The sequence below is a fragment of the Myotis daubentonii genome, chromosome 2 (assembly GCF_963259705.1).
Source record: "Myotis daubentonii chromosome 2, mMyoDau2.1, whole genome shotgun sequence".
Taxonomy (NCBI): domain Eukaryota; kingdom Metazoa; phylum Chordata; class Mammalia; order Chiroptera; family Vespertilionidae; genus Myotis; species Myotis daubentonii.
Window position 1 is genome coordinate 140024495 of NC_081841.1, and position 288358 is coordinate 140312852.

The 288358-nt window shown below is 40.7% G+C and overlaps 1 non-coding gene and 1 pseudogene across 1 annotated transcript; one reads left to right on the forward strand and one right to left on the reverse strand.

Annotated features, from left to right (window-relative positions):
• The first annotated feature begins 73086 nt into the window (after positions 1–73086).
• On the forward strand, positions 73087–73974 carry LOC132226349 (cleavage and polyadenylation specificity factor subunit 1-like; annotated as a pseudogene).
• A 73893-nt stretch (positions 73975–147867) lies between these two features.
• On the reverse strand, positions 147868–147970 carry LOC132228954 (U6 spliceosomal RNA). The gene has a single exon (XR_009451548.1). It is a non-coding gene; the product is annotated as a U6 spliceosomal RNA (small nuclear RNA).
• Between the last annotated feature and the right edge of the window lie 140388 nt (positions 147971–288358).

Consider the following 288358-nt stretch of genomic DNA (forward strand, 5'->3'; position numbering starts at 1 on the left):
TGCTTTTTATGATTTCAATCTTCTTGAATTTGGGGATACTTTGCTTGTGACCCAATATGTGGTCTATTTTTGAAGATGTACCATGAGCACCTGAGAAGAACGTATATTCCCTGGCTTTGGGGTGAAGTGTTCTGAAGATGTCTATTAAGTCCATCTGATCTAGTGAGTCATTTAGGATTGCTGTATCTTTGCTGATTGTTTGTCTATAGGACTTATCCAGTGCTGTCAATGGTGTATTAAAGTCCCCTACTATGATTGTATTGTTGTCGATCTCTCCTTTGATATCTTCCAGGAGTTTTTTTTATGAATTTGGGTGCTCCTACATTGGGTGCATATATGTTTACCAGGGTTATATCTTCTTGTTGTATTGATCCCTTTAGTATTATGAAGTGGCCTTCCTTATCTCTTGTTAAGGCCTTCACTTTGAGGTCTATTTTGTCCGATATAAGTATTGCTACCCCAGCTTTCTTTTCCTTTCCATTTGCCTGAAATTGTATTTTTCCATCCTTTCACTTTCAGTCTGTGTGAGTCCCTTCTAATGAGGTGGGTTTCTTGTAGACAGCAGATGTATGGGTCATGTTTTTTTATCCATTCAGCCACTCGATGTCTTTTGGTTGGAGCATTTAGTCCGTTTACGTTTAAAGTTATTATTGAAAGGTACTTGTTTGTAGCCATTTCTTTTTTTGTGTGGCTGTTTTCTTTCTGAGCTTTTTATTTCTTCTTTTTATACCAGTCCCTTTAGCATTCCTTGCATTGCTGGCTTGGTGGTGACAAACTCCCTTAGCCTTTTTTTGTCTGTGAAGCTTCTTATTTCCCCTTCAAGTTTGAATGATAGCCTTGCTGGATAGAGTATTCTTGGATTCAGTCCTTTGCTTTGCATCACTTTGTAAATTTCAGTCCATTCTTTTCTGGCCTGATGTGTTTCTGTTGAGAAATCATTTGACAGTCTAATGGGAGATCCCTTGTATGTAACTTTCCGTCTCTCTCTTGCAGCCTGTAAGATTCTCTCTTTGTCCTGAACATTTGCCATGGTGATTATGATGTGTCTTGGTGTGGGTCTTTTCGGGTTCACCTTGTTTGGGACTCTCTGGGCTTGTGTGGAGAAACATGGTAATTAGCGTATGACCGCTACCCTTCCCATTGGCTAATCAGGGCAATATGCAAATTAACTGCCAACCAAGATGGCGGCTGGCAGCCAGGCAGCTTGAAACTAACATGAGGCTTGCTTGCTTCAGTGACGGAGGACTCCAATGTTCCCCGCCTGCCGCTGCAGGCCTCTGAGCTGCAACTCTAAGCAACTATGTAACAAATATAGAAGCTAAACAAAATCCCAGAAACCTGCTTTAGTCTGCCGGGCTTCAGCCAGCAGGATCGCAACATTGTAAGCAAAGGCCAGAAATCTACTTTCAGCAGCGGAGGCCTAAGAGCTGGAGCCAAGCCTCAAAGCTAAAGCTGGCCCAGAATAAAAAGAAAAAAAAGAACAAAAGGAGTGGTTGGGAGCTTCAGTCACCCCCAGCCTGAAAACAGCCCTCAGCCCCTCACCCAGACTGGCCAGGCACCGCAGTAGGGACCCCCACCCTGAAGGGTGTGTGACCAGCTGCAAACAGCCATCATCCCCTCACCCAGGCTGGCCAGGCACCCCAGTGGGGACCCCCACCCTGAAGGATGTGTGACCAGATGCAAACAGCCATCATCCTCTCACCCAGGCTGGCCAGGCACCCCAGTGGGGACACCCACCCTGATCCAGGACACCCTTAAGGGCAAACCAGCCGGCACCCACCCGTGCACTAGGCCTCTATCCTATATAGTAAAAGGGTAATATGCCTCCCAGCACCGGGATCAGCGGAGCCGAGAGGCCTCCCGGCACCGGGATCAGCAGAGCCGAGAGGCCTCCAGGCACCGGGATCAGCATGACAGGGGGCAGCGCCCAAACCCCCTGATCACCCTGCAGCTCTGTGTGTGACAGGGAGCGGGGCCACAACCTCCCTATCCACCCTGCTCTGTTCGTGATAGGGGAAGGCACCCCAACCCCCTGATCAGCCCTGCTCTTTGCCTGATAGGGGGGGAGCTCCCCAACCCCCTGATCAGCCCTTCTATTTGTGTGACAGGGTGCGGCGCCCCAACCCCCCCGCCCTCCCACGGGCCCTGCTCTGTGTGTGATGGGGGGCAGCGCCCCAACCCCCTGATTAGCCCTGCTCTGTGCGTGACAGGGTACAGAGCCCCAACCCCCCTGATGGGCCCTGCTCTGTGAGTGACAGGGGGCAGTGCCCCAACCCCCTGATTGGCCCTGCTCTGTGCGTGACAGGGGGTGGCGCCACAACCTCCCCATCAACCCTGCCTTGAGTGTGACAGGGGACGGTGCCCCAACCCCCCAATCGGCCCTACCCTGAGCATGACTGAGGGTGGCATCACAACCTCCCGATAGCCCTGCTCTGTGCATGACAGGGGGCGGCGCCCCAACTCCCCAATCAGCCCTGCTCTGAGCCCGACCAGGGGTTACACCTAGGGATTGGGCCTGCCCTCTGCCGCCTGGGAGCAGGCCTAAGCCAGCAGGTCGTTATCTCCCGAGGGGTCCCAGACTGCAAGAGGGCACAGGCCGGGCTGAGGGACCCCCCTCCCCTCCGAGTGCACAAATTTTTGTGCACCGGGCCTCTATTATATATATAAAAGCCTAAGCGACCAGCTGACTGGCTGACCAGCCAACCAGCCAGTAGCTATGATGTGCAATGACCACCAGGGGACAGATGCTCAATGCAGGAGCTGACAAGTGATAGCAACTTTGCAGAGTGCCCTCTCGAATTCCGGGACCCCTCGGGGGATGTCAGACTGCCAGTTTCGGCCCAATCCTAACAGGCCAGGCCGAGGGACTCCACTTACTTCACAGTTGCCCTTTGAGCACCAGCGCTACCCCAGGTGCGGCCACCTGAGGAGGGACTATGGGAGGTTGGCTCCAGTGTGGTCTGGCCCATCTGGCCCAGTCCCACCCTTCTGGCTACTTTCTAATTAATTTACTTTCAATGTGCATGGGCCTCTAGTGTTAAATAAAAGTGATGAGTGAGGGCATCCTTGCCTTGTTCTAGATCTTAGGGGAAAGGCTTTCAGCTTTTCACTGCTGAATATGGTGTTAACTGAGGGCTTGTCATATATGACCTTTTTTATGTTGAAATATGTTCCCTCTATACCCACTTTATTGAGAATTTTTATCACAATTGGATGTTGAATTTTGTCAAATGTTGTTTTTAGCATCTTTTGAGATGATAATATGATTTTTATATTTCATTTTGTTAACATGGTGAAGCATCCATGCATCTCTGAAATAAATCCCAATTGATCATGGTGCATGATCCTTTTAATATATGTTGAATTAAGTTGTTAATATTTTGTTGAGGACTTTTGCACTTATGTTCATCAGGGATATTGTCTTGTGATTTCCTTTTCTTGTGGCAATCTTACCTGGTTTTGGTATCAGGATAAAGATGACCTCATAAAATGCGTTTGGAAACTAAATAAGTCTGACTTCTGGCTTTGAACCTAGTGGGAGAATAGCTACATAAACAGCAGCTTAGGATAAATTGGAAAGTTCAATGTATGCACCAAGTGCAAGGGGACAGAATAAGGAGAGTGATTGATTCTGTCTGGTGGGTTTTGGGGAGGGTTGATAATATAAAGGTGGAGTGAAGGGTTAATGGAGAAACTGTCAAATGAGGAAATCCTTGAGCATGTGTGAGAGAAAAAGGGAAAGTTACTCTAGTAAAAAGACCTTGAGGCATATGAACACAGGACTTCAGGCACCTGGGACACTGGTTATTCACAAGAGGCTGAGGAGGAGTTGGGGAGATGAGCCTGCCATGGGGATGTCCTAGGCCTTACCCACTGCTGAGTATAATGGGGTTACATTAACATTTAACATCTTGATTCTGATGACTTTTTACAGCTATCTAATCTTTTCGGGTACCCCATGCCTCAAGTCTCTCCCAGGTATTTCTGGGAACCCATCTTCACCAGGCATTTGCCTCACCTGGACTGAAGATCTTCTGCTCTGGTGTCTTTATGCTTGAGCTTGTCACTGCCAACTGTGCTCTCCACCCAAACATTCTCTGTTTGCCAGACACCTCGGCGGGTGGCCACCTCAGTTCTCAATATGCCAGTATGCCGAATCCGTCTTCTGATCTGCAACTGGGTAATGAGATCAATCAGGCTCTCATCTTTATTCCATTTTACGTGTGTGTGCGTGTCTGTGTGTGTCTGTGTGTCAGAGAGAGAAGAAAGAGAGGAGAGAGGAGACGAGAGAGAGAGAGAGAGAGAGAGAGAGAGAGAGAGAGAGAGAGAGAGAGAGAGGGTTTTCTGTGCATGAGGCTGCATTTCTTGCAGACTCCCCTGAATACTCTTCAGCTTATATCCTAAACTCTTCCCTCATTAAGGCTCATAGTCATCCCCAAAGCACAAAGAGGAAGCATTTGCCATACCATTCTTTCCTCTATTTTATCGTTTCCATTATTATACAGGCACCATTATTAATGCACCATTTTCTTCCATTTTATTTTGTCAGTTAAAAAAATCCCTGAAGACATATAAACTAATACAAATATATTCTTGATCAGAGGGTATCTGCTCTGCCCCTTTGCATCTGATTCTCAACTTGGTCCAGCCAGTAGGTTTTAAAGTCTTTCATTGTCTGAGTGAGGAGTTTTTGGCGTTTGAGAGATATTCAAGATATGATTATTGAATTGAATTGAACCTCTTGTAGGGAAGGAGGCTAAAGGTGGGTTTGTTGTTTGGTTGGTGGGTGAATAGTATGATCATGTCTGAGCCTTAGAGGAAACCATGGATTTTAGAAGAAGAGTTGTGGCAGGAATACCAAGTAGGAAGCTGTAACAGCCATCAGGGTGAAGGGTGATAGGTGCCTAAATCAGATAAAAGGACTCTAGGGATGAAGTGATGGGGACAGAACTGAAAAATAAAGGGGGCAAAAGAAGATGAGACAGTTGAAATGCAGTTAAATGTGGGAGAACATGGAACAGATGATTTCTCCTAAGTTTGTCTTGGGAGAATTGAGTAGATGGTGATGAGATGAGCATCAGTGATCCATTTTTCAAGGAGGTTAAGTGATGTGCCCAAGATCAGTGAACATTCTGATGGCAGCATTCCATGTCCTTATTGTGCTAAAAACTCCAAACCAGAATAGTTTCTAATTCATTACTCCCATGGCCTTTTTCTATTACATAAAAACTTCTACACACAGAACATACTCAAATAATTTTGTAAAATGTCATTAAAATTAAGAAGATCCTTAAAAGGACATATGAGAAGCCACATTCAACAAGTACAGAAATAAATTAGAGATGAGAAAATATTAAAATACCTGACCTGTGTGGGTATCTGCATAATATTTAAAATGATCTCATCCATTTAGTTCTAGTTTTGGGTGCTCTAATCTGAAATATGAAAAATGTTCTCATGGAGAGGCAGGCATGCTGGAGGAGGATATCTTAATATACAGTGAAATATAAATTAAAAAGCTCTCTATAGTTATTAGTAATAGTACTGAAATACATTAGCAGGTGCATGGGTTCAACTTTGGATAAATGTTCTTTGAAATCGGATTCATCACAAAAATTAATCTGAGAGGCGTCAAATCTGTGCTGGGTTAAAGAGGTGACAAATGGGAAGATTCCATTGAAGTTCCAAATTGTAAAGGCATCAGAATTAATAAGCCTCTGTCATGGTAACCTGAGCACACAGGAGTTTAAGAAATTCACATCTTGAGAAAGGGTGGAAAAGAAACCTGAAATATTGCTGTTGAAAGGAGCAGTCTGGTCATTAGTTGGATTGATTTGATTTTATAAATAACTTCAAGTCAGCCACAGATAACCATGAAGATATGTTTCTGTGACTTTCAGGTTAGCGGAATTTATGAGTTTATGTATTTCAACAGCCTGGTCAAATCATCCCCTTAGAGTGGAGTAAGTACAGCATTTCCCCCATGTATTTAATTCAGAGTTTCTTGGAGGTGATGCAGCTCAGGAGTACCAGTCTTGATTCATCAGTGCCTTCTGTTATGGATTCTTCATTCATATGGACTCACATCATGAAAATGAGCATAAAGAGAAGTGGAGGTGCGGGAAACTCTGAATCTCTCTTTCTCCAAATACCTAAAATAACATATTTTTTTCTTAGTTAGAAATCATATGTCTTGGCCAATTTGCAGACAGATTTTCATGTTTCAAGTAATGAGTTCAGGGTTACCTGTTAATGGGATGTGTGTGCATCTCTGCATCATACTGTCAGGTGTTAGGCAGACCGTCCCTGGCACATGGCTTGATTTTGCATGTGGGTAAGCAGTGGGAAGAGATATGGCTGATGAGTCCTTTGAGCTGAGCTTGCTACCCTTTCTGTGAAGAACAGAGCTGAGGCTGATATTTGAGCCTGCTACCAACTTTGCCTCACGGCTTCATGGGATGAGTGACTGCTGCAATAGATGGCTGCTTGAGGGTTAGCAGCCCTGAAATTGACATTTTACTGCTGAACCTGAACCTCAGAAAAGTGGAAAAGCTGTAGGAAGACCTAGAAACTTAAGTCTTCAACTTAGCATCCAGCCCATGTCCTGTGAGTGCCCGAGTCTGTCAGGGATAGTTTTGGCTGCAGTGCCAGAGGATGCTCTAGAGTCACTTGGTGTGTAGATTCTTAGTTTCATCCCCCGCTCAAAGATCATTCCTCTAAATATGGTAAAAAGGAAGAAAGAGAGAAAGAAATCTGGTCACCATAAGTCTTAATTTCATGCTCAACTTCCTTTCTTACTCTTCCAAAACTTTCTATTATTTGTGCTTTTGAGATTCTAATAGATATCTGATCTATATATTTGCAAAATAGAATTCTTGATTCTCCCTCCATTGAACCCATTAGTTGTCCCCATCTCAATAATGGAACTACCATCTTCTTTGTTACTGAAGCCAAAAATCTAGATGTTATCTTTAGTTTTAATAACTTCAATCCTCCTGCCCCTTTGGACCAGGAATCTTTAGAATTACTTATCTTTGTTTATTCTCACCTTATTCTCATCTGCCACCATGCAACTTGCCACCCTGGTCCAGGATTGCTCCATCAGTGCCCTGGGTCTGAAACATCCTCCTCCTGGAAGTTGGGTGTTGAGCTGTCACTGAGCTTCAGATCATTTTTCATTATTAGGACAAACCTTTCCCCAGTTCTGGGTCTGCAATTCATTTCCTTGCATTGATCTAGCATACATGTCACCTGGCACCTGGTACACCTGTCTACCAGTACATCTGCCCCTATCCTTGGGGAAGGGAATGGGGTCTTTGCCTGTAGCATGAGAGGGGTGTGTGTGCAGTCGTTTGCCCTGTGTTAGCCATCAGGAGGGGACCTCTGGCTGAGGGAGACCAGCACGTGCTATAGATGCTGGTTTTGCTGCATCTCTTCTCCTGTCTATGAGGAAAGGGTTGTTCCAACTAGTGCCTTGTATGTTGGATCCTTCATGTGCTTGCTCAGATTTTGACTATAGGCTGTAAATATTTCACTGTACAATGTAGGTTTACCAGTTTTCATCTGATCCCGTTGCTGCCATTATTAGATCCTGAATTGAAAGAGCCCTCCCAGATGGGGCAGCGGGGTAAGTTTAAAAAGATAAGGGCTTTGGAGTAAGAAAATCCACAGTCTGAGTTCTAACATCAGCACTTATATAACCAAAATACAGTTTGTCACTAAATCTATGGAAAATTCTATTTCCTTTTCTATAAAAATCAAGATGTTGTTACCCACCTTGAAAGTTGTTATGATAACTGAGTGAGATCTATCTGGTCAACAGTTTTTGAAAAGCCTCGCACAGAGCAGATTATCAATAAATGTGTAGTGTTTTCCTCCATTCTTGTTTTTATTCATTAACTAAAAAAATTCCAAAATGACAGCTGCACAAAAGTTGTGTGGCCCAAAGTAGCTCAGTAGAGAATTTAAAGGCTACATTTGCTGTAACTTAAAGAGTTGTTCCTGGAAACATACCCCTCTTCTTGGGCAGAAGTTACAGAATGCCGATATTTTTTGTGTCCCTTTGTCAATCCCTGTCCCCAGCCCCCCTAGCATCTTTCTCCCTTGGCCCTGTGATACCACTCTAGTTACAATTGCATCATTTCAGGCTCACCTTATTTGGGTTACCAAGTGTATAGTTTTGTAGAGCACAGTGTATATTAGTGTGAACTCACACTGTCACACAACATCCTACAACATAACTTGCATGCACAGAAAGTCTTCGTAAACTGCAATGTATTATGCAAATGATGGGTTTTTTTTTTACTGGCTTCACTCCTAGTTACTAAGCCTTCACAGGATTCCTCAGGGCCTTCATGAAGGGGTCAGAGCTTCCCACCTGTCCTCACCCTCTGCAGCTCTACTTTTATTTCTTTTATGTTCTGCTGCTAAAATGTTTGAAAATTACTGACCTTCTCAAACCTTGCTTATGTGTTAATCCCCTTTACAACATCTCTCACAGTTGGTGTTTCAGCCTTTGCTCAAATATATCCAGCGATGCGATGTGGAGCTTATTACTTTACAAGGTCCCTGCTCGGTTTTAGAACAGTTTGTTTTGTTATTCTTTTTTTTTATATTTTATTGATTTTTCACAGAGAGGAAGGGAGAGAGATAGAGAGTTAGAAACATCAATGAGAGAGAAACATCGATCGGCTGCCTCCTGCACATCTCCCACTGGGGATGTGCCTGCAACCCAGGTACAAGCCCTTGACCGGAATCGAACCTGGGACCTTTCAGTCCGCAGGCCGACGCTCTATCCACTGAGCCAAACCGGTTTTGGCTGTTTTGTTATTCTTATTTCATAATTCTTTTGGTCAAAAGAGAAGATATTCTAGCTGATTCCACCGTTGGATTCTGGTTAATTGAGGCTTTACTCTGTAAATATGTTTTGTGCACAGATAATCATTCTAGGCATTTTGGTGATTCATGCCCTTATTTTATTCCCTTTCTGAGTAGAGATGAGAGTAGGCATATTGTCCTACCACTTTCATTTAGACATCTTAATAATGAGATCTAAAATAACCATGATCTGACACTGGCTTACCACAAGCAGCTCAACAGACAGTATTGGGTTAATGAGTTGTGGAACTGAGATAGAGACAGATGCATAAGTGAAGAACCTACTTTGGGCTAAGCCTGTTATATATATTTTTTCATAATTCTCACTAAAATCAATCTTAGGTACAATTATCTTGAAGCCCTGATTCATTAAGAAAATAGTATAAAATTTCACAGCTGGTAAGTAGTGCAGTTGAGACTTTAATCCGGGTCTGTCTGATTCTGAAATGAGTTATTTCCTCTGCTCTAGTAGATAAGTCCCAGGCCTTGAATGCTGGCCACTACCACCATTTATTATAATATTGTTATAATAATATACATAGAACTACAGACAATAATCTCTCCTTAATAATTTCCTATTCTGGCCTCAGTTTGCTTATCTGCAAAATGGGGATGATAACCATAGTTCCCTCACAAGGTTGTTATGAAGAATAAAGAAGCAATTATAAATTACACACTTAATGTCTGACTGGCACATAGCTGGCGTGGGATATGTGCTAACATTGGACTGTATTACTATTTCATGCCATGTTCTTCCCTGAGTAAATTAGGGAGCACAAGAGCATTCACACATGCCTGGCGGAATGAAGAACTAAAGAAAAAGTGTGTATGTTAAGATGCCTTGAATTTCTTTCACGCCTAGGAGCTTTGCTGATAAACTGGATTATGAAGCCAGAGCCCAAGCATGGGCAAAGGCACAGGGGAAGGAGGCAGAGGAGGTGGTCTACGGGAAAAGCTAGCTGCTTCCAGGCCAGGGTGGACCCTGGAGGATGCGCATGCCCTGCAGGCCAGCGCTTGGACATGTGGATGTAAGAGAGGAAGGCAGCCCACTTGACAGGCACACCAGGCCAGTTCAAAGGCATCTCCATGTGCTGGTTGTATCAACTTTCTGTGCCTGACCCTCTAATTCCGGAAACAAATCCATTAAACCAAATAGGATTAAGCTGCAAAGCCTGGCTCCAGATCTGCTGTCAGGCGGCCGTCTCCCGCTGGTGTTAATGGACTGTCATGCAGCATCCTAACCCCTGGCTGTCCCACAGCCCAGGCAAGTGCGAGGCGGAACAGAGGAGCCACACACTTCTCCAATGTATCACAATTACGGAGACAACTGTGCTAAGTAACTTTCCACGGATCTGGTCTGAAACTTGCAGTGTCCAATTGCCCTCAATATGTTGCATTTGGAACCTGTGGTGAAGTGTTATACTTGTGATTATACTGAACTGTGGCAGAATAAATACAGTCACCTCAAGATATTTTATTTTTCCTTGGAAGTGTGGAGCATGTAAAGGAGTTTGGGCTTGTACAGCTCCATTTGTACCTCAGCTGAGCCCACTGAAGGAGCAGGAAGAGAGGCTGTGAAGACAGCCCAGGTGCCGCGTGGCTGCAGCACCCACCCCCTCCGCTGCTGAGAGGCAGGCACCTGCCTTGCGGAGCGGTACTTTGCATTTACAAAGCAGTGACCCGCCGAGGATCCTGCACACGGATCATCCCATGAGCACAGCCTGCGGTGCTGGGCGAGGTGACTGGCTGGAACACCACTCATCTCCAGGTCATTCTCAGTAGGACACCAGCATCCCCCACTGGTCTCTGGTGAGCCCGGCTGTGGAGCCCAGGTCCTGGAAAGAAGAACTAATTATTTACCCAGAATACAGTCCAGAATCTCACCCAGATATGTAAAACGCCTCACGCTATTATCAAGAACACCACTTCCTAAGTCCCAGCTTTGCACTTCAGACATAGGTGAAAATGAGATCGGAGGAGGGTGGCGCGGGTTCCTGGCTGAGATTCATTCCTCTTCCAGGGGAGTGCATAGCAGCACCGCTCCTCCAGGTGACAGAGAAGTAGTATTAATGATGGCCCACTCTCTCCCAGAGACCCACACTCCACTTAATTGGGCACAGCTATTAAAGCCCCATAGAGGAGGCTGGGATGGAGGTGGGCAGAGCACGGATGGGCAGGCGGGGATTATTTAACAGGAGCACAGGAGCAGGCTGCATTCCCGGGGGTTCCTCTTAGGAAAGCACAGTTCCCTGCTCTTGATGCAGGTGCCAGGAGTGGGTTTCTTCGTCTCAGGGGCTGTTCCGTCCTTTGGAAGGCATCCTAGCTGGTTTATCACAGCGGGCAGTGGCAACGGCACACATTGGTGGGTATATATTGGAGCTGCTTTTACTTGGGGGCAGGGAGCCAAGGATTGCTGACATACACAAACTTACTCCCACCTGCTCTGGGACAGGCATTAGACTCTCAATAGCTAAAAAACCACCAGCGCCTTCCATCCGCTTCCTCTTCAGCTGAATTTCAGACATTCCCTCCATCCGGGGGCCTGTCCTCTTTCCATTCCCTGAAGATGCTGTGCTCTGGAAACACTCCCCGAAGTTTCACGGCTCCTGTCTTTGCTTGCGTGGTGGTCCTGTCTGTGCGCAGGCAGAGCCCCTCCTCCCTCCCGCCCCCCCTCCCTGACCACCCACAGCGCCCAGCACCCGGTCATCTCTGAGCTCCTCCCCCGCCCCACAGGCGCAGGCAGTGTGGACACGTTTCCATGGCTCCAGAGCTCACCTGGACGGTGCTGCCTTGCACATTGTGCTCAAACCATTCACCTGTCTATCTGCTCCATTACCTTGTGAACGCTTCTAGGGAAGGACCCATATCTTATTTATTTTTCCATCCTCCAGACCTATTGAAAGTTTTATGAAAGGAGAAACGAACAGAGTTGCTTGTCCACTGGGTGTGGGTCCTGGCTGTAGTCTCATGCTGTGTAGCTTTAGTTACAATGTACTATGTCTCTGTTTCAGCTTTTCATCTGCTAAAAAGAAACAGGTGTGAGAATAGCACAGACCTACCTTAGGGGACCTTGTCTGAATCAGCTAACTAGAGACACGCAAATGCCCACTTTAATAACTGCCAGACCTTAAGATGGGGCGGAACTTATGATCAGAAACCAGCCCGGCTGCTTCGGCCCACCTGGGCGTAGGTAATCAAATACACAGCCTCCCTGACAGCTGCTGATCACAGACACCATTAAAAAAGAAGTCACCATAATGCAGGTGACAAAGGGAGAGGAAAACCTTCTGAGTGGTAAGTCAGCACGGACACGGACAAAGCCACAGAGGACGTGCCTGGAAGGCTTGGCCACCTGCCAGGCACCGCAGGCTGTGGGCGGGGCTTTGGGGAAAGAGAAGGCTGATGGATATAATCATTTACATTTTATTTAAAATAATTGGTGAGGTTTACGTATATTTCTTGCAAACATGCAGCTGTCAGGCATGAGTGAAAAAGAAACATTTTTCCCAAATTGTGAGAAATTCTAATGCCGTGGCGAAAACTCAGGAGTCAGATGATTAGAGGCGGAGAGCTGTCATCTCGGCATCATATTAAAATAACACGCCTCAAGCAAGTGCACAGTATTTCTTCCTTTAAATCTGTCATTTCTCGGGAGGCCGTTGCTCCGGTTGGCTGCACTGGTGGCTTTGAAGCCGCAGCAGTTTAACAGCAACTGGGACACTCATAGTTCTCTGCGGGCAGGAGGGTGGGCGGGGTGATATGTGGGGTGGGGGCTCATTAACCACGTGTGGCTGCAGCGAGCCACCTGCAGGTCTCTTTCTTTGTGACTCAGTGGGACTGTGGCGTCCAGACTCAGAGCAGAACTAGCATATCCGTTATTCTCAGCACTGCTCCTCTGACGGCCATGTCGGGCTGCAGCAGAATGAAGTGCACTTGTTATGAAATCTGTTGCTTAATAGGACAATCAGTGTCTCATTTCAGCCTCTAGTCACGATTCTTTTAATGATGTCCACACTGTGTTGCTTTTACATGCAAACCATGGCTGGGCAGAAGCTTAAAGTGGAGGAAGAGAAAAGGGTGCTGCTAGATTAGGGAGACATCCATCTCTGCTCTGCCAAACGGAGCAGATGTATCCTGGTGTGTATCTCTTTCCTATTGCTTTTTTGCTCAAGAGGCCATTTAGCCTCCTTGTGCAGTCAAATGTTTCCTGTGGATCCCAGGGTAGCCCCTCCTGTTTCCCTACTTCTTCGACTCCTGCATATAATATAGCAATGGGCTCATTGACTCCTGGAAGTGCTCATGGCGGTAACACTTCGGCTTGAAGCCCATGTTTGGCTTTGGAAAGCACATTCACCTCTAAGGTCCATGTGTCCCTGAAAAAGAGAGGCAGAATGGACAAGAAAGCAATGGTATTTTATACTCGCTCAGCCATTCATGGTTTGCAAGACCTGTCTACAGGAGCTGTGGCTCAGTTTGGCTTTGATTCTTGGGCTGGGTATGCCCATAACACAGTGAGAAGAGGAAGCTGAGACAGCCTGGGCAGTTAACCAAGAGCATGGGCTTTGGGCGCAAGTCTGTTCGATTGCTTATTTCTGTGTGACCAGCTGCCTAACCTGTCAGAGCTTCAATGTCTTCGGTAAAGTAAGGACAGTAATCATGCCCTTAGAGCAGGGGTGGGGAACCTTTTATTCTGCCAAGGGCCATTTGGAAATTTATAACATCATTCGCTTAATATGATTCATTTAATATGAATTTATGTTGCTATGAAAAAAGCTCCTAGATTTATTGAATTTTGAGTCCCACCTGCAGTTGCCTTGGCAGGGACAGACTAAATGATTTTGCTGGCCGTAAGGCTCGAGGGCCAGACATTCCCCACCCCTGCCTTAGAGGATATTGCAAGGATCAAATGCAATGATATATAGGGAAAGCATTTCATATAGAGGGTCTTTGACAATTGGGAGCTATGACTATTAGTGGTGGCATTACAGAAATAAAGGTTACAGAGCTTGGGTGAGGGCACCGGGGTTAGGGCTAGAATTTCACATTGCTGGTTACGGGAGAACCAGGTCTCCCTACCCCTGCTGTCTTTCTGAATGTCTAAGGCGCACTCACATTTTCCACTGTTCAGCAATTCCAGAGGCAGCCTGTGAGGATATAAAAAGCAAGTGAAGAGCCTGAGGAAACACAGGTGCAGTGTGGGGTCCCTTTGCCAAAAGTGCAGCGTTTCTTCAAAGCCTTTAAATGTCACCTCTCCTTGCTCAGCCTGGCTGGCAACGCCCCCATCATTGCCTCTTCAGCCCAGGGGTGACGTCACCTGAGCCGTCTGAGTCTGAAAGAGGGACTCACCTTGACCTTTTTTCCCAGAAGAAGACACAACACCAATGAAGCCATCAAAGCAGCATAGTCCCTCCCCCTCAGCACGGCTCAAAGCTCTCACTCTGACCCCCATTGATCAACCATGACACATAAAATCGACAGAGTTCTGCTTTTCTATTTCATGAAGAAAAATCCACATTGACCAGCATCGTCAGCCAGGCTCACAGAAACATAGAGTGAAAATGGGAGCACCCACGACTCCGCTCTCAGATCCTCTTAAGCCTTTTCTTTGTCCTGGTCCCAGATGACAGCTGTGGGGCAGGGCGGAATCCTGCCGCTAAGTACTAAGTGGAAGTGTTCGTTGTCATCCCCGCACAGAGGGTGCTTCCAGCAACTCGGTGACTGACAGCCTGAATAAGCAGTTATTTCTCCGGGCTCAGGCACAAGAGGCACATGCAACCCACTGCCTGACCTTCTGCAGCTGAGCTTGGCGTTCTGGGGCCAGCTCGCTGCCACCGTCGCCCGTTAAGGTTAAAATATTGCTGAGGTGATTGATGATGAAGCTCTGATCTGTTACTCTCCTGCTGAAATAATTTTTGACCGAGCTCCCAGTCCTGCAGGATCAGGTCCAAATGCCTTATTGTGGCATCCGTGGCTTGTCATGATCCGACCCCAATCCACCTTCCCAGTTGTCTCTCTCGTGACTGGGCTTCAGGAGCCCCATGATGCAGACAAGCTGAACTGCTCCCCCAGTCTGCCCCTTGCTTTCTCACCTCTGCCTGCCACTTCCTGCGTCTTTCCCTGGGATGCTCATTTTCCTGACTGTCCATGTCTGTCTTAGATTGGGCAGCGGAAACAAAAAAAGTAAAGACTGGATGGCTTTAACAATAAACACTTACTTCTTGCAGTTCTGGAGTCTGGGGAGTCCGAGGTCGAGGTGCCACTGGATTCAGTTCCGCACTGAGAGTCCTCTTCCTGCCTTGCGACGGCTGTCTTCCGGCTGCCTGCTCCAAGGTGGAGAGAGCTCAGGGCTCTTCCTCTTTCTCTAAGGGCGCTAATTCCTTTAAGACAGCCTCACCCTCCTCACCTAATCTACTGAACCCAGTTACTATCAGAGGCCTCCAGATACCATTATGTTGGTGTTTAGGCTTCAACAGCTGAATGTTGGGGGTGGGGGTGGGGGGCAGGCATTCAGTCCACAACAATGTCTAAAACCCATCAATGCTTCAAGCATCAAAGAGCTCCTTGTTTTCTCAACTATAAATAATTTTTCTTCTTCTCAATTTTCATAGCTCTTTTGCATACTCCTCTTAGGATATTGATGCTGTTTGCCGTGTATTGTGTTCTTGTATGTGTTTTACTGTCTCTACAAGACTCTGAGTTCCTTTAGGGCAGGGGCCACATGTTTTTATTCTAAGATTCATTATCACTCAGCCCAGGGTCACTGACATGCACAGAGTGCACTTAGGAAGAGCTTGTTATTCATAAACGGATGCTCCCCTCTGCAGGAGAACCTTGAGTCAGCTGATGCAGGACTTACATGCAGGACAAATGCGTTGGTAAAGCCAGGTTCATTCTGATTGCCTCATGCCCAGCCAGCTGTTAAATATTTAAATATCACCCCTGAATTGATTGACTCATCATGTTTTTTTAGACTTTCCCATAAGGGGATGAATTATATATCATTTTTCCCGTATCGGTGAGGAATCTTGTTGCATACATACATGGACATACATTCACACTTATATGAAAGTAATTTGGCTAAACTCTCTAAAACAATCTGCTACCACCTTGGTGCATTTTTTATGGTTAGTATAAAAACATCCATAAACAACATTAAGATATTAATAATTCTAACTCTTTATATTGACTCCTAAACATACATTGAGACCTATCATTGTACTTTGGGCCCAAAAGATTATAACAGGGCATCGTCCTTACAGGAGAGCTTGATTACTGTATATAGTTTTCCTAGGAACTGGCCTTTTGGAGCATGTGAAGGATGACTAATGATTATCACCACCACCACCACCACAAATGAGAGCAAACATGACTCTCCATCTTTTATTCAAGTGGATTTCAATTATTAATTTTATTTACAGCACCCATTGCATATTCTTCTGGGCATACAGGAAGCCCAGAGAACTCAGGTGCCTTGGAGATTTTCTAGTTTTTAATGCAATAACGTATTACCTGTGTGTTTCTATTCTCTAAAGTGAAATAATTAATCAAAATACACATTCTTCTGGAGACCCATAAATGTAACTTTGTTCAAGGAATATGAACTCAAATTCTCTGGGAGGCTGTTATTCGGGCCACACTAGGGCTGCTCTTCATGTGCATAATTGCAGGTGGAGGGAGATGTTCACCTGCATATTTAAATTATATAAGTTTCCATTTAGTTAAAGAAACATCACCGAAGTTCATGAGTGAACCTGTAGGTTATCCTGACTACTGATTCACTTGCACCAAAAAGCAACTGGAGCGTAAGAGCAATAGGGATGACCTTTCGCTACAGGGTTGCCAGTTATATTACTAGTCATCATTGCTCAAACACCGCGCACCAGGCAGGGGCAGAATGCAGAAAGATTCCTCACCATCAAGCCACTGCGGCCTGAAGCATGAAGGAGGGAACAAGGAGAGATGTCTCCAAAGCCTTGGTATGGAAAACTCCTCCTCCTCCTTCTTGCCCCAAAGCAGGCCTTTTTATTTTAATTTTCATACTAACATGGTAACCCTGTCCTGGCCTGTGTTCTGAAGAGGTTCTTTCATGCTCAGGGTCCAGGGAGCTTTAACATAGTTAGATGTGCTCTAACAGCAGGTTGCCATAAAAGACTCCATAATAGGATTAAAATAAGAGAGAAATGCCCTTGCACTGGAATGGCGGTGACTAAGACCTTTCAAGTGCTCAGTGGGGAGGTGCAGCATAATCTCGGAGACTGGCCTACTGTGCGGGCCTATCAACAAGCAGGGCTTTGTGTCTAGATCGTGGATTTTTGGAGCTCAGCATTGGAGGGTGTCGTCGGAAGCTGAGCAGCAAGGCCCAGGGAGGAAGGGCCTCATCCCTACAGAGGTGATCTTGTTGATTAGTGCTCGCTCATGTGCTGGCTGGCTGTCTGCCCCACCTATACTGTCAGCCAGGAGGGAGGGAAAGCTCTCTACCTTAGTCACTTCTCAGTTCCCAGTGTCCAGAGCTACACCTGGCACAGAATAGATGCTCAGTGAACATGAGTTATCTGAAAGGAAGGGCTTCATAGGCTGTGCAGTCAGGTTGTTAAACCTTGGGCAAGTTTCCTAATAGTATTAATCATCAGTTTTCTTATTCCCCAAATAGAGATGACAAGAAAATGATTTCTAGCACTGTTGACAAGACAATGATTTCTAAAACTGTTCCAGCATGGGCCCGGTTTTCCTATCTGGCATGCTGGGCTCCACAGACAGCTGTTTGGAGTGGACATGCAAGTTAGAAGTGCAGCTTTAAGATCTGGGATAGTGGAAATGTTTTTGGTGGTCTCTGCTTCTCCCAGGCTCACTCTGAAGATTCAGTGTGTATGGCCTACAGGGAGATAGCAGGCAGTGAGAGTATCAGTGGGAAGGACACTTAGAATATGCCCTGAGTGGGCCCTGGAATGAGCCAGTTGAACCAAATCCCTGAAACTCACAGCATCCATGTCATCCTGGGAGATGACAGGGAGGGAGAGCAATGGAACAGTTACTTCTGGAATCTGGAGGTGCATTCAGGGTGGTCAGGTGCTTGGTGTCATCGATATCTTTCATATCTAGAAATCCATGTCCTATGAGCCTCATTCTGTCATCTTATACTTAGATCCCCTGGCTCCAGCAATTATCTCCATACATTCCTACCCCTGAGAGCTTTCCTGCCATCCATATACAGTCTATGTGTTGGTAGTTCTCCATTTTCCCACCCCATCAGATCCCATTTGTTCCTTTCCTTGCCCTTCTCTGCACCCTGGGACACTGGCCTCCACACAGTATCTCCCTACCCCCTGTGGTTTCTGACTTGATTCGGTCAATGGGAGGGGTGGACAGGATAGCAGAGGGTGGGAGTAAAGGTAGATGACAGGCTTTTTCTTCTCCACTGACTCTCGCTTTGGCACCATGGTCTGTGATGGCTTTATCTCTCCACAACTACAGCTCCTGCCTGAAGCCCAGGATTCAAGATTCCAGCAATCTTCCAGCTCTGGCAACACTGTTTCCTCCCACTGCTCATTAGACCTGGGATGGTGATGGCGCCCTCCTGTCCTCAGTCTCTTGGTGCCATGCCAATCTTCATGGGTCCCTTAATTGTGCCCACACCTCTATAAACAGTCCCTTTATTCAGTCTCTTCATTTGAAGTCTCTGAATGGAATTCTGTTGCCTGCTAGGACATTGAGTGATGGATCCACCATGGTGACAATACTTATAGAAATTTTCTCTCCTTTCCTTCACAGCAAAATTCCTGAAAGTGTCTTCTACATACTTAGAATGTCCTTCTTTAAAAAAAAAAAATTATTGATTTCAGAGACAGGAAGGGAGAGGGAGAGAGAGATAGAAACATCAATGATGAGAAAGAATCATTAATTGGCTGCCTCCTGCACTTCCCACACTGGGGATCAAACTTGCAACCTGGGCATGTGCCCTGACCGGGGATCAAACCATGACCTCCTGGTTCCTCAGTCAACACTCAACCACTGAGCCACACCTGCCGAACAGGATGTCCTTCTTGATTCTACCAGAACCTTGCTCTCCACTGAGAAATCTCACACACCTCCAGCACACTCAGCTATCCCCCACGGACTGATCATCTTCAAGTTCATTCACTTGTTCAGCAGATATTTATTGAGGACTTAATATGTGCTAAGCACTGTGGTGACTTCTGTTGTCCTATTGAACAACACAGTCAAAGATTCATGCCCTTATGGAGCTCATGTTTTTTGGGATCACATCTGTGCTACAGCCCCTTGCCTGACCAGTGGAGTTGTTTTTCCAGTTTCTCCCTGGAGGTCCCACAATCCTCACAACCTCAACACATCAGAACTCGAATTTATTATGAACGGAACCAAAAACTCTCTCCTTCTCCAGATGGCTTCATTCCCCCACCACAGTTTTACCCAACTTAATCATCTTGTCTTTTCCCTTCATCTTCTGTCAATTCTGCTTCAGACTTTCTTCCGCATGTCTCTCTTACTCTGCATTTCTAATTCTCTGTCCACAGGTAGCTCACCATCTCTCACCCAAACCAGTGCAAAGGCCTCTCATCTGGCCAGTCTGTCTCTGGCCTCTTTCCTCTTCACTCTGTTCCTTTCTCATCATTATTGCCAAATTTAATTTCTACTAAAATACTTCTTTGCTTGAAGAGTTCTGCCAGCTCCCATTGCCACATTTCTTGGCAAGACTGACATGGGTCACTGAACTACTGCAGCCCTAACAGCCACATGTGAGCACCCTTCTGCTCAGCTCCCTGGACCTGCATGACCACCCTGGCCTCCTCACCTTTACTCGGGCCTTTTTCCTGGTTTGCTGTCACCTCCCTTACCCCTTTTCTTACCTCCTACTGATGTCACCTCTCCTAATTAAAGATTAATTATTTTATCTTTTTTACTCCCATAGTCTTTATTCTTTCCACTTACCAGGCTGCTCCACAGTTAGTTATGTAAGTGCTAAGTCTTCTAGCCTCAGAGCCCTGTGACCCCAGGAAATTTTTGGCATCCTTGTTTAGGGCAAAGTTTGATGTAGAAGAATTATTAGGGCACATGCATTAGACATGGATACCCACCACTATCATACCACCTTCCAGCAAAATGACTTCCTTAAGTCCTCCTCTTGCCACCAGCCCAGCCCACTGTGGGCAGCTGCTGTCATGGTATCTTCTCCACAGAATCTACTCATGCCTCTAGCTTGTGTCCCTAATAGCTAATTTATCTGATAGGTGATATGGGATCAAGTAGCACCTATGATTTAGCAAACTGAACTAACTTCTGAGTTCTGTTTTACTGTCTTTATCCTATGTATGATTTATGTATTTATTTATTTAACTTATTATATGCAGGTTTGTAAGGACACTGTTTATGGCCCCCCAGACTGGAAAGCTAGAGCCCTCATTGGGAGGACATCAGCAGGTAGGAGTTAAACACCTACCCCTCATCTCTGTGCAATCAAAAGGTTACTGAAGCCCCAGGGCCTCGTGTCTAGCTGCAGGGCCCCTTGCCATGCCCCCTCTACTGACAGTTTTCTCCCCCTTCAGGTCTGACCAGAGATGCCTTCGGGGCAGGTCGCCTGCAGCAGGGAGACAGAAAGGACAAGAGGAATGAACAGGGTATTAGTTCCTCTGTGATCAATATCTGCCTGGAGATGGCCTTGCTAATAGTATCCTGGCCAGAGCATTACTGAAATCCTTTGCTCTGGTTCCCAAACAGCTTGGGAATTGGGCCAGACCAGGCCTCTGCTGCTTATTGCCAAATTTTAAAGTGCTGTGAGGTTGGAGGCTGGCTTTAGATGCAGCATTTCTTTAACTTATTTTCTATATTCAATCCCAGTCTTTTTCTACTGCCCCCCAAATAAACAAAAAATAAACAATAAACAATGGTAGATGAGAGCCTTGTCACCAGGGAAAGCCTCCTCTGTGGCCGCCATTATGAGGCTGACTAACGGCCCGAGGTTACCCGTATGAAAGGGTGAGCCGGTAAGCGCTCACCTCCAGCATCAAATGGTCCCAGGGAAGGACCATGCTTTCAGGCCACGTCCTGTGCAACGATGAGGTGAAGGAGATGCCTCAAATGGGTGGAAAGGAAGAATTGAAGGATGGTGTGATGTGTTTCCATTCTCCTCAGTCAGTAAAGCTTTAAACTGATTGTGATTTTTCTGAAACTAAATTTGGTACCACATTGCGATTATACAGTACACCCTTCACTGTGCTTCAGCAGAAAATGGATTTACAGCAGCTGAGATAGTCTGTCAGATTTCTGACAACCCCCTGAATGGAGCTCACAGCTGCAGTGACTGTTTCTGATATTGGGGGTGGGGGGTGGGGGGGCATTTTTCTGACCCCTGCATCTTAACATAGGAGAACTCTGGGGAGATTTCAAAGCATCTGTGAGGAGAAGGCAATGAAATTGCATCCTTAAAAGATCACAAATAGGAGCCCACCAGATCCCACACTCTGCTGTCACTGTGGCTGATTCCTAGGGATGAGCCGGGTAACGAACAAGCTGTCAGCCGAGGTCTCTTGTGCTCGTCAGAATGGGTTCTCCGCAGGCATGCAAGAAATTCCAGGAAGAGTTTGAAGTGCACAGCCTAGAATTGTTAAAAATGCAAAAGTATCCATCTCATTTTCATTGCAATCTTAGGGCTGAGTATCAGGCAACTAATATGTTTTCATCTTCCTCACAAAAAGGAGATAAAGAAAGACCAAGAAATAGTTCAATTTTACCATCTTCTTTTAGGTTGCTGTGGAAGACGAATGAAATCACTGTGCTAATGTGGATACTGTTCAATGTGTACTGCCATTTGAAGTAAAAAAAATATATATATTTTTCACATGAAGCTCTATTAATTTGAGCATTCATATTCTTTTAATTTTGCAAATTAAGTTAATAAATGATGGATTTTAGGTTAAATATCAATACTCTATAGGTTTTTTATTTTTAGTAATTATAATTTGAGAAAATTACTGTAAATGAATATTTGCTTTCCCCTGCAAAACCATGGTCTTTTATGTTTCTGCTGAATGAGTAGTCTAGGAAATGCCCACTAGATGGCAGTGTCACTGCATAGCTGAGAATATCCTTGCAGAGGATAAGGAAAATATGGATCCTTTATGTCATAGCCAGCTTGCAAAATCCAGAAGGTGGCACATTTTAGCTATTTATGAAAAGACAAATGCAGAGAACAATGCTGCCTTTTAGAAAAATTATTTTTATTTATCTTTTCAGAAGGAGATTATAAGCTTAATAAAATGATCTGTATGTAATATTTAAAATATTTGAAAATGTTTCACATTTTGAGAGTATGTACTACAAGCTGAAGGACTAGCCAAACTAACAGTGACACAAAATCAAGGTGAAATTGACCAATAAATTGAGAACTCCATTACAGGAACAATTTCCCGAGTTTGAGTCATAGTGTTTGAGTGATAACCCAAACCTGTCTAAACTTTGTGAACATTCAAGGAGAAGATAGAAGGAGATAATGAGGGACACAGGAGGAGGCAGAGGAGTGCAGTGTGGGCAATGATGTTTATATTTTTCACCAACTTTTCCAGGCTCCCGGAGGAATTTGGGCAGACCTGCACTTTAGAGTTCAGTTCTTTTCAAGGTTACTGATTACCTGAAGGGATCCTGGTTTTAAAAATGAAAAATGACAGCTTGAATACAATAGTCCAATTTAGAGGGATCATGCACCCTCGGCGGCTTTGCTGACTATCAGGGGCATCTGCAGTGAATACAGAACCACGTCCATTTTGTGGGAGAAGCTGCTGCCGTTTCACTCCATCGCCTGAAACCTTGGGCTGGTGTGTGCCAGCTGATTCTAAGGGAATACCTGTTCCTTGTTGATTTTGGCCTCAAGCAGTGTGGATGGGCTTGCCTTCTCACCTCCTGCAGGAAGTACACGTTCATGAGGAGGTGCTGGGGGGCGGTGGGATGTCAGCTCAGCAGGACGGTGGCTGGGAAGTCATTCTTCTGAGTGACAGCTCTACATGGCTCTTGGCATTTCAATATGTCAGGGAACTGGTGTTCCGATGGCATCATTTATCTCATTTAAATATTCCAGAGAGAGTAGCCTCCATACTCGTTAGACTCATTTTTACCTTATGCTCTAAAAGGGCCTGGCAGTTCTCTCAAATGGGGGTGGGAGCAGAAAGGAAGAGAGAGAGGAGAGAAATGGTGAGGAAATGCAGCCAGTGAGTGATATATACAGTGAACACAGAATTCAACGTCCAGGACAAGGACACATGTGTCTTGGACTCCAGATATATAGCTCAGAACTGATGGAGAAATGGGCAGGAAGAGAGATAACCTTTATCTCCGTTCCAAGCCTTTAGAAATACCTGGGGCTAAATAACCCTGAGAGGAGAGCAGGAGATGAACACCACTCTCAGTCACCCAGGAGATTTCAGAGCGCAGGCCTCTGGCTGAGCACTCCCGCCAGCCCTCCCGCCCTGAGTCACACCCTGAGTTCAGAACCAATTGGTATATGGAAGCCTCAGTAAAATGCTGGGGTCTAGGCTAGGAGTCTGGATTTCAGTTTTATTCAGGAAGACTTGCTGGACTTCTACTTGGATTTACCATCTGAAATCTTTGCAAGAGGCAAAACAGGGTGTGTGTGGGGGGGTGGGGGTGGGGGGGGAGGGGGAGTTCACATTTGCCACAGCCTGATGTGTTCCTGGGAGAACATGTTAGAACGTTTATTTCTTTTTGTAACATTTCAAGTGTCCACTCATATATGTGTGCATGCCATATTTAAAAATAACAGGAGTGGTTTAAAAATCTAGTCATCACTGTGGCAGGCTTTTAATAGTTTGGAATAATAATTGTTAGAGTGATGAGAATAACTTTGGTGCTCAAAAGAAAGTGGCTCATTCTATAACATATCCTGTGTTCAGTTATTGCATGTTTATCTTTTTCAGTATTTGGACCTGCTACCCCACAGAAAGGCTCTATGATTGAAGAAGTGAGAAAGGACTGAGTGGCTTTGGTAGCCACTAACTTGTGAAGCGTGAAGTCCATTATCTTCATTGGTCCTTATCCTCTAAGTCCCATCATAGCCAAACCAATCCACTGGAATTGATGTTCTGTGAGTTTCCTTGAATTGACTGAAAAATATTCCAATCCTCCAATCAGCTGGGTTAGTTAGCCTATGACATGCACTACGAAAGTGCTTCTTTAGGGACTCATATTGGTGTGGCTCAAGTAAATCTATGAGAGCATGTTGACAAGAACTAAGGGCGGATTAGTTTATAATTAACCTCAAGGAAGGAGGGAGGAGGCGGAGATGCCGTTAGTGTAGTCCACCATATGTTTCTGGCTCTTTTCTCTTTCAGCCTCTGAGAGGGTGCTCTTCCCTCCCACTTGAAGTTAGTTAGGTGTGGCCACGTGGTTTTCTTTGGCCAAAGAAACATAAATGTCACTTTTAGACTGAAGACTTAAGAACGCAGTTTAAGTGGCTAAATTCTGTTTCCCTTACCTAACTTACTCTGAAGAATTTTTGGAGATGGAGCTTTTGGCAGCCTGAGTCTCTGAAGTGATCATGATGAGAAAGCCCCCTGCCCAACCCATGCTGTGTATGTAACTCCAAGCTGGGCATTTAGAAAGGGGTGAACTTTTGTGTGCTAAGCTACTGTTACCGCTGCGAAACCCAAACTCTTGTGACTGATTCATGGGAAGCGCCTTCTGATTTGATTTCTGTAGGCTCAGAAGGCAATGATGTGCTCCTACTTTATAAGGTTCTACATCTCATGGTCTTTATTTCTTCAGACTTACTTCTTTGTCTTTAAATGATGAAATTATCTTCGTTTTTCTGACAGGGAGAACTTTATTGGCACCTCACATATGTGATCTGCCCTCCTGGCACACTGTTATCTTTCAGCTTCTCCTGCAGTCTCCTAACTATTAGTCAGGTGCCGGCTGAGATGTCACTTTTACAGGGACACCTTCCTTGACTTTTCTGATGCCCCTTCTTTATAGTCCCAAGCACCTTTTGCCGTCTTTATCAGAATATTTAAACATTGTATTGTAACTACCTCTCCTAGTATGTCTATGTGACATTTTCTTTTTCTTTTTTTTTTTTACCATTTGATCCTAGTACACAATTAATAACAAATGCCATATTTAAAAAATAACATGAATGATAGAGCACAAAGTAATTAAGGTAAAGGAATCTAGATTTCCCCCTCATATGTTCTGCCTATTTTTTCCTGTGTTTCTTTTGTCTAGATTGGCCCAAATGAGAACATATTGGTAGAGGAGGTCAGCAGCCAAGATATGATCATTGATTCAGAGGCGGGTGGCGGGGGAGGGGCAGTTCTGTGGGGCAATAGGTCCAAATACTGAAAAAGAGTCATTCGACTTCCCACCTTCAGCTCTCTGCTCTGGAGCCACTAGATACTGCTCAGAAGCCGTAGTGCCTCCCTCTGTTGTGTCTGGCCCATCAACCCTCTAGGCGACTGCTTCTCCACCATCCCTGATAATCTGTTTCTCTGTCCACCAGGGCCTTCACTCTGTTGATTGTGCTGTTGTTGTTGTTTGTTGTAGAGAAGGCAAGGGAAGACGGGGCAGTAAAAGTGACCTTAGGTAAAAATAGCTCATCTCTATCCCTGAAACAGTGCTGAAAGTTCAGGCTTTAGGCAAAACCTTAAGGGTGGGAGGTATTTGGAGATCTTACTGTTCATTCTCTGGACCTACCAAGGCAGCTGTCCCTCTGAAATACCTCATTGGTCTTGTTCCTTATTCTTTTTTATTTTTATTTTTACTTTAAATCTTTATTGTTGAGAGTATTACAAATGTCCCCCCTCCCCACATTGCCCCATTGCCTCCCTCCACCCGGTTCCTGCCCCACCCCAGGCCTCAGGCCTCACCACCCTATTGTTTATATACACAGGTAATGCATATATACATATAAATTTTTTGGTTAATCTCTCTCTTCCCCCACCCCCCATCCCCCTTCGCTCTAAGATTCATCAGTCTGTTCCATGTTTCCATGCCTCTGGTTCTATTTCATTCATCAATTTATTTTGTTCATTAGATTCCTTGTTCATTTATTTTGATTTTTAGATTCAATTGTTGATAGGTATGTATTCATTGCCATTTTATTGTTCATAATTTTTTTCATCTTTTTATTCTTCTTCTTCCTCTTGGTTTTGTTCCTTATTCTTGATCTACTCACCCATGAGTTAGCAGTCAAGGATTAAAATCTTACCCTGCCTTGTTAATAATACTGATGCCATCACCATCAGAAACAAAAGAGTTAACACTATGGGTTACTCCTGAATGTTTCCATGAACTTAGTTAAGGGCTTTATAAGCACAATTTGATTTAACGCTTTCTACAGTGTTAACATGGAGTTGATATTATTGTGACAAATTAAGGCTCAGCATGATGAAGCAGCTTGGCAATGTCTCATAGCTAATAAGTAGCAGAGATGAGTCTTGAGCCAAGGTTTTTGATTCCTCACCCCAGACTTTTCCCCCCTATGTTCCAAGTCCAGGAGATTAAAACCCCTTCAAGTCATCATTTAACTTGAGAATCAAATTATATTAAGGAAAGTGATTTTTGTTGGGGGCTCTTGTTTGGCCTCCTCCACATCACATTGAATGCAGGGTCCTCCCTTGGACTTGCTCTGAAAGGCAGTCTCAGGCATTGCCTAAATCTGGAAGACTATCCCTGACTTCAGACTGTTCCTTTTGGCACCTCCTCTGGGAGAAGACATTTTCCTGGAGGTATGGTATTGGCTGGCACAGAGGCAGCAAAGGGACTTTTAAAAAGAAGCATTATGGTTTTTTGGCATTATCATTCTGGGGTGCTGAGGTATAATGAAGCAAGAAAAGCATCGAGCCAAGGTCATTATGAATATAATTCAGAATTTAAGTTGCTATTTGTGGAAAAATATTCCTTTGGCCTGGTTGAACCAGGTTAGATCTCTATTGCAATTATATTTACGGGCATTTTCTTGGCCCTGTACTTCCCTTTGCCTGTTCAAGCGCACTAAGCGTTTGAGTTAGTAGGCAGTAGGGCAGTACATAAAAACAGAATATTGTTATTGCACTCATTAAGAGAGACCCTGATTCTTTTAAGTCTGCTCTAACAAGAGTATTTGGAAAAACAAGAGAAATTTCTGAATAGCTGATTAATTTATATTGAGCAATTAATGAAATGATATAGTCAACGGTACTCTTAGTATCACTCATTAGGTTGGCTGCGTGGGAGGCAGCCTTCTACTTGGGAACGAAGCTATTAGAATCAAGTGCCATCACGCATCTGCAAGGCAGCCCAAGTGAGTCTTGTAAGCAATCAGGTTTCTGTCTTTGAGGCTTACAGGGGTGGACAAAATCTACTTTTTGGTGATGTGTGGTGCTGGTTTTTATTCTAGCAGAGGGTGAAATTGCTAGAGAAATAATGTCATTTCAACAGTTCGTGTTTTCTTTAGAGTCAAAAGCTGTGCTGCTGCCGGTGCTGCATCTCTGTGTGTCCTGGCTGAGGCCGGGTGCAGGCCCTCCAGCCCCTCCACCTTGTCACCTGGGCCCAGGGTTCTGTGGCTTGAGGAGACCACAGAGGGGCCTCTGCTCCCGAGTGCTCCTAGCTGGGCTTCTCGCTGGTTCAGGTAGAGGCAATCAGTCCAACAGAACCACTGAAAAATTGGTCACTACTTGGAATTTTCCCAAATATGTCCCCAAACACATGGATTAGGGCCCCTTATTCAATGTTTAATCAGAATGACTGGCTGAAACTGGCCCGGCTACTGGAGGGTCACTTTGAATGGCTCTAATCAATAATGGGCTATTTGATTTCTGACAGGCTGCCTGAAGAGAGGGCAAGCAGTTATATCCCGTCAGGATCATAGCGGCAGTGAGGGGAATGGCAACTTAAGTTGGTGGGGGCTCCAAAGTCTATCTAGATGGAAACTGTAAAAAAATTGAGGAAGTTCTGAAGCCAAGTGTTTGGGGTAATTTGGGCAACAACTCAAGTCTTGAGGTGTCATTAGCTCTGAGAGAGAACATTTCATTAGGTCTGGGAATGAGGGATTAGCCAGGAGCCATGTAGTAACTGTCCAAGGATAGAGTCGGATGTCACACAATAATTGGTGGGTCTGAGTCGGTCCATTCACAGAGGCAAGACCCGGAGATGCAGTGGTTGGATGTGGATGAGCCAAGTGGGAGGCAGCAGGGGCCAGAAGGTCTTTTCACATGCCGCAAAGCCCCAGCTTCCCTGTGTACTAGAAAAAGGCTCCAGCTTGTGGGGAGGAGTGCTGGTGGATCAAGGGGACCATTGGGCCCCTATCGTGCCAGGGTTCAGAGCAGATCACCAGACCAAGGCCTGAAGGTTAGTGTGACCTGTACTGACAGAGAGAATGAAGAGGAAGGTCTTTGTTATGATGGGATCAACATGGGAGCGGCTGATAGGATTAAGATGGAGTTACCTAGAAACCCAGGGCTCATTGTGGACACTCCACATCCTGAGAATGCTGAATTTGAAAGAAATTTGTTGGGAGGGTAGTATGGGGAACCGGCAATATATCAGTGGCCGTGAAGACTCCTCAGATATCATGTCTGGAGCTCATGCTTTGATTTGAATCCCTCTGCAAATCTGTTCCCTCCGGGCCAGTATAGTTGTAACTGGGCCAGGATGCTGGCCTTTCTGGAAACTCCCGCTGCTGTGAATTGGAGATAAAGATGGACAGAGAGAGAGAGATCTGCTTCCCAGTTACCAGGAACATGTCCCTAAACCCCACCCCTTCCACTGGCCAGCACCTTGCCATCCATCAAGGCACCCAGTAAACAGCTGCCAAATGAAGATGCCCAGAACAGTATCTGAATCCTTTGCATCGCCAATGTCTTTAGATGATGTGTCACAGCTGAAGTATTCAGGTTTTTAAAATATAAAGAATTCATACAGGGGTTACTGGCCATATGTTCCAATTCCAGATGTAAACTTTCTAACTCGGAATAAAGCCTGTGTTTAGGTCTCTGTATAGTGTAGCATCAGGAGCTGGACAGAACCGATTTGAATTTTAGCTTGGCCACTCCTCAGCTAATGACATTGGACAAATGATTTCTTTGAGAAAGCTCAGATTTCTCATCTGTACAACGGGAATGATAAGATTGTTCTTGCAGATTGCTGGAGATAATGTAACAGAAAGTCTGACTGAGTTACTGCTGAGTAACTGGGAGGGCTGCAAGTACTTGCACACCTCAGAAAGCCAGGTCTTAGAGCTCTGCACTGAACTTGCGATGAACTGAGAATGTTAGAAACAATGATCAAATGATTCTATTCACTTTGGCCTTTTCCTGTTCAAAATACACACGGAAACTTTCTTTTTTGTTTGTTTTGTTTTAATCTTTATTGTTGAAAATATTACATATAGCCCCCCTTTCCCCCATTGACCTCTTGTAGCCTGCCCCTGCCCCTGCCCCCTAGCCCAGGCCTTCACTCCCTATTGTCTATGGCTATGGGTTATGCATATATGCATACAAGTGGTTGATCTCTTCCCACCCACCCTCCCCTGCCCACAAGGAAACTTTCCATAGGGCCTGGCATTTATTTTTGAATATATTAGTGGCTGTATGCACTGTGGTTTCTGCCACCCATCCTGTTTCCTCCCCTCCAGTTGGGATCATGGGTGTGAGGAGACCGGTAAATGATGGTGGCAGTGTTTTCATCTGAATGGTACAGTGATAGAATGACTGGGTGAGAATCACTGGTCTGCATCGCACATGCTTGGAACACCCAGAGATGCTACATCCCCATTTACTTTCTTTTTAAGGGAAAAATTCATAAACTGCCTTTTGCTCAATTTTATGCCAATATAAAAGCCACAAGGAGTCATTTCAAAGAGAAGGTGGAACTTCTACTTAGTCCAACAGTAAAATAACAAACAAATAAAACTCCAAAAACAACCTGCCAAATATCCTCTTTTTCTTTTTCTTTTTTTTCCCTTTTCTTTATGGATTAAGGTATTACATGTGTCCTTATGCCCCCATCGCGCCCCCCCCAAAAAAAAACAAAACAAAAACACTCCCACTCATGCCCTCACTCCCCTGGTGTCTGTGTCCATTGGGTAGGCTTACTAGTACATGCATGCATACAAGTCCTTTGGTTGATCTCTCCCCCTTATGCCCACCCTCCCCTACCTTCCCTCTGAGGTTTGATGGTCTGATCAAATATCCTCTTTTATCTAGCTCAGAAATCCTTGCAGAGATTAATTTTCTAAGAACGGGCCGTCCTTATAGCAGCAGAGTGATCATTGCAAGCGAGAGCCCTGCTCCCTGGATAGCAGCTGTTCTGGTCACTACACCTCCTACTCCAAGGAGGCTTTTGTTTTGCGGGTGAGAGAGGAAAATGAAGATGAGAAGGTGAGTTCACACTGGAGAGACAGATATGTCTTGAGGTCTCAGGACACCTGGGGGGGCCATCCAGGCGACAGGAGAGATGAGCGACTGCCTACATCATTGTCCTGGGTTCTGCGCCGCAGAACTGGTCAAGCAGCAGGAACAAGAAGAAATGGAACTTGACAGGAACTTAGTCAAAGGCTCTCTTCTAAGTCACAACACACACAGGTATGGAGAGTGAAGGAGAAGGTCAGTGGAGAGTGAGGAGGGGTCTGATATCTGTTTACCTGGAGAAAGGCGCTGTGCACATTTTGTCCAGCCCACCACCAATGAAGCACCTCTTACTGATGAGCAAGTCTTTCCTTAAAAAGGGCTTGAGGTTCAGTATAATTCCATAGGAAACTGAGGATTTCTTCATTGAATTGGCATTAATTACTTTTCAAATGTAAATTTTCAGCTGCAAAGCCTTTCTTTTTTAAAGCCCAAGTACATCAGGGTAAATCAAAGACTAATTGGTGACCAAATTATAGGTTTTAAAGCACTTTTTGGGGGGCCATAAGTGGGTAAAAATAATTAGCAAATGTGAATACATACTTTTTCTTTCATTAATTAAGAATCGTATGGTGATAACCCATTTTTAGCAAATAACGTCAATTTTGAACTGAGAGCTGCAATTCCATGATGTGGGACTTTATACTTAGCAAGTGCTTGTTCAGCTGTTGGAGTTTCCTTGCTCTCAGACTGAGGCTGGTCTGACTCTCAGGATGGCTGTCATTACAAGACATGGTAGAAACGGACAATCATGGGGCTCTGTGGATGGGATTAAATAAGACTACAAATATATGAAAGCTTCCATTTCAGAAGTAAGCGTGGAGGATCGCAGAGAGCTAGGGGCTTTTCCTAGAGACCCATCTAAGACCGGGCAGAACCCGGTAGGAGAACCTCTTAGATCCTGTTTTGTTGGCTTGGTGGTAATGTCAGACTATTTCCTACCAGCCATAGCTATTTATATTCAGAGGCACAGATTCCACAGCTGCATAGTGAGTGACTCGGAAATCAAAGTTTCTTCTCTGCTCTTAGGGAAAATTTACAAAGTTGTTGTTGAAAGTAATAGTGGAGGAAAGGCAGACTTGTCTAGGGGTAAAGGAGAGAGTCTATTCCGCTCTTCATAGCTTCCTCTTTTCTCTTTGAAATATTACTTTTTCACCTCTCCTTCCGGATACCCACATCCCTTTTATCATCCTTATTGTGACCATGGAGAAAATATGTTTTCCTCTTGTCTGTCTCTACAAAGACACTATGGGTCTTCAGGTTGGGGCTATTCTGCCAGTCAAGCTACTAACTCTGGCTGGAAAGGAGAAGAGACGGCAGGGGTTGGGGTGGGGACCAGAAAGCACTGGCCGTTGTGGGGGACGGTGACAGGAAGAACACTGTGACATGATACAAAAATCATTCATCAAGTGTGAAGACAGAATCCAAGCCAGGCTCTGCCACCAACGAGCTGGAGCGTCGCAGGCAGTTCAGTTCATGTTTCTGGACTCAGTCTTCTCATCTGTGAAGAGGGTGCTGTTCAAGATGACTGCTCAGGTCCCTCGATTCTCTGATTGTTGCAAGGATTATTTTCCCTACGTCTGGGAAACAATAGGGGCCCGGGGTTGGAAAATGATCTAACAGCATTGTGACATAAGCGAAAATGTGTCTAAGAGTTTTCCCGAGAAAGGCCTAGTGTCTTCCACAGACAAACAACCCCCAAATGCAAATGGGGTGATGGTGCTAAAAATGAAGAATAATATCACAGCTTTGTATTCTTACTTTTCATGATAAAACAGCAGTTTTAAAAATCATAAATATGTGCTAGCTTGACAAATGGCACATTTAAAACCCGATTTAGCAAAGGGTTTTTACCTTTGTAATTTTAAAACTGTCACTTGAACTAAAAATATAGGCAAGCAAGTTGGTCTTTCATATTTAGTGTTTGCTTTTTTTCCCTTCTTATTTGAAATTCATTCTGTTTGCCTTTGATTAAAGAAGTAACAGGAATGGAATGGTGAATGGGCAGCCATTGGCTAATTCATTACGAATATGGTGGATATGCCCCTTCCCACCAGTTCAGAGTTGAAAATTTTCAACACCTGCCATGATTTGCTTTAGCATTTTAGCCATACATCTTACCCTTAACTGTGAACACAGACACACATAAGAATATTTGACTTAAAGAGGGCAAAGATAACTGGAGGATTGCTCTCTCCCCTGACCTTAATCCCAACATTTTACTTGTTTGTTAAAATAAGTACATGATAGCCCCAGACTAATTGATAATTATAGCAGGTCAAAAAAAAAATCGGGAACAGACATGACAACCCTGAGTGTTGCAGAGTGTGGAATATTAAAAGCTGCTACTCAGGATGAATGCAATGTTTACATGTGCTCTGTCTCCCTGGGCAAGAACTAACAGGTGACCTTCGGCAAGTCGCTGCATTTCTTTGCACTTTAGTGACCTGATCTTAAAATGAAGGAGCTGCAATAGGATGCAAGCAAATGCTCCGGATATTCTAAAGTCACTAATTGTGCCTTTTTTGTTTCCTTTACAGGGTTTTGTTCACAAAGGGCACTTAAGTATTTACGGATTCAACAGAGTTAACGACTTGTTCAATGGGGCAGTGGAGTGAGCGCGGACGGACGACAGAACTTGGCACCAGTTTCTGGGCCTGGGCCTGGGCCTCACTGCCGTGGGGGCCTCGGGCGAAGCGGAAGACAGCTTTCCTGGTTGTAAAGTGGGGAGTCACATCCTCACTCCTAAGGATCCTTTAAGGCTCAAGTGGGATAACAAAGCTGAAAGCTCACAAAAGACCGTGTGAGTGGGAAGTATTCGTATAAAAAGGCCTTTTCTAAAGAATACTGACTGGAACATCTTCATGCGCACATGTGCTTCATTAATGAATTGTTTATTCAGTTATTAGCTGTCATTTGCTTCTGATTCCAGGCTATTGCTCTATCAGATGAACATAATAGAGGTGTTCACAACAATAACGGGCCTGAATAATAGGTCCCCCAAATCACTGCCTTCAAGTTCTATTGATCAGCACAGGTATTGTAGAATCTCAGGGCCATTGATACCTCGCCCTGAGGTGAGCGTGCTTCTTTGTAACTTCCTTAGTGGGGTCAATTGCAGCTCCGCTGGAACATCTGCAGTGACAGAGGGGGTAATTGAGGTGAGGGGAAGGAGTCTCACAATATTGAACAATCTGCTTGTGCTTTATGCCCCTTAGCTCATTTAACTTTTATCACCATCTCTACAGGTTGATTTTTACCATGCCCATTTTAAAGATGAGGAATTGAGTTTAAAGAGGTTAACTAAATGAGGAAACTAAATAGTAGAGTTGGGATAAAGTTAAAGATTCTACTCTATCCACATGCCATATATAGCATTTTTCTGAGAAAAAATTTCCATGGATAGATCGACAGCTCTGCTAAAAAGCAACAATAACAATAATAAAACCCTTATAGCTTATAGCTCATCTGGCTACTTAGAGGATGGTCCATGGACCAACATCATGGACCTCATCAGTAGCTTGGTTGATATGTAAAAATTTGGCTCTAACCCAGGCCTACTGAATAAAAATCTGCATTTCAGCAAGATCCCAGGTAAACACATGCACATGAAAGTCTGAAGATAATGATCCAGAGCACACAGAACTGGTCATATTCCTCCTTTCCATGGTGGCTCTCTAAAAACCGCTCCTGGCTGCATTAGAACTTTTGTCCCAAACAAAAATATATGCCCAGGACACCTTTAACTCTGCACCTTTCAAACACTTCTCAGAATCTTTAACACCTCTGTGAAGTTTCCTTGTTTAACTGGAGAGAGGTGATCCCTTTTCTGACCCCCAAGTACATGTTTTATAAACTTTCCTGCCCTCTGCACCATGAAAAATGCTTGGATATTTGTGATTCTGTGAATTGTAGCTCTTTCCTATATAAGTACCTATCAATCAGTCCATCAAAAGACAGGTAAAGGAATTTGGAGTTCATGGGCTATGTTTTTAAGCAGGAGAGTGACATACAGAACAGGGTGAAATAGGCTGAAATTGGGATATTTATCTTGTGGTGTTCTGCAGTGTGGTTAAAGAGGGTAAGAAATGAAGGCTCTGAAAGTCATTACAAATGATAAGAAACAAAGCTCGTTGAAAGCTTTATTGGCTGTCATTTGATGCATTGACTCATAGGCTTCATGTGATGTAAATTTATTTCCTTGATAAATGAACCAAATTTGGTCAAAATTAGTCAACTCATTTGAGATTTATTATGAAATAAACACATAGACATATCCAATTTATAGAAAAATTAATTTGAAACATAGTCCTCACTTTATCCCGGCCATTATTATGGTCTCTGGCATATATTTATAACTGAACATTTGTGCCATTATTAATATACTGATCACCAATGACAATCTTTTCTTATAAGTGAAAAGTCTAAATCTCTTAATTTGCTTTTCTTAGAGACAGCCATAATTGATCAAGTGAAGCTCTTTCTCCCCTTCTGATGTTTACCAGGGGATAAAAACCACTCTTTTTCCCAGGGAATTACCAAGCCCCTTCAACCAGAGAATTCTACCCATCCACCAACAGCAATGGCAGGGGAAAGTAGGCTGAGGAGAAAAGGATTGCCCTCTATCCTGGGACCTTTCTTCTGTTTTTTGTCCTGTAATCTTGCTTCTTGTTGCTTCCTATATCTTTTGCCCACTTCTCTCAGTGGGTAGGGGTATTATTCTATAATTTCTACCTCCACTTCATTTCTCCAACCTATTTCCCTTCCACTGGTGATGATGTCCAACAAAAGAAGTCTCATACCTCACAGGAATAAAAAAATAAAAATAAAAAGAATCATGGAAAGACATTTCAGAACCACTCAGATTGGGTAATTGATTTAAATATTTCCAAATTAATACAGACTAACATTGTGTATGACCACGTTTCTGGAAACGTAAGTGCTGAAGTGTAGGTGGCAAAAACAATTTTGATCAAAATAACATCTGAAGAGAACTATGGCAACCCACCTAGGACTTTTGCTGGAATCTCTGACATGGGTACTACTTAGTACTGAATAACTCTGTTAATTTATTTTTTAAATCATGATTTTTTTTCTCCTAAAGGTGGGTTGTAATTGTTAGTCTAATATTTTGGCCACCAGGGGAAGCTCTCCCATGTAATTCTGGAGGGAAATCTTAAGTAAACACCTGGGATAGGTTAAGAGAATCTTCCCTATTTTTACCTCTCCTACATGGAGACCCTTTCACTTTCCCCCCAGGAAGGGAATAAAGTCAATGGTTAGTAGAAAAATGATTCCAGGATAATATTTGATAATATTATCAACATAGATAATATTCAATATAGAATTCTGATAATAAGGGACTTGAATTAAAAAGAAATAAGGAATTTTAATAATGTCTCTGTGTAACTTGAAATGAAAACTTTTGATTAATTTATCATGAACTAAATGAATTAATGGCTTTGGGGAAATCAGGCCCAAAGAGGGCTATGCTTCTGCCACTTTGGTATTTCCTATATCTTGCTTATGGTGTGGACAAGACACAAGGAAAACATCGCTTGCATTTTGTGCTTTTTAATGTGGCTTTTAGTCCGTCCGTCAACTCCTAAATGGTTGACATTTACCAATCTGGTAGGAGCAGGAAGCTTTGCTGGAGCAGAGGCAGTGTTCAGAGCCACCAGGTTTGAGAGAGAAGTTTCTGATCAGTAGAACTTTGGCTTCTGATTTGCACTTTGGCTGCATTTGGGAGGTCTGAGGTGATGAGAAAAGGCATTTGGCAGGTTCATTCATATTTATGGTAGGGTAGTATGTATACCATTCTTGTTGAAAAATAACCATTGTTTTACATATAATTAATTCCCTGTTATTTATTCAGAAATTATAAATTTTTGCTTTGGAAACCTCCCAAATAGGGGGAAAATTTACCTACATAATTCAGAAATGTGGGATATTGGTCTGATACCTTATATCAGAATCAATCATGTAGCAGTAAGGAGGGAATTAAAAGAGGAGCGTTATAGAGGCAATCCTTCACATGACTGCAGGTAGAGATAGACAGGATTCTACCAAAGCCTTAATAGCCATGAGGGGCTGGAGAGAGGAAGCCTAGAAGGAGGGACCCTCAAGGTTCACAAATGACCAGTAACTGGTCATCAGCACAGAAATAGGTACAGAAAGGGAATAGATGCAGAAAGATACTGGATAACAACTCCTGCTCACATACTCATCCACCTTGAGTGCCCATGGGGGGTCCGCCCTGGGTAAGGTTAGGGAAATGATGCTGGTCTGTTACATGAGCCCTGGGGTCCAATAGTCCTGGAAACTAAGCTGTGCTCTAGCACTTTCAAGCACTGCTGCCTTGAGTAGGCTAAGACCTCTTCTTTACCAGAGGTCAGAGCCCATTTTTTTTTTTTAACCTATAAAATTAAGATCAATTGTTTTGAGAACTTAGTGATATTATGTCTTTATGTTGCCAAGCACATGAAAATGGGGCAAGAAAGACATACACATACACACCACTGACTATATGTAGGACTGAAAGAGATAAGTGTGTTAATAAGAGAGATATGAAAGAATATAGAATAAAAAGTATGATTAATTCTGCTGGGAAGTGGGCTTGGCAGGCTTTGGGGGCAGGCAATATTAACACAGGTCCTGAAGGATTTGAAACTGTTGTTTCTGATTCTGCTGATGAGAAATACCCAGGAATATGCAGTCAGAGTCATCTATTTGAAAAAGACTGGAAGAATGTGGAGGAACCAAGATTATTAAAGACACACACACACACACACACACACACACACACACACACCCCAGATGTGTAGAGACTCAAGATGAAAAGGGAGGGAAGTATGTCAGGCTAACTCTCAAGGGTAGGGCAAAGTCTAATTACCCAAATTGAAACCTGGCCTTTGCAGCAGACCTAAGACTTCTCTTGAACCCATAAAGACCTGTGGTAGTAGCAGAGGCATGCCTCAAATAATTAGCTTTATATTTCAGCTCTTGTTTGGGAATTCTTGGTTTGCAATAGCCTTTTCCCAGGAAGCATGAGAGGTATTTTGAGAGTGGTTAGAAAATTGTCTGGACAATAGCAGGGCAGGAAAATGTAAAATCAATAAATAATCAGGCTGAATTTTAATTGAATGTATTACTAAGACCATGCTGACATGTAAATTTAAAAAACTACTCACTAGAGAAAATCAGTGCTTTCCCTTTTGTGGGTACCATGGTTTTAGAAGGGCAAAGACAGGCTTTTGCATTCCTTCCTTAAGCAGATCTCTGTGTTCCTGTTTGAATATGAGGCCCATGTTAAACAAACCACTTTTCTACCTTTTTCTTAACTGCATAAGGAAATAAGTATTTACTTTGGAAAAAATTAGTTAACCTTAAATTCATGTAGAAACAAAGAACAGGGAGAGAAGGGGGGCTATTTTGATGTTACACAATTCCATTGTGGTGGAGATGTAATTACTTCCCAGAAGGGAGTTTGGGCTCAGTAAGCTAGTCACAGCCACTCTATTTTGTGAAATACCAATTCCAACGGGGTAATAACATATGTATCCTAGATAAGCATCTGTTTTCACTTTCTTTGTATTTTCTGTAATTTTTTTGTACTCCTGTGTAGCATTTGGCCAAGTTATTTCTGGAATTTTGAGTGAATTTCAGGAGTGCAGAGGAGCTAAGGAGAGCAGCTTTGAACCAAACTGGGCCTCAGGAAGCAGCTCTCCTCCCTGTGGCCCCATCCCAGGGACCAGCATGGGAGCAGTGGAAGGAATCAAAGTGAGAAAGCCCTGGGGCTTTCCTTGACGGTTTCTCTTCCAGGCATCTCATTTCGTATTTGGTTTTGTAGCATTGTGTTATATAAGGACAGCTCTTGTCACCTTAACCTCTACACAGACACTGTTGCTCAGTTGAAGAAAAAAGCTGCATCTGAACAAATTTGTTGCTACATGGATTTAATTAGGCACCTACCAGGTGCCCAAATCTGTGCTTGATGCTGCCAGGGTTATGGAAGATTTATGAGGCACAGCCTTTGACTTCAGACGGTGCCAGCATGCTATAGAATGCAGGTAAATAAACTACAGTGTCTATGAGTCTCCTGCAGAGATTGTCAAACAGGAACCCTGCCTGGAGATTCTGATTCTCTAGATCTAGGAAGAGGTGCTTGAATGTACAGTTTAAGAAGTAAACCAGATGAATCTGAGCCAGGAAGTCCATGACTCAGGCTTTGAAAGACACAAAAAGTAGTTTGCTTAACATCTTCATTAGTTAGAATTCTGTTCTGAAAACCAATCCTGCTATTTATCAGCCAAGTGACTTAGAGAAAGATATTGACATTTATCAACCTTTATTTTCTCATCTGTAAAATTACAACAGTGATGCCTATCTTATGGCATTGTCATAATTAAATGAGACAAAACTCAGTACAGTGCCTGGAACATTCTAGAGGTACAATAAACACATTTTCATATACTCCTCCTCCGCAATTTAGTTGGGAAAATAACACAGGCTACTTTAGCTTTCAAGTTATTTCTTATTTACAAAAATGATAATGATTTTTATAATCTATGGCACACACATGACTCCATGTATTGTCTAATTGCACTGTTATTTGTCTGTTTTTTTAAAAAATATATATTTTTATTGATTTCAGAGAGATGGAGAGAGAGATAGAAACATCAATGACGAGAGAGAATCATTGATTGGCTGCCTCCTGCATGCCCCACACTGGGGACTGAGTTCACAACCTGGGCATGTGCCCTGACAAGGAATTGAACGTGGGACCCTTCAGTCCTCAGGCCGACACTCTATCCACTGAGCCAAACCAGCTAGGGTTGTTTGTTTGTTTTTTAACTGAAGTCTCAGGTGATGTGTAATTGGCTCACCAAGTCCAGTAACTCTGAGATGTCACTTCAGGCCACCAGAAATGATAATTGCATGAAGTCTAAAGACAGGATCTGGATTTGGGGTTAAAGAGTCTTACACCAAAGATAGAAGAGAAATGGTGCCTTCAAATTTCTGGAGAAGATCCCTGGAAAGATCAAGAATGAACCCTGGGTAAAAGTGAATGTAGGGGACAACTAAGGACCTGAACTTCACTTCAAGGCATAATTAGGTCTAAGGACCTGAAGTATGGTAGCAATTATCTCAGGTAGAAACTGTAGTTTAACTCTAACCCTGCTGTTTGGCTTAACAATAGAAAAGTTATGTTGATTTTCTGAATTATATAAATCATCCCATTCGATTGAATGCCTTGATTGTAATGTGAATATCCCATTGATTGTGATCTTACTGGTTTTAGAAAGCACATTCCTCTGTACCTGGGAACTAGGACAGCACAATTATCCCAAGACCCGAGGGTTCCAGATAATGTGTCCCTGTCAACTCAGTGGTTCGAAGACCCAAAACTATAATTAGTCGGCTCAATCTCGCTTCTGTAACTGCTTTGTGCAAACCAGGGTCCTCATTCCAAACCCTGGGATGTAATCAATACCTTTGTGATCTTTACCTATATAAATCCGATGTTGGGGCTGGGGAGGGGACTGCGAGATTTGGGAGAGCAAAATGCCCCTTCATAGTCCCGGATTTGCAATAAATATGACTCCTTAATTCGACTTCTTGAGGCGTCCTTGTGTGATTCGCGGGATACATTACAACAGACCTATTAAAAAACTATAATAATAATACAGTTTAGAGGACCATTTCCTTGGGGCATTTCAGCCCAGTCCCTGTTCTAGATGTATATCTACTCTGCAGTTTTGCTGGTGCTAGACAGAAGGTTTTGCTGGTAACAGCTTGTTACCTAAAACAAGCTGTCCTACCCCCCGGGGGGGGGGGTTATAACTTGGGTCATTAGGAGATACAGATAGAGCTGACTGTGACAAGGCCCTGGAAGAGGGAACTTTGAGCTTTGCAGAACAATTGACAATTGAGCGCCATGCTAATAACTCTAGATCGTCTTAGGACAGGTAGAAATTCAGGCATAGTGAGGGGCTGGTGATGCCATTGTGCCAGAGATGTAGGATGTGAGTTCTTGACCCTGAGAAGGTTTGAGGGGACTGTGGGTAATTCTCTTAGACCGAGAAAAATGCCTCAAGCCAGGAGATCCAGCCAAGCCAAATGACTTTTGGGTTATCACACTAGTCCTTGATTCAAACTCTTTACTCCCTCCAAACCCCATCATAGGGGATGGGGAGCGAGGACTCTGTTTATCTCCATTAGTCGTGGGCTCTCAGTCCAGAGCATTAGCCCGAATCAATAAATATTTCACAGAGAATCACAGAATGTTAGAAAGGGAAGGGTCCTTGGGAATCATCTAGTTCTATCTCCTTATTTTCCTGATAAGAAAGCAGACTCAGAGAAATTACATGACCTTCTCAAGGTCACACTGCTGCTCAGTAACAGAGCTGCGCCCGGAATTCAGGCCACCCACGCCACTCGTATTAAGTAGGCTGTGCTTTCTCCTAATGATTTGTATTTGCCTGAATTCCATTTATCTCCCTGGGAGTCTGGATTGATGTGTCTGCTCTGGCTGGGCACACCATTGCTCAGCACTTAAAATACAGCAGTCTCCCTTTGCTTTTGCTCTTCACATGTTAACCACGAAGTATGAGATGGAGCTGCCACTCAGGACTCACGCTGATGACAATTTCATTAACTCTGTGTTGCTGGGCTTTGGCAATCCACTCATCTCATAATTGTGCGAAGCTCATTCTGGTGAAAAGTGCATGAGGATTTCTGAGCAGTTCATAACGAGGAAGTCATTGTTAGAGATTCAACAAAATCAGTATTACATATTCATGAATACTTAAAAATACCAGCATCTGAGATGTCAGAACAGAAATGGATGCAGTGGTCCTGGCCTCCTGCGTTTACACTCTTATCATTTTGGGAGAAGTGTGCACAGTAGCTTGGTGAGAGAGGTCTCTGAAACTGCCTGGGTTTAAAAGATAAACATCTTTTCACTTGGCAAAGTGCCATTGTGAGATATGGGATGCAGGCAGTATTTCTGACCACATAACTATGGGAATGTAGCACCTGGAATAATTTTATTTTGGTCTTCTTTAGCCCTGTACTGCCCTCCAATTCCTGTTTCTGCCTTTACCTTGAGTGTGGGGTATAAAGCGAACTGAAACTCCATGAAAATGTTTTTATTCTGCCATCAAGTTAGGGGAATATGTTTTGTCACCATAGCCAGCAGATAGGGGGATGAATTCAGAATTTTTCTATTTAGATAGAAACTGAGGGCAATGCAAATCTTTGTGCCAACAATGCTGTTATGTGCCACTTAAGCCTTTGCCATTAGTGCTAATCAGCTATTTTTCTCTTGATTTAGTTTTCTGAGACTCACAGGAGGGAGGTCCAGATACCATCTCTTTTTGAATAGACCAAACAGCTCTGATCTGTATGGTGTAATTTTGTCCTGACCCTCTAAGATGTTCATCCCTGTTGTAGTGGTAATTGATCTGCCAATAGTCAGTCAGATCTCCCACGTGGGAAAATATGTGAAATAAAGTCTCTCACTTAAAGGTAAACACTTTACTTCTTTCTAATTTTCTTTTGGGTTTATTTCCTTCAATTTTAAGGAAAACAAAACAATACTTGCTTTGATATGCTTTTTCTAACTCGGTCCAAGTGCATTTGTACTTGTCAGTGTTATGTGGAATGGCAAGCTCTCGGACTCTCTCATTGTGGGTTCTTGCCCTACGAAGTTTGAAGAATAAAATTTGTGAATTAAAAGCCTTTTCTAGTAAAAGTATGGAAATTTACAAACTTCCCCTGGAGAGGGGTCTCCACATGGGAAAAACCTGCTTTCTCTCTCTAAAATGGGAAGAAAAAAAAAAAACTGTCCTCTCATCTGAGTATCTTTGTCTACTGATTTATATATGTTGGTAGCTCTTTGTCCATCTCACTTTCTAATTAGACCCTTCCTTAATTTATGTCCCCTATGATCTTCTAATTGGCTACTTTCCTGCAGGGTATCAGTTTCACAGTTCAAAGCTCACCTGGTGCCCCCCTCTTCTTCTTCCCCTAATCTTGTAACATTCCTCTGTGACAGTGAGATAAGCAGTCTGGAGGCTTGGAGCTGTCTCCACTCATCCCGTACGCATTCCTTTCCCATAGACCCCCTTTCCCTAAAACTGCCTTTCCTGTCTCTAAAATTCCTTTTATCAGAATCTAAGTAACATAAACCAGCAGGGTTTACTTCTTGTTGACATTACATAGATTAACTGGCTATCTGATCTCTGTCATCCTCACTCCTAGTCACCTTCCAGAATGTGGCCAGCCCTTGTGGCAGAGGGAAAGGGGATGTGGTGAAATTACGCCTAGCTCATAGAGCTTCCATTCAGAAGGGATACACAACCCTTCTGCTAATATGTTATTAGCCAAAAAAGCCCCATGACCACATGTAATTTTAAAGAGTAAGAAGGTACAATCCTACCATATGCCCAGGAGAAGAACAGGCAACATACATTGAGCAACAATAATGATTACCAAAGCTTTCATAAATTATCTAATTTTATTTCTGAATATTTATAGTAGCTCTGTTCTGGTCATAGCCAAAAAGGAATTGTAGATTTATACTAGTTCCTCCAACACAATAGTTTCTGAACTGTTAGACTTCACAGACAAATCTTTCAATTAGGGGATGGGCGGGGGGAGGGGGGGAGTCTGCTTTACAGAGGGTTGCCTATCTTCTATTTCGTTAACCATCTGTCATCACCATCGTTTTATAAAAGAAAATTCAGGAATTGTAAAATTGTGAGAACTCATAAAATGTAGGAAGCATATGATCTCAAACTAAAGTTTAGCTCCTCAGATACATCTAGCTTTATGATAACACTTAATATTGCCCTTATTTTTTCTGTACCTTCTTGATAACTTTAATGATCTAGTATTTGAGAGCTTCTGCACTGAGAGATCCCAACACCAAACTGAATCATGGATCACCTATCTAAGCATATACAGAAGGAGCTGAAATATTAAATGGACCAATGAGGGATAAGAGTGGAGGTAAAGTTTTACTAGTTATGCAAGTAGAAAGTAGATTGTTGGGCTGAGGCATGAAAATGAATTACTATTTCATAAAACTGGTTTGGATGAGACATGACTGAATGGTCCAAGCTAGGTTCTAGAAGGAAAGGAGGAATGAATAAAAGGTTTGGAGCCTAGGTTAAAAGCCTTGACCTGAGCATTTTTCAAAGGTATGTTTGAAGAAGACAACTGAAGTTGGAAATATGCATGGTATATGCCTCAAATTAGAAGTTCTGTGAAGGCAAACATTTGGACTTTGGCCCCTTGGGGCTTATGTATCTGTATAGGTTAACTTTAGACTGTGGCATATGCGTGGGAGAGGATGCTGGGATCATAGTGGCCTTCTTGGATTCTGCACATTGCACTTAGGAGACTGATTGTCTACTCTGTTGTAAGAAGCTGTAGAAAGAGCTCTAGGGGAGGGATGCTTTACTTTGAGATAAAGCAGAATTTGGCTACTAATTCATTGTAAAAGTAAAGGCAAGACGAGAGCTGAAAATTCATCTTTGGTTTCTGTGTTCAAATCAGAGCTGCTGACACTTTTGCACATCAGGAGCATAATGATAATGGAGCCAAGAGAATCTCCTTAGGAGACAGGAAAAAGGAAATCTACTAGAGTGTATATATAGTATTATCCAATTTTGTAGTCCTCTCCTTTCTCCCAAGAAATACCCTAAGCATTAAGGAACTATTGTGAGAACTCCCTTTCCAGTTGAAGACCTCCATATTTTGCAGAGAACACCATTATGATCATTGGAAGTGATGGGTTAAGCATTAGAGTATGCTCATCAAAATTCAGCTCAATTGTGGAGTAGTAATTCCAGGAAATGTGTGTTGAGTTAGGCAAACTATCCTTTTGAGAAAATAACCAATATCATCTCAGACATGTTAAGTTTTTATATGAATGGTTTCATACTAATATGCAAATCTATAACTATTGACATTAGAACATGCGGAGAAAATATGTATAAAACCATCTTTACTTTAGAAAACACAACAACAACAATGATTTATTTAGTGGGATTTTATTAACCCCTCCATTAAACTACCAAGATGGCCCAGAATCTCTGGGGTTCTGAATTCTTGCTCGAGAAACTTGTACACCCAGGTGAAGTGGAAGTTTGCAAATACTACAGGATTGAGGAGGTAGAAGCCCTGGGTTTTGGTCTGGCTTCACGCTGGGCCTTTGGGGTCGTCACTTCACTTCTCTAAATCTCCACTTCCTCAGACATGAAATCAAAGTTAGATTGGTTGACCTCTAAAATTTGTTCTGGCTTTCTGATTGTATTAGTTTGTAATTTTCAAAATGGAAATATAAAATGGTTCCTGGCAAAACTGTTTGAATTTCCAGATTGTTCACATAAGCTACCGTGGGTGGGCTTTGTGCCAATCCAAAATCCTTTCAGGATGGCCGGTGCCATTTCTTTTCCATTTGACTACACAGGATTTTTTGGTGTAAATAAAAAATTGTTTTTTTTAAATTAAACCTTCTCCTGCTGTCTGATTTATTCATTTGTATTACAACCCACAGCTTGAGATATGACATTTCCTTTCATTCTGGTGAAATTGTGATGTCACAAAATTTGAATTGATGCATCTAACTGAATCAAGCAGAAGGTGCATGATAATTACAAATGAGAATGATCTTATCTACACACACATGTGTCTAGGTAATCAGCAATGATGGGAAAGACATATAGGCAAGGCACTAGGTAAAAGTTTGCCCGGCTGTTGTTCTAGGCAAATGCAGTTTTAGATGTAGCATCTTTTTTTCAAGATTGTAGGAAATGCTTGAATACTCAGGAAAGAGCAATTCAGCATTACTTGTGCACAATGGGCCACTGCCAAGAGAATTATAATCACTTGGCCTTTGGTTCTTGATTTCCAAATTCATTAACCTCAGAGGTGCTAATGTTCCTTAGATTTGGAATTTCTTCTAGTGTGAAGAAAGGTGGTTATATTTACTTTACAAAATAATACATATAGACAGCTTACCCCCAGAATCTTTGGGATTCTTACCAGAGAACTATATTCTGGTTCATGGATGGTGTGTCTGTGCCTCAGAAAGATTGGCATTGAGAAATGCGCACTATTTGGCATCAGTCAAAAATTTTTAATAGTATTGCAGCTTTATGTGAAAGAGCCAAAAGTGACACAGGTGTTTTTTTGTCTTTGTTTTTACTATGAAGTCTTGATGATTATTCTGAACATCCAAAGTCATCCTTTATAATAAAAGGCAAATATGCAAATTGACAGAACAGTGGAACAACCGGTTGCTATGACATGGACTGACCACCAGGGGGCAGATGCTCAATACAGGAGCTTCCCCCTGGTGGTCAGTGTACTCCCACAGAGGGAGCTGTCAGTCGGACATCCCCCAAGGACTCCTGGACTGGGAGACAGCACAGGCTGGGCTGAGGGAAACGCCCCCTCCCTGAGTGCATTAATTTCATGCACTGAGCCTCTAGTTAAAACATAAGCAATTTGACATGTTCATGAATAGCTCTTCAGTTTTCCCTATAAAAAGAGGGTTGCCCCTTTTGCTGTTGGTTTTATATGGCAATTTTTAGAGAGTTTTATAGCAGGGCAATAATTCAAAGTTAAGATAGTAACATTATATAGAATTTCGTTGCTTATATAATATATTCATTACCCTGCCATGAAATTGTGGGAAGGAGAGAGGCAGAGAAGGTTTTATTATTAGAATGTCAAATTAGTCTCATCCGTATCTCAGACTTAAGAAAATATACATCTACTATTGTTCCCCAGAATTCAGTTATTCCTCTTGACTTCACTATTTCTGAAGCTAGTAAAACTTTCTTCCCAACTCTTGAGGCATTAAACATTGAGTTGATATTTAACATCTCCTCTTTTTTTCTTTACTCTTCGCCTTTGATCATTTGATAATTCCTAGCACTTTTATCTTTTTAAATGATCTGTTCTCTCTATACCTTTACACATAAACCATGGCCCTGGCCTATGAAGTCATCTTTCTGCCTCCAGAATTTTTCTCATTTAATTTATTTTGCGCATCGTAGACAGATTAATTTTATTAAAGGGCACTTTATGTCATTCTTCTGCTTTAAAATCTTCAATGGTTTCCAATTTTCTACAGAATAAAGTTTCAAACTCTTTGGTCTGGCATTGGAAGGTATTTCAAGTTTTTATTAGAGACTTAATTTCTCAGTAGTTACCATATCAATCCTAAATTCCACCCAGTCTGGTCACTAAAAAGTAGACATATCCCAAGGGCTTACATTTTTTTGTTTTGTTCCTTCTATTTGCAAAAGAAAAGGAGAAATGTTGAAAAATGTAATGAGGTATCTCAGATGGGATCCTAAAACAGGAGAGGACTTTAGATTAAGAAAACAAAACAAAGCAAATCTGAAATAACAATAATGAAAGGACTCTTCAGCGTGTATTGTTTTGGGGGTAGGTTCTGAGGCTCCCTGCAATTTTCTGGATGTCTTGTTTGATCAAATAGTCTCAACATCCCCCTCAGCTTGCTTGACTAACTTTAGATAGATATTTTCTGCACTCTATGCCCCTGACCTCCCTTTTCTTAAGGCATATACTTTTAACATATATATATATATATGGTAAGCATATAACTTTCTTACTTAGATGACATATTCATCACTGTAATATGGTTGGGAGGTGTGTATCTTCCTTTGAAATTGTTTATGTCAACTGGTTGGCAAAGAAAGACCCAAGGGCCGCCCAGCGGGTATGGTTCAGTATTTGAGAGTCAACCTATGAACCAGGAGGTCACCGTTGGATTCCTGTCAGGGTACATGCCAGGGTTGTGGGCTTGGTCCCCAGTAGGGACCGTGCAGGAAGCAGCCAATCAATGATTCTCTCTCATCATTGATGTTTCTATCTCTCTCTCCCTCTCCCTTCCTCTCTGAAATCAATAAAAAAATACTTTTAAAAAAGACCCATGGGCCAAATTGGCCCCTGCTTTTTTGTAAATAAAGTTTTACTGGGCATCAGCCATGTTTATTCCTTTTTGTACTGTCTATGGCTATTTGCATGTCTATGGCTGTGGCAAAGTTGAGTAGTTGCAACAGTGATGATATAGCCCTCAAAGCTTAAAACAATTATTATATGACCCTTTATAGAAAAGTGTGCCAACCACTGGTTTGTATCACCAGTTATTCAAACTGCATTAAGACAATGTTTGTTTTGTTTTCCCAGCAAAGGGGAAGAAAGTACCTTTACTTACTTATCAACCAATACATTTAAATAAATATGCAACAGCACAGCATGGTTATTAATAGTATGGGTTATGGAACCAGAGATTCAGTTTGGCTTTGAAATGTGACTTTGCCATTTAATACCTGGATGACAATAAACTTGTTAGTAACTTTTCTGTGCCTCAATTTCCTCACCTGTAAAACAGAGATAAACCAATGGGTCCTTAAGGGGATTAAATTAGTCAGCAAATCTAAACACTGAAAACATTAGCACATAGTTAGCATCGTATATGTATTAGCCATTATTATTATTAATAGCAGTATATCATTACTACAGACAGAATCTCTCTTTTATGAAGGGGGATAAAGAACCAAGTTGGTAATTATTGCCTAAGCAACCCTGTGACCAGGGACAATGAATGCTCAGAATATTCTGCTACCAGTTATCTCATCTATTTTGTTTTTAGCACTGTCCTACCCCTTGCTGACATGTTACTAATGTGTGTCCCATTTCAACAGGGTCTGTCTTAATTTGTTGATAACCAATACTGGATGCCCCAGTTATGGAAAAACTTTCAGTATTCAAAGGAATAAATTAGTAATGGTGGAATTTCATGCATAATGGTAGAAGTGAGGAAGATAGAAACGATTCCATTGTTTTCCTCCTAAATTACCGTTTTTTCCTAAAGTTTGCATTTCCCTTAAAGTTCATTTGGTAGCATTCCCAACCACCACCTTTATTCTTTTTGTTCTGCCTACTACTCTCATCAACTTGTAGTAAAAGAGCCTTGTATTCAAGGTGAACTTCTGTTCCTCAGATATAAAATAGGGATAAAGCTGCTCTGCCTATCTCATTCAAGTGTTTGTTTTCAACATCAAATATAACTAAAATCCAGTTTTCCTGGACCTCCTTCATTGGCCCCTAGCTTCCTTTCATCAACTTTCTCTCACCAGCTTTCCATCTAATTTCCAGTCTCTGAAATCTCATTCCCTCTCTCCACAGCGTGCAGGTTCTATGTGGCTACCTCTGTTAGTGTCTTCCCCTCTTCTCCTTGCTTGATTCTTATCACAGTGCCTCTAGGGCACAATTGGAACATACAATTGCATTTCAGCCTCAGGGCTTTTGCACTTGCTGTTTCTTCTGCCTGGAAGTCTCTTCCCCCAAATGTGTTCTTCTTTAGGGCGTTTTCTTAGCTGTCATGAAAGGGCTTTCATGACCATCCTATTTAAGTTGTCACTGTTTACCATTTTGTAATCTGGTATCCTGCTTTGTTTTTCATCACAGTGCTTGTCATTACTGTGATGAAAAGTTTATTGCTGTCTGCCTTCCCTCTAGAATGTAAGCACCTCTAGGATAAGATTTTTGTCTATTTTATTCACTGCTGTGTTCCCGGCACTGAGAACTATAATTGGCACACGACAGGCATTCAATATAAAGTTGTCAAATAAATGAAAGGACATGAGGGTTTGCATATTAACTTGCTTTAAAAATTCACAAAGTTGGGAGGCAATTTAAGAGATGAGGCTCAATAACTTTTGCTTTTCTATTTCTTGCCCCTGCCACTGTTAAAATATCCCTTTTATCTCTCCCGATCGACCTCATTCTTGCTGGACCTCCTTCATTGGCCCCTGGCTTCCTTTCATCAACTTTCTCTCACCAGCTTTCCATCTAATTTCCAATCTCCTCTGAAATCTCATTCCTTCTCTCTTGCTTCTTAATCTCTGACCCCACTGGGTACTCTATAACGCTATCACATCGATACATCAGACAGCAGAGCTGTTCTGGAAGTATGAGACAGTGACACAATTAAGTAATGGATAAAATATCTTAAAAGTCATAGCATCTTGTGAGCTATTATTACTATAGAAACTATCAAATGAGCTCAAACTGCTTGAATTTTTTAGTGGACTTGTAGAGGGGATTCTCTGGTGAACACCAGAAAATACGGTACATAATTTGAAATGGGGCACTTGCTCCCTTTAGATAGTTCTTCCAAATCTGACAAATATGTCAGGACAAGGTTGGGAGGGAAAGCCTTGTGGGAAGAGATCCATAGTCTCTATTTTTCCTTGATTCCTGGTTCTCTTCCCCCTCTCTCATCTGCCTTTGGTTGTTACAGAATTTAGAGCAAAGATAGGGTCCATCACCCAGACTTTGGCCACAGTGACCACACTGATCTCCTAACTTGAATTCTTTTGGTTTTAAATTAGAACAGTCTCACACCTGACAGAATGGCTATTATCAACACATAATAAGTGAGGATGTGGAGAAAAGGGAACCCTAGTACACTGCTGGTAGGAATGCAGACTGGTGTATCCACTATAGACAACAGTGTGGAGTTTCCTTAAAAAATTAAAAATTAAACTGCCATTTGAGCCAGTGATTCCACTTCCAGGAATATATCCTAAGAACCCTGAAATGCCAATCAGAAAGAATTGGAATAGCAGTGCTATTTACAATAGCTAACATCTGAAAACAGCCCAAGTGCCTATCAGTAGATTAATGGATAAAAAAGCAGTGGTACATTTACATAATGGAATACTATTCAGCTATAAAAAGAAGGATCTCTTACCATTTGAGACAGCATGGAGGGACCTGGAGAGTATTATGCTAAGCCAAATAAGCCAGTCAGAAAAAGACACATGTTACATGATCCCACTTATTTGTGGAATCTAATGAATAAAATAAAAGGATGAGAAATATAGACCCAGAGACATTGAAGCATGCTACAGAGTGATGAATTTCAGAGGGAATTTGGGAGGAAGTGCGAAGGAAGAGATTAACCAAAAAATGTATATACATATATGCATAACCCATGAACAGACAATAGTGTGGGGAAAGCCTGGAGAGGGGGCAGGAGCAAAGTGGAGTGGGGGGGTCAACGAGGGAAATAAAGGGGACATCTATAATACTTTCAACAATGAAGATAATAATGCCGAAACCGGTTTGGCTCAGTGGATAGAGCGTCGGCCTGCAGACTGAAGGGTCCCAGGTTCGATTCCGGTCAAGGGCATGTACCTGGGTTGCGGGCACATCCCCAGTGGGAGATGTGCAGGAGGCAGCTGATCGATGTTTCTCTCTCATCGATGTTTCTAACTCTCTATCTCTCTCCCTTTCTCTCTGTAAAAAAATCAATAAAATATATTTAAAAAAAAAAAAAAAAAACAATGAAGATAATAATAATAAAAAAGACAACTAAAGGATACCTTAATGGAAACGCTGGAAAACAAAGAATTTTGCAATGACAATAAATGAACAAAATAAAAGAAACAAATGAATTAGGACAGCTCTGGAGGGTGTGTGGATAAACCAATTGAGGTCTTTAGGGGGATCTTGCAAGAAAAACATATTAAGGTTGCTATCTATCATCTCAGGGCTATGGTTTTCTAAGCATTTGGAAAACAAGTGCCACAATCTAACCTCTTGGGTGGAGTATCTAAGGGAGAAGGAGCGTACATTAAGTAGAGAGAGAATCAGGATCATGAGATTGATCTGTGGACTAGGAGTGGCTGATTTTGAAAATAACAAGGTATGTCTCCAATCCTGGCTCTTGAGAAACATATGGCAGGCTCATAAGGAGAGAGGCAGTAATCAGAAGTGAGTTAGTGAGGAGTGACTAGAAGAACCAAGGATACAGTTCCCTATGGTCCTAGGGCTTTGCATTAGAAGATAGCTCTATTCGGGGGGCATGGAGTGATGTGATAGGCAGGAAGGCTATTTTACATTTGAATGCAGTACACGGTGTGAGAGTACTTAGGATAAGGCCAATACTGGAAACATCTGGAAATGTTACTGCTGGGACCTGGCAGTCATGCAGTTATGCTGAGAGGGGTAGAAAAGATCTTCAGGAACTATCTGGGAAAGGTTTACAGGAGTGGATCCCCCTTACCACGCCTTAACATTGACTCTGTGATAGGAGTAGATTTATTGCTTCATTTTTATTCCTGGGGTCCATTTATATTTCCAGGTTTGTGTTGGGGAAATAAGCATTGGGCAGAGAGGTGGGTTTACAGACAAGCTCAGATTTCTAGGCATACATGTCCCATTTCCATACCTTTAGTCTCTCCTGTACTTTGTCCATCTGCCCTTTTGCTCAGACAAAGAGCCATCTGTGGGCACTTTTTAAAGACTTGTTACTATGTTTCAAACATTGTGCTATCTGCTTTCCTAATCTACTTGATCATTTCCAAATTCCAGGAACTAGAAATCATTATGGTCCCCAATTCTAATTGTTCAAGTTTACACAGACAGTAAGAGGCAGATCTAGGATATGTTCTGGTCTTTTTGATTACAAAATCCAAGCATTTAAGCTATATCCAGTGCACATTTTTAGGGTGGCTATAGATAAGAGCATTTAGTACAGAGTTAGGTCCACTGCAGGTACCCAAATATTAAGAGGAATATTTTATTATGCACATAATACTGGCCTCCACATCTAGAGCCTTAAAAGTAGGTTTTCAGCAGCCTTCTAGAGAACAGCTACAAATATGGAAGCTAAGAAAATGTTTTGGGTCAAGCGGATATTGATGTGGCCTGAATTTATTTCCTAGAGTTAAATGTAAGTCTAGACACTAGAGCTATTGTCAAAGTGTCAGTGTGAGAAATAAAGTTGAATTCTGTCAGGTAAAAAAAAAATCCCAAAGTAAGCTAGCCTTAAGCCATTCAGGATTTCCTTGGGTACTGACCAAATGTCACATTCCTTCCATACCCACCCATAAGTCCTTCAGGATCCCTGGCTTCTCTCGTCTTCCTGCATTTATCCCTGCAAGTCATCTTATTATCTCTTTGACCACAAGCCTAAGGCCGGAGAGGGAAGGCAAGCACTCTCTCTGCTACTCAAGTCCTTTGGGAAGAAGACGTCTTGCTATCAGCTGTCTCCTCTTCGATATAAAAGGTCAAAGTTTATGTAAGACTTGCTTGATGTTCAGAAGCTGAATCCACTTAGCCCTTCTTCCTGAGTGAGATAAGTTGTAAAGGTTGTAAGGCAGGTCATTTTTCCTCAACCTCTCAGAGCTGCTCAAAAGTCAATTAGAAGTCAATAACCCTATATAATAAGAGGCTAATATGCAAATTGTCCCCACAGGCAGGAGTTCAACGGACTGGGAGTTATATGTGTGCTGACCACCAGGGGATGGCACGGAACATGGCAGGGAAAGGAAGGCCCCAGCCAGCAGCCAGCAGCTGCCAGGGACCCTACCCGTGCACATATTTCATGCACTGGGCCTCTAGTATTGTACTATGTGTGGTGCCAAGTGGAAATATTGGGGGAAACAATGTAAAGCATATGATTGTCTGACCACTATGCTGTACAACTGAAACTAATACAAAAAATACTGAATGTAATCTGTAATTAAAAAATAAAAAGTAAACTATAAAAAAGAGGTAGCATATGAAAATAAAACTACTTCTGCAAATAATATTATGATAATAAGAACTGAATTAAATGAGAAAAAACATTATAGATTTGAGTTCAGGACTTAATTTTGAAATATTTTTGTTCTTTCCAAATGAGAGTTAAAAATACAATAGGCATTTTGAAGCTGTCACAAGGTCCCTTAATACCTTTAGACATTATAAGAGATTTTTATTTTTATTTCTATATCCAAAAGATACTTCTGGAATCTTATGGTATTGAGACAAAAGTCAGTGATCTCTAGCACAGTGCTGCCCTGCTTCTCTGATTATTCATCTGTAAGAAAGGTGGTGGGAAGATATGTGAATGTAGAATGAGCTAGATCCCTTTCTCCAACTTGAGCTATGTAAATGTTATGAGTCAGAGTTGCATAGGCACCTGCTTTGTGGATGGATCACAAGGGCTTGCATGACTGACCACATCACATTTATTTTCTTCTTTGCATATCTTCTGAAAAACTACTTTTCTCGGTGTGTCAATAAAGATATTTGAAAGGAAAATATGTATAAATAATGGAAATGAATAAATACACATGTTGTTCACACAGAAAAAAAAGTCAATTAGAGTCATCAAAGGCAAGTACTTCTTAAACGGCACAGCTTCCTTGCGTTCCTGGGGTCTGTGGGGGCAGGGTGGGGGGAGGAGTGTGGGCAGCCAGGTAGGAGTGGATGCTGTGACAGTTTCTGTTCTTCTTTAGTCACCTGTTCTACCTGGAGGATCAGTTTGAATTTGCAAGAAGGGATTATTATATTCTCTTCCCTCAGGCAGGGCTAATCATTCCCAGCCCCTCCAATTTTAGATTCCCTGGCTGTGCCCAGAACAATTATAAGTAAAGAAAACACCCAGTGCTCCTGCACTAATAAATTAGACAGTGCTCACCCAATTAATAAGGTAACAGGGTCCTGCCGAATTATAATCATAAGGTATCAACCATGTACACAATCTACTCTTGAAGAATAGCAACTGGAACTCAGGGAGTGCAATAAGGGGCATATCACAGGACCAAAGTCAGGTTTGCTGAGTCCTGACAGGGTGATGAAGTGCATGGGCTATTGTTTGATTGTTTGCAGCAGTGGCCTGGGAATTAATGACTTTGAGCATTCCAAGGATCATGGTGTTTTGGACAATCTCAGGCAAATCATTTAGAGATGTTAAGTCAGGGAGAATCAATCTCATCGTTTTTGATACCGTCCTATTAAAAATGCTGATACTTTTCCTTTTGGTGTTTCTGGGAAAGACACATGACATACCATGATACATGAAGCAGGATAGTAATTCTGGGGAAATGGATCTATTTCCATACTGTTTTCCCTAACAAGTCCTGGTGGTTTGGAAGGCAGCATGAGGCAACCCAGTGTGAATCTTGTTTTGTTGTGAGGCCCTCCCACGGATGCATCGTGATCACAGCAAGGTTAGAGCTTTCTGTTTCCTTAAAACACCCAGTGGCTGTCCTTCAGTCTAGGAAAAAAGGCTGTGAAGATTGCTATTTGATTTTAACATTTCTGTGTGGAGACTCAGTAATGATGTTAATAAACCACAAAATGTGTGCCGGAGGCTGCTTGCCCTGGAAGGCACCTGTCCAAATTTCATGCATTCAGAAGCCTGGTTCCATTTTAGATCTCTGCAAATGAAGGGAAAGTGAGGTGTCACTATTGGTAAGAATATGGATGTTAAATGATTACCTGAAGGGGGAGAGGCAATAAATATGTTGTGTTTCTCATTCCTTGTAGGTTACTTCCTTCTCTACATGTTTTCTTTAACTTCCCTGGCTGGCACACAGTTGCTCTCCAACCCTCAGTCTCTTTTCTGTGGTTCCCTGTGTATAACACTCAGTAGTTTATGTGGGATCTTCAGGAACTCTCAAGGCATGCTGTCATCACAAAGAAACCCCCAGGACACACTCTATTCACAATCAGACACATTTTATGATCTAGAATGTCAGGTCATGCCCATACTAGGGATATCACATGAGGAAGTTGTATCTGCTGGAACTGAGCTGGGACTCCCAGCATCTTTGACCAGCGTTATACTTCTACCAGAGTGCCAAGGACGCACAGTTCATGGCTACTCTGAGAAAATCACAGTCTCCTGGTGAGTTAGGCTGGATCCCTCAGAGCCACAAGGATTCCCTTCACTTGGCATTGGTAGGTCTAAGGTGTAGGTAGAAAACAGTGTACTTCTAGAGTAAACCTTAAAATGTAAGCATGGCCAGGTCCTAGGGAAAGCAATTTAAGGCAGAGAAGGGGACAGGGAAAGGTCACCCCATTGCCTAGACTACAGTTTGCCTAAGGATTGAGTTTTATCCCCTATAAATACATCTGTTGAAGTCATCAATGGGGGAGAAGTATGGAACAGATTCCTCCTCACAGGCCTCAGAAGGAGCTAACCCTTATCTCAGACTTCTAGATTCCAGGACTGTGAGACATTAAATTTCTATTGTTTAAGCCACCCAACTTGTGGTACCTTGTTTCCACAGCCCTAGCAGAGTAACACAGGTGCTCATGCCAAACCTTCTGTGAAACGGAGGCAGTGAAGACCCTACTCCAGAGTTGTTTTGAGGGATACAGTCAAATACTTAGTACAGTTCATGACACACATTCAAAGCTGAATACATTTTGGCTATTGTCATTACCTAATTATTATACTATCATTATATCTGTCTGAAGATTCTCCCTATTCCCCCTTCTGTAATTCTCAACACAGTTGGAATATTAAGTTCTGATGTTGGTTGAAAGCTAACTCCCTCAACTGTGCAGAATGATTCATTGGTTTAGAAGCCCGAGTTTTAATTTCAGAGCTGAGTTAAGAAGATCCACGCCTGCCATTGTGCTGTGTAGAAAGGCAGGGATGCAGTGCAATGTAACACACTTCCACTGGGAGAGGGCACGACAGTCGCCTCCCCTAACTTAATCTTTAAAGCTACTTATGGAAGGCTTTTGTTGAAACAGACAGGGTTTCTGCAATTAAATTACCATAGGTTAAAAATGTTTCATTATGGCGTGATTCTATTATTGAAGTAGGCAGCAAATCAGCAGTGTAGTAGTCTCCCTGGCTGCAAGCCTGCATTACTGAGACTAGCGTTCTTTTTAATAGGTGAAATAATATTAACCTTCAGATCGCTCGCAAATAACATGTTCTCAAGAATATGGAATGGTACGTTGTGCTCCACAACTCGTTAAAGATGAAAGGTAACCACTGAGAAGACTGATCTCATGAAAAAATATGGCAAGCTACCGGCTGCTAGAAACTGCACTCTATTGAGAGAGGGAGAGAAGCAGACTCAGGGTTGCTCAAAGCTGGTGGGATTAGGGGGGTTTTGATGTTTTCCTAACTTTGGAATGATAGCTGGTCCAGATATGTCATCTCTATCATCCCCCATCAGCCAGTATCCCTATCTCTTCTAAGGCATTTATCTTCCGAAAGGCTGCTTGCATTCCAGTGAAACTTAGTGGACCCAGACAAATGGAATGCCTGCTCAGGGGCTTGTCGCAGTTCTCTGTGTGTAGCCCTTTTATGGTTGGCAGGAGCTGTTTTTATGGACTCTGGGTTGCCGATTTGAGGCAGACTCAGAGATACTTAAATAAATGTTGACCCAAATTTAAAGTATGATTTTCTGAAATCAGTGGCCTTGCTTGGCCAAATTGATCTTTCTTTAAAATGTGTTTCTATTTTGAGGTTTTGTCTACTTCAACTCACTGAGAAAAAGCTTTGCAATTTTCAAATCTGGTTTTATTTTGCACTTGCTATTTAAAAAAGTAGCTGTTTGGAATAATAACTAAAATAAAATTATATTAGACAAATGGTTGTTTCCAACCAATGTGCCGCAGGACATAATCAATAGCTCCACTGTTGGAAAATCAAATATGTTGTCATTACTATTACTACTGTTTTTCTCTTTCCACTAACATTTTAGATTGTACCTGTACAGCATTTATTGTTCAAGGTCAGCAATTTTATTTCCCTTGTGTTTTAGTAATTCAGCCCTCATCTAGTATAAGCTGTTAATTGTCTCCTGCGTACATTATATAATTTCATTAGAATTTGTGTTTGTTTGCATATGCATATGCTATTTCTTTTCAGTAATAGTAGGTCAGTGTATTTTAATGTATTAATCTGTTTCCGTTTGCATATGTATATTTTTCTGTGCTCACTAATAGGCTGTCACTATGTTTGTAATGTATATATTTTATGGTGATGTTTGCTATTAGTTAAAATGTACACATTTTATTTTCCAAGCATAGTTTATTTTTATGCATTTAATATATTAAAATAATTCATGGAAAAAACAACTAAAAGCATTAGCAAATATCCAACTGAACTACCTATGGCAATACTGATCTCTATTATGAAAATTCTCTTCACAATGACTCATAGTCATTTCTGCCATAAACTTAACATTTTATTTAATCACTAGAGGCCCAGTGAATGAAAGTTGTGCATGGGGGGAGGGGGGGTGTCCCTCAGCCCAGCCTGCACCCTCTCCAATCTGGGACCCCTCGAAGCTGTCCGACTGCCCTTTTAGGCCTGATCCAGGTGGGATCGGGCCTAAATGGGCAGTCAGATATCCCTCTCACAATACAGGACTGCTGGCTCCCAACTGCATGCCTTGCCTGCCTGCCTGATTGCCTCTAACTGCTTCTGCCTGCCAGCCTGATTGTCCCTAACTGCCCTCCCCTGCAGGCCTGCTCACCCCCAACTGCCCTCCCCTGCAGTCCTGGTCCTCCCCAACTGCCCTCTCCTGCAGGCCTGGTTCCCCCCAACTGCCCTCTCCTGCTCGCCTGGTTGCCCCCAAATGCCTTCCCCTGCAGGCCTGGTACCCCCCAACTGCCCTCCCCTGCAGGCCTGGTTGCCTCCAACTGCCCTCCCCTGCAGGCTTAGTTCCCCCAACTTCCTACCTCTGCTGTCCTAGTCACCCCTAACTGTCCTCCCCTGAAGGCCTGATCGTCTCCAACTGCTCTCCCCTGCTGGCTATCTTGTGTCCACATGGGGCGGCCATCTTGTGTGTTGGAGTGATGGTAAATTTGCATATTACCTCTTTATTATATAGGATGGCAATATTGCCACATATCCTTCTGCCCATACTTGGCACAGTCTGTATCAGTGATTTATTTGAAAATAGTCATAAGCTCAGATTTTTTTGATTCAGTGATGAGAGTTTTTCAATTTAAATTAAACATATGTATTCTATTTCAGGTACATAAAGTCTGGCTAGAAATTACTCCACCACCCCTTCCCAGGCTCCAGACCTTCTATGTTAATGCCCCCCCAGGTAACCATCTCCAACCACTTCCCCACAACTCTGAGCAGAGCTACTAAGAGTTGTGGTGTGTTGGAGCCCAGCTCTCTGAGGCAGATTAACAAACCACTGGGGAGGACTGAGGCTGACATGCTGACTGTTTTGCTTTGTGTTTTTTTTTTGTTTGTTTGTTTCTATTAATAATTCTTTTTGCTATTTTGAGTTATTCAAGTAGTTATTTGTATAATTCTGAATACTGTGCTTTTATACCACAATTTACTGATTTCAGGAAGTATCTATTGCCACTGTCTTGTGAAAGATGAGGAATATAGCATATTTACACCAACTTGTGTCTTTCTCTCCTTTTACTTCTATCAGTTTGTTACTAATTATTTTCAGATCCTCTACTGGTTACCTTTATGATTTCAAGTGTAAACCTCTACTCTTTGATATATCAAATGTAAGCAATGTCTCTTGACTCCTTATTACATAAGATGAAAAGTATGTTTTTCTTTTACCAAATTCTGTCAGCCAGACAATTATTTTTACATTATATAGTGACTAGAGGCCTGGTGCATGAAGCTCATGCAGGGGTGGGGGGGTCCCTCAGCCCGACCTGCATCCTCTCCAATCCGAGAACCCTCAGGGGATGTCCTACTGGTGGCCTAGGCCTGCTCCTTGTGGTTCTCTGCTCCCTGCGGGGCCTGTCTGCTCCACACCATGGTGATGGGCAAGCAGGCCCTGCTGGCTGCTGCTTGCGGTCTGCACTTGCCTGCCCCCGGGTTGCTAGTTGTTGCCTGCAGGCCAAGCTTGCCTGCTGGGCTCACGTTGCCAGGGCGATGCTGCCATTGTTGACACAGAGTGACAGTTAATTTGCATATTACTCTTTTATTAGATAGGATAACATTTCAACTTTGTGAGGCTGTAATTAGGTGTAGATTTTTGTTTTGTTTTCCTTTCAGACAGTGTGTTCTTTCAAACTAGACTTTCTTTTTCTTGGCACTGGGAAATTTTATTTTTATTTTTTAAAAATTATTATCTGTCATTTTTTCTGGTTTCTCCTTCTGGAACTTTAATTAGATTAATATATTGGATATCTTGGAGTAATGTTTTCATCTTTGTAAGTTTGGTCTGTGTTTTGGGAGATTGACTCACCTTTATCGTTTATGTCTTCTATTAAATTTTTCATACTGTGATCAAAATTTTCATTTTGAATTCACTAGGATTTCTATTATTCATAGAATCCTCTTCTAATGGCTGAATTATCTTTTGAAATCTCTCTGAGTTTACTAATTATGTATAAAAGTTATCTTTTATTCCTAATTTATCTCTATTTCATTTGGGATTACTTTTACAGCTTGTTTACCTTTATTCTTTCCTCCACTGTCTTGAGTTCCTGGACTGTTCACATTGATGTCTTCAATACTAGGTTGCTGGCAAGGCTTCTTCTGGCATTGTGTGGCTTGCTTTCCCAAGAGCACTGTTCTTACAAAGGAGTGGTTGCAAACTAGTGTCTGTGAGCCAGGCATGTTAGCCTCAGTCCTCCCCACATAGCTAATTCAGGTTCTTCAGAGAGCTGGTTTCCTGCTTCCCTCTGGGAGGCAACACCAGTACTGTTAGCATCTCTGCACAGAGTTACCAACTGGTGGTTACCCTGATCGATGTTCTACTCCTCATATTTTGAGTTCAGGCCTCTCCAAGATTCTGTGATGAAGAGTGGCTTCTACTTCAACTGCAGCCCTTTCCTCTTTCCAGGTTAAACTTCAATATGATTCTGTTTATTTCTATCTTTCCAAACTTCAGCAGTGTCCCCTAATGAAAATCGACCTCTTATTCACAATGCTCTTTTGAATCAATTTTCCTTTGTGTAACATTTTTTTCTATTTCCTTATGCTTCTTTCTGAGAATGTGGGATAAAGGTGTATGCTCAATCTACCTTGATAAGTCCCCTGTGAGGTAGATACTATTTATGACTTTCTCAGCAAACAGCTCTTGGGAACACTGGCTTTTCTACAGCATCTTCCTGTTTCTTTCAGAGGGAAGCATCAAAGCCCAGATCTATTCTAGGAAAATATTTCAAATGACAATTGTACTCTTTTGTTATGGAAAATGTGAACACATACAAAAGTAGAGAGAATAGTAAGATGAACTGCCACTTGGTCATTATTACCCATCTTCAACAAATATCTCATGAGCAATCTTGTTTCCTCTTCACCTCTATCCATTATAGTCCCCACATGAAATTACTTTCAAGGAAATCTTAGGCATCGCACCAGAACAAAAGCTAGCAATATGGGGATAGATTTTCAAGCTAGACTTCAGACTTCAGAGGCTACTTTTGTCTGCCCCCCGTGTCCTGCCTGCTATCAGGTGAGTGACCTCATATGGTCACTGATGTCTGGGCTGCTCCCCTTGACCTACATAGACATGAGCAATAGCTTGGGTAGCTGAGAATGTTTTTTTCCTAATTCTAATTTATTTTTTTAATGAAATGGTGAGTTATTCAATTCATAGTTAGAAATACTGAAAGCAGTGAAGTAGAGCATATTAACTTTAAAATGATATGTAGAGCTGCTTCTCATACTCTGGCAGGAGAACTGTTGTTTTCTGGGCTTCTGGCACCACATGGGCTTTTTGTCTACTCATTGGCAGCACCATGGCAGTACCTAGTACAAAATGGGAACTCAGCTATTGATCTTGATGGACTATTAGACATTTCCAAATAGATATCATTTCAGAATTGCAAATATGTTTTAACCCCAAAGCCATCTTCTTGGAGGGAATAGAAAGAGCCAGGAGTATTCGAGCCAGTGCTAGTTGAAGTCTCCTAAGGCAAATTGCATTAGAGATTCACCTAAAAGCCAAGTGTGGCCATGATAGAAAATATTTCTGAAGGTACTTAGCATCATCTTTTGTCTATGCCCTAGAAAAATAATTCTACCTAAAAATAAAAAGAATTCTCAATGACATGTAATGTCAGATGTGTCTCAGTATTATCACATTTTTTAAAAGTTTCAGTGATCATGTCTATATGAATAATTCCCATACATGTCTCCTTTTCAGCTCAGATTTGTTACTCAAATTACAGGCTTTTTATCTACTTATTGGAAACACCATGGCAGTACCTAGTATTCAATAGGGACTCAAATATTGGATTTGATGGACTATTAGACATTTACAAATAGATATTATATCAGAATTTAAAATTTTTTTTAAACCTCAAAGACATTTCTAGTTCCACAAGTTGCTAGCAGCACAACTATAATTGTTGGTTGAGGAGGTGCTCGTTTACCACATACAATTACCTACCAAGGCCTGTGTTTCCTTCCTCAGCATTTTTTCCCATATACACTTTTCAATTTCCATATTCACTACCTTAATTCAGCTCCTCGTTAACTCTTGCCTGGACTAGAGCAGTAGCCTCCTGACTAGTCCCCTGGATCCAGTCCTTCTTCTTACATCCTATCTAGAGATCTGAAAAATCCACTTTGGTTGCTATACCTGTTCACACTTCTGACCAGAAACCCTCAGTGATTCCTCATTGCCTGTGAAAGGGCATCCAAGGCCTTTGTCTGACACTGCAGGCTCTCCACACTTGCAAAACCAATGTACCTTTGCAGTTTTCAGGTCACTTATCTCAACTTAATCACTTTGTTTATTTGTTTTTCTTCTTTATTGTCTGCCACTCCAACTGGAAATAATCCCCTCCCCCCCAACATATCCATCCATTCACATTGCCAAACACAATGTTGGATACAAATATATTAAATGAATGAATGTTTTCCACTCCTCTCTGTAATTCTACACAGAACTAATCTCAATTACTTACTATGTCCACAATTACAAAATGTTATTTACTACTTCTTATTTTGGCTTCTGCTCTTCTTTCTCTTTGGAATGTTTCCACCTTCCTCATCTCTACCTTCAATACCCACCTCAAAGTCTATATTCTGCATACTTCCTTCCCTGATCTGCCCTCCAAAAGCCCTGGTACTTTATTTGGACAGTCTCAGAGCATTTATAGCATCCTACCTTACGCTGTACTTGTTTATGCATGTATCTTGGTTTTCTGTTAAGAAGTGTAAACTAGTGATTGGGAAGCATGTCTCCATGTTTTGGAAGCATGATTCCTATTTTTGCATGTCTTCCACCACTGTGGAACCCACTAAGGATGTTTGAATCACTCACACTTGCATTCACTCATAAATGAGAAGTTGAAACCTATAAATATTTCACCCTTTTCTTCTCCACTTACTCTCCAAATCCCAACTATGTTCTTTATAATGTCAATCATTGACTGACCATTGAGTTTTCATCTATTTTCTGTACATTATATATTTATGATGTGGTGAAATTCATCACTGGCATGGGGATTTGCTGACCCAACACGATGTGTTTTTAGACTCAAACTTCTATAATTGACTCTTGGGTTTCTGTTCACTCATTATTAATCTGGATAGATTCATGCTACTGAAACTGAGCACTGTCTCTGAGAAAAACACTCTATAGAACAGCTTCTGAATTTCCTGTGCTTAATTTGAAATTGCATTAGACTCTAAGGTGTAAAACACGGGAATTCAGGAGCCAGCACAGCTACTCGCTAGCACTATAACTTTGGCCAAAGTTCTTCCCCTCGCTCTGACTCAACTTTTTCACCTGTGAAGTGGGGATAATAATAGGGCCTCATTTACAAATCTGTTGTGAGGATTTAATGACTTAATACAAAGAAATTAATTGTGCCTGTCATGCTGGAAGCAAGCAGACAATAAAAGTTCACTTTTTAAAAGGGAAAGCCATTGAAAAAAATCTCATTTAAGGAGCATATCCAGTCCTGGGCATGGATATCAAACCCCTGAGTTAGATTGGGGGTGGGGTGTTACCTCTCTGATTAGAGCCTTTCTCCCTACAATGGCTTTAGGAAAAACTTCCACTCTTACCCTGACCTAGGAGAACCTATGTGATGTGGTCTATTTATATTTCTGTCTAGCCATGCTGGATTTCGTTTGCTTCCTCTAAAGTACTATAATTTCTCTCATCTTTGTGCTTTTGTATAAGCTGTTTTTTGTGTGTGAGGAACACCTTTCCAACTTTAGTGTCAGTTCTTTAGTAATAACTTTCTTGATAACCCTTCCCCCATACCTAAAATTAGGTATATTTCCTATGAATTGTGATAACCAAGATGGTATTAAATATTTAATATTTAGTGTAGCATCAACATGGTCAAAAAGACCATTCAATAGTCATGGCTCTGGAGTGAGGTCTTAGGAGCCCCGGGTTTTATTCTTTCAGTTGCCAGAGTGTGAGGCATTCGTGGGCAACTAAGAGAGAGACTGGGGGAGCCAGGTTAATGTAGATAGGCCCTCTGGGACCCAGTGTACCACTATATACTAAGTGGTATAGAAGTAGTGAACTGTGTTAAAAGCTGGGCACCAAGGCAGTTATTTATTTTTTTAATCCTTACCTGAGGATATTTTTCCATTGATTTTTAGAAAGAGTGGAAGGGAAGGAGGGGAGGGAGAGAGAGAGAAACATCATTGTGAGAGACACACATTGACTGGTTGCCTCCCATACACACCCTGATCCAGGCCGGGGATTGAGCTTGCAACTAGGTTATGTGCCCTTGATTGGGAATTGGACTAGTGACCCTTTGCCCATGGGCCAACATTCTAACCAGAGGTAAAGCAACTAGGGCTCCACGGCAGTTCTTAATAGCTGGAGATCAGTTTTGACTATGGCCCATCATAGTTTCTGTATCAACACACTTGCCGTACTAATTCTGATTATTTATTTTCTTGCACATATTTCCTGCCAAACTTTGAGTTCTAATCAATATACCCTTTTAATGATTGTCTTATGTTGGTTTCCCTGAAAGTAGAGCCAGAGTCAAGGGATTGATGCAGATAGATTCTTTGGGAATTGATCCCAGGAAAAAGAAGTGAAGGAGCTGGGAGAGGAAGAGGAGAAAGAAGAAAAGCCCGTGTTAAGGGTACGTTTTCTAAGTCACTGCTATAAGCAATGAGGCTTAATTCTTTCCTGGTAGCAAGTAGAATTTCTCTTAAAACTGTCTTCTCAAGGAGTAAAGACTAGAGAATTTATCCGCAGGATCACATTCTCCTGGCTGTGAGGGAGCATTTACTCCCCTGCACATCTGGATTGCATGTTTGTGTGGAAAGAGGAGACTCAGCAGCATTAGAAAAGGTCCTGGGGCAGTAAGCAGAAAGGTACCAGGGGATGCATGAGGAAGGCACATCAGTGGAATGTGAGTTGTACTTTCACAGAACTCTCCACTGTAGCTGCCACTGAAATCTGAGGTGGCAAGAAGAAATCTGGAGGACAAAGTGAAGATTGTGCTGCTTCTCATGTGTCAGCACATATAATAAGTACCCTCCTGCAGGGCTTACCCTGCTTATAGCATAATGTCAAACAACTTGTGGCATACTTTGACTCAATGAGAAGGCAAAATTTCCATCATCATTTTCAATTCTCATGTGTTTGCCTGCAGTAAGATAATGACCTTCCCATGTGTTAACATGGGACATTAGCAAAAGTAAGAACAGTACAGGAAAGAAAAGGTAACCTGAAACCAATGACATTTTACTTATGAGTTCCCTAGGTAGGTGGAGATAGTCTTAATAATAGTATTATTTTTTCTCTCTGACTCTACTACTGGCTCTGAATTTCCAGGCAACTGAGACAGTCTTTGGTAAAAGAATAATGAATGATAATTTTGACCTCAAATATTGACAATGCTATCCCTGTCTCAGACTCATTCATTTAGTTTTTAAAAATGATTTCTTTTTTTAAAGGATTCTAAATCCATTTCCTCTATTGTAATATGCATTTCCATTATAATTACCATTATTCAGTGCTTTTTTCATGTATGTATAGCACAAGTTTCCACCTTTTTAAAAAGCCATTGCGAAGATATAGAGACAATCACAAACACCTTCCTATATGTTTAAGTTCTGGTTAAAACATTTTGCTGTAGAAAGTGTGCAGTTTTATCACCTGAAACCATATTTAAGTGCAATTGGGTTTGAGTTTGAACAACAGTGTCAAAATTACAACATCAACATAATTTATTTGCTTTTAAAATTTTTTTTTATTGATTAAGTTATTACATATATGTCCTTATCCCCACATTACCCCCCATCCCCCCCCACTCATACCCTCACCCCCCCCCCCCCCCGTTGTCTGTATCCATTGGTTAGGCCAATATGCTTGCATATAAGTCATTTGGTTGTTTTTCAGGACTACCATTGGTTCAAACTTTGAGTTGAATTTCTTTTTTTCTAGACAAGGGCACAATTTTTTAAAAACTGTGTCTTCTGATTTTATAACTTAACATTTATAACTTAACAAAACCTTAGGCAAAACACCAACAGCTCTTAAGAAAACTTTGGACTTGTATATCACACAATAGGTTCAAAATCTGAAAGATATAGAATCTGACACATTATTGGGTACAAAATTGTCAAGTCAAAATGTGATTGATCCAAAATGATGAGAGGGGAAACTAGAATCAGGTTAGTAAAATTCCAGGGACTCCTGTGGTTTGACAGCATGCTGTTACCTTTAGGATGGAAGAATCTATCTCCTTGTGGCAATGTATTTAAATAAACTCTACTGAAAGTAGGTGTTGCATATATTTTCTCCTCTTTTCTTACAAGCTTTTGCTTTGGTTGGACTTTGCAGATATTAGTAGAGAATAATACCCAATTAGTCATTTTTTCATTCTTTCCTATTCTGCCCCACCTTTGCAGGTCAAACTAAGTCATCAATTCACTTTGACCATGTCTACACTTAATTTTAAAAGAACACAATTCAACCTCACTGTTTGACAATTCATTTAGATGATTTTCCTCTTATGGCAATTGAGTAATAAAACAGATTTTGAAAATAAAGCAGCATTTCCAGGTTTTTGTTTTGTTTTCTTTTTTAGAACACAAGACACATTATCTGAATTATGATTTGTGATCAAATATGTGTGTTAAGTCCTATATCCAGTGCTACTCAAGGTGTGGTCTATGGACTGATGCCAGTTTACAGCTTGTTTCCTGCCTGTGATGTGACACATACAAAACTTGAGAGAGAATATACATTTAGAGTCGAGTAGAAATTTGGTATAATTTCACATCTAGTAAATCTAATAATAAAAATTGATCATATTTTGAATTTTTTACTTCAATTTGTTAATAAATTCCTTTTATTTTATTTTAGTAAAATAATGCTCTTCTATGAATTGGGAAAAGAACCCCAAACTCATTCTTCACCACAGATAGAGGAACACTTTTATATGCTTTCATCTTCCCTTAGAGACTTACAATATACAATATGTAGTAAATGAAAGGTTCTGAGAAGTCTTTCATTAAAGAGACTCATTTAACTCAGTGTTTCTGAGAAACTAAAATGTATTACAGTAGCTAAAATCTGTCCTCTCGCCAATTCTGAGACTTTTTGAGGTTAAGATTTATAAAGTGCATGTTAATCTCAGACTACAAAACAGGGAAGCCTTATAATTTTTTAATTTTGGGGCGATTACTTCTGTTAATATTTTATGTAATTAATGTTCCACACAGCACATTTTGGGAAGTGTTAAATTTTGATGAGTGATGTCTGTAAAAACACTTTATCTTTTTAAAAGCATAGTAATGTATTGTCAAAATCATACTGAAAGTGGAGTCAGTAGGCAAATACCACTCACTAACATGATGCCATATTCAGAAATGTATGTTTTAGCTATTTAACTAAGTAGGACATGAAAACAAGTCAAAACTATTCACCTACTTTTAAGAAATAAAAATAATGGAGGAGGAAGATTTGGATTGTTTATTAACTGACCCCAATTTCCAAGCATGACATGTTGGAATCGGCAATCACATTAATTCCCATCATGTTCATGTCCATGTCTTTAACTGTCTAAATTTGAGCGATATTTGGAAGACCTCAAAGCAGAGTCTGGAGATTTGGTTTGCACAATCAGGAGGCTGAACACTGACATTCTGAATTAATCCAAACAATAAATCTAATTTCTTGCATTCCCAATGTTATAAGGGATCGCATTATCTTAACTGACACATAATGTGGACACAGTCAAATTAAAACTGCAAAAAATAAAACAAGAACATTAATTTTTTCAAGTGAGGAATTTAAAAGTAAAGGTGTAGAGGGATGGCAGTATGTAGAGATGTTTCCTGGAGATCATGTGATGGCAGCTCACCCACAGGTGAGCCAAGAGCTGGTTCTTTAAAGGATAAACAAGATTAATGAACTACTAACCAGGCTCACCAAGGAGCAAAAAGAGAGACACAAATAAATAAAATCAGAAATGAAAGAGGCGAAATAACAACAGACCCCACAGAAATACAAAGGACTGTAAAAGAAAAAATACTATGAAGAACTCTATTCCAACAACTGGCCAACCTAGAAGAAATGGACATATTCCTAGAAAAATGCAACCTTCTAAAAACTCAATCAGGAAGAATAATAATAAAAAAATCTGAATAGGCCAATAACTATGGAAGAAATTGAAGCAGTGATAAAAAAAAATAAAATAAAAAAACAAAACAAAAAAAAACTTCCAGCAAACAAATGTCCTGGGTCAGACAGCTTCACAGGGGAATTTTACCAAATACTCAGGCTGCTCCAAAGAATTTAAGAGGGAGGAACACTTTCAAGCTCTTTCTATAAAGCCAGCATTATCCTAATTCTAAAATCAGATAAAGACAACACAAAGAAAGAGAATTACAAGCATAGATGCTAAAATCCTCAACAAAATTCTAGTAAATGAGATCCATCATTATATTAGAAAGATCTTACACCATGACCAAGTGGGATTTATTCCAGGGATGCAAGGATGGTACAATATCTGCACATCAATAAACATGATACATAACATACACAAATTGAGAGACAAAAATCACATAATCATACCAATTGATGCAGAAAAAGCATTTGACAAAATCCAACACCCTTTCTTGATAAAAGTCTGAGCAAAATGGGAATAGAGGGATCATAATTCAACATAATAAAAGCCTTATATGACAAACCTACAGCCAGCATCATACTCAATGGGCAAAAACTAAAACCATTTCCCCTAAGAACAGGAACAAGATAGGAATGCCCACTTTCTGTTTGATATAGTACTAGAAGTGCTAGCCATAGCGATCAGACAAGAAGAAGAAATAAAAGGCATCCAAATTGGAAAAGAAGAAGTAAAACTGTTATTATTCACAGATGACATGATATTGTACATAGAAAACCCTAAAGACTCTATAAAAAACTACTAGACTTAATAAATGAATTTGGCAATGTAGCAGGATATAAAATTAACAACCAGAAATCTATGGCCTTTTTATACACCAATAATGAACTCACAGAAAGAGAAACTAAAAAAAAAAAAAAAAAAAAAAAAAAAATTCCATTTACCATTGCACAAAAAAAAAAAAAAGTTAAGATACCTAGGAATAAACTTAACTAATGAGGTAAAAGAACTGTACCCGGAAAACTAAATGACATTGAAAAAAGAGATAGAGGAAGATATAAACAAATGGAAGAATATACCGTGTTCATGGACTGGTAGAATCAACATCATTAAAATGTTCATACTACCCAAAGCAATTTATAGATTCAATGCAATCCCCATTAAAACACCAATGGCATATTTCACAGACCTAGAACAAACTCTCCAAAAATTCATCTTGAATAAAAAACAAACAAACAGCCACAGCAATCCTGAGAAAGAAGAACAAAGTTTGAGGGATCACAATACCAGATGTCAAGCTATATTACAAATTCACTGTTCTCAATACTGCCTGGTACTGGCACAAGAACAGACATATAGACCAATGGAACAGAACAGAAAACCCAGAAATCGGCCCAGCCCATTATGCTCAATTAATATTTGACAAAGGAGGCAAGAGCATACAATGGAGTCAAGAGAGTCTCTTCAATAAATGGTGTTGAGAAAATTGGACAGATACATACAAAAAATGAAACTAGACCACCAACTTACAACATACACAAAAATAAACTCAAAATGGATAAAGGACTTAAATGTAAGATAGGACACCATAAAAATCTTAGAAGAATCCATAGGCAGCAAAATATCAGACATATGTCACAGTAATATCTTTACTGATACAGCTCCTAAGGCAATGGAAACTAAGGAGAAAATAAACAAATGGGACTACATCAAAATAATAAGCTTCTGTACAGCAAAAGAAACCATCAACAAACAACAAGAAAGCACACCGCATGGGAGAACACATTTGCCAATGTTATATCTGATAAGGATCTAATCTCCAAAATGTATAGGGAACTCATATATCTTAACAAAGAGAAGGTAAACAATCCAATCAAAAATGGGCAAAAGACCTACCAGTAAATAGACACTTTTTGAAAGTGGACATACAGAAGGCCAAGGGACATATGAAAACATGCCCAAAGTCACTTATCATCTGAGAAATGCAAATCAAAAGGACAATGAGGTACCATCTCACACCTGTCAGAATGATTACCATCAACAAATCAACAAACGACAAGTGCTGGAGAGGATGTGGAGAAAAAGGAACTTTCTTGCACTGCTGGTGGGAACGCAGACTGGTGTAGCCACTGTGGAAGACAGTATGGAGTTTCCTTAAAAATTTAAAAATGGAACTTCCATTTGACCCAGTAATCCCACTCCAGGAATACATCCCAAGAAATCAGAAATACCAATCAGAAAGGATATATGCACCCCTATGTTCATAGCAGCATAATTTATAATAGCTAAAATTTGAAAACAGTCTAAGTGCCCATCAGCAGATGAGTGGATTAAAAAACTGTGGTACATCTACACAATGGAACACTATGCTGCTGTAAAAAGAAAGAATCCCTACCATTTGCAACAGCATGGATGGAACTGGAGAGCATTATGCTAAGCAAAATAAGCCAATCAGAGAAAGATAAATATCACATGATCTCACTCATTTGTGGAATATAATGAACAACATAAACTGATGAACAAAAATAGATCCAGAGTCAAAGAAGCATTGAACAGACCATCAAACCTCAGAGGGAAGGCAGGGGAGGGTCCAGGTGGGGTGGTAAGGGATCAACCAAAGGACTTGAATGCATGCATATAAGCATAACCAATGGACATGGACACTGGGGGGTGGGCGTATGTACTGTTGGGTGGGGGTGGCCAGGGTAGGGTTAATAGGGGAAAAAGGAGACTAAATTAAATCCATTAAAAAAAAAAGTAAAGGTGCACAGGGTTGGCAGTTATGTAGAGATGTTTCCTGGAGACCATGGGATGGCAGCTCACCCACAGGTGGTGTGTCCTTGGGGAATTCTCCGTGGTTTGGGGGTTAGCTGTGCCCTTCAGTGTTGTAAATATGAAGTTATTAGTGCTTCACAAATGACAGGTGTTGGGATGTTAATTAGTGTTATCAAAACTCAACAACCCTGAAGATTAAAATCAGATAATTGGAAGAACAGTGGTGAAGAATACACATTCTAGATCAGCGGTTCTCAACCTGTGGGTCGAGACCCCTTTGGGGGTCGAATGACCCTTTCCCAGGGGTCGCCTAAGACCATAGGAAAACACATATATAATTATATATTGTTTTTGTGATTAATCACTATGCTTTAATTATGTTCAATTTCTAACAATGAAATTGGGGGTCACCACAACATGAGGAACAGTATTAAAGGGTCGCGGCATTAGGAAAGTTGAGAGCCACTGTTCTAGATGTATGTTTCCTATGCTCATATCCTGGCATCTCTACTTTCTAGTTGCATGACTCCAGATAAGTTACTTAGCTCTCAGTCCAGAGGACTGAATAAGATAGATGTAAATTGCTTAGAATGTTGTTTGGTGTGTAGCAAGCAATGACTAATGGTTAGCTATTATAATTTACATTGATAAACGTAATGTCAAGTGGACTGTATATTCAAATTGGCTTGATGAGCTCATCTCACATTGTAGACAAGCTACATAGGAAGCCAAATTATCAACAACTGCTTGGTGGTCATGGCACTGTAAGGAGTTACTTCTGTCTGAATGCTTTTAGCTATTTAACTAGTCTATGAGAACATGGTGCATTCATGTCAGCACCCTCCAAATCAGGTTCATGGATAGAGCTGGCTAATAGCTTCTACTAGGCTATGGTGAGAGTTACTTTTCTGAGAGATATTCTGCTTTTTTGTGGTAAGTCTGTAAGCTTATGTTTTGACGCCCTATTTACTAATTTTAAAGTGAAGCCCTTTATTTCCATGATCACAGAGGTCATCTTCCTATTACCCCACTGTGTTCTTGCCTCACATGAATTATGCATGTATCCAGACTCAAAGCGAATCTTACAGTGAAGACTGAGAATTCTATTAGCAAATAACCTATACTTCAAACAATTGCACATGCTTGGAATACTATGCAACTGTAAAAAAGAAGGATCTCTTACCCTTTAAGACAGCATGGAAGGACCTGGAGAGTATCATGCTAAGAAAAATAAGCCAAATCAGAGAAAGACAAGTATCACATGATGTCACTCTTATGTGGAATTTAATGAACAAAATAAATTGATGAACAAAATAGATCCAGAGACATAGAAGCATGGAACAAACTAACCAGTCTGAGAGGGAAGGGGAGTGAGCTGGGTGGAAAGAGATTAACCAAAGGATTAATATGCATATTAATAGTAGTGTGGTGAAGGCCTGGGTGTGGGCAAGGAAGAGTGGAGGAGGCCAATGGGGGACGTCAGTAATACTATAAACAATGGATATACATTTAATAAAAAAAGAATTGCTAATTTTGAAGATTTGTAGAAACAAAGTCACAATTTCAGAAATGACTTCTGAAGTTTATTAAGTGCAATTAAATTTATGCAGTTGCCTGCTGAATTGCAGCCTTAAGATTTATCCAAATTATTGTGTCTGCTTTATCAAATTGGTCAAATTTCTAAAGAATGGGTGGAGTGAATTGTATACTAAAAACAGGCGAAGTTGCCCTGACTGGTTTGGCTCAGTGGATAGAGCATCGGCCTGCAGACTCAAGGGTCTCAGGTTCGATTCCGATCAAGGGCATGTACCTTGGTTGCAGGCACATATCCAGTGGGGAGTGTGCAGGAGGCAGCTGATCGATGTTTCTCTCTCATCGATGTTTCTAACTCTCTATCCCTCTCCCTTCCTCTCTGTAAAAAATCAATAAAATATATATTTAAAAAACAAAACAAAAAAAAAACAAAAAAACAGGCGAAGTAATGGTATATAAATCACACCTCAATAAAGTTATTTTTAAAATAGAGAGAAAAAGGAATTGATAAAGCTTAAAGGAAATCATGGCCACCCAACAAGGAATTGCAGAACAGTCTGAAAAACTACTCTTTTGCCATACTCGGGGCAATGTGTGTAGGCCCTTCCTAGCTTTTACATTAGATAATCTTTTTATGAAGGACCCTCATAAGTGATGTGAACCTAGACATTAGAGTTGTATTTTCATCATCTTGTTAAATAATGTTGAATGGCTACAACTAAGTTTGCTCTTTTTATGAAAAGGTAGATTGAGTGTTCTTGGACTGCCTCTGTTTACTATTAAAAGTCACTCTCCACCATGGTTGCACTTTAGCAATGAGAAATCAGGAGATTTGTTCCTGTATGGATCATTGTAGAGACAATATTAAGAAGGAAGCATAGTTCTATTCTTTATTATCTCCTTTAACATGGCAGATAGTTTGGTGCAGCATTCATTTCCTCTGAATCCTAAGATTAGCATATATGAAAATAAACTTTTAAGTAGCAATGCAGTGCAGGAAATAGACTCCTATTCAGATATTACATTATCTTTTTCACCCCACTTCTATTGCCTTTTAAAAGTCATCTTCATCAGCTTACATCCACCAGATGATCAGCATCCAGAACTTCACCTTGGTCCCTCAGATGTCATGAAGAACATCTCGCTGCTGCACTACCAGGAGGAGAGCAAGCATCAATCAGACTGTCAAAGTTCAGAGGGAAGGTAGGGGAGGTTGGGGGTAAGAGGGAGAGATCAACCAAAGGACTTGTATGCATGCATATACTAGTAAGCCTAACCAATGGACACAGACAGCAGGGGAGTGAGGGCGTGAGTGGAGGGGTGGAGGGGGCAATGGAGGGGATAAGGACACATATGTAATACCTTAATCAATAGAAAAATTTTAAAAAAAGATGCTGTGGCTTGTGTCCCAGATGCCAAGGCCCTGGAAGTGTACAGCCCAGAGTTCACGGTGGACAGCACCCAGCTGGGCTTCCTGGTGTCTGGCTTTGACCTCAGCCCGATAGTGTACACGTACCTCCCTGAGGCCAAGGAGAACTTTGGTGGCATGCGCCTGTTGCATGGGGCAGACTTCCCCGTAGGTTCCCCACCTTCTGGAGGACCTTGTGCCTGGGGAACAGGCGGGCTGCTGAAGGGCCCAGTAAGAAGTCGGTTGTGCGGGAGAACAAGCACATCACATGGTTTGCCACACTGGGTGGTGGCATCGGGCTCCTGCTGCCCATGCAGGAGAAGACCTACCAGTGGCTGCTGATATTGCAGAATGTGCTGACCACTGTGCTGCCCCACTACACTGGCCTCAACCCCTGTACTTTCTGGATGCTGTACGTGGACTCACTCACTCTGCAGAAGACCTTGGGGAGCATCCTCCACAGGGAGCTGCTCAAAGGCTACCTGTACCTGAGCACCATAGAGTGCAGCGAGTTGGTCAAGAATATCCACACCACGCCTGACCTTATCCTGGATGACCTGTTAGAGATGGACCACGTCAGTGCCCACTTCTAGACCCCTGGGTATGGCCACGGCCCGTGGCCTGCCCTCTCCCCTTTTTGTACAAAGCACAAGAAAGATTTGTTTGATTTGAGAAAAAAAATCTCCATCATTTCTACTTGGCAATGAACCTCAGCATCACACTCAAAATTAACTTAGAGCTTTCATTAAGTGCAGTCTAGACAGCATGTGTCTTTCCCAAATCCAAACAATAACTTGATTTTCCTCCAATCCAAACCTTCCTCCTAAAGAGAAAAGGTGAAAGTATGTATGGCTGCTTTCAAACCTTAGATGAGGTAAGTTCATTGTTCAATAACTTCATCAAATAAGGTCTAAATTTTATAGTGCGAATGCCAGGCTTCACAGGTCAGTGAGTGTTTGCAAATGGCACACAGGCTTCCTACATCAAATTTGTACAAAGGAATTGATTTTGGTGGTTGGAATAAGGCCATTTTAGTCTTATTGCAAGCTTTCCAGAAATAATGGCGTTATAGTAGAAGATAAATTATAAGCAGATTACTGTTTTTAAGTATTATTCAGAATGTTAACAACTAATATAATGGGCTTGTTATTTCAATTCTAAATAGCAAGTGACAACCTGATTTTTAAAGTTCTCCAGTACCTCTCAGCAGTCATGTGGATTCCAGGGAAAGCTGTGCTGTCTAGCTGACAGAAACATAATGTTTTATTTTTAACCTTTGTTTTCTTCCTTTTGGGTCTTCTGTGCCTGTTATTGACAGGGCAGCCCAACCAAAGAGGCAGACAGGGCGATTGATGTCTGGCAGGTTGCACCACTGGGAGGTGGGGAGAAAGGTATTTCCAAAATGGGGGTTCTTGGTGTGTTTTACGTTTGTGTGAGAGATTAATTGGCAGAAAGATTGTAATGTATGTAATGCATCCTACTCGAACTCCTATGATACATCATGGGCCCTTGTCACCTTTTACCTGTGGATCACCTCAGGTAAATGGGATATTTTCATACATTTTTAGCTTACCCATTCTAGGAGATCTTCAGGGCTTTGTGCAGCACATATAGGCACAGTATCTTTTAAGGGGCCTTCCATAGCTACGCGTCTGCAGTGGTTAGGAACCAAATGCATGGAGTGCTTTATACACATAAAAATAGTTCTGTAGAAGCCTCAGGGCCTTTAAGCAGATTTAGTCATTTCTGTCTCTGTACACCTGTTGCCCTTTCAACATTCCTCTGTTGTTTGTTCTTGACTAGGGCAGTAATCACTGGCATCTCTGCTTCTCTCCTTGTATATAGCATAGAGTCTAGCACACAGTACGTGGTTTTGTTTGTTGAATGTCTACCCCGGCCCCCCACCTCAGGACTGAGGGTTAAAATCTAGCAAAATCTGACAAAATCTCAAATATAGTATATTTGCTAATGTGAATTTTGGGCTTAGAACTGAGTCTGTATGATACTCAGTGGGAAGGACTTAGGTAATAATGTTTAGTTTCTTAGGAAAGTAAAGCAAAACTACTTCAAGCCCTCATGCTTCCACAGTGTAAATACCTTCCCTCAACGGATTTCCCATCTGTAAATGAGGAAGTTGGATGGGTCTCAAGGATCCTTTCAAGCTTAAAAATTCAACATCTTTGGCATAAGGTACTAATTGCTTTTATTTTTTCTTGTTCTTTATATTTTGATGATTTGATGCTCTGTTTGCTTTTCAGCCATGAAACTAACAATAGACCTTAACTATAGCCAGGACCTGCAAGGGAAACCTTCCATCATTGCTTTGGGTTTTTCAATGCTTGAATGATATTTGCAACTGGCATATCAGGTTACATCTTTCATGTATATATCTTATGGCTGCCTTTTGAAATATAAATGAAAGATAATTACTTTTAATAGAATCATTTCAAATTATCCTCTCTCCCACTATTAAAATGTCTTCTCCCTTTCCCCCTTTGTGTAGTTTATTTTGTTGTTAAGTAGAGATAACCTCTTCTTTCTCAGACACACTGGGCCTACTCAAGCTGTTGTGAAAGGCCCACTATCCAGGACCCCATAACCAGTCTGGTTGGTTTCAGTGGAATCTTTACTTCTAGTCTAAGTGGTTCATTTCATCATTTAGAATAGTAGCAGTTCTCAGGTATGTATATTCCTCGGAGCTGAGGTGTTCAGGGTCACTCTAGGAAAGACAGTCCCTTATGTAGAAAAAGTGGGCACTCTGTCTCTTCATGCCAGCCTTCTGTCTAAAGGGCCTCCATTCTGTTGCCTCTTCTCTCGGGTCCCACTTCCAGTCTCACTCCTGCTGTGTTCGCCTGCCTGTTCTTCAAAAGCCTGAAGTTGCAAGGAACCTCAGAGATCATGTGTAAGGTTGATGGCAAGGAAGCTGAGGCCTGGAGAGGTCATTCAAATTTCTTGAGGTCAAACAGCTAGTAAGGGAAGAGTGGGAACTGAACTTTTGATTTTTATGCCAGAGCCTTTTCTCCCCCACCAGGCTGGGAAAGGGGCAGTGGCCGGAGAGGCATTAGAGTCCACAGAGCAGTTTACAATAGCAAGACTTTCATTTTTTTCTCTCTTGTTTTACAAAGTGTTTTTTTTTTTTAAACTTTCCCAGTTCTCTCATTTTCTTACATGGAAGGCTAAACTGACATCTTGCACAGAGAACTGATGAACTGTTTTCTACAAAACAAACAGTGGAAAGCAAATAGCACAAGTATTTAGGGACATTCAAGGGTCCTCAGTGCCGAAGCTTCCAACAGCTCAGTAAACTTGCCTGCTTGATGTGTTCAGGGACTGGGCATCAGAGGAGCAGAGTTTCAGGGAGTGAGTGAGCAAGTGAGTGCAGTCTTCTTGGCAGCATGATATGTCTATTTTTCCAGAAAGTGTAAAAACGCAGAATCATCATCCCTGAAGCTCAGAGAGCCTGGCAGCCAACAAGACTCATTTCTCTGCGCCAAGTGCAATGTTAACAAGACACTGCGTGTCACATCAGAGATCCCAGAAGAGGAGCCATGCATCCCTTTATGTTCCACATAGATCCGCGGGGAATGTGGCTTCTGTCTTATGAGGGAAGTTTCTAGCTCCGCACAGTAATATGAATGAGTTTATGCCTCCATGGAGGAGGCAGGGGTTGTAAAGAATATTGGGAAGATGACTTCACTTCTAAGTGTCTAGATGTTGGGGAAAGTTTAAAACTATGAGTAGGAAGTTTAAAAAGACTAACCCGGGCATGATAAAGGGGCTGCAGCTTCTCTTGCTTTCATCCCTTGTTTCCTTTCCTTTTCTCCCTTTCCCCCTTTGTGCTGTCATTCCTACCCCCAGACCCTAGCTAACTTACAAACTGCAAGGCTTGCAAAAACATCTCCTGAGAGAACTGTTCAGACAGAATACTGGGATGGGATTGAACCAACAATCCTGAGGGACATTCCAGTTGTGAGTTTCAGAGCAGTTAAAGATGAGAACGTCTGCCTGAGTGAGACCACAAAGACATGTACCCCTGCCTTCCCCTCACCCTAGGAGACTCCAATCCTGCTGCCCTTCCACTCACATTCCCTGGTCTTCGGCTGTTTCCTGATGTGCATGAGGTGAATAAAGCTGTTAGTCTCAAAGAGTCATTGAAACCATTTTCTTTTAATTAGAGGATTTAGTGTTCATAAATAAAAGGGTTTTAACTTTGACTTTTCAACCCTGCTGAAAACAGAGATACCCAATGGTGTCAGAGTAATAAACTTTGTTAAAACCAACTCTCAAAACTCCATATCCTTTTCAGTAAGGTTGAGAGAGGATGGGTTTGTAAACATTGTCAGGCTATCCTATATAATAAAAGGCTAATATGCAAATAGACTGAATGGTGGAATGACCAGTTGCTATGATGCGCACTGACCACTAGGGGACAGACACTCAATGCAGGAGCTGGCCCCGGGTGGTCAGTGTGCTCCCACAGGGGGAATGCTGCTCAGGCAGAAGCTGGGCTCATGGCAGGCGAGTGCAGCAGTGGTGGTTGCAGCCTCTCCTGCTTCCACCTCTGCTGCAGCTCTAAGGATGTGTGACTGATGGCTTAGGCCCGTTCCCCATGGGGAGCGGGCCTAAGCCATCAGTTGGACATCCCCGAGGGCTCCTGGACTGCAAGAAGGTGCAGGCCGGGCTGAGGGACCCACCCAAGTGCACGAATCTCGCACACTGGACCTCTAGTCTTCAAATAATTAGCAGCCATGTTTTAGTATGCTCTGAGGCTTGCATTTACTCACTATGACCCTCTGACTTAGGGAACAGTCAGTAATCTTAGTCTGCTGTCTTCCAAAACTTGGAACAGGCAGTTTATGTTTGAGGCTGATGCAAAGCAAGAAGATAAGATGAATTATGGTTTTTCAAACTCTCCAGGTGATAAGAAACAGGTAGCTTATTCAATATCAACGTGCTTCTCTTTGTGAGACGTAAGTGCAAAGAATTGAGAATTACCCAGAATAAGAAAATATCAAGGCGATGCTTCTCTCAGATCACCTGGGGGTGCGTAGGAAGCAGATGTGTAGCCCTGAGGATAGTAGGGTGAGGATAAGAAACAATAAACTCTAGGCATTTTGTATCCCCCTGTTACTTCCCAGGACTTGTAGTCAGAGAGACTGTAATACAGTTGACCCTGAACAACTCAGGGTTTAGGAGCAACGACCCCCTCAAACATTTGAAAATCCACATCTAAGTTTTGACTACCATAAAACTTACCTACTCATAACCTACTGTTGACCGGAAGCCTTACTGATAACATAAACAGTTGATTAATACATACTTTGTATGTTATTTGTATTAGATACTGTATTCTTACAATAAAGTAGCTAGAAAAAAGAAAATGTTAAGAAAATCATGAGAAAGAGAAAACACATTTATAGTATTTATTGAAAAAAAATCTGTGTATACCTGGACCTCTGTAGTTCAAACCTGTGTTGTTCAAGAGGCAATTATCCTAGCTTACCAGTCTTCTGTCACAAGAAACTGCTTTCCACCATCTCCCAGATGAGTTAATGCCACAAACATTGCCTATGCGGTCAGGTTTGAGTGAGACGAGCCTCACTTACTAGTTGTGTATCCCTGGTCAATCCAATAACCTTTCTACGCATTTTTCATCTGTAAAATAGAAATGAAAACATCTATCTTAATAGGTTATTATCAGAATTAATGCACATAAAATGTCTAGCACACTGTCTGTGACACAGTGGCTCTTCATAAGCATTTCTTCCTCTTGCCTTGCCTGCTTTCTTGTACTTCAGCACGTCGTGTTCTAAGACCTCTTGCTACTCAAAGGCTTTGACACAGAATTCTGTATTGTCTCTAAAAGTCTCATGCAGCCTGCACACCCAACTTCTGCTTAATTGCTTCCTCCCACCACTGCTCTCGGTAAGCTCTCTATAACTCAGTTTGAAATTTAACCCTGTTTGCCCCTTGTCAAGGAAACCGTGCTTGGGGGGTAAGCTGCTTCTGAAGAATTGTGCAATTTAGGAAAATTAAGTTTCAGGCCAGCCATGTGGCTCTGACAGCTTATACTGCTTGGTACTTAGCAATAATGGAGAAAATGCCAGTAAAAATGACAAAACGGCAGAGCCCTGACCCACCAGGTAATTATATATTGAATATGTCTTGGCTCAAACCAGGAATGATTTTGCTTAAATGAACTAAGGGCAAAACTACATGTTGTAAGTCATATAAAACAAGACCAGTGCCCTAGGTAATTAAAGATGCAAACTAGAAGCACAAGATGTTTGAAAATGGAAAATGACTATCACTGGCTTCAAAGGGGAGAGCTGGGGGGCAGGGGGGAAGGGCAGATCATTTCTCTTTAATGAATACATTTCAGAAATGTACCGTATTTGGGCATGAAAAAAGATAGGCAGCTATTCAAACCTAGCACTATTTTTTTAAAATATTAGAATAAAAAAAGATGAGAGGTATATGTTGTCTAGAGCCCACAATTACTCTTATCATCCTATAGCTGCACAGAGAAGGGCAAAAAAGGTAAAGAGTTTGAAAGAGATAAGTACAAAACCACAGAGTGAATTTGTGCAGGAATGAGGATTAGAGCCATTAAGTACTTTAGTCACTTGATCCTGCTAATCTTTGTTCTCTAATGTGAAAAATTCATGGGCTTTAGGAAGAGAATATTGCAGGTTCTTAGATGAAACCAAGGCTGACAGTCATTGTTATAATCCCCACATATTTGCACCCTATCTCTTCAGTCATCAGGAACAGGAAGCTGAAGAAGGCAGGCAGAGAGATTAGCTCTCCATTTCTCATCACATTGTGTTTTTGCATTGCAGCCTCTTTAATTACTGAAAAGTAATTCACTGAACAGTACCCTAGTGGCTTGAAGAAGTTAATGCAGTTTCCAGAAGTGTCTAACCTCCCAAGGAGTAGCTTAAGTACAGAGAAAATCTGGCTCAATAAATACTAAACAAAAATCAACTGCTAAGGGTCAAACTCTACACAACAAAATTGAACCAATGGCCCATTTAATCCAGTACCTTCTCAATAAATCCCCTTTCACCATAAAGCACTATTTGCCTGGTAATTTCCAGGAATTGATGGCCATTCTTCCTCAATCCTTTGAGGTCAGGTCAGCATCAATTTATCCCTTCACTCATTTCATCATCTACCATCCATCCATCCATCCATCCATCCATCCATCCATCCATCCATCCATCCATCTTATTGAGCATCTATTGTGCAAGGTTTGTGATAAATAAGACTCAGTCTTTCTTGTAAAGAACTCCCTGGAAAAGGGAGATGGATGAGCTAGAAATCCATAATAGGCTCTAACAGAGGTCTATAGAAAGACAATGGGCAACATCTGTTCCAGAAGCCATCATGGATCAGCATTTTTCCACAGCCTGTGTAAGTAGCTTCCTTTATGTGCTCCCACATGACTCTGTGTTTCTCTGTATTCTAGCACATATGTTGTAATAATATTTTTATTGTATTTGTCTCCCCTCCTATGATATGGTTTCCTTGAGGGTAGGGACTCTGTCTCAGTTGTATTTTCCCTCAGTGTCTAGATCATCCACAGGCACTGAGAAGGCCTCAATAAATGTTGGTTGATGGACGAATGGATGAGGATACATTATTTTGGCTGTGAATCCAGCTACACCAGGCAGAGTTTTAACCACACATACAACCACATATTGCTTGGTTATTTTTAAGAGGTAATAGCTGGGAATGACCACAGAATCTCAAGTTATGGGTATAAATAAGTAGGGATTAAAATAGGGATACATTTTTATTTATGGCTTAGGCAAATTTGAAATTTGTGTGGGTGGCTCACAACTGCTTTCAGAATGAAAAATACAAATTAATCATGAATACATAGGTGTGCTATATATAGTAGCATCCTAGGTTGCTTCATTTACCTTATACACTATGCTCAATCAATCTCTACATCTTGCTCATTCTACGACCTTCATATTTTTAAAATCTATTCACTTGTCTCCATTTTCACTACTACTATCTTAGCATAGGCCACCCTCATTTAGTTCATAGAAACTGTTCCATATTCCTAGATTCCAGTCTTATCTTTTCCTCCCTGAAACCTATTCTCCCCATGGAAGCCAAAATATCTTCCTAAAGTGCATGTGATTATGCCTTTGCCTTGCTTAAGACTCTTCAGTCAACCAGCTGCATACAGGATAAAGCCTTAGCTTGTTAACATTGATGCAAAGGCCTTCATGGTCACCTCTGTATTGTCATCTCCTGATTCTTCTCTGTTGATCTCCTTGCCCTATGAATGCTCCATGCATCGTCTTTGTCCTGCTTCCTGGCCTTTGTGCCACTTGATCTTTGGTCAGATGTCCTGTTCTAGCCCAGTTCGAGTCCTACACCCTTCCTTCTTTATACTCCACTAAGTTCTATCAACATAAATGTGTCTTCATTCAAAATCCCTTTCCTGCATGTCCACTTCCTCCTTCCTCCTCCCAAAACACATGTCGGCTACAAGTCATTTCTTTGTCTTTCCATAGTTCCCGTGTCCTTTTCACACCAAAGTGTGGATGCTTCTCTGCTTGTCTATCTATACTAAATCTTGTTTACTTAACTCTCTAATACTTAGCTTATTATTAAGCATTAAACACTTAACAATTAAGAAGGAAATGACTGAAAGTAAATAAAGGGTAAGTGAAGGGTCTTTTTCATTTCAATTTTTGCCCACACTGGATCTTTCTTTTCTTCTTTTATTTTTTTAATTGTCACTCAAGTATATTTTTCCATTGATTTTTAGAGAGAGTGGAAGGGAGGGGGAGAGACACAGAGAGAGAAATATTGATGTGAGAGAGACACATGGATTGGTTTCCTCCCATATGCACCCTGACTGGGGTCAGGGATCAAACCTGCAACTGAGGTAATGTGCCCTTGACCAAAATCAAACCTGGGACTCTTTAGTCCACAGGCCGATGCTCTATCCATTGAGCAAAACGGGCTAGGGCTGGATCTTTCATAGTAGGATTCATTTCATGTGAATCCTTGTACATTTTTAGTGATGGGCAAACTGGAAATGGAAGTGCAGAACATTCCAAACATTTTTGGTGAGTCAAGTCCTTATTTCTGATGCTTCAGTAAAATTTGGAAAACTAGGATGACCAACAAACCTGGTTTGCCTGGGACTATCCTGGGTACTTAAAGTGCCACTTACTGTGAGCCCTCATTCCTGTTTTCATCCCCAAATGTCTTACATGCTGTGTAATCCTCCCAAGTCCTGTGCAAACAGGGCACACTGGGACTGTTGTTTACCTTACCAGTAGAAATCCCAGGCCTTGGAGCTCATCTCACTAGAACTTCTCCCTAGAACTTCCGCAACCTGCCTCCAGGGGGTGCAGCCATATGGGAAAATTACAAAGGGTTAAAAAAGGTTAAATGTGAACTGAGGCTCTCTAAGATCAGACCAGCTTTCTGTAAGATGAGGAGCTAAAAGGCTTAGCAATGTCCTGGCGGTAGGCCTGTGAGGTAACTGGTGTGACCCAGCATCTGCGGATCTCCTTCTCCTAGCAGCTGTGAGGAGTGGCATGAGTCCTGAACTGAGAGAAGACCTGAGATCTTAGATTCCTCAAAGCTAGTTGACTTTGGGCCCGCTGTTTAACCCCTTTGAGCTGTAGTGTCTTCATCTGTAAAATGAAATGCTTTTCCTGTATGCATCCCAGGTTGTTGGAGATTCAAAAGGATAGTGTATGTGAGAATAATTTGAAAGCCATGAGTGCTCTGCCATTGTGACTACCATTATGCGTTAGCAATGCTATGCGAACACAGGCTGAGTTTTTCCACCAGAAGTTATAGTTGGCATATTTCTAGAAGTGTCTGCTCTCAAGTGTATAAAACAGACCTGTGCAGAAACATGAAGCCAATCTGCCAGTGCGTGATGCACAGCTGCACAGGCTGGGTGTGGTGCAGGGCTGGCCAGCTACAAACAGCAGTATCTGTCTTGCCAAGATGCAGCCAGGGATCATCTTTTGCAGAATGGAACTGTGCAGATTACACAACAGTAATCTGACTACCTGATCATTATTTTTAGTGACATTTGCCCAATTAGGCCTCAGACCATATACAGGATGAGTTGAATTTTGAAAGCTATATTAAAATTTAGCATCCACCCTTAATGCTTTTGTGTGTGTGTGTGTGTGTGTGTGTGTGTGTGTGTTTTAGAAGCATGATGCCTCTTGACATTTTATTCTATTTCTGTAAAACCACAGAAAAACTACCAATCCTGATGCCTCTCTTATCTTATAGCATTTTTGAAACATAAACTGCTTTTGAGTTAACATATTCTACTACCTTTTGCAGAAAATCTATGCCATCTCTCCTCACCACTTTATCCCCCCCCCACACATGCTCAGTTACACCATGATGTGTCTGCACCACAGAAAATTACTGACCCTGTGATCTGAACAACAAAATGTTCTCAAAATATATTGCCTCATCTGTGAGGTTTGATTAAACCATTTATCAGCAAAAAATAAAAATTGCTTTTCTTTGAGTAGCATGTCTGGAGATTCAGGAGTACTCTGTGAGCTATTGTGATCTCAGCATTTATAGTAGAACTGCATACTATATTACTAGTTTATGACGCTATGGAAGTGAGCTTAAATTAGGAGGAAGATTGTCTTCTGCTACTTGCACTGCTCGTCACATCTGGGTTTGATTCTGACTATATTGTTGGCTAGGTTAGAGCATCTATAGGCATTTAATTGTACAGTTTATATACGTACTTGCTTTTGTTAACAAAACCATATCACCACTCCTCCATCTTGATGCATATGCAATGAATTCTTTTCCCAGTCATGGAGATGGATTTATGGTATGTGCTTTCTCACCGAAATGAAATACCTGACTAAAATTAGGGATGTGGCTAGATTAAACAGCAGTGTCCCATCCTCCCCTACTCCCCCTCCCGCCCATGTAAAACTCATTAATTCCAAGGACCTCTGAGTTCCCATCTTTATCTTTCCCCCTCTGTTACCTACTTGTGGAGTAGGTTACTCCAGTGAATGCAAGTTAGATGGCTGCACCGCTTGATCATCTACAACTCCATGAGACTTATGTGAACTTCACATATGTGGTCACTTTTCATGTTTCTAGATGGGGTTACATTTGGCGTAGGATGATTTGAGCACATTGTTACCCAGCCCTCATTGTAGACATAGTGTCAGAAGACTGTGGGAGGCGAATGTCTTATTTACACAGCTACAAAATTGAATAGTAGTTGATTCTGTTTGAAGTTTTTAGAGAGGTTTTGTGGAAGAGATTGATAACATTAATTTATCCTTCTAACATTTATTGAGCAGCTACGGTGTACTGGGTACTGTGCACATCATAGAGATGAGATCAAGAGACATAGTTCCTAAAGGAGTTTAGCATCTTAGGGGCTGCCAGACTTGCAAATAAACACAGTGACAACTGCTGTAAGGGAGTATGTAAACTGCAGGGAAAGCATGGGTGTAGGAGAATTACAGTTTGCCTGAGGGTTTGGGGAAGTTTTCCTGGTGGGAATAGAATTTGAATTGAGACTTGAAGAAAGATTATAAGTTAAACAAACAAACAAACAAACAAACAAACAAAAGAGCATTGCAGGAGGGAGAAATGTACCAAGGACTGCAGGCAAGAGAGAGCTTGGTTGTTCAGTACTTCTGGGGATTAAAGTGTGTTTATATGTGTGTGTGTGTGTGTGTGTGTGTGTGTGTGTGTGTGTAATGTTGAGGGGGAGGCTGTAGGCTGGGTGGACATAGGGAGTCAGAGTCAGGCTAATCACAAGGAATTTAGCTTCAATGCTGTTTAAGTGCTTTTTAAAAAAATCAAGGCAGAGTTTGTGACACATGGCAGTGGGGAGAGCAGCAATTATACATTTCCCTCAGTCTAGCTGCAACTCCCCTGAGTGACTAGAAAAGCTAGGCATGCCCTTGAGAACATGTCAAATGTGAGTGGGAAAGAGCTGAAGTTATTACCTTGGTGCCTGGGAAGCATCCAGCATTTTGAGAAGCAGTATTTTGGGCCAGATTTGCATGTTCATGTTACTAACGAGAAAACAGGCTGAGAGACTTCAAGTGATTTCCTTTCAGGTTAATGATCCGGGGATGTTTAAGGCAGGATTTTATTCACGTTGACTAAATGCACTAGTGCTGTTTTCATTTCACTAAAAGATGAAGAGAAGACTAACAGGGGCAGGTAGGTAAGGATTTACAGTACACACAGAGGAGAGACGGCTGAGTGCTGGGCGGTTGAATAGAATGGAAAGAGAGCAGTTGGGCCAAATTTTAAGGGTTGAGAAGGACCCTCAAAAGATTAGAAAAAATGACAGATGGGCATCTGGTAGAAGTCCTAAAATTTCTGGTTAAAGATCTGTAGCCTAAAGGGACATTTTTGGAGAGTCATAACAAAGTTCAAAGGAAATGATGGAAGGGGACTAATATTATGCATCAAGAACCCTAACATGTAACTTATCCATAATCTAGTATGTTGACCTTGAAATGAATTATCTAGTTGGGGATGGGGAATCCCGACCATGGCAGCAGAATTCAGTTTAACACAGTTCCGGCTCATCCTCCAATGGAGACATTAGTTATTAGAAACAGGAGAAGTCCCAAGAGCGCAGACTATGAGAATGGTGCAGCTGGGTAGTGGTGCTACAACTCAGTGATTTTCCTTATTCAAGCACAATCCTTTGTGTCAGGGATAGCTTGGAAGCAGTGCTGCTTTAAAACACACAGAGGACATGGCCACACGAGACGAAGCATATTGCAAGCAAAACCAGCCGCTGGGGACAGCAACTCATTGCCCTGGGGGCTTTATCTTAGGCCTTTCCAATATGGGCTTCTTAATTCAGAACTGGTTCTTAGCCAGGAGGGCTGTGGTTTGAATACTGAAAACCTATTCTTCAGCGCTTTAATGTTTTGGCAAAGCTCAGCTGTCACCGTGGCCTTCAGTTGTTATTCTTGCCTAACATATCAGCTTGACACTTTCTAGAAGCTTTATTCTATTCCTCCATGTTCTAGAAGCCTCCAGTGAAGTGAGAACCAGTGCATTGGAGATACGACAAATCACTCAATTTATCATATGCCAAACCTATGAAAACATTTTCTCTTAAAGTTTACTGAGGCTTTTTTAGTGTTTAACATATTTAAGAATATAGGCCCTAAAGTGTGGTGGAAATTAAGCCATGTGCTGCTTTGTTTTGGCATTTGTATTAATATTTTCCTTGGATATGCTCCATGTCTTAGAGAGCATCTACAAGGACTAACATTTTATTTTCTGACTTGTAAGATCATAAGGATATAATAATACTTGGGTAAACTGCTTTGAGTTTCTTGAATACCAGCTGAAAGATAAATGGGACAATCTAAGTAGACATGCCTAGTCTTGCACCTGCCATGTCGTTGTAGCTTATCGGCAAGTTTCTCCATCACAAACAAAAAAACAAAACAAAATGGAACATCATTAATCATTAATGCTGATAACATGTTAGAAAAATAGAAGAAGTGGAATAGCCAATATTTGAACTTCATTTTTCCTTCTAAGTTTTGAAAGTGGGCAAATAATATTCTTTTTTGCATATTTCCTTTTTTTTTAAAAAAAAAAATGTTTTTCTTTCTCTTTTTGGAGGGTGGGGGGTTTGCTTTGTGAAGAACAACCTGGCTGTTGAGTTGTGATTAGAGGGGAGGCATGCTTGATATGCAGGATGAGATATTAGAGCAAAAGATAATGCTGAAAGCCACGCTTTCAACATTCAATTTCAGCGCTGTCCAGAACAACTATAAAACCGGAGAAAGGTGAGTAATAGATTTGACAGCTTTGTTCTAAAATGGACCTTATTAATGAAATATAAATTATAACCAGGCACTTCCTATCAGCACCCCGCACAGTTAATGATAAGTAGTCAATGAGATTTATATACCCTTAGCATTTTTATAATGAGTCTGTTGCTTTGATGACAGTTTACTGTCAAACATTATGCTTAGAAATTTATAGCATTTGACTCAAATGAATAGACAGTTTAGTTTCATTGTAATTTGTTCTGGTTTTCCCTTTCATGAGGTTCATACTTTCACTTCTCTCTCTCTCTCTCTCTCTCTCTCTCTCTCTCTCTCTCTCTTTTTTTTTCTTCTCTAGACTAAGCTCTTAAACACTCCACTGGAAATGAAGTTTTGAAGTGGGTGCACACTGACTAGCAGAAAGTGTGTGTAACTTGAGGGGAAAGGGTTCAATGAGTTCCAAGAACAGGCATGAGGAGTCTAAAGAGAAAGCATGTTATACTCAAGTATTAAAAATGTACAGATGCATCAGGATGGTGGATGTAGAGACATTGCAAAGTGTAATAGGAAGAGATCGGGTAGGGAGAAGGGCTTTGACCTCTGAGGGGTGGCCTGTATTCATTTGTGGGGAGATGACATCCCATTCCCTCTTGGAAAAAACCTCACCTTGGTTCCCAGAATTGCCTTAAGGACAAGTGTCCAATAAATGTTGCTGACAGATTGACTGAAGCTGGAAAGAGCTACCAAGGTGGTTCAAAGAAACGCTCTACAAAGCTCCGCTGCCCCCATGGGGTCACTGTGCCACACAGGTCAAGTGGACACAGCTGTTGGATCTGATGCACAGCAGGGAGTGTGGCTTTGGGTAGCAGGTGCCTGATTTTCAGGAAATGGAACTGCTGCTCAGAAAATGCGGTCTTTCAGGTAGACCAGCTTTGAACACAGGTGCTTTCCACAGGTGGTAGTATTAGAATAGCATTTATGCAGCATTTTAAAATAGCTCAAATGGGCTGAAAATATTTTTATCTCTTCTGTTTGTCCTGTTTCAGATTCTTTATGCCCATTTCACCTTGCCAAGCATCGTATGTCCTCTGGCTTGGAGGGGGGAGCTGGGAATTAGCACTATGTTTAAGGCCTAGAATGGCTGTCACCTTTGCCCCACCTGCTCTTCTGACCCCAACTCCATCTCAACCCTGAAACTTGGCCCTACAATCTATACCTGGTCTGTTGGATCCAGTTTTTTTCCCCCATTGATTTCAGAGAGGAAGGGAGGGGGAGAGAGAGATAGAACATCAATGATGAGAGGAAATATTAATCAGCTGCTTTCTGCACGCCCACTCCTGGGGATCGAACCCACAACCTGGCATGTGCCATGACTGGGAATCAAACTGTGACCTCCTGACTCATAGGTCTATGTTCAACCACTGAGCCATGCTGATGGGAAGATCCAGTATTGAATGATCACCTTCTTGATGGGTTGAGTCTTGCTTTTTTGGAAAGAACCTAGAGTTGGCTTCTCCCTCTGAATCATTGTAGACCTGGCTGTTCCTGGTCAGAATCCCTCTTGCATTTGGAGCACAAACTGTGTCAATGGATATTTCACTGGTAATTAACCCCAGGGTCCCAGCAAGGACCTGAGTGGATGTTCAGATACATGCCATTTTAATAATGATTTCAATTAGGATAATAGCATTACCATCTATTCAGGCCTGACTATGCACCAGACTCTGAGCTAGGCAGTTTACATATTTTATTTTTGAGTGCTTACTACAGCTTTGTGAGGCAGTATCCTCATTTTATACAAAAGGGAACAGAGTCTCTGAGATGTGTCAGAGCACAGATTTCTATCCAAAGCTCACACTTCTTTCGGAATAGTAGAACCATAAGTGGGAGGTGATACTATTCAGAAAAATAAGGAACTCTAATTTCTCATCCCACCATCCATCTTACTGTCTTGTTTTGGTCTTAGTTGGTAAATTTATCTTCCTTTTCCATGAGGATATTGTTTCATGTGATCATTCTTGTCTCCAAGCTGATGGATGACGTGTTAAATGTAAATAATGTCGTGTTTAGGAGAGAGAGGGGAGAAAGCTTTGGCATTCTCTGAGGCCCAAGTCAGGCAAGGCAGCAGACTGAGAGCCAGGGCTGTGCAGGCTATCCTAAGGAACTGGAAAGTTGGTATTTTTTCACAGGAAACATCACTGTCACTTCCATGGTGATCTCCAGCATGCACTTAGGTTAGAACACCCTAGTGAAAGCAGGCATTGAGGAGGAGGGGTTGTCAGGGAGAATTATGATTGTCATGGTGACAACTTTGGAAGAGATTAAAGGGTCTTAAAAGGGTCATGGACAGAAGGCAGCATTTTTCTAGTGTGCCCCAGAGGTTATGTACCTGAAGGAACACAGCCCTGGTGAGTGTGCAGGATGCTGGGTTGGGGGCTTGGAGCCAGGAAATGAGAGGCACATATTCTACCATTGGCAACGTAGACATAGGTGAGATGTGTGATTGAGTGGTTATTGCTCAAACTGGGCTAGAAAATCCTTTCTACCCTGGCCTCATATTCCTTTCATATAGCACATTATGTGCATGGGACTGTCTGCCAGTCTTTGGGGCTTGTGAAATACAATATTACTAAAGTTGCTGACATTTTATTCATAAAAGATGAAAAATAATGCATGGTTATCAAATGTCTTTCATAAACATCCTATTCATACATTTTATGTAGCCTTCTCCAAAATTAAAAAAAAACCGAAAACATGACTTGTCCTTAGAAACTAGGAGAGGGCATGTGGAAAGGTTCTAAATGAAGTTATAAATATTCACATTATAGTGAAACCTTGCTAATTTGTACTAATGACTGGGAAACCTATTGCAAATTACCAAATTAGTGAGTAAGCCAGCAACCAGGATTTCAAAAACTTACAGACAGCACCAGAAAATGAATTCATTCTCATAATTTCATCAACGCAATTGAATTTTAACTACTGAAAGTAATTTTTAGTCTATATTTTGTTTATCTTGCAAATCTGTGTGCATTTTAAACAGCAGTGGTAGGCTATTAGAGTAAAATGTGGTTTTTTAAATGTATGGTTGTGGTTAAGAAATGTATGTAAAACAAACACACAACTGTTGGAAAAGAGAAACTGAATTTTGTTTAAAGGATTTTTATTTTTTAATATTTTTAAGTTTTAATGCCAGTTATAATTTTGCTCATTTCTTCTTTTAGTTATCAACCAGAATATGCAAAATTTGACAGAATGTTGCACAAAAGACTCAGAAGCCTGAGTGAAATCTCTTAATTAACCAGGCATCTTATTTGTGAAAGAGGCAATTTTCCAAAGCACAGTTATGTGAAAATGGAAATAGACAGACATTAATGGCAGTTTGTTCTCTGTGACAGCAGCAAATCCACATCCTATGACAGTGGAGGGGTCTGGTGGGTAGCACATAGGACCAGCTGTGACCTCTCCACCAAAATGTTGTGTTTTTTTGTTCTTATTGTTATTAAACATTCACTTTCATACTTAATTTTGTATTTGCAATTTTGTATTATTTTTCATAACTATACTTTTCTGCCTCCACAAAAACTGAATCCTCCCTGGTAGTTGCAGTCAAAGGCCTAGACTCTTACAGAGGAAAATTAGTGGAGTGAGGGCAGCATCTAAGAACATGCGTGTCTAAAGCTGAGGAATCCTCTGTAAAAAGGAAGCAAGGAGCTCTGGGCTGAGAGAATTCCAGAGAGATGGAGACCTGTCCCCATCCTCCCTCAGCCTCTCTTTTAGACAGGGCTCTCCTCTATCTTCTTGCAGGAAGAGGATCTCTATTTCCTCACCCCACACAGAGACCATGCTTCTGCCTGCCAGGATCTGACAGGGGCTGGCCAGCGAACAGGAGCCTACTGCATCGTATCTCAAATTGTGCAGGCTCTGTAATAAATACTCAGAGCCTCCCGTGACGTGGAGATTTGGAAACATATCCTTCCACTCCCAATCTTGTTTCACTTCATAGTCTTGTGCCTCTGCTAGGGTTTGTTAATCTTGGTTTCTTGACCTCACTTAGAAAGTCAAGTTAGTAAGTACAAATCAGGTGCAATTGGTCAGCTGTAACTAGATCTGGAATTGCTTAGGCTTGGCCAACGCCCTGGACCCCTGAGAACAGCATAGCAGATTCTGGGAAATGTTGGCTCTGGAGAATGTACTCTCAGGTCTGCTGTACTTCTCATGTATCCTCTTGTTTCAGTAGCATAGATGCAGAGAGTTCTCTCTTTCCTCACTAAACAGAGACTGTGAGGCAGGAGACTGAGGCATGTTAAGTTGGACTGAGGACTGAAAAGGCTAGAGAAAACCCTCCAGCCATAGCGGCGTTTTACCCCTGTGTCCTTAAATTACTTATCACATTGCAATAAGAGCCTATGAATTTCAAAGACAGCTCTGGGCAAGAAGGGAAATGTACATCCAGGAGTAGAAATTGGGGATGGGAATTTTGCCACCCTATATATTGGATTTCTCTAAAATATCTTGCTTAAGGTATGATTTAGCCATATACCTTTGGAAGCTAAAATGGAACCAGGAAAGAGGCATGAATAACTACTATATTTAGAGAAATTAGGATAGATGCATTATTCCTATTCATTGTTAATTTTTATTTTATCTACACCTTCAAATGCACTGTACTTGGCAACCCTATGGAGGCTCTATATTCTTTGAGGAAATAAGGAATGCGAGTAATATTTTTCAAGGGAAGTGGACTGTTTTTAATCCGAAGACCTTTGAAATAACAAGGAAATAAAGCTTTTCTCCCGCATGATTATTTCATCAGAATTATATGAGTTTGTTATTTATTTTAAAGCATCAAGTATTTTGGAGAGCGTCAAGTATTTTGGAGAGTCGAGCTTGTTGGCATGCCTCATCTTTTCCTCTTCTGCTTTTACAGTTTTGATAACTTCCTTGGGCTGTTTCCCTGGAGATGGTGATGATAATGGTCATAACCGGTACACTTACTCTCCATCACTCTTATAAGGATGCAGTTGGTCTGAGTGGGTAAAAACTTCTCGTAATGAAATCCCATTCCAATTACCACCAGGTAGAACTTAAAGCATCAGCAGAATACACTGGGAGCACTTCAGCATCTTCTTGTGTTTTTTTTTTCCCCCCCATCCAGCTCAGATATTATTACTTCTTAAGCTTTTGTCTGCAAGAATCCATCAATGTCCTTTTTCGATCTCTCTAAAACACTCTCCAAAGAGAATTCAGAGATAGGTAATTTTCTCTTATCTGAGTTTTGTAGAATTTAGTTCAACTTTTATTGTATTTCTAAGGATCCTCTAGATGCCCATAGAGATAGCTGAGCTGAGTTAAAATACACAGGCTACAACGCATTCATAATCTTAAAATATTTTTTCAGAAAGAATCATCAGAGTAATCATTTCTTTTTTAAAGAAATATATGTATATTTGATTTCACAGAGGAAGGAAGAGGGAGAGAGAGATAGAAACATCAATGATGAGAGAGAAATATCTATCGGCTACCTCCTGCATGCCCCCACTGGGGAATCAAGCCTGCAACCTGGGCATATGCCCTGACCAGGAATTGAGTTATGACTTTCTGGTTCATAGGTCAATGCTCAACCATTGAGCCACATTGGCCAGGCCAGAGTAATCCTTTCTTTGTTCAGAAGTGAGGTGGTGCAAGCACTTCTTAATAATTCCAAAGGTTTGAAAAACCAATGCCTTTAGCCAGTTATGTGAAATTGTTATAAAAGGTGTTGAAAATATTTATAACATGTATCAACAAATAGACATGGTGAATTCTTCTATGGAGTTGAATATAAATTTTTGGAATCTCTCTGGACTACAACAACTTAATGTCATCAATGCTTTGATTCTGTTAAGATGGTAAAAAGATGATAATACTTATATATTCAAGGAGAGAGAAAGCTAATGGGTGTTTTCAGAAACTTTTGCTGAGACTTAGCAATTGGAGTTAGTTGTTTAATTAATACTCTATAACCATGTTTGGGAATATTAGAGCCTTGACACCTCCTCCTTTTGTTTCTTCCTTTTTATTCTTTCCATTTCTAGATGTGTTTTTAAAAAGAAAGCAAGAGTGGTTTCATTGCAGTTATCTTTGATCAAAAGACTTTATTCAGCTTCTATCTTCAACTTCTCCTCTTTCTCAACAGCTCTCCTAAAAAGCAATGAATGAAAATTCTTAAATATGAACAACAAAAGGAAAATTCACTTTTATCTCCCATTTTCTCCACCATCACATTTCCAAACTGTAAATAATTACCTTAATAAAGAAAAATTTAAACTAAAACAATGAATATTGTTTTCTACATTTGGTTTTTTACATTGTTCAGTTAATTAAGATTAATACTATTTTCTGGTGGCATCATGTTGTAGAATTCTGGTATATATATTGTGGTTAACAGAAATCCATCTAGTTTGCGTATATGAATGCCATCCACTTATAAGCTAATGTGCTTACTTAAAGTTGGGAAAAATACTGCCATTTAAACTCCACTCATTCCTGAATTGAAACATTGATTAAGCACCTCCTATAAAGAAGATATGATGCTACACATTTAAAAAATGCAAAAGATGCATTGCATACTGGCCTGATTTTAAACAGTTTCCAACTAATGTATTTATTAAAGAAAAATAATCACAGGATGTAGTAAGAGAATGTCAGGCCTGACAGTAGAACTGCCGGAGGGTGGTAAGCTCACTATGGGCTGCTGTGCTCAGAGAAGGCTTTCTGGGTTGTGCTTGACCAGTGAAGTATAAATTAGCTATGGTACCTATGAGGTGTACAGGACTCTATGAGATCTATAAAGGATTGAGAGGGAAGAGGCACAGTGCTGTAGGGAGGGGGGTTGGCACAATTAAAAAGCATCAGCCAAACATTATAGGGTGTTGGGGTGGAGTGGAAGGGCAGTGAACACGTCAATCAACCTGGAGTCATGGGGAATAAGCAGAGGTGTGGCAGGCCAGACAGGAGACCATTCTAACATGCCTGAGAACATGCCACTCAAACTAGAACTTTCGGCTGTGACTTCAGCAAGTCAGGATAAATAAATTCCTGTCCAAGTGCAAATTAACCTGTTGTCTCAGTAATCGATTTGAGTTTCAGTATCAAAGACTGGGTGACTAAACAGTACTAGCTAGTGGTCTCTATTTTGTTCACCATGCTTTGAAAAGAGCAAATCAACACATATTTTCTGTACATAGTATGTCTATATATCATTCGATGTTAACGGTTCTCAGAAAATCCCCATCACATGGCCTTATATGAACCCCTAGCTACATCCACATACACAGATCCCATTATGTACATATATGTGTATTTTGGACAAAGTTTATATAGGTGTTGCTGAAAATCCTGGTGTATGGTAAGCAGCTTTTGCTTCACCATAACCAGGGGAAGGGTTTTCTTTGATTTGTATCTCTTCCTGTTATTTATAGGCATTTTTAATGATGAAAATGAATGGGCCAACCCTGTCACAGACTGTTCATGTCTTATACATGTGCATGGTCTTTGATCACAGCTCTGAGCTATAATCTATAATTAACCTATGTTCAGATTGCCTGTGGAAACCACCAAGGCTTTTTGTTTTTCCAGGTAAACTTTGAGCAGGTGTCACTACATACCACCAAGTTTTCTAAGGCCAAATCCAAGGGCATCCATTAAAATAGTACTATAGTAATTGTTTTAAAAAGATTCTTGATTTATTGGTAGAACAATTACATCTAAGCTTTCACAATGTACTAGTGAGTAAAATTATTTGAAGTCATTTGTCTGGTGAGTTACTGAACATTTCATAACACATCATGTTTTCTAGAAAATAATTAATCACTGGGCATATTGATGACAGGTTTGGATTTTAAAAAACAGTAATTTATAGTATTAGCTCAGTTGTCTTGATGACCTTTGCTAGACCATATTAGTATTTTACTTATTCTTCCCTATTCTTTGCCTTCCAACATACCAGAGAATAATTCATATCCTTGCTAACCTTTGCAAATGATTTCCCCAAAGGTTTTCCTTCATCAATACGAGGGAAAACTAACCCATCATCATCATCTTTTACAAAGTAATTAGCCATGAATAATTGTTCCATCCACACATCTCTCTAACTGAATTGATTTTCTTTTTCTTTTCTTTGAAGGTAGATCTATTAATTGTGGTCATGTTATAATGCTACCACCTTTTTATTTTCCCATTTATTACTCCCTGCTTTTCTGTGAATATTCTAGATTACGCTAGGCTGTAGAGCTGAATGCTGTGCGAACATTGCTTTATTATGCATTCTATTCCAAAGTAGAAAAATGGATTTTTCTATCCAGATTTATTAGATTGATTCTGGAATATTTTACTTAATGAATTATTTTTATGGCATCCTCTACCAACATTGATATGGGAAATTTTGTGCTTCTTGATTAAAATATCCCATGGGTGTTTTTCCTAGAATTTTTCTGAAAATCACCTTTTGGCTTCCTAAAAGTAAAAAAACAAAAAAAAAAAAACAAAAAAAAACACAACAACACAAAAATTGCCTTCTCACTGAGCAGGAGTTGATTGCCTTACCACAAACTTGAGAGACTCACATATAATAATTGGAAGAGGGCCCTGACAAAGGGTAAGGAAAGATAAACAGACCATGCCTCTGTGAGTTCTGTTTCTAACACTCAGATGGGATTTGTGTCTATGTGCTCCACTAAGGAGCTTCCCTGGAAAATTATTCAAAAGCTTTGGCTGCTACAGGAGCCAAGAGGTTAGTTATGCCTGTGCTCGCTAGTCTCCATTAGTCACTGATTTGCTTCTGGGCACCATTCGAGGGATTAATTTTTATCTACAAATCCCTGTAAGGTTGGGCCCTGGTTATCTTGGCAATAGTGTTTCCACTCACTCTAAAGGCAACTACGATTCACAAGGGAGGCTCCTTCTATATGATGAGAAGCCAGTGCTCTGTGCTTAAATGGGTAACCTTAATGCTGTGTGACTAGAATTTGGCAGTAAACAGGTATTTTATGTTCTGCCAAGATTTTACTATCAGATACACTCTCCTGTTAGCTATTTAATGAGACAAGGTCGTTTTCCCTCTCCTGCTATATGGGAGCATTGCTTAGATTTATGTCGGATTCAGAAGCAGCTGTTCCCAGTTGCTTCCTGGTACTTAAAGTCTGAACTATGTCTGGTGTTAGCAATTTGAAAAGCCTTTGTAGCTTGGATGCTGATCTGATGTGATGCTGGCGGCTTGGTAAATACGCACGTAAGCAAACAGAAATGAAAATAGTACACAGTTCATTAGTGGAGTGTTGAAAGCCTGGGATACACTCTGAATTTGAAAGTGACTCAGCGATAAAACCACTCTTTCTTGGCAAAGGTAATCTTTCTCTGCTTCAATTTCCTGAGTTAGAATATAAGGATTATATCATTTCTAAACCTTGGCTTCCATGGAGAATAATAAAGATTACTCTTTGGAAGCGAGGTTGCAAATGGTGCTCCAGAATGTGAAAAGAAATGGTACTGATGAAAATCATGTATATTAGAAGAGAGTCCTATTCCTTAGTAGTCTACACATCTCCTCAATAATAAAAGTGCAGATAAACTTGACCTTTTGCTATTTTGGTCAGCTGGTTAAATGTGGTGGCTTTCTCATTGTCCTGGCAACTTTGAAGAAGTTGAAGAAAAATGTGAATATAATAAATGACACGGGAAAAGATAATTTGGCAAACTGTATACATCAGCGGTTCTCAACCTGTGGGTCGCGACCCCTCTGGGGGTCAAATGACCATTTCACAGGGGTCGCCTAAGACCATCGGAAAACACAAATATAATTACATATTGTTTTTGTGATTAATCACTATGCTTTAATTATGTTCAATTTGTAACAATGAGAATACATCCTGCATATCAGATATTTACATTATGATTCATAACAGTAGCAAAATTACAATTATGAAGTAGCAACGAAAATAATTTTATGGTTTGGGGTCACCACAACATGAGGAACTGTATTAAAGGGTTGCGGCATTAGGAAGGTTGAGAACCACTTGTATACATTGTCTGGGACTGTGTAGGCCAATGGCTCTGATCTTGTCCCCTTCTGAAAAAAAAAAAAAATCTCAGGGACAAATGAAGGAAGAAAGGAAAAATAAAGATGAGGCTGACATGTAGATTCTGCATCTAAAATATGATTATCTGTCACGTAACCTGGTTCTTGGAGGTCAACACCTCCCAGCTACTGCACTTGCCTGACATTCGGAGCTTCCCTGGGTGTCCATAAGAATGTATTGTTAATGTGGTGGGTATTTATTGGGGGGTTCATGCATGCCAGGTAGGCATTGTGCTAGATATACAAGATAGGTTCTGTTTTCCTGGGTCTGACATACCTCATGTGGAGATAAACAAAAGAAAGTAAATGTAAAACAAAGAATGGCAAATTACTCTAAGGCCTGGGAAGGGACACATGGGGTGCTGAGGTAGGCAATAGTGCAGGCTCTACTTCCACTGGATGTTCCAAGGAGACTGTGCTGAGGAGGGGACATTTAAGCTGAGGCTCAAAAAGCAAGGAGAAGCCCTGCGTGTGGAAGTTGCCAGAAGAGTGCTTCAGACACAGGAATGGCCTGGGAAACATCCTGAGGTTAGAACAAAGAGAGAGCCCGGGGCTGGAGCTCAGAGAGTGAGGAGCTGCCTCAGGAGAGGGTCCTGTTAGAAGCACCTGGATTTCATCCCGGCAGCAGCACTGAGGGCCTCTGTGAGTTACAAGTTGAGAAATGATGTGATCTGATTTAGCGCTCTGCTGTGTGGAGGGTGGACTGAGGGTTGAACCTCCTGCAGAGCTCTTTTCTCTTCACTGCCACAACCTGGCTCTGACCACCATCACCTCTCACCTCACTAACTGCAATAGCCTCTTGACTGGTCTCTTCATAGTCATTCAATCCACTCTCCACACTGCAGCGAGAGTCCTCTTTGCACAATGCAAATTTGGTTTTGTTCCAGGGCTGCTTAGAAACCTGCTGTGGCTTCCCATGCTCATGGGATAAAGTTTGCATCCCTCGCTTACCGATGCCTGCACTGGCTTGGCTTCCACCTGCCTCCTCAGCCTCAGCTGAGCCTGCTCTCCTGCTTCCCTGGACTCCAGATACATGAGAGCTTCTGCCCATTTCCTGATAGCATCTCATATTTATCTCCACCTCAGAACCTTTGCACATTCTTTTTTTTCCTGTCAGCCTGAACAGCTATCCCCTCACCTTCACAACTTCCAGTTTGTCTTGCTCAGGGATTCTCAAACTTTAATGTGCATGAGATCAGCTTTTTCATTTCTAAAATGGGAAAATGATATATATGTCACTCTATATTATGAGGATTATATAGGTTAATTCTTGAAATTAAGAATAAAAAATAAGTATTTCTTAAAGTCCATGTCTCCTTCCTCTGTTGCCATCATAAAGTCTAGAGTGGGGCTTTTGCTGTGAGGCAGTGAGTAGCACCCATGCTTACGGCCTTGGAAGCTTCGAGGCAAGGAGATGATTGCATGACCTGGGGTGTAACAGGCTGTCAGGGGACTCAGAAAGCTAGCGCCATCTCTCTGTGCGTGAGAGAATGGACAGAGTTTTATCATTACATTTTTCTATTTCTGAAACGCTGCTATTTCAAAAAATTCAAATGACTGTAAATAGTGGACTTAATTTTAACTTACTCAGTGCAGTAGAATGTAGAGAGAGTGGGACTTCCCCAGAAGGACAAATAACCCTCTGGGATGCCAGGGGGACTGAGGTCAGGTCTAGGCCTCTGGTCTGTCTGTAGTGTGTGGAGCCCAGAGCTCCAGGCCAGAATTCAGGGCCTGGACTCCAGCTGGCTCTGCCTGGCTTTGGGAGATCCATCTTATATTGGGATGGGTTACATACTTGATGGCCATTTCCTTTCTCACCTCTGTGACTGTGCACATGCTCCTGCCCCTTATTTATTTATTTATTTATTTATTTATTTATTTATTTGTTTGTTTGTTTGTTTGTTTGTTTATTTATTTATTTATTTATTTTGATAGCACCTATTTTTCCTTCAGACTAGTCCAATCCTCACTGGTTCCAGAAAACCTTCCACACAGTCTGAGTACGGATGCCTCATGCGTTTCCCATTGTAACCTGGGCTGGCTTCTATTGGAAGATGGATTATTATGGGTTGCAACTGTTGAGAGTAGGTGTCCTTTACATTTCTATCACCCTCACTAGAGTATAAGCTACTAGAGAGCATCAACTCCTTCTGTTCCCATTGCTTAGGACACACTGGACATTCAGAATAAGCTTGTTGAATGTGTGAATGTATCAGAGTGGCTTCCTTATGTGACATAGGGGTGGTGCAGCAGGAGGCACTAGTTATCTCGCTGGAGCAGGAAATCCAAAATTAGAAACTAATAAGAGAAAGAGGATTTAAGGAAGGAAGGTATCATTGAAGATAAAACATGATCCTACTTTATAAAATTGTTTAGAGTCAGTATGTTTAACATTTTTCTTTTTTAAATTTTTTATTATTATTATTAGTTAAGGTATTACAAATGTGTCCTCATCCCCCCCATTAACCCCCAACCTCCCCCCCACACACAAACTCATGTTCCCATCCCCCTGTTGTCCATGTCCATTGGTTTGGCTTATATACATGTATACAAGTCTTTCGGTTGATCTCTTCCCCTTACCCCCCCCCCCTACTTTCCTTCTTCTTTTTTAAATTTTTGTTTATTGATTTTAGAGGGAGAGGAGAGAGAGAGAGAGAGAGAGAGAGAGAGAGAGAGAGAGAGAGAGAGAGAGAGGGGAAGAGAGAAAGAGTGATCAATTTCTTGTTTTACTTATTTATGCAGTCAGTGGTTAATTCTTATATGTGTCCTAACTGGGAATTAAACCTGCAGCCTTAGCATACTGGGATGAGCTTCTAACCAACTGAGCTATCCAGCCAGGGTCAAAGTCAGTATGCTTAGAACAACTTTATTTACACACATTTCAAAGAGGCACTTGCCTGATATAAGTGATAACTCACTTAAATATTACACTAAGTCCTTACCAGACCATGACCACACAGTCCTGATTGTGCAGTGCATTTTTGTAGCTGTTGACATATACAATATACACTAATTAAATATGCATTTCAGACAAGGACAAACAAGAGAATAGTAGTAAAAGTAACAAACCTGGCAATGCCATTGAAATGTTAGCTCCCAGGTATCTGCTTAGCAGAGTAGAGCACTCTGTTCAGGCTGGCACAATGAGTCAGTTACTTGGCATACAAATTGTTCCTATTCCCTTCAAAGAACAGACTCTTGGTCTGGCAGGATGCCCACTGACAACTTAGGAAACAGAAAATAGCGACTGAAGGCACAGGATAAAGATCAGACTTTTCTTCTTGCCAACCATGTTTTAAGTCAACTAGCCTTGGAGGCTGAGATGTCTCCAACACATCAATGCCTGCAGTCCCAGGAAGCCGTTCTTCCTTTGGCCAGACCTGTTGGCACTTAAACATAGGCGTGCAACTCAGCCCAGAATGTGTTCTGCATAAATTTGATATTTTGAAGATCAAATTTCATGTGCTCAGAAAACGAACTTGGAGGAAGCACACCTAAACTTGCCTGATAGACAGCTTTCAATTTTTTTCTAAATGATGAACCAAATCACTTCTCCAAAGAGTAATCACATATAAAAAAGATGTAATTTTTTAAAGAATAGTTTATTGATATTTAGAGAGGGAGGGAAAGGGAGAGAGAGAAACATCAATTTGAGAGTGCAGCAACGATTGGCTGCTTCCTGCACACCCCTTACCAGGGATGGAGCCTGAAACCAGGGCATGGGCCCTTGACCTGGAATTAAACAAGCAACCTCCTGGTGCATGGGAAAAGGTCCAACCAACTTAGCCACACTGGCCAGGGCTAAAATTTTCTTTTAAGGTTGTAAATCTCTAGATCTTTGACCTAAGGCTTTCATATTAGCTTTCCTCCCTGATGTCCCTGATGGCCCAGGGTCTCTCCACCTTATAAGCTACTTGCCTCCTTCTTCAACTGATGAGATTTATAGGTAAGGGCCTGTGTATTTTCTAGTATCCTCTAAAGCACTTAAGCACATGAGCCTAGACCACAGATACCTGAGGAATTGTTATTCAGACATAAAACCTTCGACAGGAAATATAAAAACACATATTGAAGCAGAAATTTTGACTTAGAGATATTCTAATGTACAAAAAAGAACAAAACTATTGAACTTATTTATATACTTAATGAATTATGTGCACTATGGCAGTATATATTTCATTCTTGGCCTTTGTCCCATTTTTAATTTTTTTCCTTATTTTTAACCCTATTGTTTATTACTCCATAATGTTTTGAAATGTATGTCTCTATATCTCTGATCATCTTCCTATATGTAATATTCTTTTTGGGTCTTTTAAAAAATTAAAGTGTTATATTTTTATTTTAGATTGAAACATAGACTTGAAGTCATAGAAGGCAATGAAATTGAGCAAATTCATACAACTTAAAATTAGTTGGAAGCGTCTATATATCTCTTCATGTATTACATGCCTATATATGTACTCTCCAGACACACATACATAAAGGATCAAGGCCATTGTCAAGCTCCATTATTTTCATGTTATCTTAAGTCATTTCATAATAAGTTAATGATTAATGATAACAAATGATCTCTTAGCTGAAGACATCTATCAATTGTGCAAACATTTGAAAACTTGTTGATGGAATCTACAGAGTCTAATCTGGAAGAGACAAAGGACATAAACACAACAAAAGAAAGATAGATGGCCAGTGTACCATGTTAGAAGCCATAAAAAAAATCTTAAGTATTGAAAGAGGATACAAGAATAAAACTCTCCTCAAATACCAGAAAAGAGTAGCTCTCAATTTCCTGTGGATTAACTATGAAATTATTCTACCAATCTTTGGCCAATTATTTTAAAATATATATTTCAGAGAGGAAGGGAGAGGGAGAGAGAGATAGAAACGTCAATGATGAGAAAGAATCATTGACCGGCTGCCTCTTGCACACCCCACACTAAGAATTAAACCCACAACCCAGGCATGTGCCCTGACCTGGAATCAAACCATGACCTCCTGGTTCATAGATCAATGCTCAAACACTGAGCCATGCTGGTCAGGTATCTTCGGTCCTGTTGTTAATGAGTACCAATTATTATTAATAATATACCAAATCTGTGGAGCAAAACAGGGAATTGCAGATTTAAAAAAAATTACAGATCATTTTCAATGCCTATAAATCTTGAGTCCAGGCAACAGCTGTCAAAAGAGCACAGGAAGACACGGGTCCTAGGATGGGAAGAGAAGAATTGATAGTGTTTGAATGTGGTAACAAACACACAAGAGAAGAGTTGGCATTAAAGAATGGGGAGATATTCAGGATGAAGGTTAATGAAATAACTCACAAGCAAAGAGTGTCCTCATTTTGATATGATTCCAGTCTAGCATATATATTGGTGATGATGTGAAGCTTAGGAAGTGTGGGAATGTGTGTTACATACATGTTGGCAATAAAAGAATGATATTACATTTTGCCTTTGCAATTTTGACAAGACTGCATCAAAATGATTGTGTCAAAATAGCTGCCTTTGTCTGCCTGGAAAAAACACTGCATCAGAATGGCTGCTTCAAATGGCCAGAGACAGAACTTCCTGCTTGTGAACATTGTGATGAACCTCACTTTACTGGTATGTCTCATGTCTGGGCTCCCAGACTTCATCGCTGGTTACTGTCCGTCAGCTCCCACACAGAACTGGCAGGGTGAGACTCCACCTCTGTCACTTATCCTAGCTGTTCATTGATTGATGTGTAAGTAGGAAACCCAAAGTAGAACATGAACACTCATGATTCTTCTTGAAATATACAATTGTCCTTTGTGATTCATTTATTTACTTTTCAGTTTTTCTAGGTATGAAGTACTGAACATTTCATAAAACGATCCTCCTAGTAGTGGAAATAGGTGGCCCCTGAGGAGAGGTAGATACAGAATAAAAGATGACCCATTAGCCTCAGGTTTCCTCCTGGGGTTAGGAAGAACCTGCCCTTCAGTGGCCACTTAGCCATCATTTAGGATTCTCATATTCAGTAGTCACTGGAACTGTTCACAGATATTCGGTTCCTCCCCTTCCAGGCCTGTGGTTGGGCTCTACTTCCCCATCTCCCTTGCAGGTGGGCTTAGCCCTGTGACTTTCTTTTGCCAATGAGATGTGAACAGAAGTGAGATGCCGGACTTCCCTTTTCTGCCCTGGAAGCAAGTTTTGAGATGGTACCTCTGCTCACTTGGGACTCTGACAATACGGGGCAGAGTCCCCACTGTTACCTTCCATCAGGCATCAGCATGACTGAGGACTAAACTGCTGTGTCAAGTCACTGAGATTTGTGAGCCTACCTCCCCTAACCGGTCTATTGGAAACAAACAAAGCCATTCAGTGTGCCCGTGCATATGTAATTCTGTATTCTTCCCCCAAACATAGTTAGTTCCAAATTAGGTATTGGTTTCATTGTTATCACCATAAAGGTCCTCAAAACAGAAACTCAAAAAACTATAACACCTCTAAATTATAATTTCTGATACATTATTACTGCTTCACTAAACATCATATAAAGCTGTTAAGTTCTAATTATTTGTTTAAGTTTGAAAGTTATAATTATGGCAATAACTCAGACTAATAAGGATTAGGATTGCATTGCAAATGTTTCAAGTGCAAACTTTGTGAGCAGGTGACAAAGGATGATTAAAAAGAAATCTAGGGCTATTGCACCAGAAAGTGCAATTTGTTATCCTGTTTTGACAAGTGCAGTTTAGCTTTAATTGTACATGATAACAATCTGTAAGGAGGGTGGAAATGTACTGGGATTCATTTTGGAAAGGTGATCCAAAAACACCCCCAGACTGCACACTGTTCTTAAGTCTGCTGAGAAACGAGGTGTGACATTGCCAAGTTTCCATGTGAAAATAATTATATTTGTAGATTGCCAGAGAATGAACCTAACGATTCTATTGCATGTTCTGGTTGACTGACACACAGATTTGCCTAATCGAGGACATGTACTGCCAATAACTGAGGGTCTTCTATTTTTTAATTTTCAGGAAACTACTTGATAATTCAAAATTTTTTTCCAGCAAGAATCCCTGATGTTCTCTGTGTTCATTTATATTTGACTGTTATGGTTTGGTTTGTGCAATCCAGGGTTTTCTGACTGATTAGCTATGTTCTCTTGTTTCAAAGCAGTGCAAACTCCAGCATGCTCTTGTCTTCATGTTTCTTTTTCATGTGCAATATTATCAGGCTTCCTAACTTCTCCGGGAAATGTGGTTGTTATTGTATAAAAGAAGCTTAGTTGAACCTTTAAAAAATGTAAATACAGCCTCACAAAAGTTACCATTTTATGCCAGAGAAATTACCTATCTTTCTTATCTAGCCCAGGAAAAAAAGAAAAATGCAAAATAAGAAACTAGAAAATGAATTATCCGTTAACTATTTGATATCAAAACTTTCCTAAATGTCTTGAGGTATGGTTGCTTAATCTTAGATTTTTTATTTTGCTGCCTCAAATGTAATCTCATATTTTTCCAATTCAAGTAGACTTAATTATTTACAATAACACAAAATTTGCATATAAATTATATATTAGAGAGAGGGATACCCCCATAAAGCAATTGTATATGGTTTTCTACCTTTCCTTCTATTCTATTACTTTGAGTTCAGGTGATATGATCTCCCTTTAAACTTTTCCCAGGATTACTTTGCATTACTCCTTATTTGTTCCTTGAAAAGCATCTGCAGATGAAAGGTTATTTACTACAGCCTTGCACTGGAAAAAAAGTTAATAGAAAAAATACTTGTAAGCAGCGCAATGGTATCTGTCAGAAAGGCAAGAATTTGGCTTCAAAAACCTGTCTAATCCTTTTTCTTTTCCCTCCACTGATACAAAATTGCATATCAAATGACTCAAATGGACAAAAAGCAAATGCCTATAGGAAGCCTAACTCAGAGGTTCTCAGTCTTCTGTTTTCCTATGTGGCTCTTCCTAAGGGTGGGGAGTCACATATGACTAGTGGATGCTGGGGAAGGACAACATTCCAGCAATTCTGGAAGGTAGATGTGTGGTTTTCATGGCTCCTCTGGTCATTTTGATGAGCCTTGTGGTGAAGAACAGGTGTGGGCTCTCCTCCCCTTGCCCTGATTTTGATGAAGAAAATGTCTCAATAGAATGTGTTGGGAGGGAATTAGATAACCCCTAAATTCTCTTTAAACTGAAATATTTTAGGTGCATTTTGTAGTTATTGAGAGTTTCAAATAGCATAGTTTTTAGAGCCATCTTTGTTGTCAAGGGTGTGCACTAAAATTCGGATCACAAATACGATTGTCAGGAAGGGATCCTATACTCTGTTAGCCTCCGATAAGTAGGCTCCCATTTCTCTGCTGTACAGAGCAGCATAGAGGAAATGAGGGCATGAATGTCACCTCCAAGGGTTCTGACAAGGCTTTGGTTGTTATTGATGACACCCTCCATACTTGGCCTGTGGGGCTTATGAGTTGCTCATGTCCGCCACTCCAGATGCTAGGCTTACTAAGTCTGTGCATGAGACTTCTCAAGTTCCTATTTTGAAAAAAGTATTTTTTTGGCATTATTCATGGCTTCCTTGTCTAATGCCTCTTCTTGCCCATCCCTCATGGGATTCCTGGTCCTCAACCTTATATCGCTTCAATATAGGACCTTGATCTCTTCAGCCTCAGTGCTCCTAGCTTCCTGGCATGGACATTACCTTCCAGCAAAATATTTCTTGAGCGTTTTGCTCCTCCCTTGACTCTAGGCCTTGTCCATGCTCCTCCCCTTGTCTGGAATGTGCTTCTAGCTTCCACTGAACCTGTGATAATCAGTACATCCTGAGAGGCTTCCCTGTTTAGTGAATGGCTTCATCCTCTATTATGTTGCCTGAGACAAAAACAAGGGGGTATCCTAGATTCCTTCTTCTTCCTGCCCCCACCATCTACCCATCAGCAACTCCTGTCAATCCTATTACCAAATATATTTCTCATGTCCTAAGAGCTCACCATCTCTGCAATGACCACTCTCTAAGCCACCACCTGCTCTGGACATTCAAAGCAAACCCTTAGCTGATCTCTCTTTTTCCACATATGACCCCCACAAAACATTTCTCACTCAGCAGCCAGCATGATGTTTCTTTTAAAAGTATAAACCAGATCATATCACTCCCTGCTTAACACCCCACAGTGGCTTCCGATGGCTCTAGGAATGTGGTCTCTGGTACCTCCTGAACAGCACCTCCTACATCTTTCTTTGCTCATTATATTCTTTAAAAATTTTTTTGTTGATTTTAGAGAGAGAGGAAAGGAGAAGGAAAGAGAGATAAAAACATCAATGATGAAAGAGAATTATTGATTGGCTGCCTCCTGCATGCCCCTACTGGGGATTGAGCACAAAACCTGGGCATGTGCCTGACAGCAAGTCAAACCAATGACCTCCTGATTCATGGGTCGATGCTTAACCAACTGAGCCACACCAGCCTGGCTGCTCATTATATTCTTGATTGATAGGCTTTCTTTCTTTTCCTTGGACAACTGAAGCATATTTTTTCTGGGACTTAGCATTTGTTGTTCCATCTGTGGAATCCACTTAGCCCCAAATCTCTGCTTCTATTTAAAAAAATATGTGTTATTGATTTTTTTGATTTTTTAATTTTATTTATTTTTTTTTTAGAGAGAGAGAGAGAGAGAGAGAGAGAGAGAGAGAGAGAGAGAGAGAGAGAGATGAAGAGAGGAAGGGGAGAAAAACATCGATCGGCTGCCTCCTACACATCTCCTACTGGGGATCAAGCCTGCAACTCAGGCATGTACCCTGATTACGAATCCAACCTGCAACCTTTTGGTGCTTGTGACAAGGCTCAACCAACACCAGCGAGGGCCCAAATCACTGCTTCTTAAAATTCAAGTCTAAGCTCAAATATCGCTTCCTCAGAGAGGGTGTCCTCAATCACTCACCAGGCATAAAATGCTCCCCTCACCCTAGTCACTCTGCATTCTATTAGTCTGCTTTGTGTTCACTGGCATTCTTATTTATAATAATTTGTTTATTGTCTAACTCCCCCCACCCCTTCCCACTAAAGAAATATATCATTTTTCCTGTTAACCACTCACTGGATCCCCAGTGCCTAGATCAAGGCCAGCCTATACACACTGGCTGTCTGAGAGAAGTATCAAGTGCTACTTCATGAAAGCCATAGTCTTAGCTCCCCTTCTGGTACCTCCCCTAAATTTACATACTTGTTTCTCCCTTTAGAGTTGAAGCTTTTCAAAGGCCCCTGATCTATTCAACTTTTTACCATCCAGAGTGCTTTTAGTGGGGTAGATGCTTAGTATATGTTTACTAAATTCAATTATACTCTTTTTGTTGTTAAAATAAATTGAGTAACAAATTTAAGTAGTGCTCTTTAGTTCCAAAGAGAAATAGAAACAATTAGCAATGCCTTAAAGAGTTACCACACAGTGTGTTCATCTTCAGGAGTAATTATCAGGTATGCCGTATTTCCAGGTTTTCCTATTCAAGACCTCACTCTACAAAGTCTGCTAAGTGTTGATTATTTCAAATTAAAGTAAGGAAGCAGAACTGGGAAATTGATGCACAAAGGATAAAGTTCATATCTCAAAGGTTTAATCCATGCCTACTGTGTGTCATGGATTCCTGACACTCTCTAGGTAAGGGCATAAGTTGGAGGTGTTAGGAAGAAAGATAGCAGTCTTTAAGCAGAGAAAAAAGGAATGATAAAAAGGAGATGATGTTTAAAATTCAACTTTCCAGTCAGACTAAGGGGGATATAGAAACTTTCTAAATCCCTGCAGTGATATTGGTTACTGTGCTCTCCATAGCAGGTAAAGAAAAGACACTCTCAACCCTCTGTAACATGAAAATTGCTTTTAGTCACTCTCCCCAGGAAAGTAAGACATGTCACCTTGGAACTTGTTAGGCTGCCAATCCTATTGTCAGGCAAGTAGGACATTTGAATTCAGATGTGCTGAAATTTCATTTGGGGGCTCCCTGACATGAATCCCTAACATATGTAGAGACCTCTGGTTAGAAAATGAGTGAGTTTCACACATTGAATCTCTTTTTAAAATTTTTTTTTATTGATTAAGTTATTACATATGTGTCCTTATCCCCACATTACCTCCCATACCCCCCACTCATGCTCTCACCCCCCTGTTGTCTGTGTCCATTGGTTAGGCCTATATGCTTGCATATAAGTCCTTTGGTTGATCTCTCCCCCTTACCCCCACCCTCCCCTACCTTCCCTCTGAGGTTTGACAGTCTGATCAATGCTTCTTTGTCTCTGGATCTGTTTTTGTTTTCAAATATATTTTAAACAGCTCCTCTCAAAGAATCCTGGAAACATATTACAAATGGAGTTTTTAGGAGGGCTGGGGACAGGTGAGAGGGAAGGTAGGCAGTTGTTTCAGGAAGAACAAACGTCATCCACTTTCATAGCAAAGTCATTCTTTGATTTTCATTCATTTGCCACATATTAGTGATGAGAAAGGGCATCACGGTGCTTTAGAATCTAGACATGTAGTCAGAGGCTTGGTTCAAGTCCTGGTTGGTTTGCCTATTGCTATGGTTACTTTTATGTGTCAACTTGGCTAGGCCAAGTTATTCAATTACACCTGAAGAAGTAGGTGTTGCTGAGAAGGTATTTTGTAGATGTGGTTGACATCTGCAGTCAGTTAACTTTACATAAAGGAGATTATCCTTGATAATCGGGGTGGGCCTCATCTATTCAGTGAAAGGATTTAAGAAAAAAAAAAAACATTTTCCAGAGGAACAAGAAATTCCCAACTTTGGACAAGGGCATTCGCTTCTGGCCTGAGAGTTTCCAGCCTGTTTCTGGCTTGCCTTACAGATTTCAGACTTGCTTAGCCAGACTTCACAATTGCAATTCATATATATATATATATATATATATATATATATATATAATCTCCTATATAATAAAAGCCCAGTGACCATAAGAGCAGAACGACCAGAACAACTACTCAAACAGTCACTATGAAGTGCACTGACCACCTTTTGGTCCCATTCCCCAGCAGACAGGCTTCAATTGCCGAATGGCAAACAGGGAACTGGGGTGGGTGGAGGAGGATGCAGGTGGCACCAGGCCAAGACCCCCACCCCGCCGGTCACCCCACACACAGAGGGTGACCTGCAGTGGGGGCAGGGCCATGAGTGGGCAGGACCAGCCTACTTCTCGGTCCCTTCCTCCCCTCTCCACAGCTGTCAGGCTCTGATCACCAGATGGCAAACTGGGAACCCAGATGGGTGGTGGCGGGGACGGGGCCAGCTGCTGGCAGTCAGGGAAGATGGCCCCAATCACAGGCTAGGCCTAGGGACTGTACCCATTCACGATTTCGTGCGCTGGGCCTCTAGTGTGTGTGTGTGTGTGTGTGTGTGTGTGTGTGTGTGTGTGTGTGTGTGTGTGTGTTTTACTAGAGGCCCGGTGCACAAAATTAGTGCATGGTGTGTGTGTGTGTGTGTGTGTGTGTGTGTGTGTGTGTGTCCTTCAGCCGAGCCTGCACCCTCTCCAATCTGGGACCCCTTGAGGGCTGTCCGACTGCCCATTTAGGACCGATCCCACCAGGCAGTCCGGCATCGCTCTCACAATCCAAGACTGCTGGCTCCAACCACTCACCTGCCTGCCAGTCTGATCACCCCCTTACCACTCCCCTGCCAGCCTGATCGATGCCTAACTGCTCCCCTGCTGGCCCGATTGCTCCTAAATGCCCTCTCCTACAGGCCTGGTCCCCCCCCAACTGCCCTCCCCTGCAGGCCTGGTTCCCCCCAACTGCCCTCCCCTGCAGGCCTGGTCCTCCCGAACTGCCCTACCCTGCAGACCTGATTGCCCACAACAGCCCTCCCCTGCCAGCTATCTTGTGTCCACATGGGGGCGGCCATCTTGTGTGTTGGAGTGATGGTCAATTTGCATATTACCATTTTATTAGATAGGATATATATATATATATATATATCAACACTAATAAAAGAGAAAAATGGTAATTGGCATACGAGCTACTCTTTTCATTGGCTAATCAGGGCTATATGCAAATTAACTGCCAACTAAGATTGGCAGTTAACTGCCAACAAGATGGCGGTTAATTTGCATATGTAGGAACAATGCAGGGAGGCGAAGGGGAAAGCAGGAAGAAGCCCCCTGCCACTGACAGTGATTGGAAACCCAGGGGGGAGCTAAGAGCTGGGGGGCAGGGCAAAGGCAGCCCTGGGGCCGCCTTTGCCCTGCCCCCCAGCCATGATCGGAGAATCAGGTGCCTTTTCCGCCCTGGCCAGTGATAGCAGGAAGTAGGGGTGGAGACAGCAATGGGAGCTGGGCAAGGTCGAAGCTGGCAGTTCCAGGAGCTAGGGGTCCCTTGCCTGGGCCTAAAGCGAAGCCCACGATCGTGGGGCCGCTGCAGCTGCGGGTCCCCGCTGCCCGGGCCGGACGCCTCAGCCAGAGGTGTCCTGCAGGGGCAGGGGTGGAGCCCGCGCGATCGCGGCACCCCCCGCTGCCACTGCAGGTCCCCGCTGCCTGGGCCGGACGCCTAGGCCAGAGGCGTCAGGCCTGGGCAAGGGGCCGATCTTGCGATTGGAGGGTGATGGGGGTCAACGCCTGAGGGCTCCCAGTATGTGAGAGGGGGCAGGCTGGGCTGAGGGATACTCCCCCCCCCACACACACACACCCAGTGCATGAATTTCATGCACCGGGCCCCTAGTGTGTATATATATATATATATATATATATATATATATTTCATTTTTATTTCATTTTGTTTCTCTGGTAGAATCCTGGCTGATATATCTAGTAATTTAACTGATATTGGGAAAGTATCTTAACCTCTCTTGTGTCTCAGTTTCTTCATCTATAAAATAAGGAGGTCAATGATGTCAATCTCACAAGTTGTGGTAAGGATTATGTGAGTCAATAAATGTAAGATTTTCAGACTGGGACAGCGCATAATAAGTACTCTTCTTAATTATTAAGCAGCTACTTTTTGCTTACTGTAGTTGTGGGTGAGAAGTAAGAAAAATGAGATACTTGGCATTAGAAAGCATGTTATTCATTCCTCAAAGGATTTACAGCATAATCACAAGGAAATTTAATCAGAATGTAACCCTAGTATACATAATTAGGGAAAGGTTGGATTACAGTGTTAATATGTACTGTGTGTTAAGTATGGCAGAATTTCACTTATTCTTTTTTAAAAAAATTCTCCTTTTATTCATTTGTTATTTCAGTTAACAAATATTCATTGGGCTCTTATTACATATTAGCATAATTCTGGATGCTAAGAATATAATGCAAAATTAGACAGAAGGGATCCCTGCATCTCTAATATATATTCTAGTAGGGACTCAAAAATAAATAGGTTAAAAATATATAATACAATTTCAAGTATGGATAAATTCTATAAAGAAAGATAAAGCAGGGCAAGAATGGTCAGGGCAGGTCTGGTGACACTTAAGCTGAGAACTGAATCACAAGGAGCAGCAACATTGCACATATTTTGGGGAAGGTGATTTCAAGTAGAATAAACTTGACATATTAGAGGGAAATAAAGAAGACCATTGGGCCTGTACCAGAGTGAACAATGGAAAAAATAGTAAGGAAATGAAGTTGGAAAGGAAAGTGGAGCTCAGATTTTACAGGGCCTTAGGCCACCATGAGGAATCCTATTTAATGTTAAGTGTTATGGGAATATATTGATGCATTTTGAGTAGGAAATGCAGGTGTTTATTGTAGATGCTGGGTGAATTATGGGCTTTGATGGTGAGGGAAGTGGAGAAAAAAATGAAGTCAGGGAGACTGCATAGGTGGCTATTAAACTAGAACAGGTGAGGGATGATGGCTATCACGCAGGTGGTACACATGGAGGAGATGGAAGTGAATGATAATCAGATGTATTTTAGGAATAGTGATGTAAGATAAAGCCTAAAATTAAGATGCATTTGCTTCCTTGACATCTTAGAGTTTCACAGGGCCCCAAAAACCTAAGCATGAGTTTCTCTATTGTTGCCAGATATGCTTCCCAACCAGAAACAAGAGCTCCCCGCCTGGCTATTTCCTACGTCAGTCGGACCAGCTATAGCCCACCTCTACCTCACAGGTTTCACTTTCCTGCCAGCCTGTGAAACTATTAAAACAAGCTAATCACATCCTCCCACTAGAAACAAAGCCTACTGCACACTCTTATTTTATAGACTCTGTTCACACCACCCTTACTCATTCACTCTGTTCCTCAGTGGAATCCCCTTGTGGCTCTGGGTGGCATATGTTGTCCTTCTGCTATGGGCTGTTGAGTATATATGACTAATGAACTGCTGCCAGTTTCATCTGTCCAGTGTTGGCTATCATGTGTTTGGCTATCTCTTATTATTCAAGGCAAGGAATCACTGGCCAACAAATGACACCATCTGCACCTTTTACAAACTCTTGGGCCATTGTCTGAGTCTTGTCTCATTTTGAGTAAAGAACTTTGGGAACCTCTTGCCCCATAGACACACAAGATGTAAATCAAGGTGACTGATGTCTATATACTAAGACAAGACTTCACCAGGACACTCTTACTCTCTTTGGTGTAGTTCCAGACATTAACCAGATCATTAATTTTACTTCTCAGAATAAACAATGCTAGGCTCTTTAAAAAAATTTTTTAAATATTTTAAATTAATTTTTAGAGATAGAAAGGGAGAGGGAGTAAGAGAAAGATTGATGTGAGAGTGGAACATTGATTAGCTGCCTCCTGCATGTCCTCACTGGAGACGGAGCTGACAAATCTTTGGTGCACCCAACCAACTGAGCCACACTGTCCAGGGCAACAATGTTAGGCTCTGGAAGAAGGTGTTTGTTTTCATTAGGAGGCCAGATGAGCTCCTCAAAAAACTCCGATTTCAGCTATAAAGTGGCCAGTGAATCCTCCACTGGGTGTCACTATTGCCACAGGCATTGATTAATCTATAAATTCATACCCCTAAGGACAATGGCCCCCTTACATTCATGCCCCACAAGTTTCTCAGTTGCCTTTATTGGCTCTGAAGTTTATGCTTTTGACAACCACCTGTCACATGGTCCTTTTCCTCTTAATCAAGTGCCTATGATGCTTCTGAGGGATGCTTTCTGAATATCTCAATCATCACCAAGGTTTAGGTTGCTGTCAAGATATGAAAGTGTTGATTGTGATGTAAGGGCTGAAGTTAAGATGCAATAGTAAGTGCTACCTGGACATCTTTGAGCTTCACAGGGTTCCTCCAGTAGTCGTCCAGCTCTTGCCAGATATTCTCCCCACCCACTAATTCCCACCAGTATTTGAATTGTGCCTTGGTGAAAACATTCCCATAGCTTGTGGGTTTAGGATTGTGCATTCCAGCAGAAGAAAATGGCAAACCAAGACAGAAAGGTAGAGAAGTCCAGAAAGACATGTGATTTGACTTAGCTGATTGGAAATAAGAGGCAAGGCTGTAAACATTTTCCAGGACCTTCCTTATAAAATACTTTAAATACTAAGTCCATGTTGAGAGGTTAAATCTTATTAAGAAGGATTTAACCAGCAGTGATGAAGGCTGTGTGTTCAGAAGGTTGCTCTCAGCTGTGTAAGCTCCAGTCTGGGAGGGGGTGCAAGTTGTGAGAACAGGATGTAGTTGTTGCAATTATCTTTGGTCAGAAATGATGAAGATCTTACCTATAATGGGATCAGAAAGGAATGTGATACATTACAGGAAGAAAATAAAAAACATTTGAATGGGTCTTGGTGGTTAAAGTAGGGAGGGAGAGAGAGAGAGAGAGAGAGAGAGAGAGAGAGAGAGAGAGAGAGATTGATTTAAGGTGTTGATGTCTGAAAAACTAGGAGATTGGGTAGTCACCAGCAAGTATGAAGATCCTAGGAGGAGAAATAGGTCTGAGTCAAAGAGGATGATTTTTAATTTCAACATGTTGAGTTTCAGGTGAGGTTATGACTTTCATGTTGAAGTAGTTGGAAGTAGGGCTACCCTGCTGGAAAGAGCTGGTTCCAGTTTCCAGCTTAAATAGAGAAGTGGCAGCAGTGGTGGAGGTGAACCTGGAGGAAGCTCTCCCGACGTCATTTCCACCCATTTCTCCTTACTCCACTCTGGCCACACTGACCTCTCTGCAGGTCTGGAAGCTCAGTATGCGCCCTCTCACATCAGGCCTTCCTACTTGCTCTTTCCACTGCCTCTGTTTCCTCCAGAATCTGCATGGCTCACCTCCTCTCTTACTTATTCAGAGTTATGCTGCAATATTCCCTCATGTAAGAGGCATTCGTTGATCATTCTATACAGCATGGTACTCCTTCTTCTTCCATCTGTCATTTCCTGTCCCCTTGCTCTGCTATACTCTTCTTTAAGGCACCTATTTATAATAATAAAATCATAATATGCTAATTAAACCGGACAGCCAAACATCCTTCCTGATGTTCTTTTGGACAAAGCCGCTGTGGCTGTGAGGGCTGAGGGCAGGCAGCCATGGCTGCTGGTAGTGGCAGCAGCGGCGGGGTGATGGAGGCAGTGCCTTCCTCTGATTGTCCCAGTCACCTCCTGCAGAGGGAGGCCAGACTATGGCTTAGGCCAGGGGTGGGCAAACTTTTTGACTCGAGGGCCACAATGGGTTCTTAAACTGGACCGGAGGGCAGGAACAAAAGCATGGATGGAGTGTTTGTGTGAACTAATATAAATTCAAAGTAAACATCATTACATAAAAGGGTACGGTCTTTTTTTTTTTTTTTTTTAGTTTTATTCATTTCAAACAGGCCGGATTCGGCCCGGGGGCCGTAGTTTGCCCAGGGCTGCCTTAGGCTCACTCACCGCAGGGAGCGGGCCTAAGCCATCATTAGGACATCCCCTGAGGGCTCCTGGAATGTGAAAGAGGCCAGACTGGGCTGAGACCCGCCCCCCCCAGTGCACAAATTTTCATGCACTAGGCCTCTAGGCCTATATAATAAAAGCCTAATATGCAAATCGACCAAACAGCAGAACAACTGGTGGAATGAGTAGTCGCTTTGATGCACACTGACCACCAGGGGGCAGATGCTCAATGCAGGAGCTTCCCCCAGCCCACAGGCCCTAAGCCAGCCAAGGTGGGTGCCCCACCCCATCACCCCACTGGTCACCCCACAGATCGGCCCTGATTGCCGGGCAGGCCTAGGGACCCCACCCATGCACTAATTTCATGCATCGGGCCTCTGGTAAATAATAAACATTTATATTTTGTGTGTCACTATCCCCATTAGAATGTGAGCTCTGTGTAATGAGGACTTTTAATTAATGCTTGATCCATGTGTCTGATACATAGTGTATATAGTGGTGTTATGGATTATAGGGCAGCAGGGGAGATGGGGTGCACAGAGAGAGAGAGAGTTGGGAATGGGAATGAGAATGGCATTTGCCACTGGCAAGCAGCACTCTGGTTATACTCAGTAGTGGACAACTTATCTTTCACCCCTTTATGTTGGTGGCATGTTTTTTCTCTGAATGACTGTCCTGTCCCCTGTCAGCACATGGTGACCTTGAGTTTACTCCCAGCTCTGTGTGGCATGGGATTCAAGACTGGCTAGTTAAAATATCAAGTTCAAGGTGACTGGTGTAAGGATACACACCTGACCCACTTCCATCCATAAATATCAGGTTGAAGGCAGTAGAGCACAGTGATTAGGAGTCCAAACTCTGGATCATAACTATTGGAGCCAAATGCTTCCTTTGTCACTAACTCAATGAATGACTTAGGCAAGCTACCTCACTCCTCTGTGTCTCAGGATAATACAGAGCTATTATACAAATCAAATGAGTTAACACAAGGAAAACTCTTAGCTCTGTGTCTGGCATAGAGTAGGTGTAAATTATCATCATCTGATGCAGAAAGAAGAGCGATCTTTTCTGTTGAATTCAAAGTAAAGATGCTATATTCTTGGGCCTGCTGAGGACCATCTTGCCACCATATGAAACCAGGGAATAAAGCCACATGGACAAGATCTGAACCAGAAGATGGAGAGATACTGACTCTTGATGATATTTCTGATTTGCTTAAGTAAGTTTGAGTTAGCTTATCAGTCAGTTGTAATGAAAGATGTATAATCAGTAAACTTCTAGTAACATTTCCCTTCATTTTGAAAGCAGTGCATTCCTGCTTCCTGGCTTCAGGTGATTCTGTGACTTGTCTAATTCTCTTCTGTTAACATCTCACAAGTTCTGAATGCACCAACTGAACAAACAACCTGGCTGATGGTGGTATTTTTTTAAATTGTTTTTGTTGTCCCCTAGACTCCTGTCCGCTCCCCTGCTCTGGGGCACAGAGGAGAAGAGGTCTCAGAGCTCCATCCATCCCTGTCCTCAGAGTCCAGAGCAAGCTCAGCCCCTCATGTCCTTTGTTCTAGGCTTCACTCTTGGCCTTTTCTGTTTTTTTGCTTGTCATACAGAAAATACATAGTTCCTTCCATATCATTTTTTTTTGTCTCCTCACTCCACTGTCATATGCTGCTTTAGAATGAGGACGAAGGGGAAGGAAGAAACAGATGCATGCCAGCCAAATCCATACCCGATTCTTGCCTTCTCTGAATCCAGGGTTATGACCCTGCTACTGTTCCTCCCAAGACTCTCCTTTCTGTATCCCATCTCGGTCTACTTATACCCTCAGGGAGAGAGGGCTATCAGGGGCTACTTATGTTAGCTTTAATTACTGACATTTTCTCTCAGAATTGCATCCATTCAGTTCCTAACACAAGGTTTGGACCCTGTGGGTGATCAGTGTCTGCTTCAGGCAAGGAGGTGGAAGTGAATGACTGCACAGGACCATTGTGAACTGTACAAGAGGAATCACTTCAGCACAGGAAAGAGGTTAGACTCATCTGAGAAGGAGGTTGGGAAATGAAGAAATGATCTGCAGCACTTGGGATGGGAACTGATGAAGAATTTCAACCAGAGATCATGAAAGGAGTGACGAGCAGCAGGACTGCCATTCTTGGAGTTTGTGTCACCCCTCCACAAACTGGCCCTTCTGAACTCCCCAGCTTTTGGTCAGTCTACCCTTTCCTCATCTGCTTGTCTAGCCACCTGGGTTTCTCTGGGTCCTCGGCTACACCAAGCTCTATTTGATCTGTGGGCCTTCACAGATGCTTTTCTCTGTGCCCAGGAAACTCCTATTTCCTAGCTTGGGAGACTTCTTCACTCACTTCAGACCTGGTTAGCTCCTCCTGCCATTTGTTCGTATAGTTCCCTAAACTTGCCCACACACTTGATCTTTGTTATTTCTGTAATTGTATTTCTCCACTGCTACCTCATGGGCCTCAGAAGGACCAGGATGGTGTTTATTTTGCATTGATCACTGCTATAACCCAAGGACCTAACACATTTTCTGGCTATATTAGTCACCCAGTAAATGTTCGTTGAGTTAATAAACTCGGTGTTAATCCTAAAATATTCTTAAAGTCAAGAGAATATAATTGTAGATATTTTCTTTTGCAATGTAATTATACCTGCTTACTTTGTTGCCTTCTTTCTACCATGACACATAATTCTGGGTGAGGAGATCAAGTCCATTTACATATTTATGCATAACATGTCTGAGCAAGAGCAGTCACCATAGAGTCACCCAAAGAAAATGCTGTCAATACAGGTTCTTGACTTGTAAAAACAAAATTGGGATAATAATCCAAAATGTGATATTTTTCTGTAATATAAAAAGATTATTTTTTTTCTCCAAAGGTTAACTATGTTATCCAGAAAATTACTTGAACCCTTGGTTTCACATTAGGTGCAGGTGCGTGGATGGAGTCAGCCACTGACTGCCTTATTGGGCCTGAATAATCTGGCGATCTAAAAGCAGTTGCTTCTGCAACCGATCACCTGTCCCCCCACCTATCTAGTCTCAGAAAATCATTTTCTGTTACAGTAGAATGTGTGTTCTCTCTCTCTGACCTCTGACCTCTGCAATCTTACTGGGAAGAGGAGAAGGGGCAGAACTGGAAATCTATGTAAGTGGAGGGAAGAGAGGGACAGAGGCACTCATAAATGGAAGAGAGGCCCTTTACCATAACAAGTCGCATTGCATAAAATGATTTGTGTGCTCATGATAGCTTTCTCTCTAGTCTCCTTCTGACACTTGGTAATTCACTTCATCATAGCTACTTATCCACCTTAGCCAAGAAATTACAAAAAAAGCAGAGAGAAAATGGCAAGTGAGTGAGTGAGAGAGTGTCTGAATTTGACAATCACAGATAAAGTTAATTTTCAGAATGATGACTGGTGCTTGTTTAACAGATATCAAAGTTGATGTTTGAAGCTTATGGTGCTTTAGTTAATGAGATGTTTGAGTAGGGAAACAATGGCATTCAAGTTAAGTTCAACTAAAGACTCAAAATACCTTTATATCTTTTTGTTTATATCTTGTCTTCCAGGGACAGACTAAGAGAAATCTGTTCTTAGTGACAGTGTCTATGACAACAAACTCATTTCATTTTCTTACTTTTATGCACATGATAGACAACACTGAGAAACTTTTGATATCTTTTCTACATACATAATTAAGCAACTGGAGGCTGCCTCCCAGTCCTCAAATGATTTGAACCAACACCAAGTTATCCTGGAATTTAAGGGCAAGACTGTGCGCAGGGATTGGACACAGTTAATAAATCAGAAGCCCAAGCATTATGACTAAGGAAGAACTGTGTTGACCTAATCTTTTTTTATATCATCACCATTGGATATGTTTTGATTGATTTTGGAGAGAAAGAGTAAGGGGGAAAGAGAGAGAGAGATGAGAAAGAAACATTAAATGGCTGCCTCTTGCACGTATCCCGACCCGGATCAAACCGGCAACCCAGGCATATGCCCCAACAGGTAATGAAACTTGCAACCCTTTGGTGCACAACACAATGCTCCAACTGAGTCTAATATCAATTCTTCTTCTTCATAAGGTTCAACTCTGGTGTTTTATGGGCGGAGTTATGGATTCAGGAAGAATTCTAAGACAAGCAAGCAAGAGATGGTGAGATTCTAAGTGCACACATATTTTTTTGGTACTCATATGCAGGGCACTTGGAGGGAACAAAAGCGTGACTTTCTCCCCCCAAAATTTGATTAATCAATATATTTTAGGTGCTAGGCACTTGTGTGTGTGTGTGTGTGTGTGTGTGTGTGTGTGTGTGTGTGTGTTGTGCATTATGAATTAATGGTTTAAAAAATCCTAATTAATGTGGATATTTTCCAGTACTCCCATCCATTGTCCTCTGCCTCTACAGCTCTTATAGCAATGACTTCTGAACTTGAATGGCCATTAAAATTGGGCTGAGAACTTTACAAATTTGCAAGCCCAGCCCAGGTCTATCCACTTAGAATCTCTAGGAATTAAGCCTATATATATATAATTATAAAGCCTCTCAGATAATTCTGAAAATTAGCTGGTTTAAAGTCTGTATTATACTAGAATGTGGGGTCTCTTGTGCAATATTTTCAAAAAAAAATGCATGGGGAATAAGAATATTCCTTTTGATGTTGGTTAGATAGTCCTGGATTTGAATAGTAGATATACCACATTTCAGCTGCAACGTAACTTTAGGCAATTTTCGTATAGAGTTACTACTACTACCTAATAAATAGGATTGCTATGGGTGATCATTTGTTGAAAACCAATGAAGCACAATCACATCAGGGAATATGGCACTTAATAAAAGTTACCTATTGCCCTAACCAGTTTGGCTCAGTGGATTGAGCATTGGCCTGCGGACTAGAGTCCCAGGTTCGAGTCTGGTCAAGGGCATGTACCTTGGTTGTGGGCACATCCCCAGTAGGGGGTGTGCAGGAGGCAGCTGATCAATGTTTCTAACTCTCTCTATTCCTCTCCCTTTCTATAAAAAAATCAATAAAATATATTTAAAAAAATAAAATGTTTTTATAAAGTTACCTATTATTATTAATAGCATTTGAATATTTATGTTAATAATATATATTTGCCCTGCATATTCAAAATGTTTTTATTAAATGTCAATGTCATAAATGTATAATATTCAGAATTTTCTGTAAATAATTTTTAAGGATAGAAATTATATAGTTCTCCATTATTTTTGTCTTTTAGGCATTTAGGACAGTGCATGGCACATATCAACTGCTTAATGAAACAATCTTATTCACCTATTTAAAATCTTCACACCAATATAAATATTCCAGACTATGTGAGTATATATTGGGCAGCGGTGAAAGTTAAAGAAAACATCTCAGAGGTTTGTTCACATCCTTCACATGTGGCTTCTGAAGGATAAGTGGGAATCCATCTGGTATATCCACTTAGCATGTCTGGTTTTGTAAGATAGAAACACTGGCTAACAATAATCATCTAGGAAACTAAGGAGGCAAAACGTTATGATATTAGAAAAGTAATGAAGAGACAAACACTTAGGGAGCAGCATTTGTTTCAGTGCAAGGTCACTGTTCATTAATACTTGTACAGAGAGCTTATTAACCACCCAGAAAATTCACTTCAAGTTTTCAAGCTACATAATACTCAAAATCACTACCTGAATATAGATTAGGAGATGCGGGCTTGCTGCACAGAGAGCTAAAGCAGTTGTGAACCATAAGCTCCATCGATTTTTGAAAGTGGAGATTATCCCATGTATGACTTATCCCACTCGATCCACCCCTGCTCCCAGTACATGACACTTCTCTTTCCAGCCTATCTTTGAAAGCTTTAAAGAGGGATTCAGCACTCTGGAAAGCAACTCTCTACGCCAGAGGGGCTGGTTGGAGGAGGAAGAAGAATGTCACCCTGTGCAGTAGGAACCGTTGCCCTGGGTACCCACCAAACAGCTATGGGTTGGCCGGCCTTGCAGGTCTGCTCCTTTGGCATCTTTGATCCTCTACAGAGCCTAGTGAAGCAACTCCTTGCACATTGTTAGCACTAAATAGAATGAATGGCGTCACTCATTCTAGTGTGGTTTTTATGTATTTTAAATTTAAGCTACCTGACTCTCATGACAGGCTCATTTTCTAATGGGATAAATATTTAACTCATTACAATTCAGATGTGCAAAATGCAAATAGTAACTATCTTATAACCAAGCTTGCCTTACCCAGAAGCCACCCTTCCTAATGATGGCTGTAGAAACATCAATTTGTCAGTTATAGATAGCTCAGAATTTTCTGCTATAAAATAGGGTTTATGCTGTGGTAAACACAGTCCAAAGTTTAAATTTCCTGTCTATTTCTCTCAACACAGAGGGCCTCTCTTGCCTCTGTTCTTTGAAAGATGCCATCTGTGTGCAAGCAGATGCTTAAGTATCCACAAGGGAATAGGGAGGGACCTTGGTTGTACTCACTGTCCTCTGGGATTTTGTTTGTTTTTTTCTGAGATGTCTCATTCCATCTGATCACTGAGCACACAAGTGAGTGTCTACTGATGTGTGGCTGGCCCTGCATTGTGCTTTGCATTGTGCTGACAGCCGCTGCTCCAGTCAGAGGCAATCACGTCTGGTCTTGAGTTTTCCCCATCCTGTGAACTCTGTCGAGACGTAGGCCTCTCCTAGTCCACAACTTTGCACAGCACCCTCCTATCCCCCATGGAGCATAGCAGGGCTTCTTTGTCATAGGCAGTGGAGAATCAGAAGAGGTACCTCTATCCATCCAGCTAGACAACTCCCCCCGGCCAGCCCAACTCCCCTTCCACCTCATATGTTCTGGCATCATGAGCAAATCATGGCTTCTCTAAGGGCTTAAAAATTTCCAGATAAGTGTGGAGCAACACCTGTAAAGGGTGTCTCTACTGCACCCCTCCACAGAAGTTCAACTCTGATGTTAGGTAGAAATTTAAGACATTCCTGAGTTTTTTCTTCTTTGATTTTTAATCTCTCTTTTGCTTCTCTTTCTCTTCCCCCCTCTCTCTTACCCAACTCAACTCTTTCCTGTGACTCCTGATGGGCTTTCCATTTCCTGTCACCTAAGAAGAGTCACTCCTCAATTCCATCTTTCTTCCTCCCTCAGTGGTTCTTCATCTGCCCCTTCCCAGGCTGCAGGACTCATGAAGGGCTGTAGGGAAAGAATCTGGACTACTGTATTGGTTTTCTAGGACTGCTGTAATAAAATCAAATCACACAAACTAAGAGTCTTAAACAACAGAAATGTATTGTCTTACATTTCTGGAAACCAGAAGTCTGAAATCAAGGTGCTGGCAGATTTGGTTCATTTTGAAGGTTGTGAGGAAGAATCTGTGCCAGGCCCCTCTCTTTGGCTTGTAGGTTGTGGTCTTCTCCCTGTGTCGTCACATTATTTCCCTTTGTATTTGTTGGTGTCTAAATTTCCCCGTTTAAAAAGATTCCAGTCATATTGGATTAAGGCCCACTCTAATGACCTCGTTTTAACTTGACTCCCTCTGTAAAGACCCTATGTTCAAATAAGATGACATTTTGAGGCACTGGGGTTAGAATGTCAACATAGGAATTTGAGGTCTGAGGACATAATTAAACCTAAAACAATTACCAAGAAGAGAAAATATATTGGTAAGGATTTCAAAATATTTCTGTTTTTTCACCACATTATATCTGTGTGAGGTGGTTCTGTAGATGACTGTGTTTGGTGGCTTTAAATGAGATTGGAAGTTGTCTTAGGATTTTTTTCAGACTGTCACCAAGGGACAATTTAAGGTAATAACCTTATCGGTAAAATTTTGTGCCCGAGTATGAATAGAAGTGGCAGACCCTGGACCATATGAAGCTTCTGAGCTTTTAGAGGGTGAGAAAAAGGGGCCAAGAGATGGAGCTAATATTACATTTTCCCCTAGGATTCTCAAGGCTTCATATAAAACCCTCCTTACCTTGGCACAAGGTCAGATATATTGAAGAGACAGTTTTGACAGCATTTGCAGATCTAACTAAATATGTAAGTTGAGGGATTCAATGATGATCCTATGATTTAGATTTGAGTGATTGAAATGTGGCAAGAGTGATAGTGAAGGAAGGAGAATTGATAAGTTCACTTTTGGATTTGAAATCCCTGAGGACATTCATGAGATGGCCTATAGAATGTCCATACCGCTGTGCTTTTTACACAGAATGTTTAGTGCTCAGCTAACAATGGAAGCAAGATTATTATGATCCCAATTTTACAGGTGAGAACTGAAATTCACAAAGGCTAAAGTAACTTACTCAAGGCCAATATTAGACCCAAGGATCTAAAACAGTTTCATTCGTTTTCTCACATATCCAAGACAAAAGCATTCCAGAGACCACTGCTCTTTATTTCCAACACGCATTGCCTGTTTTGACTTGCTATCTCTCACATCTGTAACATATACACATCAAACCCTTAACATGAGCTCTGCTGGTTTTAATGTTTTAACTAACACAGAAGCCTAGAATTGCTAATGGTTAGTCATATTTTAGGAAATATATTCACTATTTGGTACAATATGAAATATAGGACATCCCCCAAAATGTATATATACTTAACAGATGATTCTATTACATTTTGAAGATGAAATGTATTTTAATAAACACTGCCTTTATAATTACTCAAAGGTTGTATACATTTTCTTGGGACACCCTGTATCTTTTATATGGCTGTAATATCTAGTTTATAATTCACCCGAATGTTGGAGAAGATTATCACTTTTCACAAATACTATGTCATTGATGTTCATTATAGAAATTTAAATTTCTTTTAAAGTAAAAATTTATTAATATTTTTGCTTGAGAGATAATTTACCATTTTATCATAATTGTATGATAAAATGACATAATGCCAACTTTAGATATTTAAGTTATAGAAGAGTAAAGAGTGGTTTCTAACTCAAACACAGTTTTAACGCAAGATAAAAAATATTGTTGACTATTAGTTCTTAATGGGAATTAGTGTCTTAGCTATTTTTTATAAGTGTATTGATTTACTAAACTGGCAAGACACTGAGATTTAGACAGCCAGTTACCTCCAGTCTGCATGCAGAGGAGCCATCTGTAAAGAATAACTTGCTACACAGATTCTAAGGGAATGTGGAAAGTCACTGGTTGTTTGTTAATGGAACCCAAGTTCATTAACCAGTAAGGATGGGAAATAAAATATGCTCAACAAGCTGACGCTAACTTTTGGCTGGAGCACTAATTTAGGAGATTGGTACCAATATCTGGATGCTTTTTTCTAACAAGAAACATGAAAGAAAGGATTCAGCATAGACTGCTATAATGTTTGCTACTTGAGGAAGTGAGCAGTGAAATGCCTCCTCTGCACACACAGATGTATGTGGGTGAATGAGAAAGGTGGAGAAATAATAAGAGATGGAATGACATCCTATCTACAACTTTAAGTGAGCAAAACCATAAATGGTTTTGCTTCTAATGTGAATCACAGTTGAGCATTTATTTTTTAATTGTAGGTACCATGTTGTAGAGTTAAAGAACCTGAACTCTGTTTTCAGAAAGACCATTCTAAAAATTCCACCAATTGCTATTTTTGTGACCTGGGGCATATTTCCTAACTTTTCTGGACTTGAATGTTCTCAACTTGTAACATAGAAATAATATTTATAACTACTTCCAAGTGTTGTGAACATTAAATGCAATAATGTTTGTATGGTGCTTAAACTAACATCTGGTCCATGACACATACTCAATCAACACAAGCAATTAATATTATCATTATAGTTTGGGTAAATCCAGTAAAGTGTTGCTGACATATTATTCCAAAATAGGTTCTTTTTGCTCTTTCTTCTATTATAAAAATCACTTGTTGCCTCTGGGTTCTGGCTTACCCAGGAGTCCTCCTTAATCAATAGTCTTCAGCCCCAGCCCCTGTCCTCTAGTAAAAGCAGAGAACAGAGTATGATCGTATGGGATGGAGTTGCAGAGAAGACCAGCCGTGGAGCTAAAACAAAGCTATGCATCTACATGCATCCTCCTCTCTTCTCCACAGTGGGTATGACTTTCTTTTCTGTCATTATTCTCTCATATATCTCTCTCAGCATTTCCAATGTCCTCTTCATTCCCTCTTATTTAGTTCTTTTTCTTTATCACTTTTTTCCCTAATTATATCTTGAATTGCTAAAGAGACAATAAACACAGACCAATTACCATTTTGTTGTCTAGCTCCACAAACCCTCAACTGGAAAGTGTGGCTAGAGCAATGCTGAACTGAGCTATGCAGCATCAGTGTTAGGGTCTCTCGCTCCTTTGAAATTTTTCTGAGCCCTCCTTGCTCACTCTCTTACTGTTGTCATTTGTCCTTTTATTTCTGATGTTTACACTATATTCTCTATTCTCATCTCTGATACAATCTGTCTTGCTGAGAGCATTCATTATCTGTCTCCATCATCACTCCTTCAGAAGTTGAACTCTTTATTAGCTAGTTCAATGCCTTTGTTTCTCATTCTCCATATTGTCATGAATATACTAATATTGTTGTACTTGATTCTGTACTAAAAAATTTTAGCTAGAAATATTGAGTGTCTTCAAAAGTTCAGTGAATAAATGTTGTTTCTAATTTTCCCTACTCAGCTTTTCCATAATCAGTCTGGATAAACTTGAGTTCTATAGAGACTTTAAACACAAGTTTCCATAGTTATCACCCTGGGAAAGGGGTGCTTTTCTCACCATCCTGACTGATCCATTCACTGCTCATACCTGTAATCAACTCTAATAAAAGAGAAAAATGGTAATTGGCGTACGAGCTACCCTTTTCATTGGCTAATCAGGGCTATCTGCAAATTAACTGCCAACTAAGATTGGCAGTTAACTGCCAACAAGATGGCGGTTAATTTGCATATGTAGGCACAATGCAGGGATGCGAAAGGGAAAGCAGGAAGAAGCCCCCTGCCACTGACAGTGATCGGAAACCCAGGGGGGAGCTAAGAGCTGGGGGGCAGCCCCCCAGCCATGATCGGAGAATCAGGTGCCTTTGCCGCCCTGGCCAGTGATAGCAGGAAGTAGGGGTGGAGCCAGAGATGGGAGCTGAACAAGGTCGAAGCTGGCAGTCCCGGGAGTTAGGGGTCCCTTGCCTGGGCCTAAAGCGAAGCCCACGATCACATGGCCGCTGCAGCTGCTGGTCCCTGCTGCCCGGGCCGGACGCCTAGGCCAGAGGCGTCAGGCCTGGGCAAGGGGCCGATCCTGCGATTGGAGGGTGATGGGGGTCAACGCCTGAGGGCTCCCAGTATGTGAGAGGGGGCAGGCTGGGCTGAGGGACACTCCCCCCCCCACACACACACCCAGTGCACGAATTTCGTGCACCGGGCCCCTAGTCTTTTATAAGAGTGTACACATTGTTTCTGTTGTTCTTGTTTAAAGAGATGCTGATTAGGTAGTATTATCTTCCTTTCTTTCTTTAGGGACAGAACCATGTTATAAAGAGTCACGACACTCATGCAACATTTGAAGCCCCTTTAAGAAAATAGTTCAAAATTTTAAATATAAAATTAATATTTATCCAAAATTAAAAACTAAATTATAACAAGCTACAATTTTCAAAAACTGAAAAAAAACACAATCATCATACAATTCAGAAAAATAATGTATCTCTTTATTAATTTATTCCTTGACATACCTCTATAACATTTTTTCCTACAATTTTTGGTTGCATGTTCTTTAATTATCTCTTTATATAACAAATATTTTGTAGTATTATATATATACATATATATATATATATATATATATATATATATATATATATATATAATAAAATTAATCCTTTCCCCTAGTTACAATTAGTTGACAAAAACTTGTATCTTTTTATTGACAGAAAAGCTTCTGTCTTAGTTAATTTGTGCTACAATAACAAAATTCCTCAGACTGAATGGCCTATAACCAATGGAAATTTATTTCTTATAGACCTAGAGGCTAGGAAGTCCAAGATCAAGTTGCCAGCAGATTTGGTTTCTGGTAGGAACCCATTTCCTGGTTCATAAATGCATAGATGGCCATCTTCTCATTGTGCTTTCACACAGCAGAAATGGAGAGAGCTCTCTGGGGTCTCTTTTCTAAGGGCATTAATCCCATTCACGAAGGCTCCATCTACATGACCTAAAGACCTCCAAAGGCCCCACTTCTTAATACCTTCACATTAGGATTTAAGTTTCAACATATTAACTTAGGGGTTGGGTGTATAAACTTTCAGTCCATAGTAGTTATACTTTGGTTATTGGTAGTGCCACCCTAAGGCACAGCAAAATGCATGTAAAATGTGGGTTTACTCATAGCTATATTTTCTGTTTGTAGTTCTACCATAGGTTTGTGCCTTAAAAATGCAAAGATGCTGATAAATTATAATTAGTGCAATTCTCTTCCAAAAGAAAATAAATATAAGGTGCCTTATAATGGCATATTCTGTATTAGCTAAAATATTCATAAGAAAGAAAAACTTTCATTTGACTATTCATTGAACAAATTCCCTGCTTACAATTTTAAATATCTGATACTCAGAAGAATTTTCTATAGAGCAGTTCTGGCCCCATGCATTTCAAACCTTGTTTCTCTTTCAATGCCAATACATTTTTCAGAGCAGGCACCAGAGACCACATTCATATGATGACACTATCTCTGGTGAAAGCATATATAGTACTTTGATATAATGAAGCTGGTGACTTGACATAATAGGGAGTAGGAATTTTCCTAGAAGCTATTCTTATACCAGGATGACTAATACCTTAATTATTTCAGGCTTTTAAAAACAACAACAAAATATCATAGACTGTGTAGCGTAACCAACAGAAATTTATTTCTCACAGTTCAGGAGGCTGGGAAGTATGACAATCAGGATTCTAGAATGGTAGGGTTCTGGGGAAAACCCTCTTCCTGTTTTATAGATGTGCCTCCATATAACAGAGAGAGATCATTTCTCTCATATCACTTCCTGAGGGTTTCATATCATAATCTAATTACCTCCTTAAGACTCCCACCTCCTAATACCATCACATTGGGGGTTTGGATTTCAACATATGAAATTTAGGGGGACACAAACATTCAATTTATAACAACTAAAAATACAAGTTATACGTACATCAGTGAGCAGTACATAAGTATATTCTGTTAAATCCTAATACACCCTACACTCAACTTACCTTTAGCTGGATCTAAAATCACCCATGAGCCTAACCGGTTTGGCTCGGTGGATAGAGCATTGGCCTGTGTACTGAAGTGTCCCAGGTTCGATTCCAGTCAAGGGCATGTACATTGGTTGCAGGCATGTCCCTAGTGGGGAGTGTGCAGGAGGCAGCTGATCTGATCAATGTTTCTCTCTCATTGATGTTTCTAGTTCTCTATCCCTCTCCCTTCTTCTCTGTAAAAAAAATCAAATTAGAATCGGCTTCCACCTTTAAAATATATACATATATTTTAAAGGTGGAAGCCGAATCTAATTCATCTACTTATCCACTTAAAAGAAAAACCACCCATGACCACTCAATGTCCCTAGCAAGAGGACAAGAATAACTGAGGGAGAGTTAGAGTGAAGAGACAGATGTCTTAACTAATTGCAGCTAAACTTCTTTTGAAAACTTCACAAAATTAAAAAAATACATATATTTCTAGGGCCCCATTCAAGGCGTTGATAAAGCCTGTGCAAGTGAGGGGCCCTGAAGATTGAATTTCATTAGCCTCATAGTTAATCCATCTTTATCTGCTACCTGCCTGCTTACCTTTCTCCTTCTTACTACTGCCCACACAACTCCTTTTTTCCTTTTTTCCTTCCTTCCTTCCTTCCTCCCTTCCTTCCTTCCTCCCTCCCTCCCTCCCTCCCTCCCTCCCTCCCTCCCTCCCTCCCTTCCTTCCTTCCTTCCTTCCTTCCTTCCTTCCTTCCTTCCTTCCTTCCTTCCTTCCTTCCTTCCTTCCTTCTTTCCTTCCTTTTATTGCAGAATGATTGACAGACAGGGAAAAGAGGAGATGTTGGTCAAAGTGTATAAATTCCCAACTATAAAATGAGTAAGTTTTGAGAATCTAATGTGGAGCTTGGTGACTATAATTAATAATACTATATTGCATATTCAAAAGTTATTAAAAGAGTAGATTTTAAAAGTTATAACCACACATACAAAAATGGTAATTATGTGAGGGAATAGAGGTGTTAACTAACCTTATTGTGTTAATCATTTTGATCATTTTGCAATATGTACGTGCATCATGTCATCACATTTTATATCTTAAATTGACATATATTATATGTCAAAAATATCTCAATAAGCTGGGGAAAACCCCCAAAATGATTAAGAGTGAGTGTCTGGATTTGCATTCCAGGTGCATTACTTGCTACCTGTGCATTTTTGAGTGAGTTGCTTAACCTATCTGAACATAATTACCTCATCTATTAAACAGGGAAAATACTAATATTGGTCTCATAGGGTTGTTGTAGGAATTAAATGAGGTATGTGTAAAGTATTTGACATGTACCAAGTGCTCAATAAATGTTAATTTTTGTTCCATATAAGAACAAAACAGAAGAATGGTCACTTCCTTGGGGATATAAAATAAACATAATTGAAAAATTACATAATGAATCTTTATAGACAGAAATGTTCCCAATATCAGGCTGTGAATGTCCCAACAAGACAAAGTTGTGTAATATGCCAAATAAGTGACTGAGCCATGAGTTAAGTGATAGGGTTTAGGTGAACAGAGGGGAAAATAAGGAGATATATCTATTGAAGATTAACATAAAGAAAGAAGCCTGGGTTCTGGAAACTCTGTGGCAACTTGTACTATAATAGTAATTTCCAAACTGTATTTCCTTAGTACACAATGAACTGGAATATAAATTTAAAGTCACCAAAATCAAGTTTTGATCATCTTTGTAAAATTCCCTTTCTTTCTCCAAAGTAAGTCAATAGATAAAATTTTCTTAACTTACACATTTTTAGCCCAATTTTTAAAAAACATTTAGAGGCTGGTTCCAAATGCTCTGTTAATAAATACTGTGACATAATGTAATGAAACAATGTTTAGCAAATGAATATTCAACAGAAAATCTTGTAAACAACTGTGGCAGACACATTAGTTGGCAAGTGCAATTTTCCTTCTCAATTCCTTTCTTTTTTATTGTTTTCCATTAAAGACAATGGAACATTAAATTCTACCCTGAGTGGGTAGCTCAGTTGGTTAGAGCATCATCCCAATATGCCAAGATTTGGGGTTTGGTTCCCAGTCAGGGCACAAACAAGAATCAACCAATTAATGCATAGATAAGTGGAACAGCAAACCAACGTTTCTCCCTCCCTCTCTCTCTCTACAAATCAATAAAAAAGTTCACATTATCAAAATTCCTTTACAAAGTCCTTTAAGTAGAACTTTAATGGAATTTTATGAGAAAAATTCTGCTTTCCCTTTGGGAATAGACAGGCTGGTAAAACACTTTCTCCTCTTCCTGCTGCCTTGATGCAAACATGTAGCCTGGAGCCAAAGTTATAATATTGCGACCAAAAAGGAAAGACCAAGAGAGCTACAGAGATACTGGCCCTGGTGTCACATATCCACCAAAACAATGTCATCAACCACAGGGCTAGAAGGCACACACACACACACACACACACACACACACACAGGCACGCACACACGCACACACATGCACACACGCACACACACAATCTGCCTTGTTACTCATGTTAAGTAACAGTGGAGATGTAAAGTTTTAAAACAAATCTTTTTATGCCATATGAGAGTTTTTATTTATGTACTAACTAGTACATCAGGGACTTTGACTCTTTTATGTAAACCACTATGTGACCTTGGCTAGGTTACTTAACCTTTATTTTCTCATTTATGAGAACACCATTACACTAATCTATCTTTTAAGGATATCATGAGTTCTAGTAAATAAGTCTAAAGTGCTTTATAAATGCTTAATAATGATAATGATCAGGCAAGCAGAACTAGTTTTGTAGGACACAGAAATGCATCCTCCTGAAGAAGGTATCAATAACACAGGAAATAGTATTTTTTACAAGGAGAGAGGATGCATCTTTCTAAGGAAAGGTGATCATTTAAACCCTGAGTATCTAATATAAGACTACATGGAGAAGATGATGGTGTTATAATTGGGTTTATTCAGAATGCAATTGAAGACTCATCTGTTGAAGATGAGACTCATTTTATTCTCTCGTGAAATTGCATAGCACAGGAAATCATGACCAGGGGAATCTTAGCTTATTCATCTCTATAAAACAGCTCACCTTTCAGCCTTGTTCTTCAAATTTTGCTTACTATTTTTTTCTGTGATAGAGAAAAAGGACTGAGATGTAAGTAGCTAAAATAGGAAAATGCATACAAAATCCATAATTTTAGAAAGCATTAAAATTGTGTTTTAAATTAGCTTTAAAATCAGCCTGCTGAGAGCCTGTTTTGGTTTTGATGTAAATTTTTAGGCAAAGACTGTGGACTATCCAGCAGGGATTTTGCCATATAAGTGCCAACATCCTGCCCTCTTTCAAGATGAGACTTGGGTTAGTTCAGGCAAAAATTCCAAGTTCTCTAATTTCCTTTTTTGATTTTTCTTTCCTTCTTGTTACAGTTTTATTTTTCCATTTAATATTTTCTTTATTATTTTAAAATCTACACCTGAGTAGAGAAGCAATGGTATATGTTTATATGGATCTTCAGAATTGTTCTGTTCATATTACATGCATTTCAGTGTCTTTTTGGGCTGGATATTTCAGTTGAATAGACTTGTGCCTAATGAAGCCGAGTATATGGTTTCGATCCTAGTTAATGAAGTAGTTAGATTTTCACAGAGAAAAATTCCACTCATTAGGCAAAAGCTAGGGTTTCAATTTGTTAATGTGCTCTGTTGAGTCCCAAGTGTGAGGGAGTGTGCTTCCATTGCACAGAAGACAACTCAAGGTGACACATTTTACAGAAGAAAGGGAAGAATTAACATCTATAACATAATAGTTGATTTAAAAAGAGTGAGATTGAAAAGTGAATCAAACTCTAGCATTTGCTTTAATAAGTCTTACTAAGCTTCGATTTAGACCTCTCTTCATTTCTGATCTGCTAGGCACCCTGGATTGATCTGGACTAGTAATTTTTTGTGTGCTCGATGTACTCATTCCCCTAAAGAGGGAACTGTCTTGTGATGCGTTTCTGTTTGAAAAGCAATTGTCTCCTCTGGTGTGTGTTTTCCCATTGCCACCCACGCCCATTTCTTTTTGTCCAGGCACTGCTTTAAGGAATTTGCTAGTCCAGTAGTTGGATTCCATTCATTTTATCTGGCTTCTCTCTGGATATAAGTCTCTTTTTTTTTCATTGACAATGTATGACTGTCTTCTCATTATTATTGACCTACAGCTTTCTGGCCTGTCCAGGTAGATCAGCTTAGAATGAATGAATGCAGAGACCCTTCACAGTCTCAGATATACCTCTAGCAGACATACTTACTAGTAAGTACATTATAAGGAATTGTTTTTTGATATCAAATGGCAAGCTTTCACCCACTTCTACTTTTTCAATGCCAACATTAAAAATTGTTAAAATTTTATATAAAATATTTATTATTTACCTCTTTTTAATAACACACAACTAGTTCTTTAGTACATGAAGCAGTTTTGGCTGTCCATAGTATTTCCCTTTTCTCTCCTATAACACACACACACACACACACACACACACACTCACCTTTTTCTCCTAACATTCATTTTTCCTTTAGGCTAGTTTATTATATTGGGAGTCACTGCTTAAAAATATTCAGTATGTTGTTTGTTATATTTTCACTAGAATAATCTTCTTGTTTACATATTTTTTAAAAAATATGAAGTTAATTCACATCACCATGTTTCATATTAGTAATTCAGTGCTTCATAAGTAATGGTGTACTTCTGTAAACTCTTTAAACTTACCCCTTAATGAGTTTCTTATTTTAATGGATCTGATTTTTGTAACACATTATGCATCTTGAATGACATGTTTAATAATTATCCTTTAAAAAGTTATTGGCAAGATTGTTAAGTATAAGTATTAAAAGTCTTTCCTCACCTATTAGAAAAAATAAAAGGACATGGGAAGAACTGCATCAATTATCATGAAAAGAGAAGCAGATAATGTCCTTTTGCAAGAGACACTCTTAAAAGATAATGAACATGAAAAATTAATTAGATTTCAAGTTGGAAGTATCTTTCTCTATTTGATGGATTTGATAGTGCTGATATTGCTACCTTAATGTATAAAAGGAAAAATGTCAAAATTAATAAGATAGTCAAGAATAAAAGAAATGGAATGGTTATCTTTAAGGGGGGGCTGAGTACTCACTAGAAATAATAGCTAATTGGTAGAAAGCTAACTTCAAAAAAGAATCAGGCAGCATTGTTTTAGACATCTTTGACTGGTATGGGTTTTTATTTTTATTTATTTTTAATTTATTGGAGAGAGAGAGAGAGAGAGAGAGAGAGAGAGAGAGAGATTTGTTCTTCCACTTATTGATATATTCCTTGGTTGCTTCTTGCATGTACCCTAACTGGTATCAAATCTGCAACCTTGGTGCAGCCAGATGATGCTCTAACCAACTGAGCTACCCGGCCAGAGTCTGGCATGGTTTCTAAAAACTCTAGTTTGCAGAGATTTTGGATAGCTCTGGACTGCGAAATTAGTATTTGTGTCTGGCTTATAATTTACAAACATGTTGTTGAAAGATTTTTGTTTCCTGAGAGGAAATGAGCCAGACATTTAGGCTTTTTATGCCTTTCATATTTGAATTTCTCCTTTCATAAAATAAAATAAAAAATTGGAGTCAAAAAAGATTTTTCAGGGGCAGATGTGTGAAGAGAACTAAATGAGAATTTTTATGTTAACCTCCCACATTTCTCTCCTCAGTGATTATTTGAAAATCATTTATCTCTGTGGTGATAAATAAAATCTGGAAACCTGTCATCTTGCAGCTTAATTAAAAAGCTTGAAAAAAAATATTTGATGCCTTATTTGGAAGAGCTTCTTGAGCCTCCTTCCAATTTTCAGATGACTTTTTCCTATAAATATTTCAGTGCTATGATTAGTATCCAAATGATCCTTCATTAGCCCAATACACTGATATAGAGTTATAATCTCTTATTGCATGTCACAAACACAAAGAATGGTGTAATGGTGATGTTTCCCAAACTTTTCCCTGGACACAGGAGTTTAATTAATGTATGTAAAAAGGTTCTATGTCAAAATTAATTTTTAAAATGCTATGAAACAAGGTTTAGAGAATATAGTGTTTGTCTAGATCCAACTGATTTACTTTGAACCAATGTGAAATATCTGGTGAGTAGCAAGGATAATGATATTAGAGATCAATATCCTTCTGAATTTAGAGAAAACATTGTCTTCACTAATCTAAAACATTGTAAACCAGACTATTTCTGAAAAACAAATAAGTCTCAAAGATTAAATCAATTCAGAAGATTAATGAGGTCACAAAGTGGTATTACCACTAGGTCTTTTAGCTGGTGAAATCCATATTTAAAGGTTGTCAGTCATAATGGTGGCAGCACATTTATTCTTACACTATTGCTGGAATAATTGAAATATGCGACTTATGTGCTGGGGATTTGGGCTTAGATTTTGCTAATTTTTTTTAGACTACTTTGATTCTATTTTTAGGTTATTGGCTATTTTTTTTAAATAAAATAATGCATGCTTATATTAACTATACTAAAGGATTAGGATGCTCTGTCAAGAGACTCACAAAAACATGGCTAAAAGAATACAACCTTTGTTCTTCTCTCTGTACACAACCAAGGTGAGTGTTTCTGGTGTTTCAGTGGCTCTGTTTCACACACGTTCATACAGTTGACTCTGGTCACCGGGAAGGAAGCAGAAAGAAAGAAGTCATAGATCATACCAAAGGAAGTTGAACCTTAGTTCTGCTCACATTATCCTATCTAATAAAGAGGGAATATGCTAATTGACCCTCACGCCATTGCAAAGATGGCAGCACCCACAGCCAATAAGGAGGGAATATGCTAATTGACTCCCATGCCCTCAAAGATGGTGGTGCCCATAGCCACAAGATGGCCAGTAGGGGAGGGCAGTTAGGGGCAACCAGGCCACCAGGGGAGGACAGTTGGGGGCGGCCAGGCCTGGCCTGCAGGAGAGAGCAGTTGATGGGGACCAGGCTGGCAGGGGAGGGCATTTGGAGACAATTGGGCCAGCAGGGAGCAGTTAAACCGGCAGTCGGACATCCCCTGAGGGGTTCCAGATTGGAGAGGGTTCAGGCTGGGCTGAGGGACAATCCCCCCGCCGGGTGCACGAATTTTGTGCACCAGGCCTCTAGTATTGAATAAAACTTAGTTACATGGTCACATGTAGCTACAAGAAAGGTTAAAATACATGGCTTAGTCATGGGTACAGGTAAGAATAAATTAGAGTGGGCAGATAGGAATCCCATGCATTATTTGTCAAAACAACAACAATAACAACAAAAACAACTAAGTACAAAGAAGAAAGCAAGAATCACCCTAAATTCTACTGCCTAAAAATAATTTGGTGAATATTATTCTGCACACCTTTTTCTGAACATATATAGCATGGGTAGACAAATGGTTGAATAAATAAATGAAAAATAATTTTGAAATAATGCAATCATTTTCTGTGTAAAATACATTTAATTTTATTTAAATTTTAGGGGGAAAAAGCTGAAGTGAAACTTTTGGATTTAACATGTTTCTTAAACAATGAGAAATAATTTTTTATGTCATTTCACTAATGGCATGAAACTTTTATAGGATTGGAGGCATCATTTTCTAAATTTCATATTTCAACTTTAAATAGTATTTGATAGGCAACCTGATAAGAATGATGATTTTCCTTTCTTTCCTCTACCTCTTAATTTTTTGTTTCAAATTCTTTTTCTTTGTCAGCATTGTAGCATTATATTTTGTTCTGCAAACACAATTCCCTGTTAATCATTATGAGTTCCCTATTTAAAGGGATGCAATGCTCAGCACTAGTTCTTTTACCATGACTTTTCCATTACTGAGTTTGATTTTTAATTTATCACTTGGTTGGTTGGATTTTATTGTTCTGTAGCTTTAACATTTTCATTTGCTTAACATTTTAGCAAAGGGATTATAAATTCTTCATTCTTAGAGTTCTTTTATATTTGAAAGGACCGCCTATTACTTTTATAGTTGAACACCTTGATTGGGTGTACTACTCTTGGTTGCACATACTGCTCCTTAATATGTTATAAACATTGTGCTGTTGACTTGACTTCTGGAATTAAATATTGCTGTGAGAAAGTTTAAGGCCAGCCCGATTCCCCACTGTGGGTGACTTTTTCTGCTTAAATCTCTACATGATTTCTTTGAAGTTCATAACTTAATTTGGGTATGCCTTGATACTGATGATAATAATAACCAATGACTATGTCTAGGCCCTATTCTAAACACTTCATGGATAGTAAATATTAAATAAATAGTATATTACCACAGAGATGAATAGCTGTAACAAAGCCTGCAAAGCTTAACGTGTTTACTATTGGACCCTTTTCAGAAAAGTGTGAAGACCTCTGATTGAAGTGATTAGTTTGATCTTTAATCATGTACATTTTCTTTTTCATGCTTTAAATGTATTTATTATGGTCCCATTAATTTCATTTTGTTGTTATTTATCACTTTAGCTTGGGCTATTGTTTTATAGATGTATTCTCTCTGTTTGTTTGTTTGTTAATCCTCACCCCAGGATATTTTTTCATTGTTTTTTTTTTAATTGCTTAAAGTATTACAGAGAGTAGTACATATGTCTCCTTTCTCTTCCCCCTTGACCTTCCCTGGCCTCCCCTGCACCCTAGTGCCTTGTGTCCATTAGTTATGCTTATATGCATGCATACAAGTCCTTCGGTTGATCTCTTATTCCCCCTGCAACCCTCCCCTGGCTTCCCACTGTAGTTTGACAGTCTGTGCATCAGTTTATAATGGTCTTTATTATCCATAAATGAGTGATATCATGTGGTATTTTTCTTTCATTGACTGGCTTATTTCACTTAGCATAATGCTCTCCAGTTCCATCCATGCTGTTGCAAATGGTAAGAGTTCCTTCTTTTTTTACAGCAGCATAGTATTCAATTGTGTAGATGTACCACAGTTTTCTAATCCATTCATCTGTTGATGGGCACTTAGGCTGTTTCCAAATCTTAGCTATGGTAAATTGTGCTGCTATGAACAAAGAGATGCAAATATCCTTTCTGATTGGTGTTTCTGGTTTCTTGGGATATAATCCTAGATGTAGGATCGCTGGGTCAAATGGGAATTCCATTTTTAACTTTTTGAGGAAACTCCATACTGTTTTCCACAGTGGCTGCACCAGTCTGCATTCCCACCAGCAGTGCATGTGTGTTCCTTTTTCTCCGCATCCTCTCCAGCGCTTGTCTTTGTTGATTTGTTGATGATAGTCATTCTGACAGGTGTGAGATGGTACCGCATTGTTGTTTTTATTTGCATCTCTCGGGTGATTAGTGACTGTGAGCATGTTTTCATATGTCTCTTGGCTTTCTGAATGTCCTCTTTCAAAAAGTGTCTATTTAGGTCCTTTGCCCATTTTTTGATTGGATTGTTTATCTTCCTTTTGTTAACTTGTACAAGTTCCCTATAAATGTTGGAGATTAAACCCTTATCAGTGATAACATTGGCAAATATGTTCTCTCATGCAGTGGGCTTTCTTGTTGTTTTGTTGATGTACTACTGGATCTGATTTGCTAGAATTTTGTTGAGTGTTTTGGCATCTATGTTCACAAGGGATATTGGCCTGTAATTCTCTTTCATTGAGTTGTCTTTATCTGGCTTGGTATTAAGATGGTGCTGACTTCATAGAATGAGCTTGTTAGTGTTCCTTCCTCTGGAATTTTTTGGAATAGTCTAAGGAGGATAAGTTATAGTTCTTCCTTGAATGTTTGGTAAAACTCCCCATGTAAAGCCATCTGGCCCCAGGCCTTTGTTTGCTGGAAGCTTTTTGATTACTGCTTCAATTTCGTCCATAGTTATTGGCCTATTGAGATTTTTAGGTTCTTCCTGATTGAGTTTTTAGAAGGTTGTATTTTTCTAGGAATATGTCCATTTCCTCCAGGTTGTCCAGTTTGTTGGAATAGATTTGTTCATAGTATTTTTTAACAATCCTTTCTATTTCTGTGGGGTCTGTTGTTATTTATCCTCTTTCATTTCTGATTTTGTTTATTTGGGTCCTATCTTTCTATGCTTCTTGGTGAACCTGGGTAGAGGTTCATCAATCTTGTTTATCCTTTCAATGAACCAGCTCTTGGTTCTGTTGACCTTTTTTTTTTTTTTTTTGCTTAAAGTATTACAAAGGGTATTACATATATGTACTTTTTTTCCCCTGCCCTTGACAATCCCCTGGCCTCCCTTACCCCCCAGTGTCTTATGTCCATTGGTTATGCTTATATGTATGCATACAAGTCCTTCGGTTGATCTCTTTCTCCCCTACCTACTGCCCCCCAACCCTCCCCAGCCATCCCGCTGCAGTTTGACAATCTGTTTGAGGCAGCTCTGCCTCTGTATCTATTATTGTTCAAAAGTTTATAATGGCCTCTATTATCCATGAATGAGTGAAAGCATATGCTATTTTTCCTTCATTGACTGGCTTATTTCACTTAGCATAATGCTCTCCAGTTCCATCCATGCCATTGCAAATGGTAAGAGTTCCTTCTTTTTTTACAGCAGCATAGTATTCCATTGTGTAGATGTACCACAGTTTTCTAATCTATTCATCTACTGATGGGCACTTAGGCTGTTTCCAGATCTTAACTATGGTGAATTGTGCTGCTATGAACATATGGGTGCTTATATCCTTTCTGATTGGTGTTTCTGGTTTCTTGGGATATATTCCTAGAAGTGAGATCACAGGGTCAAATGGGAGTTCCATTTTTAGTTTTTTGAGGAAACTCCATACTGTCTTCCATAGTGGCTGCACCAGTCTGCATTCCCACCAGCAGTGAATGAGTGTTCCTTTTTCTCCACATCCTCTCCAGCACTTGTCGTTTGTTGATTTGTTGATGATAGCCAGTCTGACAGGTGTGAGATGGTACGTCATTGTTGTTTTGATTTGGATCTCTCAGGTGACTAGTGACTTTGAGCATGTTTTCATATGCCTCTTGGCTTTCTGAATGTCCTCTTTTGAAAGGTATCTATTTAGGTCCTTTGCCCATTTTTTGATTGGATTGTTTATCTTCCTTTTGTTAAGTTGTATGAGTTCCCTATAAATTTTGGAGATTAGGCCCTTATCAGATATGACATTGGCAAATATGTTTTCCCATGCAGTGGGTTTTCTTGTTGTTTTCTTGATGGTTTCTTTTGCTGTGCAGAAGCTTTTCATTTTGATGTAGTCCCATTTGTTCATTTTCTCTTTAGTTTCAAGTGCCCTAGGAGCTGTATCAGTGAAGAAATTGCTTCGGCATATGTCTGAGATTTTGTTGCCTTTGGATTCTTCTAGAATTTTTATGGTTTCCCGTCGTACATTTAAGTCCTTTATCCATTTTGAGTTTATTTTTGTGTATGGTGTAAGTTGGCGGTCTAGTTTCATTTTCTTGCATATATCTGTCCAATTTTCCCAACACCATTTATTGAAGAGACTATCTTGGCTCCATTGTATGTTCTTGCCTCCTTTGTCAAATATTAATTGAGCATATTGGTTCTGGAGGATTTCTGGGCTCTATTCTATTCCATTGATCTATCTGTCTGTTCTTGTGCCAGTACCAGGCAGTTTTGAGAACAGTGGCTTTGTAATACAGCTTGATATCTGGTATTGAGATCCTACCTACTTTGTTCTTTCTCAGGATTGCTGCAGCTATTCGGGGTCTTTTTTTATTCCAGATGAATTTTTGGAGAGTTCGTTCTAGATCTGTGAAGTATGCCATTGGTATTTTAATGGGAAGTGCATTGAATTTATAGAATGCTTTGGGTAGTATGGACATTTTAATGATGTTGATTCTACCAATCCATGAACACGGTATGTTCTTCCATCTGTTTATGTCTTCCTCTATCTCTTTTTTCAACGTCCTGTAGTTTTCTGAGTAGAGGTCTTTTACCTCTTTAGTTAAGTTTATTCCTAGGTAGCTTAACATTTTTGGTGCGATGGTAAATGGGATTGTTTTTATAATCTCTCTTTCTGAAAGTTCACTATTGGTGTATAGAAATGCCTCAGATTTCTTGGGGTTAATTTTGTATCCTGCTACATTGCCAAATTCATGTATTAAGTTTTTTGATGGAGTCTCTAGGGTTTTGTATGTATAATATCATGTCTTCTGCAAGTAAGGATAGTTTTACTTCCTTTTTTCCAATTTGGATGCCTTTTATGTCTTCTTCTTGTCTAATTGCAATGGCTAACACTTCCAGTACTATGTTGAACAGGAGTGGTGAGAGTGGGCATCCCTGTCTTGTTCCTGTTCTTAGGGGAAATGGTGTTAGTTTTTGTCCATTGAGTATGATGTTGGCTGTGGGCCTGTCATATATGGCTTTTATTATGTTGAGGTATGATCCTTCTACTCCCACCTTGCTGAGAGTTTTTATCAAAAATGGGTGTTGGATTTTGTCAAATGCTTTTTCTGCATCAATTGATATGACTATGTGGTTTTTTTCTTTCAATTTGTTTATTTGATGTATCACATTTACTGATTTTCGGATATTGTACCATCCTTGCATCCCTGGGATAAATCCTACTTGGTCATGGTGTATCATCTTTCTGATGTACTGCTGGATCCGATTTGCTAAGATTTTGTTGAGGATTTTGTTGAGGATGTTCATGAGGGATATTGGCCTATAATTCTCTTTCATTGTGTTGTCTTTACCTGGTTTTGGTATTAGGGTGATGCTGGCTTCATAGAATGAGCTTGGAAGTGTTCCTTCCTCTTGAATTTTTTGCAGTAGTCTGAGGAGGATAGGTTTTAGTTCTTCCTTGAATGTTTGGTAAAACTCCCCTGTGAAGCCGTCTGGTCCTGGGCTTTTGTTTGATGGAAGCTTTTTGATGACTGCTTCAATTTCTTCCATAGTTATTGGCCTATTGAGATTTTTAGATTCTTCCTGATTGAGATTTGGAATGTTGTATTTTTCTAGGAATTTGTCCATTTCCTCCAGGTTGTCTAGTTTGTTGGAGTAGAGCTGTCCATAGTATTTTTTTTTAACAATCATTTGTATTTCTGTGGGGTCTGTTGTTATTTCACCTCTATCATTTCTGATTTTGTTTATTTGGGTCCTCTCTCTTTGCTTCTTGGTGAGCCTGGCTACAGGTTTGTCAATCTTGTTTATCCTTTCAAAGAACCAGCTCTTGGTTTCATTGATTTTCTGTATTTTTTTTTTTTTGGTCTCTATGTCATTTATTTCTGCTCTAATCTTTATTATCTCCTTCCTTCTGCTCACTCAGGGGTTTTCTTGTTGCTCTCTTTCTAATTCTTTGAGTTGTAGAGTTAGATAATTTACTACAATTTTTTCTTGTTTTTTGCTGTAGGCTTGTACAGCTATGAGCTTCCCTCTCAAGACTGCTTTTGCTGTGTCCCATAGGTTTTGAATTGTTGTGTTTTCATTGTCATTAGTTTACAGGATGTTTTTTATTTCTCCTTTGATCCCATTGGTAACCCAGTCATTCTTTAATAGCATGCTCTTCAGTTTCCATGTGTTTGATTTTTTTGGATTGTTTTTATTGTAGTTGATTTCTAATATTATGCCCTTGTGCCTGATATGATTGCTATCTTCTTGAATTTGAAGCAACTTTGCCTGTGACCCAATATATGGTCTATCTTTGAAACTGACCCATGTGCACTTGAGAAGAATGTATATTCTGTGGCTTTGGGGTGAAATGTTCTGAAGATGTCAATTAATTCCATCTGATCTAGTGAGTCATTTAGGATTGATGTTTCTTTTCTGATTTTTTGTTTAGAGGATTTGTCCAATGCTGATAGTGGGGTACTAAAGTCCCCTACTATGATTGTATTGCTGTCCATCTCTCCCTTGATATCCTCCAGAAGTTTTTTTATGTATTTTGGTTCTCCTGTATTGGGTGCGTATATGTTTACCAGAGTTATTTCTTCTTGTTGGATTGCTCCCTTTAGGATTATGAAGTGGCCTTCCTTATCTCTTTTTATGTCCTTCACTTTGAGATCTAATTCGTCAGATATAAGTATTGCTACCCCAGCTTTTTTTTTATTTCCATTCGCCTGAAAAAACTTTTTCCATCCCTTCACCATCAGTCTGTGTGTGTCTTTTTTTCTGAGGAGGTGGGTTTCCTGTAGACAACAGATATATGGGCCATGTTTTCTTATCCCTCAGTTACCCTATGTCTTTTGATTGCTGCATTTAATCCATTTACAATTAAAGTTATTATTGATAGGTACTTGTTTGCCGCCATTTTTATGCCCTGTGTTCCTTCTTCATTTACTATTTTTTCCTTTTTACAGCAGACCGTTTAGCATTTCTTGCATTGCTGGTTTGGTGGTAATAAACTCCCTTAGTCTTTTTTTGTCTGTGAAGCTCCTGATTTCACCCTCAATTTTGATTGATAGTCTTCTTGGATTCAAACCCTTGCTTTGCATGACTTTGTATATTTCATTCCATTCCCTTCTTACCTGACGTGTTTCTGTTGAGAAATCAGTCGCTAGTCTAATGGGGGATCCTTTGTAGGTAACTTTCTGTCTCTCTCTCTGGCTGCTTATGAGATTCTTCCTTTGTTGTTGGTGTTTGTCAATTTAATTATAATGTGCATTGGTGTCGGTCTTTTGGGGTTCATTTTGTTTGGGATTCTGTGAGATTCTTGGATTTGTGTGAGTTTTTTCTTCCTTATATCAGGCAAGTTTTCTGTCATTATTCCTTCAAACAGGTTTTCTATTCCTTGATCAGTTTCCTCTCCTTCTGGCATCCCTATTATGCGGATATTGTTTCATTTCGTGTTGTCCCAAAGTTCCCTTAGGCTCTCCTCCTGCTTTTTAATTTTTTTTTTCCAGAAGCTGCTCTGCTTGGGTGTTTTTTCCTACCTTGTCTTCTAGTTCACTGATGCTGTCCTCTGCTTCTTCTAGTCTACTGTTGATACTTTCTATTGAGTTCTTTATAGCAGTAATGTCATTTTTCATTTCTTCTTGGTTCTTCTTCATTTCCTTTTGATCCACCTTATGACCATTTCTCTGAATTCTTTCTCTGACAGGTTGCTTGCCTCCATTTTGTTTACTTCCTTTTCTGGTGATGCCTGTTTTTCATTCATATGTGGGCTATTTCTTTGTCTCCTCATTATCTCTCTTCTTTGGGTGTCTGGTTATGTAGTTCTTTCTCTCCTGTGCTGATTTAAAGGCACAAAATACAGCACAACAAGGCACAATGCACAAGGCACTTAACACAAATGTATTCACGATATTAATAACCCTAAATAAAGGTGACCGCCAGAGAAAAGAGAATTAGGGGATAAGAAAGAAAGAAGAAGAGAAAAAGAAAAAAAGGAAAACAGAGAGGAAAAAAGGAGTGCAAAAATGAAATTGGGAAAAGAAAAAAAGTAAGAGAGAAAAGAAAGAGAATGAAATAGAAGAGGGGAAAAACTATTTATATGGGGAGAAAATTCTAATAGAATAGCCACTAATCCCAACAAATGCCAGCAAAAAATACCTAGAGATGAATGCAAACTACAATCAACAACTAATATCAAGTGAGGCGAGGGAAAACAGAAGCAAAAATAACCAAAAACAAAACAAAAAAACAAAAATAAAAGGTGAAACAATCTCACAAACAAGCATAAAAAAAACCAATATAATCAACAATCAAGCAAACAACCACAAAACGACAGAGAGAAAAAAATTTGGATAGTGAAGAAAGAGAAGAGAGAGGTGGGTATGGACTTACAGCAGGGGATTAGAAATTAGATATATAAGTAGGGTGAAATTTTAACAGGAGGTAAAAAGAAGGAATAGGGAAAATCTAAAGCACGAATAGGGTAAGAGAAACAGGACAACAAAAGGGGGAAAGTGAGGAAGAAAGTGTTGGCATAAAGGTAAAGTTGAGATAGAGTAAAATGATGCTAAAGAAAAGATGAAAATAGAATGTAGATCACTAATCCCAAAATACAAGAAAGAGAAAATAAAATGACACTTTTTAAAAAAGGGGGTAAAATAGTAGTAGTAATAATACTGTAATACTGATTAAAAATAAAAATGTAATAATTAAAAAGGTATAATCAAGTGAGGAAAAAACTTAGTTTCTTAAGTAAAACATAAAAAAAATAAAATAAAAATGTGCAGTAGTGAAGGTCATTCACTTCCTCTACTGTTCTGTTTGGCACAACTGTTTCCTAGTCAGGACAGTATTGAAGTTCCCTGCGTTCCACTGCTCCTCAGTGTTGTAGGCCACAGTCCTGATTTTCAAGCAGGCAGTTCTTCTTTGTTTCTTATACTCCTTTATTTGTATTTACACAAGAATCAATTTGTGATTCAACCCCTGGGTGGCAATGTTTCTGGATTGACCTCCTGGCCTATAGGTCCTCTCTAGCTAGTGTTTAGATTTTGTTTTCCCTGTGGCACTTAATACTGGTTTGGGGGAATGGGCTGCCCCAGTGCTGGTTCTCTGATCTTTACTCCCCGCTCTGATCCCCAGGTTCCACAGAAACAACTTTCCCCTGCAGTTTCTTAGAGTGTCCCCAGTTGGGTGATCCTATGTATGGGGCTTAGTAATCAAAAGCAAGGTTTTAAAGAGAGAGAGAGAGAGAGAGAGAGAGAGAGAGAGAGAGAGAGAGAGAGAAAAGAGCCAGAGTATGTGAGCAAACTCCAGTGCTGCTGTGCAAGTCTGTGCAGTCTTTTTTCCCCTTGGGTCTAAGCAGCCAGCACACTTAAAATTTTTAGACTGCCCTTTTGCGCCCAGTTCAACTATGGGTTGCATTTTAGATTTCCCTTCTGTTAGCAGCTCTGCAGATCCCCTTCCACATTCGCGGATCAGGCCAGCCTCAGCGGCAGCCGACTTTTTCTGGGCACAGACTTCCCTGGATCCTCCAATTCCTGCCATGTGTTTCTCTCTCTTGACCGGACCACAGACCTCACCTTATCCCAGGCGAAATCTGACCTTTTTGTGAGGGGTGCAGAGCTCCTCGGAATCTGCTTGCTCACGCAGCTTGGGGACTGGTGTTCCGGGGTTCGCAGCTGTTCGCTGGGTGCCCTGGTTGTAGATTCCCGGGATTTTCAGGCTTCCGACAACATCCACTCTCCCCTTCAAGATCTTCCATTGATTTTTAAAGAGAGTGGAGGGGCCCAGCTGGCGTGCCTCAGTGGTTGAGTGTTGACCCATGAACCAGGAGGTCAAGGTTCCATTCCTGGTCATGGCACATGCCAAGGTTGCTGGCTAGATTCCCAGTACCGGCAATGCAGGAGACAGCTGATCAATGATTCTCTCTTATCATTGTTTTTTTTCTCTCTCTCCTTCTCACTTCTGCTCTCTGAAATCAATAAAAATGTATTTTTTTAAAAAAGAGAGTAGAGGGGTGGAGGAGAGAGAGAAAGAGAGAGAGAGAGAGAGAGAAAGAGAGAGAGAGAGAGAGATGATCAATGTGAGAGAGACACACTGAATGGTTATCTCCTGCAACCCAGGTATATGCCCTTGACCGGGAATCAAGCCTGCAACTCTTAGGAGTCAACACTCTTACCACTGAAAACATTACCCAGGGACAGATGTGTTCTTTCTTCCTTTCTTTTTTAATAATGCAATTTCTGAAGTCTCCTGTTTTTATTGCTATTTTTAATTCTTCCAGATTGCCAATCTCAGTTATCACTTTGTCTTTGAATCTGCGGTCGCTTCTCTTTCTCTCCCTCTTTCTCACTTTCTTTTGACTCTACTATATTTGCATTGCTCCCATGTTGTTTCCTTCCAAACTTCCCCATGTTTAACCTAAAGGGCTCTGCCCAGATCTTTTACTCATGAGGTCCTTCCCAAAACAAGTTAAACTTCCTTCTCTGGAGTATAGTTTGCTGCCCAAGTGTTGCTAAACAAAGATCTAAATGGATTCAACTTTTTTCCCCTCCTGGATTTTATTAAATGTCTGTACAGAGGCCCACTCTGTCAAGAGCAAGGAGCTTTACATCTGTGAGCTTTCATGCGTTTCCTCCACTCAGTGCACCATTCTGAACTAATGCTCTCCCTAAGTTGGCTGAGTCTTTCTGTGGGGCACAGCAGCTTTCACTGATGTCTGCTTCCCATCAGAAAGCTTCTCCCTACTCTGGGGTACATGACCAGTGTGAGTGACACTAAGAGTCCATTATTTAATTTCTCAGGTAAAGCAGCACAAACAATACTTTAATGACCCAGCAGCACACTGAAATCTAACCCTGAATTTTCATTATATTTGCAAACAAATGGCTCTGACCCATAATTTTGAATTCTTTCTTGGGTTTGCAAACAATTTCCTCTAGAGTGCATTACTTTCTACTTCACAGAGATCTTGGATATGAACAGGGATCTAAGGGGAAAAAAGCAAAACAAAGGACCCTCTTTGAAATGCATATCGCCTGTAGCCTTTAAGACATTCACTTACCCTATTTCAACCTTCCAGATCCTGGAGGAAATGGAGAAAAGGCTATCTATCAAAAATTAACAAATACTGAATGGTTTTGACAAGTCAACTATAATTACTGCAGCTGCTCACTTCATTTTAAAAAATTGTTGTTAAGTAGCAATTATGAAATATCTGTTTTAGGAGTTACAGCTTTAATGTTTGGCTGTTCTTTCTCTTTCTCTGCCCCACTCCAGGGAGAAGAGATTGTGTAAAATATATTCCATTGCCATCTCTCCCACATGGGGACTAATGGTTGTACTATTAATGTCAAGAAAGAACCTGGATTTAAATACTTATGGTCATTACCTTGCTCATTCCTTAACTCTTTATGTCCCTTGTTTCCCAGGAGGAGCGGGGAAGATTGGGAGTGCTACTTTAAACAAAACCAGTTTTCAGTTCCTGTTACAGATGAATATGCACATCTCTGACTAGCTCTTTGGAGATGAAAGGCATGTGGCACATGGGCCATCGTCATCTCCTCAGGGGCAACGCTTAACAGTCCAAGTTCACTTCTGCTAACTCAGCCCCGCCCAAGTCAGTCTTGAACCCAGGAGCTGCTTCCAGTCCCTCAGTTTCAGCACATGAGCTGAAACTGATTTGCCATCCTTGATGAGTGATTGGCTAATTTTAAGAAATTAACATTAAAGCCCCCTTTCTCTCTTAATTCTGAAAGCACTGTAGTCTGTTGGATTGTCAGGTGGTCCTCATTATGAGAACAGATTTTGACTGCATTGAGAAATACAGGACCAGCAGTGAATAGTTACTCATTTATGCATTCATTCTCCTCACAAATATGCTTTGAGTTTCTACAAAGTGCTGAGCAGTGTGATTGCTGCTGGAAAGTCACAATCTCCATCTCTGACGTGTCTCAATCTAATGAGGGAGATGGATATGCATACAAGAATGTTGTAAGACCCCCAGGATCTTGTAGAACAGATTACTGGAGCCATAGGCTGTACCTGGGAGGGTTTGGGGTAACAAGTCATACACTTAAAGGTTCTCCTGACCTGGGCCCTAAATCAGGTATCAGTATTATTGTTTGGTTTATGATATAAAGACAACTTTAATGTCTATTAGCTTCTTTTTTATTGTAAATAGTGCATTTATTTTAATTCATTAAGATATAATGGACACATAACATTGTAAAAATATGAAACATTTCACGAATGTCCCTGTCATCCTTGCTTGGGGGCCATTTAATAATTTCTGTTTTGCTCCAATTTCATATATGTGCTGCCAGAACAGACACTAAATACATTTATTTATTTATTTACTTACTTACTTACTTACTTACTTACTTACTTACTTATTTATTTACTAGAGGCCCGATGCACAAAATTCGTGCAATAGTAGGTCTTCCTCCCCCCCCCCCCCCGCTGCCTGCACTGGCTTCCTTCTGGCACCCAGGATCCGGGTGCCAGAAGCCCCAGCTTCATCCGGATGGTCGTCTGGAAGGATGTCTGGAAGGACATCCAGGATAATTAGCATATTATGCTTTTATTATTATAGATTTGTTTATATGTATATATTTTTTTTGTTGGTCACTGATGGCATTTATTTTTTTCATTTTTTCCTTTATTGATTAAGGTATTACATATGTGTCCTTATCATCTCAATTAAAATTCATCAAAAGTATCAACAAGAGAGCAGTTGAAGATAATTTTCTTTTGGAATTTGCTTCAGTTTTAAAGCCTCACTAAGAACCCTCCAGAGAAACTGCCTCTGCCGGGGTTCTTGTCCCAGCATTAAGAAGGGTTCAGCAATCTGGAGAAGGCTGTGCATAGATTAATAAATAGGAGTCCAGAGACAAAATGTAATTTTGAAAGGCATTTGGGGGTCAGAGGAACTTAGCTAAAGGAGCTAAGTTCTAAGGTCTTAAGTCTAAGGCTCCTTGTCCCAGGACCCCATGCTTTTTATTAACACAATTTGTCCTGAGATGAGGCAGAGATATACACTTCAAAGGGTCAGGGTTTTATTCAGAGTCCATTGTCAGAATGGGGAATTAGCCTATAGCTGTTCGGGTGTTTGGCCAGTAGGAGGCAATAACATGTAGATTAAGATGCCCTTTAGCTGTCTGGCAGCCAAGAAATCAATTTAATATATCCTATTCAGGTTTGGGGAAATGCCTTCAGCCATTCCCAGATGCAGCCCTGTTGTCATGCTGGAATTGGTCTCTGGCATGCCTCATCTATGTACAGCTGCCTTCATCACTGAGCAAAGCTTTGAAGCACAGATCTCTCTACTTACCCCAATTCTATGCATTTTTCATGACTGTTTTCATGTTGTTGCCTAGTGAAAGTAAGTAGAGACTTCATCAGGTTAGCTCAGGAGCTTTCAACATTTTCATTGACCACAACCATAAGAAATAAATTAAAAATTTTACAATCCAGCATAGATTCTATCTACTAAAGGAGGAATATGCTAATTGACCCTCACACCATCGCAAAGATGGTGGTGCCCACAGCCAATAAGGAGGGAATATGCTAATTGACTGCCCTGCCCTCAAAGATAGTGGCGCGCCCATAGCCAATAAGGAGGGAATATGCTAATTGACTGCCCCACCCTCAAAGATGGCAGTGCCCACAGCCAATAAGAAGGGAATATGCTATTGACTGCCCTGCCCTCAAAGATGGTGATGCCCACAGCCACAAGATGCCGGTGCCCAGTCCCCTCAGCCCTGCCAGGTCGGCAGGTGCATGGCAAGGTGGGGCCCACCTGGGGGCTGGCCCAGCCTTGCAGCGCACCTGCCTCCAGAGTCCCCCTGTCCCCTCAGCCCCCAGCTGCCCAGGGCCAGCCCGAGGCACAGGCAAACCTTGGATGTCGGCTGCCCAGCCGCCCAGGGCCACCTGAGGCTCAGGTAACCAGGACTGGTTTAGGCTTGTGCTGCCGGCAGTGGCAGCAGCAGAGGTATGATGGGGCATCACCTTCCCCTGATTGCTGGGTCGCCTCCCACCCCTGAGGGCTCCTGGACTGTGAGAGGGGGCAGGCCAGGCTGAGTGATCCCCCACTCCAGTGCATAAATTTTCATGCACTGGGCCTTTAGTATATATATGTATATATATATATATATTACAATTTTACAATCCAGCATATATATATTAGAGCAGTGATGGCGAACCTTTTGACCTTGGCATGTCAGCATTTTAAAAAACCCTAACTTAACTCTGCTGCTGTGTCACATATAGAAATTTTTTGATATTTGCAACCATAGTAAAACAAAGACATATTTTTGATATTTATTTTATATATTGAAATGCCATTTAACAAAGAAAAATCAACCAAAAGAATGAGTTCACGTGTCACCTCTGACACGTGTGTCATAGGTTCGCCATCACTGTATTAGAGGACCAGTTCATGAAATTCATGCATGGGTAGGGTCTCTAGGCCTGGCCAGTGATCAGGGGCCGATCAGGGCCTTCCAGCTGCCTGCCAGGGCCTCCCTTTGATCCATGCCGCCCCCTGGTGGTCAGTGCACATCATAGCGAGTGATAGAACTCAGTCTCCTGGTCGAACTCTTGAGGGGACACTTTGCATATTAGCCTTTTATATATATAGACTAGAGGCCCGGTGCACAAAAATTTGTGCACTCAGGGAGGGAGGGGGGGGTCCCTCAGCCCGGCCTGTGCCCTCTCCCAGTCTGGGACCCCTCGGGAGATAACGACCTGCTGGCTTAGACCTGCTGCCGGGTGGCAGAGGGCAGACCCAATCCCTAGGTGCAGCCCCTGGTCGGGCTCAGAGCAGGGCCATTTGGGGAGTTGGGGCACCGCCCCATGTCATGCACAGAGCAGGGAGAATCAGGAGGTTGCGATGCCACCCTCAGTCACGCTCAGGGTAGGGCCGATTGGGGGGTTGGGGCACCGCCCCCTGTCACACTAAAGGCAGGGTCAATGGGGAGGTTGTGGCGCAACCCCCTGTCACGCACAGAGCAGGGCCAATGAGGGGGTTGGGGCGCTGGCGCCTGTCACTCACAGAGCAGAGCCCATCAGAGGGGTTGGGGCGCCGCCACTCTCACACTCAGGGCAGGGCCGAAGGGGAGGTTATGGCTCTACCCCGTCACACACAGAGCAGGACCCGTTGGGTGGGGGCAGGGGGGGAGGGGGTTGGGGCACCACACCCTGTCACACACAGAGCAGGGCCGATCAGGGGGTTGGGGCACTGCACCCTGTCACACACAGAGCCGCAGAGCGATCAGGGGGTTGGGGAGCTCCCCCCTATCAGGCACAGAGCAGGGCTGATCAGGGGGTTGGGGCGCCTTCCCCTGTCCCGAACAGAGCAGGGCGGATAGGGAGGTTGTGGCCCCGCCCCCTGTCGCACACAGAGCCGCAGGGCGATCAGGGGGTTCAGGGGGTTTGGGCACTGCCCCCTGTCACACTGATGCCGGTGCCGGGAGGCCTCGCGGCTCCGCTGATCCCCGTGCACTGGGTGTGTGTGGGGGGGGAGTGTCCCTCAGCCCAGCCTGCCCCCTCTCACATACTGGGAGCTCTCAGGCGTTGACCCCCATCACCCTCCAATCGCAGGATCGGGCCCTTGCCCAGGCCTGATGCCTCTGGCCTAGGCGTTCGGCCCGGGCAGCAGGGACCCGCAGCTGCAGCGACCCCACGATTGTGGGCTTCGCTTTAGGCCCAGGCAAGGGACCCCTAGCTCCTGGGACTGCCAGCTTCGACCGGTGCCCAGCTCCCATTGCTGGCTCCACCCCTACTTCCTGCTATCACTGGCCAGGGCAGAAAAGGCACCTGATTCTCCGATCATGGCTGGGGGGCAGGGCTTCTTCCTGCTTTCCCTTTGGCCTCCCTGCATTGTGCCTACATATGCAAATTAGCCGCCATCTTGTTGGCAGTTAACTGCCATCTCAGTTGGCAGTTAATTTGCATATAGCCCTGATTAGCCAATGAAAAGGGTAGCTCGTACGCCAATTACCATTTTTCTCTTTTATTAGTGTTGATAATTAACCTTTGTGTAATGCATATTAATAAAGTTTTTAAAAGGTTTTGGTCATGACCAAAAATTTATTTATAACCTACTATTGGGTAATTCAAAATTTGAATGACCCCAATCTAGATTATTTAGGAAAGTAAATCCAGTGAAGAATATAAATCACAAGGTGTCTTTCTAAACCAAATAGCATTAATTTGGGACACATCATTCTGCTTACCATGAATTGTGTTTCTTCTGAATAATGGCATCACAAATTTGGTCCTATTCCTCTCTCTGCTACTATCAAACTCAATGCCAAATTTAGACTTCATGGCATGCATTTTGTGTGTTAATTCACCTCTGACTTTATTTAAAAATATTTTAATTGATGTTTTAGAGAGAAAGGAAGGGAGAGAGACACACATAGATGTGAGAGAGAAACATAGATTGGTTGCCTCCTAAAGGCACCCTGACTAGGGATGGAACAAACCTGTAACCTGGGTATGTGCCCTGACCAAGAATCAAACGGGCAACCATTCAGTGAACTCGGTGATGCTCAACCAACTGAACCACATTGGCCATGGCTCCTCAGACTTTATTTTATTTCGTGTGTGTGTGTGTGTGTGTGTGTGTGTGTGTGTGTTTCTCCTTGAGTTCTGAAGTTGCTTTTAAAAGTTCCCATTGTATTATTTGTATTTTGTAAGATGCATTTACAGCTTTTGGATCAAGATGCAAATAAACAAAATCAATATGGCTATTGTTGCTTTTAGTGCAGACAAGTGAGCACTGAAAGTCTCTGAATTCTGCATTGTGCTTTGAATTGCTTTGCCTGAATTATGGGAAACTCTCATTACTTTTAATGTGTTTGTACCACCATTTCATTGTGACTAGTTCAGGCTCATGTACTTGAACTTCTTGAGTTACAGTGTAAAACAGAAACTCAGGAAAATAGCATAGAGAGCTTGGAAACCTGCACTTGTCTCCCCACCCAGTGCTACAGAGAGGTAGCTTTATATTTCAACAGGTTCCTATGGAACATTGTGTTGCAATTACCTTCTATTGTAATTCACAAGTTGTAATGTTAGAGATGTGAGAGATTTTTCCACTAGAGACTTTTGACAAGAACAAAAGTCTCTAGTGGAAATCTGATGCATTTATACATTAAAAAAAAAAAACCAAACATGCTAATTACTTCAATGATGACATGTCAAGTGTATTCCTGAAAAGGGAGTTCGGTGCTCTGGAACATGGGTGATGCTGTGACTACCCAATGGAAGGGCAGATATTTGCTTACACGCAATTACCTATGCTAATCTTGTCCCATGTGAAAACAGCCTTTACACAGCTTGGTGGAATAATTATGAAAGCCAGAGAAAGCCTGTTAACATTGAGACACTGGCTCAGAATAATTCATAGGCAAGAACAGGCACCAGCCTGCCTGGAATTCTTTTTGAAGCATCTGTGCTTCATCCACAGTAGCTGTCAAACAGGCCACAGATGTTTTCCAAATGAACAAGTGCTAAAACCAAGACATCAGATAGGCCATGTTGGGTTTTACATTGCATAATTCTCATCATATGTGTAGACATTTGTACCAGTTTTGAATTTTTAAAGCAGGTTGTTAAGCATGAGTACTGACAAACAGTGCAACAATAAACACTGCATACAGATGTCCTTCATTCTGTTGATTGATTGAAATTTTTTTTCAAAAGAACACATATACATGATTCACAGATTTCCAATTGGTTATTGACACCTGGGTCAAATCACACAATTGTGTTGTGTCATTAAGGGTCAGAGGAAACCTGGAAAATTTATCTGTATGCTCTCTTATCTATGCTTTGTTTCTGCCATTATTATTGTGAACTTTTCTTGCAAAAAGGGAGAAAAATCTGAGCAGCACTAACAAGAGATGAGGATTCACTTCTCTGAATTCTGTTTCTGCTCTTCTGTCAAAAGCCTCCTAGTTCTCTGCTGAGATTTGCTGATCTTGTTCATTTCCTCCACTTCTTCCAATGTATATAAAGAAGCTACTAGAAAAGAACTTAACAAATATTTATTGACTACCTCCTTTGTGCTGGCCTCTGTGCTAACCCTTGGGAGAGAGCAGAGACCAAGCCAACCATCATGTTCTTCCTGGAGCTTTTAGTTCGTGAGGAGATGGTCATTAAAAAGGGACTTACAAAAGGGATTTGAGCTTTAAAGATTTAGCATCTAGACTTTGTTCTCGTCAACCCCAAGACACTGAAATGCTACAGTATTCTGTTTGTAAGCTGATATTTTCCAGGGGTTCGATATCTGATGAATGGCATTACAATTTCATGACTTAAAGAAATGTTTTAAACAGATGCCTGAATAGTCTCCAGAAGAATCTGCAGGGAGCCCCTTGTAATGTATGCCACATACAAATTCATATTTCCCTTCTAAATTCCTTAGGAACTTTAGTCAGATTGTTTTTTCCAATACCTGAAAAGAAATTGAGAGTTGGTTAATTAGAATTCCACATAAAACTCCCACAGAGACCATGATGACAGTATTGCCTGCTTTGTGTTTCAGCCCAGTGGCTAATGGTCAAACAAAGTTTCTCCTACAAAGTTTTTCGTATGTCCTGAATGGCTGGATGCCTTGGCACTTTCACTTTTGTCTGTAGAAAAATACACTGTAGGAATAGGAATAGGCATTAATATACCTGAGAAATGCCTCGCTGAACTATTGTGTATAAAGGGAAAAAAAGCGCATACATATTTTTACAAAAGAATCATCTTCTGTTTAGCCAAGGATACACAATGAGCTGATTTAATTTTAATGAGTTTTAATCTGTCATTGTCTTTTGTTACACTTATATTTTCTAAATCAGCATTCCATTGTCTGTGTTTAAGACTGGAATGCTTTTCATATATTTTCAGAGAGGTACTTTTCAGAGGGGTTCTTTTGTTTTGCAAACACCTCTTTGTCCTCTTATCTATGTAGGTACTTTTCAGGAATCTCAAAGCAGCTATGGCTTCAAGTACCTACAGCTTTTAATCGGAAAATCAAGGGTCTCAAAGTAATATTTCCTTGATAGGCTGAATTTATGCTGCATCTTTATGAACCATACTATATCTGATATATTAAAAAACAGTTTCTGATATATACAGATACTTTAAAAATATGTGGTGGTACTAATGAGTAATTATCAGAATTTAAAACTCTTAATATTTTAATCCAGTGTTTATTTATTCATTTTGTTTCCTGGGTGATGAAAATTTTAAGAAAGTAATGATGCCATAATATGGCATCTTTGCTTTTATTATGCTTACTTTTATTCACAGATCTTATAAATTGTGTGTTTTCATATATGTGCGTATATATATATATGTATGTGTCCATAGTATTTATACACATCTCTCACACATACACAGATATTTACATAAAGTTCCTCTCTTTTATTATGTTTATTAAGAGGAACTAGTAATAATATTATAACAGCAAGGCAGTTCAATCATGTATTCTCAGATACTTCTAAAATTGAAGAGCTAACGCAAAAAAATTTTTGCCTGTCTCCTTTGTTTATTAAAAAAATATTAATAGTGTTGATGGTATTAAATAAGGGGCAAAACATCAATATTTGGTCTGAAGAAGTTTGATTTAGAGGCAGATGATAATAGAGGATTATTATAGAAATCAGAACAGTCTAAATCAAGCCTTTTATTTATAGATGTTTAAGACAGTGTTCATGATTTAAAGAAACAATTGTAAGTGAATAAAAAGGAACAGGTGAGAGTAAAAGGTCGAACTCTTACATATTGATTGCTGCTAGGTTTCTTTTTGATTTTACCATAGTTATATAGTTGACTTGAACTACTCAGGTCAGTGGTGCCCATTCTTGCATACTCAAAAATCTGTGTATAGCTTTTAACCCTCCCATTTAATTGTTCCTCAGTATCTGTGGGGGATTGGTTCCAGGACCCCTGCCCCCCATAGATACCAAAATCTTCTGGAGCTCACATCCTCTACATAAAATGGCATAGATCAATGCATATAGTCAGCCTTTAACATCAGTGGATTCCTGAATACAGATAGAAAAATTCAGGTATTTTTTTTAATTTGCATATAGGTGGACCCTCTCTATTCAAAACCATGTTGATGAGAGTCAATTGTATTTAAATGGAGGATAAAATATAAAAAAGTAGAAGGAGGAGGGAGTATGGAACAAGGTACTGGAAATATGAGTTGTCAATTCTAATCTTAATTTTGCTCTCTAATAATTTTGAGAACCTAAACCTCATGGCCTTTCTCCTCTGTAATTTAATAATATTGAGCCCAAAGGCAGTTTTCTTCAGGCTATTTTAAATGCAATATCCTAATCCAGGGCCTTCTGGCTATAGTTTTCTTCTTGATGGGGACGGGAGGGTAGCATGGTGGAGGCAAGGCCATTTGTATTTCCATGTCCCTCTGGGTCCACCAAGATTTGGTATATCTTTCCTGGTCTTGAGAAGACTTATTTTGTTCTTAAAGCAGACAGACACAAAACACTGTTCTAAAGTGTAGAGTGACCTTTGAGTCTTCAGTAGGGAATTTTAAATTTCTCAGCTCAAGTTAAATACTGCCAGGTTAAATGTTTATGATACCAAGTGAGATTGCCTAGTCCTGTTTCCTTGAACCACGGTAGTGGTAAAGGCTCTAAATCTCTGCAGGTTGGGGCCAGTGTTGGCACTGGGCTGGGGTAACATGATGTTTGCTCTGAGGTCATGTATAAAAGGACTTGGCTGTCCTGTTCCTCAAGGAAGACCTTAGAAGGTGTGTGTGGATAGAGAGGGGGTAGATTTTGTTGGTTCTGACTCCATTTGAGAGAGAAAGCTAATTTTTTTGAAAGCTATGGTTTTTAGAATCATCATTAGAGAGCACCTGAAACTAATAAAAATGTTTAAGACAGAAAAGTGACTAAAAGAATAAAAGAATTAAAAAAAACAAACAGTCCAACTTCACTTTATAGATAAAGCCATCTCTGATCACATAGCTATTTTTCATAAGGTGGCTGTATAAATCAAGTGCCTTTAAAACCAAAAGTTTTATTAAGAAAGTGCTAAAGAAATGACTTTGAAGTGATTTTACTATCAGAGCTTAAATAAATAAATCAAAACATGGTGATTCTATGGAAAAGGTGGTACTGTAGGAGCTCCAACCCAGGGAGTGCCACGCTGTTCTTTGCTACTCTGAAAAAAAACTTGCTAGGGATCAGAAGGGAGAGACATAGCCCTTATTACTTACATCTGGAGAAGTCCTGATAACAGGTGGTCAGGTGAGTTTCTGAACTCAGCTAGGGTAGACTAGGGGCTTATCTAGTAAATGGGAGAGGGAGGGAGAGGGAGATGTGCTGGGAAAGGCCTGCACGCAGACCAAGGGCAAACAGAGAACCTGGTGAAGCTTGTTAGCTGGTCAAAGACGTGGGAAACACTTGGATCTGTGCTGCTCTGCATCTCATGGCCACTGGCCAGGCGGACACCTTTCCACTGACTGCGAAGGGGAATTGGGCTATATCCTAGCTTGGCTTGACCCTACAAAGGTCATGGATGGTGCTGAAGGGGCCAGAAAACTTCTGAGGGTTACCATATACTATTGATTCTAGAGCCATTTCCTTTTGTTAATTTCTGGGGGACTAGTATATAGTGAGCTCAACATGAGGCCTCCAATAATTTCCAACAGCCCTCACCTGGAGGCAATCTTGCCCTGTATCCTACATCTGTGGCATGGGAGGAACACACCCCAAATAGGACTTTATCCCCAAGACCTGTACTAGAGCGGGTGGTCTAGGAATAGGTGTGGCTTGTCCACGGTTATGGATATTTTAACACATAGGCATCTCTATTTTGGGAAATGAAAAATCACTTGAAACAGAACCATCCCAATTACACCATTAATATGGGATATATCATTAGAACTGGGTAGTCATTCTGTCACATTAATGGTCATGCTATTTAGGTATTTATTGGTAGCCCAGAATGGTACCCAATGATGTGTGGCTTCCACCTGGGTGGTTGAGCTGTTCCACGCTGGGGTTTTTCCAGACATAGGGGAGAATCTGCCCTATGATAATAAAAGTTGCCAACTTCCCACTCCTCAAGATTGATGGGCATGTTCTGTTTTTCACTGGTATGATCATTTGGTTGCCATCTTTGTCCTCTCCATTGGCTTGGGGATGTTATAGCACACATAGAAACTCTTACTATATTCATCCAACAAGCTTTAAATGATAGCCAGCAAAGCTGTCCTCCAAAGTAGAATGGCCTTGGACATTGCTACTGCCTTGAAAGAGGCTCCTGTGCCATTTTCCAGGATTATCTGTTCATGCCTGATGAGTGCCAATGGATCATCTTCATTAAATTGCATAAGGACACAAGAGTATGCTCTTAGTCAGTGGTTCTCAACCTTGGCTGCACATTAGAATCACCTGGGAATCTTCTTAAAATCCTGATTTCTGGCCCTCATCCTCCAGAAATTCTGTTTCTTTGTTATGAGGTGGGGCCACAACATTAGTAACAAAGAAACAGAATTTCCAGAGGATGAGGCCCAGAAATCAGGATTTTAAAAAGATTCCCAGCCCTGGCCGGTTTGGCTCAGTGGATAGAGCGTCAGCCTGCAGACTCAAGGGTCCCAGGTTCGATTCCAGTCAAGGGCATGTACCTTAGTTGCGGACACATCCCCAGTGGGGAGTGTGCAGGAGGCAGCTGATCGATGTTTCTGGCTCTCTGTCCCTCTCTCTTCCTCTCTGTAGAAAATCAATAAAATATATTTTAAAAAAAAAGATTCCCAGGTGATTCTAATGTGCAGCCAAGGTTGAGAACCACTGCTCTTAGTGATCTAACCCTCAGTCTAGGGGACTTAATAAATCAGTGTCCAGATCACCAGGCTCTTGGTGGAAGAATTGTTACTTATTTTGGAAATAATTCTTTTAACATGTGTTTTCTCTTTCATATGCCCATATTGTTATTGTGATAGATGACTCCAGATATAGCCAGATAGTCACCAAATAAGCCTCCTCCATACTAATGAAAACCCTTGCTGACTGCTCTGGGATCATTGCATGAGAGTGGGGCATATGAGATTGTAAGAGCCACATGAGGTGTGGAGTGTGGGAAAAAGTCATCTAGAGGATGTGACTGCAGATTGACCTGCAAGCTGGAGGGAGCCCTGAGAAGCTCCTCCCTATACCCCTGGGCTCTATAAGAGTCACCACTGTAAATTTCTCCCACCATTCCCACAGCTAGAGCCATTGGGAAGGACACAGGTTTGAGAGAGCAATGTGTGGTTGAGACTGCCTGGACTGAATATGTGCCTGACTCCTGGTAAGGCCTGTATATAAACTTTAAAGATTTCAAAGGTGGGTTGTGAGATCTACTAGTCTTGCAGCCACCCCAGACAAACTTCATATGTAAGTACCCTTGCCTATTAAACCTACCAATCAGGAGTGGTTCCTCTTTCTTAGGTCTCTCCTTGACCTCTGTGTACAGGGTCAGCTTCAGATTTCACCTGGAAAGCTCCTGAGGTTTGAACCAACAGACTTCTTGAGGTAAATTTATTCTCTGTGTGATACTGTCCCTATTTAGAATAGCAGTGTTCTCTTTTTTTGTAGCAAAATGAGAATTAATACAAAATCCTTAAATATCCTTCCAATTAATGAGCAGACTCCTCATCAGGACAGACCGCAGTTCCCAAAAGAGACTGCAGTACAGAAGAGGCTTGCTGAGTTTATTGTAGGTAGATGAGAAAGTAGTCACTTGGGATATGCCTACTAGCAGCCAAATTTGCATTTGCTCTTGTTCTCTCTTGTTTTGTAGCTGATCCTCCCTCTACAGGGACTCAAGGCCACAATATGAATTCTTTTGGGGTCAGAAGCAAAGTGAGAATTTGATGCTTGAACAAGATCAAATTCTTAATGAACCTTATCAAACTCATTTATAAGAAACACTAAAGATCCAGTGCATGAAATTCATGCATGGGTAGGATCCCTAGCAGCTGCCAGCTGCTGGCCGGGGCCTCCCTTCCCTGGCTGCTGGCCGGGGCCTTCCTTCATTCTGATGGCCCCCCTAGTGGTCAGCGCATGTCATAGTGAGCAATCGAACTCTTGGTCAGTCGAACTTCCAAGGGGACACTTTGGATATTAGGCATATATATAGATGAGCTGTGGTTATTGGGGACTTGGTAAAGAACTGCAAGTTGGCTCAAGAATGCATTTGATTAGAGAAGTAACTCTAGTGCATGAATTTTTATGCACCAGGCCTCTAGTATATTAGAAAACTACAAGAAAGGAGAAAGAATAGTACAATGATTTTCCACATATTTTATCTGGATTAATCAATTATTAATATTAATTCTTAACATAATGTTGTTTACCTTTATCTATATAAATACATATAATTTTTATAACTACTTGAAAAGAAATTGTAGATATTATGACATTTCACTCACAAATATTTAGTTTAGCACAAGAATAAAGATGTTTTTGGGGAAAACCAAGATGGCGGCATAGGTAAACACTGGAGTTTGCTGCCTCAAACAACCACTTCAAAAATACAACTAAAAGACGGAATGGACATCATCCAGAACCACAAGAAGGCTGGCTGAGTGGAAATTCTACAACTAGAAGGAAAGAGAAAAGCATACCAAGACTCAGAGGAGGCAAAGTGCGGAAGTAAAATACTAAGGTACAGAGGTGCTCACAGAGCGGGCTGGCGGCTGAGGGCACGGTTGTCCTTTTCAATCGGGAGGGAGTCTCAGGCTCTGAGATCCAGTTCCAGGCGAGTCTCTGGGGACCCAGACTCATATGGGAGAAGTGGGACTGTCTGGCATCAGTCAGAACTCGAGGGCAGCTTTCTCTCGGAGGGGCTTGCAGCGAGCTGAGACACTGAGAAGCAGCGAAGCCTCTGAGAGCAGCCCTAACTGCTAGCCCCGCCCTGTTGATCCTGTGGGACCTGCCCCACCCAACTCCTGCAGGGAGGCTTTTGCTGGATAGCCTCAGGCAGAGGCTAAATTAGCACCTCCCTAAAGATCCAGGAGCCAGTGTACCCAGAGGTCAGAGTGGGACCATCCAGTTTGCAGCTCCGTGGAACCATAAAGGACACACTCAGGGGGCAGATGCAATGAGCACCAAAGCCTCATTGAAGCAAGTCTTTCCCCGGATGGGTGTCTCCAGCCCAGAAGTTCTCCCACTGTATAGACAGATGATTCTCACAGACAATTGGCCTGGAGGTCAATTCCTCCCAGTGATACCTACAACAATCAAGGCTTAACTACAACAAGAGTGTGCACAAAGACCACAAAGAGGTGCACCGAGAGTGTCCTCAGGTAATTGGGGAGGCTGAACCACTGGACCCTAGAGGACACTTACCACAGAAAACCACTTTATCAACACAGGGAAGCATAACAAATGCGGAGACAAAGAAAAAGGACACAAATGACAGAAATGGGGGAAAGCAAACTATTGGATATAGAGTTCAAAACCACACTTTTAAGGTTTTTCAAGAATTTTCTAGAAACTGCCAATAAACTTAATGAGACCTACAAGAAATCTAATGAGACCCTTGAGGTTGTGATAAAGGACCAACTAGAAATTAAGCATACACTGACTGAAATAAAGAATATTATACAGACTCCCAACAGCAGACTAGAGGATTGCAAGAATCAAGTCAACGATTTGAAATGTGAAGAAGCAAAAAACACCCAACCGGAAAAGCAAAATGAAAAAAGAATCGAAAAATATGAAGATAGTGTAAGGAGCCTCTGGGACAACTTCAAGCGTACCAACATCCGAATTATAGGGGTGCCAGAAGAAGAGAGAGAGCAAGATATTGAAAACCTATTTAAATAAATAATGACAGAAAACTTCCTCTACCTGGTGAAAGAAATAGACTTACAAGTCCAGGAAGCGCAGAGAACCCAAACAAAAGGAATCCATAGAGGACCACACCAAGACACATGATAATTAAAATGCCAAGAGCAAAAGACAAAGAGAGAATCTTAAAAGCAGCAAGAGAAAGAATGTCAGTTACCTACAAGGGAGTACCCATATGACTGTCAGCTGACTTCTCAACAGAAACTTTGGAGGCCAGAAGGGAGTGGCAAGAAATATTCAAAGTGATGAATGCCAAGAACCTACAATCAAGATTACTTTATCCAGCAAAGCTATCATTCAGAATTGAAGGTCAGATAAAGAGCTTCACAGATAAGGAAAAGCTAAAGGAGTTCATCATCATCAAACCAGTATTATATGAAATGCTGAAAGGTATCCCTTAAGAAGAGGAAGAAGAAGAAGGTAAAGATACAAATTATGAACAACACATACACATCTATCAACAAGTGAATCTGAAAATCAAGTGAATAATCTGCTGAACAGAATAAACTGGTGATTATAATAGAATCAGGGGCATAGAAAGGGAGTGGACTGACTATTATTGGGGGGGGGATAGGAGTGAGGGGGATGAGGGAAGAGACTGGACAAAAATCGTGCACCTATGGATGAGGACAGTGGGTGGGGAATGAGGGAGGAGGGTGGGGTGGGAACTGGGTGGAGGGGAGTTACGGGGGGAAAAAAGAGGAACAAATGTAATAATCTGAACAATAAAGATTTAATTAATAAAAAAAGATGAAAAATAAATAAATAAATAAAAGAATAAAGATGTTTTGCTATTAACCACTATGTCGTTATCACGTTCAAATAATTTAATAAGAATCACATGCTATTATTTAATATATATTTTCAAATTTCCTTAGCTGGCCTAAAAATGCCTTTCATAGATTGTTGTTGTTGTTGTTTTGTTTTGTTTTTATTCTAGGATCCAATCAAGCTTCAGGCTTTGCATTTTGTCTTTTTAACTTTAGAAAAATTTCCCTCATATTTTAATTTTGTTTGATTTTTTTCCTGCTTCAATTACTTTTTTTTTTGAGACCCAGGCTAGATATTTTTTAGAATGTTGTTTATTCTGGATTTGTTTGACTACATATAATTAAGTTAGACCTTTGTTTCGTAGGAATATTGCAAAGTTACTGTGGTAAATTAACTTATTGCTTCCCCCAAAAAATTCATTACTCTTCACCCTGCCTTTCCCACATTTCTTAGCTAAAGGAACACATTTTCTACCCAAGTTATAGAGTTTGGCCAGGTAATTTTCTGAGGTCAATGGGATGTTAGCAGACATGTTATGAATAATTGGGCTTGTCCTCTTGTGCTTCTGCATTAACATGTGAAGAACATTTTCTAGAGCTCAGAGAATCTGGTGATATATAGATCTCACTTGATTTGAAATATCCTGGCTAAGCCTTGTCTAAATCAGCAGAACCTGAGCCATTTTGCAGATGTGTAAGCAAGAACTTATGGTTGAATGTTACACAAAATTGCTAAATGTTACAGCAATCATATCTACTTTTTTTATTGTAGTAAAAAACACATAACATCCACCTCCTTAAATTTTTAAGTATATATAGTGCTGTTAAGTAGTTTCACAATGTCATACAGCAGATAGCTTTAGAACAGTGATTCTCAACCTTCCTAATGCCGAGACCCTTTAATACAGTTCCTCATGTTGTGGTCACCCCCAACCATAAAATTATTTTTGTTGCTAGTTCATAACTGTAATTTTGCTACTGTTATGAATCGTAATGTAAATATCTGATATGCAGGATGTACTTTCATTGTTACAAATTGAACATAATTAAAGCATAGTGATTAATCACAAAAACAATATCTAATTATATATGTCTTTTTCAGTGGTCTTAGGCAACCCCTGTGAAAGGTCGTTCAACCCCAAAGGGGTCGCGACCCACAGGTTGAGAACCGCTGCTTTAGAACTTTTCATCTTGTGTAACTAAAATGTATACCCATTGAAAAACAACTTTTTATTTTGTCTATCTCCTCAGCCCCAGACAAGCACCATTCTACTTCTGTTTCTATGAGTTTGACTACCTTTATAAATGGAATAATGTAGTATTTATCCTTTGGTAAATACTACAGAAGTATTTCTGCTTCTATAGGGGAAATAGCCTTCCTATTCTGTCACTTGTTGAGGTCATTTCTTTATGATTACTTTTTATATGACACTAGAGGCCCAGTGCATGAAGTTTGTGCATGAGGCGGGGGGTGGGGGGTGGGGGGGGTGGGGTCTCAACCCAGCCTGCACCCTCTTTCAATCCAGGACCCCTTGGCTCCTATCTGCTTGCCTGCCTGCTTGCCTGCCTGATCACCCCTAGCCACTCTGCCTGCCTGCCTGATCGCCCCTAACCACTCGCCTGCCTGCCTGATCACCCCTAATCACCTCTGCCTTGGCCTCCACTTGCCAAGGTGGCCCCCTCTGTAGTGGCCCCCTCTGCCTAGGCCCCGCCAGTGCAGCTGCATCCAGAAAGTCATCTGGAAGAATGTCTGGAAGGTCATTTGGCTGCCTAGTCTAATTAGCATATTACACTTTTATTATTGTAGATGATATTGAATTTCTCACTGGTGGTGCCAAGTTTAATTGTTTGATGCAGGTAATAATCAGCAGACTTCCCCATCATGAAGAGATATTTTCTATTTCATAAATGTTAAGTCATTTGTAGGGTGATATTCTGAGATTGTATGAATATCCTTTCTCAGCCACCTTTCATTCAATGGTGTTAGCATTTGTTGATGGTCCTTACCTGAACCAATTATTACATGAGGTCTATGGACTGAATATTTGTGTACCTTCTAAATTGATATGTTGAATTAATAATCCTCCTTGGGAGATAATTAGATCATACAAATAGGCCCCATGATGGGATTAATGCCCTTATAAAGAGAGGAAGGAGAAGATCTCTCTCTCTAAGTGCATGCACCAAGGAGGGCCATGTGAGGCCAGGGAGGTAGGTCCTCACTTGGACCTAGATATGCTGGCACCCCGATTTTGGACTTCCAGACCATGAGAAATAAATGTTTGTTGTTCACCACGCAATCTATGGTATTTGTTATAGCATCCCAGACTAAGACAGGCCTTGAGCCTTCATCTTATAACACTTGTAGTTCTTAAAAATGGTATTAAGGCTAATGTCATTTGTTCCTCTGATTCCCCCAATAAGGAGAGATTAGCATGGAAAGATGTCTATTTCATAGTAAATATCTTTCTATTTTGCATATACATTACATAAAATACACATATGTATTTTATACAGTGTGTCACATTACACAAAATTTAGTCATTTGTTAATTAGGAGATTGCTTATAGTATAATTCTTCTTAGAAATACTTATTTCACCTAAAGAATAGAACAATTGATTTTATGTATACATACCACCCAGTGATTCTTATACATTTTGAAAGTTGAGAACCATTGGCTTACACTAAGTCAAAACTAAAGGAAAAGCCTACGAGTAGGTGTTTTGGAATGTGAACCATTTTGTCTTTAAAATAACTATCAGGTTCCTAGAATCAATGGGAGATGAGTGGGTTGAGAATAATAGTGATTCTGCTTATCTTTAAGCACTGTTCCCCTCTTTTTATTAAGCCTCTAAACATCATTTTCATTAAATAGAATGGTTTGCTGTAGTGAGAATTGAATTAAGATAGTTAGGTTCTAAATCTGCACACAAGTTAAATGTGTGAATGATTCAATTTACAGTTTGCTGGTGTGTGTGTGAAACCATCAGAAGAAATGTACCAAAAATATTAACAATGATTAATTATGTTTAGGAAGTAATAAAATTTGAATAAATTTTAAATGATTTGCATATTTTAATAATAATATTTTTAAAATTTTTTACATTGCACATTTATTACTATGATGCCTTTATTTTTTTAAAGAGCAATTTTAGGTTTACAGCAAAAACTGATGGAAGGTACAGAGATTTTCCATTTACTTCTGACCCCACTCATGCAGAGACTTCTGCTGAGCATCCTCCACCCAGTGGCACATTTGTTATAATTAACGAACTGATATTGACATATTCTTAGCACTCAAAACCCATAGTTTACATTACAATTTAAGGTTCACTCTTAGTGTATGTAGTAAGTTATATATATTTCAAAAGACAAAGGACTGTGATTTTTCTTTCTTTCTTTTTTCCCCCCAAATCAACACTTAGTGCTAAGTGTATCTAGGTAGTCAATAAGCCTTAGAACAAAAATAAATTTTCTCCTGTTGGGCCCCAAGAAGAGGATTCCTGGATCAAGTATTCATAGGCTGTGGGCAAAGTACCTTGAGTGAAGGGCAGGAAAACCTTGGCTATTATTTCCATGATGGTTCTCCTCATTTGGGAGGTACTTGAGGGACTATTATAGGGAAAGGACAAAAGGAATAAACTAGTTCAGGTTAAATACTATTTATCCTCAAATGTTGTTTTTCCCTCTCCAAACAGGTGAAAACGAATACCCTTGCTATTGCTGAATTGGAAGCTCCTAAGCTCAGATTGAGGGTCTCCAAGGAATGTCAAAATGCAATATAATTTACCAGGATTTCCAAAATTAGATTTCAACTGGTGGTTGTTAAAATAAAGACTTCACTGTGTGGCCTCACTTGTGAGTTGTTTCTTCAGATTAAAGATCCCATTTCCTTTTCTTCCCCTGACCTTATAATTACAATGAATCTCAACACATATTCAAAACATACATGTGGATATAAAATAATATAATAGAATAATTCTTTGGGAAAATAACAATATTGAGAATCCTTTCTGTAGATGGTAAATTAGCCATAATTTAAACTCAATTAAATAATGGATTAGATTATAAACAATTGTTGGAAACAGTCAGTAACATTGATGGAAACCAGTTATGCACTTGACATTATGTTAGATGTTTTATCTCTTATTTAATCCTTTCATTTCATCTAGTGAAATGGATAACTTTTCTTTTTTTCTCTCGATTCCTTTATTTTAAAAAAATTTATTCTTATTGTTGAAAGTATTATAGATGTCCCAATTTTTACCACCTTGACCCTTTCCACCCTGTTCCTGCCCCCTCCCCAGGCCTTCACCACACTATTGTCTGTGTCCATGGGTTATGCATTATGTATACAACTTTTTTGGATATTTTTACCCACCCCTACCCCTTCCCTCAGAGATTTTTTCAGTCTTTTGCATGCTTCCATGTCTCTGGATCTATTTTGTTCATTAGATTCCACATAGAATTGAGAACATGTGATACTTGTCTTTCTATGACTGGCTTATTTCACTTAACATAATACTCTCTGGGTCCCTCCATGCTATCTCAAAGGGTAAGAGATCCTTTTGTATAGCTGCATAGTATTCCATGGTGTAAATGTACCACAGCTTTTTTATCCACTCATCTACTGATGGGCACTTGGGCTGTTTGTCCAGATCTTAGCTATTGTAAATAGTGCTGCTATGAACATAGGGGTGCATATATTCTTTCTGATTGGTGTTTTGGCATTCTTAGGGTATATTCCTAGAAGAGGGATCACTGGAACCAAATTGCAGTTTCATTTTTTAATTTTTTGAGGAAACTCCATACTTTTTTCCATAGTGACTGCACCAGTCTACATTCCCACCAGCAGCATAATTTGTCCACATCCTCAACAGTTCCTGTCATTTGTTGATTTGTTGATAGCAGCCATTCTGGCAGATGTGAAGTGATACCTCATTGTTGTTTTGACTTGAGCATTTTTTCATATGTCTCCTGGACAGCTGTATGTCCTCTTTGGAGAAGTGTCTATTTAGCCCTTTGCCCATTTTTTAGTTCAGAGCTGGGGAACATCCAGCCTTGGAAGCTGTACAAGGCCCACAGAATCATTTGGTCTGGCCCTGTCAAGGCATTAAGAGTGAGTTAATTAAATGTTTGACCAAATATAGCAGGCTAATTTTTAAGTTTATAATTTTCTATGACCCAAAAATGATGTTATAAATACTTGAATGGCCCTTGGCAGAAAAAAGGTTCCCCACTCCTGTTTTAATTGGATTGTTTGTCTTCTTTTTGTTAAGTTTCATGAGTTATTTATATATTTTGGAAATTAACCTCTTATCAGATGTATGTATCATTGGCAAATATGTTCTCCCATGTAGTGGGATCTCTTATTATTTTATTTTGATATAGTCCCATTTGTTTATTTCTTCATTTGTTTCCCTTGCCGTAGGCCATGTGAGATGTCTGATATTTTGCTGCCCATTTTTTTTCCTAGGATTTGTATGGTTTCACGACTTATGTTTAACTCTTTTATCCATTTTGAGTTTATTCTTGTATATGGTGTAAATAGGTGGTCTAGTTTCATTTTTTTTGCATGTACCTGTCCAATTTTCCCAACACCATTTATTGAAGAGACTGTCTTTACCCCATTGGGTGCTCTTGCCCCCTTTGTCAAATATTAATTGAGTGTAACGGGTTGGGTCCATTTCTTGATTCTCTGTTCTGTTCCATTGATCTATATGCCTGTTCTTGTGCCAGTACCAGGCCATTTTGATTACAATGGCTTTGTAGTATAATTTGATATCTTGTATTGTGATCCCTTTTACTTTATTCTTCTTTCACAAGATTGCTGTGACTATTTGCAGTCTTTATGGTTCTGTATAAATTTTTGGAGCATTTGTTCTAGATCTGTGAGATAGAAGTGGATAACTTTTCTTATCCCCATTTTATAGTTGAAGAAACTAAGGCTTAGAGTTTAGGTTAGTTGGTCAGGATTCTAAAGTTCAAAATGTATTAGCTCTTGAGATAAAATCTTCCAGTTTTAGAGAATAAGGAAGACTTGAGGAGGCCCTGGATGTTGACATTTGGGGATTTATTTTTAAAGAAGCGGTCAGGTCACTCTTTGAAATATGAAATAAAGAAAATGCCAAGATGGTAGCATTAAGGAAATATATCAGAAAATGAACTGTAAATAAGAACAGGATAAACAGAGATCAGCAGCATGTTCACAAGGATAGGACAGGACAGAGTGTGAAGGAGAGTTCAATAAATGCTTCTGAAACGGAAGTGAGGGACAGCCAGAATGTTATTTAAGGAAACCAGTGATGGGGAGCAGGGAGAAGCTACATAAAGCCTAAATTGGTAGTTACAAGGGAATTTATTGATGAAAGTAAAATCTTAAATTGCATGCTTAATGTCAGTCTAGCTTACAGTTTTAGGTAATGTAAACTAAGGGTGACAAATTCAGAACAGATGGCAAGAAGCAAGTTTTACAGAGAGCAAATCACAAATGCCTGTGGAAGAGACATCCTAAGGCACTCAAAGGCACTTCCAAGGGACTGTACCACTCTCCTCCGTGATTTACATATTACAGGGATGTGCAGAAAGTGCCCACTTACAAACAAAGTTCCCTCCATTTTCCGCAGGGAGAGGCTGTTAACTCGTTTTGCGTGATTTCCCGATTGCATTTTAGGGGAAGCCCACAATCCTTCTAATAGTAACATTGTGGCAATGACTTTTGAAAACCAAATGTACTATGATAATCTCATGGCAAATTTCTTTCCTCAGTTTTCTCTTCAAATGTTTAAGTCTGCTTTGGAGAACCAGTGAGAAATGTCTGGGTAAGCACTGAGTCTCGCATGCAGTGTTGGGTACCCACTGTTTGACTGAAAGAGGAACTAGAAAGAAATCAGATTTGGAAGTTTTTTTCTTCTCACCACTGTTCACATCAAAATTTTAAGGTAACTGTCTGCTTTAATGACTTAAAGATTCTTTTGATGGTGGGAAATGGCACAATGCCATTCCGATGGATGAAAGTCAGGACTCTGTTACTTACAGTTCCAAAGGAGAAAAGCCCACCACACAGGGCCACACAGGAGTGCAGGTGGGGACAGGCTAAGCAGCAAGCTGGGAATGTAGGCATAGCTGGGTTTCCCAGGCTTCCTGGGGATTTGCTAATTTGATTATTCCTCAAAGTCTGGGCACAGATGCTGTTTTTTTTTACCCTTCTTTTTTAAAAAGTCTTTAAATTAAATTTATTGGGATGACATCTATAATAATAAAAGCATAATATGCTAATTAGACGAGACATACTTTCAGACAATCTTCCAGAGTAAGCTGGGCTATGAGGGAAGCCTGGGTCCCAGGTGCCTGCTGGCTGGAGGGAAGCCTGGGTCCTGGGTGCCAGAGGGAAGCCAGGGGAAGGAAGGCCTACTCTTGCACAAATTGTGTGCATCAGGCCTCTAGTTGGTTGATAATCTTACCTAATAATAGACAAACATGTAAATTGACCATCCCTTGGCTACGCTCACCAGCCAAACAGGTGAGTATGCAAATTAACCCAACAAAGAAGGTGGTTAATTTGCATACATAGGCGCCCAGCAGCCTGGGTCCCGGGAACATCATTGGCACCCAGGTCACTCCAAGGTAGGCCCTGGCAGTGTGGGCCCTGAGCAGTGTAGGAAGGGCCTGAGCCAGGGGGCTCCTGGTCAGGGGCGGAGCCGGCCATCAGAGCTGAGAGGGGCCCCTGCCCAAGCCTAAAGCCTAGGTCAGAGGCATTAGGCATGGGCAGGGGGTGGATCCAGCGATCGGGGGGGAAATGGGGGTCCCCTGCCCAGGCCTGATGCCTCTGGCTGAGGTGTCAGGCCTGAGCGAGGGGCCGATCCAGTGATCGGAGGGTGATGAGGGTCGACGCCTCTGGCTGAGGCATTAGGTCTGGGCTGGGGGCATATTCGGGGATCGGTGTGAACTACAGAGGAAATACCTTTTTTGATCGATCTTTGGCTAAGCTCCCTGTATGCCACTGGTAATAATCATAGTAACTTGGGTAATAAGAATCCAAAAAGGTGATCTAGGGTTTTTCACCACACTCCTGGTGAAAAAAACGAAAGTCCGCTTCTGGAGGGCTAAGAAATGTCATATCCTGCCCTAGCTGGTTTGGCTCAGTGAATAGAGCCTTGGCCTGCTGACTGCAGGGTTTGGTTTCAATTCTGACCAAGGGCATGTACCTAGGTTGCAGGCTCCTCCCTGGCCAGGGCCCAGGTCAGCGCTCATGCAGGAGGCAACCAATCAAAGTGTCCCTCTCACTTTGATGTTTCTCTCTTTCCCTTTCTCTTCCACATTCTCTAAAAATCAATGGAAACATATCCTCAGGTGAGGATAAAATAAATAATAAAGAAATGTCATAGCCTATGAAAGACACATCTTGAAAATGCCTAAAGAAAGTTGTCATTTTTTCATGGTGAAGGTACTGGAGTCCGTGTTGATGAAAAAACCTTGCTGGCTGCTGTGACTGGCAGTAGCTGCAGCAGCGGGGTGATGGGGCTGGTGCCTTCCCCTGATCAGCCCAGTCGCCTCCCCCAAAGGGAGGCCAGACTGTGGCTTAGGCCCACTCCCCAAGGGTAGCAGGGAGCGGGCTTAAGACATCAGTAGGACATCCCCTGAGGGCTCCCAATATGTGAGAGGGGGCAGGCTGGGCTAAGGGACACCCCCCCCCCCGCACGAATTTCATGCACTGGGCCCCTAGTCTATATATATAAAGGCTAATGTGCAAAGTGTCCCCATGGTTGTTTGACCAGGAGACTGGGAGTTCTATTGCTCACTATGACATATGCTGACCACCAGGGTGTGGCACGGAATGAAGGAAGGCCCTGGTCAGCAGCTGGCAGCCAGGAAAGGGAGGCCTCAGCTGGCAGCCAGAAGGACCTAATTGGCCCTGATCTCTGGCCAGGCCCAGGGACCCTACTTGTTCATGCATTTCATGCACCAGGCCTCTAGTATTATATAAGTTTCAAATGTACAATTCTGTGATACATCATCTCTACATTGTATTGTATACTCACCACCCAAAGTCAAATAATCTTCTGTCACCTTATATTTGGTTCCCTTTATGCTTTAGTCACCCTCCATCTCCTTTCCCACTGGTAACCACCATACTGTAGTCTGTGTCTATGAGTTTGGTAAAATTAGCCCTGCAGTGATTGGGGTACTTGCCTAAGGGTCCTGGAGAATGGTAGTCTGGTAAGGCAATGGTTGGGTGGGGCTTAGCAAATTGCTAAAACAAAAAAATAAGAAATTGGAAAGTTTTCAGCCAATACTTTAACACTGAATCAAGATAGCATTTGTGAAATATTATTTTAATTATGTTACACCTCTGTGACTGTTGAAGTGTTAGAGCTTGAACCTGCAGTAACTGTCATTTTCCTATGCTCTGACTTTGAATTCTATGTATATGGGGGTATCAAGACCCTTTGTGAAAAAGGAGGTCTTATATTCTCTTGTCTTTTGGGATTCCAAACTTTTTCCAACTGCTCCATTTTTACCAGTAATACCTCATCTCAGTGTACTAGGGTGCATAACATTTTTGAATTGTTCATTTCTCCTGCTTTCTGTAATTGCTTGCCTTCTCTTCCTAATGTACTTAAGGCCTTTCCATTCCTCTGGCTGCCATCTTAGCTCAGGCCTGAATTGTCTCAGAATTATTTTAACAGTGCTTTAAGCCACTTAATCTTTCTGTAGGCCAGGGGTCAGCAAAGCAGGGCAAATCCAGGCCACTGTCTCCTTTTGAAAATAAAGTCTTGTTGGAACAGGGCCATACCCATTTTTTTAATGTATTGTCTAATGCTGATTTTATGTTATGAGGGCAGAGTAGAGTAGTTGCAACAGACTCTATGGCCTACAAAACCTAAAATATTTACTATCTGCCCTTATAGAAGCTTGACAACTTCTATGTCCAGCAGAAGATGCTAAGTACCAATTCAATATTCTGATCATGCCCATCTAGGAGGTAAGAAGAGGAGAGAAAGGGACTGACAGTTATTGAGCACTCCATGCAAACAAACTAAAGGGCTGGGCACTTAGCATAAGTAAAACGCCCATCTCTAAACTCAAGGGAGTAGGAAATGCACCTTCCCTTATTTTTCTGAAATATAAATGTAATTTCAAGTACTAATTCCCATTCTTTGGATGTCAGAAACTTAATCTCAGACCATTAGTCTCCCCCTCTTTTCCTGCCCCGGGATTTTAACAGTGCTCTGAATGAGGGGAAGTGTGCAGTACTGAGATGTTATACAGGCTATGCTGCAACTGTTCACTGTCATCAACCTCACTTTTGCCAGGTACTTCCCTCACTCATGAAGTTCCTGCTAAAATTGTTTCTTGTCCCATTCTTTGGATAGGCCTTTCTTTGCATCTTCCTTGACACTCTGGGTTCACAGAAAATGTGATCCATGTTTGTCTGGTGCTAGGGTGAAAGGGCCTCTGTGAGGATGTTGGAGACCTCATCTCTTTCCATGTCACTGCAGATAGATGCAATGCTTCTACTGCTCCTTGGCCACAATGAGTGACAGGAACTTAGTGGGGCTGCGTAAGGCCTTTTCTGCTCCAGAAAAACTCCTCAACCATTTCTCCACAAGGTTTTATGGTTGCTTGGGGAATGAGACACAGGCCTCAAATACCAGAAACGTATCCATTCTCTCCATTCTTCTGGGAGCTCAGCCTTGGTTGGGTCCCCATTGAGGGCTCTACTTTCCCAGAATTGCAACATCTAGTCAATTTGTGTTTCTGTCTAGCTTTCCTTCATTGTCCAACCTGGAGATTTTTATCTAATCACTAGGGGCCCAGTGCACAAATTCATGCACCTTGAAAGGAACTTTGGGCCATGAGGCTGTGATGGGCACAAGGGTGGGTCTTGGCCCACCTTCACCCCTGCTCATCCCCTCCCGCCATGGCCCCCAGTTCCCTGTCTGCCAGCAGCCCTGCTCCCACTGCCACTCCCATGCACTGATGGTGCTGGCCCTGCTTGCACCTGCTGATGGTTCAGAGCGATTGGGGCCGGCACCGGCAGTGGGTGCGAGCAGTGGCTGCTGCTCCAATCACCCCTCTGGAGCATGGGGAGATAGAGAAGCCCTCAGGGGCAATTGGGCCCAGCAGCTGCCGCTCATACCTGCTCACAGCACCGAGTGATCAGGACTGGCGCTGGGCACTGGCAGCAGGTGCAAGTGGCAGCTCTGCCACCGGTTGTGGGTGTGAGTGGGGCCGACGCTCACAGCGGGTGCAAGAGGTGGCTGCCGGCCCTGGTCGCCCCTCAGGAGCAGGGGGAGGTGGAGAAGGCCGGAGGGGTGATTGGGGCTGGCAGCTGCTGCTCACACCCACTGATAGTGCTGAGTAATTGGGGTTGGTGCCAGCAGCGGGTGCTAATGCTGGAGGGATCACGGCACAAGGGAACAAATAATTTTCAGTAACCACCAGAGGCTCGCACTGATGATAGCAACTGGTGCCTCTCCTTGGTCTGGCACCTCCACTCACCTGCTCCATCATCCTTTCATGGCCAACACCCGCCATGTTCTGTGCGCACCCCTGGTGGTCAGTGCACATCATAACAACCTGATTGTTCGGTTGTTCCACTATTTGGTCTCTTTGCATATTAGGGTTTTATATATATAGATATGTTTAGGCCTTGGGGACAGATAAAGGAAAGTTTTCTCCAACCTAATACATTTTTCCAAATTGATGATATATATATACATGACTTCTTTCCCTTCCTTGCTGAACTTTAGACTTTAAACTCAAAACCCCAGAGTTGACTCCTGTTTACTCATTTTTCTGTCGCATGAACTTCCTTGAGGCAATGGACACAGGTTGATAAGAGTTTACAGTGATTCAGGGAAAAGCTATGGATTCATATTTTATAATATTCTACCCATGTATTCCCCCCCTGCCCACATATTATCTTATTTGAGATTTTTATGATAGCACAGACAGGTAGAGATTGCTGCTTCCGTTATAGAGATGAAGAAATAGATCCAAATGAATTAAGCTGTTGAATAAGAATATTATTTTAGGTCTGACAGCCCCCAAATCAGTTTTTTTTTTTTTTTTGTATTTATATTGCATGGCAGCATGAATTTTACACTACATTTTGGCTCTAACATCTTTATTCTACTCTTCTTCCCTGTTTAAAGTTCATGTTGTAGATTATTCATCCTCCTTTGGTTGTAATGATTTTACAGCTTATAGGACTATATATATTAGAGGTTACAAATTAAAAATATAAACTAAACAACTGTATACTTTTATTTGTTCATTTACTCATGAATCAAATATTTACTGGCCATAGAGTGCAAAATAGTGTGCTAAGCCTTGTGACTCTAGGATTTAGATCGAAGACATTTTACAACCATAGGGGTATATAATATAGGAAGAGATAAATGTATTTAAATAGCCTTCACTCTCACAAGATACATTGATAATAGAGTTAAATCAATGTGCAATAAATTTGAACCACAATGTCGTTTCATTTAATTTGCCTGAGGTATCAGAGAAGGTTTCACAGAAGAGGGAACATCTGAGTTGGGTCTTAGATTATGTGTAGAACTTTAAATGTATGAGTCAGGTATAGAAAAACTTTCAAACCTCAGAGTATTGCCCAAGCAGAAACACTAAGTAGAATAAGCACATGATCTAGTGCTGGGTTGGAAAATAGATTGGCATATCAAAACCCAGAGTGACAGGAGGGGTATAGTAGGATACAAGCCTCTAAATATAAATTGCGATCTGAACATTGAGAACTTTTAATGTCTTGGTAAAGAGTGTGAATATTATTCCTATGTAATTGGAAACCACCAATAACTTCTAATGAGGGGAGTGCCATTAGCAACATATTTGATATTTTTGGCATTTAATTTGTAGGAGGAGAGAAGGGAATGCAAATCAGTGGTTAAAATTCACCCTTGTAATCTACACTAATAAAAGAGAAACATGCTAATTAACCATCCCTCTGGGATGCCCACAAGCCACACCCACCAGCCAACCAGGAGTGAGTATGCAAATTAGTGGGACAAAGATGGCATGGCCACGGAGCCAGCCAGAGCAGGCAGGAGGCTTGGGTTGCCCCAGTGACAAAGGATGACAAGTTTCCTGCCTGTCTGTGCAGCGCCGAAGGAGGCGCTTGGGGGTGGCAGCCACGGAGCAAGCCAGAGTGCACGGAGGCTTGGGTTGCCAGGGGCAGCCCAAGCTTCCCTCCTGCCCTGGCTGGGGGCTGAAGGAGGGGCCTGTGGTCATGGGAGGCTTGGGTCACCAGGGCCAGCTTCTGAGGAATGGGCCTGAAAATGGCCCTCAGCCCTCACCCAGGCTTGGCCAGGCACCCCAGTGGTGACCCCCACCCTGAAAGGGGTGTGGCCATCCTGAAAACAGCCCTCAGCCCCTCACCCAGGCTCACCAGGCTCCCCAGCAGGGACCCCCACCCTGAAGGGGGTGTGGTCAGCCTGAAAACAGCCCTCAGCCCCTCACCCAGGCTGGCCAGGCCCCCCCAGCAGGGACTTTCACCCCATAGGGCATGACTGGCCTGCTAACTGCCCCACCCCCTCACCCAGGCGATCACCATCCCCAGTGGGGACCCCCACCCCAATGGAGCCATTGTTTTCCTGCAAACCACCACAGGCCTCTTGCCCAGGCCTCCCTGCTCCCCAAGGGTACCCCCACCCTGATCTGGAATACCTTTCAGGGTAAACCAGCTAGCCCCCATCCATGCACCAAGCCTCTATCTATACTAATAAAAGGGTAATATGCTAATTAGACTGGGAGACCTTCCAGGAGACCTTCAGGACAAAGCCATGGTGGCGGGGCCAAGGTAGAGGTGGTTAGGGGCCAAGAGGGGAGGGCAATTGTGGGTGATCAGGCCAGCAGGGGGGGTCAGTTGGAGGTGATCAGGCTGGCAGTGGGGCAGTTGGGGGAAAGTAGGTCAGCGGGGAGGGCAGGTGGGGGCAAGCAGGCCGGCAGGCAGAGTGGTTAGGGGCAACCAGGCAGGCAGGCAGATGAGTGGTTAGGAGCCAGCAGTCCCAGATTGCAAGAGGGATGTCTGATTGCCGGTTTAGGCCCAATCCCATCAGACATCCCTCAAGGGGTCCCAGATTGGAGAGGATGCAGGCCGGGCTGAGGGACCCCCCACCCACCCCATGCACAAATTTTGTGCACTGGGTCACTATTTATATATTTGAGTCCACTGTGCATATTATTAATGTTCTTGATTAACAGGGGCAAAAGAAAGTTGACTTGTGAGAATGTGGTGGAGTAGAGATTCTGACTTTTGTCTGTTTAGATGTCCCCTGTAGATGTGTGCTCATTAGTTGAGAGGTGTTTGTTTTTCTGTTCTTTTTATAAGTTTTTGTTGGTTTGTCATTGGTAATAATGGATGTGTCAGAGTAAATATGTCTCAACTGCCTGAGAGAGAAATGTTTGCCTGTTATAGAATATCACAACATATTTTTTGAGATGATATAACTTTTCTTATGGACCCTAGGCTTATTATCAATATCTGGCCTTTGACTATATGTTATCTTTCAGGTAAAGGATGGAACACATTTTGTTAACTCTTAATGTTCTCTTCAAGGCAAGACCTTTCAAAACCTTCTCTCATATTACCTATACAGGTCAGGAACAACTGGTTTGTTCTAAAGCACAGTTATAAATCTGTTTCATTGTAGAAGTAACAGAGGGAAAAGGAGAGGAGATTAAATGCAAAAAGGGTCAATTTCCACCTGTAACTTCATTATTTAAAATTAGAAGAAATATGTTTCCTTACTCTGGACTGTATAAGTAAGATCTTGGTTTTATGTCTTGATTCATTTAATTTATTTGATTGATTGATTGATTGATTTAATAAACAACAACATTGGCCATATACCTTATGTTGGGTGTTGGATTGGACAGTACGGTGAAGAGGCAATATAAAGCTCAATCCAAGGGATATATAATTGAATCTTAAAATAAAAGTTGGATTGTGTATTGAAGATATCACCTAATCAACACAAAATAAAGTACTATGCTGTGGAGGATACAAAAGTATATCAAACAAGGCATATATAATTGAATGAAAACATGTTCAGTAAATGTTAATTAGTCACATAAGTAGAAACTGAAAGTAGAAATAATATAGTTTTTGAGAGGTCAGAAGAAGAGAGCCTTCTTTGGACTTCGTTGATCAGGAAATGTCCGTGAAGCAGGAGGTAGGATTTGGCTAGTGTTAAACAATTGTTAAACAATTTTTGTCCATTTAAGGAACTGTTTAAATAGTGGTATGAGATGGTTAAATATAAAAATATTTAAATGTATTTTTATACTCTGATTAGTTATTAAGATAATTTCTCATAAACTCCTTTGGAGATGAGAAAATTAGTTATGGGTGAACATAGTCCATTAATTATTTCATGTACATGAAGAACTCTAGGGAATGCCATGGCTTCATAAGATAGCCCCAGAGTGCTAAATTTTGCATTTGATTTTCTGAATTTGTCAAAGATTAGTAAAATCGGATGACTCCCTGTTGACTATGCATCTGAAGCAGCTACCGTGTGTTTATTTCCCTAGAGAGCAAGCATTCTATAACATCCTGCTTTTAGTCAAATTATGCCTCTTTCTCCCAAAAGACTTTCACATGAAAGTGGATTAGACAAACTGTAGGAATTAATAGAGACAGGCCTCTGGGAATAGAGAAAGTCCCCTATATTGCTTTAAAGATTATTTTTAATTATGGAATATTTCAAAGGTGCAGAAAAGCATAGAAAATAATGTAATAAAGACCATGGGTCCTTTACCTAGATTTAATAGATGTTAGCATTTTGATATATATATATATATATATATATATATATATATATATATATATATATAGCCTCAGGTCTCTCTTTCTCTTTTTAAAGAGGTAGAATAATTATCACATCACTTCTTCCTGCCTATCTCCAGAAGTAGCTGCTGTTTTGAAGTTGGACTATATAATGTCCATAAATACTTTCATTTTTAAAGTCTATGTAGTTATCAAGAAACAAAAGCTACTGCTATTTGTGTGTTTTATGATTTTACATAAATGACAACAGAGTGTATGTAATACTGCACCTTTCTTTTTGGGATCAGTAATTATGTTTCTGAGACTTTACCATATTGACGCATGTACACCTAACATACTCACGTTAATTGTTGTGTAGTATTTCATTGTCGGATTCAATCATACTTTATTTAGGCTTTTTTCATTTGTTTTCTATCACCAGGCTGCATTTGCACATGTGTATGCTTCTTTGGGGAGAACACCTGCATGTGAAATTGATGCGTCTTGACTTAGTGTTGTCTCCACTGCCAAAAGTTAGAACGTTTGTGATGGCTCCAAGACAGAAGTGAAGTTCATTTCTTGCTCACACAACAGCCCAGAGCAGGTGCTTATGTCAGTGGGTGCTTCTCCTCAGTGGGGGACCTCAGGGACTCAGCTTCTTTCCTACTGTGTCTCCTACTTCCCCCAGGCTCTTCATGGACTGCTGTAGCTGGGGGAAGTGGAGGAGGAACATTTACCCTCCTAAAGATTCTATGTTGGAATTGGCACAAACCACTTGTACTTTTTACAGAGGAGCAACTGAGTCATTATTTATGCACACCCTGTGGGCAGTTATCCTTACTATGGAAGTCACTCACAGTAGGGGTTGTCTTTAGCTCCTCATCCTGGAAAACATTTCTGTTCAGCTTCCACACTCTGGCCTGGATTATTATGGATGATAAAATTGCCCTAGATTTCTTCCTTGTGGGCCAACGTGGAGTCTGTGCAATCACAAATACATTGTGCTATATCTGGATTAATACCATAGAACAAATGGAGATTCATACCAAAACATGAGAAACCAATCTTTTTTCCTAAGGTAGGTCTGATGATTTATGTGGTTTTGCTCAGTTGGTTGTATCTGAGACCTGGAGGTGGAGAGGTACTGCAGGTTGACATCATCACATTGCTAGAGTCCTATTGATAGTAGCCTTGATTAAATGCTGACCAAGGCAAATTGACAAATTTGGTCCCAGCCTCAGCTGGTAAGATTTGTCAGAGTGATAAACTCAGTGGGGTATGCTGAAAACTTGCCAAAAGTCAAGATTAGGTAGAAAAGAGGGTTGATGTTGGAAATTATTTGTCTGTGGATCTCTGACATTTCTGCAGAACCTGCAAGCAGACACAATGACTATCTTTGTTCTTGACAATAGTTTCCTATCATGAATATCTCTGTGGAGCAAAGAGCAGTCATGTTTATTATTCATCTATACTAATAAAAGGGCAATATGCTAATTAGACTGAACATCTTCCTGACGACCTACTAGACATCCTTCTGGACAAAGACATGGTGGCAGGGCCGAGGCAGAGGTGATTAGGGGCGATCAGGCTGGCAGGAGAGAGCAGTTAGAAAGATAAGGCCAGCAGGGGAGAGCAGTTAGGGGGATCAGGCCGGCAGAGGAGAGCAACTGGGATCAGGCTGGCAGGCAGGTCCATGGTTAGGAGCCAGCAGTTCCGGATTGTGAGAGGGATGTCCAACTGCCGGTTTAGGCCTGGTTCCATAGGGATCAGGCCTAAACCAGCAGTTGGACATCCACCAAGGGGTCCTGGGTTGGAGAGGGTGCAGGCCAGGCTGAGGGTTCCCGCCCCCCCCCCAGCATGAATTTCATGCACTGAGCCTTTAGTTATAAAATAATTAGATTTCTTAAGCCTAGGGTTCCACTCCTATAACTCAGATCACTGCATGTGTAGGTGTCATCTTGTCCTATTAAAATCTACCTGTGGAAACCAGGGATCAGAGAACTGGCAGAATAAAATGTTGACATTTTATTATTGTCTGGCTCCTCTTATTATTTCGAGTAATAAAGACCTTTGTCTCTGTGCCAGGAATCTAATTTCTTCTGCAGGATTTCATGATACTGTGGAAGTAGGGTAAAACCCAAGCCTCTTCAAAGTTCTTGACAATGAGAAAATAAAGATAACACAACTTGAGTGATCTTGGATTAGGCACTTAACCACTATGGGTCTGTTTTTCTATATATTTTATAAGTAAAAGGATTTGAATTAGACCAGATTACTGTCAAGGCCCTTGGGGATCTGCAGAACTATGATTCTGTGATTCTATAGGGCAATGTCTAAGTCCCTTGCTCAGCACAACCTTACCAGAATAGGTATTCAAGAGATACTTTTGATGCTGCTCAACACCTTTGGCTACTTCTCATTGGCACTTTACACTTTATTCTCCTCTGTCCTGATATGTTATGCCTTCATTTCTAAGGGAATAAGTAATTGGTAAATACTGTAGAGAAAGTTTGAGAAACCATCGTTTTGAAAAAGACAGTTTCACAGTTGAAGACATCGAGGGCACTTTATTTTATTTTTATTTATCTTTATTATTTAAAGTATTACATAAGTCTCCCTTTTCCCCCATTGACCTCTCCCTAGCCGGTCCCACCCCCCCCCCCAGCACATGCCCTCACCCCCCTACTCTCTGTGTCCATTGGTTATGCTTATATGCATGCATAGAAGTCCTTTGGTTGATCTCTTATCCCTTCACCCCCTGCCTTTGCTCATAAGCTGGACAGTCTGTTCGATGCTTCTATGACTCTGGTTCTATTTTTGTTCATCAGTTTATGTTGTTCATTATATTCCACAAATGAATGAGATCATGTGTTGTTTATCTTTCTCTGACTGGCTTATTTAGCTTAGCATAATGCTCTCCAATTCCATCCTTGACTTTGCAAATGATAAGAATTCCTTATTTTTTAGAGCAGCTTAGTATTCCATTGTGTAGATGCACCACAGGTTTCTAGTCCACTCATCTGCTGATGGGCACTTAGCCTGTTTCCAAATCTTAGCTATGGTGAATTGTGCTGCTATGAACATAGGGGTGCATATACCCTTTTTGATTGGTGTTTCTGTTTTCTTGGGATACATTCCTAGAAGTGGGATTACTGGGTCAAATGGGAGTTCCATTTTTAGTTTTTTGAGGAAGTGCGATACTGTTCTCCACAGTGGCTGCACCAGTCTGCATTCCCACCAGCAGTGCATGAGGGTTCCTTTTTCTCCGCATCCTACCAGCACTTGTGGTTTGTTGATTTGTTGATGATAGCCATTCTGACAGGTGTGAGATGGTACCACATTGTTATTTTGATTTGCATCTCTCAGATGATTAGTGATTTTGAACATGTTTTCATATGTCTCTTGACCAGCTGTATGTTCTCTTTCGAAAAGTGTCTATTTAGATCCTTTGCCAATTTTTTGATTGAATTGTTTATCTTCCTTTTGTTAAGTTGTATGAGTTGCCTATAAATTTTGGAGATTAAACCCTTATCAGAGATAACATAGGCAAATATGTTCTCCCATGCAGTGGGCTTTCTTATTGTTTTGTCGGTGGTTTCTATTGCTGTGTAGAAGCTTTTACTTTTGATGCAGCCCCATTAGTTTCCATTGCCCTAGGAGCTGTATAGGTAAAGATATTGCTACATCATGCCTGCTATCTTGTTGCCTATGGCTTCTATGGATTTTTATGGTTTTCTGTCTTATATTTAAATCCTTTATCAATTTTGAGTTTATTTTTGCATGTGCTGTAAGTTGGTAGTCTAGTTTCATTTCTTCTCATGTATCTGTCCAATTTTCCCAACACCATTTATTGAAGAGACTGTCTTGACTCTATTGTATATGCTCTTGCCTCCTTTGTCAAATATTAATTGAGCATAATGGCTTGGGTCGGTTTCAGGGTTCTCTGTTCTGTTCTATTTGTCTACATGTCTGTTCTTGTGCCAGTACCAGGCAGTTTTGAGAACAGTTGCTTTGTAGTATAGCTTGATATCTATTGTGACTCCTCCAACTTTGTTCCTCATAGAGGGCATTTTAAATCTCTAATGTAGTTAGTGATTTAAGGAAAACCTGTCTCTGGCATGGCTTTTATTTCAGCAGACAGCAAATCAAGGTAGTTCTTCCCATCCTGGCTTGCTTGAGAAGCCTCAAAGCAGTAGGAATTTTCATTTCATCACTCACCCAAGATATAGAAAAGATTAGGGAGCTAAGCAAAGGACACTAATTCAAGAGACTTAACTAGGTGCCATTATTTATTTTGAATATCAAATGTGTTATTTTTCTTGCTGTTGAAGCTTTTGTATTGGTGAACTTAGTTGCTAAGGATGGTGGTTTTCATGTGTGATTCTGTGTGGCTTGACAGGATAGAGTCCTGAGTTGAAAAATGGTCAGGAGAGATGTGGGTTTTGCAGAGTTCTGAGGCATGGCTGTGACTAAGGCATTTACTCTTTGCACCTGAAATTACTCTTTAACTGAAATACTATTGCTCATGTACATGACAGGGGGTGAGGGGTCAAATGTTGACAAGGGCTTGATTGATAGTGCAGAGGCCCAGACCTGGGGCGGTGACAGAACCCAATGCAGGGAGGAGCCACAGCCCAGGCTGAAGGGGTCCCAGTGCTGCAAATTTGCTCTCCTAGCTCACTTCCCTAATCTTTACATTCAAGCCCTAGACTCAGCACCTGTGAATCAACATACTCATTTATTTACTGCTGCTTTTCTGGAACATTGAGCAGTACTGGCTGTACAAATACCTAGGGTTATCTCTGAGGCCAGTGCTAGGAAGAAACTCCCATTCTTCTTGGTCCTATAGTCTTTCATACCTGAGCATCACATGTATATTTTCTAACAAGAGATACTACAGGATCCTTACCAACTCTGTGATGCTCTTAAATATCCTTGGAATGTTGCTGCTATCTTTTCACACAGCATTTTTCTCCCCTGTATGAGGTACATTTTCTTCTGCATTTTCAAGGCCTGCAATTCTCTAACTTAAAAAAAATAAATAAGACTAGTTATCAAAGTAACTTGCTTTTTTCTTGACAATGATCCACAAAGGTGTCTGATTAAATTAGCCACAAATTTCAGAGCACAAGCAGTGCCCTGTTTAATCTTCAATTTCCTTATGAACAGGAGTGACAGGAACACTTTTCTCCCTTCCTATTGCATTGGGTTACTTCCGGATGCTGGTTCTGAAAACACATGTCTCATCAGTGGTTGTAAGAAGAGATCAGGGTTGTATATCTTTGAGAACATTTGTTACATGTGAAATAAGATACATGAGAAAAGAGGAATATGTCCTGGGTAGAAGCAAATATTTCATATTTTCACAATCACATTTTCTCAGACACACAGAATATCCAAATAGTCAATACATGAAAAGGTAGCATTATGTCTGCTTTTGTTCTTGCCCTCCTCACTTCACTGTATTTTTCCTTACCTAGTTTATTTTTTTTTCCATTTCAGTCCCGTACTTCACCTTGCCCTCCTCTCTTTCCCCTTCTCTCTGAATTTATTAATAAAATAATCTATCTTTACCACGTAGACAGTGCCGTCACCACAAATCCTGCAGCTTCTCAGGCTGACTATGAAGTAAACCTCTTTGAGAAGCCCCAACATGGTGACTGGTTGCATAAAATAGATTGTGCCTGTCTGGAGTACCCGGGAAATTGTTGTATTCCACTTATTACCTGTCTCTGAAATGAAAATATCAAGATTGTTTATCTTTGAAATGTTCCTCTCCAGACTATGAGGTTGAAAACCTAATGGTATCATGAATTCAGTTTAAAACAACAAACTATTTGTTCAATATATTCTCTCTAATACTATACCTTGGAAATGTCCTCAATAATGGTATATATTTTAGTGTTGTTTTTATTACACTAATTTATTGAGGCCAAAAGTGTACCTGAGTCTGGGAGGGGCAGGAAGGCAGACAGAGAGAGAGAGTGAGAGGGATAGCGAAAGAGAGAAAGAGAGAGAGAGAGAAAGAGAGATTTTCTTAGCTATTATAAAACCTCAGAGGGAGGATGGGGGGGGGGCTTGGGTGGGGTGGGGACGGGGTAAGAGATCAACCAAAGGACTTGCATGCAAGCATATGAGCATAACCAATGGACATAGATACTAGGGTGGGTGAAGGTGTTGGGCAGTGGGAGTGACCAGGGAGAGCTCAATGGGGAAAAAGGAGGTATATGTAATACTTTAATCAGTAAAGAATAAAAAAGAGATTTTCTTTTTAATGGGTTATAATCTAAAAGGCTGCCTCCAAATGGAAGCATTTTAGAAATGTGATTTGCTCTTTAGTTTTTGTCTTTCTCACATATATATTGCCTTAGTGAAAGAGTCATCATTACTTTGATTATTACACTTTATATCCGCTAACACTAAGACTTAAAGACAGGTGGATTTAAGGCTGCTCCTTTATTTTTCTCTTCTCAAAGAAGTGATCAGAAGTGCAAGCAAAAGTTGAATCTCTTTCTTACCAGTGGCTCTCATCTGGGGACAAACTCCTCACATGCTCAAAGGTATTTGGGTAATGCCTAGTGACACTCTTGGTTGTCACAGCTGTGTGAGAGGGGCTGTTCCTGGCACCCAGCTGGTAGAGAATGGAGATGCTACTAAACATCCTACAATCTACAGTGGAGCTCCCACAACAAAGTGTGGTCCAGTCCTAATGGCAATAGTGCTGAGGTGGAGAAGCCCTGATTTACACCAACTAGACCTGGTGGCATGAGAGGAGGGCAGGTGACATAGAAGGTGGGAAGGAAATAAAAACCATTGGGGAATTATTGCAGGCTTGATAGCCCCTTTCACATATGTCATTTCTTTCACTTACTCCTCATAAAACTACCAGTAAGTAAGTATAATCATTCTTGCTTGTATTTATTTTTTCTTCAGTCAAAGGAGGAGGCCAAGACCCAGAGAAGTTAAATGACATACTTGAAGTCACTTGACTCAGCAAACACAACTTAAAGCCATGATTTTCCTATTTCCTCTTCTTGGGAGCAAGGAGACAATGATTCAATTCAAGTCTCAGACTGGAGAGAATGGAGGTTGAACTGGTATGTTTTATCAAAGGTTTATATATATGGATGCTCATATTTATATCAAATAACCAAATGACTATGCATTTCTAGGATGGTTTTAACTTTAAGTACTTTTAAGACTCTTATTTGTATGCAAATGTTTTGTTTAGGAAAATATGGCCATTCCTCCTTTAAAAAAATACTTTAGAAACTTCACAAGTACCTTGGGCTATGACATGTGATATGTTACATAAAAGAAGTCTAGACAAAAGACAGTCTTTGGTCATGAATTAAGAACCCACAGATGACAGGACTTCCAGAATGAAAAAAATATTGAACATAATGTCTTATCAAAAGAACTGGATTATCTTTTCCTCTGGCTATCTTGAAGAATAAACTAAAAATGGATAAAAAAGTTAAATGTAAGATGTGAAACCATAAAAGCCCTAGAAGAAACCATAGGCACCAAAATCTCAGACATCTCTCATAGCAATATGTTTATGGATACATTTCCTAGGTCAACGGAAATTAAGGAGAAAATAAACAAATGGGGACTACATCAAAATAAAAAGCTTCTGGACAGCAAAAGAAACCATCATCAAAATAACAAGAGACCCCACTACACGGGAGAATATATTTGTCAAAGATACATCTGAAAAGAGGCTAATATCTAAAATACATAGGGAACATATACACTTTAACAAAAGGAAGACAACCAATCCAATTAAAAAATGGGCAAAGGACCTAAATAGACACGTCTCCAAAATGGACATACAGAAAGCCAAGAGACATGAAAAAATGCTCAAAATCACTAATCATCTGAGAGATGCAAATCAAAATGACAATGAGATATCACCCCACACTTGTCAGAGTGGCTATCATCAACAAATCAACCAAGGGCAAGTCTTGGCAAGGTTGTGGAGAAAAGGGAACCCTGGTATATTGCTGGTGGGAATGCAGACTGGTACAGCCACTGTGAAAAACAGTATGGAGTTTCTTCAAGAAATTAAAAATGGAACTCCCATTTGACCCAGTAATCCCACTTCTAGGAATATATCCTAAGAAATCTGAAACACTCATCCGAAAGGACATATGCACCCCTATGTTCATAGCAGCGCAATTTACAATAGCTGAGACTTGGAAACAGCCTAAGTGCCCATCAGCAGATGAGTGGATAAAAAAAACTATGGTACATTTACACAATGGAATACTACTTGGCAGCAAAAAAGAAAGAACTCTTAACATTTTCAACAGCATGGATGAACCTGAAGAGTATTATGCAGAGCAAAATAAGCTAGTCAGAGAAAGATACGTATCACATGATCTCATTCATAGGTGGAATCTAATGAACCAAATAATCTGATGGTCAAAAATAGAGCCAGAGTCATAGAAGCATGAACAGACTGTTGAATCTCAGAGGGAAGGCAGGGGAGGGAGAATGGGAAGAGATCAACCAATGAATTGTATCCATATATCCATAACCTGTGGACACAGAAAACAGGGTGGTGAGGGCGGGGGTGGGGGAATGGGAGTGGACTGGAAGAGGTTAATGGGGGGAAAAGGAGGACCTATGTAATATTTTTAACAATAAAGATTAAAAGGAAAAAAAGAAAATATATATTTATTGGAATAATTTAGTACTTTCTTCCTTGATCCCTATAATGAATTAGAGTTTCTCTTTATGGTCACATTTTTTATCAAAAGAAAATAGTGGGTAAAACAGTTCCACCTAGTCATGCTGGCATGGCTCAGTGGTTGAGTGTTAACTTATGAACCAGAAGGTCACGGTTTGATTTCCAGTCAGGACATATGCCTGAGTTGCTAATGGATCCCCAGTGTGGGGCGATCCAGTGTGGGGCGTGCAGGAGGCAGTTGATCAATGATTCTCTGTCATCAACAATGTTTCCATTTCTCTCTCCCTCTCCCTTCCTCTCTGAAATCAATAAAAATATTTTTCAAAAAATTCCACCTAAATCCACTTTTTTGGCCACAATTAAGCATAAATGACAAGTGACAGTGGGAAGTCATCCCTTCTCATTGACCTCTGACTTTCTAGAGTAGAATACTCAGGAGTAGGGCCTGGGCATTTATATTTTCTACTAGAGGCCTGGTGCACAAAAATTTGTGCACTCAGGGGAAAGGGGGGGCCCCTCAGCCCGGCCTGTGCCCTCTCGCAGTCTGGGACCCCTCGGGAGATAACGACCTGCTGGCTTAGGCCTGCTCCCGGGTGGCAGAGGGCAGGCCCAATCCCTAGGTGCAGCCCCTGGTCGGGCTCAGAGCAGGGCCAATTGGGGAGGTGGGGCACCGCCCCTGTCATGCACAGAGCAGGGCGGATAGGGAGGTTGTGATGCCACCCTCAGTCACGCTCAGGGCAGGGCTGATTGGGGGGTTGGGGCACCGTCCCCTGTCACACTCAAGGCAGGGTCAATGGGGAGGTTGCGGCGCCACCCCCTGTCATGCACAGAGCAGGGCTAATCAGGGGGTTGGGGCACTGCCCCCTGTCACTCACAGAGCAGGACCCATCAGGGGGTTGGGGCTCCATACCCTGTCACGCACAGAGCAGGGTCGATCAGGGGTTGGGGAACTCCCCCCTGTCACTCACAGAGTAGGGCCGATAGGGGAGTTGGGGCACCGCCCCCTGTCACACACAGAGCAGGGCCCGTGGGGGGGGTTGGGGTTGGGGCGCCGCACCCTGTCACACACAGAGCAGGGCTGATCAGGGGTTTGGGGCGCCGCACCCTGTCACACACAGAGCCGCAGGGCGATCAGGGGGTTTGGGCGCTGCCCCCTGTAACGCTGATCCCGGTGCCGGGAGGCATATTACCCTTTTACGATATAGGATAGAGGCTTGGTGCACGTGTGGGGGCCGGCTGGTTTGCCCTGAAGGGTGTCCTGGATCTGGGTGGGGGTCCCCACTGGGGTGCCTGTCCAGCCTGGGTGAGGGGATGGTGGCTGTTTGCAGCTGGTCACACCCCCTTCAGGGTGGGGGTCCCCATTGGGGTGCCTGGCCAGTCTGGGTGAGGGGCTGAGGGCTGTTTTCAGGCTGGCGGGTGACGGAAGCTCCCAACCGCTCCTTTTTTTCTTTTCTTTTTTTATTCTGGGCCAGCTTTAGCTCTGAGGCTCCAGCTCTTAGGCCTCCGCTGCAAGCAGGTATCTGGTTTGTTTCGGTTCTATAATTGAAACAATGTATAACTCCAGCTCTGAGATCCCGGCATGCTGAAAGCTGGTTCCTGGGGTTTTGTTTAGCTTCTATATTTGTTACAATGTTTCTTAAACTGCAAGCTCAGAGGCTGGCAAGGCAGGCAGGGAATGTTGGAGTCCTCCGTCACTGAAGCAAGCAAGCCTCATGTTAGTTTCAAGCTGCCTGGCTGCCGGCCGCCATCTTGGCTGGCAGTTAATTTGCATATCACCCTCATTAGCCAATGGGAAGGGTAGCGGTCGTACGCCAATTACCATGTTTCTCTTTTATTAGATAGGATAGGTTCCACAGGATACTTTATTTTAGTAAGCCCAGGGCTTTGAATTTAGTACTACTTCATAATTACTTCTTGTTGTTTATGGTTGCCTACCTGGTCTTGAGCCAACATGGATCCCAATCCTAACCTACCTTTGCTAGACTTAGGACTTGTTTTCCCAATGTCATAAATAGACATGGCTACAAATAATTATTGAAAGCATCAAGATATTGCTATAGGAAAATAGTACAAATATTGCAAGTAGCATTTTAAAATTCTGAACATTCAACCTCTCTGAGTTTCATGTTCTTAATTGGGAAAATGGAGATGACAGTGAAATCCTCACTTCTTTTATGAATTTAAGGATAAAATGAAGTAGTATATAAAACTACTTAATACAGTGGGGCCTTGACTTATGAGTTTAATTCGTTCCATGACGGAGCTCGTAACTCAAATTACTCGTATGTCAAATCAAAAAGTGAACGAGTGAGACACGTGATGCTGGGCTGACGGTGTGGCGTTCACTGTGATATTCGCCGCGCCAACTAGCAGTGGGGTATCTGAAGCTGGCTCTTAACCCAAATTTTATCTCACAACTCAAAGCAAAAAATTGGCTGAGAGACGGCTCATATCTCAAAAAACTCGTTAGTCGGGACACTCATAAGTCAAGGCCCCACTGTAAATTGAAAAAAAATGTAGGATAGGATATTGTTGGTATTTTTCTTTTCTTTTTTTCTTTTACTATTTGACATTTTGTTATACTTACCATTTTTGACCACTTGGGTCTTTGAACTTGACCTTTAGTTTTAGAGAATCATTGTAAATCTCTCTATATATTTTAAATAAAATTCATCACTTGATGTAGGAATCCTACAAGAGAGACTTCAGATGCTGAGTATATATGCCTAATTAGCCCAATGGACCTGTGTTGTTTAACTCACTCATTGTTTAAATATGCTTTTTAAAAATTAGTTGCCATTACTTAAAAATCAAGAGATTTTTTGTGTAAATTTGAAAATCTAATTTATGTTGAGTAGCCAGAATACTTACCCTAGGCAACTATAAGCTCTAGCGGAATAACCTTGTCTAGATCCAGTAGGCATTCACCCATATTCTATAACAGAAATTCTGAGAGTGCGATCCATAACCAGCAGAATTTGCATCACCTGGAAATGTGTTAGAAATGTAAATTTTAGGGCCTTACTCCAGACCCGCCAAATCAAAAAACTCTGGAATTGTGGCCCAGCAATCTGTTTATCAAGCCGTCTCAGTATTCTGATACACTCCAGAGTTTGAGAACCACTACTCTACAACATGCCAGTCAATTGGGCCAATGACTTCTTTCTGAACTTGTCTAGTGTTAGGTATCACACTTTTGCTTCTAATTACCATAGAGCTCTTCCTTTTATTGAGCCACACTTTATTTTACTGTCACTTTAACCATTGTTGGATTTTCCTTTCTTTGTTCTTTTTGGACCTGAGATAGCTGAGAAAACCAATGTATTTGTAGTCCTTAACATTTTCAACAAATAGCAGCGATTTGTGCTGACAGGCTCTCTTGACCTTAAGCTGATAGAGCTTTTGTCAGTTCTTTGAAGCTGTCCTTGTCTTAGTTCTGTCTGTGCTCACATCTTTAATAAACCTGAATTCCTCCTCTTTCAAAACTCAGCAATTGTAAGCAGCACTAGAAGGAATACAAATCTGTGTTTTTATTTTGACATTTCTTCTAGCATTGATTAGATAATTTCTGATCTGTTTTATTATTCTGTACTAGAGTGTGAAAAATTCTAGAGATTTGCCTTCATTGGTGTTTCCTCCTCAAGGGAAAATTTGTAGTATAAAAACTGTTATAATAAGAAACCAATATTATTATGAGATTTGTAAATTAAATTTTCTTTCCAACTTTTGTTTAATATATTCAGTGTCACCTTGTAAGGCAACTGAGATAATTTTGTGTATCCTATCAATTTGTTTTTTGTTTGACATCTGTGTTTGTTTATAGAGCTTTCAGAAGTGGAGAATTCTGTTGAAAATTAATGTTGATGCTTTTGAGTTAGAGAAAAGAGTATACTTATACATGAAAATTTTTGTTTTTAAGTTGGATTTAATTGTGGTTGAGTGTTTTCCAAATATTCACTGATTTTATTGAATACTTCAGTTGGGTAACAAAATCACAGGCATTCAGAGAAGTGGGGCTCAAATATAATTTTTATTTATAGGAAATTCTTCTGCTCTTGAACAAGGGGCCTATTGAAAATGCATGAAAAGAATATCTTCAAGTAATTGACTAAGTATATATTTTCTTGTGGAGGTAAAATCTTGGGCTAAAGCAGCTGCTCAAACAACTTTAACAAGGACATTATTAAGGATATTAGTAGCCCAGTGCATGAAATTCGTGCACATTAAAAGGGAATTAATTAGTGGAAATATTTTAATATTGCTATTTTCCCTTTCTCTATAATACAGCAGTTCTCAACCTGTGGGTTGGGACCCCTTTGGGGGTCAAATGACCCTTTCACAGGGGTCGCCTAAGACCATCAGAAAACTCATAGTGAATATATAATTACTTATTGTTTTTGCAATTAATCACTATGCTTTAATTAATTATGTTCAATTTATAAAAATGAAAATACATCCTGCATATCAGATATTTACATTACGATTCATAACAGTAGCAAAATTATAGTTATGAAGTAGCAACAAAAATAATTTTATGGTTGGGGGTCACCACAATATGAGGAACTGTATTAAAGGTTTGAGGCATTAGGAAGGTTGAGAACCACTGCTATAATAGAAGTGTGAGAGATGAAAGGAAATTATTAAAATGTATATCAAAATAATATATAAATTTATTAATATAAACAGTAACAAAAGGATATAACAGCAACAGAGGCATGATATAAAAACGACAAAAACATGATATGAAACCAACAAAAACATGATATGAAAACAGCAAAAACATGATATAAAAACAACAGTGATGCAAACAATGACTGATAAAGTGATTAAACTTATTCTAATATCTCCCTGTACACCACATTAAGAGTGAAAACACTTTCAGAGTGCTTGACTAATTTCCCTTGTGCTGAAGTACTTAGAACTTTAACTTTAATGTCACATGCTCTTCGAACTCGAGAGAAAGCAACATATAACTGACCATGTGCAAAAACGGGTTCAGGTAGGAATATGCCTACTCTGTCTAGAGTTTGTCCTTGTGATTTATTAATAATCATTGCAAATGCTGGCATCACAGGAAACTGTCGTCGAATTAATTTAAATGGGAGGCCAGTGTCAGATGGGGACAAATCAATTCTTGGAATCAGAACAACCTTTCCCTCTGCGGATGTTGTTAACACTTCAGCTTTGATAATGTTAGGTTGCAATCTTTTGATAATAAATCTGGTACCATTACAAAGATCCCATTTACTATTGAGATTTCTCAATAGCATGATGATTGCACCCACTTTCAAGTTTAATTTATGACATGGCATTCCCGAAGGAGTAATACTATTAAGAAATTCAATGGGAAAATTTTCCTTTTTAGCATCATCTGTGGAATCAATGGAATCATCACTCAAACATGTGTGAAAATCTCCATCGAGTATATCCAATATGTCTTCATTTAATTTTTGAAAGTGCTTATTTTTTTTGGACAAAGCATTGCATGTTTAAATATATTTTTAATATTATCTATAGATATAGTATTTCCAAAGGTAGCTTCAATAATAGATCCATTACAAGTCATTTCACAGGGGATTTCAGTAATACCCATTCCTAAATGAAAACTGCTATCAAGTTTGCCATCTCCAAGTTTTACTAACTATCCTATCTAATAAAAGAGAAAAATGGTAATTGGCGTACGACGATACCCTTTTCATTGGCTAATCAGGGCTATATGCAAATTAACTGCCAACTAAGATTGGCAGTTAACTGCCAACAAGATGGTGGCTAATTTGCATATGTAGGCACAATGCAGGGAGGCGAAAGGGAAAGCAGGAAGAAGCCCCCTGCCACTGACAGTGATCAGAAACCCAGGGGGGAGTTAAGAGCTGGGGGGCAGGGCAAAGGCGGCCCTGGGGTCACCTTTGCCCTGCCCCCCAGCCATGATTGGAGAATCAGGTGCCTTTTCCGCCCTGGCCAGTGATAGCAGGAAGTAGGGGTGGAGCCAGCGATGGGAGCTGGGCACGGTCGAAGCTGGCAGTCCCGGGAGCTAGGGGTCCCTTGCCTGGGCCTAAAGTGAAGCCCACGATCGCGGGGCCGCTGCAGCTGCGGGTCCCCGCTGCCTGGGCCGGACGCCTAGGCCAGAGGCGTTAGGCCTGGGCAGGGGTGGAGCCTGCAACCACGGGGAGCTGGGGGTCCCCTGCCCGGGCCTGACACCTCTGCCGGAGGCCTCAGGCCTGGTCAAGGGGCCGATCCGGTGATTGGTGATCAGAGGGTGATGAGGGTCAACTCCTCTGGCCGAGGCATCAGGCCTGGGTGGGGGGCGGAGCCGGGGATTGGGGGGATATGATGGTCCCCTTGCCCAGGCCTGAAGCCTGGGTCAGAGGCGTCAGGCTTGGGCGGGGGGTGGAGCAAGTGATCAGAGGGAGATGGGGGTCCCCTGCCCAGGCATGATTCCTGGGCCAGAGGCCTCAGGCCTGGGCGGGGGCCAGAGCCAGTGATCGGGGGAGATGGGGGTCCCCTGTCCAAGCCTGACACCTCTGTCAGAGGCGTCAGGCCTGGGCAAGGGGCCGATCCTGCGATTGGAGGGTGATGGGGGTCAATGCCTGAGGGCTCCCAGTATGTGAGAGGGGGCAGGCTGGGCTGAGGGACACTCCCCCCCGACACACACACACACACACACACACACACACACACACACACAGTGCACCAATTTCGTGCACCGGGCCCCTAGTTCACTATAAGCAGAGTCCTCTGATCTCATAAAGACAATTTTCTGAAACATCCCCAAAATTACAGTACTTTAAACTCGTTTGTACTATGGCCGATCCCATAGCATGCGGTACAATACTGAGACATTGTAGAAAATCCCCTCCAAGAAGGAGAACTTTCCCACCAAATACAACATTCAAATTCATGATTTTTCTTAGTAATCTGTCTATGGCGTTTATAGCATGACTGGATGCCATGGTGCATTCATCAATAATGAGAAGTTGGGTCTTTTTAATAGTTTTAGCAACTTCACTGTTTATATCGAGTCTAGAAATTGAAGTTTCATTTAATGGAATTGGTCATTTATATTGGGAATGAAAGGTTCTTCCACTGAGAAGTAATTTTTCAGCAATTCCTGTATACACTGTGGGTAAAACAGTACCACCACAACCTCTAATATAATGTATTAAAACTTTATAAAGATATGCTTCCATACATCCGAGGGCCTGTTCCTGCCTGAAACCTCGCACTCCCAGGAAACAGCTTGGGGAGGGTGCAGCTGTTTCTAAGACAACCCCTGCAGGGCTGACTTTCTTCCGGTTGGTCGTGCCTCGGGTCGTGATGTTACACCCAGGGTTTTTATATAAGTAGATTGTCTATCAAATAGGGACTCCTGATTTCTGATTGTGCAGTTTGGCTGGAGAATTACCTAGGCACCTTATTAAATATATTCATTCACTAGCATCTGTGGTGGGGACTGGGAAGATTAAAAGTCCCAGGTGATTTTTAATATGTAACTGGGTTTGGGACCCACTATGCTAAGTCATTCATCATCTCCTCTATGAAGATACAGAAGAGGAAATTTCTCATCCATAGAACATAGACAATGTCCTCTCTCTCTCTCTCTCTCTCTCTCTCAAACATGTACATAATAATATGTATTTAGTTTTAATATACCTCACATTTTTTTCAGTCTGATGTTTTTCTTCTCATTTAATTTATACTTTATGTTATGTAAACATTGTTTGAAGCCAGAATACATCACTTTTAGTATAAGACATAGTATAAATAAATATAATTGTAGCCAAAAGACTGTCATGTAAGTTATTAATGGAGCTATTTTAGGGAATATTATTTTGTAATCCTGAATTAACTGCTGCTGCACTTTGTACTCTATTTTCCATATTCAGTACTTCCATGAACAAACCAAGTTAGAGAAAACAACCATGGTCCTACAATATGTTCTACACTAGAGCAGGCGTCCTCAAACTACCACCTGCAGGCCACATGCGGCCTGCCAAAAATGTTTATCCGGCCAGCCAGGTGTTTTTGCTGCACTGCCTGTCCTGCTTAGCTGCCGACTCGTCCTGGGCCTGCAGTGCGCATGTGTGGAATGTCTGAGGGACAGTGAACTGGCCCCCTGTTTAAAAAGTTTGAGGACCTCTGCACTAGAGGACTGGTGCATGAAATTCATACACAGGGGGGCGGGGGGTGTCCCTCAGCCCAGCCTGCATCCTTTCTAACCTGGAACCCCTTGAGGGATGTCCGACTGCCAGTTTAGGCAGTTGGACATCCCTCTCACAATCTGGGACTGCTGAATTCCAACCGCTCGCCTGCCTCCTGTCTGATTGCCCCTAACCACTTCTGCCTGCCAGCCTATTCACCCCCTAACCACTCCTTTGCCAGCCTGATTGATGCCTAACTGCTCCCCTGCTGGCCCAATCGCCCTCAACTACCCTCCCCTGCTGGCCTGGTTGCCCCCAACTGCCCTCCCCTGCTGTCCTGGTCATCCCTAACTACCCTCCCTTGCTGATCTGGTCCCCCCCCAACTGCCCTTCCCTGCCAGCCATCTTGTGGCTGTGGGCACCGGCATCTTGAGGGTGTGGCAGTCAATTAGCATATTCCCTCCTTATTGGCTATGGGAGTCTCCATCTTTGAGATGGTGTGAGGGTCAATTAGCATATTCCCTCTTTATTAGATAGGATTACAGCTAAAGACTCTGAAGAGACCTCTAATCAGTACATTTAAAAGTTTTTATCCCAACAGTTTTTAAACATTTTAAAAACCAAATACTCTCTCTCTTCCCCCAGCACATAAACATTTCCAGAATAGTATTTTATTTGGGAAATACTGTATTATTTCAACGTTTGAAAGTGTTGAATGTCAATATGGGTGAAACTAGGAAAGCTATTGTGTTGTTGAGTAGAATGATCAGGTGTAGCTAGTGGAAATAAACTTAGATAAGGGAGTAAACTTTAGGAAAAGTGTGCTGGTCAATTGGCACTTGTGAAGAAGCAGATCTACACTAATAAAAAACAAAGATGCTAATTGACCATACCTTTGCTACACCCTAAGCCATGCCCACCAGCCAATCAGAGCGACTATTTGCAAATTAACCCAAACAAGGTGGCGGCTGGCAGCCATGGAGCTGGAGCAAGCAGGAGGCTTCATTGCCCAGGCGATGGAGGAAGCCAAGCTTCCCGCCTGCCCTGAGCTGGCTGTGGCCTCTGCTCATGGCAACAAAGTTTCAATTATAGAAGACAAATAAATCCCAGATACCTGCTTCCAGCCAGCCTCCACTGGGAGATTGGGTGGCTGGGGGTTGTGGCCAGCCTGGAAAAAGCCATCAGTCCCTCACCCAGGCTGGCCAGGCACCCCAGCAAGGATCCCCACCATGAAGGGGCTGTGGCCAGCCTGCAAACAGCCATCAGCCCCTCACCCAGGATGGCCAAGCACCCCAGCAGGGACCCCCACCCTGAAGGGGCTGTGGCCAGCCTGAAAACGGCCCTCAGCCCCTCACCCTGGCTGGCCACACCCTCATGGGGTAAGGGTCCCCGCTGGGGGGCTTGGCCAGCCTGCAAACAGCCACCAGCCCCTCACTCTGCAAGTTTACTGAAGTTGTTTATCAGTTCTAACAGTTTTTTGATGGAGTCTTTAGGGTTATCAATATATGATATCATGTCATGTGCAAATAGAGATAATTATACCACTTTCTTTTTGGTATGGATGCCTTTTATTCATTTATCTTGTATAACTTCTCTGGATAGGACTTTTAGCATTATTTGAATAAAAGTTGTGGGAATGGACATTCTTGTCTGTTCCTGTTCTTAGAAGAACAGAGCTTAGGAGCCTCCTATGTCACCATCTTCAAACTGTCAACTGTATTCTTGTACATAAAAAATTACTCATTGAATAAAAATTTCTTAAAATCATCTTAGTTACCTTACTAGCCTACCTGAAGCCTTTAGTAATAACCTTTAATATTTCCGAACATCATAATTCTTATATGAAACTGGAATTATATATAGTTCCAGCTTTAAAATGAGGAAAATTGAAGAGCCTAGTTTATTGATTATTGAAAGATTTTTCCAGGGTGAAAACTAGGGTTGTGGTGTTGGTTTAACTCTCCTAGCAGTATGATGCTACTTCTCTGTCTCTTACACACTCAGGGAAAAAAGCAGGAGTTGTAAAAATAGGGAATGTGAGTGTCTTGGAGAGAAACATGATCTGGATCCTTGAAAATACAATTCCTAGTAGTAATAGTAAGAAATAACAATCAAGCACCCCCAAAATTACAACATACTTGCTGTATCTTAGCTCATTTAATCTTCACAGTGACCTTTTAAAATGGTATTATTTTCTCTACTTTATAGGAAACCAATTCCTAGAGTTTAAATAACTTTCTTAAGGCCATGCATATAGTAAGTGGCAGGACTACAATTCAGATCCAGAATGTTGCATTGGCTCTAATGCTCTATTCTTATTGATCCTACTTTCTTTCTTTCTTTGCAGGAGCCAGAAAAGAAATGGGTGTAAAATAACTATTGCTCATTCATAGGCCTCCTCAGGGACTCAGGTTGATGGGCTGCATGTCACTTCCAACTCAGTGGAAACTCAATGGGAAGAACAAGAACAAGATATTATGGTGTGTAGAGCTTAGTCATGGACCCAGGTGATGGGACACATGTCACTTCCAGTCTCAACTCAATGGGAGGAACCAGTCATATGGTCCCATGCAACCACAGGGAAAGCAAGCAACACCCACCTACAAGTGCCTGGGAAAAAAGGAAGAATGAATAGGGTCAAGCAGCCTAATGACAACCACAGGGCTGCTGGAGTCGGTTTCCTTTAACCAGTGGAATGTCAGTTCCCCCCTCACTGTTGCAATTGTCCCCTCCCCTGGCTATTTAGCTCCAGTTGTGTGTAACTTTGTTTCCCAGCACGGATTGTCCTTGTCCCTGTCCCAGCTACTTGTGTGCTGACAGGTGAGTTCCCTGACCTCTCCAGGCCTGCTTTTATCAACCATAAAATAAACAGTTGGATTAGGAGATCTTTAAGAGACCTGCCAAATGAAAAATTTTATGATTTCATTTAAAGGCAAAATAAATCTTTCTTCTTTGATTATCTTGCACTGACCAGGCAGGTAACATAAGCTATATGTGGCTGTGGAAATATAATCCAGCAATAAATGGAGAGATAAGCAGCTGAGAGATACTGGTGCTGAGCTAGGATAGAGATTAAGGATAAACTACTAAGGTGGACCTCAGGTTCCAATCCAAGAGGTTAAAGACCAGTAAGAAATAGTGAAGAAATGATCAAATCTAGGATTCTCTGACTTTATTTTATTTATTTTTAATGTATTGGTTATTTTGTGATTATTTAAGATAAACTGTTTCATGCATATATGAATACACACACACATATTTAAAGAAAAATATTTAATGGTTAACTTCAAAGTTCAAGCAGAGTCCCTTTTTATGATGTTAGCAAATTAAATGGGCTATGTCTCATGGTTTTCTCAGTATGATGATGATTATTACAAATGTTTTTCACCTAGTGCAGAGGTAACCAAACTACAACATGGGGTTTTTGAAGGTTGAATTACCTCCCATGAGTTGAATTAGAACAACTGTACGGATAGTTGACATCAGTGTCTTAGTAAAACATGCTTCCAAGAATTCAGACCATTCTCATTGTTCTAATCTGCAATTTCAACTATACATTCTACTCCTATGGCTTCCTAAAATACTCACATTTGTTCATTCATTCATGTATGTGGAATCAGTGAAGTAAGGAAAGGCCAAAGCAAATGCATGGGCTTAATGTGCCTCAAGCAGGGCAGCAGGCCTTAGACAAGGGCCTTATTATTGGTAACAGAACCTGAGTAGGAAACAGCCTGTAGGCCCTGCAAAATGGCTATAGACACCAGCACAGAAAAGGCTCCATTTCTGTGTATTTATCTACTTAGATCTCTACATGGTTTCCTACCTCTGCCTCCTTACATTCCCTAAAACAGATCCCAATTATGCTGTTGATTTTCTAATCAGTCACCATTTGCAAAGATCCTGCCTGAAATTAAGCTTATATGAAGACAGCAGAGGTGAGAAATGGAGAGAAATTTCTGATGAGACAGCCTGAGAATCAATCGTAGTCCAGATCTGCGCTTAGGCCTGAAGCTGTTTTGTACTTCTTTTTCTGAATTGCTCCTCTCTCTGCTTCTCTCCAATCTTTGCTTACTTGAAAGTCCAAGCAAAACTTTAAACTTTAGTTTTCTTAGAGGGAATGATTACAGACTGATGTCAGGAGGAAAACATTCATATCATCTCTGAGATGGTTAGTTTTATATCTTATCTTGGTTAGGCTATAGCACCCAGTTATTTAATTCAACGTGCATCTAGGAGTTACTGCGAAGGTATTATGTGGATGTGGTTAGCATCTACAATCAGTTGACTTTAAATACAGGTGATTGCCCCAGATAATGGGGATGTGCCTCATGTAGTCTGTGCAAAGTGCTTAAGCACAAAAACTGAGGTTTCCTGAAGGAGGAAGAGATTGTGCCTCAGACCACATCATCAGCTTCTGAAAGCCTTCTGGTCAGGCCCCCAGGTGTAGACTTGCTTCTCTCACTAGTTCAGTGAACTCTTCAATTTTCCTTCGTGTTGTAGGTGAAAAGATGGTGTGGCCTGTTTCTGCCTGTTCAAACTGGCTGTCACCTGCTGTGAATTAGGGGCATCAACTGAGGGAGAATTCAGAGTAACCATGGGCCTGATTTAGAGCTGAAAGTGCCAGAAACTAGTGGCTATCTACTAAATGCAGGGAAACCTTCCAGGTTCGCAAACAGTCCCTCAGTACACGGTAGGTTGTTATTATAACTGATCCCATCATTGTTTTGTTGTGGTTGTCGGTGTCATTGTGTATGTTGCTAGGTGCCGTCTTGTACTTAGGAAGAAACTGCAAAGGGGGCACTGATTGTGGTTTGTGGCTTATGTCAGCTAAAGTGTATATTATGTTGGGAAAAATTCCCTAAAACAGATCCCAATTATGCTGTTGATTTTTAAATCTTTCATCTGCATCCTCTAGCCAGGCTGTATTCTCCCTGGGATAAAGTAAAATATGGTTTATGCTTCAGTCACATATGCAACGACATGCAAACCACTCCACCTCTTTAGTTTCTTTTATATCTAGGCACTGAGATCATCTTTTTCTTCTTGGAAATTCTAGGCATTGACCTCAGAGAATACATAAATTGCAAAGTACCTCCATTTTTATATAGCTTTTATATCATTCCTATTCTTTCCCCTCAAGAAAGTATAAAATTACACATCCTAAAATGGAATCTGCAGAGCAGTTTTTTATCTTTTTAAATATTTAGCAGTATACCATGCTTAGTTTTTATATTTCGTTCTTTAATATTGTGTTTTATAAGAGACTATCATGTAGTTTCTTTTCATTTTTATAGTAGGCCTCAGATTCTGGGGGGGGCTATGTTTATTCTTCTGCCTGCTGCTTGTTTGAATACTTCCCTTAAGGCAGAAGTCGCATTTATGATCAGCCCCCACACTGTGCAGCAGTAGTGAGGAAGGATGGGAAATGCCTTAGGGATGTTTGGAATAACCCAGTGTCAGTGACAACTGACAAAGATATATCAGACTCCTTTGCATGGTTAGTTATGGAAAGTTTACGTCCACAAAAGGGTTAATATACGTCACTTGATGAACACAGTTCCTGACAATAGTAGGTGCTCCAACGATGTTAGTTGTCTTCTGTGTCTATCAGAGTCTCTAGAGATATAGAATCAATAGGACATACACATACACACATCTGTGTGTGTGCATGTGTGTGTATGTATGTGTGTGTGTGTATGTGTAGTTGGCTCCCATGACTGTGGGGGCTGGCAAGCTTGGGACAGGCCAGCAGTCTAGGATCAGGTAAGAGTTGTTGTTGCAGTTTTGAGTTTGTAGGCTGGGAATCAGGCTGGAACCGTCGGCCAGATTTCCATGTTACAGTCTTGGGGCAGAATCCCTTCACCAGGAAACATTAGTTTTTGTTCACAAGGCCTTCAATGGATTGGATGAGCTTCATCCACATTATTAATGTAACCTCTTCTACATAAAGTCCACTGCTTAGAGATGTTAGTCACATCTATAAAATATCTTCACAGTGACATCTAGAATAGTGTTTGACCAAACACCTGAGCACCTTGTGCTAGCCAAGTCCACACCTAAGATTAATCATCACACCTTCCTTTCACACACCTCCTTTCCCAGGTGTGAAGGGGAATAGGTCTGTATCTGGGCACCAAGGATCCTTTCCTATCCAACTCAATTTCGTTCACTCACCTAATGCATTCAATAAGGACAGACAGCAAGAAGCTTTGGGAACAGGGTAGTGTGCATTTTCTTAGTAAGAAAAAGAAGGGAGGATATGTATTGGTTGGGAAAGTTAGGGCAGGAGAAGGAGAGGTAAGAGCATTCCAAAGATGAGGCCATCCTCCTCCTGGTTTTGCCTTGTTCTTCATGTCACTTGACTTTACAGTGGTCATGGGACCAGTGGTTTGGAGGGACAGAAAGAAGGGACTGGGTTCCCTTTATTAGAGGAGGTCCCTGCCACAACAGGGTGAGTGAAGAAAGGTCTCCTGGACCCTCTGCACACATCATCTGTGAGTTCCCATGAAATGCCCAGATTCTTCTTCGGTATAGCAGTGTAGACATGGACTAGGGTCCTCTCTGAGTCCAGATTGAGTATGGGCATAACTGTTACATAGAGAGAGGAGGATTATTTCTCTAGAAACAGGAGAATGGCCTTAATGGAACAAAAGAATTCATCTTGTGCTGGTGGTGAAGTCACTTAACCTCTCAGCTGCACTAAGTGTTTAGATATGTAGGAGGATAATAATATCAACCCCAACCCAGTTAGTAGGGCAAAGGAGTTAAAATTGTAATATGCTTTTAAATTTATGTCAATCAGTGAGTTCAAAGCACATCACTATAATTAGAAACTCGCAATTATTCATAGAATATCCTTGTGGGTAAAATTAATGCATATTGGAAATTTTAGCACTTATTTAGCCTGGTTCAAATGAGTTGAGTTCTCTATTTTGAGCATGATGGGTTCCCTACACATAAGGTAAATTTCCTTTAGGGATGGAATGTTCTGCTACTTCAGAAACTTGGTGCCCATCTTTCTTAGGTCAAGGTCGCCAAATTAAATCAGATGTCTTGGGAGTGGCTTGGGAGGTCTCCTGGGTGCAACTTGTTAAGAGAGAACACGAAAGACTGCTCTCTAGCAGGCTGACTTGGCCACTGTTTCTTAGATCATGCAACTTCATTGTATAAGTTTGTAAGGCCCATTTTCCTATTATGAACACATTTTTTTAATGTGGAAAGGTTAACTTTCTTAATGCTCATTTACTTTGACCAATACAGAATGGAGTTCTATCACTTTTCAGGCCTAAAACTCTGAGATAGGAGTCTCCCCCCCCCCCCCCGCCAACCCCCTCCCCCCCCCCGCCTATTTCCTATATTGGTGTTCACAAAAAAATGATATAAATGACTTAAATGTTTCCTGGATTATTTACATAAGAGGCAATGATACAATGTGGTAATAATGAAGGCAATGAATTTTGGAAGCTGGAAAGTCAGCTCCATAAGTCATCTGTGGAAGACTGAGCATTGCGTTTTTGCATTATGAGGGTGATATTTGTTTAATGTGATTTTTCAGAAAAAGCCTCCACTGTAAGCAGTAATATGACCTCCAAGTGGCATTTAAGAGAAATGTAATGGTGCTATTTGATATAGTGTAGGTTATATCTTTGGCAGTGATCCAATTTTTCCAGTCTTTATGCACTAGGGAGTAAAATTATTGCCTCATAAAACAAGAGAAATGTCCAGTTATTTCTTAAGTAGGACCCTATTAACTTTACCACTGTCACCAGTTCCTTCCAAAACATTAAAATCTTTCAGCCTTGTGTCAGGGAGGATGTTACATACCCAGATGTAGTGATCCAGGGACAATTATTTGGAAAATATACATTTCCTTGAAAGACCTAATTTTGAAAGAACTAATTCTTAAAATGATGTTTCAATGAATCACGGGATTCATAACAACATTTTTCTTTGAAAACCTTTAGCCTAAATCAGAACCATCAGCCAGGATATAAAAAAGTGAGTCTTGATGTTAAGGAAAATTTATCAAAAGAGAGTTATATTATTGAAATGCATTGCATTGTTTCACTATAACAGCATTGAATTAAAGTTTCATTTATTTGGAAAATCTGCATATTTGTACCTGAATATTGCCATTGTGTTGAATACCCCTGTAAGTCATGATGAGAGTCATAGTGTCATTTCCACTTGGTAGGCAAATAAAAATGCCGTTCTTGCCCATGATGTCTAGGTGAGAATGAATTGAACACATCTGGGGGTATTTGACAGTTCCTACAGAAGGACAGAGAGGGTGATTTAGACTTTGTTTCATTCTGCCTTGGTTATACATTGTCAAAAACTGCATAGACTTAATCAAGGGTGATGTTAGTCTCCCATACACATCATCTATTCCATCTGGCTCTTAGGGTTGAGCCGCTAATAACCAAACATTTATATCCACTTGCAAATTTCTTTGTATACATTTCTAATTGTTTCTTAGCTAGGATTCTTGCATTCAGCCATACTGAGTCTGGTGCTTGCACAGCCAGCTGAATTTGGTGGGCTGCAAGTCACAGTGAGGTTCCTCCAGGAGTAGACTCGGAGACCAGGACTTTGGTGATTTTAGGAAGCATAAATGAGGTGGTAAGGAGAGTAAGACAGGGAAGAAAAAAAAGCCAATAAAGTATATGTTAAAGAATACGGCATCTCTTTGGGCATCTGTGTATCACATCCACCAAGAGAACTAGAGGAACAGTTTCAGAATTATCCCCTAGGACAGAAATGGTTCCTCATTAGTAGAGATTGTCCACAAGGGCGCTAGTGCTCCACAGTATGGAGTTGTGCCTGTGCTGGGGCCAGAGAAAAGCCACAGACAGAGAAGCAGAGAGACACAGGCTCTTGCGGGGGAGGGGGTGCTTATTTTAGCAAGGCCTTAGGCAAATTCAGGGATAAGGTAAAGATATGGAAAAGGGTGCCAAAAATATCTGCTACAAATTGTAAACTTGAAAATAGTGCTTTGGAAGAGTACAGGGCTACATGTTTTTTTTTTGGTTTTTTTTTTTTTTTTTTTTTTTTTTGCATTCAGCCAAATTGGAACTCTTCATAATTTTCAGATGCCAAAGTTCTTCCAAGTCCACTGTTAGCTGTCTCCACAGTGGGTTTGTCTTCAAAATCCAAAATGACTGCTACTAGCAAATCTCTAGTGATCATATTCATACCACAGGTGGTAAAATTTAGGATGGGACAAAGAAAGCCTGTAGACTTCCCTTTTAAGGAGATATTCTTAAAATACAACAAAATAGTTCTATCTATATCTCATTAGCCAGAACTTAGTTACATGTTATATCCTGCTGTAAGACGATCTGAGAAATGCAGCTTTGATTACAGGTGGCCAAATACCTAGCTAAAACTGGTGGTTCAGCTGCTATGAATGAGAGATAGATTAGGATATTAGCAACTAATTATCTCTGCATTGTAGGATCTTCATCAATCAGAGTGAACATTGCCCTATAAGTGAGAGAAAGAGTAGAAGTAAGTAGAGTGGAATTATATAAACTACCTAACGGCCCTGAAATTACTATGTCATATTCCTTTGTTAAGGGTGATCTCTTCACAAAACTTCAGTTACTGATGTTGTTCACAACAGTAATCATGGATGATTTGATTTGAATGAAAGAATTAATTTAACTGTATGTTGACTGGTTGTTTTGATAGTGTATGCACAGTTATAATATCACTGACAATAATGATTGTCTTAGTCTGCTAGAGCTGCCATAACAAAACATTACAGACTTGGTGACTCAACAACAAAAATGTATTTCTCACAGCTCTGGAGGTTGGGAGTCGAGAATCAAAGTGCTGGCAGATTTGTTCCCCCTCCGCCCCCCTCCCAAGGCCTCCCTTCTTGGCTTGCAGTTGGTTTTCCCTGTGTTTTCATATGGCCTCTTTGTGCGAGCACCTCTACTACTGTTTTTCTAAGGACACCAGTCTTATTGGATTAGGACCTCACCCTTGTTATCTGACTTAATCTTTTTAAAAAATTTATCTTTATTGTTGAAATGTCTCCTTTGTGTGTGTGTGTGTGTGTGTGTGTGTGTGTGTGTGTGTGTTTTCTCACTGACCTCCCTCTACCCCACACCCATCCCTCCCAGGCCTTTACCACTCTGTTATCTGTTTCCATGGGTTATGCATATATGCATACAAGTTATTTGGTTAATCACACCCCTCCCACTCCCCTACTGAAAATTCATCAGTCTGTTCCATGTTTCTATGTCTCTCATTCTATTTTAGTCATCTTTCTTTTTTTCATTAGATTCCATGTATTAGTGAGATCATGTGGTACTTATTTTTCTCTGACTGGCTTATTTCAATTAGCATAATACTCTCCAGGTCCATCCATGCTATTGCAAATGGTAAGAGTTCTTTATTTTTTTACAACTGTGTAGTATTCCACTGTGTAAATGTACCACAGCTTTTTTATCCACTCATCTGCTAATGGTTGTTTCCAAATCTTAGCTATTATAATACAAAATTAACACCAGAAATCTATGGCATTTTTATACACCAATAATGAACTCTCAGAAAGAGAAACAAAGAAAAACAACCTCATTTACCAATGCAACAAAAAATTAAGATAATCAAGAATAAACTAAACCAAGGAGGTAAAAGACCTATACTTGGAAAACTACAGGATGTTGAAAAAAAGAGATGGAGGAAGTTATAAACAAGTGGAAGACTATCCCTGACTTAATCTTAATTACCTCTTTCAAAGCGTTATCTCCAAATATAGTCACATTGGGAGTTAGTGCTTCAACACATGAATTTGGTAGGGCGCACAATTCAGACCATAACAATGATAATAATAATATTTATGTGATGCTTCCTATGTATTTGACCTGATTCTAAGTGTTTTATGGAGATTACTTTATTTAACCTACATAATACACTGAATATGAAATTACATTCCTTATTTTATGAAGAATAAAACAAATTTAAGGAAATTGTAGCATGTCCAAATTTGCATGGGAACAAGTGAGGTCAGCAGGCTGGTGATATGATGCAGAAGACAGGGGGTACCACAAGGGAGAGATGGACAAGTGTATGAATGACACCACATGGAGAAGTAACTACTAGTTCTAGGTAATGTTGGGGGAGTTCTTTGAAGGGGCTCCTACAAAGTAGAATCCTTATCTCGCTCCTGAACAAAGGAAGATAGAAATCTAAAAATGTCAAGTAGGGACTAAAATATCCCTTTATTGATAGAAGGCTTTTTAATTTTGTAAGTGAAATATTTGGTTGGGATGTTGACCTACCTTAAATAAATTATGTAGCTGACAAATTTTTCCTACTCTCAGTACTGCATAGATGCAATGTTATGGGATAACATATGAGGATTCAGACCTTCAAACAGATTTTTGTTTCATTTGCTTTTCATTTATTCAGATAATTTAAGAGGAATAAAACCAATCTCCTTTCTTTCTATTTTCTTTTTTAAAAGGGATATCTGGATTATACTGATAGGATAAAATATGTATTAAACTCTTAAAATATTTCAAGAGCACCTTTTGAAATTGGGATACTGAGGAGCTCTCACTCTTTTGAATGTTTATTCTTTGTTTTGATACTATTGTTTAATATAGTTTATTACTTTTTCTTTAAAATGTTTCTCTTAGAACTATATTATTAGAAAATCTTTTTTTAAATTATGGTTTTATGGTTACTTAGTACTCATTCATTTATACAAATGTGAGGTGTTTTACACATGGGTTTTTTTTTTTGCTAAATAAAAATAATATTTTACTTCAACCTATAAAATGAGCAGTAAATTTTTGGGCAACATTATTACCAAAATAGTCTTTCTATAACTGCTCTTCTGTTTGCTCACAGTATTATCAGGACTGGTATCCACAGAGTTAATAAATTTTGAACTTTACACTTTAAGTTCAATCTTTTTCATTCAGGACCAATTTCTCTGTTCTTTGGATTACTCATTTTGGAAACTTGGGGCAAAAAAAAAATGTTCTTAAAAGTGGGCTCTTTCAACTGAAATGTTGGTTTTATGTATGCTGTTTCTTAGACTCCCTTAATGAGTCTTAGCAGAAGGATTTGAAAGCAAGTGAAGAGATTGAAGTGGCTTTTACTTGAGTGGCTTGGGGTAGAGTGTCTTCCAAACACAACTCTCTTCTCCTGCATGTGAACTCGGTGCTGATGAAAGGGGTCATGCATACAACAATTGGCTCTGTAAAGAGTTTTCTGGAAACTAGATGATGTATGGGTTGAAATTCCACTTCTTATCTTGCAATTTACCTCTGATGTGAGAGATTTTCACTTCATAGACCAAAGGAACTGTTTTCTGTGAGTGACTAGATTCTTGAGAACCTTAGCTAAAGTTTTCAGAAAACATGCGCAATGCTTGAAAGTGGTGGTTGAAAGTAACGGACTCTGAACTTTGGGAACTAGACATACTCAGAATCTTCTCATACATATGACCAAAGCTATTTCTTTTAAAGTGCATGCTAAATATATTCAAAATACACTGCTAACACATACATATATTCACTTTTTATTTTAAAAAATTAATTTTGAGAGAGAAAGTAGTCCAGTATCTCCGATGAACAACTTTGATTGAAGGCATTTTCATGTTTGTATCACAGTCTGAAAATCAGGATGACTTTAGAAAGAGATAGAAAATAGTTAAGAGCCCTTATCTTCCCACCCTGAAAATATTTGTGGTTAAGGAGATTTTAGTACCTGGAAATGATGTTCTTAAGGTTTTCACTGGTATTTCCCATTGTATGCATGTTTTTATTTTTTCTGTGCATTAATTTGTCTTCCATGTTGATAGAATTTATACTCCCAAATTGTTAATTATGTTCTTCTGTTTGAATTTCCATGGCAACTAATTATCTGTTTCTGAAAACAAAGGAATATTTGCATCCGGAGAGTAAAATTCCTGGGATATATCTTTTACATATTTAACTCCATGTCTGATTGAGTCTGTAGCTATTATTATTTATAAAATATTTGTGGCTATAAGAGTGGGTCAGAATACTTGGATGGAGGTAAGGGATGCTGTACAGTTGTCCTGAAATATAAGTATGAGGTTTAAATGTTGATTTCCCATTTAAAATGGTTTCTGCATAACAAGTATCACATGATCTTACTTACATGTGAATCTAATGAACAAAATAAACTGATGAATACAAAGATCCAAAAACATTCAAGCATTCAAGACTGAAGTATTTCAAAGGGAAGGGGGAAGCATGAGAAGAGATTAACCAATGAACTTATATGCATATATGCATAACCCATGGACAGACAATAGTTCCGGGAAGGGATGACAGGAGCAGGATGGAGGAAGTCAATGGGAGAGGGAGGAAGGGGACATCTGTAATACTTTTAACAGTAAAGATAAAATTAAAAAAAAAAAGATTTCTGGCTAATAATTTCTCCTAAATTTCTACTAAAATAACTATACAGACATTGGAAAAGATGAGATCCACAACAATACCAGTTAACTGCCACGCATCCAAAATGGAAACCATCCCCACACACCATAATATTTTGAATTTAATTAAAAATAAATTTGCAATGAATATTATAAAAATAAATATATTACAATTGAATATTTTCAGCTTAAAATTCCTAGGAAAAATTATATTAACATTGGTCAGGGCTGCCACTTAGGGAAAACATTTTTTTTTTTATAGATGTGCATGGTGTGTAGAGAAGGTCTTCCGCTTGTGTCTACAGATGCTTATGGCTACAATGGGTTAAGAACTAAGGCTTACAATTGCCAAAACCTTGGGGAAAATTTCACTAGTGGCCAAACTGGTACAACTTTATTGACAACGATAGTCAGTGACGGAATGGCTGAGTGATTACGAACATAGACAGACTTCGGTCAAAACCTGGCTGGCACTGGCTTGCTGTGTGACTTGGGCCATTTACTTAACCTCTGGTGCCTCAGTTTCTTCACCAGTAAAATGAAGGCCCTCATAAGACTCCCTCCCCCTCACGATGTTGGTGAGATTCCAGTGAATTAGCACGAGTGCACAAGGCCTGGGACATGGTAAGCTGCAGAAAAGGTTAGCTGTTATTTTTTAATGGCCCAACTCTAATGTTTCTGCTTGATATTAGGTCAGATTACCCTTCCTCCCTTTCTGTCAGCTTATTCAATAGAGAAGGGCTAACTCTACCAGAAAACCGGTTTTGTGCCACGCTGTCTTTCTGAAGCAGTCACTGTGCTGCCTTCTCCCAAATGTACACAGCGCGGCAAGGCTACTTGGCAGGAGACAAAATGCACCTCTTTTGACAGCATTGATTTCTGTTGTTTTACTATGGCTTATGCCCACCAGGACTCATGAATATTCTCTTTTCTCTTACTTATTCATTACACAGGCATCTTTTGTAATAATTCCAACACCAAGCCGTAGTAAGTCCCTATTCTACCTGACAGGAACTGAAGTTCAATATATAAAGTGAATTAGTGCCAAATTGGGAAAATAATTTTGACCTCAAGTTGAGACATCTCTTGAGTATGTTGACTTTAAAGGAATGCCAATTTTCACCCTACCTTCCTATTAGTTTTGGTGCCTTTCAATGCAATCAGGTTGAACATCTTTTAGGTGAGTTAGAAATTCATCTAAAACAATCAATCAATGTATCTTAACTCTTTTTTTTTCATTTTTGCTTAGGAATGCAGAAGAAAAAGGAGGCTATACTTATATAAGGTATATAAATTTTAAAGGAAGAGATAACATTAAAGTATACAAATTCTGCTTCTGTGTTTTTTTTAAATTATCTTTATTGTTGAGAATATTACAGATATACCCCATTTTCCCTTCCTTGCCCTCCTCTGCCTGGTTCCTGCCCAGTCCTTCCGGCCTTCATCAAACTGTTGTCTGTGTCCATGGGTTGTGCATATATGCTGATAAATTCTTTGGTTAATCTTCTCCCTCCATTCCCTTCCCTCTGAGATTTATCAGTCTGTTCCATGCTTCCATGTCTCTGGACCTATTTTATTTATCAATTTATTTTGTTCATTAGATTCCACAGATAAGGGAAATCATATGGTATTTGTCTTTCTCTGACTGACTTAGTTCACTTAGCATAATACTCTTTAGGTCCCTCCATGCTGTCACAAAGGTTAAAGATTTCCTTCTTTTTACGGCCATGGTGTAAGTGTACCACATCTCTTTTATCCACTCATATACTGATGGACACTTGGTCTGTTTCCAGATTTTAGCTATTGTAAATAGCACTGCAACGAACATAGGGGCACATATATTCTTTCTGATTGACATTGCAGGGTTCTTAGGATATATTCCTAGAAGTGGGATCATTGAAACCAAATGGCAGGTCCATTTTTAATTTTTTGAGGAAATTCCATATTGTTTTCCACAGTGGCTGCACCAGTCTCTATTCCCACCAGCAGTGCACAAGGGTTCCCTTTTCTTCACATCCTCACCAATACTTATCATTTGTTGATTTGTTGATGGTAGCCATTCTGACAGTGTGACTTGGTACCTCATTGTCATTTTAATTTGCATCTCTCTGATTATTAGTGACTTTGAGCATTTTTTTGTATGTTCCTTGGCTATCTGTATGTCTTCCTTAGAGAAGTGTCTGTTTAGGTTCTTTGCTCATTTTTAAATTGGATTGTTTGGCTTCCTTCTGTGTTTTGAGTGTCATGCACTTAATTTGTATTTACCATGGTTCCAAAATCCTGTACACTTACTTGTTTCTCCTTGACATTAATATGCATATATATTTTTAAATTTTATTCCATTGATGTAAAATACATGCTGTCAATAAGGCACAGTTTATTATAAAGGTTAAAATTAAGATGGAACTGGTTGCACATGCTTAGATTTTTTTTATATATAGATACATTGATTTTTTCCATCTATTTCTTATTCGACTACCATTTCTTCTTTATCTCCAGGTAACCTTCCAGTAGAACAAAGTTTTTCTTTGCTTCTTGAATCATCCTCCCAGTAGAATAAAGTTTTTCCTTGATAATAGATTTGTCAGTCCCCCCCACAATGTGTTTGGAGCTATTGACTCAAAAAGGCCTGATGCTTCAATGAGTTTGTTGCACATTAGACATCAGCATAGATGGAATATCAGGTTAGTTATGCCTCTTTATCATTTGTCAACTGAGCACTTTTTCTGTTCCTCTTCTGTGCTTTTCTCTCCTTGCAGGGGTTGAAAGCCTGTTAACTACATTTTTTCAGAATCCTTGCCCATAGGGTTCTAGGTTAGGTTTTGCCAGTAAGAGGCACTAGTAGCCGAAACCGGTTTGGCTCAGTGAATAGAGCGTCAGCCTGCGGACTGAGAGGTCCCAGGTTTGATTCCGGTCAAGGGCATGTACCTGGGTTGCGGGCATATCCCCAGTGGGAGATGTGCAGGAGGCAGCTGATCGGTGATTCTCTCTCATCGATGTTTCTAACTCTCTATCTCTATCCCTTCCTCTCTGTAAAAAATCAATAAAATATATATTTAAAAAAAAGAGGCACTAGTAAATGATTTTTTAAAGTGGGAAAGGCAGAGAACATTCTATTGCTCCTCAGGTAGCAGAGGACCGGCAGGTAGGATTCAAAAAATGCCTCTGGGCATTTCACTTACCTTCTTGCTGCAGGGGGCTGTTACTCTTGCTAATAAAGCTAGCAACTAGCCTGAGAACTAGAAGCAGTGTCCCCAGGCATTCACTCTTTCAGCCTCTTCATCACCCATTTCCCTTTATTAAATATCTTTTTTCTTGAGAAGCTTAAGTTATTTTTGGCTTTCCTAACCAAATTCTCACTGCTACACTGAAATTAACCAAGATTAACTCACTACAGCCTTTGTCAAGACACCTCAGCTGTCTGGCTTCTCATTCTTAAAATGAGAAGATGGACTTGCATGATCTTTTTTTATAGACTTAGATTCTAGTTGGAATATGCTCTAGAACCATGTTTCCTGGGAAATAAGAGATGAGAGAGTTCTGAGCCAGTGGATGCTGAGTGCCCAGATATGCTTATAAGTGAATAGTATTTGATCCTCTCAGTCTTGGTATAAAAAATATTGATGCGACATTTAAAGATTTCATTTTAGATAAAAAAAAAATCTATCTGGAGTCCAGACTACCTTTAAATGTCTGAAGATCCAAGAACACTGGGCCCATATTCCTCCATGCCAGGATGTGCCTGGAGCCATCACTGGCGTCCTTATTCCTGCTGCTGTGTGCTCTCCCAGTCTCCGCATCCTCATCTCATCCTATTGCCTCCAGGGTTGTGATAATCATCAGGTACCACCATACAGGTGCATTTCCCCCTTACAGGACAGTTATTGTTTTGAACTCATGTTTCTACTAAAAGTGATAAAATTAAAGATGGAGAGAGAGGGCTATGTGTTTTAAAAATGAGAAACAGCTTGGTGTTTTGTGCAGAATAGTTCTACATGTTTATTTGACAATTTCCCACCCACTTCTCTCATTTGCTTCATTTGGCTATCTCTTATAAGTATTTATGTTTATGAGCCCTGATTTATCCTCTAGAACTGTATTTGTTTTTTCCCCCACCTAATTTGGGTCAAAAAACCTGTGAAGAGCATTATGAAAACTATTGGGACACTTTCCCTTAAAAAAAAAAGCAAAAACACAAACATGTAATATTCTGATCACAGGTTTCTTTGAAGTTTTATGTGTAACTAAGTGTAATAAGATTCTTTGCTCTAGAGCAGTACTTCTTGTGAAAAATGAAGATTCAGATTCAGTAGGCCTGGCAGGTGTCTGATATTCTGCATTTCTAACAAGCTCTCATGTCAGCGTTTTGGTTTGGGGGCTATACTTTGAGTGGCAAGGTCCCGGTGGTTCTTAAATTTTCTTTGGACATTAGACTCCTCTGGAGACATTTTTTTTTTTTTTTAAAAAGACTGATTCTTAGGCAATGGTCTTTTAAGAAGCTCCCATCTGTGAGGTTTGGGAATGCCTGTTCTACATCAAAAGTCATTACTGAAATAAGCAGAGACAGGCCGAGGAGGCTGTAAGAGGGATCCAGGCATTAGGTGGATGTTGAATTAGAGAAAAGTGGTGCCAACCAACAAGGAAACACATTGCCAATGATGACAAATTTTGTTTTTCCAAGACTGACCAATTCCTTTACTCTGTAGTGAAAAGAACAGCAATAACTTAGTGCCCCAAAGAAATTCCCTAATGTCCTGCTGCATTGGACTCATAATTAGCAGAACTTATCAATCTGGGACCCACCTATTGGTTGGTTTCACAGCAGACCACAAATTGGGGAACAAAAGTGAGTTTTGTAGAAATGAATTTTCTATATATTCTTAATCATTTCCCAAGCAGTGTTTTCCTCTTGTAATATGGCTTTGTCCAAAGCTATTCAAAAGTCACAAAAGTTGACACAGTAGACTATGTTATATGAGAAAGTACTTTGAAATGGTGTCCACTGCCAGCATTGGGGTAGATGCCTTCTGTCACTAGTCCTTAGCAATTTAGGAAAAAACACACATGAGTGCCTAACACAAAAGACATGTGCCCATGATAGTGCTTGATCTGGGCTTCAAAGACAGAATTGAAAGCTGAACTTCAATGGGTGCCAGATCAGTGGAAAGAAGTTCTCACAAGTGACACCACAGCCTGGGTCATTAATGCTGCTTTCCCTTCACTTTACACTGCCACCTCCGTGTGCTTGCCCCTAATTAGTGCAGTGCGAGCACTGGATACTTCTGATGCCAAATGTGTAGAAATTTTCCAAAGAAGCATTTCCATTTTAAAGAGATCTTAAAACATTATCTGAATCATCTCCCCTTTTAAAAATTATATTTTTGAAGGGAAAAAGGTAATTATCTCCATTTACTAGTAGGTATGGATGGCTTTTGAAAAAAAAATTCTTAGTTGACACTGCCTAATCCTAAGGAATTATTTCATAATCATGAAATAACAATCACCTGAAAACTCTTAGGTTCAGAGAAGCCTTTCAATTAAATTTGGTTTCTAATACTTGTATGCATTTACTAAACAATGCTTTAAAATATCTTCGGAAATTAATGAAAATCTTATTGCAAAATCAAACTTCTCTACCACGCAACATCGAGTCATTAATCGGTTACCATATTTTGTGGAGGTTTTTTGGTTTCAGAAGATCTGGTAGAGTTACACAAAAATGGACGTGACATTTAAAACGCATCTCAAAAACCTTTTGGGATATTGCTTTTCTCCGTCTGATTCACATTTCTGAGAGGACGAGGCAGGATATGGAATCCTTTTGAGCAATAACAAATTGGGCCACTGAGTGACAAGTGATGAAGCCTTGAGGAGCCAGCAGCTGCCAATGATCCTTTATGTGAGGTCATCATCTCTAATACACACCATTTTCTTCCCATAATAGACTTGCACCTGTCATTCAGTTGGGAGTGACAAAGAAAATATTTTTTTGCTCTCATCAACTGTTTCTTGTGATTTTCTCTTTTATCCTGCCCTAGAGAACAGATGTTTTGTATCCGCTAAGGTCGGTTTTACATTGTTTTGGTTTTCAAGAAGTGTTTTTAACATTCCTGATGATGATTTAGCATAAATTGTTCTTGTAATTAGTGTGGTTAATGAACTCCCCACCTCTCTTTTAGTGGGTAATTATGGAGCTGCTGTACATTAGCCGATACTGTATGAAGGGAAGAGGAGCCCTGGTGATTATGGATTCTATCCTTATGCCTTGAAGACCAAATCCCAAATGGTTTAATCATCATCAGTGTCAACCTTTGCCATATCTTCTTTCTACACGCCGTATATTATAATGTTGCATTTATATTCCATCTTGACTTTGATATTTGCTCTTTCAGAATAGAGGTGCCCTGATTAGACAAAGCAACTGGCAGTTGGAAAAATATTTTTAAAATATGAAAGTACCATTACCAATTTCCCACTAGCACTTCTCCCTATCTTCAAACCCCTGCATATAACAGAGGTTTTTGGTTTTGTTTTGCTAAATCTAATTATTATTGAAAAATATTGAGTCTATGGCAAAAAAATACTAACAACTTTTTTTTTCTTTTGTTAATCCTCACCCGAGGTTATTTTTACCATTGATTTTTAGAGAGTGGAAGAGAGAGAGGGAGAGGGAGAGGGAGAGGGAGAGGGAGAGGGAGAGGGAGAGGGAGAGGGAGAGGGAGAGGGAGAGGGAGAGGGAGAGGGAGAAAGAAAAACTTTGATGTGAGGGAGACACATCAATTGGTTGCCTCATGCATACTCCCTGACTGGGGCAGGGATTTAACCTGCAAACAGGTACATACCCTTGACAAGGAATCAAACCTGTGACCCTTTGGTGCACAGCTAATGATCTAACCACTTATCACACCGTCCAGAGCATCAACAGCTCCTTTACCAGTTATTCATGGAAGGCAGCTGGAGGAGTATACTCTTTTTTCAATACTAGCAGCCTACTGTACAGATTTGCGCATAGTGGGGGCCTGTGGGGATCGGCCGAAACCAGCAGTCCTACATCCTCCAAGAGATGTAGCAGTGCACGAAGTGGCAGGCAGCCTGGGAGTAGCCCGAGCCCGGGCCAAGAACTGCAACACTCCCACTCAACCTGGCCCCGCTGCACCTGCCACCGCTGCCACTTGGTAGGCTTGCTGCTGCTCTGTTGCGCTCTTTGTGTGCCCGTCCTAGGGCAATACTAGAGTGCCCATGACTGAGAAGTGGCCATGGGCTTGTGCCCAGTCAGTCCTGATGGCAGTCCCCATCCTGGTCCCCGGGTCCTGGTCCTGGATGGGGGAGGGCCTTGCAGGGGGAGTGTCTGTGGGAGAGGCTATTGCTGCAGATGCATTCATCCGCCCTGAGCCCAGTGTCTGGCACCGCTTGGTCAGATGAGCTGCGTGCCCGCTGTGGGAGCATGCTGACTACCAGGGGGCAGATCCTGCATTGAGCATTTGCCCCCTGGTGGTCAGTGCATGTCATAACTACTGGTTGACCGGTTGAGCGGTCAAATGGTCGAATGGTTGAATGGTCGAATGGCTGAACCGTCAATTAGGCATATATATATATATATATATATATATATATATATATATATATATATATATATATATATATATATATATACCTATATACTCTTTATTGGAGCCATAAGAGTCAACATTTGGACCAGGGTACTAATAGAAATAAGTTGAGGTATTTGGGGCCAGGCTAATCCACTTTAAACACTGATCCTGTAGAATAGGATTCTCTGCAGGGGCTTCCCCAGGATGCTTCTCTTGGTGGATTCTAATGGGACTCAACAAAGATTATCTCCATGAAAGTCCTTCACTGTGCATTTTGTTCCCAGCTTCATACTTTTTACTTGGCATGGGTTATGAGGAGGAAACGGGAATGCACTATCTCACCACTTGTGTGATTTGGGGGATTGACATGGCTATTTTCATTTGCAGGAGGTTTCTATTCCCCACCAGAGGGGTCCTTTTATGAAGGGAGCCTCGTTTGAGGTTCTGCCAGAGCAGATGTTCCTAAACGACAGCTTCAGAGCATCAACTTTTCTGTGTCGAACAACTCGGCACAAAGCTAGCTGTCAAGTGACACAGTCGCATCTGTCAGCTTCCCAAGGATGAGATGAGTGGTCTTCAGTCCACTAATACCTGCTTAGTTTTTGTGTGTGTGCAATGTCTCCTTACAGTGGTAGATGATTGCACTCTTTGTAGAGGCCCTGCACTTGATGAAATGCAGCCCATTACTGTCTGTCCAAGAACTGGTGCATTTTGTACCTAACAAAAAGACAAGAAGACAGCGAGTTCTCCCTTTGTGAAGATCTGAAAAGTTCTTGGAACTGACAGGTTCCCAATTTTGATTTTTATTCTAATTACATAGTGAAAACAATTTGCAGAAGGTAGTGTCTAATTTGAGATATTTTATTCTTAGTTTAATCCATTAATTTGTCAAGACCATGTTGAGAGAGAAACTTGAAAGCAAGTTCTCCCTGTCAGCAAACCCTGTCAGGGCCTAGATGAAAATCTATCTTAATAACATATTCACTTCCCCCAGCACCAGTACAAAGAGGCCACAACACAGGCAGGTGTCTGAGCAAAATTATTCTTTCAAATATAGCAACAAGTCACACTGGATGCAATCTCAACCACATTATATGATTAATTATTTCTGCATCTGCAGTGATTACTTGTACAATATTAGAAAACTTGACCTTGGTGGGTCTCAGTTTACCCCAAAATAAAATGATAATGTTGCACAATTTTATCTTTAAGGTTTCTATCAAGTCTTTGAATACTTACTTTAAAAACTTATTTTACTAAAGACAATATCCTATATAATAAAAGGGTAATATGCAAATTGACCCTAATGGGAGAACAACCAGAACGATCGCTCGACCAGTCACCATGAGGCTCAATGACCATCTCTTGGTCCCTTTCTCCAGCCGGAAGGCTCCAATCGCCTGATGGTGAATGGGGAAACGGAGGTGGGTGGCAGGGGACCTGGGCAGTGACAGACCAAGGCCCCTGCCCTGCCAGTCACCCCACACACAGAGGGTGACCCGTGGTGGGGGCGGGGCCAGTGAGCAGGCAGGAGCAGACAGGAACAGCCGAACTCTAAGTCCCTTCCCCTGGCTGTCAGGCACCGATCACCTGATGGCGAACGGGAAACTGGGGGTGGATGGTTGCAGGGGGTGGACCCAAGTGCGGGCAGCTGGGAAAGATGGCCTTGATTGCAGACCAGGCCTAGGGACTGTACTTGCACATGAATTTCTTCACTGGGCCTCTAGTTAGATAATAAAAATAATTTTAATCATTAAATATTTAACTTTTTTTGTCTAACATTCATGTCTTAAGTTAGCACTTAAAGATTAAAATTCTTTATTCTCAACTTCACTATTAAGACTTATAGCCACTAACTCATGCATATAGTGAAAAATAAATTCCTTTCTCTGAGAATAAGCTAAAATAATATACATCTATGTTGAGGGAGAAAAAAACCCAAACTTGTATTTTCCTTTTAGATTTTAAAAGTTTATTTACTCTCCCTATCCTCCCTCAAACTATGCATGCACATTCTTTGTGTCAATAGTATTGGGAGCAAATGCAAGTAGCATGTGTATAGATGTTCAGTCTATGCTGAGTGAATTAAATGAATAAATATTCAAACGACATATTTTCATTTTAGCAGATGGTTTTTGATAGTTAAATAGGAGCCAACTGAGCAAGGCAGTGCTTGTGATTATAAACTGTTACCAGTTCAATTAAATGTACCCCTTTTATTCATGGTGAAATGCAGGGTGGGCAAAAGGCAGTTTAAAGTTGTTCATATGGAAAATAATACAATAGCTAATAAATAATAATACAAGAGTAAACTCGATGTTCTGTATACTCACAACTGTAAACCTACTTTTGCCCCACACTGCGTATGTCAATGTGACAGTCTGATTCTTCTCTGCCATTAGCATTGGTTTTCACCAGCACCATCAAAGGGCACTGAGTATATTTTAAAGTTAAAAAGACATGAAATGTGTAAACTTGAGATCTGATTTTGTAGAGCTTCCTGCTCCTCTCCTTATCATTGCCAAACCTGTATAAGTCTCTGTGCTTTCACTTTTCAAAACAGTGGCTTGTGAGGTGACACGGGATCTGAGGTGGGAGAGATGGTCTGGATTAGTGGAGAACTCATGTTTTTATATAGAAACAGGTCATGTATAGATAGGAAATCTTTTTTGCTTTGGTATGTATGTTGAGTTGAAGGACAAATGACAAAAATCAACACAGAACTCCTTATTGTTTCCTCCCCCCTACTATTTTAGGACATTTTGTTTATCACTTTGATCATACTGCTTTGTGGAGTCGCTTGGGCAAGTCCCCACCATTAGAAAGGCCAGATGACTTCTACCTAATAAGGTCAGGTCACATTTATGTGGCTAGGAGGGCTTCCGACTGGCTTCATTCCCCAGGAAGTAACTCTTGGCTAGTTCTGACAGGGACTTTATAAGCTCACAGGCTTTATCAAATCTGTGAAACCAAGTGTGATTTACAGCTAGAGTTGGGGCAAAGAAACATACAGCAGTTGGATTCCAAAAGCAGTAGCTCCTTCCCTGAAGAAGTAGAGGGAATTTGAGTCAGAAGCTGACAAATAAGACTGATTTCAGCTTATCTTGAAAATTTCCAGACTTATTCATAAATTTGACAAGAGTGCTATCGAAGAGAAACACTTTGAAATGATAAAAAGTAAACACTTGGTATGAAACGCAGAGATGTGGATCTCAGAGTTTGCTGGGCTTGGTGCAGACGGCCACGATGATAATAGAACATAATGCTACATCCTCTCTCTTTTATGTTATTTAAACTGCCTGTGGAAGGGTGAATAGGGTGGAAACTACTCACTTAAAAACAGACTTTGAGTTTTTAAAAGTAAGACAGGGAAGAAGGGAGAGTTGAATGGGAAATAATGAGAATTTTTTAATAGAAAAATGTTCAAGAGAACAAAATGAACAAAGGTTCTATTTTTATTATTTTTCTGAGTAGTAAATGATTAGGAAATAGGGGGGATTTCTTTTCCTTTTGACAGATGATAATAAGGTGCATTAAGTAGAGTGGAAGTTGGAATTTTCCATGATTATCCCATTTGATAGTTTGGCATTATTATGAAGAAACTGCTTAAATTATCTTGGACTAGAATCTTAAAATTGCTAGAGAAAATGATAGATTCACCTTAAATTTTAAGCAATGAGAAACTATTATTTTACAGTCTTCAGTAAGCCCATTAATTTGAAAAAATCTATCTACCAAAAGTAAACTTCATTCACTAATAATATGTTTCCTTTCATATTTCCATAGGTTAAACTTCTGACCAGCTTGCACAAAATAATCCCAGTTTTGCCATGCTGAGCTAAAATAGTTCCAGTCTAAAGCAAAACCTTTGTTATGTCTGAAACCTGTGCAGTCTTACCAAGAATAAATGTGTGTACCTGTGTGTGTGCATATGCGTGCACATGTGCATGTGCATTTTGAAATGCCAAATGTTGGAGAAGCCCCCTCACCACCTTCAAGGATATATAAATCCCTTAAAATTAATGTTGGAAACCACTGAACATAGGGATTATGTTCAATTATTAACATAGGAATAATTTTTAAAAATCATTTATTGTTGAAAGTATTACATATGTCTCCTTTTCTCCCCATTGACCTCTCCCCTCCCACTCCCGCGCCCCCCTCCCCCAGCACAGGCTCTCATTCCCCTACTCTCTTTATCCATTGGTTATGCTTATATGCATGGATACAATTCCTTTGGTTGATCTCTAACCCTCCCTCCCCCCACTCAACCCTGCCCTCCCTTTGAGTTTGACAGTCTGTTTGATGCTTCTATGTTTTTGGGTCTATTTTTGTTCATCAGTTTATGTTGTTCATTATATTCCACAAATGAGTGAGATTAGATAATACTTGTCTTTCTCTGACTGGCTTATTTCGCTTAGCATAATGCTCTCCAGGTCCATCCATGCTGTTGCAAATGGTAAGAGTTCTTTATTTTTTACACAGAGTAGTATTCCATTATATAGAGGTACCACAGTTTTTTAATCCACTCATCTGCTGATGGGCACTCGGGCTGTTTCCAAATCTTAGCTATTGCAAATTGTGCTGCTATGAACATAGGGGTGCATATATCCTTTCTTATTGGTGTTTCTAGTTTCTTGGGATATATTCCTAGAAGTGGGATTACTGGGTCAAATGGGAGGTCCATTTTATTTTTTGAGGAAACTCCATACTGTTCTCCACAGTGACTGCACCAGTCTGCATTCCCACCAGCAGTGTATGAGCGGTCCTTTTTGTCAGCATCCTTGCCAGCACTTGTCATTTGTTGATTTGTTGATGATAGCCATTCTGACAGGTGTGAGACAGTACTCATTGTTGTTTTGATTTGCATCTCTTGGATGATTAGTGACTTAGAGTATGTTTTCATATGTCTCTTGGCCTTCTTTATGTCCACTTTCCAAAAGTGTCTATTTAGGTCCTTTGCCAATTTTTTGATTGGATTGTTTAATCTTCCTTTGGTTAAGTTGTATGAGTTCCCTATAAATTTTGGAGATTAATCCCTTATGGATATAATATTGGCAAATATGTCCTCCCATGCAGTGGACTTTCTTGTTCTTTTATTGATGATTTCTTTTGCTGTGCAGAAGCTTTTAATTTGATGTAGTCCCAATTTGTTTATTTTCTCCTTAGTTTCCATTGTACTAGGAGGTGTATCAAGGAATAATTAATTCACATAGGAATAAGTTACCTGTTTCAAAGTAGTCTCAAGCGAAGCACTTAACAAATATGAAATGAATAATTATGGTAGAGAGCAATTTTACAGAGCACTGTGGGTAATCGTTATCTTTTTAAATAGGAAATGGTTTCAGTCATGAAAGAGGCAGAGCAAAGGAAACTTTAGCCTTCTATCAGGAATGTGTAGACCATTGTCACAAAATTAAGAAGGAAGAGGCCTACTCTATGTAGAACAACAAAAATAATCTTAAGAATCTTGGATCAGGTTTTGGTGCTGAAATGGTAAATGAAATACTTAGAAAGGGAGAGGTGAATCTATGCTTGCTTGCTTTTTTGAGGCTCCTATGTTCTCAGTGCTCAGCATCTATAGACTTCCCTGATGCCAAGAGTGAGTGGGCTTGTGGGGAGTGAACTGGTGGGCTAGGAGAAGCACCAGATTTTGTTGTCATATTTAGCCAGGCAGCTAGCACATCTCCAGCACTGACTTTCATCCCATGCCACACCTTTGAGGGTAAAATGACAAAGCTTTTTTCTTTCCGACATTCTAATTTTCACTTCTTCCAAGGAACTCTGCCATATTTTTAAGGGGGTACAACACATAGTATTTAACTTATGCATTTAAGTAAACATATCTGACACAACAGTAAAAGTTATAAAAGGTTTATGTGGCAAATTGCTACTTCTTGAGCTTTGAAATCTGCATGCACAGTAAGTTGGGAGTTTGCTAATTAACTCTGTGCACATGCCCAGAAATAGACTCACAAATATTGTTTCTTGTCACTGAAAATGTGCTTAAATTATGCCAAACAAAACTCACTTTCAGGTGATATATCCAGGTCAGAAAATATTGCATATTGTAATATTTTTTGCTTCATGGCCTCACTTTTTTATTATTATTATTCTTAGGCACAGTTGTCCAGAGAACATTTTTTTTTGGTGATGTCACCCATGTAGGATAACACAGTAGAATACTAGTTTAACCCATACAATCTCCTTTGGGGGAAAACTTGAAACTAGTATACTCCTTATAGACAAAATGTTAGATATTTTGTTTATTGGATATGTGTGAAATCCCAGAACATTAAAATAAGAAGTATAATATTTAGGTGTGACCTAAGTTACTGACACAAGGAAATTATAAATATCAGTACTCAAACAAGGTAGAAGTTTATTTTTTTTTCATGTAACAGTCTGAAAGTGAGCAATTCAGACATGTGGTTAAAGGCCCTGCTTATGACAGTCATTCAAGGACCCAGGTTCCTTCCATCTTGTGGCTTCATCATCTTTCAGGGTATTGTCTACATATGGTCATTGCCAAGGTGATAGGCCAGCCAGGGTAAAGGGAAAATAGAAGGGGTCAAGGACAGGTGATTTCATTTTTAAGATGATAATACAGAAGTTTGGTACAACACTTCTGCTCTCATACCTTGAGTTGTAATTCTGACACATGACTATGAAGGTATCATAGGTAATGAAATTCTAAGATATTACCTGTCATTCTGACTGGCTGACCAATCTACAGAAATGGGTGAAACAGTTGTATATAATTAGGAAACTCCTTGAGCTTTTCTACACCTTCACTTATATCCATTTAAAAAAAGAATTAATAAAATTTAAAGAGCTGTTTAAGAGACTTAAAATAGCTTCCTCATTATCTATGAATCATGTGAATAAATGTGATATTCATATAGCTTAGATATGGTATAGGTTTGTTGTTTTCTTTTTTTTTTGTAACTGCCTTAAAAAGAATTAGAAGAGACCAACTACAAAATTTTTCCTCATAACTGATAAATCTGAATTCTCCTAATGACACCCCAAAAGAATGCACTGAATTGTTAAACGAATTTATTTATTTTACACTTCCTGTGAGCCTGTCATTGCGATAAGCACAAAGGAAGATACAAAAGGATAATTACAAGGTCTCAAAAGTCAAGGTCAACAAGATTCCTGGGTCCAGTTGTTCTGAGACATTATAAAACTTAGGTATGAAGTGCTCTCCTCTCTGATCTCCTTTATAGTCCCACTGGGTATAGTATTCCTAAATTTTCAACCTTACCTGAAAGAGAAACAGTATTGCAGAGGCCTCCTAATTCCCTAATTAGTTCAATAAATGTTTTGTGATAATTCATTATGTGTCAGGCACCATGTAAAAGTCTAGAGAAAGAATGGTGGAGAAGACTGTACCTGTCCTCATGAAGTTTATGTTGTATATCAATGATACCCAACCATTGATCTCAGAGCTCTCATGCATATAGGTTTGCTAAGTTTCTCATTCAGCAGTGGTAGCAGACACTACAACAAAAATATAGTGCTCCTCCAAAATTTTGGCATTAAAGTGGGGGCCTTTACTCAGCCATTGGTCTAAAAACATGCTGATTCAGCCTGAAAAGAAAGCAGAGGATCTGAACTCCAGGAAATATCCGAAGGTCTACTTTGCAATTCTGACTGAGTGAGTGTCAAGGGAATCCTCGTCTCTTCTCTCAGAAGCTTTATACCTGGTTTTCATGAGCAGTTAGTTTGGGAAATTCCATTAATTCATGTCGTCTAATTCTGTTTCAACACTTCCCCAACCTCTGACTTGCTGGTGCAGGACAGATGGTGGGTTTACTGGGTTTTATTGATGAGTACTTCAGGACTTGCCCAGTGGTTTGTGGCTGTGATAGCCCCATTACTGGCTCTTCCCCCAATGTGCCTCACTCTGATTCCATCTTTAGGTTTAGCTTCCAAATGAATTCCAATATGTAGAGCACCTTTTCTCCACATAAAATATATAGAATCCCTTGTTTTCCACCATTAATCTGTCCCTTCATCTTGAATTAATCTTAAAAGCACTTTTAAATTCTTACTATATGTAAAGCACAGTACATTACAATTGCATTTATATGTTCTTTTTAAAAAGTGACTCTAATTAATCTCTTCACTACGGTTCAACATATATCTAAAAGAAAAACTATCACACATCCATCAATTACTTGAAGATCTCCCAGCTGGTGAGTGGATCAATTTAAGGACAGTCACTTATTTTTCTGTGCACGGAGAGTATGAACTTTTCATTGCATTTTAATTCATGTTTCCCCCTTTTATTGTCACATTACCTGTCAGATATGAACTTTGTATCAAAAGGTTCCTTTTCCTGATATAGAAATGTGAATATTTTGTTAACTATTTCTTTCTTCTCACATTATTTCCCTCTAAAGATACTGTATCAAATGGCATTTTTACTTTGTTTGTTTTAAAACAGATGTAGTGTTAAATCGAGAGACAATAAGAGTCTCCTTTCTGAAGCTTCTCTTAGAGAACATTGAAAATATATAGAATCTATTTGCTTGACTTTAAACCCCCAAATTTGAACTTCATTCTGAAGTTAAGCGGTCCCTGAGGACGAATGACATTTGATCTGAGTAATAGCTGTGGTACTCAGGCGAGGATGTTCTTTCTAGATGGCTTCAAAGCCAGAAGCTCAGAAAATCCATTAAAGCTGGAGTTAGAGCAGAAATAAAGGTGATGACATAGCCATTTGAGGTGAGAAAGGTGAGCTTCTTCAGAGGGTTTCAAGAAAGTGCATAATGAAAACAATTTTGGAGCCAGCTGCCTAACACAGATCTCTCAAGGATGAAAGGCACTGTGCCCTGATTAAACCCTTGTGATGTTCTCACCGTCCCTCCTCTGTCTGCTGTATACATACCCTTCTTTAATGCCGCTCTCATTTCGTGGGTCTGATTGAACTCTGCTCGTGTAGGGGCTGCTTTACATTGCCATTCAGAAGAAGAATGCTGAGCACCAATGTGAATGGCTCCTTTTCTCCAGAGCACAACACGGAATGAGGAAAAAATAGTCCTCACTGCCGCCACATAATGGGGAGGGTTATATACACGTGTAGAACGGCTGCCAAAGGATGGAATTCCATTAGAGCTCATTAAGCAGTGCCTTTTTTACCCCCGGCTCCCGGCCTCCTTGACAGCTTTAGATGAACACCATCTCCAACCAACTACAACAGCCCACATGCTCCATCAGCCCCGGCATTTAGACTCTTCTATGCCAAGCACAGGGATCCCTGGTGCTATATTTCTTAGTCCAGACAACCAGTATCATCCGTCTTTGGGGGTTACTGTTGGTAATCTTGTCACTCAGACTCAGCAGCAGGCTCCTTTGATAATATTTCATTCCTTAACAAGAATGATTCTGTTACCTCATTTGACTTCTAAAAGCCCATAGAGGTTCTTATCTTATTAAATGTAAATCTGTTGTAATTACTGTCAAATATCGAATTAAAAGTGGTTAGCTCATTAACAGCTCCCCCCAACAATTCATGAAAAAGTTGTATGTTTTCGTAAGAAGATGGTTGGCATGTACTTATGAACTGGCATCTCATCTTTGAAACCTGATTATAGTCACTGAGAATGCTCATTTTTTTTACTTGGTCCCTGAATTCCTCGGGCATGAAAAGGGCATACAGAGGGAACAGATGGATGTGGCATGGAACCACTCCAAGGCACAGGCCTGGCATGGAAGAGAGCCCAGAGGTGCATTATCAAAGGCAGGCATGTCTACAGCCTCAGAGGGGGCATCAGGGTATGAAAGGGTGGGCTTCCTGATGTGATGGGCAGAGCGGGGACCTGGGGGATACAGGAACAGGAAAACACAAGGCAGGTGGGCAGTGGCACTGAGCAATAGATATGCAGAGAGCAGGGAAGTAGCCACTGGGCTGGACTTCAGGTGGAAGAGGGCCAGATTACAGCAGGACCCAGTCTTGGAAGGAGGAGGGGTAAACTAGGCAGATGAATTCAGCTAATAACATAGCAGTAAACACACTGATCCATTTTTACCGTAGGATCTGGAGTGATCCTTTAAAAACTATAAAGCAGATCACACCTGAACTGCTCAGTGGCTCTCTAAACCATTGCTGCTAATCTCCGAAGTGCAAAGGGATTGCCCAGGAATCTTGTAAACTGAAGATTCTGATTTGGAGGTTTGGGGTGGTCCCTGAGTTTCTCCATTTTCAACATGCTCCCAGGTGATGCCTGAACCACACACTGAGTATCAAGAACTTGAAGTGCAATCAAAATTGTCCCACCTCCCTTCACCCTGATCTCTCTCTTCCGTGTTCACATCCAGCCAATCTCACTTTGCTGCCTCAGGCTTTGCAGTTTCTGTTCCCTGCACATGGAGTGCCACTCACCACCTCTGGCTTCTCCTTTGCTCTTAGCTTAAATGTTCCTTCCTCAGAATGGTCTCCACTGACCACCCTATTCAAGGAAGCCCCCTCATTCCTAGTTATTTTCTTTTAGAATAACTAGTTCTTCCATCATAGCTTACCTTACCCAATCTCTAAATGTTTATTTATCTGTTCCATTGTTTACTGTATGTGCCACAATTAGATAAAACTTCCAGGAAGATGGGAACTATCATTAATATGCTTTCCACTCTATCATTTAGTAAATGCTGTATATGTGCTAGACACTGTAAAAAATACTTTATATTCATCTCATTTATTCTTAGCATTAATTCTGTAAGCTAGGTCTTTTTAATCACTAGTTTACAGACAAGATAATTGATATCCTTTAAAATTACAATGCAGAGCCCTAGCCAGTTTTGCTCAGTGGGTAGAGCATCGCCTGCTGACTGAAGGGTCCTGGGGCTCAATTACCCTCAAGGGCATGTACCTCAGTTGCGGGCTCTTCCCTGGCCTGGGCCCTGGTCGGGGTGCGTACAGGAGGCAACCAACAGATGTGTTTCTCTCACATCGATATTTCTATCTTTCCCTCTCTCTTCCACTCTTTCTAAAAATCAATGGAAAAATATCCTTAGGTGAGGATTTAAAAAACAAAACAAAAAACAAAGCAGAGACTTCAAACACTTGGGCAAAATAGAGCTCCAGAAAGAGGGTGATTGCACATGTTGCCGCTAACTGCCTGCGTTTCACCTGCCAGGTGGAAACGTTTGCACAGAGGTTCTCTACCATCTCCACATGTCCCCTGGGTGCCCCCAAAGGGGGATCTCAGTTCCATTCCTCGATCCTTCCTTGCACAACTGAGCTAGTCTGATGCCAAAGGAAATTGATAGTTACTGAGGCAAAACTAGAGAAATTCAATAAGCAAAGTAACTAGAGTTTCTCAACATTACCCAAACGACTATCAGCTGTTGTGTATTGTGCTCCAACCCCAGGGCGCAGGCTTTAAAAATAAGATCAGTCAATATGACTAGAAATGTATTTTTATTCCTGGGAACAGGTGTAGCCTACCTTGGAGGGGCACGTGTTCCTCTGAACCACCTCCATTGTCAGTAACCAGGTCCAGCAATGCTCTGGCCGGGCTTGTTTTCACCTTTCTGTAAATAGATGCTCCAGGAAGATTGCACATTGACAGTGCTTGGCAGCTGAGGTCCATACATAGCCTTTCCATGCAAGTCGGGGCATCTGTAACCCTCGCTTTCTCAGGGAGGACATTTCTGGGTTGAGAATTAGGTATTCAGTTTCCATTGTCCTGGACAATCCATCACGGGGGCAGATGAGGTCACTGAGATAATTCTGTGTACCAGTAAACATTTCATTTCTTATTATGGAGGGAAGACAGGAGAAGTGGGAGAGTTGGGCCTCTGATTCTAAAGCCCCTTTAAATGCTGGCTTAGCTGCTGACCCTCCTTGAAGGGGGATGTGCGCAGGGGCTGCCTGCCTCTGTGCTTGTTATTTTTGATGGATTGCAGTCCAGCTGCAGGGCAGGAAGCTCAAACCCTCAGGGTCAAATCGTTGTAGCTTGTAAAGATGTTGAGGCTTGAAAAGTTTTATTGTAGGCAAACGCAATGAGAGTGCCCGGTACTGTCTTCAGGATCCCTTACTCTTCCTTCTTTTTCCTGCTCCCCCCTAGATCAGCGGTTCTCAACCTGTGGGTCGCGACCCCTTTGGCGGTCAAACGACCCTTTCACAGGGGTCGCCTAAGACCATCCTGCATATCAGATATTTGCATTACGATTCATAACAGTAGCAACATTACAGTTATGAAGTAGCAACGATAATAATTTTATGGTTGGGTCACAACATGAGGAACTGTATTTAAAGGGCCAGAAGGTTGAGAACCACTGCCCCAGATAGAAAGCATCAGGCCAAATTGCACTCCTCGCCCACACCCTTCCACACACACACACTTGGGCTGAATATGAAAATTGGTCTCTAATTGTTGGATACAAGCTTGACTAGCTTTGAATTAACAGCTAAAGCTGTATTCATTAATCTGCACAGGGAAGAGCAGGCAGACTGTCACAACGTGGCTCAGTTCAGTAGTCATGCAGAGCAGGTGAGGGAACGGGAGGCACTTTGAAAGTGCAGCCACTATCTCCATCAGCCCCATCAACAGTGATGGAGAGGGGCAGGCAGCCAGCCACAATAACGCCCTGAGATGGATGGCAGACCTCAAAGTCCACCATCCCAGGGGCATCCCAGCAATGATCGATGGTTATCCACAGCAATTAAACTTCAGAGCTTCTAAATGTCATTCCAGAGTGGAATGCCATCTCATAAAGGTGTTGTTTAACATTTATCAAACATGTGGATGGGCTGGGGTTGAGGGGCTGTGGAGTCATTCTTTGGGGAAATATGAACAAATGTTACAGCTTTTGAAGTGAGAAAACCACAAGAATACAATTTGATACTATTCTAATGTGTTTCCTTTTCCATTGAAATAAACTAGAGCAGGATCCTTTTTGGACACTCTAATTTTTTTTTTATGCTGGCATTTTGTGAGGGTGTAGTGGAAAGGATATATAACAAAGGGTTGGAGAAGCAGTTTTAAATCACTGCTTTTTCACTTACCAGGATGCACCTTGGATAAATCACTACCACGTGTAAATGGGAGAAATAGACAGGAATGGTGGTTCCCCACCTCCAGGAGCTTTTAAAACATAGCAATTATGGGGGCCTGCCCAATCCAATTAGTTTAGGGTAGGGCATGCTGTATTTGTGAAATCTCCCCAGGTGATTGATAAGTACAATGAAGATTGAAAACCACTGGATTCAATAGCTTTTAAGTTTCCTCAGCCTTACATTTCCATGATTTTTCTTTGTTATGGGAATATCCCAAAGTAAAGAATGCTTGTCAATTAAAAAAAAAATCCCCCAAACCAAAACAAAGCACAACTTTCCATAAAGTAATATCTGGTGTTGAAGGACAATGATATGGTGGACAACATTTTTTTTTTTTGCCAACAGTTTACATTTCTTCATTCATTTAATCAGAAATTGAATAACTCTTGGCAATTCTTATCCAATTCAAAGTTGTAAATAAGAGGGTTGGATTTATTTGCCTATGGAGCAGTGGGGACCTTAAATGTGGAAGTGTGTTGTATGAACACCAGCTGTTGGAGCAAAGTTCTTTGCTAGAAAAGAAAATGCTGTAAAGTATTCAATCCTCCATCCTACATTCAGGCCATCCGTTTAGTCTTCTGTCCCATTCTAGTTACATGGTGGCGTGGTGTATTTGAGATATTACCAGATGCTTTTAAATGTCTCCTCCCAGTGTTTCTTTCCCCCTTCTTCCATTACCTCGTTCAAGAAGATAGTTGGCCTCAGGGGGCACAAGAATAACAACAACAACAAAAGCCATACACAGGTTTAGGTTCCTCTGGACCAGCCTGTTGAAGGAGACGGTTGTGATAGAGAGAATGCCTTCCAGATGATGGAATGACTCAAAGTGGGATTAAGGGGAACGAAGAGGAAAGAAGCAGAAGGGAGACAGAGACCTCAGTGCGCCCTGGGGACAGGGACTTGGCTTTGTTTGCAGGAGTGCTGGGGACAGGAAACCATAAGCAGGTGCATGAGACCTAAAGGCAAAGGCGATTTAGCCCACTTACCCGATGGAGACCCTCAAATGGAAAAGCCCAATGAGGGGATGGCTGTAGGCCTGTCCACAGGGACAAGCCACTGGCAGGTCATCAGATACTCCCATGCCTGCAGGCAGCAGGGAGAACCACCAGAGCTGAAGGGGGCCTGGGACAGTGATTGTGTGGGCTGATGACAGAGCACCAGGAGGGAGGATGGATGGCCATGGATGCTCAGAAAGCTGAGTGACACGGACCAGATAGGCCACTCCTTTGCCTTGACACTGTGTAAGCTCCAGGGAACAAATGAAATGGAACTGCGTGATGGGATAGGGTACTCAGATGTAAATTAAGTCACTATTTAAAACTCTGGGGATATAAACCCTTATGGGATCTCCTTTTGATTGATGTAAAGGATAAAAATGAATCATGTGATGTGTTTAACAAATAAATATAGTCATGTATGATCAGTTCAGCAGTCAGAATTCTATGGAGTATTAAAAAGGATTCCCATTTAGAACAAGTTTTCTCTCTGCTCAGAAAATTCTGTTGCTATAAGTGAAAGGCAAACAGGTGGAGAAGCAGACCTGTAACAGATAATTCCATTTGCAAGAGAAGAAGTCTAATCTATTTTTGTGCCAAAGTGTAAAGGACTTTTCACTTTTTTTCATCACTTCATTAATCTAATTTCAAAGGGAAGGACTGCACTGAAAACAGAGGTTATTCACATTTCAAACAAACTCCTTAGGCATAATGAATGAGCAAAGCATTCAACTGTTAGACTTTGTTGTTTTTCTACCAGTACAATGAAGGTCAGGCTATTTAATCTTACATTCAAATAGATGTATATAGTTGGGGTTGGAGAAGGAATTATTTTTTTGTAAATGGTAAAAAAATAGATGTTATGCATTGGATATCAAGGTAGAGTTTGGAATAACATGAACAGTTTAAAAATACCCATTTCCATCTTGTTTTAATTTACAGAATAACTGACTGAATGAAAAATTCCGTTGCAAATCCTGAGAAATAACTAGTTATATAGACCAAACACCATTCTGCAACATAACAGAGGGGTTTGGAATGGCTAGAAATACTTCCACCCCAGGAATTTCCAGGACATCTGGTAAGTCAACAACATTATCACAAACATTATGGCCAACAATGTGAGCTCTTGCAACAATGTATTCATTTTCCAAATGTCCCCGCTGAGAAAGCCACACAGAATATTCCCACCATCTAGCAGATGGCTAATGAGGGAGCCAATATTTTCTGTGGAAACCAAAGTTTCTTATTCTAACATTAGACATTTTCAGCAGAGAGAACAAATAAGCATTTGTTTTTCTATTCTATTAGCTCACACTCATAAAGAGACAGTATTCAGACTATTAATTTAGAAAGGGCATAGGAAAATGAGTTTTTCCTTGAGACTACAAAAACTAAGAGGTTTTAGATCCAGCAATGTTTGGTGGTAGAGACAAGGGCTACTGCCTTATTATCCAGCATGAGACACAGGGAAGTTAGGGAACACTTTGAGTGTGCATTTATTAATTTTATTATTCTTTTTCATTTTTACTTTATTTTTTTATTTATTTCGGATAGGAACGGAGAGTGAGAGAGAGATAGAAACATTAATGATGAGAGAATCATTGATCGGCTGCTTCCTGCATGCCTCACACTGGGGATCAAGCCCGCAAGCCGGGCATATGCCCTGACTGGGAATCAAACAGTGACATCTGGTTCATAGTTTGATGCTCAATCACTGAGTCACTCCAGCCCGGCAATTTTCTTCTTATTATTATTACTGATTTTTAGGGTGAAATAGTTGGAAATTAGTTTGCTCCTACATATCTCAGCTTTACAACTGATTTGTAAAATGCAGGCATTATGAATGGGATTTTATTTCCATAGAAAATGAAATAAAATGAACAGGGTGCTGTCGCCAAATTTATTTTAGGGAAGAGTAGGAGGAGTTGGCCAACAAAAGATAAAACATGTTATTTGAATAGCATCTAATTTCACAAACTACGTTTACTGTGCCAGGAAAGTGGGTCGATTTGTCTTAAAATATTTTACCTTCAAGTATTGTTATCAAGAATTCAAGGAAATGAATATGTGAATGTATTAACAAATGTAACACACACTTTAGAGAGTAGGGACGTGTTATAGGAAGATGGTTTCATTTGTTTGTTTTTGTTTTGTTTTCTAAGCTGTTTAGACTACCGAATTGAAATTTCCATTTTCCCAGTAATGAAAGTTTTCATGTCTCTACTGCCTGACTAAAACCTTTCCATTTTTAAATTAATTTTTGATGCTGCCATGAAAAAAATAAATAAATACTGACATGTAAAATTACACCTATTTTTATAACAGGGTAGTTCACCCTTTCAATAAAGATTGAAGTACCTATAAATCTACCATACAACAAAACATCCTAGGCTCTGCTGGAGGCACAAGAAACATACATGGAAGTTAATGGTGCCAATATATGCTCAATATCAGTAAGTTATCAATTGTACCTACCTCCCTCCTTTAAAGAACGAGGTATTTTAATTGAAACACCTATTTGGTGGTTGCTAGCAGTCTGGCTTTCTGGAGCCCATGCAGGCTGGAGTCCAAGATGTTGTTCAGGGGTGGCTCACAGTTGAAGATATGCTCTCCCTAAGTAGAGTTTGGTTCAGGAATCAAGAGAGCCAGACATTTATGAAGAGTCCCTTATCACTGTGGTAAACGAATACCACCCCTTCCCTTTCTCAAAGATACCCAGCTCCTAATCCCACAACTTATGCATATGGAATGTCAACATGACATTGCAGATGTGCCCAAGTCAAGGCTCCTGAGATGGAAAGATTACCCTGAGTTTGCTGGGTGAGCTCAATGGTATCACAGAGATCCTTTACAAGGAAAGCAGGAAGGTGAGAATCAGTAAAGATCCACAATGGAAGCAGAGCTTGGAGTGATGTGCTTTGAAGATGAAGGAAGGGGCCACAGATCAAGGAAGGCAGGCAGCCTGTAGAAGCTGGAAAACGAACAAACAACGAAACATATTCTTCCCTAGAGTCTCCAGGAACATAGAGGCACGCAACAGCCCTGATGACATCTTGGGCCATTTTTAGCCCAGTGTGCCCTGTGTCATGTTTCTACCCTACAAGACTATAAGATAATGCATTTGTGTTGTTACAAACCACTCAGTTTGTAGTAATTTGTTACAGAAGCAGTAGAAAATGAATACAATTAGAAATTCATAAATAATTACTGTAAGTTCTTTTGGAAGAAGATGTCAGCCTAGGTAGGAAAGAGCTGTGGCTTTGCAAGAATTGTCATCTTCGTCACTTCTAGCGGGGCCACACCCACGTGGAGCAGCACGAGCTCCACCGTGAGGAGCCTGGGGCAAAGGGAAACTGTGTGAGGTGCTTCTCCCCTGCCCTCTCAGCCACCTTATCTTTGTGCAGATCCACAGCCTTTCTAAATAAATTGGGAACCTGCAGAAGTATGGGTGGTCTCCTTTCGACAACTGTAGGCAGTCCTAAAATTATGCAAAAGTAATCCTGGAAAAGGCTCAGGGGAGTATTAGTGGGGTACTCATTTTTTACAACCAGCACACCATGCTGGAGGACTGCAGGTGATGATGACTTGGACCAGAAAATCCCTGAAATTCTATGAATTTCTTTGAGCTTTATAGTGATTCTTTAAAAAAAAATCAAGAAGTATCTACCTAACATTGGATAGTAGTTAGATATGAGAAAGAATAGAAGCTAGGAAAAATAAGAAAAATCGAACACACTTAACTTGGAAAAGAAATGATTCATTAAAGAGAAAACAATCACCTGGCCCTGGATATTTTCCACGACTTGTGCACACACCTGTACAATAAAGAGGAACAAGAACACAGTTCTGCATCTGGGTCCTGTTTTCACCAGGACTGAATGTTGGTCTCACTTCTGAGTCACCTTTAGTCTGCAGGACAAGATCTCAGACATCTATTGGGAGTCTTGGATCATATCCTCTGCAGATAAGGGGGGGTTACCATATCTGTTTTCTGACCAATAAGTTGTGAATTCTCTGCTACAAGACATAGTGTCTCACTCATCGCTGTTTCTGGGACCTAGCACAGTGCCTTCACTCGGTGAACACTTCATACCTACTGACTTTCATTGTTGAAAGGAGAAAAATAATTTTCTCCCTCTGGAATCATTCAGCTTTTCATCAACCTTACAACCAGTAAGGCTTGAATCCTAGAATCATACCTGCCTCCTTCCTTCTCTTTGCTTTTTATATACAAGTTTTTTTTTTTTCTTTTTCTTTTCCCTAGATAGAGAGTTCAGTATTTTTAGGTCCTGGAATTATTTACCATTGATGCTGCTAATATTTTTGCAAAACCTGTGTGGATACCCATTCAGGGCTGTAATTATACTAACACTTTATTCCAGCTTTTAGTAATGTCAAATTTTGGTCAGTACTGAGTATACTCAACAAACCCCATCAATTCTGTGAAGTTTCGATTGGACAACTGAAGTGCCTTCGTGTGGTTGTTACACTGTCAACAAACATGACTCATCTTGCCAGCAGCTTGAGAAGTGCCAACATACTTGTGAGCTGTTCAAGACCTAAAGTGTGCCTGCTTTCCGATGAGAGGTAACCTGGTGAGACTTGAATTCCAGCCGACCTTTTGTTCACTTCTCATCAGTGGGAAGAGGAACTGAGGTTTCCGATAAACCAGCAGACACAGCCATTGCCTTTCCACTTAAATTTCCCAGGGATTTGGTGCATTTCATCTCCATCCTGTATGTGCTCCTGAGAATTTTAAACAAGCAAAACAACTGTCAGGAAGTGAAAATAAACCCTGATCAGATGTATCAACTTATACAAAACTGAGACATGACTGTATGAAGTAGGGGGAGATATGTTAATAAAGTAAGTTTCGTTTTGTTGTTTTGTTTTTGACAGCTGAGACTGTGCATCTGACACTGAGCCTTCCATGTGACTGATACGTAGATTGCTCTGTATTATTTAAATAAGCAATAACGTGCGTCAGAATCAGAGAGAAAGGTCTGTAATTCTGCAACGCAGGACAGGCCAGGATTGAGGCGTGTGGCTCTTGGCTCAGATAGGGTTTCTCGAGGCCTCAGAGAAGGGGCTCGGGTGCTCACAGTTGAGCTTGGTCATTAGTCAGTGGTCCAAAGGCACTGCTGCCTCAGAGGAGAGCACGATGCTCTGATCACACTCCATTACCCCTCAACGTTGCTAATGAGCCAAGTTTCCAAAAGGGAGTGCTCCATTTAAGTACATGCGATTTTTACTCACCAAAATGACCCAGAACTGTATATGAATTGTATATTTAAATGGCTCAACTGTCCAAGTATCCAGTCACTTGATCCTTATCCTAGAAAAGTCAATGACTCATTGCTCCAAGAACTGATGGAAAACATGGGTCAGAGATGCATTAAAATAGTTTTACCTAAAAACATTTCCCAGAGGTGGAGTTTTAGGAGGAACTAGTAGAGTTCCAATTGCTAAGCACGTATTCAATTTAAAATTCAATATATATCTACTGAACTTCAACTATTCCCCAAGCAGTGTTAGATGACAGGAACAGAATGGTGAACAAGACCAAGGGGCCCTGTCTTCATGGGGCAGACTTTCTGATGCGGGAGACTAGAAACACACACATGCGAGAGAGCGCGCGCGCACACACACACACACACTCACAGTAGGACATAAACCAATTGATTGGAGAGTTATATTTAAGGTCCATGGGAGAAACAAAGAAGCTAAGATTAAAAATCAGGCAAATAATCAAACAAAAATAATAATGTTCAGCCTAATATGGGCAACGTAAGAAAAGGTCTCAGAGAAAGAGTGTTGAGATCTAAAAGAAAAAAAGGACTTAGTCATGAAAAAATTGGAATGGACAAGATAAGTGCTTTCCATGCACAGGTAGTAGCTAGATGTGCTCCAGGAACTGAAATACACCAGAATGTGCAGTGTGTTGGAGGAGTAAAGAATGATACATAATAGACAGAGGTCTGATCAGGCTGGGACTTCTTAGTCATGAGATGTTTGAGTTTATTCTAAGTGCAGTTCAAAGCCACTGGAAGTCTTTAATGAAGGGGAGATATGTTCAGACTTATATTTTGGAAAGCATGAATATTTTCCCTCCTTTTCTAAATATACTTGGCATAATGATATAACTTAAAGCCTTGACAAAAACAATACAGTTCTAAGTTCACAAATTTCAAAATTCTCTTCCTCTCATACCATTCATTTTTATATATTTAGTTGTGTCTACTATGTACTGCATAGTAAATATGGACACACACAGAAGAAGGAAGGCTGCCTTTTAGGATGGAAGATCACACAACAATGGACAGTCTTCACACATGATGCCTACTTCTCCAGTCTGAAATTCAGAGACCCAAGGAGTTCAACGAGAAGCAAATCCTTGCACTTGGGTGGTGGTGCAGGATCATCAAACCTGCCACAGGGGAGGTCACTCTGCTTCCCCTATTACCCTCACAGGATTCCAGGTCAGTCAGCATAGTTTAATACTTCAGTGCTTTCTATGCATGGAAGCCCCATATACGTAATACAGAAGTTATGCATTTTATTTTTTATGTGTGTGGTTAAAGGCTGGCAGGTTCAGAGCAACACATTTCAGATAATTGTATTAAGGACCAGTATTGCAGCTTGATCAAGTTATGGGAGTCTTTGTAATAAATTAGTGCTTAAATTCACCAACAATGTTTAGAAATATTATCATAGAAATGGTATCATCATGAGTCATGGAGAAATACATGGGGATCAAAACTGCCCGCGATGCAGTGTGCAGATGGTGTTTTACTAAGTCATACACCTGAAAACTGTACGGTTTTGCAAACCAATGTCACCCCAATACATTCAATAAAAAGTGTTAAATTATGTAGCATTAAGAGTGAAGCTAAGAGCAGAATTTAAAAGGGAATCCAGGAGGAACAAGTTCTTAAGGAGATTTTTGATGACTTAAAATCTCTTTCCGTTACGTCAACTTGAAAACAACTTTCTCTAAAGCTAATAGATGGGCTTCCTGCTATCATAGGGTAAAACATATGTGCCTAGAGCATAAAGACTTATTTTCACCTTTATTCTTATCTTGGTAAAACAGTCCGCTGACTGTATCAGCCCTTGTCTAGCTGAGGTTTAGTGCTGCTGTAGCCGCATTAAAGCCAAGAAAAGAGAGAGGGGCACAGAGATACTCTAACTGCCATAGGCATGAACCATTATCTTCACTCTGTGAAAAATTGCCTGATTTCCTCTCTTGATAAAACTAGACAAGAGTTTAAAAACATTACTCAGACACATAAACCTGAAATACCTAAGTCCTTGCTTCTCTTCCTTTATCACTCACCAGTGCCTTTGAGAATTGGAAAGGCAAAAAGCTAACTACTTGTAATGAAATGCACTTAAAGAGGGGAAAATGTAAGATTTCATTTTTGACGCACAGCTGATAGGACCATTATCTTTGGAGGGCTTATTCAAGCATGAGCCTGAGATGCTGAAGCCAGCAGAGAGTCAGACGTGAAAATGGCTTCATGAAGGCATTAAGGCCAACTCTGCCAGCCAGGTCCTCAGCGGCTCCCCTTCACTCTGGCCTTGGCCTTGGTGGGGCGCCCACCTCTGTGTGGACCACATCATTCTCTTCGCTGAGAGGACAATTCTCAGTGCCCTCTAACTTTGGTCTGAATACCTTGGCAGAGCACTGATGCCTCAGCTCTCACCTTTCCAGCATTATTCCAATATCACTGGCATTACATAACACAATGTTACATCCATCTCAAACTCCATCATTCTTTAGACCCTCTTGTACTCACCTCATTCTGTGCCTTTTTTTCTAATGTTCATATCAGTTATTGAGCCCTTTCAAATGTCACCTTTTTAATTAAATCTTCTCTATAACTCTATACATTACTACCTATTTTGTTTCCATCCCCAGCTCTTGCAGTTTACTTCCTCACAGTTTTAAGCATTTTCAAACTCCTTTCTTATTCTAGTTGTGCCTCTATCCTCTCTTCCCTTCAGACTGCAAGTTCTTTGAGAACTTTTAAAGGGCTTTTATTGAGCTGTACTATTCTGGGTGCCAGGGAAACAAATAGAACAAAACACACATAGTTCCTGTTCTAATGGAATTTCTGTTCCAGTAGTGGGAGAATAATAATAAATAGAAAACACAGACAAGCAAATTAATTACAAATTGTGATTCATGCTAAATAGCAAACAAACAGGGCAATGGGATAAGAGAATCTCTCAGGAAGGGAGATATTTCATTAGGTAATGTGTAAGAGCAGACCTTTGTAGTGGGTATCCTATCTAATAAAGAGGGAATATGCTAATTTACTGCCCCACCCTCAAAGATGGCAGCACCCATAGCCAATAAGGAGGGAATATGCTAGTTGACTGTTCTGCCCTCATGATGGCAGTGCCCACAGCCACAAGATGCCCGGCAGGGGAGGACAGTTGTGGGTGATCAGGCCAGCAGGGGAGGGCAGTTGGAGGTGACTGGGCATGCAGGAGAGGGCAGTTGGGGGGATCAGGCCTGCAGGGGAGGGCAGTTGGGGGTGACTGGGCCAGCAGGGGAGGGCAGTTGGGCGCAACAGGGCTGACAGGGGAGGGAAGTTGGGAGAGATTGGGCCAGCACGGGGGCGGGGGGAAGTTGGGAGTGATGGGGCTGGCAGGGGAGTGATTAGGGGGTGATCAGGCTGGCAGGCAGAAGTGGTTAAGGGCAATCAGGCAGGCAAGCAGGTGAGTGGTTGGGAGCCAGCAGTTCTTGATTGTGAGAGGGATGTCTGACTGCTGGTTTAGGCCCGATCCCTGTGTGATCGGGCCTAATCCGGCAGTCGGACATCCCCAAGGGGTCCCAGATTGGAGTGGGTGCAGGCTGGGCTGAGGGACATCCCACCCCCCAGTGCACAAATTTCATGCACCGGGCCTCTAGTTTGGAGGATAAAAAAGTGCCACTCTGGGGAGTATCAGTGGGCCTGCCAAGGAGAGCATTCTGGAAGAGCAGTCACCAACCAGTGGTCTGTGGACCACTGGTGGTGATTCATGAGAAAATTTTGGTGGTCCCTAGAAATATTTGGACATTATTTTTATTTTTGGTTTTATTAATCCTAATAAATAATAATAAAACAAAAGAATAGTCTAAGAAATTCTTATATTCTGACTGAATGACAATTTTTCTCTTTACATTGCACTAAATTAATGAAATGTACTGGAGTCTAGTACATTTTGTGAATTCCCCTTTCTATTAGCTAGAGAGGGGAAACAAGAGAGGTGCAAGCAGCTTCAGTATTGTTTCGACCATTACAGCAGTCACCTACTCCGTGATTACTGATTCTCATCCAATTGTTTTATTTGTGTATTGTATGTAAATGTGTATTTTCTTGAACTGTTATGTTTAATGGCATCAAATAGTTTGACTTTAATAACTATCCTTTCTTGTTTGGTTTTAGATTTGAATGAAATAAACCCATAATGAGTGAAAAAAACCAAAGGGATATTTTGCATTTCTTTAGTACTACAAAAGCTAATGTAACTAATGATAATAGTAACAATAGTAATATGTGTATTTCACTTAGCCGTGAGCTGATCAATGAATCAGAGTCTCCACAGTCCTCATCAGACACCATTAGGAAGAACATTCGAACTGGAGGCGGAGAGAAGAAAAACTCAAAGTATCAAGAAAATGATTTGAACTACTTGAAATTTGGATTTGTTCAAGAACCTGGTAGAGAGCTGGATCCACGGCCGCTTTGTGTTGTGTGTTCTGAGAGTTTATCCAATGATGCCATGAAACCTTCGAAACTCTAAAGACACTTGCAATCAAAACACCCGGACTTAGCTAAAAAACCACTTGAATATTTTCAAAGAATGTGTGAAAATATGCATAAGCAAGTAATTGCTCTAACAAAAATGACTGTTGGGAGGAATCCTTATTAAAAGCTTCTTATCTGATAGCTCTTCAGATAGCGAAAAATAAAAAGCCGTATACGATTGGAGAAGAATTAGTTAAGTTTTGCATGTTACAAGCCTGTGAAGAAGTTTTGGGAAGGCAGCCTGGCCAGAAACTGAACGCAATTCCTATGCCTGCTAACACTGTCAAATGCAGAATTGAAGACATGGCTGAAGATATTGAAAATCAAGTTATAAAAATGGTGAAAAATTCAGCCTTTTATTCAATTCAACTTGACGAATCAATGGACATAAGTAACAAGGCCCTTCTCCTTTGTTTTGTGAGGGTTGAGTGTGAAGGAGAGTTACAGAAAGAACTACTTTGTTCACTCAACTTGCCAGTGGAACAGCTAGCTCTGAGATTTTTGAAGAACTTAATAGTTATTTCCTGGAACACGGAATTGAATTAAAAAATGTATTAGGATATGTACAGATGGTGCCACAAAAATAACTGGATATCTTTCAGGAATTGTTGCAAAGGTGAAAAATGTTGGTCACCCAGATATTTTGTCTATACACTGCATTAAACATCATGAGCAATTTGCAGTGAAAAAAATGTCCCCAGAACTACACAAAGTACTATCGGATGTTATTAAAATTATAAATGAATTTCGACACAGAGCACTCAATCCTCAAATATTTGAGGCACTTTGTGAAGAAATGGGTTCCCAGTATATTCACCTTCTTCTCCAGGCTGATTTGAGATGGCTGTCCAGGTGCAAGATCCTAACCCAACTGTTTGCCTTGTGCGAAGAAGTCAAAATATTTTTCCAGTGGCAAAATAATCCGAAATTACAAGAACTCTCCTCTGACGATGAGTAGGTAGCCAAGCTTGCATACCTGGCAGATATTTTTTCACTATTAAGTGAACTAAACATATCCTTGCAAGGACAATTTAAGTACGTGTTCACACTATGAGGTAAAATGGATGCTTTTCAAAAGAAAATATTACTGTGGCAAATGCGGTTGGCTGAAGAAGATCTGCAAATGTTTTCAAGCTTTTATGAATATATGAGAGAGAAGGATGTCAACCAGCATGTGGTAACCATGGTTCAACAGCACTTACGATCACTCACATAATCTTTTGGTCGTCATTACCCAAAGAAAGAAGATCCCAGGCATAGCAATATGTGGATAATAGATCCATTGCAGCAAACATTGAAGATAGCAATTTAAGCATGAATGAAAAAGAAAGCCTTATTGATCTATCATACAACGACAGTCTCAAAACTAAATTCCAGTCATCCTTATCAAGACCTCATTTTTGGATCTCCATTAAAAGTGAATACCCATTGCTGAGTGAAAAAAGCAATGAAAATTTTGATTCAATTTTCAACAACATATTTGTGAGAAAAAACATTTTCATCTGTAACAGCAATTAAAACTCAGTACCAGTCTTGGCTTGAAAGAGATACAGCTTTTCGACTTGCAGTAATGTCATTGGAGCAAAAAATCCATAAAATTATTTCAAGCAAACAGGAGCAAATATCACACTCTAAAAATGTGTAATCCTAATATATGAAAAGCCAGGGGCTGTCATGACTGAAACAACTGGATGGATGACCGAACACAGGCTGCGTGGGGTGACAAGGCTTACAGAGGGGCTAGTGAGGGATGACCAAATGACTGAACAGCAGGCTGTGTGGGACGACCAGGCTGACAGGAGGGTTAGTGAGGGATGACCAAATGACTGGACAGCAGGCTGCCTGGGACAACCAGGCCAACAGGGGGGGCTGTTGGGGGGCGACCAGGCCAGCAGAGGGGGGCAATTGGGGACGACCAGGCTGGTAGGAGGGGCAGTTGGGGGTGACCAGACCAGCAGGGGGGCAGTTGGGGGAGACCAGGACAACAGGGGGGGCAGTTAGGGGCAACCAGGCTGGCAGGAGGGGCAGTTGGGGTGACAGGCTGACAGGCAGAGGCAGTTAGGGGTGATCAGGCTGGCGGGGGGGGCAGTTAGGGGAGATCAGGCAGGCAGGCAGGTGAGCAGTTAGGAGCCAGTGGTCCTGGATTGGGAGAAGGATATCCGACTGCCGGTTTAGGCCTGATCCTGGCCTAAACTGGCAGTCGGACATCCCCTGAGAGGTTCCGGATTGGAGAGGGTGCAGGCAGACTGAGAGGACCCCCCCACCCCCGCACGAATTTCATGCACCAGGCCTCTAGTATTTAAAAAAGCTTCACTTATTTTGTAAAAATTAAACTTACTTTAATAAATTTGTTACAATTAAACAACCTTTGAAGATTTTGTTATGGTTAAATAAGTATTTATAATGTTGTTATATTAAATGGGTGCATTTCATATTAGTAAAATGGAAGTTCTCTGATCATTATTTATCTTTTTTAAAAAATCATATTAGTGGTCCACAGGATTTAAAATTATGAATTTAGTGGTCCGTGAGGTCCGAAGGGTTGGCGACCGCTGTTCTGGGAATAGGATCAACAAAATCCCGAGGCAGGAAAAGGCTTGGTATATTCTAGGAATGGTCTGAAATCATTCTGTGGTAAGGGGAGAGGTGGGAGGTGGAATTGGACCTGTAGGCAGAAGCCAGATCCTTCAGGACCAAGAATTGGGGTTCTATTTTAAATGCAGTGGGAAGCCATTGAATGGTTTTAAGCAGGAACGTGATATTGTTTGACATATTTTTCAAAGGTAATATGGATATTTTTTAATTCAATTATCTCTTATAAGACCAGGGCTTATTTATTCTAATGGAACATTAAAGGTCTTTGTTTTTTCACATTTGCAGAGTCTTCATGGACTCTATGAAGGTTAAAAAGAAAACAACACTAAAAATAAAAGAACACTTAAATCAATTTTTTTTCATGTTAATTGTCTTGGCCAGTTTTAATTGTATCATTTCTACTAATCTATGGAAAAGGTTTTAGTAAAAAACAACAAACTTCTAGTATAAATAGAATATTGGAGAGTGGGGTGGATGTGCTTGTGTGAATATGTTGTTACCCCTTAAATTGAATTCTTAGAACAAATATTTAAAAATTAAACCAATAACCTGTCCTTATAATTGCGATCTCCTCTCTTCACTTTATTTCTTTCAGCATTTAGGATTACCTCTCACAAACTCAAGAATGCCTTTTACTGTTCCAAGCAGGAATATGCACATACTTGGGAATGATTCATTTAATTTTTAACGGATTTCTTTGTGCTGCGGGGAATCCTGGCTGGCCTTTCTTCCAGTTAGGTTGAGTAAGTAAAGTGGCACTGGGTTTCCATAGAGCAGCTAAAAAAAGGTACAAGAAATGTGGTGGGAATACAACTTTTAGATGCAAGTGGTAAAGAAGCTGAAGAATAGACTTTATGTTTGGAGAGATTCAGTTCTATTCCTCTTAAAAAAACTTTTCTGGTAATAATTTAACTTGGAATAATGCAGCTAGTTTATATTGGTAGCCAGCTATTAGTAGCTGAAAAGACTGTAAGTAGTTCACACAATGAATACCAGGTATAAGGCAAATTGACATAAAACAAATGCTCCTGGTAGATCCGCCTACTGTTCACAAGCAGAATGGGAGTCGGGATGTCTCTAATTTTATTCTCAGAATGGTGCTCATCTTCACTATATTGAAGACAGAATACATGTTCCAGTTAACTTATATAACCACTGAAGGGTGAATGTCTAGGTTCCAGGTCCTCTGTGAAAAAAATGAACTGCTTAATTTAACAACTGTGATTGATAGTATGATTTATTGTGCAACTGGTCAGCTGCAATATCTAACACTTTAGAAATATTTTGGAATGATAATCACTGTAAGAGATGAAATTATTCTACGCATTTTTATAGCCTTTAAGCATTTTATGAAGTAATCCAGTAAAATTGATTTCTATCCAATCCCCACTATCCTCACTGTATTGTCAACATTTCATCTGTGGGTTGTTGTTGAAACATTTTTACTGTTTACCAGATGGGGTATGAGTCTACATAACTTAAAACATCTGTTCTCATTGTAGTCCAATATGATCATTTATTTATATTTTTAAATTATATTATTCATTTCTTTTTAAGTGATCTTGAAAATGTTTTGAGGACAAGTTTACATGATATTTGCCAAAGACCTTTAACTTTTCTCTTTATTTTTTTCTTGTTTATCTGCTATTAGGATAAGCCATAATGTGAGTTATGAATGTAGTGAAATATTTAGATATATCTCTTACTTTTGAAATATTTGATTTTATAGTTTTTTTAAAAGATTTTTATATTGCTTTTTTTAGAGAGACAGGAAGGGAGAGGGAGAGAGAGAGAGAGAGAGAGAGAGAGAGAGAGAGAGAGAGAGAGAGAGAAACATCAATGTGAGAGAGAAACTTTGATTGGCTGGCTCCTGCTCCTCCCCAACCAGGGATCAAGCCTGCAACCCAGGCATATCCCCTGATGGGGAATCAAACCAGCAACCTTTCAGTGCACGTAGGACAACGTCCAACCAACTGAGCCACACCAATGAGGGCTCATAATTTAACTTTTAGTGTCACCTCTGCTTTCCTTTACGTACTTGCATATAATTATTTCAATATAAATGTTAAATACAGAAAGCCATTTTAGACCTCAAGGGTCTGACAAAAAATAAAAGTCTTCAAAAAATACTGTAGGAAAAATATAGACCCTGAGAGAATGGAAGGAGGAAAAGCTAGGCAAACTAAAAAAGGAAATGAAATCATTTACCTGGTTCTTATGAATGTGGCCTTATTTAGAAATAGTCTTTGCAGATGTAGTTCAGTTAAGAATGAGATAAAAACCCTAGACTTAGGTTGGGCACTAAATCAAATGACAAATGTTCTTATAGGACACACACACACACACGCGCGCGCGTACACACACACACACACACACACACACACACAAAGACAGACACAAAGTCCAGATAAAGAGGAAGACAATGACAAACCAAGAACACCAAGAATTGCCGACAGCCACCAGAAACTAGGAAAGAAACATGGAATGTATTCTCTCTCAGAGCTTCCAGAAGATATGACCCATGCCAACACCTTGGTTTTGTATATGTGTGCTCCAGAACTGCAAGAGAATAAATTTTTGTTGTTTTAAGCCACTAAGTTTGTGGTGGCTTTTTTCATGGTAGTCCTAGGAAATGAGAAGGGCTGGCTTCTCTTTCCCAATAGAAAAAAATGTAAAAATGTCATACTTTTGGCTACATTTGTTTGCTATAGAAAGCAGCAAAAAATGGTAAGATTATTAGAAGATGCCAATAGAAAGAAAAGAAGGAGGAGGAGGAGGAGGAGGAGGAGGAGGAGGATGAGGAGGAGGAGGAGGAGGAGAAACCTAACAGTTAGTGGAAACCAATGAGCCCTCTCTAGTGTCCCTAGGGGTCAGTTTCCAGGTGCAATTTGCCTGACTTCACTGACCTGCAGTTTTAGAAAAAGGTGTAAATGTGATTCAGGAGATTACAATTCTGGGACAGCCATTCATTAATTATGTGACTTTGGAAGTTACTTAATTTCCCAGAGCTTCATCTATAAAATTGGTGCATTGGGGCTCCCAGCCGGCTTTGAAGGTGGATGATTTACTCTCTCACTTTGCGGCCTGCTAGCTTGGCATTGCCATTCACCCAGGAGTGGAAGACAGCTTGGCAGAACCAAGGCTTTGAACTGAAGACACCTGGGTGCAGATCTGACCCTTCTGATTTGGTTTCTAATCTTCAAGTTATTTTCTATACAGTAATGATCATTATGCTTACTTTAGAGGGTTAGTGGGGAGGTTAAAGGGGGAAATACATGTAGAACATATTTTTGCCACTTAATAGGTGCTCTAAAATAATTTTTTCTTCCTCCATTAAACTTTAACTTTTGTTTCAAATACTCCAGGACCTGTTTATCATCATGTTAACTCAATCCTGGAGTCCTTTTTTAGTGACTGACAAGGTTTCTCAATCTCTCTTTTTAACTTGATTTCTATTTTAAATTTTTTCATTCTTTATAGACTTTCTGGTTTTGTCTTCTATGCATCACCAACAGACAAGGAGATGTATACTGAATTCTCTTTAGTTTTGTTTAAGAGAACGTTTGAAAATAAGATTTTTGTTTCGACTATACTCCCATCACACTCCACAAACACAGCACTAAACCCCCTGAACTAATATTTTAACTGTTACTTACTAGAAATGATCCTCTGCCATTGTCTGACAAATACAAATGATTGGCATTTCTAACTGATTTTGGAGAAGGGCTTTCAAAATCAGACAGTCTTCTATATATCCCTTAAAAGCACCTAGAATTATCCCCTTGCATAAAGTTAGGCTTGCCTAAGAGTAATACCATCTAAACATACCAGAGACTCCTCCTGATGATAATGCATAATACACCCTTAAAAGCCTAAATGAATTATGAAGTTCAGTCTCTGTTAGTATTTTCCAGTTGGAAGAAACAAATTCCAGCAACCAATAAATTTTGAAATAACAAATCTTTAAGTTGCGTTTCTCAGACTAGGAAAGATAGCCCAATACATCATCCTGAGCAGCACTTATGAGAACTCTAAATTCCCTCCTCTCAGTTCCTATTACACGCTAGAAACCACTCTGCAGCTCTCAGACTTAACTTCCACTCCAAACTATTTGTCCTTCCCTACCTCTCTTATCCCCCCACTCCATCTCTTTACAGTGCACATTGACCTGTTCTAACAGCAGCCACACAAACTCCCTTCAGTTTAAAAGCAGGGAGAAGGGAAAGGGTTGGACTGGGCAATGCCAGAATTTTCTTTCTTGGACTAGGGAAATGTTGTGGACTTACATGTAAAAAGTAAGTTTTAGACCTGTCACAATAATGACTTTATAAATATAAACTTACTTTAAAACCTATTATTACGTATGCTCTTAAATTTTTTATGAGATCTTCATAATACACTATTATTTTTAGACTAGAGGCCCAGTGCACAAAATTTGTGCACTGGCACGGGGGGGATGTCCCTCAACCCAGCCTGCACCCTCTCCAATCTGGAACCCCTCAGGGGATGTTTGACTGCCGGTTTAGGTTGGATGTCCCTCTCACAATCCGGGACTGCTGGCTCCCAACCGCTTGCCTTCCTGCCTGCCTGCCTGACTGATTGCCCCTAACCGCTTCTGCCTGCCAGCCTCATCACCCCCTAACCACTCCCCTGCCAGCCTGATCAATGCCTAACTGTTCCCCTGCCTGTCCGATTGCCCCCAACTTCTCTCCTCTTCTGGCCCAGTTGCCCCCAACTGCCTTCCCCTGCTGGCCTGGTTGCCTCCAAATGCCCTCCTTATCGGCCTGGTCTCCCACAAATGCCCTCTTCTGCTGGCCCGGTCTCCCCAAACTGCCTTCCCCTGCCAGCCATCTTGTGGCTGTGGGCACTGCCATCTGAGGGCAGGGCAGTCAATTAGCATATTCCCTCCTTATTGGCTGTGGGCACCACCATCTTTGTGATGGAGTGAGGGTCAATTAGCATATTCCATCTTTATTAGATAAGATTGCTGAGACTTCAAAGAGCTACCTGACTTGGCTAAGGTAAATGAAGAGGCAGAACTTGTATCTAGATTTTTAAACACATATTCTCTCTCTGTATCTATCTATCTATCTATCTATCTATCTATCTATCTATCTATCTATCCATCTATCATCTATCTATTTATCTATCATCCATCATGTATATCCACCCATCCATCCATCCATCCTTCCAGTCTCATTGCTTTGCTATAACCATACTTGAATAGGTGCATGTAACTTCTGGTTTGAGAGTAGAATGCAGGAGGCAATAGTCATGGATAGTTGGCATCCTCCCAACTACACAATGTTGTGTGACACATGCCAACCCTTATGTCCTACCACCACCAAAGCTGCCAGTACTTTCTAAAGGGTCATAACAACCAAGGGGAAACTATAAGAAGGCAGAACCAAAGCTTGGAAATACAGGTTTTAAGACAATTTTTATGGCGTGGGTAAGCCATCAAATTTTAATATCACTTATTCCAAATTCCACTTGTTCTGAGTAATGTGTCTGACCCAAATGTAATATAATAAAAGTAAAATAATTTCCCAATCCATATGTGGAAATCAAAAGTCAGTGGAGGGGGAGATTTTCCAGCTCAAAAAGTCATTCAAATTATAAATAAATTATGTCAGATTTTTGCTATTAATTGACTGTCCCATTCAAATGCCTTTTTTGGGGGGGGAGTAGAAATAGGAGTTTTAAGGTTCATAAAGCTTTCTCAAAAGGCCAGCAGGATCAGATTCATATTTTATGCTCATTGCAATCCCAGTTACTCTCCTGAAAATTATTTTTAAAACATATGCTTTGTTAAACGTGAATTACTAGTAAATAGAGCTAGTAAGATTCCTTTTTCTCCATATCAGAGTTCACAGAGCTTTCCTGTAAAAAGGAAGAGAGCACATACTTCAGGCTCTGTGAGCCACATAGTGTCCCTCACAGCTACTTAAATCTGCATCCACAGCTCGAAAGCAGAAATGGGCATAAATAAATAGGTGTGACTGTGTTCCAAACAACTTTAGGTACAAAGAGAGGCAGTGGATGGATTGGCCCATGGATGCGAGTTTTTTGACCCCTTTCTTAGGTCAAACTGAGAAATCAGGAAGTAGGGTGTAATTCTAGGAAACTGTTTTTCCTGAACATAAAATGTAAGACAAATATCTGCATATGTTGCTGGATATAACTACATTATCCAATCTATTTTTATTAATATAAATAGACACCATCAGCTTACTTTTCCTTCTCTGCAATTTCAGAAATCTATGTACTCTTTTATAGAAAAAAAAACAAAACAAAAAAGTTGCAGTCCTTTTTAAGATCGGTCTGCTCTATAGGGGACTGAAAAGAATTACAATTGAAAAAGCAAATATTCTTTCTTACCGAAGTTTTGAAATAGAAAGTGGAGAAATAAAAACTTCATTAGTAACTAGAACGGAACCTTGGATGCTCATTGGTTTTGAAAGCACCAAATAGATGAATAAAATGAATGCACCAATCTTTCAGAATCAATGTATCTCTCTGCAAATAAAACTAACTTTTCATTTCAACCCCAATTCTCCCTTCATCCACCATAGCGACACCAGAAATCAGATTCTCCCCAAGTTAGACTACATTACAGTTCCAAGCGAAGATTTTTGGTATATAGAATCTTAGCAAAATGACAACTGTGCTGTGAACTTTAGAAAATGTAACATGCGATGCATAGAGAAGCCTACTAAATAGATAGGAAACAAGCAGCTGCGAGCTGTCTCTTCCAGTAGCTGGCCTCCTGAGACGCTTAATAAAACTGCCTACAAAGGAATAGTCTCTCATCAGCGCCAAGAGGCATTTATGGAGGGATAAATAAGCTATTTTCCAAAACGGGGAATATTTTAGTGCGCCGGTATTGAAATGACAGTTCCTTTATGTGATGGGTAGGAAAACCCCAGCCAGGTAGTTGCCCTGTGTCCACCACCGGTGGAAGGTCTATAATGAGATTCCAAATTAGATTGCTGAACCTCAAAGACAAGGTGCTTCACATCTGTGAGATATTCAGCTTGACTTTCTAATGAGTTCACCGAGCAGAATGAACCACACTTGAAATCAAATACTTTGCATTCAGAATGAAAAAAGTGGGGATCAATCGTAGTCAGCAAAGTAGTATTTGCTTGGAATGTAATGATATACTGAGCTGAAGGAAGAAAAGGAGAGTGGAACGTGGAGCACATCAAAGAGCCATTTCATGGGTGACATGGGTGGCACAGTGGGCAACACTGTGGCTGGGCAGAGCTGCACATATTAGCCTTTAGAGCGGTTCTCTGGGGAGCAGAGGGAGTGTGAGACGCCCTAATCACTGCTATCTTAGGAGGTGTCTCCTGAGTGTACTCTTCTCTGAGGCTTTTCTGGTGACAGCTTTGGGAACCAAATAAATCAGTCTTGGTAACAAGGTGGTTTTGTTGTGCATGCAGGTTAGATTCCAGATGAAGCCAGGCTTAGCCCGCCTATGGATGGTGTGGCTGTCAGCAAATGCCTCAGCAAGCCTTAATGGCACCTTCAGCCCTGCAGGTGGCACAAGAGCTGCAATGGAATGCAGAAGCTCCCAGAGGGCCTGCACCTTTCCTTGCACAGACATCTTGCTCGCAATATCCCTCAGATCGGTATCTGCAAAAAGCTCTCCTCTGTCAGCTGGCATGGCCACCACACCAATAATCCCGGGCCTTTTATCCCAGCCACTCTGCCATGATGAGTAGACCGGCCGGGACCAGGATTCCCCCAAGGTGGGGTCAGCTGCTGGAAATAATCAGGGGTGCCTCAGGTGTGACCCACTGTCTAGCAGGGAAATGTCACTGGAGGCCTCATTAACAGCAGACAGTACAGAGAGTCATAGTAGAACTCCTGGCCTTTCTGCGGGACTTGGAGCTTATATTACGGAAGGAAGAAAAAGAACAGGTGTCATGACTTGTCTCTTTCTTTTTTCATCCTTCAACTGCCACTCAAGGGCTCCAAACAGAATGAAATTTGCCAAAAGGAAGTCCAGTGAGTCTCCTGGCCTGGGAGGTCATACTGGTTTGTTGGCATCATTGTTTTTACCAGAAAGGACAGCAAACCAGTGCCCTCTCTCCCACTTCTCTTTCAAGATTCTCTTTTGACTTGGCATAGCCTCTTGGATGCCAAGCGCCACCTAGATCCCAGCAGGCACCTGTCTGGTCAGCACTGGACATGGCCCTGCTGCTGGCCTTAGGCTGCCTTCTGGATGCCTCCAAAAGTCACAGGGGAGCAAGAGAGTGCATTTTATCAGCTCTGTTCCTAGCTGTGTCTGCTAACAGAAAGCTTTTGCTTTGGGGGAGAGAAGCTGGCCCATCTGGTGCTCTCATGCTCCCTAGTAAGATTATAGGAAGAGAGGAGAGATACATTTTGGATAGTGGCCTCTGGCTGCTACTACAGTCCTTCTCTAGCCTCACCTTGCAATGCTGAGCTGCGTTTCTTAGGATGGCAATGGACTAGAAATGAGTGATAGGATGGAAGGGTTTCAGCGTCAACAAAAACAAGGTGGGGGCATGAAGTATATGATAAACAATGCTAATGTGTGGGATGTGTCTACAGGAAAAGGTGATTCCAAAACTACCTGATCAATTGACTTGTTCCAGAGCATTTCCCAAGACTGTTATTCTGGGGGAACATTAAGGATTAAACAGTGAGAGTGTTCATTATGTGGGGTTTTTTTATTACATGTACATACAGAGATACTGTAGTTACAACACACAGCAATAGCCACTCCTGTCAAGGAGTCTATGGTCTCTCATTAAGACAAGTACAAATCGGTCCAGGTTGTTCAAGGGCAAACCATTAAAATAAATGCTATTGTTCTGCTATCTGTCTCCCTCTCTGTCTTTTACATTTACTTCTCTCCATTTCATTGAATTTTTCTTCTTATTCATAGACTCTCTTAGGGAAAATTCTGTGCAGTTTTCTGACTTGCTCATATTCTTGTTCCTAGGGGAAAAGATGTGGTTAGAATTCTTGTGTGTCTGACTGATAAAGCCTTTAGAAAGAGAGATAATGAGGCAGAGACCAAAAGAGACTCAAAGAATTTCCAGCATGGATGTAACAACACGTATGTCATCACAAAAGAAATCCTGGCATTAATATGCCAGGGATGCGTCCTTGTCTGAGTGGTCAGGCAGGTGGGCGGCGTTTACTGAGTGCCTGCCATGCTGCAGACACCTGTCCAAGTCACATTAGGGAATTATGTGGGGAAAAGTCACTCCCATAAACATAAGAGGGACAGGGGAAAATGTACTGAAAATATACAGGAAAACACCTTATTCTCAGAAACACATGTGGGATCCAATACATTGCTACCTGAGTGGTAAGAAAATGGCTACAGTGACAGAAGCAACCAGAGCCTGGAGGGGATTGTCTGGTGAGACCTGGTGGAGTAGGGGAGAGGTGGCCCTTGAATACCAAGACAGATGTGATCTAGTAGAAAAGAGGCTAAATAAAGATGCTCAGGGGCTGCAGCAGGGGGGGGGGGGTGGGGGGGGCGGGGGGAGGACGGAGGCGGCAAGAGGAGAAGCTATAGAAAAGCCTTCCCACTCTAAGCTTTTCTGGGTCCGGTCCCTCTCAGGCCAGAGCTACTTGCTCTGCAGGGGTCATCCTCACGTGGCATGGACATTCTGTTCTGTAGGTGCCAGACAACCCGAAGCATTAAGAAATGAAGGTGGCCTTCATTTAACACAGGTGCCCCACCGCAACTTCCATCTTCTGCACTGATATCAGGATGAAGAATTTTGCTTCCTTTTGCTAAGATAAGTGCAGATCTGCATGTCAATATCCTCGCTGGCTCTTTCAACTTTACTCAGCGGTTCAGATGCCATATGATTGCTACAAATAAAAGCCACAGGCAAGGAGGGCTTCCAAAACAACTGTCTTGGACGGTTCCCCATTTACGTGAGTCGCGCTTGCCATCATCTCCTTGGCTCCGCTGCCCTGATTGAATCCATGCTTCTGGCCTGTTTGTCTTTGCCAAACCTGTGGACACCTTTAGGGCCCTGGATAACAGCAGCAACTTGGTTCCTAGCTCCCTTTCCTGGTTTTTGTGTTTCCATCATTTTCACAGGCTCGGGTGCTCTACCTCTCTCTGCCCTCATACTCTACCGCCTGCTCCCCACATCCTTCCCTCCACATACATATCGCCAGGGGAAGACTCTGACACAGACATCCCAGCGATTAAAATTCCCATAAGATCGAGGGAAGAACACTGATAAGATAATTTCCCAGAAGTGATGAAGTAATTTTTGCAAAGCTAAAATACTGATAGAATAGGAAGGGGCAGGTCTAGGGGATTTTACTACCTTTTAATTACTCCTGTAGTTTCTGATAAAAGTGAAGATGCTGAAATACAAGATCCAGCATGGTGTAGGCCAGGGATTGAAAAACTACAGCCTGCAAGCCAAATTCCCTGATTTTGCCCCCCTCCTCAGGGGCTATTTGGCAATGTCTGGAGACATTTTTGGTTGTCACTGCTGCACTGTCGGGGGGCAGGGTACTGTTACTTGCACTAGGAGTTAGAGGCCAGGGATTCCTTTAACATCCTCAACACACAGTATTTAATCCAAGATGTCTGTGGTGCCCAGAGGAGAAACCCTGAATTACCCTAATTGTGACTGTCATATTATTTACATTTGGTAAATTAGTTTGCATAGGAAGAAAAAGACTGTTTTCTTAGCTAGATAAATGAACACAATTTTCTTTAAAACAAATTATTATTCTTGACTCCTCCCTTCACTCAATTTCCAAGAAATGATCTATACCAGGGATCAGCAAACTCTTTCTGGGCTAGAGAGTCAATGTTGCAGGCTTCAAAGGGCCAAGGGGTAAAGCTGAGGATGCTTATATGCCACGGGAGGAAACCCCCACTGCTTCCCTCTGTTTGCCTGGAATGGGCTGTCCGGTGGTGGGCAAGCTTGGAATCCAGCTGCTATACTGTGAGAAGAGTAACTGATATGAGGGGTGCAGTCTGGTGGTGAGGGGCCTCCTGAACAAAGATGCTACCACTTAATGCTAACAGTGAAGTCACCAACATTCAGGTGGCAGCCTGTGCTGACCTGGGCAGAGGCAAGCTCAGTGCTGGCTGGTGAGGCAGGTGTGGGGGTGGAGTGTGGGACACAGGATAGATGTGCGGTTTGGTTCCCTGTGCTTCTAGTGCCAGCGGGTGCAAGCCCTGCCCACACTGCAGAGAAGCAGGGAATTGGGCTTACAGCAGTCTGTCAGTCCCTGGCCTACACTATGCTGGGTCTTGTATTTCACATCTTCATTTTTTTTCAGAAAGGATTAAGAAGAGAGTTTCCAAATGTTTTAGGATATTTTAGCAACACGGAATCTAACTTAATCATAGAGCAGCTCTATCATGTAAGGCTTTAGCACTTTGAATTCATTAAGATGTCTGCATTTGATTGCCTTCTACTTAAAAAAAAAAAAGTTGAGACCACTAGGCATAAAGTCCTCTCCATTCCCTAAACTCGTAAATTTATAGGTGAAAATTTTGGTCTGATTTTATTGGTATAATGGTTATGAGAGTTAGTCTGAGTTAAATACCTCACATATATTATATATGAAAAAGGGAAATAATTATTAGAAAATAACCAAAGACCTCATTTTGTTCTCTCCATTCTTGGAGAGAGATACTTCTTTTTTGTATGCTCCCTTTTTCCGAGATTATTCCTCCATCTGTGTTCTTATTTTAATTTTTCTTTCTTTGGAAATAAGGTCTTTAACGTTCTCTGCTTCAGACCCACCAACATTCTCCAGGAAGTACCATTCTAAACGGTGAAAAATTTTGAAGCATTCTCATTGTATTTGGGAATAACTTGCTATCACTGCTATGTAACCCTCTAGTGGAGATCCTAGCAAATGCAGTAAGACAAGAAAAATAAATTAATCTATTTTCTGGTTCATCTTTCACACATCCCTGAATCAGTGTGCTCCCTAGGCTTTATCCTCAATGCCTTATCTTTTTACCCCACATGCCCTCGTCAGGTGAATTCATTGTCTCCCATGGCTATGCTTCACTTATAATACATAAATTAAGAGTCTAAATCTATACTGAAAATTTAGACTTTTCTCCTTAACCTTAATCCAACTCTTTATATTAGAAAGCACCACCTGTATTCCCCACAAGCATCTAAAAGTTGACATATCAAATATATCCCAAACTTAGACCCAGCCTATGTGGCTCAGTGGTTGAGGTTTCTCTCATGAACCAAGAGTTCACTGGTTTAATTCCTGGTCAGGGCACATGCCAGGGTTGTGGGCTTGATCCATAGTAGGGGACATGCAGGAGGCAGCCCATTGAGGTTTCTATCTCTCTATTCCTCTCCCTTCCATGTACCTCATTATCTTCCCTTATAAATCTGCATTTTCTCTACAGGGCTTATTCATGCCAAAATTTCAGTGGTGCCTAAAGTGAGAAACATCCACTTTTTCTACATTTTCTATTATGGGAACAGTACCAACATTCACTCACCTCACAATCCTAAATCCTGGGAGTCATTCCAAGCTCTTCATTCTATATACAACCATGTATCAAAATTATATTTTCTTACTATTTCATCATTACTGTCCTCACTCTTCCTTCTCTCCTACTATTGTATTAGGTTAGACTTTCATCACATTTCTTTATAGCAATTGCAATGATATATCATTTGGTTTCCCTGATGAAAGTATTATACTTCTTCACAATAATGGAGTTAGGAGGACTTGTTGAAAATGAAAATACCTCATATTATTTCCTGACTTAAACTTTACCTGAAGTTCTCAAAGTCTTTACAGGTGAAGCAGGAATGATTTAGCATATGTGCAGGGTCTTCCACTTTCTGTCCTTATACTACCAAAGCAAATGCTTATGTACCCATTTTGGATTTATTGCAGCATTTACTTAGCACGTTGTGCTGGTCATACACATTTACATATATTTAATTTTATCTTAAAACAATCCTAAAGTGAATGTATTGCTTTTGTTCTCTCATTATAGTTGCAGAAATAGAGGCACAGCCTTCAAGGAATTAATCCAAGATCATGCAGCTAGAAAGCAGCATGTTGGAAATTTGAACCCAGATGACCTGATCCCAGAGCACAAGATACCCCTTGCAGGAGAGAGCAGGTGATCAGGAACACATATTTTCTTCATTTTTCTTATTTGGACTAAGGCAGCTTAGCGTTTATTTTATGACACATTCTTGACATTGCCATGCCTGGGTAATTTGTCATTTTTAATAATATAATAATGTACTAAACTGCCACTGAAACATGAGTTAACACCTTGACAATAATTTACACCTAAAATATGACCTATTCATTTTGTTTTCTTTCCTCTGATTTCCTGAATTTACCATCATTCTTAATCTACTTCTCTTTTTATTACACTTATTGCTATCATATGTATTCCTAAAAAGCATATATTTTTATTTGAGATGATTTTCGCTTCAAAAAGGCTGTCATAATGTATGAAAGCTTTTGGGATATATTATTGTTAAGATTGATCGATGTTATTGTACTGTGACTATGACATAGTAGGCCATTTTGTGAATATACTACATTTTATACTGCTCTTTAGTTGATTGGCATTGGGTTGTATCCAAGACTTTGTTATTGTGAGCAGTGCTGCCATACGCATTATTATATGTGTTTCCTAGTGTATGTATATACGAGTTTTCTTGTGTTCTTCCTCCCTTGTTACGCCACCTCTCCCCCAGCTATACTTAGAGACATGCAGTCATTCAATAAATTTTTACTGAGAACCAACTATGTGTCCAACACTGTTCTAGGTACTGAGAAAAACAAAAACAAAACAGACACAATCCCACTCTCATAGAGCTAATGGGGAAGACAGACAAAAAATAAATAAGAAAATAAATACAAAAGTGAGTAAGTTCTTCAGGTTCTCACTTTGCAGTTAAGGCTACAGCCATTCTAAACTTCCTGTATGTAAAGTTTGATTCCTCTACATCTATGTACAAACTGTTTGTTTTGCATGAATTATCCTTTGAAACCTAATTTATCTAGCTAACTTGTTTCCTTTTGTCTTTCAACATTCAGCACAGATAATATCTCTTTATGAAGCTTTAAGTGATACCGCTCTGAACTACATGTACTCATGTAGTTCATTATCATACCTTTATGTTCTCTCTTGACTTTTTCTCCTTCAGAGTATAACATCAGATCTTATTATCTTTAAATAGCTATAGTGACCAGTGTGATGAAACTAGTTAAAAGGTATTCAATAGATAATTATTGGGGGGAAAAACACATCTGCAATAATTCTCAAAATTCTAGGACTATGTCTTCTATAAAAAGTCGTGCTTAGGATTTTGCTTAGAAAAAAAAAAAGTTTAGTTCTGCATATGAGGATTGTGAGTGGTACTTATGATGACAGACTAGTCCAGTGATGGCGAACCTTTTGAGCTCAGAGTGTCAGCATTTTGAAAAACCCTAACTTAACTCTGGTGCCGTGTCACATATAGAAATTTTTTGATATTTGCAACCATAATAAAACAAAGACTTATATTTTTTATATTTATTTTATATATTTAAATGCCATTTAACAAAGAAAAATCAACCAAAACAAATGAGTGTCATAGGTTTGCCATCACTGGTAGTCCCTTTCCTCATGAAAAGCAAATGCGGTCTGATCATGCTCTCCCTAAAAGGAATCAGATGGCCTTATCAGCAACTAATTCAAAAGACATATTGTTTAAAGGTGGTCCTGCTACTTTTGTACAATAAATCAAAATGGATTTAGAAAAGAAACTCCTGTGAAGTGCTTTGGAAAGCAATGTCATTTAGTAGAAAGAGCAATGTCCTAAACACAAAAGACCTTGGCGGTTTTATAGGTAGAGGGTTTTATGTAATGGGGAAATTTTTTCAAAATAATGGAGGATGTGATCTGAAGATCAGGAAAATAGTTGTTCTGTAGTCACCTCTTTCATTCATGGATCTTTTCCTTATTTAGGTGAAAGTCCTCCCTAAATATTTAAACTTCAATCTGGCCTAAAGCTAAGAAAATTGATACTTCTAATTTTTGGTCCCTAATTATAGTGAAGATATTGGTTATATCTCTTATGTCTATATTTAGTGTCCTTTAATGAAACTTTTGATTGTCAAGTAGCCAATATTGTCCCCTCTTCTTTCCCCTCCCTAACCTGGACTATAATAGAGGATTACATTAAAACACACTATATTGATTCACAAACAAAGTAACAGGAATTAGAGGACAGTCTCTTGAGAGCTCTACTAAAGAAAGTGATATCTCAAGGGCCAGGGAGGTGAGGGAAAGAGGAAGGAGATGGGGGAAAAATCTGCAGAAAGTGAAGGCCAGAGTTAGAAACAGGTGGGCAGTAAGAAACTTCTGTGGTGTGTATGAGCAGACATTTGACTTACAGCATTCACACAGCCTTGTATGTGTAGTTCTTAAAAGAAAGAATAGGTTTGATGTCCAGTGTGGCGTGAAGCCTAGAAGAAAGGGAGAGACGGGCCTCAGAAAGTGAGACCAGAGTGGAAGTTAGGGAGTCAGCAGAACCAAGAAATTGGAGAGTTAGGTGAAGTGGAATGTAAGCTCGCCATGGACTCCTGGAACTTCCTGTTGTCTCTGGACTTCATAGGACTGGAGGAGTTTTGCTTACACATTAAAGCGAATTAAAGCAAATGAGTTCCTGAAGACATTCCGGGGTGGGAGATATTTGGATCATGTTTAAAATTGTGTTAGAAATTTATGATTGTATATACTTAATGAAATGAGTGTTGTTCAGAATGCTAAGTAAAAGCAGATGTTTCACTAGAGCTGTGAAAAGCCTGAGTGTAATGCTTTGGCATCATTTGCATCGCATAGATTTTTTTTTTCTTTAAAAGATTACATTTTTTTCCTTTCAATTATTTTAGAAACATATTTTAGTGTATTAAATAGAGTTCAGAAGAGGTGACCAGGAAAGATCAATTTTATCAAATGACAAATGAAATGCAATGTAATATGTGTTCTTTTCTTAAGAGTATTCATCATTTCAATATTGGAAATTCCATATCTAGACAAAATAAAGATATTCATTGAATTTTTATATTTGTATTAGGAGAAATTTGTCTGCATGTGACTGAAACCCTCAAATGACAATGTGTAGATTGATTTTTATCTCACAGAAAAGAAGGCAGAAATAAGCAGCCAAGGCATGGTGCCCCAAATGTTTCATCAGAGATCTGTTTCTTTTTGTCATCTTGCTTCATTATCTTCTCTGTCTTCTATTGCACAACCCATAGTGGTTGCTAAGGTTCCACTGCCATGCTGTCATTTCAAAGTACCCAAGGAGGTGGGAAAAGGGGCATTCCCCTTTAGGAGAGTGCCTGGAATTTTTACCCATCACTCCTGCTTACATTCCACTTAATAGAATGTAGCCTGGGGAAATGTTGCTCTTTATTCTGAAGAGTCATGTGCCTCGATTAGAATCTGAGATTGGAGGAAAATTTATAGTCTCTGCTATCATGTTTCATATAGTCTTAACTATTGGCCCGGTGCACAAAAAATTGTGCACTCGGGAGGGTCCCTCAGTCCGGCATGTACCCTCTGGCAGTCTGGGACCCCTCGGGGAATGACCACCTGCTGGCTTAGGCCCGCTCCCCAAGGGATTGGGCCTAAGCTGGCAGTCATACATCCTTCTGGCAGCCCAGGAGCCCTCGGGGGATGTCCACTTGCCAGCGGGGAGCAGACCTAAGCTGCAGTCGGACATCCTTAGCACTGCTGAGGAGGCAGGAGAGGCTCCCACTACCAGTGCTGTACTGGCAGCTGTCTGCCTGGCTTGTGGCTGAGCAGAGCTCCCCCTGTGGGAGTGCACTGACCACCAGAGGGCAGCTCCTGCATTGAGCGTCTGCCCCCTGGTGGTCAGTGTGTGTCATAGTGACCAGTGATTCCCAGTTGCTCTGTTGTTAGGGTCAATTTGCATATTACCTTTTTATTATATAGGCTAGAGGCCTGGTGCATGGGTGGGGGCTGGCTGGTTTGCCCTGAAGGGTGTCCTGGATCAGGGTGGGGGTACTGCTGGAGTGCCTGGCCAGCCTGGGTGAGGGGCTGAGGGTTGTTTTCAGGCTGGCCACAGCCCCTTCAGGGTGGGGGGTCCTGCTGGGGTTCTTGGACAGTCTGGGTGAGGGGCTGATGGCTGTTTGCAGGCTGGCCAAGACACCAGCAGGGACCCTCACCCCATGAGGTTGTGGCTATCCTAGGTGAGGGGCTGATGGCTGTTTGCAGGCTGGCCACAGCCCCTTCAGGGTGGGGATCCCCACTGGGGTGCCTGGCCAGTCTGGGTGAGGGGATGATGGCTGTTTGCAGGCTCGCCACAGCCCCAAGCCACTCAAGCTCCCAGTGGAAGCTGGCTGGAAGCAGGTTCTGGGACTTATTTAGCTTCTATAATTGAAACTTTGTTGCATTTTGAGGAGGCCACAGCTGGCCAGAGCAGGCGGGAAGCTTGGCTTCCTCCATCGCCAGGGCAACCAAGCCTCCTGCTTGCTCCAGCTCCATGGCTGTCAGCTGCCATCTTGGTTGGGTTAATTTGCATATATTCACTCTGATTTGCTGGTGGGCATGGCTTGGGTGTAATGAAGGTATAATCAATTAACATCTTTGTCTTTTATCAGTGTAGATTCTGCAGCTGTATTATGCCATGGAAATACAATTGACAAAGAACGACCAAATAGAGAGCAAAATGGACAAATCCTTAGGACCTGGATAGCATCCAGTAAACAATGTTAAATTAGTAGAGCAACAGATGATAGTTGTCACTATGTTTTGAATTGGACTTCACCAGTCCTTTGTATTTAAAACTTAAACACCCTGGTTTCAAAACTGCAGTCATTGTCAGGAGGGGAGTGGGAGAGAAATATTTAAATGGCACATTTCTTTCCCTAAAATATTGATTTTCCATTTTAAGTTGGAGCCAAATATCAATATAGGTGAAATTGGTAGTTCCCAGAACTGATGAGAATTCACAGAGCTTAACAAAATGAATGCATGGCTTGATTTTAGTGCAACATACTTAGAGAGAAAAGAGAGTACTGGTATTGATCAACTCGCTTTAGAACACCATGTATAAATTACTATTGTTTGAAATAACCTTATTGCCAAAAAGTTTATGTATTATATATTTTGTTCATTGTAAGGGAATTCAAACTTTGGTGGTTTTGAGAAATGGTCTAATATTAGGGGTGTCAAGAGGATATGTTTTAAGACATAATATATGAGTTTTGGGTTGTTGTCTTGCTGTCGTTGAATAACTTGTGTAATTGAAACATATAAAACAGTACAACATTTCTGTCTCAGTTATACTCTTAGGGACATTAAAAGTATTATACATTGTTGATTTTAGAGCACAGTGGGAGAGGATACTGTTATTAAAAGTCATCTCACTGTTGTACCCTTGATTACCAAATGATGAAATCTCCTAAAAATAGATTAATTCCTAGGGTATCTTCACCTTTCTTCTTCTTCTTTTTTTTTACTCACATGAGACAGGTTTATTATTTTGAATTGCAATTTGTAAAAAAAATAGCCTATAGCTACAGTGTGTAAAAGCAGTTATGCTTTAATTGCTTCACATATAACAGTTAGTAATTACTGATTTGACACACTTCATTTATTTAAATTTATTCAACTCTAATGAAAGCTGCCCACATAATTTTCTATTGTGAATGACAAATACATAGCTATATCATAACTATACTTACTTTTACATGTCCCCCAAAGAAATCTAGGCTATATATACCATGGAATTTTAGACCACAAAGAAGTTCCTAATTTTATTTGGTGGTATTGGAGATTAGAAAATAATAGAGTTTGCTTTGTTAAGTTAAATTCTGCATGAATTAATTAGCAAAAAAAAAAAAGAAACATCCATAATAATGGTTGTAAGTGGATTGCGTCTGAACTTATTTTTTGTTGTTGTTTAGTCGGTTTTGCAGAATTGTAAAATGTTAGAGTCAGACAATAAATTCCAGGCTTCTAAATGCTTAAAAAAAGAAGTTCAAGAAAACATATGAAAGGAATCCAATATTCTAGAGCTCTTTTCCAGATGTGGAGAATGTAATTTAAAAGAATTAGTTAACACTATGCTATACACCTGAAACTAATACAAAATAATATTGAATGTAAACTGTAATTTAAAAATAAAATTAAAAAATAAAATAATTAGTTAACATTTGACTCAGATTTGAAAGTTATTAGTAATACTCTTTCAAAATGCATTCATAGAGTCATTATAATTAATAGGAAAAGTACCAAATGAATGTTATACATGCAAGTACTGTAGAATTTGAGTTTCTGTGGATAGAGAGATAAGGAAAGCCATAGTAAAGGGACCTTCCACTGGATTGCAATGGGTTGAGCAATCTAATATGGATTAATAGAGATTACAGAGAATATCATTACTAGAGGGTGCAATGACGAAGCAAGAGCTTGAGGGTGGGAATGAGTAAGATGTGTTTTGATGTCCACAAAAATAAAGCATTTGTTCCAAGGGGTGCTAAGAATAGTAGCAATTAATTTGGTTGGAATGTGATAGATCTTGAACTTGATCTACTAGCTGTGGAAAAAATGCCAAGTATTTGATTTAGAAAATATACACTGAAAATGGTGGTTGGGATGATTAAGCTGCAAGTATTGCATGAGATGGTGATAGAGAACATCAGCAGGTTAATCTTACAAGCTTTCAAGCTGGCTGAAGTTAAAATCAACTGGGCCAATTGTTAAATTTATAGTACCTAGAACAGTGCCTGACACATAGTAAGTGCTGTTAATATTTATTTTATTGAATTGTGTTTTTAGCAGTCTTGAATCTATCCTAATCCAAGTGTTATTTGTTTATGGTTTATGAGTGATCATCATCATAGATATTGTGCTTTAATAGGAGAGGTGAGAAGACTACTAAATCTTTCAAGATTCAAATAAAAAACTTGTAAGTGTAGAATTGATTCATTAGGCCCACTTGGAGTGGGCCTAAGACAGCAGTCAGACATCCTCAGCGCTGCCACAGAGGCCGGAGAGGCTCCCACCACTGCTGTTGTGCTTGCCAGCATGAGCCGAACTTCTGGCTGAGCAGCACTCCTCCAGCTCCTGCATTGAGTCTGCCCCCTGGTGGTCAGTGCATGTCATAGTGACTGGTCTTTCCACTGTCAGGCTGAAACCGGCTCTCCGACATCCCCTGAGAGGTCCTGGATTGCAAGAGGGTGCAGTCCAGGCCGAGGGACCCTGCCAGTGCACAATTGGGGCTGGGGAGGGATACAGGAGGGCTCCATGGCTTGTCTGGCCCATTTCACTCAGTCCCAATTGGCCAGACCCCAGTAGCAAGCTAACCTACTGGTCAGAGCATCTGCACTCTGGTGGTCAGTGTCCATCATAGCGACTGGTCAACCAGTCCACTGTCTTCCCCCTGGTGGTCAGTGCACGTCATAGCGAGCAGTTGAGAGGCATCAGCATATCATTAGCATATTATACTTTGATTGGTTGAATGGCCGACTGGATGACTGGACACTTAGCATATTAGGCTTTTATTATATAGGATAATAAATATGCAAATAGACTGAATGGTGGAATGACCAGTTGCTATGATGTGCACTGACCATCAGGGGGAAGATGCTCAATGCAAGAGCTTCCTGTAGGCCCCAGGCCATCCAAGGCAGGTGCCAGTGGGGGACCCCCTGATCGACTTGCTGGTCACCCTGCAGAGGGAGGTGACCCGTGGTAGCAGTGGGGGGCAAGGCCAGCGAGCAGGCAACACCAGGCTGGCCAAGGTGGGTGCCAATGGGGGCCCCCTAATAGCCCCACAGAGGGAGGACACTCGTGGTGGCGGGGCCAGTGAGTGGGTGGTGCCAGGCCAGCCAAGGTAGGTGCCAGCAGTGAGCCCCCATTGCCCTGCTGGTCACCCCACAGATCGGCCCTTTCGCCAGCCAGGCCCAGGGACCCTACCTGTGTACAAATTTTGTGCACTGGGCCTCTAGAATAAAATATTAGCATTCATAAGTTTTGAGTGCGTTGCATTTTAAGACAGATGCCAAGTGATGAGATAGTGTTTAATAATTTTGGTTGAAACTGACTGATTCCTTCTCAAGTGATACCTTGAAGGGGACATTTAATACACCTTCTTTTGTTACTGGCTCAATGGGAGTTGCTTTAAGGAGAGAATGGAACATGAGTTAGACTTTGAAGGATTGTTGTATTTGGATGGACAAAAAAAGAAGGATAAGGAAGAACCCCTTGCAGGTGTTAGAGCAGAACTTCTGGATGTCTACTATTTATAATCTTTAGATAATTTGCCTAATGTGCCATTCATATAGAGATAGGATGTTCTGTTGACTTAAAGTGATAAAGAGGATATCATTTTTCTAATATTATTATCTCTAATAACAATAATTCTCATGTTTATCACTTATTATAGTTTTACAATATTTTTATGTTATCTCATGATTCTTCCAATAAAGCTCTAAGAGAAGTTACCATTTTCTGCATTTAAAAAAATGTTTTTATTGATTTTAGAGAGAGAGTAAGGGATAGGGAGAGAGAAACATCATTGAGGGAGAAACATCAATCAGCTGCCTCCTGAACACCCCCTACTGGGCATTAAGCCCACAGCCAGGGCATGTTCCCTGACCGGGGATTGAGCTGGTGACCTCTTGATGCACGGAACTATGCTCAACCAACTGAGCAGCACAGGCTAGGCTATTTTCTGCATTTATACAAGTGGAAAATACTGATGCCTGGAGAGGTTCAGATTTGCCCATGGTTTTAAAGGAAAAGGTAGACTGTGATTCAAACACATGTCCTTTAACAAGAGATCAGGTTCTCTACACTAGACCAAGCTTCTCTTTAAAATTCAGGGCCATCATTTTCTTGTTTTGTTTTCCTACCCTAATTTACTTTAATTATCACAAAACTCCAAGCCATTATTGAATGAAATAATTAATGGGTCCTGAAGAAGGATGGAGATAGAATCTGTAATTCCTCCTCAGAAGTGTCCCGTTTCTCATTGACCATTCAAGTCCATTCATTCCATAAGGGTCTGAAATAAGAGGAAGCTGTGACTTGAACACCAAGGGAACAAGGAATGAAAATATTTTTTTCAGTAATGGAAGGCATTTTATCAGATACGTGTGCAAAAACAGTGCTGTAAATTGTGGACTGGGATTATTTGGGAACTGGGCATAATTAGGACCCTTTTAAAAGAATGATTCCTCTAGAAAGTTTTTTTTATTTTACCTTGTGAAATGTCCTTCAGTGAACATCTAAGTAAATATTAATGCACTGAACCTATGAATTTCTGTTAGGCATTTTGAAACTGAGTGGGATTTTGCTGAGTGTCAGGGGCTCAGTAGACTCATGTTGGTCATTATCATGAATGACTCCTCTTTATAACAGGATGGCAGGTACCTGTAATGTCCTCAGCCATTTCTATTAAAAGTCATAACAATTTCCCTTTGAATAATATCATTTTAAAATATATCTTGACTGTGAATGTTTCTTATCTTTCAAACAGTTTGCTGGCGAGGCAAGGAACTTGGAAATGGTTTTCTTACAGTAAAAATTTACTTAAAAATTAAATATACCCAGGAAAGCAAATTTACTGCGTTTCTTTGGAAATAAACACAGAAGCAAATTAAATGTGCTAATGTGCTCCCAACTAGCATATTCATTAAGAGCTATTTTGAACGCAATAATGAACTTCTTGCTTCTGATTGAAGATAGAATTCACAATGATAAATTAGTGCATGAATCTCCTAAAAGTTGCCAAATTATAGGGCTGAGTGAATACTACCAATAAAATTATTCGCCACCCAGTGAAAATGATAAATATGAATCTAAAAATCCTAAAAAATATATAATTTACATGAGTGTAGATCTTTGAGAAAATTCTAGGTCAAAATTAATCTTGAATACTAATGTGGCTTCATCTGGTTGATTTGTCTGTTCAAGAGTTTGGGTTTGAGGCATTAACTTTCCTGTGCTCAGACAAGGCTGACTCCTATTAAAGCTAGAGTAAAATGAGAGACTGCCTTGTTTCAAGTTTATCCTGTGCTGCTGAAAGCCACAGGAATCACAAAGCTTTAGACATGTTAACCAAAATCAACATGAACCAGTTAGAGGAAACAACTTCCGTGCAGATCGCAGCATAAGTGGAACACCAGATACTGCTGCCTATCAAATTCAACTCTCTTACTGGTGGTGGGAATAGACGTAATAGAAGTGGCTGATGAAGAGGTTGACAATGGGGATGATGATGAGGATGATTGTAGTTCTTAGTGATTATTTCCATTTGTTAAGTTCTTAATCTAACAGACAATGTGTTATATATATTGTCTTATGTACTTTTACAATCATGTGAAAAAGTTAATGCTATTCTTATTTTTAGAAGAGGAAACAAAATACATCAAAATTATTCTTATTGAATTCAGTACTTTTGTGGTCATTTAGATCCTCTTTATACCTCCCACAAGATTGAAGGCCCCCTTTTCTCTCCATCTGTCTGCATGTCTCAATCTGTAGGCTACTCAGGAAGTAATTTTCTACTCTCCAACTTAAATAGCTTGCCAACATTACTTTGGTTCAATATTTTTGGATAATTTCACAGTTGTGTTTTCCTCTTCCTACTCAAACTTCTTCAGAGTTAGAGAATGGCTTCTACGGCTTTTGAATACCCCCAGGACTCTCTAGTACAGTGCTCTGCTTAGAATAGAAACCCAATAAATGTTGTTTACTAAATACGTCTGAAAAGTGAGATTCCTCTGCCTCCCTTGGTAACACATCCTCAGGCCTATCAGCATGAACTGTCAGGAAATTTGCCCTTGGTTCTTATCTGAATACCTCATGCCATTTCCCCTCTTCACTGACTCTTTCAAGCATTCTCGGTGTGACGGCTCTTCATCCACTTGAAAGTTTGCTTTATGTCTTCCTTCGGCTGCTCCTCAAGACAAAATAATGGGCCTTCAAATTATCATTATATATTTAGGCTTTGAACAAATATAGATGTTTCCCTTTAATTATAATCAAACAGTTTACAATAGAGGAAACATAAAACTAAAACAAAAACAAAATAGTTCTCTTGTATTTTCCTTATAAAAAAGCCATGACATAAACTGTATTGTTCAAAATGATTACTTTTGAGGGTAGTGACTTTGTTGCAAGGTTTCATGAACTTGGGTTTTTTAAAGTTATATTCATAGATATTTCTTTCTTTTTTTCTGTATAAATTAGGTTTTGTTTTTCCTCCTACAAATTTTTGATTAAAAGATGGGGGTATTGAGTAAATCTGAAAGTGGCAGACTTCTTATAGCCAGAAATATTGATCTTTTTATTCCATTTTTAGGGGTAGATTTCCCTAAGAATGAAAAATGTTTGCTTACAAAGCTGGGTTTTCTCAGGGCAGGAGAGATGTACTGGTGTTTATAGTGGATATGTTTCAGAAGATTCCTGGAGCAGACCCAGACCCAAATCTCTGTTTTGAAGTGTTCCTTTTAGTGTCACATTGCAAAATTAATCTTTCCATTTACTTCACTCCACACTGTTTAATAACTGCTTGACTCCTCATGAAACACCATGACATGAGCTTTAAATAAAAACTGGATACATCTAAGTTGTGTGCGTATTGTGCTAGGATTAAGAAACTAAGTTTGATGGATAATGGTGTCCAATTTAACTGCTCCGTGATGCTAAACTGTGAGGTTTTATGTCAATAATCTGTCCAGGAAACATAAACTATAAAAAGAAAGTGAGATGTATTTTAGATGCCTAATCTCATAAACAAAAGATTAGGTCTTCAAGAATGCATAGTTTGCAGACTGTTACCTTCATCTCTTAAAGGGACTCCGGGAGGTAAGGCCATCATACAAATAGGTTCATTTGCTTGAGGATTAGATGGGTTTCCTAGGTGACATGTAAAGAAACCTCTGCAACAAATAGCCAGTCCCTAATATTAAATGAAGGGAAAATAAAACTTTAGTGAGGGAATGGATGTGGGGCATTTAAAGAGTTTTCCGCATATTTAATAAAAAAAGTCAGGTATATAAGAGAAATTGATTTTGAAATTATTTCTTGCTGAGATTAAATGCTTGTCCTTATCTTTGATGACCAGAAAGTTTTGTATTCAGTCATAATAACTATATCAATCTCATTAATCTATTTATTTTTAAAAAAACTTAAAATTGATCTATGAGAGAGAGAGAGAGAAAGAGAGAGAGAGAGAGAGAGAGAGAGAGAGAGAGAGAGAGAGAGAGAGAGAAACATTGATGAAAGAAAAACATAAATTGGCTGCTTCCTGCATGCCCTCTACTGGGAATCTTGCCCACAACCTGGGCATGTGCCCTGACCAGGAATCAAACCAGTGACCTCTCAGTGCACGGGACTGTGCGCAATCAATCAAGCCATGCAAGCCAGGGGTCACTCTAATTCTTTGATACATTTTATTCTCTGTGCTATAACTTCATATTCTTCCATTATTTTAACTATCCTATTTTTAAAAATTTACCTTTATTGTTAAAAGTATTAGAGATGTCCCCCTTTTTCCCCGTTGACCCCCTCTACCTCTCCACCTCCCTAGGTCTTCACCACACTATTGTCTGTGTCCATGGGTTATGCATATACTAATATACATATAAGTTCTTTGATTTATCTCTCCCCACCCTATTTTTATTGTATTATTTTTCTTTGAAGGAGGTAAGATAAATAATAAACAATAAAATAAAATATTTTCTACAAATAAAGATAATCTATTCATCTAGTCTGAAGAATGACACAGAGTGCTTGGAACTGAATTGCTGAAGTATATGGTTTCACATTTAGTCCACAGCCTCAGCTTGATGTGCAGCGATTGTACTGTGCAATTCTCATTAATGCTGATTGTCCAATTTAGTGCTTCATTAATGAGCCATAGACCACTTGTAAACTTCTGACTTACAGAATCAACATTTAAAGTTTTATTCTCCTAAAAATGTCTTCACCTGACAAGATGATAATACATACATAGCATTCTTCCATCCACTTAACCTTTCAATTTTTACTATTGTCAGTTGGCATCCTCTTTTCTTAAATGTATATAACATTGATAGTAATAATATTTATAAAATCAAACATTGTTATGGTGTTTATTCTGTGCTACATTTAGGTTTTAGCACCATTTATTGATGGCTTATGATGTTCCATGTGCTGTTGCCTCATTGAATCCACATAACACTGATGTCGCTACTCTTACTATCCCCATTTTATTGATAGAACAACTAATAAAAGTTAAGTAACTTGCCTAGGGTTACATATCTGATAAGTATTAAAGCTGGAGTATAACATAAGGTCTAGTTTTAGTTTGACTTCTAAAGCTTAATTTTATGGACTAAGTATATATTCATCCTCAGGAAGTGGAAAAGCTTTTTAAAGGAACTGATGGGTTAGTCTACAATATCCAAAGAAGTTGCACAATAGTCTTTAAAAACTTTTGCTTTTTCATTTTCTTCATAGAATCCTGAGTAGCTATGCTCATAGTTATTCCATTAGCTCTAAGGCAACATTCTGTGTATTATGTCTTGTACTCAGAAAACTGACATTTTTTTTTAATTCATAAGCACAGATGATATCCTATCTAATAAAAGAGAAAAATGGTAATTGGCGTACGACGATACCCTTTTCATTGGCTAATCAGGGCTATATGCAAATTAACTGCCAACTAAGATTGGCAGTTAACTGCCAACAAGATGGCGGTTAATTTGCATATGTAGGCACAATGCAGGGAGGCGAAAGGGAAAGCAGGAAGAAGCCCCCTGCCACTGACAGTGATCAGAAACCCAGGGGGGAGCTAAGAGCTGGGGGGGCAGGGCAAAGGCGGCCCCAGCCATGATCGGAGAATCAGGTGCCTTTGCCGCCCTGGCCAGTGATAGCAGCAAGTAGGGGTGGAGCCAGCAATGGGAGCTGGGCACGGTCGAAGCTGGCAGTCCCGGGAGCTAGGGGTCCCTTGCCTGGGCCTAAAGCAAAGCCCACGATCGCGGGGCCGCTGCAGCTGTGGGTCCCCGCTGCCCGGGCTGGACGTCTAGGCCAGAGGTGTTAGGCCAGGGCAGGGGCGGAGCCTGTAACCGCGGGGAGCTGGGGGTCCCCTGCCCAGGCCTGACACCTCTGCCAGAGGCCTCAGGCCTGGTCAAGGGGCCGATCCGGTGATTGGTGATCGGAGGGTGATGAGGGTCAACTCCTCTGGCCAAGGCATCAGGCCTGGGTGGGGGGCAGAGTCGGGGATTGGGGGGATATGATGGTCCCCTTGCCCAGGCCTGAAGCCTGGGTCAGAGGTGTCAGGCTTGGGCGGGGGGTGGAGCAAGCGATCAGAGGGAGATGGGGGTCCCCTGCCCAGGCATGATTCCTGGGCCAGAGGCCTCAGGCCTGGGCGGGGGCCATAGCCAGTGTTCAGGGGGAGATGCCTCTGGTGGAGGCATCAGGCCTGGGCAAGGGGCCGATCAGGCAATCGGAGGGTGATGGGGGTCTATGCCTCTGGCCGAGGCCTCAGGCCTGGGCAAGGGGCCGATCCTGCGATTGGAGGGTGATGGGGGTCAATGCCTGAGAGCTCCCAGTATGTGAGAGGGGGCAGGCTGGGCTGAGGGACACTCCCCCCGCCACACACACACACACACACACACACACACCCAGTGCACGAATTTCGTGCACCGGGCCCCTAGTTTAGAATAAAATTGAAAATCATAATATTGTAATTTGGGTCAATTCACTTTCAGTGTAATTAAAAAGTGGTGAATATGCAAATATCAATAGCAGCTGTGATCAGTCAGTAAATAGAAAGAATAAAAACACATAAAAATATTGGTAAGATGTTTGAGAACTTGACTTTGATAAGAGAAAAAGACAGAACCATTTCCTGCCTGAAGCCGGAAGAGAAAGCAATTATATCTGGAATGTACCTTTGCCCAATTCTGCCTGTCAAAATCATGCTCATTTTTCAAAGTCCACATTTTCACAGAAGCCTTCCTAATATCTCTAGTCCTCTACAGTATTTTGTGCTTTTCTTTGCTGTTTCCTCTAGAACAGTGCCTTGCAGTATCCGGTGTATTCTTTTCACATATTCTTTTGTAAATTCTCAGAGGTCAGGGCTATATCTTCTCAACTTTTGTGCATATTTATAAGCAATTAACAAATATAATCTGATTGTTTTGTGGGTAGCCTCTAGTGGTCCCAATGATTTTCTACCTTTGCATTGGGTCATTAGTTGAGGAACTTTGAGCAGCCAATCTTTAAGTCAAATATATTGCATGGGATTTAATGACTGGATAGATCTTAAAATTATCAGAGAAAATTACAATGAAGCAATCACGAATGGAAAATTTAATAAAGAAAGTTGCCTCATCTTGCCAAGCAAGTTGAATGAAGCAAGTTCTCAGCAAGTCATCAGAAATCATCCATTGCAAAATGTAGAAAAGGAATACTTTCCTGATGAATTAAAGAGTTTCTTGTCTTTGTAAACAGAAAGCAACTAACCTAAAATATAATCAGTTTCACATCATCTACAAACTCAGAATTATAGTATATTATGACAAATGAAGGAAAGTAACAATGACAGATGCAAATGAAAGTCACCTATCTTTGTGGTATATACCATGATGAAACCTAGAGGGTGAGACAACATCAAAAATAACCTATGAACTATTCAAAAGTGAGGGAGACATTTACTAGAAATATCTGGACAGGAAAACTATGTTTGAAAGTTCAAATGTCATAAAAATTATATATGTTGTTTTCTATTTAACTTCTTTTGTTTTGATATTTGTTTTAACAAAAACATTCAGATTACCAGTTTGGCTTTCTACAGCCTTTGATATTGTTTGCGGGTGTCTAGATTTAAGGCTTAGAGGATATATATATATATATATATATATATATCCTATTGATCAATGCTCTTTAGGTTAATATCCTGATTTATCAATAATTATCTTGTAGGGATGGATAATGTGTGTGAATTAACAAAATCTGCTTATTCTCTAGTGAACAAATAAACGTTGAGTTTTTGAACTTGAAAAGCAAGAGTTAATCTGAGCCTTGCCAAATAGGTTTCTCTAACCCGTAAGTGATGTTTGGGGCCTGGAGTAAAGTGGTAGGCCAGGCTGATATATCCCATTTCCTTACATCTCATTTTTTAACTCACTTATGTTGCTATTAGGCTCATGTGGACATGTGAGATTGCAAACTGTGTACTAAATGGATAAAGTCACCTAAGGCTGCTTCCCACTATATAGCACTGTGGCAAATTGTGTTATTGTTTCCAATTATTTCCTCACCACTTCTTTAAAAGGATTATACCTCTCAGCTCTACTGACATCAATCTTGGCCATGTGAATTTGTTTGATCATTGAAAGTTTAGCCATTGCTTGGTTCTGCTGTTTCCCTCTGCCATAAAATGGTATGTGTTAGGCAGTTGCTCCTTCATCCTGGCTCCCAGAACAGAGCCACAATAGTTTTGCTTAGGTAATCTGATTGGTTTTGTAAACACAGAAATTTGGGGGTTGTTTGTTTCTGTAGCTTAAAGTAATAAATGCTGGTTAATATTAAAATTAATATTAAATTTATTTCTATAAAATTAATTTGTCATTTACTATAATCTCTTATAATTTCTGTATACCCCCTGTAATTTTCCAAATGTATCACCTGCAAGATACAGTTTATTGAGAAGGAGGTCTTTTGGGCATTCATTCTTAGATTTTATGTTGGACAACAGCTTTACTTGATTTGAGATCTTGATAATTTGGACACCACAGCCTTACCAGCTCCTAGACCAGTAGGGAGAAAAGACATAAAAAGTGTTATCTCCTTTGGAAGAAGTGTAGGAATGATGATGACTAGGGTGAGATTACCAATCTTATTTGAGAAGAATTAAGCTTTGCCATTGCTGAGAGGAGAGGTGAAGCACCAAAGCAGTGAGGGTCAATTTTGGGGACAGCTGTGATGACAGCCCTCACTCCTAGAGAAGCTCTGTGTCCTGCATTAATTTATGTAGAAAACTGAGGACATACATCTCTGTAAGAGTGAATAAATCCCTGACCTGCCCCCTTTACTGCTAGAGCTGTGAACACTGCTTACAGGAGCAGTAACCTCTGGCAGATTAAGGCAGAAACTTTTGGAATACTCTTACTACATTTAGTGTTTGCATGAAGAGCTGGCAGTCAGCGAATATCCTGGAAAATACACAGGTCACAGCCAGAAGATGACAGCCCTCCTCCATGCTAGTGAGGAAGAGTGAGACTGGACATGCCATGCACGGGTGCTTCCAGCAGAGAGCACAAAAGCAGCAGGATGTATTACAGACTATACTAGAAGGCTTTCATCCCATTGTCTCCATGTCCAGAAGCATTCCTGATCCGGGCATGTAGACTCTTCATGGGACTCTTGAGTTAGGATCCTATGTTTTTTCTTATTGTAACAAAATGATCATCATGAAATTATCTTGTGTTTTAATATGTTTTGTTTTTGTTACATTTAACGAGTTTGGGATTAGATTCCAAATTAAGATATTTGTTAATGAACAAATGATTCCAGAAGTTCTTCTCACACACACACACCTAAGCCAACCTTTAACCTTTTTGTCAAGAATATCTTTTACTGCCGAAGCCGGTTTGGCTCAGTGGATGGAGCGTCGGCCTGCGGACTGAAGGGTCCCAGGTTCGATTCCGGTCAGGGGCGTGTACCTGGGTTGTGGGCACTTCCCCAGTGGGGGATGTGCAGGAGGCAGCTGATCGATGTTTCTCTCTCATCGATGTTTCTAACTCTCTATCTCTCTCTCTTTCTCTCTGTAAAAAATCAATAAAATATATTAAAAAAAGAATATCTTTTACTAATGAGGTACACCTAATTTCCAGAATTCTCTGATGAGATCATTTATAGTACTGAGACCGCACACAGTGATATACCAGTGTCTCTGGGAATCACATAGAATTAACAGAAGACCAAAATTTAAGTCAGTAGCAGAGGACCTGGAATTTAAGTCAAGCATTTATGTCAAAATTAATAACTGACAGTTGACCTCGACTACAATAGAAGTTTTCTTTCATCCTTTTTCTGTCTCCCTAGCCCCCCCCCAAAAAAGGCAGAAACTCTGCTCCACTGAATTGAGAACCCCTTCTGGTTAGAACCCCTGTCTCTGCTACTGAGAAATCAGTATGTCAGCATAAAGGAGAAAAAGTTGATGAGATTTTGGGGTCAGCTCAACGCACTTCTCTTCAATTGGGGATCTCAGCAAATTCTGTCTAGCCTGCCTATCTGCTCAGTGGTGCCAAAGAGCTGTTTAGATTTTGTTTTGTATTTTATTCAGCTTTTATAGCAGCTCTCAGTGGAAGAATTGGTTGGATAGGTCATAGCTAGAAGTTCTGTTTAACCATTTTAGCTATTTTGAAGTGCAAACTAATATTTCCATTTTGAAAGTAAGTTATTCTACTTAACATGGTGCTTATTTCTTTGATCTCCATTCTTCAAGCCATACTAGACACATTTGATAATCTTGGTTATCTTAGTTCTCCTAAATAGATGAGAAATTCCTCTATCTTATTAAATATATGACACTTCTCTGTTTAGGATGACCCAATATTATGTGTGTTCTTTTTTATGTTCTTGGTTTGGGTGGAATCTTTCTTTAGAGTTAGGTATCTCTATATATAATAGCCTAAGCAACCTAATGACTGAATGACCAGAATGATAGGAACAACTGGTTCACCAGTTGCTATGATGAGCACTGACCACCAGAGGGTAGATGCTCAATGGAAGAACTGCCCCCTGGTGGTCAGTGTGCTCCCACAGCTAACTTCCCTCAGCTGGCCAACCTTCTGCGGTCCCTTCCCTCTGCCAGCCATCTCTGCCCGATAGTTCCAATTAGGGGGCCAGCTGGCCAACCTCCCCTGGCCCCTTACCCCCAACTGGCCCACCTCCCACAGCCCATCACCCTGGCCAGCCGGCCTGGCTGGCCGCTGGAGGGAGGAGCCGCAGGAGATTAGCCACTGGCCCCAATGGGGACTGGGCAAGACAGCCCACCCCAACCAGCCCCCATCGAGGCCAGGCCAAGGAACCCCACCTGTGCATGAATTCTTGCACTAGGCCTCAGTAAACTATATAATTAACTTAAGGGCAAATATAATTTTTCACTGAAAATTATTCTTAAATCTTAATTAGGTACCTTAAATATATTTGTATTTGTCCTTGTATCTTGTATAAATGTGTTTTTCTCTATTTTAATTTATTGTAATTAGCCTGTACATTAATAGTTTGCTCTATAGACAGAGGCATGCTTTATTTGTTGTTTTAAGCTTTACCATAATGCTCTTGATCAGATGATGAAAGTATAAGGTAAAAAATTTTAAGGTTATAAAACAAGGTTATAAAACTCCTTTCATTATTGTTCTGCCAACTTCTGTTTCTTACCTAGGGGACAATCACTCTTACTTGTGTTTAATGTATCCTTCCAGAGAATACAACATTTGTACCATTTAAAAAATATTAAACGTACATTTTGGTATGTATGCACATTGTTCAACAATTTGCTTTGCTTTTACACTTAACAATATGTCTTAGAGAAAGTTTCATATTGGTACATAGACGTGTTTGCCTTATTTATTTTAACTGCTGCATGATATCTCATTTATATGTATGTATATATCCTATATAATAAAAGAGAAACATGTAAATTAACTATCCCTCCACTACACTCACCAGCCAATCAGAGTGAGTATGCAAATTAACCTGACAGAAAGATGGTGGGTTAATTTGCATACACAGGCTCTGGGCAGCCAGGGTGGGGCAGGCACTTCCCTCGTGTTGTCATGGCAACACTGGGAAGTTCTGGCCCCGTGGCCACTTGTGTATGCGCACTGGTGCCAGTGAGTCGGGGGCAGGGCAGTGTGTGCGGATGCCCTGGAGCAGGGGTTGGGGCAGGAGCTTCCCTGTGTCGCCATGGTGACCCGGGGGAAGCTCCCGCCTGGCTGGCGCACGCGCACAAGAGCCGGGGAGCCAGGGTCGAGGCGGTGCACGCAGATGCCGGGGAGCCAGGGTTGGAGTGGCATGTGCGGAAGCCGGGAGCAGGGCCTGGAGCTTTGCAATGCCGGGGAAGCTCCAGCCCCACTGGAGTGTGTGCGCAGGCACCAGCCCCTAAAGGCCTGTGTCCCTGTGACAGGCGTCCTTGGGAGCCAGGCCACCCCGAGCCTGTAGGGCCACGCTTAGGCTTGGAGTGACTTGGGTCCCGGACAGAGGGTGCATTTCAGGTGGGGGGGGATTTCCCCCCCCCTGCATGAATTTTGTGCACCGGGACCCTAGTATATATATATATATATACTCACATGTAACCTGAATTTATTCAACTAGCTATTTATTGTGTTCAGATTGTTCCTAATTTGTGATTATTAAATACTGCAATAAATATTCTTGAATGTGCATTTTTGTGAGCATATTAAAAGATACTTGTAAAAGTAATTTATGTAGGTTAAATTGTTGGGTCAAGTGTTATGTGTGTTCATTCATTATATTTTTTATAGGGTCTTTAATTAGTTTCTCAGAGTTGAAGTGCTTTATATATTTGCTTAAGTACTGAACATTATAAAGCCTTATCAAATTTTCCCTTTAAGCTTGTAATAAGGAAGTCTGTTTGATTTAGGCTTATTTAAAAATTTTAGCAAATCACATGGAACCTATATTTTTTGTTCAACCTTAAAATACTATAAGAAAAATGGTTGCCAGAAAAAGTAATTTTATTTTATTTATTTTGTTGTCTTTTAAAAAATAATTATCTTAAATTTTGATATACTTTAAGTTAAAATTAATTGCGTAGGATAATCATGTCTAACAGGCAATCCTGTTATCTTCTAATAAAGTCTATACCACCAATATTTTCCAGAACTAGTCTATATAACCAAGACTATTTATTTTTGATGAAAATAAATTTTTATTAGGTACAAATTGGAAAATATAATTAGTTAGTGATTGGAAGCATGGATAAAAGGAAAAATGTCCAGCAGATCCATATACCTCACCAAAAATTGAGGACAATTTATTTTCAAACTCTGTCCTAGACAGAAATCCAATTAAGAAATGCATGCTTGTTTAGAGTCCTCTGTTAGCCTTTTAGCTTTCAGTTGCACAACAGCCTACAGATAAGTGACTGACTTCTTTTTTTATGGTGTTAAAATGCTATGGTCCTCTAAAGAGCACAGAAGCCCCCAAGGGGAAAAAAGGAGCAAGAAGGGAGTTGGCTATTTGCTACCCAACAGTTAATGCTGGGATTTCTCTATTATAAGGAATTCCTATCTCTTCACTTAAATAATGAGAGTCATCAAGTGTCTGTGTACTCTCAGTCACATGGTGACTTTCCTTATTCTTTTCATTCACATTTTTCTGAATATTCATTCATTCAGCAAACAATACAGTATTTATTGTGTGGCAATTCTTTGCCACACTCTGCCAGTTGATGGGCATGTGGGTAATGATGAAGAGGGAGGACAGTTGCTGCCCTCAGAAAACTACCTACTAAAGAAGTCATAGACTTAAACAAAGAAATGTGATATAATATGATGAGTTACGACAGAAGAATCTGAGTGTACTATAAAATTGTATCCGGGCCTCCAGGTATTAAGTGGAGGCAGCTTCCCAGGAGAACAAGGGGAACTCTAAGAGTAAAGTGAAGAGTTGAAAGACAGAGTATTCTAAGGAATTCTAACCCTATCTCTTCCTGCTCTAACTGCATGCAAGGCCTGCACACCTTGAGATTTCCAGAGATCTGCCATATTTTATTCCCCTCACAGTATCAGTGAGTCTATCATAACAATTACTGGATGTCCTGCTCAGATGAAAAAATAGTCACAGTTCTTCACCCTTTCCAATAGTAATGCTCTTTGTATGTGACTTTGAAGCTCTTCCTCCCACTTCCTGAATCAGGGCTAACCTGCTCTGGCAACTCATTGTGGTGGAAGAAAAGGTGTGCTAGTTCCAAGCCCATGATTCCATTTTCTTGGAACCCTGCCTCTGCCATGAGATCAAGCCCGGGCAGCCTCCTGGAGAGTGCGAGATCATGTGGAGCAGAGCTAGGCCAGCCTAGTTGTCCCAGCCAAGGCCCGAGGCATGTGAGTGAGCCCAGCTGAGCTCACTGGCCCAGGACAGCTTGATCTAGCATCATGGGTAATGGGAAATCATAATTTCCTATGATGTAGACTGTAAAAAAAAGTAGATATCATGTTAACACATTAAATTTTAAAATGGTTTATACAGCCACAGATAACATTGGAGGATGGTTATGCAGATAAGTAAAATAATGCACACAAAATATTCCACCTATGACTACCACACAGTAAATAATAAAAGTTATTATCATTTTTCAATCCTCATCCAAGGACATTTCATTGAATTTGAGACAGAAGTTTGGGGGAGAGAGAGAGAGAGAGACATTTGGTTGCCTCCCATATAGGGAACCCACAGCGTAGGTATGTGCCCTGACTGGGACTAGAGCCCTGACCTTTTGGTGTACAGGGCAATGCTCCAACCAACACTGAGCAACACTGAGCAGGGCTGAAAATCATTATTTTTAAAGATTAAGTTAGAATCTGAGAGTTAGTTTTCTTCTCTTGGCTTTAATGTACATAAAAAACTCTGGGGGAAAATATTCTACTAGATGGCTCAGTGTTCTTGATCTGAAAGCCAACTGACCACAGTTTCCCAAGAGATTTTTATTATTAAGGTAGTACTATCTATATATATAAAGAGCCAGGGGCCATAGCAACCAAACGGAGGACCGAACGGACAATCAAAAAGGCTAGGTGGGGCGACAAGGCCAGCAAGGGGTTAGTGAGGGTATGACCAAATGACCGGTCAGCAGGCTGTGTGGGGTGACCAGGCCAGCAGTGGGGGCAGTCAGGGGTGACCAGGCCAGCATGGGGGGAAGTTGGGGGCAACCAGGCCAGCAGGGGAACAGTTGGAGGTGACCAGGTCAGCAGGGGGGTGCAGTTAAGGGTGACCAGGCTGGCAGAGGGGGGCAGTGAGAGGTGACCAGGCTACCAGAGGGAGTGTTGGGGGTGACCAGGCTTGCAAAAGGGGGCAGTTAGGGGTGACCAGGCTGGCAGGGGGGTAGTTAGGGGTGACCAGGCCAGCAAAGGGGGGCTGTTGGGGGTGACCAGGCCAGCAAGGGGGCAGTAAGGGGTAACCATTCTGGTGGGGGGGGCAGTAGGGGTGATCAGGCAGGCAGACAGGTGAGCAGTTAGGAGCCAGCGGTCCCCGATTGTGAGAGGGATGTCCAAAACCGACAGTTGGACATCCCCCAAGGGGTCCCGGATTGGAGAGGGCGCAGGCTGGGCTGAGGGGATCCCCCCCCCTCCATGCACAAATTTTGTGCACCTGGCCTCTAGTTTAATAATAAAAACACTATCTGCAATTGTGTGATCCTCAGCTTGAAGTCCACAATGAGGGTTCTGGAGTGAAATGAATTATGTGCCTCAAGGCTGGAATGGTCACTCCCCTTTTTTAATATGTCCTTATTGGCTGGAGTTTGTTACCATTACCAATCTTTCTGCTTGACATTGCCAATGAAGCTGGTTGTGAACATAACCAACTTTTTCTAAGCTTGAAAAGGTCTCACAACCTCACAGATGCCCCCTTATTGATTAGCCAAGCCATCCTCAGGTCTACTACGCATTGCCATCAGTGCCCCTGGATTCTAAATGTAAACCTACATAATATATCACATCTTTATATGGCTGACTATCCTGAAATATTGGAATACAGAAGGAAAGGCCAGTTTCTACTAAGTCTGAAGTACCAACAGGAGTCTGAGCTGTGTCCTAGGGGAAGCAGCAGCAGTTGGCTTTTTAAGCTCCTTTAAATAATTTAGTGATAGCATCTGCTGCTATCTTCGGGTCTTTGCTTGGCTTTGGTAAATTGCATGGAATTTAATTACCTTTTACTTTACCCAGATAGCTACTCCCCAGTTTCTTTTTTGTTTGTTTTTTGTACCAGAGAATAATAATGAATCTTTTCTATCTCAAGTTTAATGCTGGAGCAATCTTTTGAGATCTAGAAATTGGAATAATCATTAGAGTTCTTCTGGAAAACTTATTTTCTTTAGTAGGCATAAGAATTATCATGATAAGTCATTAATTCATCAAATTTTTGTTGAGTATTATACAACGGGTATTGTATAATGTCTTAGTTTGGCTTCTCCCAGAAGCAGACCCTCATATAAGGGTTTGAGTGCAAGTGTTTTATTCCAGAAACACAAGGGGGGGTGGCACTTATTCATCTGGGAAAGTCTGAATAAAGGAGTAAAACCCAAACCTCAGGATCATTTTAATTAAAGGGCGAAGAAGCTGGAATATTTAAGCTCAATTCCAGTGTCATTGTCTGAAGGCTATTGTGAAATGCAGGGAAGTGTGACTTTTGCATGGGCAAAGTGACTTTCCAAGAATTTGAAAGCAATTCCTTGGGTATAAATTGCAGGTACTGTCAATTGGAACTGTGCCCTGGAGCACAGGCAGCTATGAGAGAGAGAGGGGTGGAGCCCCAATAGCATCTGCTACAAGCACTTTACATTTATTATCTCTTTGATCCTTGTAATTCTACAAGGAAGACTTAATTATTTCTATTTGTTCAAAGAGAAAACACTGAGGTTTAGAATAGTTGTAGAATTTGCCTATGGCTATATACTAATAAGGGGCTAAGTCAGGATTTAAACCCAAGACTGGTATCATGATATCTTGAGAAAATAATGACTTCCCAAATGTCACACAGTTGCTATTTAACAGAGATCCCCTAGGACTCAGGTCCCCTGGCATGCAGCCTACTGCCTTTCCATAGCCATATGCGGTCATTCTCATTCCCTGTACACCTCCACCTCTAAATCTGTGCCCTGGAAGTTTGATCCCTGAGTTAGTTCTTATCTGTTCTTATCCAAGGATGCTACCGCTCTGTTTAAATGCCCTGGAAATCAGTAAGGGGAAATCTGACACTTTTTCTTTCCACTTGTCAAATACCTGTTAGCAAGTTCAGTATTTCTTTTGGAGACATCCCTTCTGACTGAAGATGCTTTATTGGCTTTATTGATAATTTTATTTCCTTGAAATTGCTTTCTTTGCACCCACAACAGGGTCTTTTTACATGTTGTTCCCTCTTCCTGAATGCTCTCTCTCCTTGTGACCTAGCTGATTCCCATGCCTTCTTTTGATTTTAAGTGTCATTTCTCAAAAAGTCATCCTGACCTTCCTAACTACATTAAATTGAAGTACCTAGTGGTTTCCTTTATAGCATTCTTTGTAGTTACAATTTAACTTTCATTCCTCTGAGGACTCCATCAAAGCCTGAAAACTACCAAGAGAGGGACCATGTCAATTTTTGTTTATGACTGCATCCTCCTCACCTAAAACATAAAAGGTGCTCAGTAAATATTGTTGAACAAATGGGTGGATGAATGAAAGCATTTTCATCACAAAGTTCCTAGGGTGTATGCACTTGTACTTTATCTACTAGGAAATAACCTTGGATCCTGCTTTAGTACAGACTTAACTCACAGCTGAAGCTTAACACTTAAAAAAGTCAGCCTTTTCCATGCCAATATACCCCTGTGATGTCCCCAGATTACTCCAGGATGCATTAGGCCATTTAGGCAACAAACCAAAGTGAATAATTAAAATGTAAAAGGATGGATACTCTTCCTATTTAAACTGAACTGTTCAAAAAAATAGCAACATGTACATAAGGAAAAAGTATTATCGCACAGTACACGTCAATTAGCAGTAAAACCAATAACCTCCGTTCTCTGAAATGCTCATATCCAGGCTTGAGGCTGCAAAGTTACTCTCTAGAACAGCATGGTGTGCTGAGGCACACTGGTGTGCCACAAGAATTTTTAAAACATGCAATACCTGACTATTTAGTCAGTGGTACAGATCTCTTTTCCCTTAGATTGACAAATAATAAAATGACAACAGCCAACACAACAATAGCCGTCCAGTATGAATAAATCAAAAATATACCTATTTTTGGTCAGATAGGCAAATAATATAATATGTTTTGGCGTGCTGCAGAATTTTAGTAATTAGTTTATGTCTGCCATGAGATGAAGTAGGTTAAGAATCACTGCTCTAGTATGTCTCCACACTCCTGCACGCACCAGTTGATGTTTTGTCCCACCAAGAATCATTGGGCTTATCCTTAGCCTAGTTTTGCCACTTGCACTTGCACATTTCATCATTATGTAAACCATTGAAATATGAGCTTATCAACAACAACAGAATGTGTTGTTGCCTTAAACACTCAGTTGAATGCTTTGCAAATACTCAATAAAGTCCAACTGGCTAAATTAAAGAAAAATTAAATTAATTACTAGCAAGATGATTATAAAAGATGAAAAATATAATCACAAATCTAGATGGCCTCTGACTATCACAAGTTTCCTCAAGAAACAAACTGGAATGAAGGAAGGATGTATTTTGGTGTAACTTATTCTAAAGTCATGAGGCAAAATTCCATTAGTAGCTGCATATTTCATTTCCTTTAAGTGTAAAATGAGAACAGTAAAATCCAACAGAGTTTTAAAGGTTAGATACAGTAATGTTTATTAAGTGTCTTGCCCAGTTCCTGGCTTGTAGCAAGTAATTAGTTTATTTTGTCTCCTGTTTTCTGTGAAAGCACTTTGTAAATGCTGGTGTGCAAATGTCAGTTGTTCCAAGGGGCCAGGAAGAAAGCAGCCAGGAGATCAGGCTGATTTTAAAAGCCTGGAGATGAATCCAATGGGAGAACTACTGGTAGATCTGGAGTCATTTGCACATGTTCTCCAGTATCTGAGCTGAAACTACATAAGGAAAGAAGTTGAGTTAGGCCCAAGCCTGCAAAAAGTAGCTTTTTTTCTTTTATTGAGGAGCCAAACTCAGAACTGAGAAGCTGATGGAAAATGGGCGTGGTCACTACCACCAGATGGAGCGAATGGTCTCTGCCCTGCTGGGTGGCTTCTCAGCAAAGACTGTTGACATGAATGAAGTACAACACACAACCTTTGATTAAAAAAAAAAAAAAGCAGGGGAGCCCTGGCTGGTGGGGCTCAGTTGGTTGGGCATTGTAAGGTGCACAGAAGGTTGCCAGTTCTATTCCTGTTAGGGCACATGCTTCAGTTTTGGGTTCTATCTCCAGGAGGGAGCATGGAGTAGGCAGCTGATTGATGTGTCTCTCTCATATCAATGCTTCTCTCTCCCTTTCCCTTACTTTCTCTCTAAAAAAGTAAAATAAAGCAGTGGAAAAGGCTGGTGATGCATCAGATGAGATAACACTCTACAAGCACAAGGGAAAACTTAAAAGGAAAGGATTTGCAAGTAAATTTAACAAATTCTTATGGGTCAAGAGCTCATTCCTAAGTACGGATTGCGGACTGGAGAGTTTCACTTTTTGCAAACCTACTTATTTCCCGATTCTCAAAGGGGAACAGAGCCTACCCACTCTTCCTGCTAAGAGCATTTAAGCATTCAGAGGAAACAATGTTCTGGCATGAACTTCAGCAAGTGTAACTTCTGGAGTATGGCAAGCAGGCATCACTGGGGACTGACATTTCTGCATAATGCCTATTATGCAACATCAAGCATTTAAAAAACTGCCAACAGGGTCGTCTCTGAGGAGAGTACAGACTGTAGGCAGAACAATGACACTTTGATGGTTGTGCCTGGTTTGTCAGCACAGTGAAGAGGTTAAAGCCTGCAAATGCATAAATATGAACAAGTCAGCTCACTCTGGTTGTCTGCTATGCATTGTGAGAGGAGTGTAGGGAGGAAGGGATACATATATTAAGCAGCCTTCTTTGAAAAATTACTTTTGTATCTGGTTGATGTAAAATTTCTCTTGAGGACTTTCTTAATAAAGCTACTGTCTTAGTTCTGGCTGCTATAACAAATTAATTACCATAGACTAGGTGATAAATAAGAGAATAAATAAGAGAATATATTTCCCACAGTTCTGGAGGTCGCAAGTTGGAGATCAGGATGCCATCATGGTCAGCGTTTGGTGAAAACCCTCCTTCAGGTTGCACACTGGGCATTCTGTCCTTATGTGGTGGAAAGCACAGAGAGATAGAGCATGTGCTAAAGCCTTTTTTGAAAAGGGCACTAATCACTTTCATGAGAGGGGCTCTACCCTCATGACCTATTCACCTCCCAAAGTCTTAACATCCAAATATCATTGCATTGAGGCTTAGGATTTTAATATATGAATTTTGGAGTGACACATTCAGTCCACAACAATCAGAATTTTAGTAGGAAGTAGTGAGAAAAATTATTTGAAAGGAAAAAAAAAAAACATCCAAGGGAATTCTCATCTGAAGCATGTTTTGCACTTTCCTCTTTCTTCTTCTTGTTGCCACCGCACTGAATTCCCTGCTATACTGTGAGGACTTTCTGAGGGCAGGGCCGTGCTTGACTTACCCATTTATAGTCAGCACCCACCAAGGTATGCAGCACACACTGTCTCCTCAAAGCAAAAAAGAAAAATAATAGTTAAAAAAATCAAAGTAATCATAAAGGGGAAAAGCTCAACCAACACAGGAATTAGGTGCAGAATCTGTGCTTGTAAATCCTTTGTTTAGAAAACACACCACTCTGAACACCGGTTTTTATATCCTCTCCACGTCTGTGGCCTCTCCTGTAACACCATAGCTGGCAGAAATGCTGGTACAAGTTACTTTGGCTCTATGTTTGGCACCCAGTGCACCTCTAACTGAAGGACTGGTGGCAGAGAGCTAAGTTTTGTTATCTACTATCAAGAATCATGCAGTTCAGGAGCCAGAAGGAGAAGGAAAGAGAAAGACTAGTGCCCCATCTTTCTAACATCTGGTCTGACCTTAAGGCAAGATTTTTGAGTACCTGAAATGTCTTTGCACTGTCTCCTTTGCTTGTCACACCTAGCCTGCCTACTTGCCAATAACTTCCATTTCTCAGTATATTCATGGTCCTCTTGTCATATTTCAAAATTATCAACCTCCAGTCCTCCCTCTCCTGATCCGATTCTTACCCATAAGTAAGAGACCTTGAATCAACCAAGACATGTTTGCACATTTAGATTCTTAACTCAGTCTCTGATTAGTAGAATTTTAAGCCATGAGATCAAATGAAAATTGTGTGTGTGTGTGTGTGCGCGCGCGCGCGCATTATTTTGAGCAGAAGAATTCAGGATGTAATCAAGCCACCCTTGCCTAGAATATTGCCCAAAATTTCATTTTCCTTAAGGTGTTTCTGATTTTCTAATATTCCATTTTTCATTAATAATTTAACAAATATTTAAGTGCTCAGTGTTTGTTTAAATTATTTACCTTCCCTCTACAAATTCTGAAACTACAAATTCTCTGAACAGTCCATGTTGTTGCTGTCTTGTTTGTTTGTTTTGTATTTTTCACAATCATTTTCAAAAGCAAGAAAAAATGTCTTGAGTATCTGAAAATTGGACAGCTGGCATTGGCAGCCATTTTGTGATTCATTTCTATATCCAATATTAGACATTGGGGACTACTTATAAGCATAATTTTTGAAAGAAAATGGTCCACCTTTGAGTCCATATCTATAGTAACCAGATTTTAAAATGCAATAGCAGGATACAAGGGACAAGGCAGATGTAGTTATTGGGAAATGTGCAGAGGGTCATGATAGGTGTCCATGAATGAGGAGGTGGGGCTTTAAACTAGGAAGGTAGGTGGTGCTGGAGAGAGGGACCCAACATGGCCAAAGGGAACAGAAAAGTGATGATAGTTTATAGGTAAAGTTAAAAAATAATCTAAGGATTATCATTTAAAAGCTAAATTTGACTCCATTTAACAGGAAAATGTGTGTGTGTGTGTGTGTGTGTGTGTGTGTGTGTGTGTGTGTGTGTGTGTGTTAGGAAGAAAGAGAGAGAGAGAGACAGAGAGAGATTGAGAGATAGCTTTTGTTTCATATCTGTGGAATGTGGTTTAAACTCATACCTGTGAGAAGTGGAATGGCACTGTGTAGTGGTTTTCAATGTATGGTCTCCTGAACACCCCTGAAATTCTTTTTGTGAGTTCATGAGTTCAAAACTATTTTTATATTAATACTAGAGGCCCGGTGCACGGAATTCATACACTGCGCATGGGGGGAGGGGGGGTATCTCTAAGACCAGCCTGCACCCTCTCCAATCTGGGACCCCTCGGGGGATGTCTGACTGCCAGTTTAGGCCTGATCCCTGTGATCATGCTTCTACCTGCCAACCTGATCACCCCCTAACCACTCCTCTGCCAACCTGATCAACTCCTAACTGCTCCCCTCCCAGTCCAATTGCCCCTAACTGCTCTCCCCTGCAGGCCTGGTCATCCCCAACTGCCCTCCCCTGCCGGCCATCTTGTGGTGGCCATCTTTTGACCACCTGGGGGTGGCCATCTTTGTGTGAGGCCATGATGGTCAATTTGCATATTACCTCTTTATTATATAGGATTTGATGGTTATTTAGTATCCTATTAGTATTTAGTATTATATTTGTCGACATTTGCACTGGTGGTACAAAAGCAATGGGAGGTTAAATTGATGGTGCCTTTGCACAAATCATGTCAGGGGCACCAAGCAGTACTAGGTGTTATACTCTTCACAAAAAGTACCAGTTTTGTTTAAGATTGCCCTTGAAGAAGCAGTAAAAAAAAATATTAAATTGATCAAATATTGACCCTTGAATACATGTCTTTTTAATATTCTATGTGACAAAATGACAAGTTTGCATAAAAGTACTTCTGCATGCTGAAATATAGTGGTTGTCTTGAGAAAAGTACTTGTGCCATTGTTTGAGATGCTAGTTGAACTAGTAGCTGTTGTGTTTTTTTCCCACAGAATCCAATTTTTACTTTAAAGAACTATTGGCAGACGAATAATGGTTATTCAGACTTATATTTGGCTATAATTTTCTCAAAAGTGAACAAATGTGCCTGTCTCCTCAAGAAAAACAATTGACAGTATTTGTTGTCAATAATAAAAATGGAGCTGTCTAGTGAAAATTAGAATTTTAGAAAATATGAGTGAAATTTCTCAATTAAGAGTTTCTGATGAGATGGCAGTTATATTAATGGTTGTGCTTTTTTGATGTTGTTTAGTGAATAATGTCAGGATTTCTCAGATAAATAACAGACGATGTTACAAAGTCATACATTGATAAAAGGTCTATTTAAATTGCAAAAGAAAACAATATATTTTAACATAGCAGAGTATAAAAAGATAACATATGGTTTTATATACCAAGTTGGAACTAACCTGTAAGAAGAATCACTCATTGAATTTTATTTCTATTGAGGAAGAAAAGGGAATAAAAAGCCAGGGAAAGATGAAAGAGGGGTTTCAACTCTGAATTATACGTATATTATCTTAAAAATCTATTTTATCTGACATTATTTTAGTTATTTCCTTATTTTCTTTTATTTTCAACTCTTTCTTTCTTTCTTTCTTTCTTTCTTTCTTTCTTTCTTTCTTTCTGTCTTTTATTAACCTGGTAAACCTGATTTTTATCCACTTATATTTTCAAAATTTCTAATGGATTTTGATTATCTTATATTGACTCTATTTCACAGCTTTTTTCCTTTCTTATCTTTGATTAAAAAATGTTCCCTTGATGCTTTCATTGTTTTCCTTGTCAGTTTGTAATATATAGATCCTCTTTTTAATTATTAGTGATTTTTTAATATTTCTAATATATATTTTAATCTTATTTTTCAAACAAAGGCTAAAGGTACTCAGCATCTCTTTCCTCTTGCAGAAATAAGAAAAAGAGTGAGCATTTTAAAACTTTGTCACCACAGAATTTAATTTCCAGTATTTTTAAATCAACACAATATAATAACTTTTTTTAAAATAAAGCTGTTTATTAATAGATTTACCAACATTTTAAATTGATTTATTTACTCTTCATTGCTTAGTTCATCCAAGTTTTTCTATATTAATTTTTTCTCTCACTATATACTCTGAGAAGTCTTATTCTCTTTCCTCATTCTTTCACCGGGTTCCTATCCACCCCCCAAGTGACTTTTTATTGTTACTGTTGTTTCTGTTTTAATCCCTCTTGTATTTTTTTTTTTTTTTGCAAAACTAAGCATGTGTACACATATTTTCTTATTTTGCTAACACAGAACATTGTGTATATTCATTATACTATTCTGTGCTTTTTACACTTAACACTATAACTATCCTATAACTCACTCCTTTTATTGTAGATAAACCTTAATTTATCCAATTAGTCTCCTATGGATGGGCAATTAGGTTGTTTCTAGTATTTTAATATGACAAAATTTCAGCATGAATTAGCTTGTGCATAAATTGTTGGCTTACTGAGATGTAAAGTTAAGATAAATTTCTAGTAGTGGGATTGTCAGGTCAACCAACAAATGCATATTTTATGGTTTGATTTAAAAAACCCCTAAGGTTATATTATATTCCTTGAATCTGAGGGTTCATGTTCTTATTTTTTTCTAAAAAGTCCTAACCATTATTTCTTCAAATATTACTTCTGCCTATTCTTTAGTTTATTGTCTGTTGAAGTTACTTAATACTGCAACAGCTTTTCTTACATAGTTTTTTTTAAAAAAAATTATTATCATTTTGTACTGCATTTTAGATAAATTCATTAGGAGTATCTTCCAATTTAAGAATATGCTTTCAATTGTGTTAATTCTTTAAAATATACTTTCATTTATTAAAGTGTTTCCCAGTGGTTATACTTTTAAGTTTCTGATTTTCTAGTTGACATATTTTCCATATCGACTAATTTTTACTCATATCTTCCTCTTGCATCATAATCTCTAGTTCTTGATCCTATGTTTTTTAATCTTTCAGGTTCTTAAATATATATATTTAGTTACAAATTTATCTAATATTCTGACCTTTAGATACATAAATTCTTCCATTTGATGAGTATTTTGGCTTTCTTTCATAAAGTTAGTTTTCTCCTGCTCTTTTC